This window comes from Desmodus rotundus, chromosome 12, assembly GCF_022682495.2.
Source record: "Desmodus rotundus isolate HL8 chromosome 12, HLdesRot8A.1, whole genome shotgun sequence".
NCBI lineage: Eukaryota > Metazoa > Chordata > Mammalia > Chiroptera > Phyllostomidae > Desmodus > Desmodus rotundus.
Window position 1 is genome coordinate 74,958,064 of NC_071398.1, and position 246,198 is coordinate 75,204,261.

Genomic DNA, 246,198 nt, shown 5'->3' on the forward strand with positions numbered 1-246,198 from the left:
TCTAGTGCCTTTCAAGCTGCTGCCCCACTGCTGGAGCTCAGAGGGAGTGAGTCCAAGTAAGTCTGTGCACAGGCCCTTTAAGAGAAACTGCTTGGGACTCCAGAAGTTTTCATCTTCCTCAGCCTCAATCCCCACTGTTTTTTACAACCAGAAGTTATAGGTACTTCTCTTTCTGGTACTGCAACCCTGGGAAGAAGGTCCTTGTGTGGGGCTGGAATCCCATGCTCCTCAGGAGGGCCCTCCGAAGCTGATATATCACTCCTGATTTTGGCCACCACACATGAGTGTTGGACCAGCCCATTTTGCATCTCTGTCCTTCCTACCAGTCCTGATGTGGTTTCTTATTTAGTTCCCTAGTTGTAGGACTTCCAGTCAGTTCAATTTCTTGTGGTTCTGAATGATGGTTGTTCTGTAGTTTAGTTGTCATTTTGATGTTGTTGTAAGAGGAGGTGAGTGCTGTGCTTACCTATGCCATCACCTTGACCAGGAGTATTTCACAACTTCAGTATGATAGTTACATTATTTGATAGTCAAAACAATGTTTTAAATGATATTTATTTAAGCCTTTCATACTATGACTTACAAAACAAATCTTATCAAGTATTTTATAAGAAAATACGTTGACTGGACTTTCAGCCAAGATGGAGACATAGGTAGACACACTGTGCCTCCTCACACAACCAAAAGAAGGACAACAACAAATTTAAAAACAAAAAACAACCAGAACATACAGAAAATAGAACTGTATGGCAATCCAACAACCAAGGAGTTAAAGAAGAAGTATTCATCCAGACTGGTAGGAGAGATGGAGACAGCAGGCTGGGTGGAGGAGACTCAAGACAAGCCAGTGGCTGACAGACCGGACGAGGCAGTGGCTGGTGGACTGGGTGGTCCCACGTTTGCCTGCACATAAACCGGAGGAACAACCGGGGAGTGAGATAGACTGTGCAGCCCAGGGTCCCAGTGTGGGGGAAAAAGCCTCAAAGCCTCTGAGTGAAAATATGTATGGAGGTTGAGTCGGCAGGAGAAACTCCTAGCCCCACAGGAGAGTTCGTTGGAGAGACCCACAGGGTCCTAGAATGTACACAAACCCACCCACCCAAGAATCAGCACCAGAAGGGCCCAATTTGATTGTGGATAGTGGAGGAAGTGACTGACATCCAGCAGAGAGTGTAGCAAGTGACACTGTTACCTCTAGGTCCCCTCCCCAACGCACAGCATCACAATGCAGAGATATGGGTTGCCCTGCCCTAGTGAACACCTAAGGCTCCACCCCTTACTACGTAATAGATACCATGAGACTAAATAAATAAATAAATAAAATTGCCCAAATGAAAGAACGGATCAAATCTCCAGAAAAAATACAACTAAGCAACAAAGACATAGCCAACCTATCAGATGCACAGTTCAAAACACTGGTAATCAGGATGCTCACAGAACTGGTTGAATATGTTCACAAATTAGAGGAAAAAATGAAGGCTATGAAAAGTGAAATAAAGGGAAATATACAGGGAAACAACAGTGATGGGAAGGAAACTGGGACTCAAGTGAACGGTTTGGAGCAGAAGGAAGAAATAAACATTCAACCAGAACAGAATGAAGAAACAAGAATTCAAAAAATTGAGGAAAAGTTTAGGAACCTCCAGGACATCTTTAAACATTCCAACATCCGAACCATAGGGGTGCCAGAAGGAGAAGAGGAAGACCTAGAAATTGAAAACTTATTTGAACAAATAATTCAGGAGAACTTCCCCAAGCTGACAAAGGAAATAAACTTCCAGGAAGTCCAGGAAGCTCAGAGAGCCCCCAAAGAAGCTGGGCCCAAGGAAGCACACACGAAGGCACATCATAATTATATTACCCTAGATTAAAGATAAGGAGAGAATCTTAAAAGCAGCAAGAGGAAAGGACACAGTTACCTAAAAGGAGTTCCCATCAGACTATCAGCTGATTTCTCAAAAGAAACCTTGCAGGCAAGAAGGGGCTGGAAAGAAGTATTCCAAGTCGTGAAAGTCAAGGGCCTACATCTGAGAATACTGTATCTAGCAAAGCTATCATTTAGAATGGAAGGGCAGATAAAGTGCTTCCCAGATAAGGTCAAGGTAAAGGAATTTATCATCACCCAGCCCTTATTATATGAAACATTAAAGGGACTTATCCAAGAAAAAGGAGATCAAAAATATAAACAGTAAAATGACAACAAACTCACAGCTAACAACAACTGAACCTAAAAACAAAAACAAACTAAGCAAACAACTAAAACAGGAACAGAATCACAGTAATTAAGGTCACATGGAGGGTTATCAGCAGGGGAGTGGGAGAGGAAGAGAGGGGGAAAGGGTACAGAGAATATGTAGCATAAATGGTAGGTAGAAAATAGACAGGGGGAGGTTAAGAATAGTATAGGAAGTGTAGAAGCCAAAGAACTTATATGTATGACCCTTGGACATGCACTGAAGGGGGAGAATGCAGGTGGGAGGGGTTGTGCAGGGTGGAGGGGAATAAATAGGGGAAAATGGGACAACTGTAATAGCATAATCAATATAATATATTTTAAAGAAAGAAAAAGAAAATACATTGACTGATTTTATTATCTTAATGTGAATGCTATGCAGAAGAAATATGCTAATATGTAGACTAGTATATAGAGATTAAAAACACACATTTTAATTTGTTTAAAAGTTGCCAAAGATATATTCACTAATGAATTCGATATTATTTTACTCCAAAGACAAGTAAGAAACTTAGAAAATATATTTAATTAATATTCTGAGGCAATGCAATAACTTAATATTGAGAAATTACCAGAAAAAAACAGTAACACCTTAAAACTTTACACAGATAGTATAAATGGATTAACTCTGCACATCCACATAATGTGCAAAATTGCCTAAGGTTTATATAAATAAACAATTTATATAGATACCACTCATTAAAATTAGGACTCAATGTGTTTGTATACTTCTAAATAATAGAGTAGGTATTTAACCTACAAGACAAGTATAAGGCATTTAGAAAGTTTCATATAATCTAGTTTTTTGTTAAAACATAAATACAATGTTTTGAATTAATTAATGTACCATGTTTGCATTTTTTCATGTTGTGACAAACATAAGAAAAAGACGTAGCCATAATTTTACCCCAAATCCACAAAATAATTTTATTTATTACAAAATTCATTTGGTTGGAAATATAAGTAAAATTGAATTTAAATTTAGTTTTCTTGGTTTTATTTTAACAAGTAATATAAAATTTTCAGAGGCTTGGTACAAAACAATTTCTTCCAGACTTTTAAAATTATAACTAATTTTTTCATCATTTTTACAAAACAAAGAGAATTAGGCCAGAGTCTCTTGCATTTATTTGTAATCAAATTTAGATAGATTTCCCCCCACTCCACCTTGAAAGTCTTTGAGATCCCTAGAGATTTGCTATACGCCAGTGGCCGTCTTGTACTGACCTTCTTTCTCCATTTGAAAAGCAGTTCCTGGCTTGCCTCCGGGAGCTGGTACACACTGAATGTCTGCCATGGGATGCCAAAATATCATGCAACTCAAACTGCACATCAAAAACTGGGTGTTTATCTGAACCACAAAGTATAAAATTAAATGTGTTTCACATCAATTCATTATAAATCAGAAGTGAAATATACAAGCCTGGGCCTGAGCAGGTGTGGAATGTACAAGTAAGTTGCATAAGCACATGGCATGGTACCTGCTCCAAATGCTTTTCCATCTCTTTCCTTACTCCACATCTACAGCCTCATAGTGAGCTCCCTATGAACAATCACTAGAGGAAAAGAAGGTATTGGCCTCTATCTGCTCACTATGCTAGCTCCAAACAGAAAAGCATCCCTTCTCCACTACAGCCCCACTCAGTAGTAGCTTCAAAGTCAGAAAATTTCTCCAGTGGGCAAAACTTCAAGCTGCATATCTAGGTATCCACTTTATTTGGAAGGAGGTAGATTGAAGTATGTGCCTAGATCAATGAAGCAGCATCTCACAGTGTATGACCCAGTGTGTGATCATATTGGGTTGTACACTGTGATCAGACACTTAAAAGAAAAACAACTTAAAGAAGTCTAGGAAAGCATATTGTGAAACTGTCAAGAGTGTGGAGGTATTTGTGTCCTATGTAAATGTCCTTTAAAATACTGAAGTTCCCTAATTTCCCTAAGCTCAGGGTTCCTCAGCTGTGACACAAACCTACTGTATGCAGAGCATCCACCGGGGCTTCTCTGCATCATCCAATAGGACTTGGAGGCAAAGGGAACCGAGGCAAACATGAAGTTCTTGCTACCTACCTGCTGGGCCATGAGTAACAAAGTTCTTTGTCTCTGAACCAGGAGTCTTGTGTCTTTTGTCAGCATCCATGAAACAGTGACAGGCAAACTTCTCAGCTTGTAAGTGGGATAAAATCACAGATTCTTCACAGATGTTGACAGTTTTGGCAATAAGGATAAATGCTGACAGAGATATGGTTTCTGGAAGAGGAAAGAACAAGGGCTTTTTGTGGGCCAGATTAGGAGATACTGGGACTTCTTGGGATCCAGTAGTAAATGCTCTCATCCAAGTGATAGGCAAAAGCTGCGGAATGAAGGTCCCCACTATTCTACCTGTTAATCGAAGCAAGCTGTCCAAATAGTGTTGTTTGTTATTCATTTACCTGAGTGGAAGGAGGAAAGGATGTTACTGTGACAATGCAAAAACATCCCCACAGCACCAGCCATAAGACATAAAGTAATGGTCACTGAGTCAACATATCCCCAAATCTAAAAGTAATGGTGTCAGTATTGAGGAAATAGAGCCTCAGGCAGACCGAAATCAGAAGTTTGTTTACTTTAGACTGGGACACCACTAGTCACATGAAACTGAAAGCAAGTGCAAAGCCTTGTTTACTAGCACATAGACACACTCAAGAGGTTGGTTAAGTCATTGCCCTCTGCTCCAGAGAGAAACACTGTCTTTACCTTCCAAGGGGATTCTAGGCTGAACTACTTTATATTAGTTGTTTCTAGGAAATGTCTGTGAGGTAACATTAAGCTAATGTTTGAGTGACAACAGCCTGATAACTGAAGATCAAGTGGTAAGCATTCCAGTCAGAAAATAAACACATAATGCAAGGACCCTTCATTGAAAAGGAGCATGGCATGTCCCAGAAACAGATAAAAGGACTGACTGTAAGGGTTAAAAAAAGAAAGGAATCAAGATAATGCTTATGTTTTTTAGCCAGTAGGTGGATGGTGATACTATTTAACGAAACATGATCACCAGGAAAGAAGCAGATTTGGTCAGGGAATCAGTTTTGTTTGGCCACATTACATTTGAAATGTCTCTTAGATGTCTTTGTGAAGATAGCAACCAGGCACATAGATTTATGAATCTAGAGTTTTGGGAAGAAGTCAAGACAAGCAATAGAGATTTGAGAGTACTTGGCATATAACTAACATTTATTGGGTGTTTATTATGTGCCAGTCACCATCTAAACAGATTATGAATATTTTCTTATAATCTGAACATCCATATAGGGATGACTGTGTTATTTTCATTTTTAAGATAAAGAAACATAGAAAATTTCTCCAAGGGTCACTCAGCTACTGGAGGTAAAGCCAGAAGAAAAGCCCTGGTAGTCTGACTTCAGAGCTCAAGCTCATTACCACTATGCTATGCTAGCTGGTATATGATTTTATTTAAAGAAGGCCATGGGACAAGATGAGGTCACCCAGGGACAGTGCATAAAGAGAAATGGGCACTGAAGTATTGTAGCATTTATTTATGTCCTTTTAGAATTTACAATTCTGTCTGGTTCTGTACTAAAAAGAAAAAATACTAATTTATTAATTTGTTTGTTTTTAGTCTTTTTAAAAAGATTTTCTTTATTTCTTTTCAGAGGGCGGGGGGAGGGAGGGAGAAAGAGAGAGAAACACTGATGTGTGAGAGAACATCAATCAGTTGTCTCTTGCATTCCCCCCAACTGGGGACTTGTCCAGCAACCCAGGCATGTGCCCTGACAAGGAATCAAAGAGGCTACTTTTGGGGTTTACAGGCCAGTGCTCAATTCACTGAGCCACACCAGCCAGTGATTAACTAATTAGTTTGATCTGCCTCATCAGGAATGTGCCTGTACAAATGCCGAAACCAAGATCCCAAACTAGATCTACCAGTTGTTAGACATTAATAAAAAAGCATTCTTATTTATAATTGCTCTCTTGTTTGTATGGCTGGTTTGAGTCCATCCCCAAACATTATTTCCCTTTGATTAATTAATAAAAATAGAATGTCCAGACCTGTAGTGACCTACCAAGATGCTAACACTCTGTGCATCCTATCTGAAGCACCCAGGTGGCTTTCCTGGGCATCTCTTTAGACACAATATGTGTCATACCAGGAATTCTGGAATGAAGGTTTTCCATGTGGTTTGTTGAAAAATCAAGGTTAAATAATATTCCAAACTGAAAATGCTTAACTCAGAATTTTCCTCAAACAGTACATACTGTTTCAGCAACTATTGCTATAAGCTTTGTCCAGGCAAAGACTGCTCTCAGGACAAACCATGGCAGCTGAGGAGCTGCGTGTACCAGGTATGGGCTCTGTGGTCTAAACATGAGGGAGTTCCACAAAGCCCCTCCTTTTTCAGTTTTGAATAGTAGGTGTGTATATCAGCACATTAGATGCTCCACTTCTTCTCCTATTCTCTTTTTATTTTTATTTAAAAAAATTGTTTTAATTACTTTATTGTTGTTCAACTACAGTTGTCTGCATTTTCTCCCCACCACTCATCCCATCCCTGCCAAACCCACCTCCCTCCCTTGCTTCCACCCTCCCCCTTGGTTTTGTCCTTCTGTCCTTTATAGCAGTTCTTGAAAACCCTTCTCCCCACTGTCCCCTCCCCACTCCCCTTTGGCTATTGTTAGATTGTTCTTAATTTCAATATCTCTGCTTATATTTTGTTTGCTTTTTTCTTTTGTTGATTATGTTCCAGTTAAAGGTGAGATCATATGGTATTTGTCCCTCACTGCCTGGCTTATTTCACTTAGCATAGTGCTCTCCAGTTCCATCCATGCTGTTGTTGCAAAGGGTAGGAACTCCTTTCTCTCTGCTGCATAAAATTCCGTTGTGTAAATGTACCTTAGTTTTTTGATCCATTCATTTACTGATGGGCACCTAGGTTGCTTCCAGTACTTGACTATTGTAAATTGTGCTGCTATGAACATTGGGGTTCATAGGTTTTTTTGGATTGGCATTTCAGGGCTCTTAGGGTATAATCCCAGCAGCGGAATTGCTGGGTCAGAGGGCAGTTCCATTTTTAGTTTTCTGAGGAAATTCCATACTGTTTTCCACAGTGGCGGCACCAATCTGCATTCCCACCAACAGTGTACTATGGTTCCCTTTTTTCCGCATCTTCTCCAACACTTCTTTCTTGATTTGTTTATGATGGCCATTCTGACTGGTGTGAAGTGGTATCTCATTGTGGTTTTAATTTGCATCTCTCTGATGGCTAGTGATGCTGAGCATCTTTTCATGTCTCTGGGCACTCTGTATGACCTCCTTGGAGAAGTGTCTGTTCAAGTCTTTTGCCCAGTTGTTAATTGGGTTTTTTGTCTTCCTGGAGTGGAGTCATGTGAGTTCTTTATATATTTTGGAGATCAAATCCTCATCCGCGGTATCATTGGCAAATATGTTTTCCCATATAGTTGGTTTTCTTTTCATTTTAACCCTGTTTTCTTTAGCCATGCAGAAGCTTTTTATTTTGATGAGGTCCCATTTGTTTATTCTTTCCTTTATGTCCCTTCCTTTTGGGGACATATCAGTGAAGATGTTGCTGCACGTAATGTCTGAGATTTTCCTGCTGATGTTTTCCTCTAGGACTTTTATGGTGTCACAACTTATATTTAAATCTTTTATCCACCTTGAATTTATTTTTGTGTATGGTGTAAGTTGGTGATTGCGTTTCATTTTTTTTCCATGTAGTGGTCCACATCTCCCAACACCATTTGTTTAAGAGGCTATTTTTACTCCATTTTGCTTCTTCCCCCTTTGTCAAATATTCGTTGACCACAAAGACTTGGGTTTATTTCTGAGCTCTCTGTTCTGTTCCATTGGTCTATGTGTCTGTTCTTATGCCAGTACCAGGCTGTTTTAATTACAGTGGCCTTGTAATACAGTTTGATATCAGGTATTGTGATCCCTCCTGCTTGGTTCTTCTTTCTCAAAATTGCTGCAGCTATTCGGGGTCATTTATGGTTCCATATAAATTTCTGAAATGTTTGTCTATATCTGTGAAATATGTCATGGGTACTTTAATAGGGATTGCATTGAATCTATAAATTGCTTTGGGTAGTGTAGCCACTTTGAGGATGTTAATACTCCCAGTCCATGAGCATGGTACATGCTTCCATTGTTTGTGCATTCCTTAATTTCCTTCTTCAGTGTTGTATAGTTTTCTGAGTACAGGTCTTTTACCTCCTTGGTTTGGTTTATTCCAAGATATATTATTTTTCTCATTGCTATATTAAATGGGATTTTTCCCCTGATTTCTGTTTCTGATATTTCATTGTTAGTAAACAAAAATGCCTTTGATTTCTGAGTATTGACTTCGTATTTAGCTGTTTTGCCAAATTCACTTATTAGATCAAATAGTTTTTTGGTGGAGTCTGTAGGGTTTTTTATGTACACTACATGTTGTCGGCAAACAATGACAATTTTGCTTCTTCCTTTCCAATTTGGATGACTTTTAGTTCTTTCTGTTATCTTATTACTGTGGATAGGACTTCCAATACTATGTTGAATAGGAGTGGTGAAAGTGGACATCCTTGTCTTGTTCCTGGTCTTAGTGGGGAAGCTCTAAGTTTTTGTCCACTGAGTATGATGTTGGCTGTAGGTCTCTCATATATGGCCTTTATTATGTTGAGGAAAGCTCCCTTTATTCCCACTTTGCTGAGTGTTTTTATTATAAATGGGTGCTGTACCTTATCAAATGCTTTTTCTGCATTTATTGATATGATCGTGTGATTTTTGTCTTTCATTTTGTTTATGTGATGTATTATATTTATCGATTTGTGAATATTGTACCTTCCTTCCATTCCTGGGATGAATCCCACTTGATCATGGTGTATGATCTTTTTAACGTATTCCTGGATGTGGTCTGCCAATATTTTGTTGAGGATTTAGCATCTATGTTCATCAGCGATATTGGCCTGAAGTTTTCTTTCTTTGTTGTGTCTTTATCTGGTTTTGGGTTGAGGATGATGCTGGCTTCATAAAAAGAGTTTGGGAGTCTTCCACCTTCTCGAATTTTTTGGAATAATCTGGATGGAGGTTAGCTCTCCCTTAAATACTTTGTAAAATTCTCCTGTGAAACTGTCTGGTCCAGGGCTTTTGTTTGTCAGAAGCTTTTTGAATACTGTTTCAAATCATCAGCTGTTACTGGTCTGTTCAGGTTTTCTGCTTCTTCTTCATTCAGTTTTGGAAGATTATATTTTTCTGGAAATTTGTCCATTTCACCTAGGTTTTCAAATTTCTTGGCATACAGTTCTTTGTAGTAATTTCTTACAATCCTTTGTATTTCTGTAGTATCAGTTGTAATCTCTCCTCTTTCATTTCTGATTGTGTTTATTTGGGTCCTCTCTCTTTTTTTCTTGGTGAGCCTGCTTAAAGGCTTGTCCATTTTGTTTATCTTTTCAAACAATCTGCTCCTGGATGTATTGACCATTAGAATTGTGCTTTTAGTCTCTATGTCATTTAATTCTGCTCTAACCCTGGTTATTTCCTTCTTTTACATGCTCTGGGCTATCTTTGTTGTTCCTCCAGTTCTTGTAGGTGAAGGGTTCAGTTGCTTATTTGAAATGTTTCTATTTTTTTTAGGTAGACCTGTATCGCTATGAACTGTCCTCTCAGGACTACCTTCATTGTGTCCCATAAGTTTTGGACTATTGTGAGTTCATTTTCATTTGTTTCCAGAAACTTTTTTATTTCTTTCTTGATGTCATTATTAACCCATTCATTGTTTAATAGCATGCTATTCAGTCTCCATGAATTTGAATGTTTTGATTTTTTTTCTTTCGGGTCAATTCCCGGTTTCAGGCCCTTTTGGTCTGAGAAGATTCTTTATATGATTTCAATTTTCTTGAATTTGTTGAGGCTTGTTTTGTGTCCTATCATGTGGTCCATCTTTGAGAATGTTCCATGTGCATTTGAAAAGAATGTGTATTTTGCTTCTTTGGGATGAAAAGCTCTATATATATCAGTTTGGTCCATTTGGTCTAGTGCATTGTTCAATGCCACAATATTTTTGTTGATATTTTGTTTGGAAGATCTGTCCATTTTTGACAGTGGGGGGTTAAAATCCCCTACTATAACTGTTGCTGTCTATATCTTTCTTGAAGTCCTCCAAGATTTTAGTTATATATTTGGGTGCTCCTGTGTTGGGTGCACATATATTTACAATGTTTGTGTCTTCCTGATGGATTCTTCCCTTGAGTATTATGAAGTGACCTTTTGGATCTCTTTTTATGGCTCTTTTTTTGAAGTCTACTTTTTCCAGTATGAATATTGCTACCCTGGCTTTTTTTTTTCTTGTTCATTTGCTTGGAATATTTGTGTCCAACCCTTTACTTTCAGTCTGTGTAGGTCTTTTGTACTGAGGTGGGTCTCTTGTAGGCAGCATATCTGTGGGTCATGCTTTCTTATCCAATCAGCTATTCTGTGTCTTTTGATTGGGGCATTTAATCTATTTATGTTTAAGGTTATTATTGATAGGTACTTATTCATTGCCATATTTTTGTACCTGTGCTCGTCTCACTCTCACTGTTTTTCTTCCTGTTCTTAAAGCAAACCCTTTAGTATCTCTTGCAAGGCTGGTTTGGTGGAGGTATATTCATTGAGGCTTCTTTTGTCTGGGAAGCTCCTTATTTGGACTTCCATTTTAATTGAGAGCCTTGCTAAATAAAATAGTCTTGGTTGCAGGCCTCTGGTTCTCATTACTTGGAATATTTCTTGCCATTCCCTTCTGACTTGGAGCGTATCCATTGAAAAGTCAGCTGCTAGTCTTATCAGGGCTCCCTTGTATGTTACTTCCTGTTTTTCCCTAGCTGCCTTTAAGGTTCTCTCCTTATCTTTAAATTTTGCCATTTTAATTATGATGTGTCTTGAAGTGAGCCTCTTTGGGTTCCTCTTGACTGGGACTCTCTGTGTTTCCTGGATTTGTGTGACTTTTTCTCTCTTCAAATTAGGGAAGTTTTCCATCAGTACTCTCTCAAACAGGTTTTCTATCCCTTGCTCTTCTTCTTCTCCTTCTGGTACCCCTATTATACGGATATTATTATGTTTCATGTTGTCCTGCATTTCCCTTAATCCCTCTTCATTCTTTCTGAGCCTCTTTTCATTTTCTTGCTCATTCTGGGTGTTTTTTTCTACCTTGTCTTTCAGTTTGTTGATCCAATCCTCTGCTTCATCAAGCCTGCTTTTGATTCCTTCTACTGTGTTCTTCAGTTCAGAAATTGTATTCTTCATTTCCTCTTGGCCCTTGTTGATAGTTTCTATTTCCTTTTTTATGTTGATATAGTTTGCAGTGAGTTCATTGTAGTTTCCCTGTAGTTTTTGGTAATTCTCTGTGAGCTCATTGAGCTTCCTTATAACCATTGCTTTGAACTTAATATCTGATAGTTGGCTTGCTTCTATTTCATTTAGCATTCTTTCTGAAGCTTCTTCTTTTCCTTTCATTTGGGGATTGTTTCTTTGTCTTTCCATTGTTTGAGAGACTCTTCCTGTTAGCCTCTGCTTCTTAAATTGATCTGTTCTGACTCCCTGGGTTTTTGGTGTGAAGTTCTATGGTAAAAGACCTGTAAGATTCAGTCGTGCAGTCTCCTTGATCTCCTGAGCTCGCTGGTCTTGGGCTGTTGTTTATGTTGGCTCTCTGTATGTCTTTAGGTTTTTATTGTTGTTGGGTCTTTCTTAGGTGGGTCATCCCTTCCAGCTGATTAACTGAGGGTTGCTCCATCCACCATGTCTTGTATTCTGTTGTGCAGGTGTTGACAGGTTGTGCTGAAGCTGGTTCTTCCATGTATACAAGGTTTTGAGGATTCCCTGTTGCTCTTGTTCAGTTGTGTGTTCTGAGTAATTTCTCCACCATTTAGTTATATTTCCAGATAGGACCTGGGTTGAGTTAGTGTGACTTCCACTCCTTCCTTCACCTTTTTCTGTTGTTATCTGTTGGTGGTTCCTTTGTTGGTGGAGTTCCTCTTCCAGCAGCTATCCTGGTGTTCACAGCTTCCACCTACTCTTTTCTGTGATCAGTTGGAGGGGGAAGGCAAAATGGCTAAAGACAGTGGGAGTGTATTCTATGATATTTAAAGTACCAATTGTAGAGAAGAGATAGGAGATCCTTTGGATATGTATAGTGTTAACCACGATATTTCACCCAACTAGCTACTTTTTAGGAAGGGTGGAAAGAAGATAAGACTCTTGTTAGGGGGTGGACAGATTGTTAGTTGGATCTAGAAAGCAATGAGCTTGTGGAAGGTCAGATTATGAGGTAAAGTGAGAATAAAGGATAGACAATAGATGTAATGTGTGAGAGAATAGAGTTAACCACAACAGTATTAAAGTTCAGGGAACAGTGAAGTGGGCTAAGATCTGGGAGGAGTGCTGTGTAGTATTTGCAATTGTATGGAACAGCAATTATTTACAATAATAATGGAGCAACAATCATATGACAGAATCTATGTGATTTGGATAACAAGAATAGGAAGTATAGGACTTAGAGTAGTGTGCTAATGGAACAAAGTGAAGTGAAAGATGGTAAATTTAAAATACACTATGAAAGAGGGAACAAGGGAAACCAGTCAAAGGATGCAATTTAACAAGCCAAGGGAAGAAAACTAAACCAGAAGGAAGAGACATACAAAAATACTAATAAAATAAAAGATGTAAGAATAATGAAAAAATAATAATACCAATATACAATAACTTATAAGTTCTCTGGAGTAGCAAAGTGAAATTTGTCTCATTGTCTCAGCTGTTGGGATAATCCCTCTTTTGGTGCAACTCTGGTCTTTTCACAGCTCCAAGTTTTATTGTCTTGCTTGTGGGAATTTAAAAAAGAAGAAGAAGGAAGGAAGAAGAGATAAAAAGGGAAAGAAAGGAAGAAGGAGTAAAAAAAAGAAAGAAGGAAAGAAAGAAAGAAGGAGTTAAAAGAAAAAAAGTTACTTTAAAAAAAAGAAGCCTCCTGCTGGCTTCAAACAGGCCAAGCCAGTTCTGCTGGTCTTCCTGGCTGCAGCAAGCTGAGGGAGAATTGGTTTTGCTTTTGCTTTTCTCCCTTCCTGAACCGCACTCACCAGCCTCCAGCCCAGTTCCTCAGTTCACTGCTGGGCCCCCAGTACCTTCTGCACCCAGCCTAGGCCTTCGGTCCACCAGTTGTGCTGTCCTTGAGGTGCACCAGTTTGGGGCAATTCACACACCACCTTCTCGCTCTTTGCTGTCCTAGATGCTAGGGACTCTCAGAGTCCCTGCAGGCTAGTTCATCCCCACCCAGTGAATTATCATATTTTTCGGACTATAACACACACTTTCCCCCCCAAATTTGGGATAAAAATGGGGGTGCATCTTATAGTTCAAATGTAGCTTACCTGGCTTGCTGGGGTGGGGGGCAGCGGTGGAGCTGGGTCACAGGAGGCAGGAGCAGGGTCACCACTGCAGCATACTATAGTGCTAGGGAGGAAGATACAGGCAGTACAAGCACATTAGGAGAAGAAAGGCTGCGGGACCTGAACATGCCTCCATCACGTGACTGGTGTACCCCCCATTAACATTAACATTAACATTAACATAGGCAAATTCCACTTCAGGGTCTCCTGTCAATGTGGCCCTGCAGCTGTTGCAAAACTACAACTCCCATCATGCTTGTACATGTTGGGATGATGGCAGCTGTAATTTGGCAACAGCTGCAGAGCCACACAGGTTGTGCAAAACTGCTGTCCCCATGCAAGAGTGCTGCACAACCTGTGGCTCTTCAGCAGCATATCTCCCCCATAACAGTGCGTCATCCACTGATGTTCTCAGCTACAGTGCCCCCATAACTATGAAGGACACAGTGCTGATAGTTCTGTCATTACTGTATTTTGTTGTAGAAAGATACAATAGCCTACCCAAGTCTCCTGCTGAATCTACCATAATTGTGGAAAGACGTCAAAGCAGGAGAGGATTTCTGCTTTAAAGGATGTTATTAAATATTTTACCACACTTTTTGCTTCAATTTTTTTTTTCTGTTTTCCTCTAAAACCTGGGTGTGTCTTATGGTCTGGTGCATCTTATAGTCCGGAAAAATACAGTAAGTCTTTCTGGGGATTGCTGACTCCCTGAGCCCTGCAGTTCTCCTCTGCAGGGCCATCTCCGCCTTCCTCTTAGACAGCCAGTTGGCCCTGTAGCGCAGGGGTGCCACTGTGCCTCTTCTGCCGCTTCCCCTGGAGCACAGGGGTTGAGTGCATGGTGCCTCTGGGCAGCAGGGTCAGGGGTGTTGCCTCCCGGTGCTGTGGGCATGAGTACTTGGCCTCCGCTACTGGGATGGGATGGACTTTGGGTGAGAGTGCAGGGCCTTAGGCGCCACCATGGGAGCTCCATGTGGCTGGGCAGGTGTAGGGGCACAGGAGGCCCGGGCGGCTGCTGCAGGAGAATTCCCCAGCCACTGAGTGCCTCTTTTTTCACTTTTTCTTTTTGAAAAATTCTTCCTGCTCAAGCATGCTTTCCATATAAGGGCCTGGCCTCTCACACAGCCCAACTTTCCAACCAGACTGGGGACTATACCGGTCAGGGTCCATCGTGGTCCAACTCTCCCCAGCCAGCGTCCATAGTCTCAGTGCATGCACACAGCCCCTGTGTGTTTGCCACTTCGTCCTTATTCCCCCTCTGCGACTTTAAGCAACTAGGTCTCTCCTGGTGCTGCTCAAACCTTGATTGGCAGGGGAGGGAGCCGTTGACCCGGCTCTCTCCCAAGAACCCTGTGACAGACCAGGTGGGCGCTGGACCTGGGGCTGCAGCCACCCTGGTCCCCAAACTGGACCCAAGGACCTTATTGTCCTGAAGCACTCTCCTTACCTCTGATTTTTCAGTGTCCTCCACAGTTTTTGGTCTCCAATCTTCATATATGCTGGGGTACTGTTGGCTGTTCACTCTGTTCCTCAGAAGATCAGCTAGGTGTTTCATCCATGTGCAGGGGGAAGTGGACTTCATTCCCACCTATCTTGCCACCATCTTCAATCCTCTGATCTATTTTTTAAATTTTTTGACAAACCTATTTTATTTCTTTTTTAAAGATTATTTATTTATTTATTTCTAGAGAGAGGGGAAGGAAGGGAGAAAGAGAGGGAGAGAAACATCAACGTGCATTTGCCCCTCACACACTCCCTATTGGGGACCTGACCCAGGCATGTGCCCTGAGTGGGAATCGAAGCTGTGACACTTTGGTTTGCAGGCCAGCACTCAATCCACTGAGCCACGCCAGCCGGGGCTCTCTTTTTATTTTTAAAACGAAGTATTTATTTATAACTTTTATTTTAGTTGCCATCACTGGATCTTAATCAAATAACACTCTCTCAGTTCTCCAGGAAACCTACTGACAAATTCCTAAGGTCCAATGATTGTGACACTCACTTTTTTTTTTGATATGTTGGATTTTATTACTTTTTAAAAATTGTACAAATGGCACACGTGTGTGAGTTAAAAAAAAACACAAAGAAAATGTAGGGTGTTTAAAAAGAAACACAAAAGAAATGTGAGGCATAAAACAAAACAATGGCATTCTATGAATCCAAATAAAAAGATATTTTGCTCACTAAAAAAGTGTTATCCAAGTATGTTAAGAAGTCTTTTGATTAGGAATGCAGCACAAGACCTTTCCGAAACTATTCATTAACAGATCAGACTCAGTCACTGAATATAGGCTGGATCATTACATTATCTTACCAGCTATAGGCAGGTTATTAAATGTATGTGGATATGATGCAGTGTCTGTGATGTATTACAATAAATAAATTCTTTATTAGTCATTAAATCAAGTTAGCAGTGGATGTTAACATTTCAACTTTCCATAGAGAAACCCCATCTCCATTCCTTTTTGCCCTCCAATGATTTTCAATGGAGGTTTTTCACACTTAGAAAAAGAGAGAACACAAAAATATTTGAATGTTGTGTTAAAACACTAAATGCTACATTTTGCTTTATGTTTTTATTAGAAAAGTCTGTGTACCAAGGATGGGCTGTGTTACAGATACTTAAAGGAGAATGGGTGTGGACACACGGGAATTTATTTTACAGTTTTTGAAAAGGATCAAATCTTCACATGCCCACATTTTTACTTTGTTTCAAGCACTCTTGTGAAAAGAAGGGACGGAAGAGTGTTGGGTGCGTCAATGGAGGTACGGGGCTCCCCTTCCCCTGGAGTCTGGCGGCCTCTGGCGGCGGCATCTGACCGCATGCATGTCTGCCTCTATGCTGGCTTTCCAACAATGCCAAAGTTAACACTTTTCCCTTCTTTTTTAAAATTTTATTATTTTTACTGATGTATAATTGACATTTAATATTATATTAGTTTCAGGTTTACAACATAATGATTCAAAATTTGTATATATTAAAAAATAATCACTACCATAAGTCTAGTTAACATCCACTACCATTCAGTTACAAAATTGCTTTTCTTGTGATAAGAGCTTTTAAGATCTACTCTTTTCCCTCTTATGTTTAAATAATTAAGCAGAGTTACAGCTAAAACAATTTACTTTGTTTACTTTTTGTATTTCTGAGGTTGAAATGTTTTCCTTTGATGATTTTGAAGGGATTTGACAACGTGCCTCATCTTGAGGCACATCAAGAGCTACTGCTTTGACTGGATTACATCTTTCATCTCAGAAGCTCCAAACATTTATGAGACATTCTGGTGCAGGGTCAGAGAGAATACTGTAGCAGATGGGCAGGGCTGAGTCCTGGCTCTCCATTCACTAGCTGTGCAACCTTGAACAAATTACTCACCCACCCTAAGTCTCACCTGCCTCAAATGTAAATGGAGACAATAATACTACTACATCTCATAGGACTACTACCCTCACAACACACAGAGACATTCTGGCTAAGTAAACAAAAATGAATTCATTCTTATTTAGAAATTTGGGGCTGTGAGGTACTTTTCATACTTCACAAGTGTATGCCCATACAGAAAAGTTATGAAATTTTTCAGAAATAAAATGTGACTGATAAACTTATGTAAACAGGACAAACCCGGCAACATATTCACATATGCAGTGTTTGAATTTTACTTGAATCCACTCAAGGAGTGCTCCCTATTTCAGTCCTTTGTTTTTACAGTTTCATTTTCAAAGACTTACTTTAACAAAAGTAGTTCTCATAGTTCTAAAAGTGATTTTTTTCACTGTCCTGCTTTTCTTCATCTTCTTCAGATCCTGCTTCTGATTTAGGAGGAGAATAAAACTGACCATCAGAAAGACCACCAGATATAAGTGCCTCCCTCTCAGAAGCATCCTGAACTATCAGGAGTCTTTTTTCTGCTGCTGCTTCTTGAGGTAACACTTGGAAATCCAGGAACCACGTCTGGATCCAGACAAGGATAAAATGATTACCAAAAGCCCCTTGAGAGGATCACTTTTGCCAATAGAAAGGCACTGGTTACTGCTGTCGTCTACCCTATTGCCCACCAATGGTGCAGTCTGTCTACAGCATTAACAAGTGTTAATACTTTGAATCAAAAAACTGCCTACGTAGGTATATGTACATATACATGTGTGTGTATGAAGATGTCATACTGCACCATCTCCTTCTCTAACATATTCTCAATGCCTCCATTCACATTTAACTCTGTTATCCACAGGAATGTTACAAATAATAGGTCAAACAGAAAGTCCTCCTGACATCAGATATACCTTTTTTCCCCTTCCTTCATGGACCTCAATCCTGGCCATGAATTGTGTAGGGCTGATAGAATGGACATCATGCAAAGAAGCCTGAGAGCTCTGGCTCCCTGTAAAAGCGTTCTCCAAGTCTTGTGGCAGCGAGTACATTTTGGAGGGGAGTCAAAGTAGCCTTTCTCCAACTTCGCCATCCCTAGAGAAAAGAGATTTCATTGTGTTGTTCTGGGTGACCACCCCAGTCTGGCCCAGGAATAGCAACTCCATGGTCATGCCCGTGGGGCCCTCGGGGGCCCTCCCTTGCAGAGGAGTGGCCTTGGCAGGGGGGACCCAAGGATGGAGCCCTGCAGGTGATGCACCATCCACCACCTTGACACGCTTCTAGCAATTATGGGGCTCTTTCTGATGAAAATGAAAACCTTGAGGTTTCGTGCCTCACCCTTTCAAAGTTTTTCCATGGAGCTAAAATGGCATTTTTTAAGGAAACCTTCCTTGATGGCCCCTCTCAGGTTCATATTATAAGGTTCCCATAGCCCCCATACTCCTTCATTACATTAATCACATTTGAAATTATGTGATCAGTATCTGTTTGTGAACAAAAACTGCATCTGTATTATCCATTGCTTTATTACCAACACCTATCATAGTTCCTGGCACACAGAAGGTGCTCAACAAATATTTGTTGAATGACTGAGTGGAAAACACTAGACACAGTTAAGGCAGCTTCCAGAAACATCAACTACATGATCCTGAACCTGATTATGATGCTGAACAACATATCATATGATAATAAGAAAACTTCGGCAAAGAAACTTGAGGAGGTATTTCTAAATTATTGATATATGATAATAATTTACTTTTATTCTATACCCATAGCAATTAATGTAAGTATTGAAGTAGAGGAAGCCACCTTCTCTGAAACTCTAAGCTTAGTAAAACTTCTGAATTTCCTCTGTTCTATTGATCATGTAGGCAATTTATGGCCAATAATAATGGCCATAAAGGAGTTTTTACTAGAACTCCTTTAATTTCTGTGGCCTTTAGTAATAGCGTCTCACCAGCTTGGCTCTTATTTAGTATCATTATAATGTCTTATTGGATCATTTAAGAGGCCCACTGATGTGCTTTTGCAAAAACTCTCACATAAGGCCATCTCATATTTTGAGTTTCATAAATGACAAATTGATACAGATGGTGTAATCCTGTAACATGAGCAACTATGAATTTACCAAGTTATTTACTATATTCATGAAATTTAGATCTTTTTAACAACTTCATCTGTTAGATCAAGTATCTTAGTGTTATGTAAGGCATGTTTGGACCCCTCAAACTGTCTTAGGAAAGCAAAACTTCTTTGAGAGCCTTACTACTCCAAGAACAGAAACAGCAGCAGCAGCTGGTGCTGTGCACTGAATGCGTCCCCCCCAAAACTCTTATGTTGAAGTCCTAACTCCCAGTCTGATGGTTTTGGAGTGGGGTCTTGATTGGTAATTAGGTTTAGATGAGATCATGAGGGTGGAGACCTCTCACAAGAAGAAAAGAGATCAGAACTCTTGCTCCCTCTGCTATGTGATGATTCAGGAAGAAGGCTGTCGTCTGCAAGACAGGAAGAGGGTTCTCACAGGAACCCAACCTGCTAGCACCCTGATCTCAAGACTTTCAGCCTTAAGAACTGTGAGAAAATAAATTTCTTTTATTTAAGCCACGAGTCTGTGGTATTTTTTTTAGGCAACCGAACCTAAGACACTTGGGAATTTGTTAGAAATGCTGAATCTCAGACCCTACTGCAGACCTGTTGAATCAGAATCTGCATTTTTATAAGATCTTCGAGTGATTTTCATACTTGCTATATGGCACAATTAAAGGTTGGGAAGCCCTATGTTGGGGACCTACTTCAAAAAAGAATAAAAATCACCTAGACACTCAATCCCAGGACACAGGTTCCCTGGTGTCAAATTCCTCAGCACACTTGCAACCATAAGTCCTGCACTGCTGACCAGTCCTTAAAAATGAAACCTTCCGGGTCAGCTTTCCCTGTTTCCTTGTTAACTAGATTTCATCCTCAAGGCTGGTGGTACTCATGTTAAGATGTAATAAGTAAACAGGCAGAAGACAAGCAATCCTTTGACAACAGGTGCTTTTTCCAGCTTTATTGAGGTAAAATTGACCAACAAAGTGTTATGTATTTAAAGTATACAACATAAAGACTTGACATATAGATACTTTGTGACATGATTAGCGCAATCAGGTTTACAGATCCATCACTTCACATAGTTACCTTTGTGCGCAGTTGGTGAACACACTCAAGGGCTACTCTTTTAGCAAATTTCGAGTAGGCAACAGTATTTTCACCAGTCACTATGCTTATTCATCTCATAATGAAAAGCTTATACCCTTCAATAACAGTTCTTTATTGTAAAAACTATCCCCATCGACCTCACTCTAAAATCACACATTCACATATCAGAAAGAACAAGCTTGAAGAGAACTTAAAAGGGGTGAAAATCACAACTAAGTTAAACCATGTATCTCTTGACACAGTGAAGCCCACTCATGCAAATTTTCAGCTGTCAGTGTTGATGGACCACCAGACCCTTCTCTTCCTCTTCAATGGGCTTTACCATATTTCCAAGCTCATCAGTGACACACTTTTAAAGGACCCAGGAAAAATAGCACACAATTTCACTTTTGTTTTCTGAATCACAAGTGCCTATGCTATCACTTTTATTACTAAAACTATGTCTAGAACTAAGTAAGGTTATGCTTGGTTTTAGTTTAGTTTTGATTTTAATTGATTTTTCTTTCAGTTTTATTGAGATACTTTTGCCATGGAGCACTGTATAACTTTAAGGTATACAGCATAATGAACTGATCTACATATATTGTGAAATGTTGCCACAATAAGTTCACTTAATATACATCATCTCATATAGATACAAGAAAAAAAGAGAAAAAATATTTTTTCTATGATAAGAATTTTTTGTATCTATTCTCAGCAACTTTCAAATATCCTATACAGCAGTGTTAACGATAGTAGTTTGTACATTACATCCCCAGTACTTACCTAACTGAAAGTTTGTACCTTTTGACTCGACTTCATTTTTAAGAGCAGCTTTAGATTCACAGCAAGATTGAGCAGAAGATAGTTTCACACACATGCTGCTGCCCTCACACACACACAACCACCCCTATTATCAACATTCCCCACCAGAGTGGTATATTTCTTACAATGGATGAACCTACATTGACATGTCATTATCACCCAAAGGCCACACTTCACATTAGGTTGTTCACTAGGTATATTATTTGTGCCTGGACAAATTTATAATAACATGTATCCACAATAATAGTATCATAGGGAATAGTTTCACTACCCTAAAAATCCCCCCAAAATTCATACTTTCACTTTTAACTGCCTATCTACCCTGGGTAAAGCAGCAGCATGGGCTAACTGTGCCCAAAAGCAAGCAGAAGGGACAGGACGTAAATGAAGATCTCATACTCTTAACTTTTTTCAACCAAAGTGGTCCAGTGCCCCTTATGTGATATCAGAGAAAACAGATGGCTCTTTTTGAATGGAGACATCAAATAGTTTGCCTATCAAGCTCAATGCAGTCGCCAAGTGTTGGCTTAAGTCTGTCTCTTGCCAACGGTGCTTACCACCTCTAAAAAATAGTTTACTTACTTGGGTTGCTTATAACAGATAACAAAATCATAACATTTTCCAGTTTTATTAGTCCAAATCCCATGATGTCCTAGAAGACAGGGACAATATTTTACGTATCTTTTTATCCAAATGCATAGCACACAACGTTCTCCCAAATTTAGATTAGATTAAATGAGAGAAGCCAATGCCTTGTCCAGGTTTCACAACTCTAAGCCAGTACCTTATCCCACTTTTCCATACATACTGAAGTTTAGCCTTTGTTATGAGCTGCTAGACTATGTCTGCTTTGTCCTTTCTAACAGGAAAATGGACCCTATTCTCAGCCTACAGCAAAACCAGAGAGTTGAACAGGGATGGGGGCTCCCCAAGACCTTTCCACTCCATGACTAGTCCTGCAGCATTTGTGCTACATGACCATTTGTGCACTAATGCTGTAATGGTTTTCCGAAGGCTGACTTCCTTCTACCCCAGCCTCCCCAGCAACTGGGAAAGTATTTCCATCACTTGCTTAAACTAACAAATAGAAAGCCAGGGGCTACTTTAAGCAGCTGGTTTTCAGTTGTTTAGAAGCCACGAAACTGACTTAAGCAAAAAAAATTTGGTAAGGATTCTCTAAGAACTGGGTCTAAAGATTCTATCTCCTCACTCATACCCTCAGATTTGAGCTCCCCCTTGGCCACATTTCAAAGGCAAAGACTAGAAAATTACACAGGGGCAGCAATGTAAGTCAGTCCTAGACAATCCACCAAGCTGAGTGCCTATCTTCAATGCTATGTGTAGTATTTCCATGGAAAACCCTTCCTTCAGCTAAAAGTTACAAATACCTTTTGTTACATGGCAAATGGCTGGGATTATCCTTTGCTTTCAGCAAACCCTGAGAGGAAATATGATCCCATAAATCAAGTATCGAAATCTGGCCTCAAATCTGTTCATTCCTGGGTCCAGCGTAAGAGGAGGAGGTCTGTGAGGTTAAAACAGACCCCTCAAAAGCCCACAAAGGTTGACTCAGTGAAGGCAAGAACATATACCAACCAAAGCACTTTAAAGCCAGGGAATGTCCTAGGCACTGAATAAAGACTCACTACACCTAAAAAGTTATTACATTTGCCCATTAAGAGAAAGACAATTTGAGTCATGCTAGAAATTTGGTCACAATAACTCAAAATGTGGCTTATAGTGAAACTATAAGCCTAGTTACGAAAAAAGCCATGAAAATGGGGGCTACAGTTTCAAGGGAAGTTTCTTGTTTTCATATGAGAAAGATTTGAATGCAATTTTAAAGGAAGAAGTATATGATCCCTTTCACATGTCCCTGTTTATATTGTTAATTTTTTTAATTCATTATTCATTCAAAAAAATTTTTACTGAGCACCAACTGTACACGAGGAACTGGTATAGATGCTAGGAATACTTAGCTAAACAAAGCAAATAAATCCTCTCCTCACAAGGAAATTGTGTTATTCCCTCTTATTCTTAACTTCCTTAAATTTCTTGAAGAAAGGCACCCTGACGTCCTTACAATCCAGGTAGAGCTCCTCTGTGCTCCGCCTGTGAACATGCCACACAGGCTAACATTAGGTTATTTGGTCTGTCACCTATAGGCTGGATCTTACTCCAGGTCAAGGACCTTGTCTCTTGTCCTTACATCTTCAAAGCCTGGCAAAGCATGGGGTGGGAAGAGAAAGACTGAATCTAGTAAATAGGTCAACTCCAGACAGGAAAGTTTACATTTGCTTGATTGTTTTAACCTTAGAAGGCTGTTTATGTGCTAAGCATTTTGCTCAAAGTCACAGAGAAGCTTGGGTCTGGGTAGAGCTGAAAGAAGGGCCCTCCGCTCTTGATCATTCTAACGCTTTATTACAAGTACAATGCCAACTTAATATTTTCATTTTAAATAAGTGACTATTGTGAGACCTTCTTTTGTGCTGTGCCTGAAAGATTGGAGATAATGGTAGATATAAGACATTATGAAATTAGACATATACTTCAGGTAATTTTTTTTAAGATTTTATTTACTTACTTTTAGAGAAGAAGGGAATGAGAGAGGGAGAGAAACATCAACATGTGGTTGCCTCTCATGCGCCTCCTACCCAGGACCTGGCCTGAAACCCAGGCAGGTACCCTGACTGGGAATCGAACTGGTGACCCTCTGGTTTGCAGGCCAGAGCTCAATCCACTGAGCTACACCAGCCAGAGCTACTTCAGGTAATTTTCTTAATGAAATGTGATAAGCTGTCACTATTGACTAAAATCAATTAAGTTTTTCTGAAATTCTTATGGATCTTTCTTTCCTCCTTATATTGACAATCCCCTACCCCACCCCACAAGGCTAAGTGAATCCTCAGTTCCCACATCTGTCTCCTCTCAGAATAATTTCCCGGTCCCACATCTGAGGGACAATGGAGCAATAATGCACTCACACTGCCCCCTCCTGGCCCACCTACTCACTATCAAGAAGCACATATATCCACTCTTGCAAGGCCCTCTCCTCCCACTCCTGCAAAAAAAAAAAGAAAAACAAGAAAATGCCCCCACAAAAGTCAAATGTCTTTATTTTATATTAAAAAAAGTTTGTACAGTTTTAGTTCCTATGTTTAAGAAAAAATCCCTAAAATTGCCATAATGTTTAGATTCACTGCAAACTATAAAAACAAGCTTTTTATATATTAAAAAGAAATTTACATTTTACAATTTTCTACATGCATGCACAAGGTCTCAGTTCTGTAAACCACCTCCCCCCCAAAAAAAGAAAAGAAAAATGACTAAATCCAACAGTAGAAAATTCTACATTTACAATCTCACTTGGAAGGGACTCAAAAAGCCCCCTTCCTTTCACGCACAGAGAACAAGTCACAACAAACACACATCAGGACCAAGTCCATCAGCAGATGCTGCCCATGGGGTGGACAGAAAAATGAGAAGACAGACTGACAGACACTACAGAGGGTTGGGGAACTCATCTGGGCCCAACAGAGAAGAAGCACAAACTATGGGAAACAGATGTTTGATATGAGAAGGTCAGGGATCCCAATGTCTCCTCACAGGGTTTACAACAGGAATAATGAGGTGGGGGTGGGGAAGTGAGAAATTATGGACTGAAATGGCGGGGGGGGGGGGAGAAATATGAGAGACAAAAGGGAAATAGGCAAGAATAAACAGAGCATGAAGAGCAGGTTACAGAAAGGGACCAATGGGGACAGCCACAGAGTGGCGAGGTAGGTGTAGGACTGAGGCACAGTGTCCTGGTATAAAGGGACGGAGGGTAAGTGTTCCAAAGTGATGAAAAGAAAAGCCTAGTGGGGCTGCACTAGGGTGCCACGCAGTCAGAGACAAAGAGAACACTGGAGAGACCTGGCCACACAGCCAAAGTATCCCCTACAGTGATAAGGGGAAAGGGTAGGGGTGGGGGGCTGTGGCAACAGGTGGGCACCCCCCCAGGGAAGAATGAAAGAATGTGGAAAATGATGGAACAGACAAAGTGGAGGACACTGCTCAGAGGGACTGAGTCAGCTGCATGTCCCATAGCAGTTCACAGCATGAAGACAACCTTCCATACAGGAGAAGCAAAGGACAAACACAGCCATACACTTGACAATTCATCCCAACATTTTTAAAAATAATAATAATCAAAGAAGACAAAAATACCACAGTTCTGATGCAAAGGACCAAAAGACCACCATTCTTAGTCATGGCCCTTAGTGCTTAGAGTTGGCGGGAGGGGACTGGAGTGGGGAAGGGGGATTCTTTTTGTTTTAGGAAAAAGGAATGAAAACATCACAGTGATTAAAAACATGGCAGGTTCTCAAAATAAATACTCCCATGCCCCTAACCTAGGGCAGCAACAAAGATCCCAAATAGTTTCCCTCTCCAACTCAGTCCTCAAACCACACCATATCCCATTCCTGCCCACAAAGGCAATGACCCCGATCATCATCCAGGCCCCATTTTCCAGGATAGTGAGGTATTTAGAAATGTGACCCAGAGGGGCTCCTCCAAAACCAGGTCTCTAAAGAAAAGATACCTTCCCAGTACCTCCAGGAAAGGGTGTATTTCCCTCAGGTCTATCCAAAACCCACAGCCCCAGGCTGAGGTGGACCTCCAGGCCCTGCCTAAGTCAGCCCCAAAAACCAGCCCTCTGGGAATAAGGTAAGCACTGGCTGAAGAGCCCTTCTCTAGTAAGTGACAGGTGGACAAATGTGCTTTTTCAGAAAGAACAGCAGGAGAAACGCCAATCACTAGGCTCCACCAAGCCCAGGACTGCCACAACACAGAGAGGAAGCCTCCCTGCTGAGACATCAATGGGGATCTTAACCTAGGGTACACTCTACAAGGCAACAACCAATGAGCTTTCCAGGGAAAAGATGGACCTACAGGGGAGATCATGAGTTATTTAGAGGACAGACCCTGGGTATACACCAGCCCAGTCACTAGAGTGGTCCACTACATGGATCCTGGATGGAGGTATCTGGATGCTTCCTAGTTCTATTCCCCTTGGCTAAAACTACATGATTTAAAGGCTCAGATTTACATTAAATACATGTATTAAGAGGGCCAGTTAATTTTGCTCAAAATGAGATGGAAATTCTTGAGAATTCAGATTGAGTGAAAAAACTATTAAAGGTAAATGGAGTAAAGGGCTAAGTACCCACAAAAGGCAACAATCCTGGTCCTTCGCCTCAACACAGAGGGAGACCGGAGCCCAGAGAACCAGGCAGAGAGAGAGGAGGAGGGGACCCTGGCAGCCAAGGAAAAGAGACCCCTGAGACAAAGAGGTGGACTTAAGGCAGGGGATGAAGAGGAGCTGCTGGCTCCCCCTAAAAAAGAGATGAGGCATCAGGTCTCTAGAGCTGAACAAAGAGACAGCAAGACTGGGGGTAGCTGTGAGAGAAAGAAAAATGTTTGCCTAAGACCATTGGTGTTGGGTTGGGGTCCAGAAGCCACTAATTCTGTACAGGAGTCTACATGCCATCCTTCCCTAGAAAGAGGAACCTGCCCCACTAAGGTGGGAATGAAGGTGAGGGCAGGTTCAGAGGGCAAGAATCAGTGATGTTCCCAGGGGTGGGGGGTCTCTCCTGCCCTTCCTTCAAAGACTGCCTAAGAAAGAGCCATAGGAAGAAAGGACTCAGGAAAGGAGGTCACAAACGGTTTCTGCCTCAGTTTACCCATGGTCACACATGACCATACAAGTCAGAAACAGAAGGTGGAGATTTCAGAGTAAAGAAAGGATATTCCCTTGCTCTGGGCATATGTGGCTGGGTGTGGGAGGCTCTAACAGCTGGAAGCAAATAACCCTGACAGGGGACCCCTAACTCTGGGGCTGTGGGGGAAGACACAGGCATATCCTTGACTCAAGAACTCAGGGTCTGTTACAGGTGGAGTGAGTAGCAGAAGGGGTGAATCACCTGCCATCCGGAGGTTTCGGGAAACTGCTGCCCTGGAGGAGTTTGGCACTGTGGTTCTCTGGAGTCATGTCTGTGTCCCCCAGAGACACCCTCTGTGTCCTCCAGGAGCCACTAGAGAATGTCCACAAGAACCTGGGTTTGAGAGTGGGAGCTCAGGAAAGCCCTGTGCACTTTCAAAAAAAGACCATCATCCAAGGAGAGAAGAGAGAGAGAGGCAATGGTTCCTACAGGGCCTGGAAATATACAAAAGTGAGGAGGGCAGAGGAGAGAGAATTTTCCAGGTACTGTTGGTAGCAGGATGGTCTCTCCAGGTTCCCATGAGGTGAATGAGGAAGAGACAGGGTACAGGTAAGTTAATTCAAGTAAAAAAAAAGAAAAAAGAGCGTGAGGGATAAGGGCTGCAGGAAGGGGGATGAGCCTGAGCACCAAGCGCTCCCCACCACCCCACGAGCTCCCCCATCCCCCAGCCTCCCACTCCCACTGCTGTTACACAGTCACACCGAGGTCTCAGACTGCAGCCTCATAACAAACTTGTGCGACTTGGGGTCCACAAACTCCTCGGAGAGTTTAAAAAAGGGAACCTTCCTGGTGCTGACCACCAGGCTGAAGTCCTGGCGCTTTAAAAGGAAAATGATGCCATCCTTAAGCCCATTGGTCACCGGCTCCTCGCTCACCAGTGTCCACTGTTTGGCCAGCCAGCGTTCCTTGTGGTACTGGATAGTGGGTCCGGCCTCTAGGTACCGCTCCAGGAAGGCCTGCCAAGGGGAGAAGGAGCTGTGTTAGAAGCTCTCCCACCTACCCTCCATCCTGCATCCCCTGGGGGCACAGTTCCCAAAGACAACCAACATGCCCCCAGCTCACTCTGCATATGATCTCAGAATGTCAGAGCGGGAAGAAGACTGAGATCATCTGCTCAGAACCTTGCTTTATAAATGAGGAAGTGGGAACCCCCAGAGGCAATATGGCTCAATAGGGTTACGACTAGAACTCAGCTCTCCTGACGTCCTCATCCTCTGTTCTTTCCCCTGTACCATGCGATGATCTGGGCAAGTCCTCCCATATTCCTCCTTCCTCTCCAGGTGGCATGGTTAGCGACAAGCAAGTCTGCACCAGCAGAAAGTCAGAGGTGTCATGATTAAAATGCAACATCTTCAGTCACTCATTAACCAACGGTGGCTCAGGGGAAACAAGTCCAGGAAGTGGACAGTAGAGTTGAGGGATGAGTAATGGCTCAAAGAGAAAAAAAAAAAGACCTGGTGGAGGTGAAGAGGTAAATGGGATTTTTGATCTGGAAATTCCAGAGCTCTTTCACAGATGAGAAATAGTTCTCAGCCATTCTCAAAATGGCCCCCAAAGCTCCCCCTTCTCCTCACCACTAAGAACTTTACCCCATGCAGAGATGGGGTGGATGGAGTAGAAATGAGAGAAGAGACTATAAGGAGGTAGAGATGAGAGAGAGAGACTGAGAGAGAGAGAGGGAGAGATGGAGAGTAAGGAAAGAAGTGAGAGGATATGGGAAAAGAGAAGTGGAAAAAAACAGGGCCAGAATTACAGAAAGGGAAAGGATGCTAAAGGTGGAGCAGCCCTACCTTGGGCGTCATGTCGTGTGTAATGCAAAACTCCAGGTGCTGCAGGATGCTCTCCATAGTGTGGTAAGGCTGCTGCTTGGTGGTCCGGAGGTACTTCTGCATGGCACGGGCCATGGATGCAAAGATGGCCTGTGCTGCCTCCCGGGGGTCCATCACCTCCCTGGGGTTCTTCTGCTCCTCTTCCTGCAGCCGCTTAATGTGAGTGAAGGCCTCCTCCACCGCCACCACAAGCCTGGGGCACAGGAGGGGTCTGAACCAGACACATACCTCTCATCTCCCCCTTCCCCCTCCAGTAGCAAGAACAAGGTCAGGCCTTTGTGCTCTTGAGGAAGTATTGGGAGAGGGTAAGAGCATTTCCCCTAGTGGGGACAGGAAACAGCTGTAGAGCTCAGTGAACCAGCCCAGCCCAGGGACTCAAAGAGGATACTCTAGTGTCAAACCCAGAGAGACAACAAGGAACTGTACTATGGAAAAGACCAGCAAACCCTAAGAAAAGCCTTCTTAAATAAGTCACTCAAAACACAGTTCAGTGGGGGGGAAATGAATAGGTACAACCACATCAAAATGACAGATTTCTATTCAACCACAACAGCATGGGCAGCATTAATGAGCATCTGTTGGGGCTAGGGGAGAATGCAAGGAATTTGCTACAAATCAAGAAGGAAAAAGGCAAGAATGCTACAGAAAAATGGGCAAAGGAGATGAACAAACAATTCACAAGAGACCTAAAAGGCTAAAAAATATGAATAAGTCACTTACTAGTAATTTGAAAGATTTAAAATGTTAATAAGATACTACTTATCTAATAAAATGGGAAAAATTATGAAGATGACTATAATCCAAATATTGGTTAGGATTTGTAAATATTCCATGAACAACTCTGCAGAGATAGGATGCAACAAGTTGGATGTGTAGGCAACATCAGTGAATCTCAGAAACATAGTGTTAAGGGGGAAAGAGGAAAAAGAGCCAATTTACATCAAAAGCATAAAGACACACAAACCAACACCAGTATTCAGAAGCCCTTCAAGTAGCATAGAAAGGGATTCTGGGCTAAGTGAATGTGTGCATCTGTGTACATCAACGGTTTCTCTGTTTATTCTTTTGCTTCACCTAAGCTTCTCAGTAAAGGTCTTTTTCAAATGATCCTGTTGTCTCAGGTGAACCAAGGGAAAAAAGTTTTCTTCTGCTTATAACCCAGGTAACAGGAAGGAAAGGGTTCCTATAGGCCAAGAATGGCGGTGGTCATGCAGGAGATCCGAAGACCTTAGGCAGGGCAGAAAGTAAGAGAGCAGGGGACATCTCTGGTTTCCTTCCCAGGAGAGCCACTTCTAAGACAATTGGAAACATGCTGGAATATTGCAGATGAGGTTGGTGATCTTTGATCTACTACTGGAGACACCAGGCTTGTGGAAGGACAGGCTAAGGGCTACCTTCCTCCTTTGAAACTTGGATAACCACATGAGAGGAGAGACCTGAGATCTTCTGCTCCTCCCACAGACTCATGTGGGACCAGCAGAAGTAGGCACCAAGGAAGGTTCTTCAGGCTCTACTTAAATTTGCATAATAATGTCAATAGGAAAAAGGGAGGAGTGAGGACAGCCTTTAAGAGTTTACCAAGATATGGCACTGGACCTTCATTTTTTGCAGGTAAAAATGTACCATCTGCTGACCAGGCCTTCAAGATCTGCTGGTAGGTCTCATCATCTTCAGTCCCTGCTGCTGCAGGGGAGACTCACATCCTTTCATTGGGTCCCTGGCCCACTGTGGTAGGCAAAATTCAAAGATGCCCCCATCCACCTCTGCCAGGTTCCCACTCCCTGATGATTCGATAACCATGGTACACTTTTAGGATATATTTAAAGTACCAAATCAGTTGACTTTAAAGTACGGGACTGTCATGGTGGGCCTAATTTTACCATGTGAGCCCTTTCAAAGCAGTGTTCCCCGGCTGATGGCAGGAGTCAGAGACCTGTTCCTGCTGGCCTCAAGAAAAAAGCGAACCGCATGTTGTGAACTGCCTACAGGGCCAGGTGACAAAGTTCTGCCAGCAACCAGTGCGCCTGGAAAACAATCCAGGCTCAAATTTCAGCCCCTATGACCTGAACAGAGGTCCAGTAAACCTCACCTGACACAGGGACTGTGACTTGTTTTGGCAGCAACAGAACATGAATACACCCACCCTTATCATTGCTCACTCATCCATCTATTTCCAGCAGTTACAAAAATCAAATGGTCTTCCTCTCTTGAGCCTATTATCCACACCCACCACCCTCCAGGAACCCACCTGGCCCTCCGCTTGCGCACCCTCCGCTCATGCTCTGCCTCCTCGTAGTAGTACTCATTGTGGCTGTTGTCCCGCCTCCGGGCCGCTGCAGCAATCACAGCCCGGGACTGGCCCGTGGAGTTGCTGGTGCTGTTTTCTGCACAGGAGCAGGAGAGAGAGGGGATGGGCACTTTGGAGCATGGCCTTGGTTCTCACTCCAGGAAGTCTGGAGACAGCAATCTGACACGTCCTGAGGAAGCTGTGCCCACCCTCAGCAATACCTCCTGTTCCCAACCCTCACGACCACGGCTGGGAGAGACCCACAAAAAAACAGTAAGGTGGCACTGGAGGGCAGAAGCTCTGCACATATTTCTCGCCAGAGCAGGAAGTTCTGGAGCTCAGAGAGCCAAGGGCTTAGGACCAGGGCTGATGAGCAGATGGAGAGGAGTCAGACTGGGAAGATACACCATGGAATAACGGGACAGCAAGTAGGATCAGCACCTAAGACCAACCAGCTGGAGTCAAGGGAAAGGACAGGACAGAAGATGCTGGAACAAGGGCTGAGGAAAGGAGAAGGCAAGGGAAGGAGGGTGCAAGAGAAACAGGGAGGAGGTAATTTGGAATCCGGCTTAGGAAGAAACCAGGAGGGCTGAGGAGCAGGGCAGCTCACCCTCTCCGAGGGAATACACCTTGAAGCCAGACACTTTCTTGGCCAGGACGGACTTGGGCAGGTTGAGAAGGGCGGGGTTGTAGACAGGGAAGTCATGGTAATACTTCTCCAGGATCCACACTGCCACGCGCTGGATGCTGTGAGGGAGACACAGAAGGGGGAGGGAGGAGGGACAGACAAGGAGCACAGGGGAGGGGATACATCAGGGCAGGTTGGCAGGGCAGTGAAGGACACAAGACAGGGACAAGCTGCTTCCAAGAAGCCTGGCTCGGAGCCTGAGGTCTACTTACCAGGCTCCCAAGCCTTTCCCAGGGCTAGGCCTCCTAGTCCATCCCTCCATGCCAAAGCCCAGTGGAAAAAGGGCATTGGACCTGGGTCCCCAGCCAAGGGTCACTAATCCCTTTCAAGATCCCCCCCAAGATTCTCTATAGGGACAGAAAGTGCTACTGATACCCTGTATGGTATGTATGATATGGGAGCATCCTGCCAACAAGTCTGGGGGTGGGGGCAGGGCTGAAGAGCTCTCCTCATCATTTTTTGCTCTGGGGGTCCCCCCTCTGGCCAGCTCATCTCAGGGACCACTCACCCTATGCTCACAAGAGGCTGTGCCTCCTAGAAATAGAAAAGTGATTCCCAAAAGCCTGTTTGTGCCACAACTTTCGCCTCTTTAGCCAATCCCCCTCTAAGATCTCTAACTTAGAGGTCTTCATGAAGAGGTAGTGTTCATTTGCTCACTACCACCACATGGTGCCAATTCAGACCCTGGGCATCAAGCAGCAAACACTGCTGGGAACTCCTTCCCACACAGCCCTCCTTGCCCATCATTTCCTGACCCACCATTGCACCCCCTGCCCTGTGGTACCCCAGCCTCCTTCTCATGCCTGTCTGTCTGATCCCAGGTGGTCATACCTGAGATGGCCCACGTTGTAGAAGCGGCTGGCCCCATCAGTGGAGCGCACAACCTTGAGTGTGAACTGAGGCTGCAGCTGGCGCAACTCCAGCAGGACCACCGCCAGGTAGTGTACAAAGAGCAGGGCATCCACCAGCGACACGGCAAACTGCACTACACCCTGGTAGCTGCGTTCCCGGGCGTCCAGGATGCGCACACCGTAGAAGAGCCAATAGGAGACAACGAGCAGGAAGACGAGCACCATGAGCAGGGCACGCAGCACGAAGACACGGGGCAGTGAGGCCTTGGGACGGCGGAAGAATAGGGCCCAGCTGCCCAGCAGCAAGATAAGAAGCTTGAAGGCCACAGAGATGAAGAGGCCCTCGCAGGCTGTCCCACAGGGCTCCAACTCCTCCCGCCACAGCAGAGGGGGCAGCAGCAAGAAAGCCAGCGGTGTAAGGAAGGAGAGCAGTGCCAGCGTGGTACCAGCAGCCACCCCCAGGTGACGGGAGCAGTCCAGTGGGACACTGTCCTCCATGTCCTTGGCGATTCGCGTGAGGTCATCGTGGGAGATGCTGTGTTCTGAAGTACCTGTTACTACCGTGGTTGTTTCCCCCCAGTTGTCATCCTACAGCAATGGGGGTGAGGAGAACAGGAGAAAGGACAAGGGGAGGAAGACACAGAGGAAAGCATGAGACAGGAGAAGGAGAAAGATGCTAGGGTAATCAGCCAGTATGAAGCCATCAATGTACAGCCTGAGCTCCAATGTATCCAAGCCTGGCCTTTGTAGGAACAGGACATCTGAGATCTGGACACTGAGGAGCTTTTACACCAGTGAGAATAACCAAAAAAACCCTGCACATGCAAAGATGACCCTCAGAGCAGAGGGTATGAGAGAGAGGCTGAGGGAGATGCTCAGGCAGTGACTGGGACTTGAGGTCACACTCATCAGGCAAAGCAGGTAGGAGACCTGCAATACCAGGGTAAGCAAGAAACACCTATTCTCCGGGCACTGAGAGCCACTGGAGGTTTCTCACTAAAGGGAGCAACGTGAAAAAAGCAGTGCAGTAAAGAGAAGGGGACACCAAGGGGAACAGAGGGGAGAAGGTGAGTGATTACTGCAGAGTTTGGGAGATGTGTGGGAGACATGGTGCACCACTCTGGCTCTGTGGTCTGCCCAGCCAGCTCTGCTGGGCCATCTACATGCCCACAGCACAGGGGCTGCCTATTCCTGGAGGCAAGGGGTGGACAGGCTGAGGCCCCCAGATGCCCTTCTGAGTGTGGTCCTCTCAAGCTGTTTCTCTAAGGAGGTTAGATACCATCCCACAGAGGAGCCCCAAGACCACCAATGGCCATCAGCATCCATGCTCTTCACTCCTGGACAACCTGGGGATATGGAGTCACATCCTACACCCAGGGGATTCAGGTTACAGGACTGAGACATGGGATGAGGCATGTTGGAGACTGCCTGGCAGAGTCCGTGAGTAGTAGGTTGAGGAAGCTCCTCTCCCAAGCACAAGAGTCTGATCTGAAGACAGAAAGTGGATGCGCTGACCAGTTTTGGCTCAAAGAACAGGGTCTATTCCTCACTCTAGTGTGACCCCAGACACATCGCCTACCCTTTCCAATGATCAAGGCTTGGGTATGCCTCCCAACATCAAGTGAGCCTATCATATCTCCAGGTCACTTTAAGAACTCAGGAGGCCAAGTCGCAGGGAGAAGATATGACTGTGAAAGAGGGAAAACAAACACTTCCCTCAGGTACTGATCTGTCCCCAAGGCCAGGAATTCCCAACATTAGTCACAAAGGGTTCTTGTGAGGAAAAAAGAGCTGAGAGTCCCCTAAGATGCTCCTGAGAAGAAAGAGGAGGGACAAGACATGGGCAACCTAGGGTCATCTCACATCCCGGCTATGCCCTATTTTTAGTACTGTGTTCTGCCTACCAACCTCCCTACCAGGTGAGCACAGTGGGCAACAGAGGTTAAAGCAGGTGCATTCCTGCCCTGGAGAACTCTCTTCCAGCCCTGGACAATTCTCTTCCAGCCCCCTCACCATCTCCCAGCCTCACTTCTCCCTCCCCTTTATCCATTGACTCCTCCCACACGTTATTTACCCATTTACCCAACACCCAGGAAATGCTATTCTACAGGCTGACACCAGAGGGTGCCAGAGTGCCCTTGCCTTCTGGCTTCAAGGAAAAGTCAGGGCTGCCCACATCCCCAGGCCTCACATAGCACCCAGCCTCCTAATCTAGTTTCCCAGGAGCCTGGCTGACTAGCATTGGTGAGAGGAACCAGGGAATTCCCACTACACAGCCTAGGTCACCCCCATCTGTCTGAAGATGATGAAGGAGGCTGTTGCTCCCAAAGAAATTTCAACTGAAATTCCCTGCATTCTCCTGAAGTAGGGTCTGACCCTGGGACGGATACAACAGGCCCTTTCAGATCTGGAACAGCCTCCCAGACCCTTCCCCTCTCTGCACCTCATCCGCCTGACGCTCACCCGCTCATCCCCTCGAGTGGACTCATTGTCCAGCAGGGGCTCCCCTGGAGCCTGGATTGTCACCGATTTATCCCCTCGATTCCCATCTCGGCTCTTAGAGCGGTGTCGGTCCCGACGGTCCCTGCAGCAGGAGGCCAGGGGAACAGGCACAGAAGGTCAACAGGAGAACCTGGTCTTCTCAGAAGCCACACCCACCCCACTTCCCCCACATGTACCCACCTCTAGAGCACTCCCAACCTCCCTTTGCCACCTGTGTCACCTGTGCTTTCGGGAGCTGCGGGAGTGGCCCGATTTGTAGGAATAGCCCGAGTACTGGGATTCGGTGTCCATGGCGTCTGAACGCCGTGTCTTGTAGCGCTCCAGGGCCACAGGTTGGGGCCTTTGCGGGGGCCCCAGAGCCACCTCCTTCAGCACCGGCTTCTTCAGGCCGAGGGGCACCTTCAGGAAATCAACTGTCACCCTGAGGGACTCTATTTTGCTGGACAAGTGGGCTTCTCTCAGAGAAAATCAAGCGACGCTCCTGGGGAGAGAAAGCAGCGGGTTAGGGGTAGCTGAGCTCCTGGGGAGGAGCGGGAGGAGTCAGTTCAACGGAAAACCATCCCCAAATGGAAGCTCCAGCAAGCTGAGGGGAGCCCAGTCACTGCCCCTGAGACTATAACACCCAGGTTCCTTCTCTATCCAAGGGGCCCAGTTCCTCCTGCCCTAAATCCTGGAAAGAGACCCCCTGAGACTGTGCCAAGAGCTCAGTGTGGAGGGATGACAGCAAAGGCCTCCCAGAGTGACCCGACCCTGGAGGAGAGAACCAGGGCAATGCTTTCTTTCCTATTCTCAGCCAGGGAAACTGAGGCTCAGAGAGTGCAGTGCTGGTCAGGTTGACAGTCTGGACAAATGGAGACCCCAGACAACAGGAAGCTATCCGAGGCCTCACCTTCACCCTGCAGTCATGTCCCACCCCCGCCTCACAGCTTCTGAGTGTGCCTACAGGAGGCTGCCTATAACTGTTCTCTTGGCACCATCTCCCCAGCATCTACATCAAACACATCCATAGTTACTAGCCAGGTAGGTCAGCTGCTCCCCTGGAGGCTTGAGTGTGTGTGTTTGTGAATGTATGTATTAGGGGGTGGGGTGAGGAATGGCAAGTAGTGGGGGTTGGGTGAGAAGGAAAGTAGAAACCATTGTCCAAATGCCTAACATCCTGAAATGAGCAAGATGGTGAGTTTATCTGGCTATTTGTGTGCTGAGGGACAGCACCTTTCATCTACACTTTCACATTCTAATTCTGCAGAGGAAATGATCTCTCCCTCCCCACTCCTCCCCAACTCTCACCCAAATTCTGCTCATTCTTCAGAGCTGGCCCCCAGCCCTTCTCAGAAGTCCACCCCCCACACCTACTCTAGCATCCCCTCTGACTCTGACCCCACCAATCATCACCATGCACTGAGTATTTATGTTTGATCTGCACTCACTGAGTCATCAACTGTTTCTTGGGCACCTACTATGAACTGTGTGCCCTGGGTATCCAGTAGTGAAACAGGCTCTGAACTCACAGTCTAGCAGGGTAGCTGTACACTGAGGAAGTAAACAGGTGAGCATACATGACTGACCATATGACTGATGAAAGGGGAAGACCAGGAAACTATCAGAATCAACTCCAGGGAGTAGGGGCTACTTTAAACTGTGTGGCTCTGGAAAAGTCCTTCTGAGAAAATGACACCAACAGCTTAAAGGAGATTAGGAGTTAACTAGACAAAGTGGAAGGGAAGCCCAAGGAGCAGAGACTCACATGTAGGAAGGCCAAAGGCAGGGATGAGCTCAGTGTATTTTAAGAACCTTAAAGGACCAGTGGAGCTGGGGAAGGGAGAGAGCAGTGGAAGTGGGAGCTGAAGAAGCCAGGTTATCACAGGATCCGTGGGCCCAGGGAAAAGCTCGGGGTTTATTTTAAGCAATGGAAAGGCTGCAAAGGACTTTAGCTATGCAGATGTGGATTGGAAAGAGGAAAAAGTAGAAACAGGGATATCAGTAAAGAAGCTACTGCGGTCGCACAGACCTGAATGGGGCAGAGCAGCAAAGGAGGTAAGAAAGTCGTATTTGAGACAAACGTTGGTGGCAGGATCCACAGGACCTACCTAATAAGGACTGGTTGGGGGGAAGTGGAGGGCCCAGACCTCTGGCCTGAGCGAATGAGTTGATGGCAGTGCCGTTACAAAGTAGGGAAGACTGTGGAGGAAGCAAGTTTGGCAGGGAAGATAATGATTTCCATTTCCAGCAGGCATTCAAATAGGCAACTGGTGTCAGAGGAGTTGGACTCAGTAGCTGGAGATGCAAGGTCATGAGAATGAATGGAATCACCTAGGGAATTAAATAAGACGTCCCTGAGAACCCCAATATATAAATGTGTCCAGAGTAAAAGGAGCAGGCGAAGGGCTGAGAAGGTGAGGCCAGAGAAGTGGGCTCTCATGCAGCCAAGGACGCAGAGCTTTTCAAAGCGGGAATAAAATCAGCCAGGTCAAGTGCTGCTGAGAGGTCAATTTTGTTAAAAACTAAAATAAGTTTGCTTTCTTTAGTTGTTAACTTCCCCCCCAATGAAACTAAACCGTTGGCAACTTGAGAATAAGGAGTAAGGAATAACAGCATCCATCACTTGCCTGCCCATGGGCACAGAGCAAGGAACTGATACCCACATAGTAAGCAAAGAAGTATGCCTCTGACTCTCAGGGAAATGGCAATTAATGCAGGTAAATGAAATCAATGCTAAGTCCATTCATTTATCCTCCTAACCAAATTATGTGGAGGCACTCCATGGTCCAGTGACGTTTGGCACATCGCGGCAAGTGTGTAAGAGACACACCTAGGGGACAGAGACATAACACCTTGACCCAACCACAGCCCTCTCTGAAAACCTTTGCCACAAGTAGGGCCCTTGTTGGTCACTCTGTGTGCAGTTTCCATCTTGGGAACTTGCCTCCTAAGAACCCAATCTACTGGTTTAGTCTTCAATATATAGGGTGGGGCAAAAATAGGATTACAGTTGCGAGTATGTAAAACACAGAGTTTATTCTCACATTATTATTTAATAATTATTGTATTATTTTCCATATGAACAACTGTAAACCTACTTTTGCCCCACTGCGTAGTTTAGACATCTCCCTTGCACCTCTCTTCCTGTGGCTCAGCCTGTTCTTTCTAATCCTCCTCCTAAAAACTGAATTTCACCAGGAGGTTCAAAGAGAGCAAGTGGATGACAGACCAATAGCAGTGGACACATTAAGGGGGAAAGGACTGCCACTGGACTGGGGTATAGACAGAGATACCAGAACCCAGACTCTCCAACTCCTCAGCCACATCCAAGCACTCACATCTGACAGAGCCATCAGCAAAAAGAGCCTGGGATTTGCACCCAAGGATCTGCATTCAAAACCTAGCACTCCCACTGACTAGCTCTGTGACCACGAGCAAGTTACTTCTCTGTGCTTTGTAGTCTGGTAGTCTCATCAGCAAAACCAGGAAAATAATGATACATACTTGAAGGAGTTGCTGTGAGGATCCTGGGGGTGAAAGAAGTGCTTTCATAAACTGCTCAGCTAGTAATTAGGTAAGTAATTAATATGCTCTGGCTCCAGGATCCCTCATACTCCAATCCCCAGACACTTCCTCTGAGACTTAGAAAAGAGGTAGTACAAATAAATCCTGGTGCTCACATGACTAAATGAAGAAGTCATTTACATACAGACACACACACACCTCTTACCAAAACCACCACTTCAAACACACCCCGAGGGAAGCTTATGCCATTGTGTTTCCCCTACAGATAAATTTCAAGCCAGACAAGGGTGCCAGTACCACCCCCACCCCACCCCTCACCAGCCCTTTGTTCTGAGCTGCTCAGCCCAGGGCCCTACCTTTCTCCCAGCTACTTTAATTAAAGACTCAACAAAAACCCTGCTCCCCTGGCCTGCTTCTCCCACCCCTACTAACCCAACTCAGGATACCCAAAAAGCTCCCTCCCCTGCCAAACAGGGAGGCCAAAGAATAACCCAATTTCTGTACCCTCAAGTACCCCCGGAAACTAATCCCAGCACTGGAGAGGCTGGGAGGAGAGACGGTGGGTGAGCAAACAGAAGGGCAGAAGTTCCCCTGGTATAATCAGTCTCAGGAATGAGAGGTTTGGAGGGTCTCCAGGGTGGGCAGCGTTCCCAGGAAAGAGAGTGGGGGCAGGGATCACTGGATGAGATCAACAAGTGGAAATGAAGGGAAGCGGGACTTGGTGTGGGGCACGGAGGGCCTCGGTTGGGGTGGAGGGAGGGAGGATTGGCAGGCTTGAAAGGGAATGTGTCCCATTACTTTTCACCTTGCTCCTAGCCCCAAGGCACACAAACACCCTCACTCAGTCCTCTGCTTAAACCAACCATGGATTATCTGGGGTTAAAAGGAGACCATAGAGGAGGGAGGGAGGGAGGGAAGAGAGTCTGTCACAAAAAGGAGAACCTTCTCCCCTCCAAAGGCCTTTCAGAAATAAAATTAAAGGAATGTGTCTCAGTATCATCCCAAGGGGCTTGGGGGAAGGGCTGGGGGGGGGGGATGTGGGGGCTTTTGTCCTGGTTACCCAGCTTCTCCCACATTGATCACCATGGCAACCAAAGCCCCCTGTTGCCTAGGTGATGGCAGCCAGGTCCAAGAACCCAGACCCAGTATCCAAAGCAAGGAAGGTTATGGAGATGGGGGGGGGGGGGGTCGGTGTTAGGGACAACGCAGGAGAGAATGGGGTTTCTCCTCTGGCAGCCCCAGCTTTTGTCTGAGCTCTGGGATCAGGTTTCTTCAGGAAACAATTGGAGGCCTCTGGAAAAAATATACTCAGAACCTGGCAACAAGCAGAAGAAGCAAGGCCTTAGGGGGAGGGAAGAGGGGGAGGTTGGCGTTAGTCAAAATGCAGACCAAGGCTGGACCCTTCCCCATTGCCCCACTTGGAGGAGCAGTTCAGATGAACAAGGGCTTGGACACAGATGCTGGCACCCCAATGTGGGGCACGTGCTGAGGACCGATGACCAGGAGGCAGGCAGCTGTGTTTACCACCTCATTCTTCCACTGCTCTAGTGCAGGGCCACCCCACAGCCCAGGCCCAACTACTTCAGGTCTGGAGTGGGAAAAGGAGGCAGGACAGAGGTGACGATGGGGCTGGGGAAGGCACTGTGGGAGCCAGACAAGAAGAGGTAGGGAGAGGAGGGGACAGGGCACAAACATGTACCTAAAAAGGGTGTTGACTGTTTCTCATCTACACTGAGCACAGGGCTGCAGCGCAGCAGAGGTGTGTGGGTAGGTTTGAGAGTGGACTTCCAGCTGGAGGGGGAAGAGGATGAGAAAGGATAAGAAGCCAGAAGTATTCCTCTGACAGAGCCAGTCTCTGACAGGATCGTTTTGGGGTTTTTTTAATATTTTATTTATTTATTTTGAGAGAGAGGGGAAGGGAAGGAGAAAGAGAGGGAGAGCAACATCAATATGTGGTTGCCTCTCACATGCCCCCTACTGGGGACCTGGACCACAACCCAGGCATGTGTCCTGACTGAGAATCGATCCAGCAGTCTTTTGGTTCGCAGGCCAGCACTCAATCCACTGGGCCACACCACTCAGGGCAAGAGGACCACTTTCAATAAGCGGCCTTCCTCTCCTCAGGTGGGCACAACAGGAGGGTGATCCTGCTTGGATGCAGAAGGATGGCTGTAACCACCTCTTCAGAGCCCTCCTGAAGTAATGAGATCTTACCCAGTAAAGGTCTCAGCTTACCACACAAGAGCCTAGGTGTTTGCAGGTGCCCTGCACCCCCTTCCTCACTGCAACCCATGGGTGGTGTGGACATGTGGGCACCCCAGCCCCAGGATACCCTAAGCTTTACCCACCACAGCCCCAATGTCTAAGAACATCAATATGAGCTACACCCCAGGTGCTGGATGACCACCCTCCTGGGTGGCACCAGGAGCCCCACCTCCCAGCCCGTGTCCCAGGAGATAGATGTCTGTCCAGAGAGAAAGCACCTTGCCAAGTCTTCAGGCCAGAGGGAGGCATAGCAGAGACTCCAAACCATACCTATCCCTCTTCAGACCCCTGGTTTTTCCTCTTTCTCATGTTTCTCCCTGAGTATCATCTATGTGCTCAATCCAGGCTGCCTTGTCAGATGCCAGTGGGGGTGGAAATGTATGGTGGGGGGGAGGGGGGAGGGGGAAGCAGCCCCTAAAATGGCTCCCATGGCAGACAAAGAGGCTCCAAAACCTCTGACTATTCCCATGTCGTTCTGCAGCTACCCCTTCAATCCCCTCCATCAGGAGAAGATAGTGGACTGACCCACCCAGTTCTCAGCAGGTTCCAGCACTAAGCTAGTACAACCCTGGAGTTTACAGAGCAGAAGCTGGGGCCCAGAGAAAGAAGGTGGCTAGCCCATGGTCAGTACATCTGAGCAGTCCTCCTCTGGCTTCCATTGTTACAAAGACCTCATGAACACTGTGACTTTGAGTTGTGCCACAGTGAGACCCATTTCTTTCACGAAACTCCTTCTGGTTCTGGACTAGCCAAGACTGTAAGGCAAAGAAGGAGAGGGGAACACTAGTTCCTACCCCACCCCCTCTCCTCACCAGTGACAAAGGGGTAGAGAGACGAGACAGGGCAAAGCCAAGACAACCAAGACCAAAGAACTCCTTCTCCTCAAAGAGCTGGTCTCTGCCCCTACCATCCACTACTCCTGACTAAGGGTCCTGATGTCCCTTCATTCATTCCCATCCAGTCTCAGGCCATGGACAAGCCATCCATCTCACAAGGCCCCTGCTGGGTTTTCTCTACCACAACAAGAACTCAGGCACAGAGTGGGCCAGACCAGCCCCAGGCCCCAGATCCTCAGTCCTGTGCCCTGAAAAAGGCCATAGTGTCCCTGGGTGACAGTGCTGTCCAGGAGACCAGAGAGAACAGCTGGATTTCAGTGGGCTGTGGGAGAGGAAATAGCTGGACCAGGGAGCTCAGGAGCTGGCACCAAGTGCTCTGCCCCAGCCCTGCTCACCAGGCACTCTCCCAGGGCAGCCCCAGACGTGAGCTCACCATCCTTACAGCCCCAGGGCAGAGGGCAGAAACCTTCTCACAGCGCTGAGTAGCAAGGGAGAGGCTACACTTGTGTCACCCAGGTGTCTCTGCTTCCACAGCAGCTGCACACCACCAGACCCCAGTGCAAGGAGCAAGAGAGGGCCCACAGCCTGGGCTCCTAGCCAGGATACCTGAGCTTGCATTCTAACTGAAAAGGAGTTGGGGAATCCAGAGCCAAGCCCTCTCCACATACTTCCTTAATTCCTTAATCTCCCTCCATCTAAGGCAAGAGTAAGGATGGGTCCCCTCCAATTCCACAGACACACTTTAAAACAGACACACACATACACCCGGAGGAGTACTCCCCCTCTGAAACCTCGAAGGGCTCCCGCCTGCCCCACCCAGCTCCACCTACCCTGGCTGGACAGGTTCTGTAGAGACCTGCTCTGCTTTCTCTGGCACCTCCACCCCCACCCCAGCTCTCAAAAGTTTCTGCCCCCTAGAACACCATGCACAAGCACACGCAAGTAGTGCACACTCACACACACCTGAGCCCTCCACTCCCTAGCCTTCCCAGTCTGGAAGGGAACATGGGCAGGGAGAGGAGTGTGAAGCAGGAAGGGTGAGTAATCCCTCTGGCATATGTCCCAGGTGGAGGCTAAGCTGGTGAGAAGGTAACCAGGGCTTCTAGATACCTCGATGTCCTGTTTAATTTTCACCAATGGGCAGGTCTCACAATTCCCACACACCAGGCTCCAAATTGCTTCCTCCCTCAGCTGGGGTGCAAAGAACTGGCCCGTACCTGCCCACTAGGTAAGCTATGGAAGAGCCAAGAAGGAAAACAGGTACCTCCAAGTTGTCTACAGGAACAGAAGAAGGTAGATAATGGAAGGTTTAAGTGTCTGGATTTGGAGGGTACCCATCCTTACCCCTGCCTTAGACAGAGGGAGATTAAGCCAACCTGCTGTGCAGACTACTCTCACACTCAGAGAAAACAAAAATGCCTCTCTCTTTTTATAAGACACCTGGTAGGCCCCAGTTGTCACTGACCCCAAGAGGCCCTGCCTCACAGCGGAAGGAGGTAAAAGGAGCTGCTTGTGAGGGGCAGTCAGCCACCCTTAGGCTTGCATATGGATGGGGACAGCTGTGATGCGGGGCCACTGGCGATGAAGGCTGGTTTGTGTGGGTAGAGCAGGAAGGTGGGCCCACAGGTATGAGACACAGTGTGACTGGGGATGCAGGTGGCACACCTGAGTTTCCCCATTCTGCAAACCTTCTCCTCCCACCTTATCCAGTTATCTAGGAAAACTGAGCCAGGAGGTGAAAGGCCCAAAAACCAAGCAACCTCCATCTTCTTGATAAAGCCATCACCTGAGGTTTTTCACTCTTTCTAAAGAGTCCAACGTCTCCCACCCCTTACAGGTGCTACCTCCATTCTCGGGTAAAGCAGGTGATTAAAAAAAAGACAAAATTGAGTGTCTCTGTTCACACTTGGTTGTTTTTTAGGTTGTAGATTCATACCTCAGGCTCAGCACCTGTTCCTGTTGAACTCCCACTTACCCTAAAATGCCAGAGTCCCCTTCCTCAGACTCATGCACAAATTCATCATCTCTTTTCTGACCAGGGTGGAGGAACCAGGGCTCTCTGATGAAAGCAAGGGTCTGAAGGACATTGATAGGAGGTTGCTGAGAAACTCTATAGGCAATGAGGGCCAGGCCCCTCCTAATCACAAACAAGGTCCATGGGCTATGGTGGTTGGAGGCTCCATGTGTGAAGTGGCCCAGTAGAGAGCAGGAGGAGGCCAGCCCCAAGAGATGTTCTGCCCAGGTGGCACCCATGCCCAGCCTTGTGACAACCTTGTTCCTCCAGGAGACTCGGAGTCAGGGGTAGACTTCTCTACTCCTCAGGCTGGTGACTAGACTCAAGTGTGCTTTACAGGAGACAGGGGAATTATTCAAGTTCAAGATTCAAGTCAATAACAAGCAAAATCAGACCTAATTGTAATGAGAGTAATGAAAAATGGAAAGAGCACTTTGGGAAACAGAAGAGCAATGAAGTTAGATAGACCTGACACAGCTTCTTAGGAGTTATGTAATGAGTTGCTCACCTTCTCCAAACCTCAGTTTTCATATCTGTAAAATTGGGATAATAGTGTTTACTTAAGAAGGTTAAGAGTTTTCAACAAAATTCTGTATACAGAATATCACAGAATCAGGCACATAATAGATGCTCAATAAAATGTTAGTTCCTTCCTTTAGAGGATGAACAGCCAATCCCCTCCACTTCCTGTTCCCATAGTCTCATCGTGAGAAGGAAAAACCCACCCGGAATTTGAGGAATCACCTTTGGCTACAGTGTTTGCCCCAGCCCCCAAATAACAGCCTCTCTCAGAGACTACACCCAGGCACTGCCTAAGAAAGCAGCCAAAACCTCTCTTCCTTTCTCTGCCTCTTTCCCCAAGGGGTCCTGGGTCTCCAGCCTCTCTCTTCCCCTCCCTCCTGGCACTTTACAGTGAGGCAGAGCCTGTGCTTCAAACATCTCCCACTCTCCTACAGGCACTAAGCCCAGCTCTGTGTGGAATTGTAGGGGAAGGGGACCCCAAGCTTCCTGCCCCACCCAGGCCCCCAGCTTCTTCCCACTCTTCCCTCTCACCGCCCTTCCCTGATTACCAGGATATCCTCGGCTATGCTGATTTCAAGCCTGCTTCTCCCAAACCCATTCCCAACTGTCACATCTGTAATTAACAACCTTGCCAAGGGCATTGGACAAGCACAGCAGCACCTAACTTCCAAAGACCACCTGCCCCCAAGGCAGGCCTCTGCCTCCTACTCTGTACTATGCAGGGTGGAGGAATGGGATGGAAAGATTCTCCCTGATGCACCTCATTTCTCTCCAGATCACAAAAATAACTTGACAGAAAAAAAAAAATTAGATGACAGAACACTACCCAAGTCAGGCCACCAAGTCAGAATTTTAGAAGGGGTGTGTGCTGCTGGGGAGCAGGCATGGGTAGCATTTCTTCCCAGGCCTCTCACACCCACCCCCCAGCAGCACAAGGTTACGCACGTGGAGAGGGTAAGAGAAATTTCAGGTCAATTCAGAGAGAAGGGAAGTTGACACCTAGTTAAACAGGAAGATGGGAAACCAAGGTGATCAGGGTTGATGCATACAGCAGGGAGCTGCCCAAGAAAGAGGAGGAAAGAGTGAGTTTAAAAGCCCCATCCCACCCAGACCCTGAGAAGAGGCAGTAACATCCCAGCCTCTACTCTTCCTATTTCCTCCATCCCCACCAACCACATAGGACTTAGTTATAGGCATACTTCAGGATCCAATAATACCAAGCTGTGGATGGTTCACTAACACCCCTGACCTGGCTCAGCCTCTCCTTGCAGTGCTCTCCTTGGTCTCTTCACTCTCTGCCGAACTCATCCTTTAAATGTAGCTGAGGGCAATCCATACTGTGGAATACTATTCTGCCATTAAAAGGAACGAAACCTGATAGATACCTGATAAATGAACCTTGGAAAGACTACAGTTAATAAGGGAAGCCAGACACTAAAGGTCAACACTGGATAATTCCATTTATATGAAATATCCAGAATAGGTAAATCCACAGAGACAGAATGCAGATTGATGGTGGGCAACAGGGAGGAACTGCTTAATGAGCACTGTTTTCCTTTTGAGGTGGTGAAAATGATTTTAGAGGCCAGAGTTGCACAACACTGAATGTAGTAAACACTACTGTTCACCTTTAATTAATTTTGTTATATAAATTTCATCTCAACTTAAAAAAAAAACCAGCCCGCTCAGGAAACATCTCTTCTGTGTACCTTCCTGGACACCCACCCCAAGGCCAGCATTCTTGTTCTATGCTCTGATGGCCTCCGGAACCCACCTCCACAGAGCACTCACTAGGCTAAGTGAAGCGACGTGTTTACGCATGTCTCCGCTGTGAAAGCCTGCCTCGTTCGCCCCTCCATTCCTCAGGCTTCACACAATGCCTGGCAGATAGTGCCCAACAAACCGAAGCCTAGCTCTCCTCCCCTGCCCAGAACTCTCTCCATCGCAATCCTCAAGCAGAACCCAAACCACAGCTGCTACCACTTACTACTGAGTGCTCCCCATGTGCCAGGCACTGTGTGATGCACTCTCTACGTATGACTTCATTGAGTACTCATAAACCTAAGAGGCAGGGCCTACTTTTAACTCCATTATACAGGGGAGGCTTCAAAAGTTATCTATTTTTCTCTGAGGTCACAGAACTAGGAAGTGACAAAAACAGAATATAAGAGCAGCTGAAACCCAGGGAAGGAGGCCACTGGGGGGACCTGAAATTCCTTGAGAAAGGCCTATCCGCAGGTGGAGGATGGCGTCTTAAGACACCCAAGAAGCTGAGGAATGATGTTCTTAAACCTGAATGTCACACCACTATTAAGCCCTAAATCCAACCATGTTAGACTCTTCCCTTTGACCTCACAGTGCAGGAGGAGGAATGAGCTAGGGAGACAACTGGAGTCCCTAAAACTCAGAGGAAATGAGGGGAGTTCCAGAGCTCTTCCCTCCAAAGCTTCTCCTAACCAAGTTCACACCCTTTCTAACTGGAAGGACCTCTTAGAAACCAGATAAGCAGATAAGTCTGTCTTGCTCTCCATCCAGGGAAGGGGCCACTTCCTCAGACCTCCAAGGAACAGAAGGCGTAGACAGGCGGCACAACAGAGGCCTGCTCCTAAAAATTAGAGGAAACAGAAGCAGGAGCAAGACAATGGGGAAGGAGGGGCCCATGTGGCCACTAGGTCCAGTCTGGAAGTACTTGTAGAGATGGCACTTCCTGTTGTCTGGCCACAATTCCTCCTCCTTGGAAGAGCACCCCACCAGTATACACACATGCAGTGAGAGTGCACAAAGCAAGCAAGGTGCCAAAAGTCCAAAGCACACTGTCCCAGATGCAACTACATACTGGCTTCCAGAGTCCTACCCACCTGACAGGTGTCAGATTTGACAAAATAATGCGCTTTTTTAATTCAGTCTTTTCCTATTCTGTCCCTACCCACAGTTCCAACATTTTCTAATTGCCACCGCTCTTTTCCTGGGTCTTAGTAAAGGTGGGGAGCCTGAGGACTAAAGAGGGAACATTCCAGTTACCTGTGCCCATTAGGGATTCTAACATTCCAATCCAATTCCCCAGAGACCCTGATGGCCAATCACAGTCTCAGCTCCTAAACTGGGTGTGTTGACCTGACTTCTGGCAACAAGAGGAAAATGGCTGAGAGAGTAAGATAGGCAAACAAGGCATGCATCTGAAAGGAGAAGGCCACCCCTTTCCCTTTACTCCAAAATAGAAGAGACAAGAGAGAGGAGGGAAAGGAGGTGGCTGCTGCTTCTTTTGGAAGACATACATTCACTTCCCAGGCAATATGACTTCCCATCGTGCTATCATGATGATGGGACATGGGTACCTGCCCCTTCCCCAACTCGGACATCTGCCCTTTTGCAAGGTCAACCCCTATTCCTCACCCTCAGACCTTGCCCCAGACCACAGAGCCCCATCCAATCATGCTTCTTGCCAGTGATACAGGAAACTAGGAAACTATGTGACAAACCACACACACACTTTCATAAACTCCTGAAGACCACCCATCCCTGGCTTCCCCAGAGCTCCCATGATACCTTCTCAACCCCATGGAGGGAACCCCAAGTTGTTCAGCACCAGGTCTCATCCCTCCAGCATGCATGCTCCTTCCTCTTGCCTCCAACCATTCCAAACTCACTCATATTGCTTCCCAGTACACAGGTGCACACACCCCTACTTGGGTATACCCCATTCTGCTCTTACACACCCACATTCCTCAGTCCTATACACTTCTTTCCCTCCTTCACACACAAACACACATGCTTTCCCTAGAGTGTACATGTAAATTCATATCCAAACACACAGCAGATCCATGGTCAGCCATTCCCTGGGTGCACACACACTGAGGCACAGAAAAACACCTACACCTCTAAACCCACCTGCAGAACACAGAAAACAAAGAACAGTGCACACTGGTCCTCCACCAAACTCCAAGGCTCCTCAGAAACTGTCAGATCCTGGAGGCAAGCAGTGTTAGTGGGTTCTGAAGCAGAAACTCCAAGATGGCTTTCCAAGAGAACTACAGCCTGGGGTGGGGGACAGGGGGCATACTTGGGCTAGAAAGCCAAGAATGTAGCCTCCGCAAGCACAAGAACCCAACCTGTGTGTGTGTGTGTGTGGGGGGGGGGGGGGGATGGTCCTTCTTATTCTTCTCCTGGACTCCTCCAATCCCTGATTCCTCTAGGGCTACAACCAAAACCCCTTTTCCCTATTCCTCCCAACACACACCCTTTTCTAGAAAAACCCACTTCCCAAAACAGGCCCCTCATAAGACGGCCCGCTTACTCTCACCTATAGGTCTGAGATACTTAAGGCAGTACCCTTGAACCCAAGCAGGGACATCCAAGAAGCCTCAGAATCTTCCAGACAGCCCTCCCTTTAGGCTTTCTGCCAGGAAAATCTGCCTGCAGAAGCAAGAGGTAAGTAACCCCAATACACACACCACCTAAGGCAGGCAAACACACACTGGTACTTATCCATCCACAAAGGTTACACACAAGAGAGCAGATTCACTCATATTGCTTCCCAGTACACAGGTGCACACACACCTATTTGGGTAAACCCCATTCTGCTCTTACACACCCACATTCCTCAGTCCTATACACTTCTTTCCCTCCTTCACACACAAACACACATGCTTTCCCTAGAGTGTGCATGTAAATTCATATCCAAACACACAGCAGATCCGTGGTCAGCCATTCCCTGGGTGCACACTGAGGCACAGAAAAACACCTACACCTCTAAACCCACCTGCAGAACACAGAAAACAAAGAATAGTGCACACTGGTCCTCCACCAATCCTTTAAAACTCTCCACTGCAGAGCCCACAGCTCCCCAAATAGGTAAACAGGAATGGGGAGAGGGACGACGGGGCCTGTCCCCTGGGCCTGCATACCCGGTGCCCTGGTCTCCAGCCCGCTAGCCCCATCCTCGAGCTGCACACATACACACCCTCTACTCTCCTCGGCAGGCTCCCCAGACTCCACATTACACCCTATACCATCCCTGCCCCAGCCCTCCCCATACTCTAGAGATGTGAATGCACCCTGAGCACCTTCACTTCCAATACCTGCAGACCCCATCCTTAACACTGCCTCTCCCCCCACCTCCAATACACACTCTTATTCTCCGACTTTAACCGGATCATTAAGGCCCCCGCCAGACCCTGGGACCAGAAAAGTCCCCGGCTTTCCACGCCCGGCTCCGCCCCTCCCCATGCGCCCCTTCTCCTCCCAAAGTTGCAGTGGGGGAGCGGACCGGAAGGGGGTTGCCCCGTGCTCCCCTTCCCCCCTAAGCCGCCCCGCTCGCTCGGGAACCGGACACCCCCTGTCTCCTTGCATGGTTGTCCTCCTTTTCTGCTTTTTTCTTTCTTTCTTCCTTTCTTTTTTTTTCGGCAAACTTTGCCCATCCCCACCCCCCAGCGACCCAGCACTCACCCGCCGCTGTGACCTGCCCAGTGGACTCGGTGGGCGCCTTGGTCGGCTCCGCGCCTTTGTATCCGCAGCGCCCCAGGTCGCTCCGAACTCCGTGCTCCCAGCCGAGCAGTGCGGACGGACGGCTGTGGAGGGGGCTCCGGAGCCTGGTCACCCCCTCTTCGTCCCAGGCCACTGCCTCTGCCCCCTCAAGGCCCCGGGGCAGGGGGGCCGGGGGCAATGGGGGGCGCTCAAGCACCCATGGCGGAACCATGTATCTAAGAATCCGGGATCAGAAATCAGATGGAGAGCCGGCGGCGGAGGGGGAGGGGACAAGGCGTGGGATGCAGGGGGCGGGGAGCGCGCTCCCGGTGCCGCCTCCCGGCTGTTCCTGCCTTCGCCGCCCTCCCGCCGTCGCGTCCATTGTCTGCGGCCCAGCTCTTCCCGGAGTCACCGCTCCTCCAACCTCCGCCTCCAGATGCCTGCGGCCCTCTACAATCCCGGGACTCGGCGGCGGGACAGCGACCCGGGCCCCTAACGAAGGCCTGAGGATTCCTCGACTCCTGGCCTTGGCTCAGCCTGGTGGCCCTCCTGCAGCTGCTTTCCTCGACCCACTGTCGGAGAGCGAGCCCTGAGACTCCTGGGGATGGCTGTGTTCAATTCTTCAGGGCCACAGATCCGGCTACACTAAATTAAATGGAATCTGGGACGTGGAAAGCCACCCCGGGCCTCGAGAAGGGAGAGTCATCCCTGATGTTAATTAGTGGCGAGAGACGGGCCCCCCTTCCCAAGCATACGGGGATTTCCCTGCACCAACTCCACCATATTCCCCCAGCTTCCAAAAATAATTTAATTACACTGTGTTCTAGCTGCTAGCGGCGACCGCCCAGTCTGTCCGCTCCCTCATTAACGCAATTTCCTCCCCTCTGGTTTGAGCACTGGGATTAATTACAAAGGGAACCCTGCCTTGGGCGGTGGGAGGGGGGGGTAGGGGGAGAAGACGAATGCGCCGGAGTTTGGTTGGCGGAGGCGAGGGGCCCTTCTCCCAGGAAACCTCCAGGAGTAAAAATGTTTTGGCCTGTCGGGTCTCTAACCCTAAGCAGGTAGGGCTCTCAGCCCAAGGGGTTTCGGATAACTTCGAGTTAGGTGAAAGTACAACACAGAGATTACAGGGTACCTAAAAATATCCGCCATAGTTGGGGCATTTCTGCCTCCAAGAATCTGTTGGGGTTTGTCAAGTGGTGCAAATAGACTAAAGCCATCAAGAGGGACCCCCACCATAAAAGTCTAGGCTGTGGGAATTCTGTGTTTCCCTTGGAGGCAATGAAAGCACAGTATGATTATTGTTATTAGTATTATTGCTGTGCAACCTGGCACTTACCTAGAATAGTAATACTTCAAAAGGAACTCCACACACTTCCTGAGCAGGGCAAGGCCCTCTCAACACCTCAGCATCCTCCAACTCCCAATCCTGATATCTTTTCTCCCATCCCTGGGATTAAGAAGTCCCAGGGAAGGACGACCAGCCTCTCTGTTCCTCACTGGTTTGAGGAATTTCTTTTTAGCTCCTCCCTGATGATTTTTTCCCCCCCTGAGACACAATCTAATTCCTTTCCTGCTTCCATTCAAACCTGACTATAGATGAGGACAGAGCCATCTTCGTCTGCGTCATGACCTTTCAAAGATGGAGAACCTTTAGAAACATTTCCCTTCTCCTTTGTCTGAACCCTTGCCTCTCCTCATCCCTCCTTCCCACATCCTGGGTCAGCAACTGCAGTCTGCATGGAAAATGCGGAATCATTTCAGGTACCCAGGTTCCTGCCTGCATCCAAGCTCCTTTGCTTGGTGTCTATTACTGCACCAGGAACTGGGCTGTACTGGGGGTCCTACCAATGAACACAACCAGGAGTATGAGAGACAATGATCAGGAGAGCTGGGGAAGAGTAAAGGAAGATGATAAGGAGGACTTTGGGTGTTCCAGCCCTGCTCCCCGTGCTGGGCAGCAAGTATGTAACTTGATGCAGTGTCAGGCTGCCATGGCCCTGACTGGCTGAAGATCCAGGAGGTTAGTGTGCACAGTATTCACACAATGCTAGCCTGTGTCACAGACTTCAGCAAGACCCACAGAATTGTGAACAGAGCTTCTGACACCAGAATTACATAATTCTGTAGATTGGCCCCACATAAAGTTCAAAACCTAAGTCAAGATGTCAAAAGATATCAGGTGTCAAGCTGGAATAACCTGGGCTCTCCTTTTTCTTCTCTGAAGTTGAGATTGGAAACATTCAACTATATCTCTGTAAACAAAAACACTGGATTACAGAGGAGAGGTCTAAAATGAAATCTGATTGGTGTGGTGTATCCCATGCAGCAATTCTCTGGATCGCTTTCTACCCTCAATACCAGGTTGCAAACCCACCTGTATCTTATACATTCTTAATTCACAGAGTGGGAAAATAGAGACTCAAAGAAGAGGCTCTTGTGCCCCAGGGCCCAAGGAACCTAACCTAATTCTTCAGGAAGGAGGTAGGCACTGAGGTGACATCTAACCAGGATTTTCTCAAGGAGGCCCACCTACAGTTGACAGAAGAAGGTTTGGAGCTTGAAGGCAACAGAGTGGAACAGATTGACCTTTGAATGTACAGCTCCTAGCTTTGAGAACATGTGCAAATTTCTTAATTCCTTCAAGCCTTAATTCCTGTATGTAAAATGGAACTAATAAGGTAACAGAAGGAAATCCCTCCACATAGCCATGGTGCCTCAGTCAGTTCCCAATGAAACTTTGCCTCTCTGTTCCATGTCTAGGGGATTCCTAGTGCTTTCAGGAATCTTACTCAAGGAAGGAGGCTCCTAGCCAAGAATAAGGACCCGCAGTAAGAGATTTTCCAACTCCCTACCAGCTCATGGGCCTTAATCCCCTGGAATGGAATAGGCAAACCAGAGGCTGCCCTGGAAGGTTGAGTCTCCTGGGAAAGATGCAAAGGGCTCAAGGAGTAGCAATGGACACTCTCCAGAGGAAGGTCTTAGCTACAGAAAAGTGCCTGCTTCCTGTATAGATTAAGCTGTTCCCAGAAGTCAGGCCCAAACCATGGCAGCAAAGGTTTCTACTCGGGTGAAAACCACTGCTGAGAAAGGGGAATCCTTAGTGCCTTGCTTAAGCACAGACAGTTTGTACCCTAGCAGAATGGCCATCAAAGTTTTTCAATGTGAGTCATTAGCAGTTTCAACCACTCCCAGGTATAAGTGACCCCAGTAATGTACCCACATCCCAGGCCAGAACCACCATCTTCTGGCAGCCTAAAGATAAAACCAGGGACAATTCCATCTCTCATGATAATTAGAGCTCTTCTCCTAGCACCCACTTTCTTAGAAAGACTACTTTCAATGCTTATAAATGCAGTCTGTACTTTGGAACAACTGGATTTTGTTTCACTTTTAATGAAAAGAAATAAAATAGCAAAAAAAAAAAAGACCCTTAACTGGTTAAGACCTCTGCGATGTCATCAGGTTGTTATGAGGTGTTTCTCACATAAGCTCCTAATATCTTGAGAACAGGACTGAGTCTCATTCATTTCTGCATCGCTGGCCCAGGAAAGTCACTATTTGTTTACTTCCCTTTTAACTTCCTTGTCTTCCTCCGTTCCACACCTATCCCAAAATGTTACCACTCCCTATTCATCCAAACTTTATCAAGTATGAGCTTCCTCAAACGACATCCCATTATCATCAATCTAGAAAGGTACCTACAAGTAAAGTAAATCAGTGGTTCCCAATCCTGACTGCACATTTTAATCATCTGGGAAACTCTGAAAATATACCCATGCCCAGGATACATCCCAGACTAACTAAAACAGAAACTTCCGAGGTGTAGCCCAGCTATCGGCATTTTTTGTAAGTTACCTTAGTGATTCTAGTGTGAGAACCATTAAATCAAACTATTTCTGATTTCTTTCTTTCTTTCTTTCTTGGTATAATAAGTGTCCCCCCCAACTCCCTTGCCTCTAGGTTTGCATAAGCTCCTATCTTTTCCCACTTCCATTATTGTCCCTAATCTCTCCTATCTAACTTTGACCTCTTCACCCCTTTTTACCTAGCAGATGTAACAAAATACCTCTATCCAGTATGCAGCTTCCCCTTGCTTCAGCCCTCTTTCCTTCGCTTCTCATTCAACCTTCTTAAAAGAGTAGATTCCTCACCACCATCCTTCACTTGTCAACTCCTTCCAACCTAGCCATCCTCTCAATATCACTTCTCCTCCCGACTTCAAATATTGGTATCTCCCAGAATTCAACCTTTGGCCCCTTTGCTCCTCATCCTACATGGTCTCCCAAAGTAATGTCATTCTCTCCCATGGCTTTATTCAGTGCTTACTTGTTAATGCTCCTAAATTTAGATCTCTTCATCCCCTTTGTTCATTCCACTCCCTCTGTACAATGTACATTCCATTCACCATCATCCTTATCCAAAATATTTCAAGGTCCAAGTCAAATCATATTTTCTCTGATAAGCCATTCCTGGCACTACCCATTGACCTAATCTCTCCCTTTTCGGAATTCTCAATTTTTTCTCAGAACCTCTCTTACCATATATTACACTTTGAATTTCAGTTATGTTATTTTTTTAAAGGCATAAAAAGAGGGGAAGAAATCAAGACAGATGGTACCAATAGATAACAAATAGCAAGATGGAAACTTAAACTGATTATATCAAAAATCACATTGAATGTAACTGGTCTAAACACCCCAATTAAAAGGCAGAGTTTGTCAAATTGCAGTATAAAAGTGGCATTTAACTATACAAGAAATACCTTTAAATATAAAGACATGAATTTAACCTATTCATGATTATATTTAACTATATTCATATTTATAAAAGGAAAGGGGAAAATATGTATCATGCTAACACTGATCAAAATAAAGTAGAAGTGGCTATATTAATACTAAGGGAAGTAGACTGCAGGTCAAAGAGTATTACCAGGAATAAAGAAGCTCATTTTATAATGGCAAAGAAGTCAATTCATCAAAAAGACATATCAGGGATTGAAAGTACAAAATCAGCCCTGACTCGCTGATTGGGCGTTGGCTCGGTTGGGCATCGTCCCACAAACAGAGAGTTTGCAGTTTGATTCCCAATCAGGTACATGCAGGGCTGCGGGGTTGAGAGACCGGTCCCTGGTTGTGGCATGTGCAAGAGGCAACCAATTGATATTTCTCTCACACATCAATGTTTCTCTCCCTCTCCTTCTGCCTCCCTTCCCCTCTCTGTAAAAATAAATAAATAAAATCTTTTTATTTTTAACATACATGAATCAAAAACTGACAGAGCTGCAAGCAGAAATTGACAAACCACAATTATAATCAGAAATGTCAAGCCCCTCCTTTCAGCAATTGACAGAACAAGTAGACAAAAAATCAGTAAAAATATAAGGGGCTAGATCAAAGCTATGAACTAGTTTGGTTTAACTGACAGTTGTAAAACATGCCACTCAGCAGCAGAATGCACATTCTTTTCAAGTGCCCATGGAATATATACCAACAATGGCCATATCTTGGACCATAAAAGAAATCTAGATAAATGTAAAAGGAGTCACATCATACACGATATAGTCTCTGACCACAATGCTATTAAATTATGTCAATAATAGAAATATAACTGGGAAATCCCCAAATAAATTGTAAACTACGTAACACAATTCCAAATAATTCATGGGTAAAGAAAGAAATCAAAGGAAAAATTAAAATTTTTGAACTGAATGGAAGTAGAAACACAACATGATAAAATTAGTGGAATGTAGCTAATGCAGTACTAAAAGGGAAATTTGTGGCTTTAACAGCCTACATTAGAAAAGGGAGAGAGTCTCAAGTTGATGACATTATCTTCTACCTTTCAAAATTAGAGAAAAACATAAATTAAATCCAAAGTGAGATGAAGAAAGGAAATAATAAAGATCAAGCAGAAATCAATAAAATAGAAAACAGAAAATCAACAGAAAATATCAGTTAAACCAAAAGCTGGTTCTCTGAAACAGTAGGTAAAAATAGATAAATCTAGCCAGACTGATCAGAAAAACAGACAAAAAAAAAAAGAAAGAAAAGAAAACACCAATGACTAATATCAGGAATGGGAGAGGCAACATCACTACAGATTCTACAGATATTAAAAAGATAATAAAAGAATGTTATGAATGGCTTTATGCCAATAAATTTGACACTTTAGATGAGTGTAAAAATCCCTTGAAAGTAACAAAGTATCAAACTCATTCAAGAATAAATAGATCTTTTGAATCCCTCTACAGCTATTAAAGAAATTGAATTGTAGTTAAAAACCCTCCCACAAAGAAAATACCAGGCCTAAATGTCTTTACTGGTGAATTTCATCAAACATTTACAAAAGAACTAATGCCAATTATATACATAGTCTTCCAGAAAACTGAAGCATTGGGAATACTTCCCAATTCATTACATGAAGGCTACATTACTCTGACACCAGAATGAAACAAAGACATTACAAAAAAAAACTACAGACCAATATCCCAAACGAACATAGATGCAAAAATCCTCAACAAAAATCTTAGTAAATCAAATATTGACATTATATAAAAAGGATAATACATCATGACCAAAAATGCAAGGTGGATTTAATATTTAAAACACTGAAAGCATTTAAAAAGATTTTTTAAAAAATAAAAATAAGCAAAATGTGATTACCTCACTATCTATCAAAAACATTTGACAAAAATCCAATATTGATTTCTGATTAAGAAAAAAAAAACCTCTCAACACCTCTCAACACATTTGAAATAGAAGGGAACTTCCTCAACCTGATAAAGAACATCTACAAAAAACTATGGAAAGCATCATATGTAATGGTGAAAGGTTGAATACTTTCCTCTTAAGATCAGGAACAAAGCAAGGATATCTGCTCTCACCACTTTATTCAACATTATAATGGTGGTTTTACCCAGTGCAATATAAAGCAAGAAAATGAAATAATGGCATCCAGATTAGAAAAAAAGAAGTAAAATCATCTTTATTCAGAGATGACAAAATCATCTACATAGAAAATTCAACGGAATATACTAAAAAATACTAGAACTAAAAACTGAGTTTATCAAGGTTTCAGGATACAAGATCAATGTGCAAAAAATAATTATATTTTTACATACTCACTGTATTTGTTCCCTAGGTCTGCTATTACAGAGTTTCACAAACTGGAGTGACTTAAATCAGCAGAAATTGATTCCCTCACAATTCTGGAGGCTAGAAGTTAATATCAAGGTATGGGCAGGGCCATGTTCTCTCCTAAGGATATAGAGAGGAACCCCTTCCTTGCCTATTTCAGTTTATGGTGTTTCCTGCCAATCTGTGACTGCCTTGGCTTATGAATGCATCACTTCAATCTCTACCTCCATTGCTGAATGGCAGTCTTATTCCTGTCAGTTTCTACATCATCCTTCCTGTCTGCTTGTCTGTGTCCAAATTTCCTTCCTCTTACAAGGACATCAATCATAGATTTAGGGCCCATCCTACCACAGTATAACCTCATCTTAACTAAATCTTAACTAATTATATCTACAGAGACCCAATTTTAAATAAAGTCACATTCACAGGTACTGGGGGGTAGGACTTCAAAATATCTTTTGAGGGTGCACAGTTTAACCCATAACACAGCAATGAACACTCAAAGTTAAATTTTAAAAGTACCATTTATAATAACATTTGATTATATAAATGTCTAGCCACAGTGTTGTACACCTGGAACTAACATAACATTAAATGTCAACTGTAGTTGAAAAATAAAAAAATTTTAAATAGCATCAAAAAATATAAAATATTTGAGAATAAATCTGACAGAATACATGCAATGACAACTACAAAAAAATAGCCCACGTAAGTGAAAGAAGACCTAAATAAAGGGCAAGATATACATACATTGTTCATAGATTAGAAGACTCAATATTGTGAAGGTTTCAATTTTCCCAAGTGATCTAAAGATTTAATGCAATCTAAAATAAAATCACAGCAACCTTTTTTATAGAAATTGGCAGTTTGATTCTAAATGTCAAATGGAAATGCAAAGAAACTAGAACAACCAAAACAACTTTGAAAGAGAAGAGTATGCAAATTAAAACCACAATGAGATATTACTGCACAACTGTTCATCAAACAACAAGTGTTGGTGAACATGTGGAAAAAAGGACACCCTAGCACACTGTTGGTAGGACTGCAAATTGGTGCAGCCACTGTGGGAAACAGTATAGAGGTTCCTGAAAAAATTAAAAATAGAACTACCTTATGACTCAGCAATTCCAAAACACAAATTCAAAAAGATATATGTACCCTTATGTTCAATGCAGGGTTATTTACACTCAAAATGTGAAAGCAACTCAAGTGCCCATCAACAGGTGAGTGGATAAAGAAGAATATATACATATTCTTCTGTGTACATATACACAGTGGAATATAACTTGGTCATAAAAAGAATGAAATCTCACCATTTGCAACAACATGGATGGATCTAGAGGGCATGATGCTAAGTGAAATAAGTCAGACAGAGAAAGACAAATACCATATGATTTCACTTATGCATGGAATCTAAAGAACAAAATAAACAAACAAAACAGAAACAGACTCATAGATGCAGAGAACAAATTGAGGGTTGCCTGGTGAGAGGAGGTTAGGGGGCTGGGTGAAAAAGATGAAGGAATTAAGAAGTACAAATTGGTACTTACAAAATAGTGGTGGGGATGTAAAGTACAGCATAGGAAATATAGTCAATAATAATTACATATGGTGCTAGATGGATACTAAAATTATCAGGGGGATCACTTTGTAAATTATATAAATGTCTAAACACTATGCAGTATACCTGAAACTAATACAAAATAATATTGAATGTCAACTGTAGTTGAAAAATAAAATAAAAAGAATAAACTTGAAAAACATATTATATAAATTCAAGATTTATTATAAAACTACAGTAATCAAGACAGTAGAGTATATGTATTAAATAAGATAAATAGATCAATGGAACAGAATAGATAGTTCATAAACAGATCCATAGACATATGTTCAAATGATTTTTTAAATGCCAGAGACTTTATTTAAATTTACTTTTTTAAAACACAAACAGTACAAAACTCAAGTTTTACAAAGAAGTTACAGAAAAACCACATCTCCCTCCCACCACCATCTCCCTAGTATGCACCCCAGAGATGCCCTTGGTTTTTAGTTTCCTGCAACTTGTTCATCCATATTCTATGCATATAAAAGGAGTCTTTTTTAAAAAAGCACAAAGAGTACTATACCAAAAGGTACATTCCTAACTTGCCTTTTTCATTCAATATCACTGAAGATTTTTCTGTAGCAGTATAATATGCATAGAGTAGCCTCATTCTTTTTAAGAGACTACCTTTTAAAGTATATTTTATTGATTATGCCATTACAGTTGTCCCATTTTTTCTCCCTTTATTCTCCTCCATCCTGCACGCCCCTCCCACCGGCATTCCACCCCTTAGTTCATGTCCATGGGACATACATATATGTTCTTTGGCGTCTCCATTTCCCATACTATTCTTAACCTCTCCCTGTCTATTTTCTATCTACCATTTATGCTTCTTATTCCCTGTACCTTTTCTCCCATTGCCCCCTCATCCTCCCCACTGATAACCTTCCATGTGATCTCCATTTCTGTGATTCTGTTCCTGTTCTAGTTGTTTGCTTAGTTTGTTTTCATTTTTTTTTATTTTTTAGGTTCAGTTGTTGATACTTGTGTTTGTTGTCAATTTACTGTTCATAGTATTGATCTTCTTGTTTTTCTTAGCCAAGTCCCTTTAACATTTCCTATAATAAGAGCTTCATTATGATGAAATCCTTAAACTTTACCTTATCTAGGAAACACTTTACCTACCCTTCCATTCTAAATGATAACTTTGCTGGATAGAGTAATCTTGGATGTAGGTCCTTGCCTTTCATGACTTAGAATACTTCTTTCCAGCCCCTTCTTGCCTGCATGGTTTCTTTTGAGAAATCAGCCGATAGTCTGATGGGAACTCCTCTGTAGGTAACTGTCTATTTTTCTCTTGCTGCTTCTAAGATTCTCTCCTTCTCTTTAATCTTGGCTAGGGTAATTATGATGTGCCTTGGTCTGTTCCTACTTGGGTCCAGCTTCTTTGGGACTCTCTGAGCTTCCTGGACTTCCTGGAAGTGTATTTCCTTTGCCAGATTGGGGAAGTTCTCCTTTATTATGTTTTCAAATAAGTTTTCAATGTTCTGCTCTTCCTCTTCTCCTTCTGGCATCCTTATGATTTGGATGGTGCATCATTTAAAGTTCTTCCAGAGGTTCATAAGCCTCTCGTGTTTCTGAATTTTTGTTTCTTCATTGTGTTCTGGTTGAATGTTTATTTCCTCTTTCTGCTCCAAATTATTTATTTCAGTCCCGGTTTCCTTCCCTTCACTGTTGGTTCCCTGTATATTTTGCTTTATTTACTTTTATAGCCTTCACTTTTTCCTCTATTTTGCGACCATACTCAGCCATTTCTGAGTGCATCCTGATTACCAATGTTTTGAACTTTGTATCTGATAGGTTGGCTATCTCTTCATCACTTAGTTCTAATTCTGGAGTTTTGATCTGTTCTTTCATTTGGGTCATATTTGTCTTGGTGCACCTGTTACATTGTAAGGGGCAGACCCTTATGTATTTTCCAGGGCAGGGCAACCCATGTTGCCGCAGTACGGCACTGTATGCAGAGGAGGAGTCAGAAATGGAACAATGCTTTGCTCAGCTCTCAGTTGGCTTTCAGTCACTTCCCCCACTATCCACAAGCAAATTGGGCCCTTCTGGTGCCGATTCCTGGGTGGGTGTGTTTGTGTACATTCTAGTATGCTGTGGATCTCTCCAACAGACTCTCTTGTGAGGCATGGGAGCTGCTGCCACAACCCCCACAGATTTTTACACCCAGAGGTTTTCAGGCTGTCTTTCTCTGCACTGGAACTGTGGGTTGTGCAGTCTGCCTGGCTCGCCAGTTGTTCCAGTTTATTCTCACACAAATGTGAGACCAACTGGTCCACCAAGTGCCGCCTTGCTCACCCTGGTCTTCCAGCCGCTACCTTGCCATATGTCCTCTCCACCCACCTGCCCCTCCCCTGCTCCTACCAGTCTGGATGAATGTTTCTTCTTTAACTGCTTGGTTGTAGGACTTCTGTACAGTTCAATTTTCTGGTTATTTTTTATTTTTATTTTTTAACTATATTTTATTGATTGTGCTATTACAGTTATCCCATTTTCCCTGCTTTATTCCCCTCCACCCTGCACAACCCCTCCCACCCACATTTCCCCCCTTAGTTCATGTCCATGGGTCGTACATATAAGTTCTTTGACTTATGCATTTCCTATACTATTCTTAACCTCCCCATGTCTATTTTCTACCTACGATTTATGCTACTTATTCTCTGTGCCTTTTCCCCCCTCTCTCCCTTCCACTCCCTCGCAAATAACCCTCCATGTCATCTCCATTTCTGTGATTCTGTTCCTGTTCTAGTCATTTGCTTAGTTTGTTTTGGGGTGTTTTTTAGGTTCAGTTGTTAATCACTGTGAGTTTGTTGTCATTTCAGTGTTCACATTTCTTATCTTCTTTTCCTTAGATAAGTCCCTTTAACATTTCATATAAGGGCTGGGTGATGATGAACTCCTTTAACTTGACCTTATCTGGGAAGAACTTTATCTGTCCTTCCATTCTAAATGATAGCTTTGCTGGATAGGGTAATCTTGGATGTAGTTCCTTGCCTTTCATGACTTGGAATGTCTCTTTCCAGCTCCTTCTTGCCTGCAAGGTTTCTTTTGAGAAATCAGCTGACAGTCTAATGGGAACTCCTTGGTAGGTAACTGTCTCCTTTTCTCTTGCTGCTTTTAAGATTCTCTCCTTATCTTTCATCTTAGGTAATGTAATTATGACGTGCCTTCGTGTGTCCCTCCTTGGGTCCGACTTCTTTGGGACTCTCTGAGTTTCCTGGACTTCCTGGAAGTGTATTTCCTTTGCCAGATTGGAGAAGTTCTCCTTCATTATGTTTTCAAATAAGTTTTTAATTTCTAGGTCTTGCTCTTCTCCTTCTGGCACCCCTATGATTCGGATGTTGGAACATTTAAAGATGTCCTGGAGGTTCCTAAGCCTCTCCTCATTTTTCTGAATTCTTGTATTTTCACTCTGTTCTGATTGAATGTTTCCTTCTTCCTTCTGATCTACACTGTTGATTTGAATCCCAGTTTCCTTCCCACCACTGTTGGTTCCCTGTAGATTTCTCTTTATTTCACATAATGTGAACTTTATTGCTGCTTGGGTCTTTTCTGTGCTGTTGAAGTACCCAATGAGTTCCTGGAGCATCTTGATAACCAATGTTTTGAACTGGGTATATCATAGGTTGGCTATCTCTTCGTTGCTTAGTTGTATTTTTTCTGGAGCTTTGAACTGTTCTTTCATTTGGGCCTTTTTTTTTTTTTTTTTTTTTTTTGTCTTGGAGTGCCTGTGACATAGTAAGGGGCGGAGCTTTAGGTGTTCACCAGGGTGGGGCAACCCATGTCGTTGCGTGGTGAGGCTGTATGTGGGGGAGGGGTCTGAAAGGAACAGTGTCACTTGCTCTGCTCTCTGCAGGATGTCAGTCACTTCCCTCACTACCCACAAGCAAATTGGGCCCTTCTAGTGCTGATTCTTGGGTGGGTGGGTTTGTGTACGTTCTAGGACCCTGTGGGTCTCTCCAGCAAACGCTCTGGTGAGGCTGGGAGTTTTGCCCACTGCCACCTCAACCCCCACAGGGTTTTCAGTCAGAGGTTTTGAGGCTTTATTTCCCCGCACTGGAGCCCTGGGTTGTCCAGTCTATCTCACTCCCTAGTTGTTCCTCCCAGTTTATCTGCACGCGAATGTGGAACTGCCCAGTCTGCAAGCCACTGCCTTGCCCAGTTCTCCAGCCACTGCCTTGCCACGAGTCCTCTCTACCCAGCTGCCAGTCTCTGCCCCTCCTACCAGTCTGGATGAATGTTTCTCCTTTAACTCCCTGGTTGTCAGACTTCCATACAGTTCTATTTTCTGTCTGTTCTGGTTGTTTTTTGTTTTCAAATTTGTTGTTATCCTTCTTTTGGTTGTGTGAGGAGGCACAATGTGTCTACCTATGCCTCCATCTTGGTTGGTATTTTTTATTTTTATATTTGTTATTGTCCTTCTTTTGGTTGTGCGAGGAGGCGCAGTGTGTCTACCTATGCCTCCATCTTGGCCAGAAGCCACATTTTTGTTTTAATGAAAATAAACTATATTTTTAAAAAGAAAAATTACTGCATAAAGTTTTGAAAAACCAAAACAATAGGTCAAAGATGTGAATAGGTAATTTACAGAAGAAATACAAACATCTAATAAGCATATATTATCAACTTCAAATATAAGAAAAATTCTTATTAAAGAAAAATTTGTTATTTCTTTTACCCATAAAATTGGAGAAAAACTTAAAAAGAATGCCAATACTTATTGCTATAAAGGGTGTATAGAAATGTGTAGCTGGAAATAGTGTATATTGATAAAGACTTTTTAGAGGGCAATTTGGAAGTGCCTATCAAAATTTAAAATATACATTCTCTTTAATCCAAGAATTTTTTTTAAGAATTTATCTTCCAAAAATGCTCAGATAAATATACAAATATGTATACATAAAATTATGTGCACTGTAGCATTGTTAGTAACAAAAGACTGGAATTCATTTTTTCTTTATTTTTTAAAATTATATTTTACTGATTATGCTAGTACAGTTGTCCTGATTTTTCCCCCTTTGCCTGCTCCATCCAGCACCCCCCACTCCCTCAGGCAATCCATCCACCTTTGTTCATGTCCATGGGTCATGCATGTAAGTTCTTTGGCTACTCCATTTCCTATACTGTACTTTACATCACCATGGCTATTCTGTAACTACATATTTGTACTTCTTAATCCCTTCACCTCTTCACCCATTCCCCCACAACCCCCCTCCCATCTGGCAACCCTCCAAATGCTCTCCATATCCGTGATTCTGACTCTGTTCTTCTTGTTTGCTTAGTGTGTTTTTTAGATTCAAGTTTTGTTAGATATGTATTTATTGGCACTTTATTGTTCATAGTTTTGATCTTCTTTTTCTTAAATAAGGCCCTTTAACCTTTCGTATAATAATGGTTTGGTGATGATGAACTCCTTTAGTTTTTTCTTGTCTTGGAAGCTATTTATCTGCCTTTTGATCCTAAATGATAGCTTTGCTGAGTAGAGTAATCTTGGCTGTAGGTCCCTCCCTGCTTTTCATGACTTTGAATATTTCCTGCCAATCCCTTCTAGCCTGCAAAGTTTCTTTTGAGAAATCAGCTGACAGTCTTATGGGAACTACCCTGTAGGTAGTTAACTTCTTTTCTCTTGCTGCTTTTAATATTCTCTCTTTATCTTTAATTTTTGGCTTTTTAATTATGGTGTGTCTTGGTGTAGGCCTCTTTGCAATGTCTTGTTTGGGACTCTTTGTGCTTCCTGGGCTTACATATCTATTTCCTTCATTATTTTTTCAAATATATTTCCAATTTCTTGCTCTTTCTCTTCTCCTTCTGGCACTCCTATGATGTGAATATTGAACTCCTTGAGGTTGTCCCAGAGGCTGCTTATATTATCCTCATTTTTTGGATTCTTTTTTTCTTCTTGTTTTTCTGATTGGTTGTTTTTTGCTTCCTTATGTTCCAAATCATTGATTTGATTCTTGCCTCCATCCATTCTATTGTTGTTTCCCTGTTAATTGTTCTTTATTTCAATTAGTGTATCCTTCATTTCTGACTGGATCTTTTTTATGCTGTTGAGGTCCTCATTAAGTTTCTTGAGCATCTTTATAACCAGTGTTTTGAACTCTGCATCTGACAGATTGCTTATCTCCATTTCGTTTAGCCCTTTTTCTGGAGTTTTGATCTGTTCTTTCATTTGGGCCTTGTTTCTTTGTCTCCTCATTTTGACAGCCTGCTTGTGCTTGTTTTTATGTATCAGGTACAGATGCTTTTGACTCTGTGTCTTGGTAGTGTTGCCTACTATAGTAGATGTCCTGTAGGGTCCAGTGGCACAGCATCCCTTACCACCCAAGCTGGGTACTCCAGGTGCACTCTTTATGTGGGCTGAGTACACCCTCCTCTTGTAGTTGAGGCTTGATCACTATCAGCAGGTCAATGGGAGGGATTTACCCAGGCCAATCATCTGCAAGGATTGGCTATGACCAATGACCACCAACCTTTGACCTCTGTGGAGGATCAGCTGTGCGGGGGCAACGTGGTAGTGCTCTGATATGGTCTATAGCTGCCTACTGGGTACACAGGCTCTGAGATTTCCCTGAGCGGGGCAGGGCAAGGTCAGCCCCTAACCTGTTTTTCCTAGGGCCGCCCTGACTGAGCTATAAAGCAATTTGAAGTGGCTCCTACTTGTGCCAGGCTTGGAGATTCCCAGGTGAAGCCAAGCAGTGAATCTAGGCTGGCTGCTGCTTGTGCCGAGCCTGGGTCTCACTGAAGCCAGCTGTTGCTTGTTTGAGATGATTTAGGAAGGTGTGAAGCATGAGCCAAGACCAGCCATTCATATAGAAAATCAGCTTGGGTGGGTTCATAAGTTGGGTGGGTTGGAGTCTCTGGGGATCTCCAATGCAGGTCAAACAGTGTTAGCCAGGTTGGGAGTTTTAGATATGGCACCAGCTTACCAGCTCTGTGGCTCTGTGGCTCTGTGGGAGAAGGTTCAGAAAAGGGCAATGGCCTCTGCTCGCCTTGATGTCAGACACTTCAGTTTCTCCCTGTATGCCACTGGTGCCTTTCAAGCTTCTACCCCATTGCTGAAGCTCAGAGGGAGTGAGTCTGTGTAGGGGAGTCCATGTGTGGGTTCTTTAGGAGGAACTGCTTGGGGCTCCAGAAGTTTCTTCCACCTACTCTATCCCCACTTGGTTTTGCAGCCAGAAGTTGTGGGGACTTATCTTCTTGGCACTGTAACCCTGGGCTAGGGCACCTGGTGTGGTGCTGGTACTCCTTGCTCCTGAGATAAACCTCTTGCATTTTAATCCACCACATGTGAGTGTGGGAGCAGCCCATTCTGCATCTGCATCCTTCCTACCAGTATGGATGGATGTGGTTTCTTTAATTCCATATTTGACAGACTTCATTCAACTTGATTTCTGACAGTTCTGAGTGACAGTTATTCTATATTTTAATTGTAATTTTGATGTGGTTGTGCAAGGAGCGATCCATGACTGCCTATGCCACCATCTTGACCAGAAGTCAAGATTGGAATTAATTTAAATGTCCATCAGCAGGAGAGTAGTTATATAAGTTATAATATATATGTCCTATGCAGAAGATTAAAAAGTAAAGTTAGTCCACATATAAAGATATAAAAAGATGTTTATAATGTATTGTTAAAGGAGTAGTACATGTAAGGTGAATAAAGTCTAAAGTAAATGTACAATACAATTTTAAATTTAAATGCATGCACCTATATATTCATATAGATTTATAAAACCTAAAGTCTGGAAGGATACAGACCAAGTGGTTAATATGGATTTCTTTCAGTGAAGAATGTGCAATTCATACCTACACAATTGGTATGTAGGGGTCATACATTTACTTTTATGTTTATGTACTGTAGTATTACTTGAATTTGTTGCAATAAGCATATATTACTTTGGTAATTTTTTAAACTTTAAAAAAATTAGTATCTTATGGCTCACAGTGAAGTGAAAAGATAAGGCATAGCTTTACAGGGGAGATAATGTACAAGAACCCCATCTGAAATGTCAAATGGATTGGAATATATGAACAAATCTATCTTCTCAAGGTGAATCGTAAAAGGTAGATGTTGGGACAACTCAACAAATAGAAGTGGAAAGTAGTAAAAGCAGTAATGATCCTCTAATAACCACCATTTACTGAGCTTTCTTACATACTAGCATTGGACTAAGGGCCTTCCATATTGTCTTTGATGAAGAAACAGATGCTCAGAGATTTTAGTAACTCATCCCAGGTCACACTGAAACTCATTAATGATTTCAGTACAATTCAATAGGAGGAGGGCAATCGTAAAGATATGCATAGAAAGTTAAGGGGGTCAGGAGGAGCCAAGCTCTGGGGCATAGGAGGGCACACCAAGTCAGGAGGTGTCCTGGAGGAGAGGATATCTGCTTTATCTTGAAGGATGAGTGAGACTTACCTAGGTGAAGTAAGAGGAGGAATTCTAAGAGCACAGGCACAGAAATAGGGGACAATAGGGAGTGTGCATGAGATTTGAATTCTGTTGAATGCTAAAGCACAATTTGGCAAAGGATGGAAGGTGGGGCTGGACAGACTGGCAGGAGCTGCCCTGCAAAGGAACTTTTATACCATATTGAAGAATTTGGATTTTATTCTGGAAATAATGGGGGGGGGGCAATAAAAGGACTGCAGAATGGAACTGTCCTGATTGGATGTGCATTTTGGGTGGGTCACTCTGAGGGCAGTCTAGATGGTGGATTTAAGGGAAGGCAGCCAGAAGGCAGGGAGATCAGATCAGTGACTGCAATAGTGCTGGTGAAGGAATGCAGGGGTGTTACAGGTTGAAATATAGTAACAGTTCCAAGTCACATTTAGAACTCAAAATAAATAGATGTTGATGATGGATTGGAGGTGAGAGTGAGGGAAAGAAAAGTGTGGTATCATCAGGGCAATTTTATGCTGACAGTGCCATGTGTTCATGTGAGGAACACCAAGGAAAAAGTAGGGTTGGGGGAAGAAGAAATGGATAAACATACCCAGTTTAGGGTATGTGGAAATTCCTGGGAAAGTCCTAGTAGAGAGGTCCAGCTCTTCATCTGTAAACCCAGGAAGCCAACTTCCTTCTGGAGATCTCCACAGGAAAGAACAGTTCTCATTCAATTTGTCCTCATTACGTCACCACTACTGCCACCATCTATAATTCCCCACAAAGTTTCTCCTCCTACATAGCCTCCTTTGGAATGTGGCCCCACTGTTTATTCAGGCCCTTAAGTCAGAAGCCTGAGAGTTCTCTTCTAGAATACCACATTTAATCAATTGTCAAACCCTATTGAATCTACCATTTAAATAGCCTTCCTAAATCTGTCCTCTTTTCTCCATTCCCACTGCCACGGTCTAAATACAGACACTTATCCTCTCTCCCATGACCTTGCAATGGCTTCCTAAAACTCTGTCCTATGCAGATCTTCACTTGTCTATCTTCAGAATTGCCCTTAAAGTGATTTTTCTCCCATGTAAATCTGATGGTGTTTATCTACCATACTGAAGAACATCCACTGGTTTCCTATCACTATGTGGCAAAGTACAAGCTTCCCAGCATAACATACACTTCCTCCCCTGACCTGGCCCTGCTTACTTCTCCAGGCCATTGTCCATCACTTTCCTGTCCCACCAGCCTCTTGCATTTTATGTCCTAACAGTATCAAACTGCTTATAGTGCGCTCTTGCTCACCATGTCTCTTCAGGCCTCCATGCCTTCATCCCTATAGTGCCTTCTACCTGGAATATCACACTCTTAGGTAGAGTTCCCTGGGAAACAGATTCTTGAACTCTGAGATTACATGCAAGAGAGTGCTCTTGGGCATGCTCCTGGGAACACCTGTTCAGTGTGTGAAAGCTGGATTGAACACAGAGAGAAGGTGAAGTGCCATGCAATTGCAGCAGGGGTCTCTGGCAATCTCAAAGGGGATCCCAAGCTGAGATGGTCTGCCGTGAGTCAACACTGCTGCAGCTGAGGAAGTGAGTGCTCCAGTCCAGCGGAGGAAATTTGTGAAGGGGGCTCTTGACAGCACACCACAGAATTCTCTGCAAGCTCCTTTGCAGACCTGGAAAACCCCTATTGATCTTCAAAGCCCAGCTTGGGCTTTACCTGCTCCCTCCCTTGTCAACACTCCCTCTAAGTTAATCTTTTCTTCCTTGCACGACTTCTATTCTGTGTGTGTGCTATTCACTGTCAAAAAAATTAATGTGTTTACATGTCCGTGTCCCCACTCTACCTCCCCAGTAGATGGTCAGAAGAGTCTGGATCTGTATCTCAGAACCTAGAACAGTGCCTGGCACACACTGGCTATTCAATGAATGTGTAGTGCATTGAATAAAATGGGATTGACTAATGAAGGAGACAGCTACAAGGCTATGAAAGGAGAAGGCTGGAGTTTAAATGCCAGTAAGGATAAAAGGGAGGATAGTAGCAAAGAGGCTCTGATCTCAGAGCTCTCCATCTCCTCTCACTTCACTTGGGAACCAAGGCCCTTCTGGGGAGGTCCAAAAGTCCCAGGTTAGAACAAAGCAAGGCTCTGAGCTTAGAATGTCCAAAGTGGGCCAGGAGCCAACAAAAGACTGTCATGTGTAAATAGCCCTGTGGCGGATGGAGCTAGAAGACAGAAGTAAAACCTAGAGAAAAGGAAAGGACTTCTAGGGGGAGAAGAAATGAAACAGGTTCCAGCCTGACAGCTGTCACTCAGATTCCTATGTAAAAAAGGACACACACTCTGGCCAAGTGGCTCAGGTGGTTGGAGCATTGTCCCGTACAACAAAAGTTTGCAGGTTTGATCCTGGTCAGGGCACACACCTAGTTTGTGGAATCGATCCCTGGTTGGCCATGTATGGGAGGCAACCAATCTATGTTTCTCTCTCACATAGATGTCTCTCTCTCTCTCTCTCTCTCTCTCCCACACACACTTCTTCTCTCTCTGTAAAATCAATAAAAACATATCCTCATTTGATTTTTTTAAAAAAGGACACAAAACAACACACTGATGTACGCATACACAGAAACATAGAAGCAGACAAACATTTCCAGAGACAGAATACACACATACACACAAAACAAATTAAATGGATAAAGGCAGGGGAAAAATCAATCTGAAAATTATAGACCACTAATATATGTAAATGAAAACCTATGAATTCTGGTCTCTATTTATCCCTAGTCATCAATCAACTCTCATTCACCTTAAAGAAACCTTAACAAGAATTTGGATGGCAGGTCCCCCCACATCTTTTTCACCCTCTGTCCCCAGTCTGGTCTTCTCTCTTCAGATTCTTAGCAGCTACCAGCCAAAAAGAGGGGAAGAGTGAGAAAGTCTATGAGTGTGGCCAGCAGAGGGCAGTGTTCAACAAGCAATACTCAGACCAGGCTTTGGGGAAGGAATAGAGGAGAAACGAGGACCAGAGGTCGCTAAACCAACACAATTTTCTGATCACATCCCCGACCCAGCTCTCCCTCCTTTTGTTTTTTCAGGACACCTCTTCTCAGCTGCAGTGCGTCTGTCCTCAGTTTAGCAAATTTCATAGTTTGGTTCTTCCCAACTTTTGAGAGAACACTGAACTAAGGGATCCTCCCCTCTGATGTTCCCATAGCATCTTGTCTCCTCCCATTCTATCTTGGTTTCCAAGGTGGTCAGGACTCATAACTTTTCTGTTGGACTTGTGACTGATGCTCAGGACTCCACATAAGGAATTTGATTCCAGGGCCACCTCTCAGGGGTTGCAGACATCCTCACTGGCACACAACTGATATGGTGGAGCAGGGGCTGGTTGTTATGCCCCTTCACTGCCCTGGCCTAGCTACTTTGTACAGTGCACAAGCTGTACAACAGTAGAGGTTAGCCCTGCTACTTACTACCCCTGAAGTAGCATGTGATGAACACTTACTGCACTGAGCACCACAAGGATGAAATCATTTAATCCTCCTAACACCCTGTAAAACAGGTCTTATTATCTTCCTCAGTTTACAGATGAGGAAGCTCATGGCTCATGAGGAAGCTCAGTAAGGCATGCGGTTTGCTCATTGTGGTACAAAGAAGAAAGGTGAGTATGGAGCCTAGACGCACACAGGTGCTCTGGCTGCCAGGTGTGCACTCTCTCACCCCTTTAGCCCAATATTGCTGTCGCTGCTGCTGCCGCTGCCACCCACACCACCGGCCACCAGCCACACTGACTCCCTTCTCCCCACTCCCTCTATGCTTGTATTCTTCTCGCCCCAAACCAGCTATCAAGGACTGTGACCCTCCTGTCAGCTTCTTTCTCCAGCTCACAATCCTCACAGAGTAGGATTTCAAGAGCTCAGGAAGGGACACAGGAAAGAGGCAGAAAGATGAAGGAAAGGGTCATAAAAGAGGCCTTCCACATAGAGAAAGAGAAAGCAAAGAAGGCGGACACTGGACTGGGGATAGAGAAGAAAGGAAGCTGGGAGAACCGAGAAAGAGGACACGGTAAGGCCTCCATTGTGCAGGCACAAAGAGGCCATCTGCATGGCAGCCTACACAAAGTGTGTGTGGGGGGGGGAGAGAGGAGGAGTGGCTAAGAGTCCTTCCTACCCCCCCCCCCCACCATTCTCAAACCCCAGGGGCCCTGCTGTCTGCTCTGACACTGGGGTTGGGGTTTGCTGAGAAAGAGGGCAGAGGTGAGCAATTATGACAGACAGGACTGGAGGGTTAGGGCCTATAGTAACTAGGGATGGAATAGGGCATGGACAGCTAGAAGTGGTATGGCCTGATGAGAAGAGACTGGAAGAGGAAGGGAAGGGTGAGGTGCCAGAGACCTCCTGGCCTGGGGCCCCAAACTTCCCCTCTCTCACTCCACTGGCACATTTGCTAGGTTTTGGAGGATATGAAATGAGGATCCCAAGATGGCATGCTCTTCTAGCCTTCCCTTTTCCCTCCTCTGTGTCTGTTAGCCCTGGAGTTCTCACTTTCCCCTCATCCCTTAGCCTCAGGACTCCATCTCCCCAACAGTCTCCTCTCCCAGTGTCCTGTCCCTTCCTCCTCTCACTCCCACCTCCTTCCTCTCCTGTCCTTCAGAGCCCAGCAATAGCGAGGACAATTGATTATCTGAAGAAATTTGGAGCTTGCAGTAGAACAGCTGCTGCCACCCCCTGAAACCACCCCCAGATCCTCAGGGATCCCTCGGGAGGTGGCCCAGTAACCCCTTCTGCCTTCCAGCCTGGCAAGTGAAAAGTGAGGGGGCAGGGAGCTTGAGGCTGTGGCTGCTGTGCAGGGGGAGGCAAAAGCACTCAGGGCCAGAAGTGGAAGACCCAGGTTCTAGTCCCATTCCACCATCATGTGTGAGTCCCATCACCCTTGTGGACTGCAGTAATCTGCCTTTATAACAAAGGTGTCAAATTCAATGCTTTCTGTGTTCCCTTCCCACTCTTGCCCCTTGTAGTCCTCTACAAGAACTGAACTGGCCTCAGTTCAGCCCTTCCTCTTGTAGTGTTCTGGACAGAGCACATTTCACTCAACTCAGTGGGGGAAGGGAAGATATCAACTCTACTCCTTAAGTCTAACTCAAACCCCTCTTGCTGCTGAAGTCATTCATTCTGTGCTCATTGCAAATGAAAATGGCATCTTTCAGAAACTGTATTTCCCTCCCACTGTCTGCCTTCAGCCTTCTCAGATGACCTCAAGTTTGAAAAGGATCTTGAAGAACTAAGATCCTAAGCAGGAATGTGCTCAGTGCTACCGGTGCCTGTCTACTTGGACCCCTCCTCCTTGAGGCTGGTCCTTCCATTGTGGGACAGGTCCAAGTCTTGAAAAGTTTTTCTTGCACTAAATCTGTTTTCTGTAACTTCTACCTACTGGTTCTGGTTCTGACTCCTGGGAACACACAGAATGTTGGTTTTTGTTTCTTCTTTCAATATTTAAAGATGTGCAGCACATTGCCCCTAAATCTACTATTGTAAAAACACATATCCTCAATTTTTCAACTATTCCTTCTGTGAAGTAGTCTCAGGACTTTAGCCTTCTTGGCCACACAATTCTGAATACTCTAGTTTATCAATGTTCCATTAAAATAAGGGGTCCATAGGGTGCCACCTGTTAGGCCAGGTCATTTCAGGGAGGCAGAGGGGCCTCAGCAGTATAGAAGTTAAAGGACCTGGACTTGAACTTTATCTCTGCCCACAACTACCTGTGTGACCTTAGGCAAAGCCCTCCTCCTCTCTGGGCTTTGGTTTCCTCATCTATAAATGGATTGTAGGTGCCTTTTAGGATTCCTTTGATATTCCTTCAGCACTCCTTTTTGTCCCTTTCCTTATCATTTTCTTAGTCCTAGGTCCTCTATTGTGTCCTCCCCAATATCCTAAAATTGGGGACCACAAAATGGGTCAAGAACTGGGACTGCACGGAATTTTGATCCTGCTTAGGGACAATAATGGGGAAGGCAATGGTTCATGCCATGGCTTTTCCTAGGAGCATGGGCTCACAGAGACATGTTTAACTTAGGTTCTGCTGGGACACTCAGCTCCTTCTCAGGCCCATAGAGAGCAGGAGCAGAGCACATCAGAAAGATCAGAAAGTATCACTGTGTGAGTGCCAAGATGGGGGTACAAGATACTTTAGGTGGGGAGGTCTGGGATCTGTGTGTTACACCTTCCTCGGCACCTCTTTACTCTGTGACCCCTTCTGCTTTTTGTCTTCATTTACTGACCAGACTGAGCTCTTGTGATCCAATGGGAAGAGTCATCAAGGCCTAGAACCCTTAGTTTCCTCCCTACCATAATCTGCAGACCATCTTCACAACCTAATCAAATGATCCAAGCCATACCTGGTGCTAGAATGAGGTCACTTTAATTTTTCTTTTTGTATGAAATCAGAAATGCAACAGGAGGGAATCGTACAGAGGACATAGGACACAGACTCCTAAGGCCCACTCTTGGGGGTACTAGGAAGAAGTGAGGGTCATGGGGGAGGGCTGGAGATAGAAAAGAGGCAGGTGGGACAGGGTGGGATGGTCTGGGAATGGAGGGAGGGAGGAAGGATCTGGGAGCCCTGGAGCTGGGAGAGGGGCACCATCCCAGAGGACTAGGGAATCGGGACAGATGGCTCTGAGGAAGGGATATGGGTGTTGTCAGCAAAGGGGATCCCTACACACACCTGGAGTTGCAGAAGGAGGACAAAAGGGAAAGGAGTAATCAGGGAGGAAGCAAGAGGGACCTGGCTGGGGCCCCGCTCACCCTTCCCCAAAGTGCACAACTGGGCAATAAATAGTAATATTTACAAATAAATAAATAAATAAATAAATAAATAAATAAATATCATTGTAGAGCTAGGAGTTTGGTATGAGGGAGGAGCATGTAAGTGCAGTGAGCTCCTTTCTTCTACACAGGTCCTAGGGCCCTTGCTCTACTGCTGACCCTAGGCTCCAGTGAGCAGGTTGGGACTCAGCTATATGGGTGGTGAGTGCAGAAAGCCTGGAGGTTAGGTAGGTGGGGTCTCTTCCCTTGCTGAAGGCAGCTTAAAAGAAGGAGGGGAAAAAAAGTAATAAAGACCCTAGGCCAGGAGAGCTGCACATTCCCAGAGGGCAATGATGGGGCACCCCTTGCATCTAAGGAAGGAACTGGTGAGGGTTTACAATTTTTTGTGGTGGGCTGGGATGGAGGAAGCAGGTGTGAGATCTGGCCCACCCATTCCCTGGAATGAGTTTGGAGACATCATCCCCTACCACAGGATCTAGGTTTCCTTTTCTCTAGCTCTACGCCCTGGGAGAAAATTGGGACTGTAGAAGCAGGAGGGCACACAGAGGGGGCCAAATAGCTCAAAGAGAGCAAGGCACTCACTACCAAGTAAGATCCGAGGTCTGCATCCTCAGGAACAAGATAGAAAACAAGATAGGAAGACTTATTCCCTAATTTCAGCTACTGAGGTTCACCTCACAGGTATTAGCTCCCCAGGCCCTTCTGCTAAACTAGACTGAGATCTCTGAGGAAGAAGCCCACTCCACTCTAAGCCCAGCCTATCCCCTTCCTGTTTTGACACCCCTGCCCTACCAGGGGCAGAAGCTGGAACAGGGTAGAAAGAAATGGATGTGTGTGTCTGGGTCTCTGATAATTTGGATGTGGGATAGAAGAGGCAGTAGCCCATGAGAGAGCTGGTGGAGACCCATGTGTGGTGGGCTTAGTAAATCCAGCAAGGACTGTATACCCGCCTCCCAATCAGATACTTCTAACAGTGAGGGCCCAACCACAAACTGCAGAAGGTATCCATAACAGCCTTGGGATGCCTGGGTTGGTAATAGAAATTTGCCTTCACAACCAGCTGGTGGTGGGGCACTGCTCCTGGGCCCGGCGCCTGGGGGCCTCCATGCCAGGGTATCGGGCTCAGGGAAGTGATGGCTGTTGTAGCCAGTGGGTGATGAGAAAGGACCTAGCCAGGCCCGGCAGGGGGTCGCATCCAGGCTGCCTTCAGACGTCCAGCACGTGGTTCAGGTAGGAAATGTAGCAGATGGCCAGACGCAGGATCTCAATTTTGGAGAGCTTCTTGTCCGGGGGCAGCGTGGGCAGCAGCTTGCGCAGCTCAGCAAAGGCCAGGTTGAAGGCCTCCACGCGGATTCTCTCCCGAGTGGCATGGGCTGTGCGGTACTTGGCTGTTGCCCGGCGTCTGCGCCGCCGTTCCTCCCGGCTCAAGTGCTGTAGGTCTTTCCTGCCAGGCTCTCCTGGCTCCAGGCCCCGAGTCTGGCCCCCTTCTGTACCCCTGGGCCCAGACCGGTCAGGATCCGCTGCACCCCCACAGTCGCTGAAGCCTGACTCTGGCTCAGAGTGGGTGGGAGGCAGATCCAGCTCCATCGTGTCTGAGTTGAGCATCATGATGGACGCTCCCTGCCCTGTGAGATCAGGATCTCCTCCCCAACCCCTCCCTCTGGGAGCCTGAAAACTGGTTGTGGGAGAGGCAGGAAGGGCCTGGGGTGGCAGTGTCTGCCACTGAGCTGAAGAAGTCAGAACCACTTCAGGGTTCCATGGTCAGGGTTCCAGCTGGGAGCCTGAAAGAGAGAAGAGGAAACTGATAGGGAGGAAGGAAGGACAGGACAACTCAGAGATGAGGAGGGCATAAGGAAGGTTTGAGATAGACTTGCAGGAAGGTGGTACCTGTAAGTGTAGGGGAAGAAGGACAGACAGAAATAAGGGCAGGAGGTGAGGGGGGGGGAGGCAGCAGGAAAGATAGGCAGGTGGACACATTGTAAAAGAGTAATAGAAAGGATGGTATGAAGGAAGAGAATACAGAGAGTGAGTTATAGGGAAGGAGAAGTGACGAAGAGGACATGGCACAGGATAAAACCAAGCAAGAGGATTAAAGATCTAAATGCGAGACCTAAAACTATACAGCTCCTAGAAGAAAACATGGGGGGAAAGTTTCAAGACATTGGATTTTGCAATTATTTCTTAGATATGATACCAAAAGCACAGGCAACAAAAATAAAAATAGACAAGTAGGACTACATCAAAATTAATAACTTCTGTGCATCAAAGGCCACGATCAACAGAATCACAAGACAACCTACAGAATGGGAGAAAATATTTGCAAATCATTTATTTGATAAGGGCTAAAAGTCCACAACGGTATAAAGAACTGCTCCTCAACAACACAAGATCAAGTAACTTGATTAGAACATGGGCAAAGGACTTAAATAAACATTTCTCCAAAGATAATATACAAATGGCCAACAAATATATGAAAAGAAGATCAACATGATCACTCATTAGAGAAATGCAAATCAAAACCACAAGATACCACCTCACATCAGTTAGGATGTATGCTATCAAAAACACAGAAAATAACAAGTGTGGAGGATGTAGAGAAATTGGGACACTTGTACCCTGTTAATGGGATTGTAAAATGGTGCGACCACTATTGAAAACAGTGTAGAGATACATATCCAAAAAAATTGAAATCAGAAAAAAAAAAAAAAAGGAATTGAAATCAGGATCTTGAAGAGGGAGGCATCTGCTATGCAATGTTCATTCGCAATTAGCAAGATATGGGAACAACCCAAATGTCCATTTGCAGATGAATGGATAAGAAACCACATAAATGAACCTTGAGGACATTATGCTAAATGAAATAAGCCAGTCACAAAAAGACATAATGTATGATTCCACTTATATAAGGTATCTAAGTAGTCAATTTCACAAAAACAGAAAGGAGAATGGTGGTTATCAGGAGCTGGGGGAGGCAGAAAGGGGAGATACTGTCCCATGGGTGCAAGATGACAAGTTAGGGAGACCTGTTTCACTGCAATGTGAATATACTTAACACTACTGAACTGCACACTTAAAATAGTAAATTTTATGTTGTATCTTTTACCCCAATAAATTTTTTAAAGAAGTGATAACAGAAAAAGAATTGAGTAACATGAAGCCACAGCTCCAAGAGAGGATTGGCTGTGACTCTAAACTTTGACTAGTGAGGGAGAGAACTGCAAGTTCTGGTCCTGTGATCCCCTCCCTCCCATGGTCCCTCGCCACCCTTGTGTGTGGGGGGTGGGGGTGGGGAGGAGGTAGGGATAAATATGCAGATTGCCCATTGTAGAGGGGACTGGGACATATGGTGCTCTGCCCAGCTGCCCCAGCTCAGTGACTACCAGCCCACACCTCACTCCCAAACATGACCACTGCAGACACCAGATCCTACCAGCTTGTCCGCTAGAGTCAGGGGAAGGTATCTCCTCTGGCTGTGATTCCCCTGCTCAGGACCAGCTCTTTCCTAGCTCTGAAGTCAATAACCTCAGACTTACCTCTGGCCCTTCCTCTGCAAGGAAGGTTGGAGAAAGGGAATAAATCAGCTTTCCACTTGGCACCCTCCCACAGCCTGAGGTCAGTTCACATGCAGCCTATAGAGGAGGATGTGGAAAACTTCTTGGGGCCACCATTATGGAGCTTGCATAAGGTTTGCTTATCCCTGGGACCAAAAGATGTCAGGGCAAGGCAGCAGGAACATGACCTGGGAAAGCTAGGGAAAGGGCTCTGCTTTAGGGAGTGTTAAGCAGGAATTCGCTGTGAGCTCAGCTGGACTTAACAGCCAGAAGCAAAATCACTGAGGCTCCCTAATAATCACCATCACCCCTTCCTCACCAACCTTGGTTCTCCTGCCTGACAGACACCCTCACAGGTGTCAGGAACCCCCAAACTTGCCCCACCCAATTGTATTAGCAAACAGACTCAATTGCAGTGGACAAATAGTAACTAAGCTCTGGGGGCAGGGGGTGTCAACATTTGATTGGCAGGTACAACACAACCATAACACAAAACAGAAGGTGGTTAGTCCTGAAATTTAGAACACAGTCCATAGTCTGGGGTCCAGAGGAACAAGAGGGGATGGCAATAGTGTGGGAGGCACCACAATTCACACCTTCTAGTACATGTTCAATTCCCCAACTCCCCACCCCCGTGCTTCAGGAGTCCAGCTGTGGACTCCTGAACACATCTCTCAACACATCTCTCATCTGGCCTGATTCTTCCTCTGGCCAGCCCCCATGTCCCTGCACCCCTGATCACTTTGCCATGCCCTCCCTTCCCCTCTGTCTGCTCCCATCCTGACCCCTTCGCCATCTCCACCTGCCCACTGTCCTTCCCAGCTCCAGTCCTGGCAGCAGCTTCTGTTTACCCATCAAGTCCTCACCCCAAAATCCACTTCTCGTCTCAAAGTTCCAGGCTCCAAGGATCAGCAGCAATTCCAAGCATCCAGGACATGACTTCCTGCCCCACTTCTGCCATCCCCAACCCGAATGAGGAGAGGTAGGCACAGAGTCAACAGGGAGAAGTAGGTAAGAGGGTGGTACAGGGCAGAGAGGTGCAACACACTAGAGAAAGAAGTAAAGGGAGGCTCTGGGAGGGGACTTGAGCCAGAATGGGAGGGACACGCCCACCCCTCCCTAACCCGTGGTTCCCCCTTTACCTAGGAGGACCCTGTGAGGGGATCCAAGCTGGCAGGACAGGGGCAGCGTTGATAGCCCCAGTCTCTTCTGGCTGCTCAGAGCTCATCCATCTGCAAAGTTAGTGACCAGCTTTCTACAGCTTTCAGGGTCAGCGTGGCGTGGCTGTACAGGCTCCAGGGCAGATGAGAGGGGTATACATAGTGGGGAAGGAGTGGGCTTGGTCAGGTACTGAGCCACCAGTACTTACACACGGGCACACACACTCACAGACACACACACTCACAGATACATACACACCTGGGCTGGTCCAGCCCTATGTGTATATATATGAAGACACACACACACCCCCAGCTCTCCATTGGCTGGCAAAGGCTCCCTCCTCATCAATATTAAACAGGCAGGCCAGGCAGCCATTGGCAGAGGGACCTTGGAACCAACCCCCCACCCCGGGAGCTGGGGGTGGGGGCTGGCCCTGGGGGGGGGCAGGCAGTAGGGGAGCAGGGACATCTGTTCTCCATGCATATTTCATAAGAAAGAAATGGAGAGCTGGGGAAGGGGTGGGGCTGGGGCGAGAGCCAGGGCAGGATCACAGATGAACCCCTCAGCCTCCCACAGCAGAGGCAGCGGGGCCAGAGACCCCCAGCAAGCTCAATTTTAGCACCATGGTCCCATTCTAAGTCCCAGCATGACTTTGACAACCCCTTCTCATGTCTCCTTTTCCCTGGGAAGAAGGCTCTCCAAGGCACTAACAGGGAAATGTAGAAAGCACAAGTAGACAGTACAAAGATGCAGAAGAGGACCCATGAGTCCTTGCCCTCACCATCATGGGACTCAATCACCCACACCTTCTTATTCCAGCCTCCATTCTCCCACCTACTCTATCACTGGGGTAAGCAGGACCAGATTTCTGACACAGATCCCATAAAGAGTTTTTCTATGTTGCCCAGCCCAACCTGACCCATTGGGAATTAGGGGCTCTTAGGAGGAGTCAAGGCTAAAGGAGCAAAGTGGAGGAGAAAAGAAAAAACAGCGTATGAAGTACACTGGGGTAGGAGGGCAGGGCTGCCCTGGCAGGCTTCATGTATGCTGCAGCATCTAATGAGCAATTAGAAAACTAGATACGAAATTATATGCAGCCTGGGCTGGTGCGGCTCAGTGGATGGAGTAACGGCCTGTGAAGCAAAGGGTTACTGGTTTCATTCCCAGTCAGGGCACATGCCTGGGTTTCGGACCAGGTCCTCAGTTGGGGGTGTGCGAGAGGCAACCACACACTGATGTTTCTCTCCCTCTCTTTCTCCCTCCCTTACCCTCTAAAAATAAATAAATCTTTTTAAAAATTATATGCAAATGGGCATTGATTAAGTTCATATCAATAGTTCAGCTGCCTCCAGCCTGTGTGTGCATGAGCATGTGTGTGTGTGTGTGTGTGTGTGTGTTGCAGGGTGGTAGGAGCAGGAACCAAGGGAAACATAGGGAAACAACAGGCTAGGTATCAGTATCTGAAGTTCTCTCCCCCATTCAGCCATTGAAGGTTTTCATGGAACCTTAGCAAGTATCTAGAACAAATCATGGCTAGGAGGACTCCAGAGACAGTGTGCTATAGTGAAGAAAGCCCTGTCAGCTGTGTGACCTCTGACAAGTAACATAACATCTTGAGCCTCAACTGTCCTTTTCTGTAAAATGAGGTTAACTCTCGCTGCTTTTTAGGTTGCCATGGAGATTAAGTGAGATAATGCAAGTGACAGGCCTAGACCTTAGGACCAACCACATCTCATGTTTAGGCTATAGGAGGCATTTGCCATTTATTTCCCTTGTTGATCAACCTTTTCTGGTTGAGACATTCCCTAAGGAAGGCCTGCAATTCCTCTCCAAGGTCCCCCACCCCTTCCCACTGCCAGGTCTGGGAGGTGAGGTGCCAACTCCCACCTGGGCAGGCCCAGACAGGTGCCCAGGCACCAACAGATGGGTTGAGCTAGAAGGGAAAGGAAGCTTGAGGAGGGGGGTTGAGAGGGCAGGGGATCAGGTGGCATCTCAGTTCTTGCATCATCATTTCCATGGTGCTGATTAAAAACCAATCTCCACCTAATGAGCCCCCAGCAACAATTTTAGCTCCCCCACCCTCCTGCCCTCTATGCCATCCAAGAAACGGGGAAACCAAGAGATGCAGGCAAATGTGCCATGAGGGAGACGAAAGATACTGACAAATGGGAGATGGAAAGGAAGCAGAAGAAATGAAGGGGGAGAGGTGGGGAGAGTAGGGGAGTGTAGGGGGATGGAAGAGAGAGAGAGGTGACCAAACAGAATAATCAGAGTCAGTGGGTAACAAACATGGAGAAGACTTGTCACAGGGAGATGGAGACATAGGGAAGATGGAGATAAAAAAGGGAGGAAGGGAGAATTCTCCCAGATTGCCAAGGCTTTGTGGGAGACTCAGAGTTACAAGATATGAGTGGGGCAGGGGCATAGGGTGAGACCTGAAAAGAGGAGAGCACTAAGGAGACACAGACCTGGGAGAAATACAGACATGGAGAAACACAGATGTTCAGGGATGGGCAGATACTGATCCTGGAACAGAGTCCTGAGGAAATCCCCAAGACAGGGTAGAGACATACAGACATGGGAGAGGCAGAGCCCAGACAGTTGTAAGGAACCAAAACAATACCCCAGATGAGACACAGGTGGGGAGACAGAACTTTAGTTCTGATAAACAGAACTAAAGAGATGAGGGACTGTTACTGATCCCAAAGGATGAGACAGTGAGGGAAACAAAAGCAGAACCTACAGAGGCCTTAGAAGCAGGAGGGAAATATGGTGGGGTTGGGGATGGGATGTGGAGAAAGAAGGAACCAGATCCCTGTACCCAGTCTCCCTCCTTCAGGCCCTTCAGCTCAGATTTTTGATCCTCCAGCGTTGAAGCATCCAGCCCATGTTCTCCCCAGTGCAGGCTGAGGTTTGATGGTAAAGGGGGGGTCTGAGAGTGCTCTGGAACCACCTCCTTGTCCTCTGCATCTGTCATCTCAGGATCCTGGACTCTGGGGCTCCCAGTCAGTCATCATTCAGGGATTCAGTTTTTGCTCTTTAGGGGAGTAACGAGAACATGAGTGTGTAACAAAAAGGAGCTGAAAGCCTAGAATGGTAAAAAGAACCACTAATTGTACTGAACTTGGGGCCAGTAGACTTGGGTCTAAGGCCTGGTGACCCTGAACAAATCACTTAAGCTTGACTGAGTCTGTTTTTGTCATCTGTGAAGTAGGGACAATGTTGCTTTCCACACAGGGCTTTTGTCATACAATGCATGAGAAAGTGCCCAATAAATTGTGAAGTGCTGACCCCAACCTTTACATCTGTGCACAGTGATCTAAAGGTGGAAAGAAGTTTCCTACACATGTATATGGGGCATTAAGATTAATGGAGGTTGGAGGGCTCAGGTTGCCCTCCAGCCCGCCTCAAGAGTTGTGTGGAGTCTTCACTGTAAGGGAAACAGGAGGAACAGTGCCACAGGATGGGGGGGGGGGGGGGGCTGCTGATGGTCCTATAGTTTTATTTTGCATTTTATAGGTGTTCTCTTTTTCTGCTTAGTACAATCTCTTTTCATCTCCACACAGACTACAAGGTAGACTGTTGGAAAAGGAGGTTGGTGTGTAGGGAAGACCCTGGGGCCTATGCCTAGTCCTTGAGGGTGGGGGGAGGGCCTGAGGAGCTTGGAAGCAGTGGGTTTGGCAGGAGAGAGGGTGACATATGTGGGGAGCCCTGGGGACCCAACCAGGCAAGCGGCTGGCAAGGAGAGCTGACAGTGTTAACCCTTGCTGTGCCACATGGCCTGACCCTTCCTGGAGTAGCCCATGACAGAGGGTGCTGTGTTCTGGGTCACAGGAACAAGGCAAGCAAAAGGACTTGTTTTCCTGGGGAGTAGCTGCAAGTCTTGGATCTTCTTCCATATTTGAGGTTCTCTCCTTGCCTGCTCCACTCATCTCAGTCTCCACCTCTCTGGGTCTCTAGGTGACAGCGGGTCTCCACTCTGGCTAACTACACAATCTGTCACTCTCTGCTGCCAGCCTTGCTGGAAGCCCCCCTTTTCAGTGCCTGAGCCCCTGAGCCCTCTCTTGCTTCTGGCTCCCTAGCCTTGCAGCCTTTGTCTCATAAGGCAGCCTCCCCTTTCTTCCTTCCTCTCCACTCACCTCTCAGCTCAGAGCCCATCTCCGATCTTATTATGACCTATCACTGCATCCCTTCCCCCAGCTGCTTCTCTTCCCTCCCCCATCCATCTGTCTTCCCTGAAGCTCTCTTCTTTGTGTCCACCCATCTGTCACCATCAGCTCAGGGCCCACTCCCCTCCCAGCCACGCCCACCTGGCCTTTCTCCCCTCAGGCTCAGTTTCCTCCAGCACTCCCAGCTCCCTTTCCTCTTTCAGCCCTACTAGGTCTCCCTACTTCCTATATCCTATTACTTCTTTGTCCACCCTCCTTCCCACCACCCCCCTGCCCCATACCCTCTTTCATCTGTTTTCCTTCTTTGCCTCCAATTTCTCCAACTACTCCTCAGTTGATGGGGAAGGGGGGAAGAGTAGGGACTCTAGGGCCCTATCCCCCAGCCCCTTAGCAGCCAGCCAGCCTGAATGAGAGGCTGGTAACATTTACTCACAGTTGCATCACCACCTTAGGCCTCTTGAGATACCCCCTGCACTCCTGCTCAAAGTTTTTCCTGGCTAGGAACAGACGCTATAGCTTCCCTTCTCCACAACAGGAGTGTGGAAGGTCTTCTACTGAGTGATTCAGGAAGGAATTTGACCCAAGGCCCATTCAGACCCTGACCTTCCAAGGGTCTCTGTTTTCTAAGCTCAACTTTCAGCAATTCCTGCCAAGCTTTCTTTGCAGATGGGATTGAGGGCCAGACCTCTTTTCTATGGCATATGCCACAGTTTCTCCAAATTCCTACTGTCTCTGGATAAGAGGATAAGTGCCTCTCAGGCCTCCCTCTCTATATTGACCCCAACACCTAGAAAGTTCATGAATTATCAACCTTTCAAATCAGCCCTGCCCTGAGGAATTTAAGATGAAAGGGAGAAAGGCCGGTCACACAGAACCAGATGTCAGCGCCAACAGAGGGACCTCAGAGAGCACCAAACTCCTCATTGCATAGATGAGAACACTGGGGCCCAAAGAGGGGCCGTGCCCTTTCCAAAGTCACACAGATCATCAGGGCACACCAGAAAATCGGGTCCTGAGCTCTTCCCACAACAGGAAGCTCCTCCTTATTGGCCCTACCCAAAGCAAACCCTCCATCCTCTGCTTTCAAAGAGAACCTGTTTACAGCACTGGTTTGGTTTTGCAATGAGCACATGGTGTCGTGCCTGGCTGTTTTATCTTGTATCATGTCCCATTCTACCATCTAGACTTTGGGTCTTCAGTCTCTGAGGGAAGGCAGCCTTATCCCAAACCCATTTATGATGCTGGGACAATGCCTTGCCTGTAGCCATGCTCAATAAATGTTTATTACTGCTACAGCTGCCAGTGCAGATATAAGAAATGTTCTAGTCTCAGCTCCTATTTGCTGCGTGACCTTGGGCAAGCCACATCATTCCTCTTGGCTACTATTTCCCCCATCTATCAAATACGTTAGACCGTGCACATAATTTCTAAGGTCTTAATTATATGGTCCCTGGATGAAACAAAGTACTACTGAATAAGGTGGAATCTTGGTGCAGAACACCAGGCTCTTCGAAAAATCTCCTCAGAGGATGGGATTTTTGGAGCAGTGGGCAAGATGTGGGAAATAGAAGAGGAGCTGGGGAGAGAAGTCTTGGGGGAAGGGATGTCTGTTACTCAACTTTCAGCATGGGGTGGGTGAAGAAAAGGTGCAGTGTGAGCTTACCCATGGTTAGGAGCAGGGAGGGAGGGAAGCCCTATGAGAAAGGGAGGGGCTAAGAAGTAAATTTCAGGAAGCACAGGGGTGAGCAAGGCCTACAGCAAGTGAAAGGGAGGCTAAGGAGTTAAACTCTGTGGCCCTAAGGTGCGGCCAGCCAGTCCCATGTGATCTCCAGGGCACAGGAGGTACCTGATGAGGAGCCAGATCAGTCTCAGAAAGGCAGCCCCAGTGGTTTGTCTGGGAGCCTGTGCCCCTTCCATGAAGCCTGGCTTCCCCAAGAGCCATAGAAAGAGCCAGTTTTCTGGTTCTGTATTTTGGGGGTAGGGTGGCTGGGGTTGTAAGGTGGGATAGCGTGAAAGGCAGAGAAGCAGCTTGAGGATTCTTCCCGAGGCAGGAGACTGAATATTGAAGGCCCTACATCTTGTACCCTTTTTTCTTGCCCACCCTGTTCCCTTGATTCTTCCCATCCCTCTGCTTTCCTGTTCAGCCCCCTCACTGATAACCTAGCCACTTCCTTGCTTCCTGAAGCCACCAGCAGGATAAGGGAGTAATGCTGTCTGCTGGGAAATGTGTTGGCCAAAGGAGGTGTGGAGTCAGCCCAGATGGTGGCAGCTGTGCTCAGCTCCCGCCAGCACAGCACACAGCTCTCCAGCTCTGACTGGGAGGGGTGCAGTGACAGGGGGAGCAGCAGTGTGTATTTCCATTTCCCAGAACCCCAAACATTCCCCTGAGGGAACTTGGAAAGAAACCTGGAGAAAAACTACTTCCTCTCAGCAGTATTCAAAAAAGTAAACAGCCCAATCAGGAAACTAAGAGAAGGGTTTAGGACTCTGCAAATGGCCAGTTCTTTTCCATCTCTGTCCCCAGGCACAAGGGAAACAGCTTCCCAGGCACAGTGAGGGGTGAAGGCTGGCTTCAGTGCCACTCCTGTCAGTTCTTTCCCCCTCAGCTGACTAAGCCTCTACCCCTAATTTAACAGTGCTGCTACATTCCAGAATTATGCCTTCATTAAGATCCAGGGGATTAGAGTGTCTCCAAAGAGTCCCAAGCCATTCTTTGTTTTGGTCTACAAAATGCCCACCATCAACAGAAAGCACACCACCCAAGGGGGCCTTCGTGACCCGGCTCCAGCTTCTCCTGCTGATCCTTATGGCTTGAGCACACTGAGTAAGTCAACATTCCCAAACACGACCAGTGTTTTCTCTTGGCTCTGTGCTTCTACACCTGGTGAATCTAAATCACACCTCAAATGCCTCCTCCTGTGTAGCCTTTCTAAATGTCACCACATTGCCCCAAGTCCCACTATGTGCTACCATGGCACTCTGGATATTCTGTAATTATTCCATTTATCACACTGGATCACACCCAATAGGGAGTGTATCTGTCTCTCCCCTCATCCCAACTTGGAGCTACTCAAGGGCTGTATTCCCTTCATCTCTGTACCCACACCAGTATCTCAAAGTGAATAAAGAAATATGTCTGTCAAACACAAAGGTGGGAAGAAACTGCTGACCTTGTTCTTATGAGACAGAGACCAGGGCTCCAGGATTCCAGCTGGTTTTGACAGAGCCTTATTCCTTGGGCCTCAGAAGACCCAGAAGAGAGCACAAGGTAACAATTTTGTGACTTCCAGTCTGGGCCGCTGAGCAAGAGAGCCCGGGACACATAACAGGTCATGTGGGATAATCTATTTTAATGAAACCCATTATTTATATATTTATACACAAACAAACAAACAAAAAAGGAAAACAAAAATAGATTTTACAGCTTAATACAAATGACAACTCAGCACTGTGGGCTGGAGGTGGGATACCCACCCAGCAGCATGCCCATCCTGATGTGCCATCTAAAGACCTGGAGACAGGACGGCGGGAGGGAGACACCAGGCTTGGCCCCCAGATCGCCCCATCCTCCTCCTCAGGGTTCCTTGTAGTTTGTTCCTGGCATTCAACCCTTCATGTCATTCTTCCTGGTCAGGAAGGTTGGTGAGTACAGGAGGTGGAGTGGGGAGTAGAGGAAGGTACAGGGCAGGATGGAAAGAGTAGTAGAGGAAGTATGAGGAAGGGTAAGTTATGGTGGGTGGCTAGGAGTTAAACAGAAGCTAGAAGCTTCTGTTTGTCATCCCAGAATCTGGCAGAAGGGAGAAAGAAGAAACAGGAAATGAGAGACTGAAAGGGGGAGCTGGGGAGGAAGGAATACTTGTTTTATCTCTCACTGCCTCTGTCGGACAGTTCCTCTTCTTTATGTTAATCCCAGTCTGAGCCAGGCCCAGAAAGGTTCCAGTGACAAACTAGTTGTTTCTGTCCCAGTGGGACAAATGATGTAGGGAATGAACCACAGAGCTGCAGGAAAAGCTGGGGTTCTCCTCAGAAAGACACAGCACCGGGCTCCCGGGGAGCAATGAAAAGGACATCGGCTTTGGCATTGATGCAGTAGGTGATGATGAGAGAGAAGACAAGGACGCCAAAGCCCACCGTCAGGGTGATGAACTGCAGGGGGGAGAGAGGTGCTCTGATTATTCTCTCAGTGCAGTCTGGGGTAATTGCTTGGGGCTGGGAGCCAGGACATTGGAATTCTGGAGCTGGCTCCAAGCACCAAATACTGAACAATCATAGGCAACATCTCCCCAGTCTGGAGACTTACAGTCTCCACATTTTAAAAGAAAAGCAAAGTACCTCTGTTCTTGCTTGTCTTGTATTACTTAGATTTTAAGCATCTTAAATGCAGGACCCATGACTTTGACTCTCCCATGGCAATTACATTACTGACTTACTTGTGACAGTACTTGATAAATACTGGATCGACCCATCCCAGCTATGCCAGGTGGGAATGCTGGTGGGAATGGAGCTGTGGAAGGACTACCTGGGGACTACAGGGCTAGCAGTGTCTCCTTAGGTCTCTATGAGAACGTATCTTCAGAATGAATACAGAATCAAATTATCAATGAAGATAAGCTTCCTAATGGGGCATACTAGCTGACAAGGGATAAATTTGCAGTAAGTTTTTGTGGCAAATCTGGGGCAAATGGGAAATGAAGGGATATGAGACAAGAAGCAACAGAGTCAAAGAGATCTGTGCCACCACCTGTCTCCCATCTCACCTCAAGCTCTTTGCTGGCTATCAGAAATATCCGGGCACGGATGTCTTTCCAGCGGCTCTCAGTCCATGTAGAGTACTCAGTAGAGCCCCACTGCCCGAGTTCAAAGGCAGGGGACAAGGCCCTGGCCAGTCGTGCCGTAGAACGCACACATCGGGGGAGCCGGTCCGTCTCGTTGGAGTTTAGAGGGCCCTGAACCCAGGTGTACTCATACAGCTGCACAGGAAGACATGCCAGAGCATGGGCTGAGGTGACCCTCTCTCACCCAACCCCTTTAATCTTTAGATGATCCTTTTTCACTCAGGCTACTGCCTGTTCGACACTCAAGTTCAGAGGGCTGCATCCCACCACCTCTCCATCCCCAGCCTTGGGTCCAGTTGGGCCCAGGAGATCCTCTAATTTTCCCAAGGGAAAGGGACTCTCAGGACACCCACTACCACTCACATCCTTGTTTTCACTGGGGACTTTACTTGGATCCTGGCACTGCTCTCGAGTAAGGTCGGTCACCTTGCCGGTTAAATTTGCCAAGGCACACTGTACAACGTAAGTGGCGTTGGTGGGGCTGGAGACAGCGATGTAATGCTGAAGAGGCCCGTCACCTGATTGGAAACCACAGGGAAGGGAAGGATTTGGTGGATAGATGGTGCAGTGCAGATGGGCAGAGACAGAGAGACCCAGGTTGGCCGGAGCCAGAGAAGAAAAGAGAAACAGAAAGAAAGGGAAACAAGGGGGGGAAAAGTAGAAAGGAGAAAGAAAAAAAAGTAAAGATTAAAGCAAAATGAAGATTTTTTCCTACCCTTTTCCTTGGCCAAGGGTCCCATTCCCACATCAGGTGCTTACCCAAGTAGGACCTTAGGTCCTGCCTGAGGATAGACTGGAACCATGAGTTGTTGGCTCTAACCAGGAAGCCATAGAGCAGGCGGGTGACCTAGGATTGGGACAGTGAGAAGAGAGAGCTCTGTGATTTGGATCCCATTGACAGAGTGATTAGTGGAGGTCCAGTCATGGAGTCGAAACCACACTGACCAGACAGACTCTGGGGCTAGGGGGACAGTGGCTGGCTCATGAGGGTACAGATGAGGCCCAGTCAAGGGCTCCCTGGGGTGTCAAGTATCCTCACAGGCACACATAGGCATGGGCATGGGAGACCAGGCAAGGGACATAAAGGCTGAGGCAGCCCGTGGTGTAAATGGACAGAAAGGAGTCAGGGCCCATTTGTTCTTACTGTTTGGGGATCAGCCAGAATAGTGTCGCTGAAGTTAGTTCCTCCTGCAAGCTGGTACAGTGCACGTCCCAGCACCGTGGCTACATCTGCAAGAGCCTGTGGTAGGTGAGGAGGGGAACTGAATGGCCCACCTCTCCTAATCCCAAATAGTAACATTCTAACCAACTTCTCTGTGTTCCCCATTACTCCCACCCAGCCCAGGCCAGTGCTACCTTGGCAGTGTCTGTCACAAAGTTCAGGTCCTCTTCAGGGCTCTGCCATTCAGGGTAGCTCACATTAATGTTCTCAGCAGTGTCATAAACGCTCTGGTAATAGCTGCCAGGAAAGCCAACATGAGCCTTGGCTATACTCATCGAGGGCCCTGCCCCTTCCCTCCCTCAAATGCCCCTTATGCAGCAACTCGGTATTCATTTTTCATCATCCAGGAAGGGTACAGAGATTAGTATCCCATATTGAAGAAGGTATGGAGAAAGGGGAGGTAGGAGTGAGGATGGCAATGGTTAGTTAAATACAAAGATTTTTCCAACAGACAAGGTAGAGTAGGTGAATAAGATTAGAATGCAGGAATCTCATCTCCAGGAGATCTTTAAACATAAGAGACACTTTTGTCATTTGGGCTGGAGATATAGGAGAGTGGCGAAAATGACTTTCAGTGAAGCTGACACACATTACCTGAGCAACTGTGTGACTGTTCTAGTGAACAATTCTATTGAGGGTGGCTGAAAGTAGAGGGAGATTAGCACATCTATTCACAGATACATACTACACTGGATCAAACTACCCCAATATCCCTTGGGGAGCCCCAAGGAGACAGATCTTAGAAGTAGGACTAAGAAAAGAGAGCTCCCAGCTTTTACCATCTATGAATGCCTCTCCCATATAGAATCAAGTCAGCCACGTAAGTCCAAATGTGTTCAAACGATGAATCACCCCTTATCCCAAAGTGGTATGGTTGACAAACTAGGGGAGGAGAATTGACCCTATGTACCAGAACTGTTGCTGCCCAAAATAAATGAGAAGTTGCTACTTGGCTGTACTCAGAGAACTAGAACCTAAGCACTGTCACTCAGAAATTCCTCTGACCTGTTGGAAGAGGAAGGGAGGCTTGGGGCTTAGCAGTCCAGCCTGAGTAAAAAGTGCCCTTTTAGTCCAGTGCTCAAGTTAGAGACAGTTTAGAGGCGCCTAAGACCAGAAAAGAGGTGACTAACAGGCCTCACCCCTTATTTCTGGAGCTACCTCAACCATAGGGGACACGATACCCTCACATTGAACCACATGCACTTACCACATGGCAACAACATGTGACATTTCAGAGTATGGTTTGCGGCACCCTTGGTGGGCCTCAGACAAGGACAATGCTTTGTCCTACACCTTAAGAACCCTATCATCATTCCAGTGCCCCTGTTTGAGATGATGCCCTCTACCAGCAGCCCTAGGTAATTTAAGCCCCCAGACAGCTTGGGGGAGGTGGAAGCACAAGCAAGGATTATACAGGAAAGGGCTAAGTTGAGAACTGTTTTCTAAGTTGAACATCAAGTCAAATGAGGGGACCAGGTTAGATATGAATACGCTACTGAACAAAGAACACAAACTGACCTGAGATTTTAGAGAGGGTGGTGTGGGGAGAGGGGACAGCAGTGATCTTTCTTGACACAGAAGTCATCTCTCTGTGGACCTTGGACCCTTGACTGCAGAACAGACTCCTTCCAGAAAATAAGAGGATGCAGGTCAGGTAACTCTTACCGGTTATGGAAGCTAGTAGCGTGGTCAGCAAGAACAACACCAGAGATGTTTCGAGCTCGAAGAAATCGCTGCAGAGAAGATGGTGGGAGAGGCTGGGACTGGTTCACCCTCCTGAGGACGACAGTAGGTACACCGGCACCACTCTTCTCCAATGTGGTCCGGAGATGCTCCACCTGGGAGGGATGAGGGAGATTAACTCATGAGAGGATGGGGAGTGGCAAGTGGGAGGTCTCTTTTAGGCCTAAAATGCTTTCTACTTCAAGTCCCTAGCTTGGGAAGTTGCCCCAAGCCCTTCTAGATCTAAATGCTGCAAGTATTTTTGAATCAAGCCCCTCTAATTTCCTGTAGCTCCTACCATCCTTTTAAAACTACAGCATAGGCACGCTCTCCCTCCCGGAAGAATGCCCACGCCTTTCTTCCCTCTCAGGAGTGCAACTTTACTTTTCTCTCTTAAACACTAAGGTCCCCAGGAGACTTGCAACCAGGGGAGCAGTGGGCAGCAGTTCACCCTGGGCTAACGCCTTGAACCTATCTCCTAGTCCCCCCTTTCTCTGACTTCCCAGTGGGCTGACAACAGCCCCACCTTGGCTCACTGTGACTTTTATGTCTCAGTGAGCCAATAGCAGCCCCATCTAGGCTCATTTCTTTCCTATAGCATGTATAGAGAGCCAAAGCAGCCCCGCTTAGACTCTCCTTTTGCTTCTTCTATCCTAGGTCCTTCCTTGTTTCACTGTCCCCAGCTTTAATAAATATACTCTTAAAGTAAAAAAAAAAAAAAAGGGCATAAAGGAAGAGGCCTGTGTTTTTTGTATTTATAGGTAAACCCCACTGTCCTCAGAACTCTGCCTTATCCTCAGTAGATGCTTCAGTTGCTATTTGTTCTGTAAAACTAGAGGAACAAATGATAATACAAAACAGGTAACCACGTTGGCAAGGGCTGTAGGAACCCAGAGCAGGGATGACACTGAAACTGCAGTGGCAGGAAGAGACCTCTTGGAAAAAACAGGCCTAAAGCTGGACATTGAGGGTATGGAGGAGCTTGAACAAGTAGTGAGGAAAGTGATGAGCATTCTGGGTCAAGAGTCTGGCATGCCAGGAATGGGGGCAGCATGGCCTGGACGACTAGAACCATGGGGCAGCAGGAAGAGAAGGGAGCCAGTCACCACCCTGTCCTAATGGCCAGCAATAGTTTGCTAGGCACCACATGATCAAAGAGCTACCCACGCCATGGAATCAGTGGTTCTTGCTGGGAAGCTGTAACAGTCATGGTGTTCACCCTTTAGCCAATACCCAACTTAAGGTCCTGTCTGACGGGCCTTGTGGGTTGTTGGGGATAGGGCCAGGTTAAGGGGGTGTCTGTATTCTGAGCTGTTGAATATAGAAGTGAGGGGGAGAGATGCTCAGATTACCTTGTTCCATACTGACTCATTTTTCTGAGACACAGGATCTGTGTGCATCCAAAGCTCTAGTGAATTTCTTAAGGCCACCTGGGGGAAGGATGAAGAAGCAATACTTATAGTCAGTCTGCTGAGAGAAAGGAGTGGGTTCAAAAGAGAAGTCAAGGAAAGAGGTGATGGTACCTGCAGGGAGGACAACAGAACAAAAGAAGAGGAAACTTTAGGAAGGAAGGGGACAGGGACACATGCTACACACCTGTCTCAGCTCCACGAATGAGTCAATGTTTTCTAACTGCACAGGAAACTTGCCCTTCTCCATATCATAGACCATTCTCGAGCTGCCAATGTAGTCAAAAGTTTCCTGAGAGGTAGAGATGGGTGAGAAAGGGAACAGAAATTCCAAAGGGTTAGGGCAACTTTGGCTCCTTGAGGCTAGATCAAAGCTCTCAGCATAAAGACTACACCATCTTATGGCATCTCAAGTGCTGGCTAGCTTTTGGAATCATTTGACTCTATCCTTTTCCCTACCTTGCCTCCCACCTTCGACAATCCCTCACATGTATATATCACATGACCTTTTGAGCCTAAAAATGGGTACATCAGCCTGAGGCAAACATCAGCTGCTATGTGCCTCCTTCCTGCCCCTCTCATACCTCTACTGACTCAGCCACGGCTGCTGTTCCCTTATTCCAGGGCCAGGCTGTGGGGACAGGGAGAAAGTTGGGAGCCTCAGGGCTCCTGAGTGGAAGTGAGTATAAAGGGATCCAGGGAAAATAGTAAAAGAATGCCTCAAGTAGATGGCATAAGTTGGGGAGAGAGGGGTGGGCAAGTACACCACTTCCAGGTCAGGGTGCAGAGCCTTCCTAAAATGGGGGACTCTGAAGGAGATACATGTAGACACATCCAGAAGCTCCCTGTTGAATAACAACTTAGGTCAAGTGTTAAGATCTTCCCCAGAAGATGGCCCCTCCCACCGACATCCCCCCAACTCCTATTCCTGGCCATTCCACTCAAGCCAGAGAGCCCTTACCCCTTGGAAGAAAACAAACATGATGTTGTGGGGTAGGGTGGTCACATCAGGAGCCTTGTGCAAAGCTTCAGCTGCAGCCAGCTGGGTGACGAAGGAGGCAACCGCACTCTCAGCCCCTGGGGCCACATTCCAGAAAAAGGAACGACTGTCCAGCTGGGTCCACCAAAAAAGGCAGGAAGGTACAGCTTGAAAATGGAAATTAGGACTAGGCCCCAGGCCCCTTCTCCTCTTTCAGTCAAGAGAATACTCATGTCCTGAAGTCCAGAGTCCCACAGCCCAGATCCCTCTCCATTTGAGGGTCCCCATTATAGTAACTATGAAACCTGGTATGTGCAACAGAGGCCTGCCTGCCCTTCCCTCCTTTTAAAAATTTTATTTATCTTTAGAGAACGGGGAAAGGTGGGAGAGAAACAATAATTTGTTAGAGAAAACATCAACTGGTTACCTCTTAATGTGCCCCAACCGAGGACCAGCCTGCAACCCAGGCATGTGTCCTGACCTGGAATTGAACCAGCGACCTTTCGCTTTGCTGGAGTTTGCCCAACCAACTGAGCCATACTGGTCAGGGCTGCCTGCCTTTTCTGTACCAGCCCTACCCACCCTGATCAGAGGCCAACACTTACCTGGGTGGCAGCGACCACAACCTTCTCATCCGGTTCTAACGTCCCAGATGTATTTATAGGCTTAAGCATGCTCCACACGTTGTAGTCGGACAGAGGATCACAAACGATTTCTGAGCAGGACACAAACAGTGAGACATGAACAGTGTAAAGGAGAAAGTAGCTAAAAAGAAGGTATGGAAGTCCTCTCTGACCAGTGCCCCATGGATTCTGGGAGTCACATTCTCTGTCTCCACTGCCACAATCCGCTTCAGTGACAAGATGCAACTGTTGAGAACTATTTCCACTTCTCCCACCAGTGCTCTCTGCCTGTGCCCACTCCTTCCCTACAGGTCTCCCAACATTCCTTGGCCCCTTATCACCACCCTTATCCCCACCCAGCACACCCAGCATGTCTTGGACTTGCCCTACCTGGGTTGATGCTAAAGGTGCTCTGGATAGAGCTGCGTCGCATGCAGGTGACAGTGCTGATGACAGCATGCATGTGTGAGAAGAGCTGCATGGCACACAGTGGGAAGGCTGGTGCTGAACCATTCTGACTCAGGTTGTGATCTCGATAGCACTAGAGGGGAGATGGACCCCACTGAGGCAGCTAGCTGGAGAGTCCCTCCCACACTTCCCAGAAAGAGGAGGGCCCAGCTCTTTTCTGAAGCCACTCCTACACCTGTCCCAGAGCTATGGCTGTCCGGTACAACCATGGGATAAGGTCAGAGAGAAAAACTCATCAAGAGGTGTGAAATGACTTAGTTGGGGCAGAAGAAATCAACCTGTATCAAATGACCTGGCCCAATTTGGAGTTTCAGCCACTGTTCCTAATGTGATTTGATGCAAACAGCACTGAACTGGAGATCAAAAATCAAATTTAAGACAGCTTGAACATCAACTCACCATGTTAACTTTGGATAAATCTTGTAACTGCTCTGTGTGTTAAAATGAAGAAGCTAGGCTAGAATTGGAGAATATTAGAACTGAAAAGAACTTCAGAAATTACTGAACTGAATCTCTCAATTCCTAGTCCAATGTTCTTTTTACCATAATAGGGGTTCTTAACCAGGGCTCTCTATACTTTGTTTCATATTAAATATCCTTTACATTTCCTTCCAGTCTAAAAACCTTTAATGCTGTAAAGGCAGGAGAGAAATGGGGGGAGGGGGGGGAAATGTGAGAAAAATTAATTTCTTGGCTCTTCTTGAAGCAACTGTCTTTCAGAGGGTGTACTAATAGAATGAGATTCCTTCCAAACAAGAGGAGAGCCTACAAAATAATTCTTTCTAACTGGAATTGCTAGGAGCTGGCAGAGTTATTACCTGTTTGATGACATTGGTTTCATTTTCATCTTCAAGAAGAAAGATGGGGAAACTGAAGTCTTCATAAGCCAAGCCATCACCCAGGTAGTTCCACTGTATTTCCCTGCAGTGCGCAAATTCTGGCCCATAGGAGTTGGAGTACACACCTAAAGAAGAGGAGGGGGCTAGAATGTTGGGACAACAACCATTTAGGAACCAGGTGAGGAAAGCTAAGATATTATAGAGGCAGAACTAAGAGTTCCAAAGAAAGGGTACTCAAAGAAGCAAGCATCAACCTATCATCACCCACAGTAAAATAGACACTGGTATCTGGGAGCCATAGCTGTCCAATTAAGGATCTGACCATGTGACAAAAGTGAAAATGGAAGGTTAGTGAAGAAGAGGAAGCGGGAGAGGGAAGGGAAGAATGGCAAAGACAAGAAATGCTATCTTCTTTTTGAGAGTCAGCTGCTCACACAACATACAAACACAGACACACAGACAGATACCACCCCCCACACCCATACACAAAGACATGAGAATGATGCAACAATAAACTCTGGGTGACAGTAGGCTCCATTGATCCTTTAGGGCTCTTACCAAACCCATCATTGGGGCACTGCACACTAGGAGAGAAGCCTGAGGCAGGGCTGGGTTTGGCCAAGGACACTGCAAGACCAGCAATTCGACTAGTGCTACCCTTCAGCTTCTCCATCACCTTCCTAGAACAAGGAGGGAACAACATGAAGGAAGATAGGAAGGTTATCAGGCAGCCTAATATCTTGCCTCTAAGGATAAAAACAAATGGGGAATTTGGAGAATCAAACTGTTGACTTATTTCTTGCCTTTTCAGTCTCTACCTTCTGAGAGGACTATTACCCAATCTGAGCTTGGGGCTTAATCTCATCTACTCTGTGTCTGAGTGACCCTGTGCACTCCTCCTCCCTCCCTGGCATCTTTACTCACCAGAGCTCTACTTATAAGGTCATTGAGGTAATTCCTTTCGATGGTGTATCTTTCCTTCTGAGGCGCACCCCACCCCCTATTCCTGATCAGACCAGGAAGCCAAGGGAAATTTTCACTCACAAGTGAGGACTGTTCACTGAATTTTCCACTCTCTACATGTAGTTTCCAGCAGACACACCCAGTTTTTACCTGGTAAAGAGCGTGCCCTCCAGCAGAACCACGTAAGGGGGGTTGGGGCCATCAATCAACACCCACTGCAGGTCCTCTTCTTTTTCCACTACGTGAATAACCCCTGTGTCCCCACTAATGGAAGCTGCCAGGACAGAATGGGTCAAATTAAAACCCCCACAGTTGGCAATTCTGACTTTGCCTCACTGATTCTGCAGATCATCTATCCCCAAACATGTCACAAGATATCTGGGTTAATACTGTCATGTCTAGACTTGAACTAAAGAAATGGAAGACCCTCATTCCATGTGAGGACTACAAGGAGGGAATGGAGGACAAAAGAGCCCAAGAAGTCTATGGCCTCAGGAGGCTTTGTTCATTAAAGGTCAGAAAGGCTCTGTAATCTTCACTTTCTTGCCCTCTTCCCTCAAGCTTATTTAGCCAAATATATGAGATCCTAGGACAGCACACATAAAGTGTTCAAACCTGTATTTTCTCTAGAAAATGGCAGGCTCTAAATCTCTAGCTTGTGGTTCTACCATTGAATCTTCCTTTGTGAAAACGTATGTACAGATTCCATTGGCCTCAGTAGCCTCCATAGATCTCCATTCCTTTGCCCTATTTGAGAATAGCTTTACTTGCTTTTGGCCAGTTTTAGGTAAAGTTTATCAAGAACTCTGAGGTCTCCAGAACACAGTTTCCCAACTGAGGCGCCTTAAATGGATTAGAGACGTGCTTATATTGATTCCCCACATTTCTGAGGAATTAGGGTTCCCAAAGACCATAGGCTGGTCACTCCCAGTAAGGAAGAGACTCATCCATTACCCCAGGATGCCCTACAAATATCCATTTCTATATGAGCCAGAATCCCATTTTCTATGTGTCTCACGACATGACAAAGATGGGGAAGCACTGTACTAGAGGATGGATGACCCATAGTACGCAATACCTTGAGTTCTATAGAGTAGTACCCCTCAGGTCCCTAGTGATCCATGTAGAGACATCATAGGGTCCCTCCATGAGTCTCCTCCTCACTGAAATTTGGATGTGTTATTCACAAATTGTTTTAAAACAGTAGTTCTCAACCCTAGCTGTGTATCAGAATCACTTTGGAGTTTTAAAAAACACAGGTACTTGGGCATCAGATCTACTAAATTAAAATCTTTAAAGGTGAGGCTCAGGTATGTGTATTTCCAAAATATACCATGTGTTGTTCTTTAATATACATAGCCAGGAATGAGAATTATGGTATAGATCAATGCACAGAAATACTTGTCATCTGCATGAAACAGAAACCTTAAGCATTGTCACACTGCCAGCCAGGAAGCATTTTTCTCCCATGGGATCTGGTAAAATCTAGACATGACAGCAGGTCCCCAAAATTCAACTACGTCTTATATACAGTAAATATTTAAGTTCATGTTGACAGTAATAAAATATTTAAGTATCTTGTTGACAATAATAAAATATAGAGGAATATAATACTCTGGAATAACCTTAGTAATGACCTACCTACCAATAATAGTTTTAAATAAAACTAAAGACAATAGTCCTTGCCAGAGCATTTAAAACATGAGCAAAGGAAGAGCTTGTATTCTTCCTGAAGGAGGACAGGAAGAAAAGCTACGACATTAAACTTAAAAAACCTGGATTCTGCCCTGGCTGGTGTGGCTCAGTGGATTGAGCACTGGCTGGCGAACTAAAGGGTCTCCAGTTAGGGTTGATTCCCAATCAGGCCTGGGTTGTGGGCCAGGTTCCCAGTAGGGGGTGTGCAAGGGGTAACCACACATTGATGTTTCTCTTCCTCTCTTTCTTCCCCCTTCCCTTCTTCTAAAAATAAATAAATAAAATCTTTAAAAAAATAAAAAAGCCTGGATTCTGACTTGGGTCCCAATGAGTGACTATGTGGTCTTAAGTAACTTGCTTTCTTTCTCTGTACCTTCAATGAAGAGAAGTTTTTCCATCCCTATTTATCTCATATTGTGGGAATACATTAATAAAGGAAGGAAGGAACTAAAAGAAACCTACATAAGCTCTTTGAGCAACTTAAAAGGGTCCAATACAAATGGAACGTTATAATCATAAAATTAAACCCGGGTCCCTTTCTCCTTTAATGCTAGCAACCCTAATTAAAGAGGGTATAGCTTGCTCAGGACAGAAAGATATGATGAAAAAAGTCTTATAAATGAGCAGGTTGAAAAGGAAATAAGATCTTAATTAGGAAGTGGCCAGAGTCCAGCCCCTCCCCGCTTGCTTCTCTGTATTGGCACTTGGCTACTGCTCTGCTTCCCACAGGTTTGCCCTAAGAACATGCAGCAGAATGACTCATTCCCAAAGGTTGTATCTTTGACCCAGCTCCAGGAGGCTGGGGTTCTAGCCTTTCACACTTGAGTGGCATTCCAGCAAGACCTGCACTTGGATCTCAGCCCACAATGGGCCTGGTTCCCTTCTACCCACAAACCCAGTTTAAGAACTAAGTCCAAATAAAATTTTATTTGTAACTCTTTGGAACCAGTTAATCTACTCCCAGCACTTCCTGTAGCAGAGACATGGGATGATGAACACAGAGTATGGCTCAGGGAAGGATGGGTAAGAAAGTACTAACTGTCACCTTGAGCAAGTCTTTCACTTCTCAGGGTTCCAGTCTTCTCCTACCAAACTGGAAGGTTTCAGGAAATCACACAGTACTGCTGACAGCACACTACTTACTCGTCATCATCAATAAACATCTGCTAAAGGCAGTGTGACTTTCAGCTTTGTACAGACAGGTATATACTGTTTTCATAAGAGTAAAATGAAATTCAGAGGTGACCAATTTGATGATGAAGGAGCCAAGATCTGATTCTATTTCCTGCTTACCAGCAAAACTACACTCTGACAGAGCTACTTACTACCACAGAAGAACAAAATCTGAAAATAGTAGGTTAAGCAGAAGAGGAACTGAGATTCAGCCTTTAGATCACAACCTTTTCTCCCTTCCAGAGTTTTATAATCATGTTGTCATGATACTCTGTTTTGAAACACATTTATAAAGCATGAAGACAAATGCAAATGCTCTGATAACTCCTCTTGCAATTGTAAGGCTTTCTCAATGCCTTCTTTTCAAATAGTTCATTGCCTTTAAAAAGCCCATTTTGGTTCTAAAGATATCAGAGTGCAGGTGATAACTGGACTCCTTAGAGCACAGGGGGCAAACACAAGGGCCATGGGTTGAATCCGGCCCTCCACCTTGTTTTATCCGACACGGCACCTTGTTTCTACCCAGCGGCAGCACTGAGCTCCTTGCCCGTAGTTAAGAAGTAGTTACATTCATACAGTCTTAAAATTACATTCTGCCCTTTGAAGGCAACTGCGAGGATGATGTGGCCCCTGGTAAAAATGAGTTTGACATCCCTGCCTTAGAATATGAACCTACTTCCTCCATAGAAAATAGCATAGTTTTCTACTTAATCTTCTGGCTGGTTAAGAGTCCTTGCTTAGAGCCCGGACCACCAGGACTCAAATCCTAGCTTCAACACTTAATAGCTGGATGATATTGGAAAAGTTACTCAACTTCTCTAAGTCTCAGTTTCATCATTTATAAAATGACATAATAATAGTAGCTACATCATGGGGATTAAATGAGATGCATGTTTAAGAACCTTAGTATGCAGCATTTACTAAATGTTAGCTCTTCCTTATTATCTTGCCTGGCTTTACAAAAATGGTTCTCTACCAGCTTCCACCCACATAACTTAATTTGTGTGCTGAGACTCCCAAGCAGGACTTGGATCTTTATATCTAGGGCACAGACTGAAATATCAACAGCCATGAACACAAAGCCAAACCTGAACTCACAATGGCAGCCAATCTGATGAGTGGCATTGAGCAGACGGACACAGGGAGCTGTTTTATTTAAGGGGATGTAGATCTTCCTCTCCACTGAGTTTCCCCCACACAAACCTGATCAGAAAATAAAAAGTGTTAGAAAAAATTGATAGTACTAACCTCCACTTTGTCATTAGCTCACTGTATGGCTTGGGAATGTCATACTTTCTGAAATGGGACTAATGTCCATTCTTCTCACTTCTTAGGCACATTATTGGGACACATAATGCCCCTAGCTATGTGCCTCAGAGGACTATTGCAAATTCTACATAGAGCAACTGACAGTAAAGTTAATAGAAAACTTCATTTGTCAAAGAAAAGGCATTTAACCTCAGATGTACCAGCTTCTGGTTGCATGGGTGACCACGCTTCTCCTTTTCTGACCTATGTGTATATTACTAGTTAGTTAATAAAATGGATTCCAGTCTAAGAATATAGATTGCAATTTAAAAGTTCTTTGAGACATTTTTCCAGGAGTCAAAACAGATTTGGGAGGAAACTTATGCCACACACCTGTCAGTTAATCTATCACCAGTAGCTCATTTGTGTGTGCCCAGTGTGGGGCAGCTATAGTTTCTCCTCTGGGGATCTTTGAAACCAGTGTGAATTTGGGGGAAGGTATGGTCATGGTTATATATTGACATGTTTGCATTCTAAGACTCGACAAACTAGAAAGCCATATACCATTATAAATGCCTCAAGTTCCCTGAATTATTGTTTCACGGTCTAAACAGTTAAGAATACTCATATACTACTTTTGTTTCACTTTGCTGATGAAACAAACAGGCAAGCACAGGGGCGCGGGTTTACGGTGGAATCAACAAAGAAAAGAGGCATCTACTTTCTTAATAAACGCTGCACTGCCCCAACAGAACGAGGCTGCTTTCATCTTGAAACGTCTAAACGAGTAGAGAAGGAAGCTAAACTGACAAATGTCCTTTTTGATTGTGGGTGGGGTGCCTGTGGCACTGGGGCAAAGGAAGCATCCGGATAAAGTCGGAGAGTCCAGGAGGTCTGGAGGAGGAAGTGGGGCAATCCGACGTGCCTCTGGGGAGAAGGGACCTTTAGGTCCAGGTACCGGGGGAACTTCTGTCTTGGGAACGTAAGAGAACAAGGATTTACAGGACGGGGGGACAGAGGGGCAACAGGAACCAGAAGGGAGACGGCGGCGCCCGCGGCTGGGCCGATCCGGAGGGTGCTCCTCACAGAGTGGAACTCACGGGTGGGGGAGGCCTCACCTGCCAGGAGGACGCAGAAAGACAGACGGCGAAGAAGAACCCGACTTTCCAAGCCGGCCACAAAGCCAGCCCCAGCCGCGGCCATCTTGCCTCTCGGCGGAGCGGAAGCCTCTGCTCCCCTCCCGCCCGGTAGTGGCCTCTCTAGGCTCTCCCGGGCGCTGTCTCGGTTGCCCGGAGCTCCAGGGACCGGAAGTTTGTGAGCGGAGGAGCTTCCGGGGACCGTGGCTGAGTGCCGCTGACGTGGAGGCGACTGGAGGGCGTCAGGGAGTGGCGGAGGTTCGTATGAGAACCTCGGAGCCGCAGGCCTGAAGGATGCTAACGAAATTCGAGACTAAGAGCGCGCGAGTCAAAGGTAGTGCAGTACAAGAGGGGGAGCACAGGACACGGGGGCTGGATGTCAGGGGCGGCGCTGTCAAGGGGGAAGAAAGAGGGTAGAGGTGTGGGCCGAATTGGCCCCCGGTAGGAACCCCGAGGAAGGTGGGCGGGAGAGAGGTTAGACCTTGGCGGGGTGTTCTTCAGCCGACTCTAATTTAGCGTGTTCTCGCTGTTTGATAGACCTGTAGTGGTTCTCACACCTCAGGAGATCCTTTAGGCCCGTTCCCTATTCTTTCCGTTCCCCTTCCTCCTCACCTATGCTGTGTGTTCAGCTCCCAAGGCCCTGTGTTGGCTTTTGATGACCGTGTTGTAGGGAGTGTTCCAGGGGACTGAGTCTCGACCTTTGCCATTCTTACCCAAGTCAGTAGCTTTTTCGGTGATGAGCAGTGGCTACCTCACCTAAGGAGGCCCTGGCTGCACCAGATTAACATCGTGTGCCTCCACTGGCCTTTATTTCCTACCTGGAAACAGGACATAGAGGCCTGTAGCCCCAATAAAGTCTGAGCCTGATAAGGTTGCCTGGACGCCTAGTTATATTTGAATTTCAGATAAACAATGAATAATTTTTTGGTATTGTTTGTGGTTTACCTGAAATTCACATTTAACTGGGCATCTTTATTTCCTACATATAGCAAACTCAGAGCTTGAGTATCAGTGGTTGTGGTGGAGGGCAGATGGCTGAAACTGTAGGAGTAGTGTCTTAGAATGTTACAGTGGAAAAGGCAGAAGAGTAGGGTATTCTGAAACTGGGAAAAGATATGTATCTTGAATATTTAGTAAGATGGAACATAGCAAAATGGTTAGGAACTTGGCCGTTGGAGTCAGTGGGCTTGTTTTGGAATGCGAAAATATCTATGACCTTGGGCCACTTAAGATTTCTAAATCTATGTCCTCATCTATAAAATGTGAACAATTAACATTCTCTATGAAAATGAAAAAGTATATGAAAAATGCTTATTACAGTGCCTGGCACAGACTCAGGCTCAGAAACTAGGGGCCATTTTTTAATGTGAGAATAGATTCTGAACAGTTTCTAAGTCTTGTGGGAATGTGATCATGATGAGTACTATTAAGAATTCTTGGATGATTGAAATGGATCTTTATAATCCTTGTATTTTCTGCCCATAATTTTTTATTGGGCAGTAGAGGAGGAAAGTGAGGAAAAAAATGTTTTCAGGATATTTGAGAGTTAATATCCATTAATAAGTGTTCCTCTATCATAAAGGTAAGAAGGGAACAAGCTAATGGAAAAATATACAATGTAAAACAAGAAATGTTCAATAAATGCGTGAAAATATTATACACCTTGCTGTATACCTACAACTAATACAAAATAATATTGAATGTAAACTAATTTTAAAAAGAGAGAAAATTAAATCTTGATAAAGTTTTAAAAAGAACACAAAAATATTATACACCTCACTAGTAATGAAAGAAATGTGAAAAAGAAAGTGAGAATACCTTTATTTTTTTGGCCTTAGATTAGTAAAACAAACAAAATAAGTAACTGATAATATCCCATGTTGGCCAACATGTGCAAAATGGGTACCTTTACAAAAGTCTGTATATTTATACATTTATTTTGCAGTCAGACAGTATCTGCCAAAACATTAAATGCACACACCCTGTTCTGAGCAGTCCCACTTTCAAGTCTTTAGCCTAAAGCAGTAATAATGCAAATAGTCCGTATATGTAGAAGTATCTCAATTTTGCCCTGTTTTCTGATAGACAAGAGTTACAGGGGGGAAGCTTTAATGCTCATCGTTAGAATAATTTTAAGATGGTACATTTGTACCTTGTAGTCACTAAAAAAATGAGGTTTTGCTTATATATAGTACTTAGATGTAGTGAGATCCATGATATATAGTTAAGTAAATAAGTTTGCAGGAAAACATTGTTATCTCCATTTTCATAAAGTGATATGGTCTACATTAAAAATGTGAAAGAATACACTCCAAATTGTTAGCAGTTGTTACCGTATTTTGCCATGTATAATGCACTTCTGTGTATAATGCACACCCACGTTTTTGGCCCAAACTTTCAGGAAAAACATCTTGTTTTAATTTTTTTAATTCAATTTTTTTATTTCTCTATATTTAAATGCTTGTTTATTGTATTACAAAGGAATTTTAGCATTTATTTTTGAACATATATGTTACAAGAAATTTTATATAACAAATAATACAACCAATTATTGTATTCCAGGGTATTATTTTGCATATGGATATTGTTACTGCTTTTTAGAGTTATACTTTTAATGCATACGCATAAATAAAAGAAGTAAAAACATTTATATAGATACAGAATCAGTACTACCCATGTATAATGTGCATCTTTATCTTTCTCTCAAAAACGTGGGCAAAAAAGCACACATTATACACAGCAACTATGGTACTTCCTTCAACTTCCGTTTGCAGTCATGATGGAGTAATAGAGACCAGATTTATCTTCCCACCTTAAACAGCTGCACAACTGAATAAAATGTATAAAACAAAGTATTTCAGACATTGGATGACAGTCACTGCAGGAAAGTCATTTTTGAGAGAAGGGAAATAAACAAGATGAGTCCTATGATTGTTTTTAGCTTAGTACTTGGAGTTTTCAGGCTATAGTAGAGGGAGGGGAGTAGAACCTTGGGGTCTCACTGAGGAGATTAGAGTTTAGAGTTAAGGGAAGCCAAGACAGCTAGAATTGGCTGGGCAGAATACCAGAGAAGAGGGAGGTGCTCAGAGAAAACTGGAGTTCTGCAAGGAATCCTGTCAGGCCTTTGAGTACTAATTCATGTGAAGAAGGGACCCAAAGACTGGAATGGAACTGCTGGAGAAAAGAAGGCAGATTACTCCCTGAAGTTCACATAGGGCTGAGAATAGTTAGTGGTCCTACTAGCCAGGATGGAAAGACCTCCTTAATACATGGCATCATACAGAGACCTCAGAAGGGTATTTCCTTGACAGTAATGCCGGATTTGGCCTATACTATAGGCTGCTATGGACCCACCCTAACAAAACTTAAAAGCAAGACTCAAAAGGATCATCTGATTCCAAGTAACTTAACTGCATCCTAAAACAAAGCCCAACAATATTTAAAGGAATATAACAAAAATCCAGCACCTCATAACATAAATTAACAAAGTCTAGCATCCAGTGAATGAATAAATGAACCTAGAATTAACCTAGGCTGTTCCTTCTTAACAGAATTGTCAGAAGGTGAGGCTGTGGGGCTTACTTCACTCACTGGATCATTCTCTGTCCCCCCACCCTGCAGGGCTCAGTTTTCACCCCAAAAGACCCTGGATCCTGACCAGTTTACACAATGGGGTCATCCAGTTATGGGACTATCGGATGTGTACCCTTATTGACAAGTTTGATGAACACGATGGTAAGATAATAGTTTCTAGGAGGAAATTAAAGATGTAAGTATATGTTTTATTCTGGAATAGTTTAAGCCTTGTTTGACATTAATTCCTTTACGATTAAAAAATGTGGAGGGGTTAGAACTGAAAAATTCTGAATAAGGATCACCTTGGAGATTAGGAAGCGTAGCTCTCTTTAACATATATTGCCTGCCTTCTTCTTCAGGTCCAGTCCGAGGCATTGACTTCCATAAGCAGCAGCCATTGTTTGTCTCTGGAGGAGATGACTATAAGATTAAGGTACAGAGGATCTGTCATTATTGGGATTAAAGAACAGAGAATGTGGGGTTTGGGAATTGTGGAAGGGTCTATAAAAAAGCAGTAGTACATTTTACTCATACAGAGCTCATGCTTTTGACAACGTTATACAGAGCACTTATTCATCAAGATTTGTTGAATGTTTACTGTGTACCATACACTGTTTTATTTTTTGGGAATTCAAAAATAAATAAGAAATGATCTCTGGTCTTCAGGAGTTTTTATTCTACTAGAAGTGATAAATATATACCAAAATAATATCTGTACAGTTTAGTGAGTAATGCAATAGAGAGATAACAAAAGTGAAATATGGAAGAGCAATTCAGGTACAAAGACAAAAAAAGGCATGACGTAGTTGGATACATTTAAGAAACTTGTAAGTAGTTTTGTGTGGATAAAATCTGGAGAAAAGGTGAGAGATAGTGATCTTAGCACTTCAATGTGAAGTGATCATGGAGTTTGCAGCACTCAGCAGTTTGGGTGTTATACAGATAACAAGGAGCCACTAAAGGGGCTTACATAGAGGAATGACACATTTTTTAAAAAGATACTTGGTTCCGGCCAAGATGGAGGTATAAGTAGGCACACTGTGCCTCCTCGCACAACCAAAAGAAGGACAACAACAATTAAAAAAAAAAAAACAACCAGAACTGACAGAAAATTGAGCTGTATGGAAGTCCAACAACCAAGGAGATAAAGAAGAAACATTCATCCAGACCGGTAGGAGGGGCGGAGATGGGCAGCCGGGCAGAGAGGACTTGAGGCAAGGCTGTGGCTTGCCAAACCAGTGAGGTGGCGGATTGTGGAGTGGGGTGGGCAAAGCTACAGCTGGCCGGTGAGGCAGCAGCTGGTGGACCAGGTGAGAGACAGTGCAACCCAGAGTTCCAGCGTGGGGAAATAAAGCCTCAAACCACTGATTAAAAATACCTGTGGTGATTGAGGTAGCAGTGGGAGAAACTCCCAGCCTCACAGGAGAGTTTGCTGGAGAGACCCACAGGGTCCTAGAACGTACAAACCACCTGGGAAGCAGCACCAGAAGGGCCCAGTTTGATTGTGGATAGTGGAGGGAGTGACTGAAATCCGGCAGAGAGTGGAGCAGGCACCATTGCTCCCTATTGGACCCCTCCCCCACATATACAGCGGCACAATGCAGCTTTACCCCACCTAGGTGAATACCTAAGGCTCCACCCCTTTACTTAAAAGGTGCACCAAGACAAAAAAAATGTCCAAATGAAAGAACAGATTGAAGCTCCAGAAAAAATACAACTAAGCAACAAAGAGATAGCCAACCTATCAGATGCACAGTTCAAAACATTAGTAATCGGGAAGCTCACAGAATTGGTTGAATTTGGTCGCAAATTAGATGAAAAAATTAAGGCTATGCTAAGAGAGACAAAGGAAAATGTACAGGGAACCAATAGTGACAGGAAGGAAACTGGAACTCAAATCAACGGTGTGGACCAGAAGGAAGAAAGAAATGTCCAATCAGAAAAGAATGAAGAAACAATTCAAAAAAATGAGAGGCTTAGGAACCTCCAGGACATCTTTAAACATTCCAACATCTGAATTATAGGGGTACCAGAAGGAGAAGAGGAAGAACAAAAAAATGAAAACTTATTTGAACAAATAATGAAGGAGAAGTTCCCCAAGCTGGCAAAGGAAACAGACTTCCAGGAAGTCCAGGAAGCTCAGAGAGTCCCAAAGAAGCTGGACCCAGGGGGAACACACCAAGGCACATCATAATTATATTACCCAAGATTAAAGATAAGGAGAAAATCTTAGAAGCAGCAAGAGAAAAGGACACAGTTGCCTACAAAGGAGTTCCCATAAGACTGTCAGCTGATTTCTCAAAAGAGACCTTACAGGCAAGAAGGGGCTGGAAAGGAGTATTCAAAGTCATGAAAGGCAAGGACCTACATCCAAGATTACTGTATCCAGCAAAGCTATCATTTAGAATGGAAGGGCAAATAAACTACTTTTCAGATAAGGTCAAGTTAAAGGAGTTCATCATCACCAAGCCCTTACTATATGAAATGTTAAAAGGATTTATCTAAGAAAAAGAAGGTAAAAAGTATGAACAGTAAAACGACAGCAAGCTCATAGTTATTAACAACCACAACTAAAACAAAAAGAAAAGCAAACTAAGCAAACAACTAGAGTAGGAACAGAACCACAGAAATGGAGATCACATGGAGGGTTATCAACAGGGAAGTGGGAAGGGGAGAGAGAGGGGAAAGGTATAGAGAATAAGTTGCATAAATGGTAGGTAGAAAATAGGTGGAGATTAAGAATAGTATAGGAAATGTAGAAGCCAAAGAACTTATATGTATGACCCATGGACATGAACTATAGAGGGGGAATGTGGGAGGGAGGGGGTGTGCAGGATGGAGTGGAGTAAAGGGGGGAAATGGGACAACTGTAATAGCATAAACAATAAAATATATTAAAAAAGATTATTTGGTGGTAGTGTCAAGAGAATATTGGGTGAATTGGGCAAGACTGGAGGCAGAAATACTAGTTAGGAGTCCATGTGAGAGATGAACTGAGCCTGAGCTTAGGCAGTAGCATTCCAAATGGAGAAAAGGATCAATGTAAAAACTCAAGGAAATGAATCAGTAAGTCTCCAACATGCATGGATGTTGGAGGAATGGTAAAGGAAAATAAATGAGATTACTCTATTTATCTCAGGTTTCTGTTTGGGTCACTGGGTAAAAGGGGTACCATTAACTAGGAAAGGAAAAATAAGAGAAAGGACAATTTTCTGAAGTGGAAGAGGATGGTATCTCAGTCTGTTTGGGCCACTATCACAAAGTGCCACACACTGGGTAGCTTATAAACAGCAGAAATTTATTTCTCAAAGTTCTGGATACTGGAGGTTCAAGATCAGGATGTGAGCATGGTTGTGGTCTGATGAAGGTCCTCATCTAGGTAGCAGACGGCTAACTTCTCATCATGTACTCATATGGTGGAATGGGAGGACACAGATGTGTAATGAATACTATCTTGCCTCTGATGTGTTTGAGGTACCTAAAGGACAGTGTAGTGGAGATATGTCTGCACTGGAGATAATTTTGGCAAGTTGTCATCGTGAAAGAGGGAACCAAAACAGAAATAGTTAGCACATACCACTCAGGGATTATGTCGAATGAGAAAACAAACTCGTTTAAAAGATAGACGAGGTAAAGTTAGTATAGAATGATTTGAGAGGCTGGAGATGAATCAAGAGGGAGAAGCAGAGGACTCTTGGATACCAAGGAAGGACAGAATTTTTTGAAGGAGAAGGTGATCAGAATAAGGTAAAGACCAAGTAACCTTTGGGTTGCTTATTTAGCAGGGCTTAAGTGATCTTTGTAGCACTTAGAAGCAGTGATAGAATACAGGCAATTCTTTGAAGAAGCTTGACTGATAAAAAGGCATGAGCTGGAGCCAGAGTCTTTGATTTTTTTTTTTTTTTTTTTTTGGGTAGCAAAATTTGCTCTGGTTACTTCCACAAAAAGTTTTTCCAAAACAATATTTTTAAAAAGGAGTTATCTCCCACTTATGTGAAATGTCCAAAATAGGCAGATTTATAAAACAGAAAGTAGATTAGTGGTTGTCTATGGTTAGTGGGGGCACTGGTTAGGGAAAAAATGGGGAGTGACTGCTAATGGGTATAGTTTTTTTGGGGGGGTGCTAGACTGTTCCACCATTGATTGTGGTGATGGTGCATAACTATGAATGTAGTAAAAGCTGTTTAATTCTATACTTTAAATGGGTGGATTATATGGAATTTGAATTATGTCTCATAAAACTGTTATGAATTTGTCTTAGCCTAGCTAGTAGGTATATAGTGCTATCATAATGTGGTTTTAATTTATATTTCTCTGATAAAAGGGGGATTATCTTAAAAAGTCACATTTATGGATCAATATATTGTTTGCTATATCCAGATTTAGAAAGAGTAAGATAGAAGCCCAGCAAATGGTCAGAGTCTATATACCCTATGGGTCTTTAAGGATTCATAGTTCTGGAGTTTGATAGAGGGCTATAAAGGAGCCAAGGCAGTTTGAAGCTAAGTATATGAAAGTTTAAAACACTGAACTCTGTAAGGGAAAAAAGTCTAGTTACAGAATAGTACTTATGGCATGACCTAAATATTTGTGTGAAACTCCCAACTCTGCTGTATATATAGATGAAGGTGAAGGTCTTGGGATACTTTCACTTTTTGTGTTACTTATCTTTTCTCAATTCTACACATTGAGCACTTACTAATTGTTAGCTATTGTATTATGTGCTTGAAGTATAGTGTTGAGCATGATGGACAAATACCCCACCTTTAGGGACTTTATATTTTTTTAGCACAATCTTACTTTTGGGTTGTTTGAATTTTGTAATTAAGAAAAAAAATTTTATTTAAAGTTGAAAGAATAGTCACAAGCTGGCCAAGAGAGATTATAAACGAGTATTAAATGTTAAAAAAAGAATAAAAGGCATCAGACCTCTCATTTTTGTACTTTTTTGGGGGGCTTCTATGTGGGCAGCATGAGCTGTCTTACAGTTATGCCCCTGACTTTAGTGTCTTCTTCCCTTGTGCCCATTGATGCTTGGTACTTTGGTAGTAAAGTCAACTTTATATCTGAATATGATGTTTCTCTGCTTTGCTTAGCCTAACTGAGCAATGTGATATTTTCTGTAGTAATGAGTTAAAGTCTCTTTGCATGGCAGATGAATATAGATCATGAATGTTTTGGCATCATTTGCCACCAAGTTAAGAGACTAAGAGAAGATGATGCCATATGTTATATTATTTCCTTTGGAGTTATAGTATTTGTCCTACTTTTCTTTTTACCCTGAGTTAAGATGATCAGTACAGCACTTAAGAGATCTGTATTAAAGCTGAGAACAATTATACAGTAGGAAGAAGAGCTTCAAGTTAAGCTTGAATAAGCATCTTGTCTCAACTTATTAGAGATGGTTTCTCCCCAAAGAAAGGAAAAACTTTTCCATAGTTTTAGCTTTAGGTTTTCCCTAGCCTTGCCTTTTTTTCTTCCCCACAGGTTATTTGGTCTTTTCCCCTCCGACTTTAAATAAGACTCCCTGTCAGGGTTACCACCTATTTAGAAATGCCCAAATATAAATCCAAACATAGAGGCTCAAAACCCTCAGGTCCTATTCCTTAGCTATATTTCTGTCTTTGCAGGTTTGGAATTACAAGCTTCGGCGCTGTCTCTTCACATTACTAGGGCACTTAGACTATATACGTACCACATTTTTTCATCATGTAAGTAGCCGAGGTGCCTCTGATTATAGAGCATTCTTCAGTTTCCCTGAAGAATGTGTTCTTAGAGGAGCCTGAAAGAACACATTTGTTTAGTGTTCAAACCCTTTATTTGGAATATCTTTCAGGAATATCCTTGGATTCTGAGTGCCTCAGATGATCAGACCATCCGAGTGTGGAACTGGCAGTCTAGAACCTGTGTCTGGTAAAGCAGGGCTCTTCATTCTTCCTTACAATCAATTTCTCTTGAGAATAATCATCTCTCTACCCTAATGGACAGTGTCTGATGATTAATTACTGATTGTATTTGTAAGATGATTTTATGTACAAAATGGTAAATATAGAAGTAATCTTACAAGTAAAAATGAATCTGGATTTTCTGATTTCTTACCAGAGAAAGGAGGTCATATAGTTAGGCTTTTAGAACAAAACTTTTAGCTAGTTTTCAGTTTTGTTCTTGTGAAACCTGAGTCAGGGTCTAGACCTTTGTCTTGCTTTGTGTTTGGCCTTGAGCTTTCCATGAAGATGTAAGGACTGTTTAAAATGATGCCCTTTAAGAGGGATATTCCATTAAAATTTAACAGATAGTTTTCAGTAAGAATTACTAAGATTCTATTTATTTTGATATCTTAAGGTGTCTTTAAGAGGAGAGCTGTGCCATCTCAGTTCTCCTGAAATCAATAATATTAAATACCAGAGCATTAGAAGTAAGGGAGAGCTATTGTTAAAACAGCTGACCTTGTTTATTATTAGTTTCTAATTGTTAGGATGACTTGTCTTTGTCTCGAAAAAAGTATGATTGGATTTGCATCTGTTGACTATGGAGAGGTATTTAATATGTACTAGTCTGGTGATTCCTGCCTCTAATTTGGTATTGTCTTTCTTTTTAAATTCTTGCAGTGTTTTAACAGGGCACAACCATTATGTAATGTGTGCTCAGTTCCACCCCTCTGAAGACCTGGTTGTATCAGCCAGCCTGGACCAGACTGTGCGTGTTTGGGATATTTCTGGTGAGCTGCCCAAGTTCAGGGGAAAACCTAGTCATGTATGGCACAAAACTGCAATTGCTTAAAATAGTGAAGGTAGTTAGCTTGAAACAGGCAAATTTAGAATATTCTCTTCTTAAATAATAGCATATTTGTTTCTGAAGATGTTAAATCTGCTTTTATGGTTCTTCATGTTAGAGGTATTTCCTAAGAAAAGTGGTTGCTTTAGGAAATTTACTTAATTTGGTGGAAGTTGAACTTTTTAGTTAGATCAGTTTTAGTTAAAATCTATATACCATTGGCAGAATCTGATTAAGAATCAAGCTTTACACTAAAATTTTTTTTAAATCTTTGACAAAAACAAATTTGGGAAATAAATTAGTGTAGGGAAGCAGAACTCTTGTATACTGTGGCCTTATTCAGAAATAGGAAAGTCTTTTATATTTCTTCTAATGTAATGAGCATGGGGAGGTGGTATAGGGAGTGGTATGTCCAGAATACCTTTTAATATTAGAACAGGCTTCTAGGACCAGAAGTTAAAGTAACTTACAGATTTTGGATAGTTGGGATAATCCCTCCTTTCATAGTTTGTGTATCTTGATTTTGTGATAGTATTTAAATGTTTAGTGCTGTATGGAAAAGACATGACAAGTTGCTAACTAGAAAATTCAAATTCAGAGAAAGGACTATAGCTATGAGATCGACCTGATGGAGAAATGAATGTGCTTTGCTGAAAGTCAAAATAGGGAAATGAAACTAAATGCTGTGGTTCTCTGCTCAGTTAAGTTTATTTATCATTTGCTATATTATCTCTATTTGTTTGTTGCCTTATAAATTCTTGGAAATCAGGTTCTCTGAAAGGTCCATGGTTAGACTATAAAACAGTGTTTTCATTCTGTAAAAGGAAGGCCTCCTCATAGGTCTTGCTTGGTTCTTTTTTGATAATAAAGGAGTCACCCTACTGTATTATATAGCCAAGGTGGTAACTTTTCTCAACTCTTTTGTGGCTTGGTGGGTTGGGGCAGTATGGTAGTTGCTGTCCCAACAAGCCAATTTAAACAACAAGTTGAAAATTTGAATTCCTGAGTGTAGCATTTGGAATGTTGTGATAGGTATTTTTTAAGATTCATGTAGCACGGAAAGCCCAAGGGAAGATAAGGACAGCTGGAGAGTAGACCTCTAGATCATGTGGCATTTATAGTTTTCAAAGGTTCCAAATTAGAAGGGAGTGGTAAAACAAGATTGTACTGGAGATAGTTGGACCATCTTCAGCTAGGGCATTTGCCATTGCACTTTTTCGTCAGACTGGTAGGTGTTTTGTAGTACACTCAGATGTTGACCAGCCATGCCAGCTGGAGGAGTTAGGCACAGACACTGCAAGCCTGTGCCCTCTCCTCACTGCAAGTACTAGGGAGCTTATTTTTCACTCTCCCAGGACCTAGCTATGGCTTTTCGTGGATTTTCACTATGTGCACATTCAAAACAACCTCTCGTCTCAGGGCATAGGAGCCTGATGGGGTTGGATCCTGGCATATGCTGTTCCAACTGGTCAGGGGTAGTTATAATATTTAAAATAGCCTCTCCCATCTGGGGTTCTGTGAGAGAATTAGAGCTACAGAAATGCTTTGAGTGACTGTTTTCTCAGTTCTTCTAAGAACGGTGTTCAACAAATGCCATTCTAGATCATAAAGAAGTTAATTTGTTACATGCATAAATTGATGCTTTGGCCATTAGGGCTTACCATAATTCTTTGGTAGCACACTGGGTTGAGAAGGGCTTTACAGTGCTCTACTCTCAGAGTTTATGCCCCCTGTTACTAGCACAGCAGTTTCCCTGTGGCAGCTAATGCAGTCTGGGGCAGCTAGGTAGATGGATTCTCATTAGTGATCATGAAATGTTCAAGGCAAGAAATTCTTTTCTCTTTTGTAGGCAGGAGAACATTTTTGCATCAGTATTAAGGTTCTTATTAGAGAAGAGAAGAGAGAGTGTGACCTCAGTTGGGGTTTATACTTGCTCTTGAAGGTGTGAAGTGCATGGATTACTCTGTAATAACGTCACAATCTGATATTGAAAATTTTGTGCTAACTGCTATACAGATATTAATGCTCTCTTTACCGTTAATAAGTGTTTTTCTCTACTCAAAACTGTTCTGATTTCTAAAACCCCTGACCCAGAGTAGAAGGAGATGCTTTGGTATTAACCAAATGGAAGGAGTTTTTGGGTTAGACTTTTACATTTTTTCTTTCCTTTTCTAGAAATAAAATACTCTTTTTAGTGGTTATTTTTGCCTGAGTTCCAATAAGTTTGACCACAGGAAGAGGAATTAGCTTTCACATATATTAGGGACCAGAACTAATATTTCCAGGAGAGGAAACATTAGTTCTGAGCCAGAAAATGAATACCTTCACTATTAGAGAACTGTTCAAAATTCTAATTTTTTTGGATGTCTGAAAGGGGACACACTGAGCCAGGTAAGCAATAAGAAAACATCTTTAAAGGGAAACCTGTCTTGTTGATACCTCTCCCATGAGAATTGAACCCCATGGGGCTTAGCTTAACCTGAATCTTTTTTGTTAGCCTGGCAAAAAAATACTTACAATCCAAATATAGATATATAGAAGATAGGTTGTTTTTTATCTTAAGCTTCCAAGTAAACTGAAATTATCTTAATGTGCTGACACCTTTGTATGTCAAACCCATGCAATTCAGGTTTAATCTTTGCAGTGACTACTAAAAAAGTATTAATTTGCTGCCAACTTCTGTTCTCATCCCTCTCTTCTTACTACTTCCCCTGGTTCCCACTTAGAGGTGTGCATCAAACAGGTCCATTCTGAAAGTATCCTCTCCTCCCTCTGGATTTGAGTAGCTGCTATAGAAATTTTCCATCTGTCATTCAGTCCTAGTGAGTGACTTGTTGAAGACTTAATTATTTCTTCTCTGAGTATCTTTTCACTGCCTGTCACTTCATCTGTCTGTATTTGCCCTTCCTCTTTCATGGATCCTTATAAGCAAGTGCAACAAAGGCTTTTATTCTGTCATACAGCTTTCCCTTTAATGTGTTTGTTGAAGCTTATTGGAGGTGAAGTTCTTCACAGCTGTATTTTTCTTCGAATCTGTTTCATACCCCAGATTCAGAAAATGTTGACAGATCCCATTAAAGGGATATGTGAAATAAGTGAAAGGAAGCAGCCCTGTGATAATATATTTATGAAGCTTTGGGCGAGTGTTTTGTTTTGCCTTTTAAAGCTTTGGCTTTATTTCTCTTTACCTATTGGCTAAATCAAGATAATTAAAACTGTTGTGTCCTTTTAAGCACTTACTTCTCTGATGCTGATGTTTACATGCCACTATAATAGAAGAGAGATTATGATTCTAATGCAATGAAAATAAATGTTATTTTTAAACTCAAATGTTAGTATTGTCCTACAGATGCCAAAATTTATGCTTAAAACTACTTAAGTTATATTTTCAATGATAGCTTATATTTTCTCCCATTATAGATATTTGATTTTATTTTACAAATACCAGGTAGTTCCATTTTTCTCTTTGCCCCACCTCCCAAACTACATCAAAAGATGGGAATTGAGTCCCATTCTATTACCATATTCATAAACTGGTATAATTATGCCTGCCTGCCTGTCTCAAAAGGTTACTATCAGGATCAAATCACAGAACATATATTAGACTACTTTGAAAACCACAAAGTTCTTTTCAAATGTAAGGTAGTGATGTTATAATTTTGGTTCTGAATATAGAGCACAAATACTAAGCTTTTAAGGTCAGTGTGATTTTTGCCATAAATTTGGGTCCTATACAAATAACTTTTTTTTCTTTTTAATAATTTTTTTTACTTTTCAATTACAGTTTCAGGTGTACAATCCAATCATTAGACAATTATATACCTTACTAAGTGATCAACCCAGTAAATCTAGTACCCATCCAAGGCCATACATAGTTATTACAATGTTATTAACTATATTTTCTGTGCTGTGCTTTACATCCTCATGACCGTTTTTTTATAAACTTTTAAAAAAAAGATGTTACTTTTATTTGTTTGTTTGTTTATTTTGGGGGAGATGGAAGGGAGGATGAAAGAGAGGGAGAGAAACATCAATGTATGGTTGCCTCTCAAGCACTGCCCATTGGGGACCTGGCCCACAACCCAGGCATGTGCCCTGACTGGGAATTGAAACTGCGACCCTTTGGTTCACAGGCCAATGCACAGTCCACTGAGCCACACCAGCCAGGGCCCCCATAACCGTTCTGTAGCTACCAATTTGTACCTCTTACTCCTTTCACCTTTTCTACCCACTCTCTTAAACCCCCTCCCATTTGGCAACCATCAAAATGTTCTACGAGTCTGTTCTGTTATGCGTTCTGTTATGTGTTCATTTGTTTTTCAGATTTCACATTTAAGTGAAATCACACAGCATTTGCCTTTTTCTTTCTGAGTTATTTCACTTAGTACAATACCCTCTAGGTACATCTATGTTGTTGAAGATGGCATGATTTCATTCTTTTTTATGGCTGCGAATAACACTGTTCTTATCCTGGTGTCTTTTTTCCATTGTTTTCAAATTATGGGCTAATTCCTCCCAATGAAACTAGCCTCCAGAGGTTTTAATGACAGAGTACATGTATTCAGATCTATTACCAGTCTTTTAAGCAAGAGCTTAATGGGACATGACAGATTGAATTATTGTGTCCCCTCCCAAGAGTCAAGTAGAAGACATGAGTACACTTTTTACATAGTTTATAGTTTACAGTATCTTTCACCATATAGCTGTCTTATATTTAATAGGCCTACTGTCCTTAACTCTTTTAGAACTTCCTTATGAATTGCCTAAAAGCTTCCAGTTTGAGAAACACTGAGCTGTGGTCTCCTCAAATACCTGTTCTTTGAAAATTCTTTGAGATGGTGAAATGAAAGTTGCTATAGATTTCATGAAGTTGAAAGTGGTAAAGTAGAAATTGAATATTTACTTCTCGAGGTAAGATTTGTTGAAGAAGTTGTGTTAGAAGTTTGGCCCTTGTCTTCTGAGGAGAAATCTCAGTAGTGGGCCTGTTAAGTGTTAAGGGAGCAGAAGAAAATGCAGTGAATATACCCATTCTTCAATATTTTGAACATTTCTAGAAAGAAGTAGATAGGAGTCTCTAAATTTCTTTCTCCCTTTTCTTTAATGTGAGTGTATCACTGCACCTTTCTTTGTTTGTTACGGTATGCTTTTTAGTAACATGTTTATATCTTTCATTCCACTCCTTACCCCCGCAAAGGTCTAAGGAAAAAAAACTTGTCCCCTGGCGCAGTGGAGTCGGATGTGAGAGGAATAACTGGGGTTGATCTGTTTGGAACTACGGATGCAGTGGTGAAGCATGTACTAGAGGTACTTGTCTTTAGAACCATCAGCTGATTATGGGCTCTTCTCCAGGGAAACACTGACAGTATGCCATTGAAGTGTGTATTCTTGCAATAATGATTTATGCAGTTCTTAATTAAGTGCTAGGCACTGTTTTGAGGCACTGGAAATAGAATAGTGGGTGAGTCCACTGAAATGAAACTTACATGCTACCTAAGGGAGAGTCTTGTTACCTTGTAGAAACAGAAGAGAAGGAGTAAGCTGCCGTAGGCTCCATCACCATCCCAAAGCAGAGCCCATTCTCAAGCCTATTGTAAGGGAGAACAGGATTGAGGGTGAGAACGGGGGATTTAATCAAAGTTATTGGGAACCAACCATGTGTAAGTAACTTGCAAGCACAGTAGAAAAATACAAAAGTGTAAGATAGAAATAGATTTTTAAAAAATACCTAATTTAATCTTCACAGTTATCCATTGAAGTAGACATTGTTAACCTCATTTTGCTGAAATGAGATTAAAAAATTGAGATTTAGAAAAATTAAGCAGTTTACCGAAGTCCACATGTATTTAGTAAATAGATTGCAACTTGGATGACTCCAAAACCCATGTGCTTTTCACCACATGATATCTCCCAAAAATAGTGCTAATTCAAAACTGCTTTATCAATGATTATGTCACAATACAGAGTACAACTATAAACATAGAGTACAATATATCTTAAAAAATTAGTAGTACTTAAACTTTGTGGTCTGAAGACCTCTTTATATTCTTAAAAGTTATTGATCCCAAAGGGTTTTTGTTAATGTGAGTTATAGCTGTCAATTTTTACCATATTTAAAATGTTTTAAAGCTAATAATAACTTTTAAAATATAAAATGTATAATTATACATTCCATTAGCCATTAAAGCAATGACATCACATGTCATGTAACCTCTAGGAAACTGTACACTTAGAGAAAGGAAAATGAAGAGGCAAATAATGTCTTAGAGTTATTATGAAAATAGTTTTGAACTTGCAGATTTCCTAAAAGAATCTTGATGATCAATCAAAGTGTATTCCAACTACACTTTGAGAATTTCTTCATTAAGTTATAAAATTGGCCTTTTTTCTTTTTAAGATTTTATTTACTTATTTTTAGAGAGAGAAGAAAGGAGGGAGAAAGGGAGAGAAACATTGATTGGCCACCTCTTGCACATGATCCAAACAGGGACCTGGCCCACAACCCAGACATATGCCTGACTGGGAATTGAACCAGCGACCCTTTACTCTGTGGGATGATGCCCAACCAACTAAGCCATATTGATCAGGGCTGGTTGTTATTCTTGAGATGTTATAGTTAGTTGGAGAAATTTATAAATAGGTAAGTAACAAAACCAGGCAGTATATCACAAATGCAAATGAAGTTGAACTTGGGAATAATATTGGATAGATTGACATAGTAACTCTAGTTCAGATCTTACAGCAGCATAGTCTTATTATATGAAGAGTACAAATCAGAGACACTTTAACTACCAGCATGGTTTATTGGCTTTCTTTGAGTAATAGACATAAAGCCATTTTAGAAGAACCACTTTTTTTTTTTCCACAGGGTCATGATCGTGGAGTAAACTGGGCTGCTTTCCATCCCACTATGCCCCTTATTGTATCTGGGGCAGATGACCGTCAAGTGAAGATCTGGCGCATGAATGGTGAGTGAACAGTGATGTATCAACATGATTAAAAAATTGACTGCTGGCCAGCAAGGTGATGTAGCCAGGTTTTCTGGACTTAATGACCGAATTTCTTACCTTAGGTGTTTATGGTAACCCTAGGGACATAAAAATTTCCTCATTCCCTGTTTTCTTGCAGTGGCATCCTGATTTTCAGGAGTATGAACATAGTGAAAAGTAGGAATTTATTCATTCAACAAATGTTTATTTTTATTTATTTTTATTAAATTTATTGGGGTGACATTGATTAATAGGATTATATAGGCTTCAAGTGTAGAATCTTTGATACATGATTTGTATATTGCACTGTGTGCCTACCACCCAAAGTCAAATCACCTTTCATCACCATATATTTGGCTTCCTAACCCTTTGCTATTCCCCAACCCCTCTTCCTTCTAGTAGCCCCCATACTGTTGTCTGTTTCTGTGAGTTTCAGTTTTATATCCCATGTATGAGTGAAATCATATGCTTTGTAGCTTTTTCTGACTGACTTACTTCATTTAGCATAATATTCTCAAGTTCTATCCATGTTGTTGCAAATGGCAATATTTCATCTTTTCATCTTGTGGTTGAGTAATATTCCATAGTATATACATACCTTCTTTATTCAGTCATCTACTGAAGGACACTTTGTTTATTTCCATGTCTTGGCCACTGTGAATAGTGCTGCATTGAACATAGGGATGCATATATCTTTGTGAATAAATGTTTTCAAGTTTTTCGGGTAGATACCCAGAAGAGAGGTTGCTGGGTCATATGGTAACTATATTCTTAATTTTTTGAGGAATAGCCATACTGTTTTCCATAGTGGCTGTACCAGATTACATTTCTACTTGAAGTAAATAGGAGTTCCTTTTTCTCCACAACCTCTTCAACACTTACTATTACTTGTCTTGTTGATAATAGCTGTTCTAACAGGTGTGAGGTGGTATTTTTATTGTAGTTTTCATTTGCATTTTCCTAATAGCTAGTGAAGTTGACCATCTTTTCATATTTCTTGGCCATTTGTATATCTTATTGGGAGGAATGTCTGTTTAGGTCCTCTGCCCATTTTTTAACTGGACTGTTTGTTTGGTGTTGAGTTTTATTAGTTTTTAATATATTTTGGATATTAACCCCATGTCAGAGCTGTTGTGTACAAATATCATCTCACATTTGGTTGGTTGCCATTTTGTTTTGTTGGCTTTTTTCTTTTCTGTGCAGAAGCTTATTAGTTTGATGTAGTCCTATTCATTTATTTTTGCCTTTACTCCCCTTGTCTTTGGGGTCAAATTAATAAAATCTTCTGTAAGACCAAGGTCCATAAGTTTAGTACCCGTGTCTTCTCTTATGTAGTTTATTGTTTCAGTTCTTATATTTAGGTCTTAGATCCATTTGGAATTAATTTTTGTACATGGGAACAAAGTGTAGTCTAATTTCATCCCATGTGGCTTTCCAATTTTTCCAGAACCATTTATTGAAGAGATATTCTTTTCTCCATTAGTGTTTTTGGCTCCTTTGTCAAAAATTATTTGCTCATGTACATGGAGGTTTATTTCTGGGCTCTCAGTTCTGTTCCATTGGTCTGTGTGTTTTTGTTTTTCTGACAATACCATGCTGTTTTGATTATCGTTGGTCTGTAGTATAATTTGAAGCCAGGTAGTGCAATACCTCCAGCTTCATTCTTTTTTCTCAGGATTGCTTTGTCTATTTGGGGTCTTTTCTGATTCCATACAAATCTGATGATTTTTTTGTTCTATTTCTTTAAAAAATGACATTGGGATTTTGGTGGGTATTGCATTAAATCTGTGAATTGTTTTGGATAATATGGATATTTTAACTATGTTGATTCTTCCAGTCCATGACCACAGAACATCTTTCCATTTTATTTTGTCTTTTTCAATCTCTTTTAATAATACTTTGTACTTTCCCGTACATAGGTATTTCACATCCTTGGTTAAATTTATTCCTAGGTATTTTATTCTTTTGTTGCAATTCCGAAGGAATAGTTTGTTGGGTTTTGTTTTGTTTTTTTTTTCATCTTCTGAAATTTCATTGTTATTGTATAGGAATGGTGGATTTTGCACATTGGTTTTGTATGCTGCAAATTTACTCTATTTGTTTTTAATAGTCTTTTGGTAAGGTCTTTAGGGTTTTCTACATGTAGAATTATGTTATCTGCAAAAAGTGACACTTTTACTTCTTTCTCTTGCCCAATTGCTCCGGCTCAGACTTCTAGAACTATGTTGAGTAAGAGTGGTGAGAGTGGACATCCTTATCTTGTTCCTGATTTTAGAGGAAAAGCTTTAAGTTTTTCACCATTAAGTATATTAGCTGAGGGTTTGTCATATATGGCCCCTGTTATGTTGCAGTATTTTCCTTCTATACCCATTTTATTATTTTAATCATAAATGTATATATCAAATGCTTTTTCTGCATCTGTTGATAAAATCACATTTCTATCCTTGATTTTACTAATCAAGGATAGAAATCCTGTATTACTTTGATTGATTTGCCTATGTCGAATCATCCTTGTGCCCTGGAATGAACACCATTTGATTGTGATGTATTGTTTTTGATGTATTTTAAAAAGATTTTAATTATTTTAGAGGGGGAAAGGGAGAGACCAAGAGAGGGAAAGAATCACTGATGTGTTGGTTCTCCCAAGCCCCCAACTGGGGACCTGGCCAGCAACCCAATCATGTGCCCTAACCAGGAATTGAACTGGTGACCTTTAGGTTTGCAGGCCAGTGCTGAATCCACTGAGCCATACCAGCCAGGGCTATTTTTTGATATATTGTTGTATTAAATTTGCTAGTATTTTTTTTAATTAATTTATTTTTTGAGAGAGGGGGAGGAAAGGAGGGAGAAAGAGAGGGAGAGAAACTTCAATGTGCTAGATATACATCAATGGGTTGCCTCTCACATTCCCCCACCTGGGGAACTGGTCCACAGCCCAGGCATGTGCTCTGTTAGGAATTGAACTGGTGACCTTTGGGTTCACAGGTTGGCACTCAAACCACTGAGCCACACTAACCAGGGCAATTTGCTAATATTTTGTTTAGGATTTTTGCATCTGTATATATCAGATATAGTGACTTATAGTTTTCTTTCGTGTGTTAATTCTTGCCAGGTTTTGATATCACAGTTATGTTGGCCTCATAAAATGTCTTAGGAAGTATTGCCTCTTCTTCAATTTTTTGAAAGACTTTGAGAAAGACAGGTATCAAAATTTTTTTGAATGTTTGCTAGAATTCATTAGTGAAGCCATCTGGTCCTGGACTTTTATTTTATGGGAGAATTTTAATAGTTGTTTCAACTCATCACTGTTGATTGGTCTATTTAGATTTTCCAGTTCTTCATGATTCAGTCTAGGAAGGTTATATTGTTCTAGGAACTTACCTCTTTCTTCTAGGTTATTGAATTTATATACAAGGTCTGTCCAGAAAGTATCCAACCATGTAATGTGAAAAATAAAGACATTTATTGAAGAAAATGCAGAAAAATTGCACATAGGCCAATGACACCTCAGTCCCCTTCAAAGTAGGTACCTTGGGACCTCACACAGTTCTTCCAATGGCCATCAGCTGCCCCGTCATATTTTCCTGAATCTCACTGACAGTCTGAAATCTCTTCCCCTTCAAAGGTGATTTTAGTTTTGGGAAAAGCCGGAAGTCACAGGATGCCAAATCTGGGCTGTAGTGAGGCTGAGTCACCTGGGTGATTGGATGGTTCACAAAAAAACTCTGTATCAGATTTGATGCATGGGCAGGCACATTGTCATAAAGAAGCTGCCAGTCACCAGTTGCCCATACTTGCAGCCTACTGAATCCAAATAGTTTCCATGGAGGAATGTTGAAGCTTAAAGCAAAATTTGATGCAGATTTGTTGCTCTACTCACTCAGTCATTTTAAATGCAACGACCACACAGTGCACATGCTCACTCAATGGTGTCTACCACCCCCAATGACTAATACAGTGAAGTTGTCATTGTTCATGCATGTGCATTCCAGTCCACTCTCCTTGGCTGCCAGGTTACATCGATATTGCTCTAACTATTCTCATTACATTAACAATGGCTGGACTTGTTCTGGACAGACCTTGTAGTCTTAGTATTCTAACATGTTCCTTTGTATATCTGTGACGTCTGTGGTAGCTTCTCCTCTTTCATTTCTAATTTTGTTTATGAGTCTTTTCTTTTTTTTTCCTTGGTGAATCTAGTCAGGGGTTTGTCAATTTTATTAATCTTTTCAAAGGACAACTCTATGTTGTATTTATTTTATGTATACTCTTTTTGTTCTCTATTTTTTTGAATTCTGTGTTAATTTTTATTATTTTCTTTCTTTTTTGTAAAATATATTTTATTGATTATGCTATTACAGTTGTCCTATTTTTTTCTCCCCTTAATTCCCCTCTGCTCTGCAACCCCCCTCCCACCAGCATTCCCCCTCCCTTAGTTCATGTCCATGGGTCATACATATAAATTCTTTGGCTTCTCCATTTCCTATACTATTCTTAACCTCCCCCTGTCTATTTTGTATCTACCATTTATGCTTCTTACTCCTTATACCTTTTCCTTCATTCTCTCCCCTCCTACTCCCTGCTGATAACCCTCCATGTGATCTCCATTTCTGTGGTTCTGTTCCTGTTCTAGTTGTTTGCTTATTTTGTTTTAGTTTTTTTTCTGGGTTCAGTTGTTGATAGATGTGAGTTTGTTGTCATTTCACTGTTCATATTTTTGATCATCTTTTTCTTAGATATATCCCTTTAACATTTCATTTAGGAAGGGCTTAGTGATGATGAACTCCTTTAACTTGACCTTATTTGGGAAGCATTTTATTTGCTCTTCCATTCTAACTGATAACTTTGCTGGATAGAGTAATCTTGGATGTAGGTCCTTGCCTTTCATGACTTCAAATACTTCTTTCTAGCTCCTTCTTGCCTGCAAGGTTTCTTTTGAGAAATCAGCTGATAGTCTAATGGGAACTCCTTTGTAGGTAATTGCCTCCTTTTCTCTTGCTGCTTTTAAGATTCTCTCCTTATCTTTCATCTTGGGTCATGTAATTATGATGTGTCTTGGTGTGTGCTTCCTTGGGTCCAGCTTCTTTGGGACTCTGAGCTTCTTGGACTTCCTGGAAGTCTATTTCCTTCACCAGATTGGGGGAAGTTCTCCATCATATATTCAAATAAGTTTTCAATGTCTTGCTCTTCCTCTTCTCGTTCTGGCACCCCTATGATTCAGATATTGGAATGTTTAAAAGTGTCCTGGAGGTTCCTAAGCCTCTCCTTGTTTTTTTGAATTCTTGTTTCTTCATTCTGTTATGATTGAATGTTTATTTCTTCCTTCTGCTCCAAATCTTTGATTTGACGCCTGGTTTCCTTCCCTTCACTGTCGGTTCCCTGTACATTTTCCTTTATTTCACTTTTCATAGCCTTCACTTTTTCCTCTATTTTGCAACCATACTCAACCATTTCTGTGATCATCCTGATTACCAGTGTTTTGAACTGTGCATCTGATAGGTTGGCTATCTCTTCATCACTTAGTTGTATTTTTTCTGGAGGCTTTGATCTGTTCTTTCCTTTGGACCTTTTTTTTATCTCAGGGCACCTGTTATGTAGTAAGGGTAGGAACCTTATGCATTTAACAAGGCAGGGCAACCCAGGTTGCTACAGTGTGGCACTCTATGTGGGGGAAGTGTCAGAGAAGGAACAGTACCTTGCTTGGCTTTGGGCTGGCTTTCAGTCACTTCCCCCGCTACCCACAAGCAAATTGGGCCCTTCTGGTGCTGATTCCAGCGTGCATGTGTTTGTGTACATTCTAGGACCCTGTGGGTGACTCCAATGGACTCTCCTGTGAGGCATGGGAGTTGCTGCAACCCCCACACGTTTTTTAGTTGTTGTTCTCCTTGTCTCGGTTGTGCGAGCAGGCAAAGTGTATCTGCCTACACCTCCATCTTGGCCGGAAGGCCTAATTTTTATTATTTTCTTTCTTCTGACTTTGGGTTGCATTGTTCTTCCTCTTTTAGTTCTTTAAGATATAATGTTAGGTTGTTTACTTGGGATTTCTCTTGTTTCTTGAGATAGGCCTATAATGATATAAACTCTCTTATTACTGTTTTCACTGCATTCCAGAAGTTTTGATGTGTCATATTGTCATTCTCGTTTGTCTCTATATGTGTTTTGCTCTCACCTTTTTTTTCTTCTTTGACCGAGTCATTTTTTAGTAGTATGTTGTTTTATCTGCACATATTTATAGGTTTCTTTACTTCCTTTTGCAGTTGATTTCTAATTTCAAGGCATTGTGGTCAGAGAATATGCTTGGTGTGATTTCAGCATTCTTAAATTTATTGAGGCTAGTTTTGTGACCCAACATATGGTCTATCCTTGAGAATATTCCATGTGCACTGGAAAAGAATGTATAATATGATGTTCTGGGGTGAAAGGCTCTATAAATATCAATTATGTCCATTCATTCTGATGTGTCATTTAAGGCTGATTTTTTCTTAATTGATTTTTCTGTTTGGGTGACCTGTCTACAGCTGTCAATGGAATATTTAGATCCCCTACTATGATTGTGTTTTTGTCAGTTTCTCCCTTTAGTTCTGTTAGTATTTGCTTTATATATTTCAATGCTCCCTGATTGGGTACATATGTATTGAGAAGTGTTATGTCCTCTTGTTGTAGGATTCACTTTATCACTATAAAATGTTCATCTTTGTCTCTTGTTATCTTGAAATCTATTTTGTCATATATAAGTATGGCTGCATCTGCTTTTCTGTGGATGCTATTTGCTTGGAGAATCATTTTTCACCCTTTCACTTTGAGTCTGTCTTTGTCTTTGCAGCTTAGATATGTCCCTGAAGGCAGGATGTGGTTTTGTGATCCAGTCTGCTACTGTGTAACTTTTTATTGATGAATTCAGTCCATTTACATTTAGGGTGATTTTAATTTTAAAGTTTTTATTTATTTATTTATTTTTTAGAGAGGGGCAGGGAGGGAGAAAGAGAGGGAGAGAAACATCAGTGTTTGGTTGCCTCTTGTACACCCCCAACTGGGGACCTGACCTGCAACCCAGGCATGTGCCCTAGACTGGGAATCAAACTGGCGACCCTTTGGCTCGCAGGCTGGCGCTCAGCCACTGAGCCACACCAGCAAGGGCTACAGTGATTATTGGTGTATGAGGATACTCTATAACCATTTAATCTTTTGTTTTCTGGTAGCTCTTTGTCTTTATTGATTCTTTTCCTTGGTGTTTCTCTCTGTTGCTTTTGTTTGGTGGCATTTCATCATTTTTTCTCTGTTTCCTTTTTTAAGTTGTGTGTCTCAGTTTTGGGATTTTTGTTGTGTGGTTACCATTAGATTTATGAAACAGAAAGTTTTATATGTACAGTATTCCTTTTTCTTTTGAATGCATCTGATATCCATCATCCTTTGCAAATCCAGACCTTTATTCTCTCCCCTTTTATGTTTTTGGTTCTCACAAATTATGCCTGTTTATGCTGTAAGTTTGTTGGTGATCTTACTTGTAGTTTTGTGACCTTTTGTTCTTTGTTTCATTTGGAATAACCCCTTTGAATATTTTCTGAAATAGAGGTCTTCTGGTGATTAATTTCCTCAGCTTCTTTATGTCTGGAAAAGTCTTTATTTCTCCTTCATAGCTAAATGGTAACTTTGCCGGATATATATGTTCTTGGCTGGTAATTTCTCTCAGTAGTTTGGATATTTGGTTCCACTCTCTTCTGGCTTGTAGTTTCTGTTGAGAAGTCCAATGATAACGTAATAGGCTTTCCTTTATAGGTTACTTCTTTTTTTCCCCTTGGCTGCCTTGAGAATTCTTTCTTTGTTATTAACCTTTGACATTCTAACACAACATACCTTGGAGAAGACCTTTTTGGATTGAGGTGATTAGGTATTCTGTTTGCTTCTTGGATTTGAGGATCTAATTTTCATAGGTGTAGAAAGTTCTTGTCAACTATTTGTTTGAATAAGTTGTCTATTCCCTTCTACTGGTATGCTTACTTTCTTTTATTACTCTTCCTGATGGAGTCAGATAGTTCTCACAGTTCTTTCTTTCTTTCTTTTTTCTTTTAATGCTCAAGTCTCTCTCTTCTTCCCTCCCTGTCATTTCTAGATTTCTGTTTTCGATATCACTTATTCTTTCCTTCAGCTGGTGAGCTCTGTTTCTTATGCTTGCTAGTTAATTCTTGATTCATTTTATTGAGTTCTTCATCTCCAGAATTTCCGTTTGGTTCTTTTTTAACGTTTTAAAGTTTCAGTCTCTTTGGCAATGTGCTCATTTTGTTTATTATTTTTTTAAAGCTCATTAAATTGCCTATTTGTGTTTTCTTGTATCTCATTGAGTTTTTTCAGAATTGCAATCTTAAAATCTCTGTCATTTAAGTCACATACTTCCATGTCTTAAAGTTTGTTTTCTGGAGAATTTTCATTTTCTTTCTGAGTTGCCTTGTTACCTTGGTTATTCATGGTATTTGATGGATTTCTTCTTGGTCTAGGCAACTATGTATGAGAGGCACTTCTTTAACAGATTGGTAAAAAGAATTTTTTCTATTGTTTTCCAGTTGGTAGTACTGAATCACAAACTTTTTAGCTCTCTTGTATTTCCCTGGCTTTTCAGATCTCCATGGGGTGGTGGAAAATGGCCTGTACTTCCTGGGAAGCTGGGTGCCTTCCCTATGATCTGGCTACCCTGGTCCAAGGGGACCAACCCCACAGGGGAATGTTCAGTAATGTGACTCCACATCTGTGAAATCCCCGTGCTATCCTCCGCAACCACGTGCTGGCAGTGTAGCAGTGATGGGGGGTGGGGGGTGAGCCAGGGAACCCGGCTACCTCTTTTGTTGCTTTGCCTTCCTGGTAATGGTGACCAGTGGACCTCCAAGGCTTCCCCCCAGCACCTCCACCCAAACCTGGGCTTAGTCACAGAGTTCCCCTGTCACTCAGGGGAAAAGCAATTCTGTGGTACCAGTTCTTGGATTTGCAGATAATGGGCCCTGCAACCCAACATGTAGGGTGAAGGGAGGCGAGCTCTGAGAGGTTAAGAAGAGGCCAGGCTTCTCCCAGGGAGGGGGGGAGTAATGACGGGGGGGAAATGGAGACAACTGTACTTGAGCAACAATAATAAATGAATGAACAAATAAATAAGTAACTAAGGAGGCCAGGCTTCATGGCTTTGTTTCTCTGTTTGAAATGCCAATTGCCAGACAACCAAGGCCGTACCTCCACTTTGAACTTGCCCAGGTCACTGGACTCAGCCACAACTCATACTGCTCGCTCCTGTAGGAATGCTCACTAAATCTCTTTGCTCCTCCAGGCTAAAAAGAGTGCTAGCCACAGCCTAATTTTTTCTGTCTAGACTGAGCTCTGTCATAAACTCCTGGCTGCAGGGCTGCCTCTGTGGCTTCTCTCTGCTTTTTTCCCTTTTTGCCTCCCTGGTTCGCTCCCACTTGCCCACCTTTAGATGTTTCAATACATGGATCTGTCAGATGTGTTTGTGTGTTGTTTGTTGAATTATGGCTCAAATTGTTGAAACTTTTAGGGGAGAGATGAGAGGATCTCTCACTCTGTCATTCCTCTGACATCACTTAAACAAATGTTTATTGATTACATACTTTGTATTAACCATTTTTCAAAGCTCTGGAGATAAAACAGTGACTAAAACAGATAAAACTTTTGTCATATGAAGTTTATATTCTCTAATGATAACTAGTGACAAGTAAAACAGGATAAGGATGATGAAGCGGTGCTGTAATTGATAGGAAGGTAAAAATGAAAGAACAAAGAAATATGTAAAGATTCAGAGGCTTAAAGAAAATTACCCTATAGAAAGAAGTTGCTAATTTTGCACTTTGTTGCATATCTTATATTTGGTTAGAGGATCTCATAATTCCAAATCCCAAACTTAGAGTAGTTGGGATGACCTAATTCTTTTTGTCCTTCAGAATCAAAGGCATGGGAGGTTGATACCTGCCGGGGCCATTACAACAATGTATCTTGTGCTGTCTTCCACCCTCGCCAAGAGTTGATCCTCAGCAATTCTGAGGACAAAAGTATCCGAGTCTGGGATATGTCTAAGCGGTAAGGGGATTATGATGCTGTGGGACTAAACTCAGGGGAAGCCCCTTTCTTTCTCTTACCCTCTGTTTTTAAAAATTAAATTTAGAATACTTGTATTTGTTTCTCATTGTTTTCAGCATGTAGAGAAGTTAGATCATATACAGGCATACCTTGGAGATATTGTGGGTTCAGTTCCAGACTACTGCAATAAAGTAAATATGGCAATACCGCAAGTCACACATATTTTTTGGTTTCCAACCACATATAGAAGTTATGTTAACGATCATTAGAGCTTGTTATAAAAATGGTGCCAATAGACTTGCTAGATGCAAGCCACAAACTTTCATTTTGTTAAAAACGCAGTATTTGCAAAGCACAGTACAGTGAAGGTCAATGAAATGCGGTATGCCTGTATTGTGAAAATTTGAAAGGACTTAAAGATCAGCTAACAGTTACAAATTTTCCATCAAATAGAGATCTCCATGTGTATTCTTTTTCTCCTATAAATTTAAGCATGTTCTTTTATAGCTAGAGAAATAAATATGAAATGAAAGCAGTATAGTAGGAAATTATGATAAATATGGAGAGATTAAAATACGAAAATAAGAGGGTCAGTTTAGAGTTTCCTCTTTCTGTTTTTTAGTAGAATTTATCATGACTACCGTTACTTAGGATATATAATATACTATTCCTGATTTATATCAGCATGCTGGCTTACCACTCAGTATTCTTATATATAATGGGTTGAATATTCCTTGGAAATTAATATTTTTGTTTGTTCACCTTTTATTTTCTAGAACTGGGGTTCAGACCTTCCGCAGGGACCATGATCGTTTCTGGGTCCTAGCTGCCCACCCTAACCTTAACCTCTTTGCAGCTGGTAAGAGCCATATCTTCTCTTTTTCCTTATTTCTGTTCAAAGTTTATAAGATGAGAGTGATTCTCCATTAGCTTTGTCTCCAGTAAATGCAGAGTAGGATGACAAGAAATACAATTCTCACAAACATGTGTTGAGGCTTTTTTCCTTTTTTCCCCTCTTAGGAGTAGTATTCTTTCAGTGTTCTTTGTTCACCAAGAGCCATTTAACAGTAAAACCCATTAGTTCCTAGGAGGCTTTGGAGGCTAATACTGGACACTTGGAATTCTCAGACTGAGGAGCTAGAAGCTGAGTTTTATTCATTCATCTAGCAAATACATACAGAATATCAGGCCCTAGTGTGAGTGCTAATGTTATAGCATAAAACAACGTCCCTGATTTGATGGAACTTTTTTTTTTTTTTGGCAGTATAGGAAGATAGACCATAAAACAATAAGTATATGAAACAATGTATAGTGAAAAGTGCTTTGAAGAAAAGTTAAACAAACGTAAAGGAGAAAGAGAGGGATGAGTGTGGGGACTGGCAAAGACCATGATATAAAGGATACTGGGCATGTTTGAAAAACATGCCAGTAGGAGCATAGTGAGTAAGGGGCTAAGTATAGGAGGTAAGACAAGACCATATTGTACATGTTACTCTGAATGGAAAGCCATTGGAAGTGTCATGATCTAGCTTATGTGTGGAGAGGGGACTGGAGGGCAAAACTCAAGGTTTCTCTGAAAGATGGATAATGCCAGTGGGAAAAAAGCAAAACATTTGTTTAAAACAGAAGCATAAAGACTTTTAAAACTGGCATCTATTTGTTCAGCAAATATGTTTATGTTATTATTATTATTGTAAGCTAGGCACTGGGGAAGGATGGAAATTACTGTAATTTCTGCCTTCAGGGAGCTCATGCCATCGTGGGGATGATAGACCTACACAATTACCATATAGGATAAGTGCTATAATAGAGGTTTGTACAGAATGTTAGAACACAGAGGAGGGCATGTCTAAATGTAGCAGTGTGATAGAGTGCAGCAGGTCTTCAAATAACATCATTTTGCTTATTATTTTGTTATAATAAGATGCTGAAGGAACTTAACCTTTGTTTATATCAATTAGCCTACAGTAAATTTGGTTTCATTATACATAGTTTTGCTTAAAGTTGCAAAACCTATCAACCATATAAGTGTGGACTTAATGTATTAAGAAGGGATTCACAAAAATGTATTTGAAGATTCCAAAAATCATGATAATTTAGGCAAGCAAAGGATGCACACATATGTAATCCTTATCCTTGTATATCTCCTGTTTCCAGATTTGTTTCTTGCCTAAAGCTAATTTCTTCTTTTCTCCCTGTGCCCCAGGCCATGATGGTGGCATGATTGTGTTTAAACTGGAACGGGAAAGGCCAGCGTATGCTGTTCATGGCAATATGCTACATTATGTCAAGGACCGATTCTTACGTCAGCTGGATTTCAACAGCTCTAAAGATGTAGCTGTGATGCAGTTGCGGAGGTAAATCAGACTTCCCTTCAAACCCTCTCATCTGTCACAATGATATGATACCCACCAAACCAAAGTCTGTTATTTAACAACATTTTGGATCTCATCTCCTATCACAGATGGAACCCCCATTGGCTGAGGCTACTCAGTTTAAACCATAGGAGTATGGTGAGCAAGGAGGTAGCCATGAAGGAAATAGTTCCCCTGCTGAGAGTGCTAGTGACCCTCTGGACAGGGAATCATACTACCACTTTTTGCCAGCTCTTGCAAACCAGAGAAAGATTACTGGTTGAGAGTATCCCAATTTGATGATAGGCCTTTTTTTGCCTTTGGCATTTCTGTAATTCTTCTTTGCTTTCTGGCAAAATATATGCAGCTTTAAATATGTCTCTCGAAGCTCTTTAACTCTGAAGCTGTAATAACCTTTGGGATGCCTAGCAGAAGGAACTGTCCTCTTAAAAAGCTATCATCATGCTGAAACATTCATGGTGGCAAACTTTGCCATGAGGGCTTGATAACGACCCTCTAGTATGACTACAATAAAAAGATGGGTTTATGTGAACAGGAGAAATTAACCAGAGACAAATCACCTCATTAATTCTGTGGCATCCACACAATTATGTGTAGGAATTTGTACCCAAGGAGAACTAATCACATTTACTACAGCAGTGCTAACCCTACCTTCTATTGAATAATTTGACTTGTAGTAGGGTTTGCTTTTTTAAAAAACTTTGCTCAAAGCTGAGATAGGGAAGTCCCCAGGCCTTAAGGGAGGGAAGCGAATAGATGCGCTATTTATTTACTTTTATTCCTAATTATAAAAATGATGAGTATATGTGTAAAGGTTAGATAAGTAAGAAGTGTAGGAATAATTCCTTTCTTCCTTCTATTCTTATGCCTCTTTCCTATTTTCTCTCTTTTTCAAATTTCTATTTCTAGTGGTTCCAAGTTTCCAGTGTTCAATATGTCCTACAATCCAGCAGAAAATGCAGTCCTGCTGTGTACAGTAAGTAATTACTGAGTGCTCCTAGGATCTCCCCATTTCTCATAGGACTCTTTCTTGTGCCATAGGAATCGCCAGTGTATTTAATGGTCACTTTGAGAGAACTAACACAAAACAGGCTCAAATCAAGTAGGCTTCAGTTGTTACAAGCATCTTAAGAGTTGTGAACATATCTTTCATAAGGCTAACACCTTTTAAACTTAATGAAGCATCAAGATGAATGACCAAAATCATTAAAAGTAATTTGAGACATTGAAGTTAAGAACAATCTAACAATAACCGGGGGGGAGTGGGGAGGGGACAGTGAGGAGAGGGGATTACAGGAACTACTATAAAGGACACATGGACAAAATCAAGGGGGAGGGTGGAGGTAGGAGAGGGAGGTGGGTTTGGCTGGGATAGGGTGGAGGGATGGGGAGAAAAGGCATACAACTGTAATTGAATAACAATAAAAATTTTTTTAAAAAAGTAATTTGAGAGAATGGTTAGGGCCATATCTTAGGTAAAAGAGATGCTTATCTTGATCCTTTCATTTGAGTGAAAATAGCAGAGCTCATTTTGAGAGGAGTTCCTTTCAATGAAGTTGCCTTCAGGGTCATCAAATAGAAATCATCCTCCTTTCTTGCCATATAATTCAAAAAAGAAATGAAGTTCTAATTTTATTTTATTTTTTTTTAAGATTTTATTTATTTTTAGAGAAGGGAAGGGAGGGAGAAAGAGGGAGAGAAACATCAATGTGTGGTTGCTTCTCACATGCCCCCTACTGGGGACCTGGCCCACAACCCAGGCATGTGCCCTAGACTGTAATCGAACTAGCAACCCTTCGGTTCACAAGCTGGTGCTCAATCCACCGAGTCACACCAGGCGGGGCTGAAATTCTAATTTTAGAGCCCTGGTTACCAAGTTAAAAAGAATGAAAACCTGTCTTTCCCCATATGACTTCTAGTGTCTAATCCCAGTTCTTTTTCAATATCTAACAGACCCATATTTTCCTCTTGGCAATTTTCTTTAATGTCTTTTTTTTGCGTGTGATGTCTTTTCCCCCCTTCAAGCAGACTTTTAAGTTGATGAGTATATTCAAGTGGGGCACTGGGCTATGGGGTCTTAGTCTGTTAATTTGTGGAATAGAGAGTAATCCTTGCTTTCATTCAGTTAATATCTGCATCTTTGGAGGATGAAAAAAAATGAAATGACTGGAATGCTAAGTTCTTTGGCAATAAACCCTATAAATTTTAGCCATGGAGACATTCAAATGCCATCAGAGTGAAGGGTTAGAAATGTATAGTTTCATGTTGTGGTCTGTGTAATCATAACTGTTTATCAGAATAAACTTGTATCTTGAGTACCTCTGACAGTTTAACTTTTTCCTTCTACAGAGAGCCAGCAATTTAGAGAACAGTACCTATGATCTGTACACCATCCCCAAGGATGCTGACTCTCAGAATCCTGATGGTATGTGTTCTGTTTATCTACCCAACTCTATTTCCAGCTCTCCTCTCCCACATCATCACTCCTTTTTGAATTTTTCACATTCCATCCTCAAGCTGTGACCACATCATTCAGTGCTGTGGCAGGTGGCACTGACAATTGCATCACAGGCGACCATGGTGTGAAATATTCATGTTCCTCCTCCATTTTATTACTCCAGCTAGATATATATATTTTATAATTTGGTTATTAGGAACTCCATTTTCTCTTTCAGCACAGCATGTTATCCTAGTTTGTTGTCAGCTGATATGACTTTCACCCTGGTAATTTCATTTATTTAAAAATGTGGTTCCAATCTTGCAGTGTCTCATTCTGGGACTAGGAATTTATGCTCCCCCATCCACATCCAGATCTGCTTTGCTTCCTTTTGCATGTCAAAAAGATGAGGCTGCTAACAGCCCCACATTCCACTGGGGATCCCAGGATCCAGCTGAGTCCCTGCCTACCTCTTCCATCACCACCATATCTTATTGATGTCCTTAATATTAAACTTGCTGACAGAATATTATCAGAATAGATTTGAGTCTTGCTAATGCTCTTTTCAGTGCATTTCCTCGCGTTGGTTTATAGGTCAGGTTTATTCCTCAAGTCCTCACTCTTACTAACATACTTTCATAATAGTTTAGACCACATCAACAAATTCTGAGAAATACTAGGTTGGCCAAAAAGTTCATTTGTTTTTTTCTGTAAGATGGCTCTAGTATAGCTTAGCTGTCTTTAACTTCATTTGAAACAATTTTGTTAGATTTTATTATGACAGCTGTCATATCAGCATGCATTTAAAAAAAAGACATCAGAATTGATGTATTTTTGTGTAGCCATTTTCATATTGAAGATGGAAGAAAATACACAACATTTTGCTTTATTATTTCAAGAAAGGTAAAAATGCAACTAAAACACAAAAACAGATTTGTGCAGTGTATGGAGAAGGTTGATCAAATGTGTCAAAAGTGGTTTGCGAAGTTTCATGCTGGAGGTTTTTCACTGGACAGTGCTCCACGGTTAGGTAGACCAGCTGAAGTTGATAGTGATCAAATCAAGACATTAATTGAGAACAATCAATGTTTCGCCATGTGGGAGAGAGCTGACATACTCAAAATATCCAGATCACTAAAGTTGTTGGTGAAAATGAAAAATGTATCTTTTAAACAAATGGGACCTCATCAAAATAAAAAGCTTCTGCATGGCTAAAGAAAACAGCATGAAAATAAAAACAGAACCAACCGTATAGGAAAACATATTTGCCAATGATACCTCACACAAGGGCCTGATCTCCAAAATATATAAAGAACTCACACAACTCCACTCCAGGAAGACAAACAACCCAACTAAAAAATTGCAAAGGACTTGAACAGATACTTCTCCAAGGAAGACATACAGAGGGTCCAGAGACATATGAAAAGATGCTCAGCATCACTAGCCATCAGAGAGATGCAAATTAAAACCACAATGAGGTACCATCTCACATCAGTCAGAGTGGCCAACATGAACAAATCAACAAACAAATGTTGGAGAGGATGCGGAGAAAAGGGAACCCTAGTACATTGTTGGTGGGAATGCAGACTGGTGCAGCCACTATGGAAAACAGTATGGAATTTCCTTAGAAAACTAAAAATGGAACTGCCCTTTGACCTAGCATTTCCGCTGCTGGGGTTATACCCTAAGAACCCTGAAACACCAACCCAAAAGAACCTATGCACCCCAATGTTCATAGTAGCACAATTTACAATAGCCAAGTACTAGAAGCAACCTTAAGTGCCCATCAGCAAACAAGTGGATCCAAAAACTATGGTACATTTACACAATGTAATTCTACGCAGCAGAGAGAAAGAAGGGGCTTATACCCTTTGCAACGGCATGGATGGAACTGGAGAGCATTATACTAAATGAAATAAGCCAGGCAGTGAGGGACAAATACCATATGATCTCACCTTTAACTGGAACATAATCAACAAAAGAAAAAAGCAAACAAAATACAACCAGAGACATTGAACTTAAGAGCAATCTAACAATAGCCAGGGGGGGGTGGGGAGGGGACAGTGGGGAGAGGGGTTTACCGGAGCTACTATAAAGGACACATGGACAAAATCAAGGGGGAGGGTGGAAGCAAGGACGGGAGGTGGGTTTGGCTGGGGTGGGGTGGAGGGATCGGGAAAAAATGGAGACAACTGTAATTGAATAACAGTAAAAATTAAAAAAAAAAGTATTCAAGGACCAGGTAGTCAAAACATAAGCAAAGGAATTATAGAGTCATAGCAAGCAGTTACTTAAAACATGCTATTTTTTCTGGACTTTGTAATTTTTAAATTTTTTTGGTTTATTTTATCATTTACTTCCTAATTCTATATTTGTAATTTTGTTTTGTTTTTTTTTTTCAAATGACCCCAAATTTAAAGACTACAGAGGCTTCATGAAACCTAAAAAAAAAAAAAGAAAAGAAAAATGTGTCTTTTATTTTACAGAAAAAACCATACGAACTTCTTGGCTAACCCAATATTTTGCTAGCTCTGTCACTGTTGTGGGTGCCACTGTGTCATTATTGCTGCTAATATGATTCAGTGAAGAGAGTGTTGTTTTGGCAAAAAAAGAGAAAACATATGTCTTTGGTATCCATAAATCCAAGTCTCTCCTATAAATCAGTTGAGCCATTTCTGACTGGATTTTGTGATTTTGGCCCTTCCTACCCACCCCCTTGCTTTTTTTCTCCATGTGCTTACAATGATTAGAGTTTAAAATATCTGAGTTTTGTCTCTTGCTGCTTTTATTGTCTCTTTGTTTTTGAGGGAGAAGATAATTAGTAAAGGAGTAAAGATGCATTACAATGGTAGGCAGCAGAGAGGAAGAAGAACAAAAGCATTGAATAGTGAGGTCCCCCAGCCTCTAGAAAGTGAGAGTGTTGTTTGTCTTTAAGATTTAGTTTTGTAACTAGCCTGTCACTTTTAGGAACCAGAAATGTACAAAGCAGCTGGCCAGCACATTCTGTCCAGTTTTCCCCTGATATTAATATGTAAAAGAATATTGCAGGACACCCTTTGGTGTATCTTCCTTGAAGCTTTCTAGAGAGTGGAGTGCCCATACTGAATTCTAATCAGCCAGTGAAATGTTTGGGAACTGAGGAACATTTTGTAACTTTCTTCAGGGTAATGAGAACAATTGATTGATATTTATGGAGCAACAGCTTGGTGTTAAATACTGCCCAGCATAGATTTTGGGAGTGCTCTGCCCTACCCTCCTCTATTAGGAGGTCTGCATTTACATGTTAAAAGCAGCAGAGCAGCTGCATTCTGGGGAGGGGGCTCTGTCTCTACTGCAGATTGTTGAGATAGGAGGTCCAATGACACTGACAGGCTGCTTGCAGTGTGCCACAGCTTGGCCAGCGAAGCCCTGCTCGTTAGCTTGATGGAGTGTGCTGTCTCCCAAGCTGGGCAGTCCTGCCAGTACATAGTGTTGGCTGAAATGCAGTCACTTGGCCTAGAGAAAAGAGGCTTGGCAGGGGTGGAGGTTGGAGTTTGGAGGAGACTGGTGGGAAAAAGTCACTGACAATAGCCCCCAGTTATGGCTGAATTAGTTATGAAGCAGCTGAACTGGCAAAGCCAACATGGAAGCCAGCAAGACTGGCAGCTCCATGGCACCTGACTCTGTCACCTGCCAGTTGCTCACCACATGCTCCCACCCTTTGGTTTTGTTCTTCTCAGCTCCTGAAGGGAAACGATCCTCGGGCCTCACAGCCGTTTGGGTTGCTCGAAATCGGTTTGCTGTCCTAGATCGGATGCACTCGGTAAGTTAAGACTAAAGGTGGAAACTAATTTGGGGAGTGTGGTGGCAGTGGCCTTTGTATGGCAGAATAAAGGTTTTTTTCCCCCATTACTTGTCTCTGGGCAGCTCTGGTCCTCATGTGTAGCTCTACTTCTATCCTTACCCCAATCCCCCTGTGGAAAAAGGGCCTTAAAACTGATTTGATTGGGTTACTGTGGCCCTGGGCTTAGGAACCAAGCTAAAGTCACTCTTGAAAACATAGGAGACAACATCAAATTTGAGAAAGGTAGGCTGGATGTGGAGTTGACCCTCCTCCTTATCCTACTACTTCCATTGGTGCTTAAATTGTAATAGGTCCTAAACAAGATAAATAAAGCTCTCTAAAGAAAACATTCAACAAATTTAAGCCCTGAAGCACTTTTCTCTCTCTTCATATGTTTGAGGAATTAAGACTTTAGTTGGATTTCTCAGGCTATTTCAATTTTTTAAAAAAAGAGCTATCAGGACCCTTGGAGAGAATCTTGGAGTCTTTTATACCACTGATTGACCTGGACAGGAAAATAAAAAATAAGTTCATTTATTGAAGCTAACGAGCAGTTGCTGAGGGACGTTGTCAGCTATTGTCATCTTATATACACATGCTTCTCTTAAGCCCTCCTCTAATACTCATTTCAGCTTCTGATCAAGAATCTGAAGAATGAAATCACCAAAAAAGTACAGGTGCCCAACTGCGATGAGATCTTTTATGCTGGCACAGGCAACCTCCTGCTTCGAGACGCAGAATCCATCACACTCTTTGATGTACAGCAGAAGCGGTATCATGTCAAGTGCCCCTAAGGAGACAGGCGTGTAGTGGGGGAGAGTAGACATCTTTAGTGGGAACTTTTTTCCTCCCAAGTGAGTTTGCCTCTTGGCTTGATCACTTCTTGTGCTATAATTCCAAGCCATGTTTTTCCCTCTCTGATCATTCTCCATCCTTTACATACACATAACATTATGACAGGGGGCTTACTTGTTTTTAGAGCACTAATATAAACAAAGAATGCTCTTGGGATTTAGAATATTAGGGACAGAGGGATGAAAAACAGTTTCTGTACTTAAAGGAACTTATAGTCCAATGGTGAAAACATACATACAAAAATTCCTAATAATACAGGGGAATAAGACCATGTCTTCTCATATTAACAAAGAAGTTGAGGAAAGGGAAGTGCCCAATGTGAGCCGGAATGTTTAAGTCACTGAGCTACAATGCAGAGAATATTTATTTGGTACTATTTTAAGAAATTAGGGTTCACATTAATTTGGAGATGAGAAGTTAGGTCATAATCTGGGACAAAAGAATTGGGTCTACTTATTTTTGTCTTTCTCTTCCTGTCCCAGAACTCTGGCATCTGTAAAGATTTCCAAGGTGAAATATGTTATCTGGTCAGCAGACATGTCCCATGTAGCACTACTGGCCAAACATGGTAAGTCTTCATTATATCCACCCTGATTTGGAGACCCGTCCCACCCTCCCTATCATTGCAAGTCTCCTTCACTCACCCTGTCCAGCAGAGCACTCATGCCCTTTGCCTCTTACAGCCATTGTGATCTGTAACCGCAAATTGGAGGCTCTGTGTAACATTCATGAGAACATTCGTGTCAAGAGTGGGGCCTGGGATGAAAGTGGGGTATTTATCTATACCACAAGCAACCACATCAAATATGCTGTCACCACTGGGTAAGTTAATTAACTTAAATTATCTTAAGATACAGAGTGGGAGAAGTTGGCTCCTTGAAATCACTGTTCTGTCTCAAGAGATATAACTGAACTCTTCCCTGAACTTTCTTCATGGAAAAGCTTTGTATATAGCATATATGTGCTAGATATATATATGCGCTAGGGGCATCAGAACATTCTTTCTTTAACTCTTTTAAAATTGTGAAATAAGGTACAAATATAGAAAATTATGTAGATTTTATATATATAGAATAACAAGTAGTTATGTAAACATCTGTACAAGTGTCACCCAAGTCAAGAAATGGAACAGTTCTAAAACCCCAGAAGCCCTTTGCCATGTGGTCATTATTGGTTGTGACCCCCTCCAAAAATAACATCATTCTGATTTTTTAAAAAAAGATTTTTAAATTTATTTTTAGAGGGGGGAAGGGAGGGAAAAAGAGAGGGAAAGAGACATTGATGTGTGAGAGAAACATTGATTGGTTGCCCTCACATGCCCCCAACGGGGGACTTGGCCTGCAACTCTGGCATGTACCCTGACCAGGGATCAACCATCAACAGGTAACCTTTAGGTTCACGGGACGACACCCAACCCACTGAGCTACACCAGTCAGGGCTATTGTGACTTTTATAGTAATTTTTTCCTTGCTTTTCTTTGCAATTTTACCACTCAGTGTGTGTCTTAAAATATAATTTGACTTGTTTGGTTTTGAACACCATATGAATGAAATCATACTGAATATATTATTTCATGTTTTTTTTTTTACTTTGTTCAATATTTTGTTTAAGATTCATTCATCCATGATGTGGCTCTAATTTATTTATTTTCAGTGTTGTATGATATTCTATTATATGAATATACCAGTTTATCATTTCTACTCCTAAGGGATATATGAGTGATTTCTAGTTTTGGGCTATTACGAACAATGTTCTTTTAAATATTCCTTTACAACACTAGAACACATATTTTTCAAGAGCATATGGGACATTCATCGAGATAGATCATATCCTAGGTCATAAAAATACTTCAAATTGAAAGAATAAAAAGTTAGATCTATTACTATAAATTGACAGCTATGGGAAAAACCAGCTCCCTACTTACCTCAAGAGATGTTACACCACTTAAGGATGTTGGTGTGAATACAGTGGTAAAATTAAAACTAGAAAAATTAGGACCTAAAAGAAAATAATTAAATGGCAAAAGTATACGTGTGTTCTGTGAGTCATTCAATTTTCCCAAAGTCCATCAATAGGATAGTGTTTTTACACAGTATATATATGGATTTAATAAAGTTTTATTAACATATTGATAAAAATGTAAGTATTCTTTTACATGTATTCTGGTGCAAATGCACATGCATTTCTCTTGCGTGTCTACCCAGAGCAGACACTGCTGGGTCATAAAGTATGCATGTCTTGACATTCATTAGATAATGTGAAACTGCTCTCCAAAGTGGTTGCGCTATTTAGCACACTTATCAGCATTGTATAAAAGTTTCTTCGCTTGTCACCTTGGCTCATTATTGCCTTTTTCAGACTGATTTTGTCTGTCGGGTGTGTCACAGTATCTCATTGTAATTTTACTTTGCTATTCTCTGATTCCCAATCAGATTAAGCAACTTTTCATTTGCCTATACATCAGGATTTCCTCTTCTATTAATTCTATTCAAGTCTATTCTCCTTTATTTTTGTTAATTTGTAGGAGTAGGTGTAGTCAACCTTTGAACAAGGCTGTGATTAGGGGCACCACACCCCTCCCAACCTCTACCCTATCCTTCACGAAGTTGAAATTCCTTCTTTAACTTTCAACTTTCCAAAAACTTAACCACTAATACCTTACTGTTGACCAGAAGCCTTACTGATAACATAAATAGTTGATTAACACATATTTTGTATGTTATATGTATTACATACTGTATTCTTACAATAAAGTAGATTAAAGAAAAAATATTATTAAAATCATAAGGAGGAGAAAATACCTTTACAGGATTTATTGAAAAATATCAGCGTATAAGTAGACCTGTACAGTTCAAACCCACGTTTTTCAAGGGTCAACTATATTTGAATATCAGTCATTCTTCAGGGCTATGTGTTGCAGATCTGTCATTCCATGGCATGTCTTTTGACTCTCTTTATGATACCTTTTGATGAACAGATGTTCCTAATTTTAATGTAGTTGAATCTATGAATCTTATCATTTATGGATATTGAATTTTGTATCCTGTTTAAGAAATCTTTATTGACTTCAAGATCATAAAGGCATTCTTTTATATTCCCTTGTAGAAACTTTATAGTTTTGCCTTTTATATCTAGGTCTGTCTACTTGACCTTGATTTTTGTGTATGGTTTGAGGTATAAGGGACTCATTTTCACAGTTTTCCATAAGGACACCCAGCTGTTCCATTTATTGTCATTTATTGAAATTATTGAAGACCAGCTTTTCCCTATAGTTTTGCAATACCATCTTTTTCATATATAAATCATCTTTACACAAATATAAGGAACTGTTTTCTATGGTCTGTTTGTCTATCTCTGCTCTAATTCTATACTTCAAGTACTATAAATTTATGAGCCTTCTCATCTGGTAAAGCAGGTCTTCCAATCTTTCCCACTTTGTGTGTGTATTTTTTTTTTAAGTTATTCAACTATTTTCAAATTAATTTTGCCTTAAAAAGGCAAAGTTTTCAGTAATTTTTTGCCTTGAAAATATATAAATTTTAGAATCAACTTGTGAAATTCCACACAGAAAAAAAAGCAAAAAAGAAAATCTGTGATTTTAGTAGGTATTACATTGAATCTATATTTTATTTTGGGCATAATTATTATCTTTACAATATTAAATTTTCCTCTTTTTAAAAACTAAATATTTTATTGTTGTTCTCTTACAGTTGTCCCAAATTTTCCCCCTTTGCTTTCCTCCACCCAACCCACGCCCTGCACCTGCACTCAATCGTCACCCTGTTGTCCACATCCATGAGTTAAATTTTCTAATCTGTAAACATGATATGGTAGCACTTTTTTTTTACTTAGGTCTTCTGAAACATCTTTCAGTAAAGTTTTATAATTTTCTTCATAGAGATTTTGCATTTCTTTGGTTCAATTTATTCTTAGGCACTTGATATATTTTATTTTACTGCTACTTGCAAATATATAGTATCCATTTAAAATTTTTATTGTCTAATTTTTGCTGATATTTAGAATACAATTGAATTTTTCAATTAATATTTTTAACAGATTTTATTTATTTATTTTTAGAGAGAGGGGAAGGGAAAGAGAAAGAGAGAAACATCAGTATGTGGTTGCCTCTTGTGCACCCCCCTCTGAGGACCTGGCCTGCGGCCTAGGCATGTGCCCTAACTGGGAATCGAACAGATGACCCTTTAGTTCACAGGCTGGTGCTCAATCCACTGAGCCACACCAGCCAGGGCAAATTTTTAAATTGATTTTATTATAGAGACTGTGCTAGACTTACTAATTCTAGTAATTGCTTTTTTTTCTTTAGTTCCTTACAGATAATAATAGCATCTATGAGTAATGACGATGGTAGTTTTATTTCTTGTTTTTCAGTACTTATACTTTTTTTAAAGTAATTTTTTATTTTTCACTTATAGTTGAGATACAATATTATATTACTTTCAGGTATACAACATAGTGATTACACATTTACATAACTTAAGTGATTACCCCAATAGTTTAGTACCCATCTAGTACCATATGTAGTTTTTACAATATTATTGACTATATTCCCCATGCTGTACTTTACATCCTCATGACTTGTTTTTATAACTGGCAATTTGCACATCTTAATCCTTTGCCCTTTATCACCGACCACCCCCACAACACTCCTCCCATCTGGTAACCATCAAAATGTTCTCTGTATTTATGTGTTTGTTTCTAGTTTCTTTGTTCATTTATATTATATTTTTAGATTCCACATCTAAGTGAAATCATACAGTATTTGTCTTTCTCTGACTTATTGCACTTACTATAATACCCTCTAGGTCCATCCATGATTTTGCAAATGGCAAGGTTTCACTCTTTTTTGTGGCTGAGTAACATTCTTTTGTATACAGGTACCACATCTTTTTTATCCATTCATCTACTGATGGACACTTAGGTTGCTTCCATGTCTTGGTTATTGTAAATAATGTGGCAATGAACATAGGGATGCATATGTCTTTTTGAATTAGTATTTTGAGTTTCTTTAGTTAAATACCCAGAAGTGAAATTGCTGATCCTTCTATTTTTTTAAAATTTATTTTATTGATTATGCTATTACATTTGTTCCAATTTTACCCCTTTTGTCCCCCTCCACCCAGGACCCCCCATTCCCTCTGGCCATCCTCCAATTAGTTCATGTCCATGGGTCATGCATATAAGTTCTTTTGACTACTCCATTTCCTATACTCATCTCTCTGTCTATTCTGTACCTACCAATTTGTACATATTAATCCCTGCACCTTTTCCCCTATTCTCTACCTTCCTCCTCCCAACTGGTAACCATCCAAATGATCTCCACAGCTATGATTTTGTTCTGCTAGTTTACTTAGTTTGTGTTTCAGATTCAGTTGTTGATAGTTGTGAATTTATTGCCATTTTAATGTTCATAGTTTTGATCTTCTTTCTCTTAAATAAGTCTCTTAACATTTCATATAATAATGGCTTGGTGATGATGAACTCCTTTAGCTTTACCTTATCTAGGAAGCACTTTATCTGCCCTTTGATTCTAAGTGATAGCTTTGTTGGATAGGGTAATCTAGGTTGTAGGTCCTTGGTTTTCATCAGTTTGAATACTTCTTGCCTGTCCCTTCTACCCAACAAAATTTCTTTTGAGAAATCAGTGGACAGTCTTATGGGAACTTCTTTGTAGGTAAGTCTCTGCTTCTCTGTTGCTGCTTTTAAGATTCTCTCTTATATCTTTAACCTTTGGCATTTTAATTATGATATGTCTTGGTGTGGTCCTCTTTGTGTCCAGCTTGTTTGTGACTCTCTGTGTTTCCTGGACTTTTATGTCTATTTCCTGCGCCAAATTAGGGAAGTTTTCTTTCATTATTTTTTCAAATAAGTTTTCAGTTTCTTGCTCTTCCTCTTCAGCTTCTGGCACCTCTATGATTCAAATGTTGGTACATTTGAAGTTGTCCCAGAGACTCCTTAACCTGTCCTCATTTTTTTTGGATTTATTTTCTTGTTGCTGTTCCGATTGAATTTTTTTTTTCTTCCTTATGTTCTAAATCATTGATTTGCTTCTCGATTTCATCCACTCCGCTGTTGGTTCCTATAAATTTTTCTTTATTTCACTTAGTGTAACCTTCATGTCTTTGTGGGTCTTTTTTATGCTGTTGAAGAACCCAATGTGCTCCTTGAGCATCCTAATAACCAGTGCTTTGAACTCTGCATCTTATAGATTGCTTATCTCCATTTTGTTTGGTTCTTCTTCTAGAGTTTTGTTCAGTTCTTTCATTTGGGCCATATTTCTATGTCTCCTCATTTTGGCAGCCTTCCTGTGTTTGTTTCTATGTATTAGGTAGAGCTGCTTTGACTCCCTGACTTAGTAGTGTAGCCTATTGTAGAAAAGTGCACCAGTCAGTTGGATGGGGCAGAGCCTTAGGTTCTCAACAGGGTGTGACAGCCTATGTGAACCTGGTTGACGGAGTCTCCAATATGGTATTGCTGTTCTGTGGCTGTCTGTGGGGGAGGGCTTAGAAAGGGGAGAGTGCTGCTGCCTGGCCTCTGGAGTTTTATCCTGGAGGAAGCTTTCCCCTGGCACTCACTTTGATACTAGACACTTCGGTTTTTCCTCATATGCCACTGGTACCCTTTCTGCTGCTGCCCCAGTGCTGGATACCAGAGGGAGTGAGTCTGTGAAAGTCCTAAGTCCATTGCAGGCCCTTTAAGAGGAGATATCTGAGAATCCTGCAGTGTCTTCTGTCACCCCAACCCCACTGGTATTTACAGCCAGAAGTTATGGGGACTTATCTTCCTGGCACTGGAACTCCATGCTGCGTGGTCTGGTGTGGGGCTGGGATCTATGCTCCCATGGTAACCCTGCCGATTTTTAACTACCACATGTGGGTTTGGGACCACCCATTCTGCATCTCCTCGTCTCTGCTTCTCCTGCCTGTCTAGGTGAATGTGACTTCTTTAATTTCTGGGTGTCGTACTTCCATACAGCTTTATTTTATGACAATTCACGGTGATAGTTGTTTTATAATTTAGTTGTAAGTTTTGCTGTGGTTGTGCGAGGAGATGAGCCATGTTTAACTATGCCTCCATCTTGACCGGAAGTCATTGAGTCCTTCTTTGTCTCTTGTCGCAGCCTTTGTTTTAAAATCTATTTTATCTGAATAACTATTGTTATGCCACCTTCTTTTTTTCATTTCATCTGCATAAAGTATCTTTTTCCATCCCTTTCAGTTTGTGTGTGTCTTGACCTGAAGTGGGTCTCTTGGAGGCAGCATATATAAAGGTCCTGTTTTCTTATCTATTCAGCCACCCTTATGTCTTTTGATTGGATCATTTAATCCATTTACAGTTAAAGTAACTGAGGATAGGTATTTAGTTATTGCCAGTTATAAGATAAAATTTATTTAGAAAATGACAGAGGTAGAAAAGAGGAGCCAGCTGGGCTGTGTGGGCTCAGGAAATAAGTTACAGAGACAAAAAAAGGGCCCTTCGAGCTTAGGAGAGAGTAAGGCAAAGGTAATGCACCTGGGGACAAAAAAGAGGGGGAAGAGAAAGGTACAGGTACACTCCAGAGAGAGAGAGCACACCAGGGAAAGAAGGTGGGGAGGCTCCAAAGGAGGAGAATGTACTTATTGCAATTTCATTATTCATATCTTTGATCTTTTTTCCTTATTCTTAAAGAAGTTTCTTCAACATTTCTTATAATACTGATTTGGTGGTGATGAACACCTTCAGCTTTTTCTTGGCTTGGAAGCTCTTTGTTTCTTCTTTGATTCTGATAGCTTTGCTGGGTAGAGTTTGGTTGTAGGTCCTTGCTTTTCATCACTTTCAATATTTTGTGGCAGCCCCTTCTCACCTGCAAAATGTTTCCTTTGAGAAATCAGCTGACAGTCTTATGGGCATTCCCTTGTAGGTAATTTACTGCTTTTCTTTTGCTGCTTTCAAGATTCTCTTGTTTTTAACCTTTGGCATTTTAATTATGATGTGTATTGGTGTGGGCCTCTTTTTGAGTTCATCTTGTCTGAGATTCTCTGTGCTTCTTGGACTTGTAGGTCTATTTCCTTTGCCAGGTCAGTGAAGTTTTCCATCATTATTTCTTCAAACAGGTTTTTAATCCCTTGCTCTCTGTCTTTTACTTCTGGCCCTCATATGATGTGAATATCAGTGTGCTTTATGTGGTTATGGATGTGCCTCAGGCTATCTTATATTTTTGGATTTTTTTTTTTCTGCTCTGATTTGGTGTTTCTGATTTGATTCTCTGCTTCATCTAATCTGCTGTTGATTTCCTATAATGTATTCTTCATTTTTAGTTACTGTACTCTTCTAATGTATTCTTCATTTTAGTTATTGTATTCTTCATTTCTGACATTTTAAAAATCTTTTTTATATCCATTTTTATTTCTTTATCTCTTTGTTAAAGTTCTCGCTGAGTTCATCTACTCTTCCCCTAAGATCATTGAGCAGCCTTATAACCAGTGCTGTGAACTCTGCATCTGGGAGGTTGCTTGTCTCCATTTTTAGTTTAGTTCCTTTTCTGGAGTTTTGTTATATTCATTTGTGATGTGTCTCTTTTTCTCCTCATTTTGACTGACTCCCTATGTTTGTTTTTATGTATTAGGTAGATTGTCTCTGTTTCCCAGTCTTGGTAGAGTGGCATTACATGGTAGGTGTCCTGTGGGGCTCAGTGGAGCAGTCTCCCTGTTTACCTGAGCAAGGTGCTCTAGGGGTGTTTCTTGTGTGGGTTATGCATGCCCTTCTCCTGTAGTTGAGCTTTGATTGCTCTTGGCATATCAATAGGAGGGATTGACCCTCAGGCTGACTGGCTTTGGGGAATGGCCACGACTACAATGGAAGAGCTGTTGTAAGGGTCAGACCCCACAGAGGGCCATTTCCCTTTAGGCGGGCTCTGGTACCTGCGTTTGTGGAGGTGGTTGGGTGGTGCTCTGGTGTGATTTGAAGCTGGCCACTGGAATGCGTTTGTTTCTGGGGCCTTTTTGGAGGTGGTCTGATACAGGCCAAGGTCAGCTGCTGCCTATGCCTTAAGCCAGGTACCACCTGTACAAGCTATAGAGTGATCTACAGATGGTTGTCACTTAAACTGCATTTGGAGGTAACTGGACAGGCTAACCTGCAAACTGAGGCTGGCTGCCAGTAGTGCCAGGCTTTGGGTTGCTTAGCAATAAGTATGGGGCATACCAAGACCAGATGTTTGTCTGGGGTTCGTGCACCTTTGTGAGATTTTCAGAAAGTCTTCTGTGCCTGCCATGACAGGCCATTTGTTTGGACAACCACTGGAAGAGGCTTGGGTGGGCCTGCAATTTGGGTGGGGCAGGGCCTCAGGGAATCACCGGGATGGGGCAACACGGTTAGCCAGGTTGATGGAGACTTCATACTTGGTGCCTGCCTGTACCTACAGGCTGGGTAGTGGAGGGTTCAACAAAGAAACAATGGTGTCTGCCAGCACTTCTTTCTGGAAGAAAGCTATCTCTCCAGACCTCAACCTGAAGCCAGACAACTCAGTTTCTCCCCATGTGACCCTGATGCTCTCAGAGTGGCTGCCCCAGCACTGGAGCTCAGAGCAAATGAATTAGTCACTGAGTAAATCCATGTGTGGGCCCTGTAAGAGGAATGCCTGAGACTCCAAAAGGCCTTCCTCTCACTCAGCCATACTCCCTGCTGGAAAGACCAGCAGGGAGTATGGCTGAGAAGTTATGGTGACTTCTATTCCTAGCACTGGAACCCTAGGCTGGGGAGCCAGGTGTGGAACTGGGATCCCTCACTCCTCTGGGAGGTCCCTCTGCAGCCAAGACATCTCTCCTGATATTTAACCCCCATGTGTGGGTGTGAGACCAGCCTATTCTGTGCCTCTGCCCCTCCTACCATTCTCCATGTGGCTTCTTCTGTATATCCTTAGTTATAGGACTTCTGTTCAGCTAGATTTCAGGTAGTTCTTAATGATGTTTGTTCTCTGTTCAGTCATAATTTTGATGTGGTCTTGAGAGGAGGTGACTATGGTACTTGTACTTTTATATATTTTTCTTGTTTTTTTTAAAAAAATTTATTGATTGGAGACTTCTGGCCAAGATGTAGGCATAGGTAGATACACCTTGCCTCCTTGCACAACCAAAAGAAGGACAACAACAAATATAAAAACAAAAAGTAACCAGAACTGCCAGAAAATTGAACTGTATGGAAGTCTAACAACCAAAGAGTTAAAGAAGAAACATTCATCCAGACTAGTAGGAGGGGCAGAGAGGGGCAGCCAGGTTAGAGAGGACTCCTAGCAAGGCAGCAGCAAGAGGACCAGACAAGGTGGTGGCTGGCAGAGCAGATGGTCCCACATTTGTGTGAGAATATACGGGGAAGAACAATTGGGGAGCAAGAAAGAATATTCAACCCAGGGTTCCAGCATGGGGAAATAAAACCTTAAAACCTCAAAACCTCTGACTGAAAAAACTTGTGGGGGTTATCGTGGCAAGAGAAACTCCCAACCTCATAGGAAAGTTTGTTGCAGAGATCCATGGCGTCCTAGAACGTGCACAAACCCACCCATCTGGGAATCAGCGCGAGAAGGGCCCAATTTGCTTGTGGGTAGTGAGGTAAGTGATTGTAAGCCAGTCCAGAGCTGAGGAAGAGGCATTGTTCCCTTTTGGACACATGCCCCCCACCTGATGCATACGTAAGGGTCTGTCCCTTATAATGTTACAGGCATGCCCAGACAAAAAATATATGGCCCAAATGAAAGAACAGGTCAAGCTCCAGAAAAAATACAACTAAGTGACAAAGAGATAGCCAGCCTATCAGATGCACAGTTCAAAACACTGGTAATCAGGATGATCACAGAAATGGTTGAGTTATGTTTGCAAAATAGAGGAAAAAGTGAAGGCTATGAAAAGTGAAATAAAGGAAAATATATAGGGAACCAACAGTGAAGGGAAGAAAACTGGGACTCAAATCCATGGTTTGGAGCAGAAGGAAGAAATAAACATTCAACCAGAACAGAACAAAGAAACAAGAATTCATGGGGTGGGGCAACCCATGACACTGGTTTGTTGTGGTGCTGTATGTGGGGGGAGGGGTCTGAGCGGGAACAGTGCTTCTTGTTCAGCTCTTGGCTGGCTTTCAGCCACTTTCCCCCGCTACCCACAAGCAAATTGGGCCCTTCTCACGCTGATTTCCAGATGGGTGGGTTTGTGTATGTTCTAGGACTCTGTGGGTTTCTGCAACAAACTGTCCTGTGAGGCTCGGAGTTTTTCCCACCACTGCAACTCCCCTGGTTTTTACAGCCACAGGTTTTGAGGCTTTATTTTCCTATGCTGGAACTCTGGGTTGTGCGGTTCTTCCCTCTCTCCAGTTGTCCCTCCTAACTTATCCGCATGCAAATGTGGGACTACCTGGTCTGCCAGTCACTGCCTAACCCACCCTGGTCCACCAGCCCCTGCCTTGCTGTGCCTCCCCTCCACTTTAGCTTCCCATCTCAGCCCCTCCTACTATTCTGGATGAATGTTTCTTTAATTTCTTGGTTGTCGGACTCCATACAGTTCAATTTCCTGGCATTTCTGGTTGGTTTTTGTTTTTAAATTTGTTGTTGTCCTTCTTTTGGTTGGTTGAGGAGGCAAGCTGTATCTACCTATGCCTACATCTTGGCTGGAAGTCCTGGTAGTGTGGACATTTTAATGATGTTAATTCTTCCTATCCATGAACATGGTACATGCTTCCACATATTTGCCTTTTCTTCAGTGTCTTACAATTTTCTGAGAACAGGTCTTTTACATCCTTGGTTGAATTTATTCCTAGGTATATTATTGTTTTCTATTTCTTAATTTCTACTCTTGGCCTTATTATTTTCTTCTAAATATATTATTGGTTTAACTTTAAAAAGAACAATAAAAATTTTGAGATGGTGCTTATTAATTTTTGGTCTTTCTCCTAATATAACTGAATTATAACTGCATTAGAGCTCATTAGTTTTCAGTATTTCTCGTAATACAGTATATGCATTTAACACTATAACTCACAGGTGGCAAACACAAGGTCCGTGGGCTGAATCCGGCCCTCCACCTTGTTTTATCCAGCCCAGCACATTGTTTCTACCTGGGGCAGCACCAGCTCTCACTTAACTGTTAAGGAGTAGTTACGTTTCCACAGTCCTAAAATTACATTTGGCCCTTTGAAGGCAACTTGAAGGCTGCTGTGGCCCCCGGTGAAAATGAGTTTGACACCCCTGCTAAGTTATCCATCAAGTTTTATGTTAGCTGTAAGTTTTAACTTGTAAACTTTTTATTTTCATTTCAGTTAAATTTCTTTGTGTATCAGAACTCTTTACATCTATCTCTCCTGCTTTCTCCTATATTTTCTAAGGAAGGAGTTAACTGTCCACAGTGGGCTATTGATTGTATATCAGAACTTGAGTTAACTTTTAGGTCTGATTCCTATAGCCATGTCTGTTAGCTCCTAAATTAATAGCTTGTGAAGAAAGATTATACTATTTGCCCTTATCTTTCTCTGTCATACAAGATAATAAAATAAGTAAATATGGCTTTAGTTCTGCTCTTTTTTGAATCATTTCCCATCTATACCATTGTTCAAATGGTACTTGACAAAAGGGTAACAAGGAGATAAAAGGCTTGTCCTAGGCTTGCTCCATTTTTTTACAGGCTGGATTTTCCCCCTCACTCCCTGAAAGTTGTGCTCTCTTACTCCTCTCAGGGACTATGGGATCATTCGCACTCTGGATTTACCCATCTATGTCACAAGAGTGAAAGGCAACAATGTATATTGCCTAGATAGGGAGTGTCGTCCTCGTGTGCTCACCATTGATCCTACTGAGTTCAAGTTCAAGCTGGCCCTTATCAACAGAAAATATGATGAGGTATGAAAGAAGAAAACAAGCTAGGAGTATTGAGAGGGACAAAACTCCATTTTTCCTATAAGTAATCTTTATTTCCTGCCTTACCCCATCCCAAATGTCTAGGTACTACACATGGTAAGAAATGCCAAACTAGTAGGCCAGTCTATCATTGCTTATCTCCAGAAGAAGGGCTATCCTGAAGTGGCACTGCATTTTGTCAAGGATGAGAAAACTCGCTTTAGTCTGGCACTGGAGTGTGGAAACATTGAGGTGAGAACAATGTGGTTATGAGGTCCATATCAGTGTGGAAAAGGTAAGAGGATTAGTGTAACACTGGGAAGGCATTATTCTAGGCATGCTTCTTTACTCAATATAAGAGAATTTGGGATTTTTTTTAGTTGTTAGATAGAGCCATCTTTCTGTTGCTGTTTGCCCATCTCTACTTTTTCCTATCTGCTTCTGCCACAGCATTTCTACTGTTGTCATCCTCAGTTTGAATCCAATAACTTCTACAACACGAGCAAGATAGCATGGAATTAGAAAAATCACATTACTCCCTAAATAGCCTGATTGGCTACTTAGGTGAAAGAGTACTTATTAAATGTTGGGGCCTAGGGTCTATAGGCATTATTTTTCAATAGGGAGAGGGCTTAGGAACATTGATTTTTCAGTTTGGAACTTCCTTCTTTTATTATTTCTTCTGTCTTTCCTAAAGCCCCTTCAGAATTGGCAAGTAGGAAATAAGGTATTTAAGAAAAAATTGGTCCTATGGAAATAGCAACTGCTAGGAGATAATTTTGTAAAAAATAAATTTCTGAGGAGGATAATGTGATGTAATTCTTCTGTCCTTGGCTCCAAATGGATCATATTTGTTGATGGGATTTTCAGTAGAATTAGACTGAAAACTAGGTGTGAGTGAAAGTATAGAGGGTTCCTTGGGAGATTTATTTAGAGGCAAACACTTCGACTGTAGTCCCTGGTTTGGAAGCACAGTACCCATCCTGTTAACTCTGACCCTGGGGATTCTTTAGATTGCCCTGGAAGCGGCCAAAGCACTGGATGACAAAAACTGCTGGGAAAAGCTGGGAGAAGTGGCATTGCTACAGGGGAACCACCAGATTGTGGAAATGTGTTATCAGCGCACCAAAAACTTTGACAAACTTTCCTTCCTGTACCTTATCACTGGCAACTTAGAGAAACTTCGCAAGATGATGAAGATTGGTGAGGCCCCAGAAACTAGGGCTGAAAGAGGGGCCCTTGGGGGAAGGAGGAAGGTAAATAGAGGAGAGAGAGAAGACCTAATTTGGTATCTCTAACTGACTTGGTGCAGCTGAGATTCGAAAGGACATGAGTGGCCATTATCAGAATGCCCTGTACCTGGGTGATGTGTCAGAACGGGTGCGGATCCTGAAGAACTGTGGACAGAGTAAGTATGTAACCAAACCTGCCAGCTCCTTTGGGGACTTAGAAACTATTTTCTCTTCATGGTGAGTTATTCATGTATAGTGGTAATGGATTTGCCTTCATTGTGCAGGTTTTCAGAAGAGACAGTATGCTCCTACCATTCTTAGAAGACTTTCTTCAAAGCCAGATGGAGGCACAGCCAAAATAATCAGTCTGGCCAAGCACTCTTAGGAAAATGTTTAATAGTAATGGAGGAGTTAGAAGGTGTTAAAAGATCCTGGAGCAGGCATGCTAGTTAATGCGGTTATTGGATGCCATTAGAATTTTATTCTTTCAGTTCAAGTCTGAAGATTTTGCTCATTCGTTTATATATTCAAGGGATTTTTTTAAAAAAGACGTCACTATATACCAAGCATTTACTAGCATGTGAGATACATTAGGGAACAAGAAAAAAAAGATGTAGTTTGGACCAAGGTACTAGCAGTGAAGGGGTGAGCAATGGTCAGATTTGGCACATAAAGGTAGAATCAACATGATTTATTAAAGAACTGGATGTCGGATGTTTAAAAGAGGAGTCTGCAGTGATTCCCAGATTCTCATCAACATTGGTGATAGATCTTAAGGATAAGCCACTGTATTAGTAATCTATTACTGGTAACAAGTTGCACCCAAATTTAGTACTTTAAAACGACAATCCTTGGCTATTTCAGTATGCAGCATGGCTTAGCTGGGTGCCTCTGTCTCATTGTATCTCCTGAGGCTGCAATCAAAATGTTGGCCAAGGTTGCAGACATCTCAAGGCTCAAGTGGAGGAGGATCCACTCTCATGCTCACTAAATGTCTGTGGGCAGTCCTCAGATCCCCAGGGGCTGTTGGCCGGAAGATGGCATTTTTCTGCCATGTAGGCCTTCTCTGTAGTGCTGTTCACAACATGACAGCTGGTTTCCCTCAGAGCAAGTGAGCAAGAGAGGGCACCCAAATGGAAGCCAGTCTTTATATCCTAATCTCAGGATTGATGTCTCATTACTTCTGCCATGTTCTATTCATTAGAAGCGAGTCAACAAGTCCAGCCCACCCTTAAGGGGTGGAGATTATGCAAGGACTTGAATACCAGGAGGCAGGAATCACTAGGGGGACATCTTTGAGTCTGCCTTCCTGCTGCAGCATTCACTTGGAAATGGACCTATACCGCAATGTCTGTTTTCGTTACAGAGTCACTGGCCTATGTCACAGCTGCTACCCATGGCTTAGATGAAGAAGCTGAGAGCCTGAAGGAGTCATTTGACCCAGAGAAGGAGAGAGTGAGTCTTTTATTTACATGTGTGTCTCTGATTACAAGATTAACTATGAGATCTTGGGACATTTTAAACCTACAGATACCACTGTCCTACCTGAGGCTCTATTACCTTCCCTACATGATTCCTGAAAGCTGTTTGCTTTTAACCTTTTTCTACCTTTCAGATTCCAGACATTGACCTTAATGCCAAGTTGCTCCAGCCACCTGCACCTATCATGCCACTGGATACCAATTGGCCTTTATTGACTGTGTCCAAAGGGTTCTTTGAAGGCTCCATTGCCAGCAAGGGTAAGTGCCCACTTCTTCCATAGTGTTTTTGTTGTTTATGTTGTGAAGAACTGTCCTAGAGCCCTGGTCAGGAAGCTCAGTTGGTTAGAGCGTCATCTTGATACACCTAGGTTGCAGGGGTCAATCTCCAGTCAGGGCACATTCAAGAATCAACCAATGAATGCATAAATAAGTGGAACAATAAATCAGTGTTTCTCTTTCTCAAAAAACATCAATTTTAAAAAAGATTGATAAAAAACTACATTAAAAAAAGAAGAAGAACTGACCTTTTCATCTGCTCTCCTGTCCTTTTCATCTGTCTTTGTTTTCTGTATGAAGTACTGAGAGTACTTCATGGAATACCTCATGGAGTACTGAGATGCCAAACAGAGTCATAGTATACAGTCTTTTTAAATACAAATAAAAGCATTATGAGATCCTTAACATTTAAAACTAGATGGGGAAAAAAGAGAGATGTGTCTTGGTCCATACTTGGTTCTGATAACCAATGCTAATAAGATTCTGGTGTATTTCCTTAGGTTTTACCATATATGTGGTAATACTCTCCAGTATTTTATCACTCATGATGAACAATGATAAAGGTGCAAATTAAGCTACCTCAAATTCTTTTATATCAGCATGTGCAGATGTATGCCACCACACCCACCCTTAACCCTCCTCCTATCTTCTCATATATGTCTACTAAGTCATTTCTTTTGACTTAGAGCCTAAATAGATCCGTGGGCATTTTGTGCCCACCTCTGCTCTTTCCTCCATCTCCTCTAATTGAGTCTGTGTCCTCATGCCCTGTGTACATTGTACTGATAACTTCACATAAGATCTCAGCAAGAAATTCTAAAGTTGACTGTAGTCCCTGGTTTGGAACCACAGTAGCCAAGGTTGGTAAGTAAAAAATAAGTGTTAGAGGCAGTTTTGGTAGCAGGAAGGCCAGTTGTTTCTCTCTCTTTTCTGCCTCTGAAACCTACTGAAGTTAGCACAATTTATTTATTACAAAAGTAAATAATAAAAACAGTACGTGGACAGAATCTTGTCACCTTTTGTAAGCATGCAACTTGTCTGCAGAGGAGGCCATATCTCAGACTTGCCTGACTATAACCAGCTTCTTTTTTGTCCTTTCCCTCTATAGGGAAGGGAGGAGTACTGGCTGCTGACATTGACATCGACACGGTTGGTACTGAGGGCTGGGGAGAGGATGCAGAGCTGCAACTGGATGAAGGTAAGAATACTGTGCTAGGACTGGTCTGGGCAGATGGTCCCTCTGGTTTAGGAGTGGGCTATGGGCAGTTCTGCAGGGTTCCAAACCATGGGATTAACAAGGATCTCCAGGATGTTTGGCTAAGAATCTGTCACTGCAAGGATCTATTCTGAGCCTGGATTTTCCTTACAGATGGGTTTGTGGAGGCTCCAGAAGGTTTGGGGGATGACGCTCTGGGGAAGGGACAGGAAGAAGGTGGTGGCTGGGATGTAGAAGAAGATCTGGAGCTCCCTCCTGAGTTGGTATGTGGAATTCTTACCCCTGTAAAGTTTTTTCTTCTCTCTGTGGAAGCCAGAGGCCTTATCGCCCCCTGCCACCACCACCCCAGTCCTAAGGACCCCAAAAGGAAAAGGGTCTGGACCCTCCTAATCTGATGCTTTATCTCCCATTTCAAAGAAAGAAGAATGAAGTAATCAGGGTTGTGCCAGTATCAGCTTATGAAAAGGCAGCAAGCTTTTTCGTCAGCAAGCTTTTGATACATCATTTTATTATTGGTGAAGCTGTTCTTATTTTGAGGGTCTTTTCCCACAACTACCACCCCTCCCTCCCAACACAGTCTGGGAACAAGGTAAAGGGCTCTGTTTAGAGTGCTTAAATGACTTTAAAAAATGACATACTTTTTGTTTTTCCCCTAGGATGTACCCCCTGGGGCAGCTGGTGGGGCTGAGGATGGGTTCTTTGTGCCCCCCACCAAGGGAACCAGCCCAACTCAGGTAAGCAGGGAAACATAGCCCTGTGGGGATGAATATTTCTGGACTGGCTATAATTGATTAATGTTTAAAGAGTATTGATACTTTTCTACTGTAGATACAGCATAGGAGAGTTTGGGAAGAGTAAGAACAAGATCTCACTTGGCTTGGGTTTTCTGTTTCTTGTTAGATCTGGTGCAATAACTCTCAGCTTCCAGTTGATCACATCCTCGCAGGCTCTTTTGAAACTGCCATGAGGGTAAGTCTTAAAGTAACTTCAGCTTTTGTTGAGTGTACTTGACCAGGGTCCCAGGAAGATAGTTAACTTACTTTAACCAAACAGAAATTATCCCACCCACAAGGGGACAGGCTTGTATTTATCATTGAGGCCCTTGGTCTTGACTGAGAAAACTTGTGTCATAAGGCCTTCCTTTTACCTGCTTTCCATTTGGCTTAGTAATCTCCTAGGGTAGATCTATCCAGCCATCTTCCACTCATTTTATAACCTGCTTTCTGGCTTACATCAGTGAAATAAGAAGCATCCCTTCGTGAACAAGTATATGTTTTGAACATTAAGCAATGTGCTATAATAGCAATAATAACAACCACCACAACTGTAGCAACTAACATCTTTTCACTATTGACTGTGTGCCAGGCACTATTCCTAAATGCTTTATAGGTATTATTGAGTGAGGTAGGTCCTATAACTAAGTATAATCTACTGATGAGGAAACAAGTACAGAGAAGTTAAGTACCTTAGTTTTTAAGTGGTAGGATCAAAATCCTTACGTCTCTTTCCTCTTATATTCCAGCTCCTTCATGACCAGGTAGGGGTAACCCAGTTTGGCCCCTACAAGCAACTTTTCCTGCAGACCTATGCCCGAGGCCGTACCACCTATCAGGCTCTGCCCTGTCTGCCCTCCATGTATGGCTACCCTAATCGCAATTGGTAAGGCCCCTTGCTCCTGGTTTTTATCTGTTCCAACCTGGCATAGATATTTCAGGTTGTAGTTTCAGGGATGGTCACATTTGCCCCAAAGCTGAGATTTCCTAGTAGGAAAAGATCTTTGTCTTGCCACTCTATAAAGTTTGGTTTATACCTTCTGCATCCTATTCCCCAGCTATTTTAGTAGGGTAATTGTGATCATGTTGCCAGGAAAAGAAGTTGAGTCCTAATGGACTCCTGATTATTGTCTGTTGTCTTCCTACTTTTCCCTTTCTAGGAAGGACGCAGGGCTGAAGAATGGTGTACCAGCTGTGGGCCTGAAGCTCAATGACCTCATCCAACGGTTGCAGCTGTGCTACCAGCTCACCACAGTTGGCAAGTTTGAGGAGGCTGTGGAAAAATTCCGTTCCATTTTACTCAGTGTACCACTCCTTGTTGTGGACAATAAACAGGAGATTTCAGAGGTTAGGTGGGGTCTAACTATATGTCCTAGTCATGGGCACCTCCACATTCTTGCCTCTGTACCATGACCTTCCTTTGCCCCTCCTCCAGGCTCAACAGCTCATCACCATTTGCCGTGAGTACATTGTGGGTTTGTCCATGGAGATAGAAAGGAAGAAGCTGCCCAAAGAGACTCTGGAACAGCAGAAGCGCATCTGTGAGGTGCGACCTCTGGCCCTCTGAACAATAAAGAGGTGTCCTTTCCTTTGTCCTCCATTAGGTCTGAATTCCATACTTAGATCTCAACCTGGGGAATAAGAAATTTGGCCCCTTTTCTGGGAGGAGTGAATGTGTTTCTTCACCATTCTTCCTTATCCCATCAGTCTTCCATACCTAGGAAGCAGAACACTTCTCTGCTTTGTAGCCAGTCCTGCTTTTAGTTTTTCTATTTTTTATGTATTTATTTTTTTAATGCATATGTAGCACCTATGAATGACCTATCTCAGCTATAGCATCAGCCTGGCACGTATTCCTCTTTCTTTCCACCAGATGGCAGCCTATTTCACCCACTCAAACCTGCAGCCTGTGCACATGATCCTGGTGCTCCGGACAGCCCTCAATCTCTTCTTCAAGCTTAAGAACTTTAAAACAGCTGCGACCTTTGCTCGGCGCCTGTTGGAACTAGGGCCCAAGCCAGAAGTGGCTCAGCAGGTAGATAGGAACTCCTTCAGTGAGCATAAGGGAACCAGATCTGCTCTTACATGGAGGGAATAGAAGACCAAGGCCTTGCCTCTGAAACAAAGCACTGAATGATATTTAACAAAAAGAGTGAGAGAGACTGGCAACCTAGAATAGCTCCATCATATCTGAAAATAACCCTCTGCCTGTCCTTAGGCTCTAGATCTCCCATTACCACCACCACTAACCTCTACATACATGTCCCATTGTGTTCTTCAAAAGCATTCTTGAGCAATGAAGCCAGTTCTAACTCTTTCAGGCCTCACCCTGATAATTCTCAGACTTGGTAGAGGAGTATGGGTCTAGATCCATGGAGCCTCTTTGGTATTGAGAAGGGGAAAGCCTGATACCTCAGGAATGGTAACTGTTACCCCTTCATATATTTGTCCTCTATAGGGGATGTATTCTCTATTCATTTAGTACAATTTCATCTTGCATCAAAGAAACTACTAACCCATGAAGATGAAGTCATTAGAGTTGTGTGCAGCTTTCAGTCCTCTTAAAATGAAATATTACTTCCCTCTCTTAGACACGCAAAATTCTGGCTGCCTGTGAGAAGAACCCCACAGATGCCTACCAACTTAATTATGACATGCACAACCCTTTTGACATCTGTGCTGCATCTTATCGGCCCATCTACCGTGGAAAGCCAGTGGAGAAGTGTCCACTCAGTGGGGGCTGCTATTCCCCTGAATTCAAGGGTCAAATCTGCAGGGTCACCACAGTAAGTACTGTCCTCAAGAAATGCATCTAGCCCTGGCCAGGTGGCTCACTTGGTTAGGAGCATTGTCCCATACACCAAATGATGCAGTTTTAGCTTCAATTCCCAGTCAGAGAAGATACCTGGGTTGTGGGTTCAATTCTCAGAGTGTATACAAGACAGATGTTTCTCTGTCCCATCAATGTTTCCTTCTCTTTCTCCCTCTTTCTCTCTCTCTCCCTCTTTCTCCCTCTTTCTCTCTCTCTCTCTCCTCCTCCTCCTCCTCCTCTCTAAAAATCTATAAACATATCCTTGAGTGAGGATTTTAGAAAAAGAATTGATCTAGCCTCGAGACAAGGGGACCAACTTTAAAAAAAAAAAAAAAAAAAAGGAAATGCATCCAGGAGGAAAGGAAAGGAAAAGAAAAACAAAAAGCACATTGTCCATTTTCTCTTGTCTTTGCCCCTACCTTCTTGAGACAGTGATACTTGATAAAGCTAGAGCTTCTCACTGTTCTTTATCAATCACTACCAATAACAAAGCCCTCTACTGTGCTCACTGAAGAGTGGAGGGAGTAAGCTTTCTAAGCTTCTCATCCTCACAAATTCCTAACTTTTTTCTCTTTCCTCTTCCACAGGTGACAGAGATTGGCAAAGATGTGATTGGTTTAAGGATCAGTCCTCTGCAGTTTCGCTAAGGCCCCCTTTGTGCGTTATAGGGTCAGTCACCATATTCCCCCCAACCTGAGAATTAATCTATATCCTTCTAACTTGCCGTTCCTTAACTACCTTTCAAATTGACATTTAGTTTTCCATGCCCTAAAGTCAAGTGTCCTCTCTTGTAATATGGCTAATCAAATGTCCAAGCTTGAATTTTTTTTTTTTTGGACTCTGAAGACCTTTCATTCTTTCAAGGACATTACAGTTGTGGTCACAGTAGGACTTGTCTTCCCAGTGTAGCTCTTTCAAAGAACAACTGAAAACTCAGTGGTGAACATTTGTGTAGTAAATTTCTTCAATATTTATCCCTTTTACCCTTTGTAACCTTTTGCTAGAAGGAGCGGGATATAATAAATAAGATAGCATCTTTAACTCAGCCACAGAAAACTGTTAGCCATACCACATTTTAAACTTCTAGGCACATACCCTCTGTGTGCCCAGAAACTTAAAGTATGAAAAGAAACTATTTAGTTTTCCTAAAATGCATATCAATTTTTATTGATTTGTTCTTTACAATCATTGTTCTTATTTTTTGTTTCTCACACTAAATAAAGTAAATTTCTACAAGAGTTTCATGGCTTGCCATTTGTTTCCTACTTTCATGTTCCTGCTTACTCCTTTCAGCTGCCCCAGCAAAGCAGATCTTTCCTTTGATAATTATTTTTAATTACAAAAGTTGTAAATACCCATTGTTCAAAACAAAGCACACATTTTTCATAGGATATATTAAACTGCTGTGAGAATGGTAGAAAGCACATATCCCCTCTATTCCATTACTGAGTGCAGTCTTCCATCTGTTGCTAATTATAGCCTGTACTTATTGAGCACCTATCATGTCTGTCACTGTACTAGATGTTTTACGTGAAATATACATATATAAGATTAATTAGAAATAAAAAATTATGGTTACATTGCCAGTAGAGTATTTTACTTGCCATGTGCTACGACTGAGTAGAGTGACATGCTGTGCCTTTGATTAAAATTATGTTTTCAGCCCTGGCTGGTGTGGCTCAGTGGATTGAGCACTGACCTTCGAACCAAAAGGTCACTGGTTCGATTCCCAGTTAGGGCACATACCTGGATCGCAGGCCAGGTCTCCATGGGGTGTGTGAGAGGCAGCCAGTCAATGTATCTCTTGCATATTGATGTTTTCTGCCTCTCTTTCTCTCTCCCTTCCCTTCTCTCTTCAAGTAAATAAATAAAATCTTTATAAAAAATTATGTTTTCAATAAATAGTATACTCATATAGTTCAAAAATCAATAAATGTAAAAAGCTGTTCTGTGACATCTTCCCAACCCTTTCCTCAGCCACTCAGTTCCTACTACCTTCCCCAAAATAAGTAAACACTGTTGTTAGCCTCCTTATCTTTCCAGAGATTTTTATGTATATACAAGCAGATGTGATGATTTTCTTTCCTATCCTCTTGTTATACACAAATAAAACATACTATTTAATAATTTTGCACCTTGTTATTTCATTTAACATATTTTAGAGATTTTATTTTCATATCAGTATTTTAAAGAGCTTCATTCTTTTTACTTCTCTGCATAGTGTACCATGTATGATTTACCATAATTTATGTAAGTGGCTTTCTTGATGGATATTTGGGTTATTTCTAGTCTTTGGCTATTATAAACAGTGCTGCAGTCAATAACTTGAACATACATTGTACAAGTGTGGGAAGTGTGTTTGTAGGATAAACTAGAAATGAAATCCCTGTGTCAAAGAGCAGAGGCTTTTATATTTTTTTAGCTTTAAGAGTTGTTTTCTCGGAACCAAGATGGCGGCATAGGTGGACACACTGCGCCTCCTCGCACAGCCAGAACTGACAGACAATCGAACGGCAAGGGGGTCCGACACCAAGGAAATAAAAAATAAACATTCATCTAGACCGGTAGGAGGGGCGGAGACGGGCACTGGGGTGGAGAGGACTCATGTGGCTGTGGTGGGACCGAGACTGGCGGAGTGTGGGACGAATGGCGCAGTCAGTCCCAGCACTAGCAGACCCTGCGGCCACACATTCGCGCAGATAAACCGAGAGGGCCGGACTCAGAGTGGCGGAGAGAGCGGGGCAGGCAGAGTGCGGGTAGCACACCGCAGCCCCACATTCAAACATAGATGAGCCGGACGAACGGCGGGGAGCGAAGCAGACTGCGCAACCCAGGGCTACAGCTCGGGGAAATAAAGCCTCAAACCTTTGATTGAAAACGCCCGTGGGGGTTGGGGCAGCAGCAGGAGAGACTCCCAGCCTCACGGGAGAGGTCATTGGAGAGACCCACAGGGGCCTGGAGTGTGCACAAGCCCACCCACTCAGGAACCAGCACCGGAGGGGCCCAGTTTGATTGTGGGTATCACAGTGAAAGATTGAAATCCCGTGGAGAGTGAAGCGGGCGCCATTGCTCCCTCTCGGCCCCTCCCTCTCGGCCCCTCCCCCACGTACAGCGTCACAGCACAGCAACCAGCGTTACCCCGCCCCGGTGAACACCTAAGGCTCCGCCCCTTAAAGTAACAGATGCGCCAAGACAAAAAAAAAGAAAAAAAAATGACCCAAATGACAGAACACTTCAAAGCTCCAGAAAAAACACAACTAAGCGAGGAAGAGATAGCCAACCTATCGGATGCACAGTTCAAAACACTGGTTATCAATATGCTCACAGAATTGGTTTTGAATCTGTTCGAAAAGTAGATGAAAAAATGAAGCCTATGCTAAGAGAAACAAAGGAAAATGTACAGGGAACCAATAGTGATGCGAAGGAAACTGGGACTCAAATCAATGGTGTGGACCAGAAGGAAGAAAGAAACATCCAACCAGAAAAGAATGAAGAAACAAGAATTCGGAAAAATGAGGAGAGGCTTAGGAACCTCCAGGACATCTTGAAACGTTCCAACATCGGAATTACAGGGGTGCCAGAAGGAGAAGAGGAAGAACAAAAAATTGAAAACTTATTTGAACAAATAATGAAGGAGAACTTCCCTAATCTGGCAAAGGAAATAGACTTCCAGGAAGTCCAGGAAGCTCAGAGAGTCCCAAAGAAGCTAGACCCAAGGAGGAACACACCAAGGCACATCATCATTACATTAGCCAAGATTAAACGCAAGGACCTACATTCCAGATTACTGTATCCAGCAAAGCTATCATTTAGAATGGATGGGCTTCTCAGATAAGGTCAAGTTAAAGAAGTTCACCATCACCAAGCCCTTATTATATGAAATGTTAAAGGGACTTACCTAAGAAAAAGAAGATCAAAAATAGGAACAGTAAAAATGACAGCAAACTCACAGTTATTAACGACCACACCTAAAACCAAAACAAAAGAAAACTAAGCAAACAACTAGAACAGAAACAGAACCACATAAATGGAGATCACATGGAGGGTTGTCAAAAGGGGAGTGGGAGGGGGAGAGGGGGGAAAGGTACAGAGAATAAGTAGCATAAATGGTAGGTAGAAAATAGGGGGAGGGTAAGAATAGTGTAGGAAATGTAGAAGCCAAAGAACTTATATACATGACCCATGGACATGAACTATAGGGGAGGAATGTGGGAGGGAGGGGGTGGGCAGGAGGGAGGGGGTTGGCAGGATGGAGTGGAGTTGGGGGGGAATGGGACAACTGTAATAGCATAATTAATAAATTTATTTAAAAAAAATTTTTAAGTTGTTTTCTCAAGCATAATATCCGCAAACTAAGCCTGCCTTCCTTTGATAACAAGTTCTCAAGTTATTAACATTCTTTCTGTAAATACATGCAAGTTGGTGATAAATTTTGGCAAAAAAATCTTTTGTAAGCTTAAAAATTAAATAACAAAATTAACATTGCATACAAACATAAACATTATTCTGAACTCAGAGATATGAAAAAAGTGGGTAACCCATGCCTCTTGAAGCTTACAGAATTGGGGAAACAAAATGGATATATGTGAAATAATTGTGAATACCAGGCAAGAATGTAAGCAGTGAGGAGCCATTATGTCCTTAAATGAGAGTGATATAATGAAAATGCTGTAAATTACTGTTTTGCAACACCGTTCACTTTACATTAGAAAGGCAAGAGGTGAATAAATACTGAGATGATGAGATGAAGTATTAGGAGCATCAGTAGTAAAAACAGAAAAGCAGAAGCAACTTTAAGAAATAGTGAAAGAACCATGCTTGTTTTCAACTCCATCCTCATTTTCTCCATTACCTTCTAGTGTTTTCCTTACTAACATGCTTATATTACCACAGTAATGAAAAGCAAACAAATGCCTGTTATATTTTTAAACATATGCTTGGTATAATTATAGTCATGTTAAGAGAGACACACATAAGCAGTTTGGAGTTGAATGAGAAAGTTAGCCTGTAATAGATTGTTAACAGGTGTTGGGGACAAAGAAGTTAACCAGGGGATTCGATTATAGGTTAGAATTGAAAAGGACCCTAGGGTTCCAACTTTATTGTTACATACTTGTAATCTGAGGCTTAGAGCGGGTGAAGAGTTTTGACCAAGTAATTTAGTGAGAGTTGGGACTAGAATTTAGGTCTTCTGGCTCCCATATCAGAATGTTTTCTCCCACTTGTGCTTGGAAGAATACAGGAAGTTTTGCACAGGTATGCCTTAACAAGTCTATTCCCCGTCTGTAAAGGAAGAAGAATGTACAAATCTGGTGCTTGAAATAGTATTCAGGCATGTGTTTGGGAAGTTAAGGATGAAAGCCAGGAAGTGACTTTTTTCCATTTTGATGTGATTTTTTCTTTTTAAACTTTATAGCACGTTGCCCTTACCTCTTTTAAGACCATGTGCCATTCTTACTATATATATGTCTAGTCCCTACCTCCAGCCTACTTTACAGCTGGTCCTGATTTATCTAATCTCCACTGTGTGGGGCCTTAAACAACAGTAGATGCCCTCTAAGTGCTAAAATAGATTTGTGTCTGAGGCAGTTTCTGTATTCTGACAGTTCTGAATAGGAGAACAATACCAGATGAGGGAGTTTTCTTCCTAAATTCACTCCATTGGAGGTAGGGTTCTGTACAAAGAAAAGGAGATGGATCAGGGAAGGAAGGTCTATTACTACTACATTCATGGCCCTCTTGCTCAGTTCAAGGTCCCAGAGTCGCTTTTTCTGCCTGAATTGATTCAACCAACATTGAATGCTAAGTTCCTGGCCCTGTATCCTTTGGTCTAACAGTCTAATTGACAACAGGAAACTGCTGTAGGTTATATTCCGCAGAGAAATGTGCTTCATAAGAGTGTGGGGAGAGCCAACGAGTTCCTTAGGGCCTAGGGGCTGAGAATACAGCAGTGAAGACAACAGGACGAAAATCCTTGCCATCATAGTGCTGAAATTCTATTGGGGGAGGGACCGGCGAAGGGGGAAAGGAAGACAATAAGCCATATAAATAAGCAAAATATACAGTATGGCAGAAAGTGTTAAATGTTGAGAAAAATAATGGAAGGGCTATTTCTCTGGAAAACGCGGGAAGTTGACAGAAAGGATAGGCCAGTAAGAAACGTAGCAAAAGATAACAGTAAGGCCTCTTCTGTTCTGGTTCTGGCAAAAAAAGAAAAAAAACTTCCAAAGATCCCTGTCCCTTTAGAAATGACGGCTCCGCACTGGCCCACGTTGCTATTGGTCGCAGAGGCGGAAGAGGCGGGGAACGCAGCACGGAGGAGTCTGGCCTCCTACGGTGCCGCAGAGGGAACAAGATGGCCACCGCACAGGAGGACTGTGGGGTCGGGGCCGACGCGGATCGGGAATTGGAAGAGCTTTTGGAAAGTAGGAACCCGTCATGGAAACACCCGAGGAGGGCGGGTGTGAGGACCCGTTCAAGGCGTTAAGTGAATTTGAGATATTTGGGGCGGAGCGGGAGAGGTTGTGCAAAGATTGGACAGGGGCGGAGGGTCTGACTGCGATTTTGAAGAACATCTCACGGTCCCCTTCTCCTCCCTCCGCGGCGGGAGTTGGGGAGCTCACCTTGAGCCCATGAGGGCCCGGACTGTTGCTCTCCTTACCAGAGGAGAGACAGTAACACAGAGGATTATGTTTTAGGATCAGGCTCCAAAGCTCCCTTGCTTTAGATTTGTACGTTCTTGAAGTCTAACTTCCTTCCCGCCAGCAGAAGCATTCGGTCCTCGGTCGGCTGTGAAGTGGACACTCGCAAATTGCTTATATAAACTCTTAGCACACCATTCTGTGCAGTGTCCTATCCTCTTTAACACATAAGACGTCTTTCCTTCTCCCAGTCCTTTCACCTTTTCCTCAGCAGGCCCCTTTCCAGTTTTTTCCCCGTCAGAGCTGAAGCTGACTCCCTTTCTTCTATTTTGAAAAACTGGGAATGAGAAGGTCTCAGGAAAGACAGTTTACCCTCCTGAACGAGGGTGAATGTTCTGTTTTCCTTAACCATGTCCTCCACTCCTCTTGGTGTCTTGCCCAGAGTAGGGCCAATGCTCTCCTCTTAGGCCTGGCAAGCAGAATGGTGGTGAGGACACAGGCTTTTCAGGGCAGAGGTGAATATTTTTTCTCTTGCCCAGTCACAGAGATAGGGGCAGGCGGAAGGATGAACAGAAACGGTAAAGAGTGCCAAGTGACTGAATTGGTACACAGTCATCTGCTCCACTCGGAGCTTTGCCAAGGGAGAGCTAAATTGGAAAATAAGAGAGTTTAATAGTCTTCCATAGAGTGCTGTTTGGTGTCCCTCAGTTTGCATTAGTACCAGGACCCCATGGGAAGTTGGGTGGGACACCTTATGGCTTCTGCTTTCTTGCCAAAGATTATTCCCTGTGGGGCTCCAGAATTAGTTGGGGGCGGGGAGGGGGGGGTTGGTGCATAAGGACATTGGTGTACTCTGCTCCTGTTGGATATATGTATGGGATTGCTAGGGAATCAGAGTGTGACAGGGAAGGCACTGTGTAGATAGGTTTCTGCAGAATTTCTTTTATCTCTTCCTGGCTCTGAGAGAGATGCCTGTTCGACCTTAAGGTGATTTTCCCCCTTTGACTGCAATAAATTAGGTAATGTGGAGGGAATTGGGTGGCTTACTGAGGAGTGGGCCAGAACAGGAAGACTCAGAAAAAGGAAAAAAATTGAGGAAAGTTGGCAGCTTGAAAGATTGTTTTCTTGGTGCTTTGTCCAGAACCACCACCCCCCCACCCCCACACCCCCAGGCTTTCATTCTCATTCATCCCCAACACACATACCATGTCTCTTGTCTCTGAAGGTGCTCTTGATGATTTCGATAAGGCCAGACCCTCCCCAGCACCCCCTCCTACCACCACAGCCCCTGATGCTTCAGGGCCCCAGAAGAGATCGCCAGGAGACACTGCCAAAGTATAAATTCCACCTTCTTAAGGGAGGGGGGACGGGATGACATGCAGCTCTGAGTAGGGGTGGGGGCAGGCCTCTGTGGGCCAGAGGGAAGTGGGAGGAGGGTGCCTTGAGGTCACATTGCTGAGTGCGCTTGCAAGCCTCAGTCCCTGTGAAACAGGGACTTGAGGTGGAGTAGTCTCAAGGAAGTTCCTTGAGAAAAGAGCAAGTTTAAATGATTGGTTTGGGAATGCCACTCTATACCCTTCCCTCAGAGGCCAGATACTTTTCTTGCTGTCCTCATAAGAGAGAGAGTTAGAATTTCCAATGGAGGTACGTAGGAGGAAGGCACGGTATTCCCCAGAGCCTCTTACTGTGGCATCTGTCAGAGGCAAGGTGCAGTGCAGTGCCAAGAGATACATTTTGGCCACTCTTCCCCTGTAGGATGCCCTCTTCGCCTCCCAAGAGAAATTTTTCCAGGAACTGTTTGATAGTGAGCTGGCTTCCCAAGCCACTGCGGAGTTCGAGAATGCAATGAAGGAGTTGGCTGAGGAAGAGCCCCACCTGGTGGAACAGTTTCAAAAGCTCTCAGAGGCTGCTGGAAGAGTGGGTGAGAGGAGGCCCAGAAAACTGGAAATATCTGAACAAATACTTTAAGTCATCATTGCTTGAGACCACCAAAATTCTTAGTAAAGTTGATAGCAATCACAATACCACTGCCACGGGGTGATGGAGGAGATGACAGAGGGATGGGAACCCTGCTGATGAAAGGAATGAGATAGGTGGAATGTAATTGGAAGTATTGTTGAAAACTGATCCTATTAAAGGTTTCATTGTTATCATGGGTATCATCATGGAGCACAGACTAACACACAGTCTGTGTAGATTTGTAAAAATTACTGGAAATAACCATAGATCATTAAAAAATTTGGAGTGTTAGTGACTCACTAGTAAATTCTCCATATCCAAGCTGGTAACCAGGTCAATCTAGGTAAGCAAATAGTTAAAATTACAAATGACCTTGACTCTTTTGATCTCACCTAGGTAGTGATGCGACTTCCCAACAAGAATTCACTTCTTGCCTAAAGGAGACACTAAGTGGACTAGCCAAAAATGCTACTGACCTGCAGGTGAGAGGGGAGAGGTAGGGAACCACTAGAGGCCCATTCTCAGATACTTCACTAACAGGGTCTCAAAGACAGACTCTCTTGGGTATTATTATCCCAAGTCTGTCCCTTCCTTGCCATTTTGCTACAGGCAAGTTTAAATAGTTTTTTCCCACCTCAAAGGATAGTAAGCATCTCAAGAAGGTGATATACTTGCTTACCTCTCTCCTATCCTTCCTAGAACTCAGGCATGTCAGAAGAGGAGCTGACCAAGGCCATAGAAGGGCTGGGCATGGATGAAGGGGATGGGGAAGGAAACATCCTCCCCATCATGCAGAGTATCATGCAGAACCTACTGTCCAAGGATGTGCTATACCCATCACTGAAGGAGATCACAGAAAAGGTTTGTGAGCTCCTATTTCTACTTTTTTTGTTGTTCTCCAGTGTATCAACTCATGTGGGCTACTTTGTCTGCTTAGAACCTACAGAGATGGAGAAACTCCAGTACACAAGTCCATTTGTTTTTTCTCTGCTATGTTTATTTATGTGGATTGGGGAGAGTTGGAGAGGAGTTGTGTCTCTAAGAGAATAAAGCACTACCACACTGAGGATATTTAAGGTAGAAGGGGAAATCCTTCAGCTCTAGTTTGCTGTATGCTGGTTTAATATTCTTTTGTTGTCTGATCAACCCCTTGCATTTCTAACTTTGTTCATTTCTCCAACAAGCTTTCACTGAGGATGTACTTACTGGCTTTTTGCTATGAAAAATTTAAGAGTAATTTAAATGATGATCCCTGCTATGAAAGAGCTTATAGGTTTATTAAATAGAGAAAATACAGGAATAGAAGCTTTTCAGTAATACAGGGCAACATGTGATCAAGTGAGAAATGAATAGTGTAAACAGGGAGTCAGCAGACAAGGATCTGGGTGGACCAAATCTAATTCTTACATTTTTAAAGGTTGTAAAATCCAAAAAAAGAAAGAGAAAAAAGAAAATATGTGACAGAGACCATATGTGGCCTTTAAATCCTAAAGTATTTACTGCCTGGCCTTTCGTGGAGGAAGTTTGCTGTTGTCTGGTGATCATAAATATCAGGTGATTGGTTGGAGTCAGTGCTAGGTCTCATGCTAAACTAGCTTATGTAGCTTTTCCATCTCTTCTGTTCCCCTCCTCTTGGTACTTTATTATTATTCATATTTTATTTCCCTTCCTTATCCATTGTTGACTTAATTCTTCTCCACCCATTTTCTCTTTCCTTAGTATCCAGAATGGTTGCAGAGTCACCGGGAATCTTTACCTCCAGAACAGTTTGAAAAATATCAGGAACAACACAGTGTCATGGGCAAGATATGTAAGCAATTTGAAGCAGAGACCCCCACAGACAGTGAGGCCATTCAGAAAGCTCGTTTTGAGGTGGTGCTGGATCTTATGCAGCAGGTAAGGCCTCATTCTACCATCTGCCCACTGTTGGGTGTTTGGTGAAGGATGCATCTGGGAAGGAGGCCACATTGCCAAACCCAGGTGGAAGAGGGAGCACAAGAGAGGCTACATAGCATGGTCCTCAGGAGAAAGCAGAGAGATCATATCTCAGATTCTTTTTTTTAGCTGCTATATTGTCCTTTGGGATTTTCTCTGTCTCATCGTTCTCTTTCCTTATTTTCCAGCTACAAGATTTGGGCCATCCTCCAAAAGAACTGGCTGGGGAGATGGTGAGTATATCTTATAGATTTTAATCTTAACCTGGGGTTCTAGAATTCTTTAACCTTTAGTGATTGCACCTCAAGTGATAATTGTGACTACTGGGGATGGACCTTCAGATGCTCTGACCTGAAATGTGAGCAATTATCTGAGTCCCTTCATCTCTCTCCAGCCTCCCGGCCTCAACTTTGACCTGGATGCCCTCAATCTGTCAGGCCCACCAGGTGCCAGTGGTGAACAGTGTCTGATCATGTGAAATACAACACGTTTCCTCCCTGATTCCCAGCCATGGGGAATGTCTGGAGTCAGCAGAACCACTGGGAGCTGAGGCAGGAATGTTGCCTATGGGAGTGGTCTGCCTGCTGCCCTCTGTCATCCCACCCAAGATGGTGCCAATACCAACTGAGGTTTTTTTCCCTGTCTTTCTAGGAATAAGACCTGTTCTGCAGGCCATTTCTGCAGGCCCTTTTGACTGTGGTTTCTGCTGCTAGCAAAGGCACAGATAGCTACCTACCAAGTGAAGGAAGGCTTCCTAGGAAGCATGCATCTTCCTTCTCCCAAAATAACGTTACATTTGCCCATATTGATGTTCACCTTTGTACCCAGGGTCTTCGTGCCTTGTCTCCACTCCCTTCTCTGGGGCCTGGGGAGCAGGGACATAATCTTGGGACTCTATTTCTGTAGTTTCTTGGGCAGGGCATTTGGAAATGAATGGGGAATAACCTTGCCTAGGCTGGAGCTACACGTCTGTCACCATGCCCTCTTGCCTTCAGGAAGACCTTTTTGAATTCTGTGAAAGGAAAGTAAGTGGAGGCTTGTGCAGCTAATGATAGTAGGGTTGAAAGAAAAGTCCTGGGATTCTCCTCTCCTGAAGTGCTGAGCCCTCAACTCCCTGTTCCAGCCTGAGAATTCAAGTTGCTGCCCTCATTCTTTCCATAATGCTATGTGATCTGGATGAATCCAGCCCTTGACCTTCCTTTGCCTCTCTTATCTCCCCTCATTCAAAAATATCCATTTATTTCAACCTTTCTCCAAGCCCAAACTGACAAAGAAAGGTCCATTCTGTTTCCCCTCATCTAGTCCATCTACTGTTTTCACTGGCCCCTTCTCTCCCTGGTAAACACAATATAATTGTACTGTCAGGTCTAGGGAGTGAGTGACTGTTCTTCCCCAGATACATTTGGGCTTATTTGAAACAACTACTTTGAATCCTGTCCCTTGATTCGGGGAGGTGGTTTGGGAAAGTGTGGGGTGCCGCCTAGGTCCTTTTCCAGACTAATAAATATTTTGAGTGAGGAGTGTGGCCTGTTTTTCATCCAGGTCTTTTTCTGATCTTCCTCAACTTCTGTCAGCTGCAATGTAAATAATTTTAGCAGACTGGTCCTGCATAACATTGCACTGACGGGTTCCACCACCACTCCTCTTCCCCAGCTCAGTTTGCACTTCATTTGGCAAAGGAAACTGATGACCTTTCCTCATTTCCTCTGAGTATTTCAATCTGGGAGGCCCTTTCTTTTGTATTGATTTTAACATTTCACATTTTTATTGATGTTAGTAATATATTGTTAATGTCTTTTCTAAATTATTTTTCTTTGAGCTGACCTTGTCCTTCTCTGTGGGAGCTAGTAGATTTGTGGGTCTTGGCTGCCATATGTTGATGGATACTCGGGTCAGACTGAAACCGGAAAAGACACCAGCGTTCAGGCTGCCTGTCACTACCAAACCCAATAAGCAGTGACAGCAATTGACTATGGGCGCTTTATTCAGATGGCCAGTGATCTGAGAAGATGGTGGGTTCATACCCTAACAGACCATCTTGTTTTCTCTTTCCAGGCCAATGTTTTTATACCAGGGAATGAACAAGGTGTGGTGAGGGCTTTGAGATTCAGGGAGGATTAGGTGAAAGAAGCTGCAACATTCCAGGCAGTTAGCTGTTAGCTGGGGTGGTGGTCGTTGACTGGAACTCAAAGGCCCAGCCAGATGCCTCTTGTGGTCCCCAGGCGGCGGTAATCTTCAGCAGTGCCCCAGGAGGTCAGCAGTTTCCCCTGGAGCCAGGACAGGCCTTATCTGTAGTTTCTGAAACAAAAGCTTTAACATATACATTACTTGCTAGACTTACAACTTTTTACCTTAAGCTAAAATTTTCCAACTCTTGAGTCCCCTATCAAGACCACCTGGCTGTGCTGGTTCAGCACTCAGAAATTAACTACCAAAGTAAATTCACTTTCAGCTCCTGGCATGTCACTTTCCCCTGGGGTAAGCCTTTTCAACCCATAAGATCTCACATGTTCTGTGGCATTGGCAAGGAAGGTAATGTTCTTGAGGCCCCAGGCTTTTAGTAATAGTCTAGTGACTATTCCTTATCAGAGTATGAAAGAAGCCAGGTATGAATCTGAGACTCCTCCTACTCTGTAAGAGAAGGGGAAAGTGTAGACAGATTTGTGATGATGATCATGGACCTAAATGACCAGAATACTCCCTTTTTTAGCTCCTGCCAAAAACTACATAAGGATGGAAAGGGGGGAGAGAATACCAAAGGGCTCTGACCCTTGAACTGTGTGCCTACTGTACTGCCAATTTTCTTTATAAATTCTCACTTTTTGCTGGATTGGCCAGGGCTTATTCCAGGAATCTAAATAAACAGATGCCCTAGTCCAGTGGTCCCCAACCTTTTTGGCACCAGGGACCAATTTTGTGGAAGACTATTTTTCCATGGACTGGGGTGGGGAGGATAGTTTTGAGATGATTCAAGTGCATTACATTCAAACTCACCTGCTATGCGGCCTGTTCCTAACAGGGTCCATGGCCCAGGGGTTGGGGACCCCTGCCCTAGACTACTTTAGTTTTGTTCTCAAGCCATTTAATTTTAATTTTGATTGAACATGAACAAAGTAGTTTTATGTTCTAAAAACACTACTTGAATTATTCTAAGACTTGTGGAAGGATAGAGCAGTCCTTCTCAGACTGTGGTAAAGGACCAAGTTTTTTGTTTTATAAATATCCATTTCTTTGTACCACCAATATGTGTTCTTGTTACCTGTGACAAGTATGCAGTTCACACTGAATGCTCCCCACCACGCAAATTTGACAGCAGTCAAATTGATCAGAATAAGTCCACTGATCATGCACTTGAATATCACAACAGTGTCAAAATGCTAAACAGTTTCTAACACCCCAAATATATGGTAAAAAACAAAAACAAAAACTGTTCACAGACCAGTATAAGTCTTCAAACTACCTTCGAGTAGCACTACTGTGGGGCCCTCCCCAGTCTCTCAGTAGCCCTATCAGTCAAACTGATACATTTCTATACATACAGGTCTCTCCTAGGTAAGGGTTGCCTCTAGTAAACTTTCTTCATCAACATTGAGTCACTGTAAGGATATCTCTAGTGTTTTTCTAGGCTGCCTTTTCTGCTACTTAAAAATAATAATCACAAAGCTTGGGTTTAAGCTATATATGAAGTGTTTATGCTGCTTTCAAACTTTAAAAGAGGTGCTCCTTTGTTCCAAAGTTCTGTATGTTAGAAATTTGGTTGTTTGCATGGTTTCAGAATTAAGAATCAAATTTATACAGAATTTGTGATCATATGGACACTTTCTTATGACTGTGAATCATCCTAGCAAGGTCCCTGTGAGAGGTACTTATAATAGGCTTTTGGGAGCTTGAGAAAAATGGTGGCCCGTAGTAAATGAAGTTGAGGTGACAGACCATATGAGAAAAAATGAAAAGCCTTAGAGGAAGTGGGTATATAGGAATGAATGTCTGTTACACTGGAAACCCTACCAGCTGACTGTTCCTCAAAGGCCTGGGAAAATTTTTTTTTATAAAGGAAAGGCACTCATAAAGGGGTAACCAGCATCTTTGTGAAGTTTAGAAGTGGCTGTCTCTCTGTTGATGGAGGCTGATGGAAGGAGATATTGTTTAAGATCTGATTTTCCTCGAAGTAGTGGGGATGACATGACTTTGACAGGGTGGGTAAATTCTGTTTTGGCAGCATGGTTCAACAAATATGGCTACTAGAACATGGGTGATCATACAGACCAGATAGATGGGCAGCTCAGGAGGATATTGATTTATATATAATTTAAATAGAGACCAAGAATGGGTGAATAGGATGCTGAGATCAGTAACTTCAATGAAAAGTCACAATTCCTTGCCCAGCTTCCAGGCTGCATTTAACAACATTGATAGGTTCTGTGACTTAAATGAAACGTATAATGAAACCAGTTTTACCATAGGCTAATTAATACAAACAAGACTTAAGTTCCTGCAGCATCTCATCATTATAAGGAAACAACATTATTCAAGGACCTGCTGTACTCAGGATTCCTTGGTGAGACACACAGTCCAGTGGGTGGGAGAGAAAACCTGCAAAAGTGCAGGGCCCTGTCACATTAAGTTTTTGAGCCCAGCATTCTGAAACATCCTCTCCAAGTAAAAGGTAAGTTATTGGATCTTGTATCTTTTACCCCCAAGAAAGTACCTCGGTGAGCTTCTTCAGTTTTGGAGGCGGCATACTGTGTACATGGGAATGCAAGAAGGGCCTCTGCAGCCCGTCCAGGTTATGATAGCAGGACGATACGACCTGGAAAATTCCATGGTACTGGAGGTATCTGTGGAATGAAAATATGCTTTGTGGATTCTCTGGCAAGCCACAGTAGGAGCTCTCCAATGTAGACCTTTAGGGTTCTGGAGTAAGGTGATGTCATCTCTACCAAAGTTCACCATTTGAAAAGTATCTTCTGGCATACTGTTAGTTTCTGATAGAGACTCAGTGCCTGACCACTGAGTGTCAATATCAAGTGACTGTGACCAGTTACCTTTATAATCAGCTGGTTCTTGTCAGACCTGCTAGGCTATAAGATTAGGTGGATACAATAGCAATCCATCTTACAGTGGAAATTACACATTTGGGAAGAAGCCCAGGCAAACCTGGTAGGCACAAGTAAGTTAAATTGAAGAAGGAGCCCTATACCTCCATATGACCTATGTGTGTTGCACTGATACCTTTCTCTTAGTTCATACTTAGGATAGCATAAGAATTATTCAACTATTTGACAGAGGAGGAAACACATCCAGGTCTGGTTCATGGATGGGTTGGCATGATGTGTTAGGGAAAGCCAGGTACGGACTCCTACTCAACAGCGCCATCCAGAGTAATCCTGAAAGACAATGGTGAGGGGAAATTCAATGAGTAGGGCTTTAGACAATGTACCTAATCACCCACGTCTGGAGAGAGAAGTGGCCTGAGGCAAGGATATATGTGAGCCCACGATCAGTGGGCTATTGGTCAGGGACCCAAGTGGAGCAAAATAGGGAAATGGTGGGAAACAAGGTCTGATGTGGAGCATTTGGGGTGCTCTATGAGAGTGGGACCTGTGAAAGTACTCACCAGAAAAGTACTAAACCAAATGGACAGGATGATTTCAGGACTGCCTTACCTACACCAGTTCTTGAAGTGTCCTCATCACCGTGGCAGAGGTAGAAGCTATTTATTGGCCTATTAGCGTGGACTCCTATCTCACCTAGCTAGTGCTATTTCTAAATGTCCAACCTGACACCAACAAAGCAATGCTAATCCCCTAGATCAGTACCACTGCTCTAAAAGAACAACCAGCCACTTGGTGACAAGTTGATTATATTGAACCTTTTCCATTCTGAAAAAGGCAACAATTCTCATTAGGACTGATACATATTTTGCTTTGCCTATCTTACCTGAAGTGCTTTAGCCAGTACTGCCATCCAAGGACTCAGACATTTGATTTACTGTCATGGGGTTCTACATACTTATACCTTGGAACAAGGGACCCACTTAATGGCAAAGCAGGTGCAGCAGTGGGCACATAACAATGTGATCCGCTGTTCCTACCAAATACTTTTCCATCTAGAAGCTTCTGACCTGGTAGAGTAGTAGAATGGCCTTTTCAAGGTATGTTTGTTGCCCCAGCAAGAATAGGGTGCTGTCCTTTGCAATATCTATAAATTTACATGACCAAAATAGAGTGCTTTATCCCCCATAGGTAGATATATCATAGGCTCTAGAATTAAGGAGTAAAAATAAGAGGGGCCCTATTGAGCATTATTCCCACTCATCCATCAGAGGATTTGTGCTTCCCATGCCTGCAACTTATGGGTCTAGAAGTCTTGGTTCCCAGAAGGGGGAATGCTTCTGTAAGGCACTACATAAGACTCAGTAAACTTAAAGATAGGCCTGTTATCTGGTCACTTCGGGCTGCTAATGCCAGCAAACTATCTGGCAAAAAAAGAAGCTACTGTACTGTCTGGGATAATTGAGTGTTATGCGGAGGTAGGACTGCTGCTACATTATGGATACAAGAGGAAAGTGTTTGATGCACGTGTGATCCCTAGGCTATTTCTTGGTCCTCTAATACTCAGTTTTATGTGAGTAAGTAAACAGTTATGGCCTGATGACAGCATGATCTCCAGGGGCTCAGAACCTCCTCTTCAAGGTGTCCCCAGAAATTTTGACCAGCATGCTGAAGAAACTGCCTGGATAGAGTGAACTTAATGTACAATGCAAATGGATCTGAGCAATGCTAGAGTTTGACTGTAATAGACATTGTTGGTACCCTGTCTAGATCCCCTTTACTGGGAAGTATGAATGTTAGGTGCTAATAGCTCATAGCTGCATCCCCTTGAGAACTGCCCTTTTTGCCAACAGGAGACACTTCTGGAAACTTCTGGAACGTTGTGCCCTCCCAGGGACAGCACCACAGCCAATGGTGTCAATTTCTGCAAAGAAGTCAGCTGGCATTCTGATAGAAATTATATTATCAGCAATATTGTGCAATAAGTGTCATTTGCAAATGATACTAGGGTACAAAATTCCTCAAGCTGGGATGAATGTGCCAGGTATGTGCCAGAAGTTCCCAGTGGAAGCTAATAATCCGCTGAACCCATATTTTTCCCCTGTCTTGTCTTGCTTCTCTCACTACATTGTTTAGTAGTGAGAGAAGCAAGTCCCTCAATAACCCACTTGCATAGAATCACTTTCCCAGATTCTACTTATAGGGAATGCAACCTAAGACTGAACAGTGGTGTCAACTAAGACATAGAATAGGAGCAGTTTGAGTTTGACAGAAGGTAGAGCAAAGGTAGTTCAGTTTGGTAATGTTAAAGTGCCATTGGTGGGAATAGGAAGGAACATGCTCAACTTGATAAAAGTGCATGGTACAGAAAACGTACTGCTAACATCATAATTAACGGTGAAAGTCTAGATGCTGAGATCAGGAACAACAAACACAAGAATATTAGCTCTTGCCACTCTAGTCAATGTGCTGGAGGTTCTAGCCTGGAATTAGGCAAGAAAAAGAAATAAAAGGCATTGAGATTGGAAAGGAAGAAATATATTTGCAGATGGCATGATCTTGTATGTAGGAAATCCTAAGGAGTCCCTTAACTGTAAGAACTAAATCAGCTCAACAGGGTTTCAGAACATAAGGTCAATATATAAAAATCAATTGTATTTCTATACATTTGCAGTGAGCAATCCAAAAATGAAATTAGGAGAGCAGTTCCTTTCACAACAGCATCAAAAAGAATACTTAAGGAATGAATAGTTAGAAATAAATTTAAGAAAAATGCAAAATTATAATGTGAAAACTGCAAAACTATTGAAAGAAGGAAAACCTAAAATGGAAAAACATTTCATGTTCATGAAGCAGAAGACAACATTGTTAAAATAGCAACGTTCCCAAAACAATCTCTAGATTTAGTGCAACCCCTGCCAGAATCCCAGCTGACTTCTTTGTGGAAATTGATTAGCTAATTCTAAAATTCCTATGGAATCACAATGGACTCAGAAAAAGAACACAATCCTGAAAAAGAAAAATAGATGAGATTCACACTTTCCAATTTCAAAACTTACTACACAACAATGGTAATCAAAATAGTGTGGTACTAGCACAAGAATAGACATAGATATCAATGGAATAGAATTAAGAGCCTAGAAATAAATTCATACATCCATGATGAAATCATCTTTTACAAGGGTGCAAAACCCATCCAATGGGGAAAGGATGGTTCTGGGACAACTGGATAGCCACATGCAAAAGAGTGAGTTCAATCCTTCCCTTGCACCATATACAAAAACTCGGATCAAAGACCTAAAAGTAACAAAACCATAAAACTCTTAGAAGAAAACACAGGGGTAAAAACTTCATAACTTTGGTCTAACTAAGGGTTCTTAAATAGGATATCAAAAACGAGCAACAAGCCCTGGCTGGTGTGGCTCAGTGGATTGAGTGCCAGCCTGTGGACCGAATGGTCACCAGTTCAATTCCCAGTCAGGGCACATGCCTGGGTTGTAGCACCAGTTCCCAGGTACTCAGTTGGGGGCGTGTCAGAGGCACCTGGTTGGTGTATCTCTCACACATCAGTGTTTCTCTGCCTCTCTCCCTCCCTCCCTTCCCATCTCTCTAAAAAAATAAATAAAATCTAAAAAACAAAACAAAAAAAACGAACAACAAAAGAATAGGTAAGTTGGACCTCATCAAAAATAGTTTTATCCTTCAAAAGGACACCATCAAAAAAGTGAAAAAACAACCCGCAGAATGGGAGAAAACATTTGCAAATCATCTGAAAAGGGACTGTATCTAGAATATATAAAAAGCTTACAACCCAATAATAAAAAGAAATAGCCCAACATAAAAAAGGTCAAACAATCTGATAGGCATTTCTCCAAAGAAGACAAAAGTGTTGAATAAATGCATGAAAAGAAGCTTGACATTACTAGTCATCAGGGAAGTGCAAATCAAAACCACAATGAAATAATCACTTCAGATCCACTAGGATGTCTAGAACAAAACAGTCAGATATCAAGAATAGGGATAATTGGAGCCCTCATAAATTGCTGAATCATTAAAATGCTGGTGTGAAATGTGAAATGATATAACAGCTCTGAAAAACAGACTATTGATTCCTCAAATGATTAAATAGTTAATCATGAACCAGTAATTCCATTGCTGGGTATATACGCAAGAGAAATGAAATACAACATATGTTCACACAGAAACTTGTACATGAATGTTTATACCAGCATTCATAACAGCAAAAAGGTAGAAACAACCCAAATGTTTGTCAACAGACAAATGAACAAACAAAATGTATATCGATACAATGGAGTATTTGGTTATAAAAAAGAATGAAGTTACTGATAACATGCTACAACGTGGATGAACATTGAAAAGATGCTAAGTGAAAGCAGCCAGTCACAAAAGGCTACATTCCATATGATTCCCTATCTTGTCCACGATTCCATTCATACAAAAGTCCAGAATAGGGAAATCTGTAGAGACAAAGTAGATTAAAGATATCTTACAAAGATAGGGAGATGATAGCTAATGTGTACTGGGTTTCTTTTCAAGGTGATGAAAATGGTTGAAAATTAACTGTGGTGATGGTTGTATATATCTGAATGTACTAAAAGCCCTTCATTTTTACACTTTAAGTGGGTGAATTGTATAGTATGTGAATTTCATATCAATAAAGCTATTTTTTAAAAATGTGCCATGGGTTATCAGGTATGTGAGTCTAAAGCTTGAAGGAAAAGCCTCTGCTGGAAATAAAGACTTAGAAATCATTATGTAGATGGTAGTTTAAACTGTGGGAATGGATAAGATCAGTTTGGAAGACCATGTAGAATGAAACTCATTAAATAAGTGGACAGAGAAATCGGAGTATGGAATACTGTGTTACAGAAATCAGTGGGATTGAATACATAGAAAGGGTTATCACAACTTGAGGTGCAGTAGGAAAGTCCAAAATAAAAAGACGTGGTAATAGCAATTAATTTGGTGATAGCACTGCTGTCCATCAAAACAGCATAGAAACCACATCACTGAAGTAGAGGTTCTTTCCATAGCTCCACTAAAATCACTCTTGTCGAGGTCTTAACCTCCATGCTTCCGAATCCAGTGGTCAATTTTCAGTCATTTTCAACCTCAAACTCTTTAAAGAGGAATGATAGGTGATACTGCCCTTTTTGAAACATTTTAAAGGTTTGTTTCATAAGACCTTTTGCTCTCTTGATTCTTCCTGTTTCTTTCCTGCTTGCTCCTTTTGTTTTTTTAATTATATTTTATTGATTATGCTATTACAGTTGTCCCAGTTTTTCCCCCTTTACCGCCTCCACCCAGCACCTTGCACTCCCTTAGGCAACCCCCCCCACCATTGTTCATGTCCATGGGTCATGCATATAAGTGCTTTGGCTACTCCATTTCCTATACTGTACTCTGCATCCCCACGGCTGTTCTGTAACTACCTGTTTGTACTTCTTAATCCCCTCACCTCTTCACCTATTCCCCAACACCCCCCCTCCCATCTAACAACTGTCAAAATGCCCTCCATATCCATGATTCTGTTTCTGTTCTTGTTTGCTTAGTTTTTTAGATTCAGTTGTAGATAGATATGTATTTGCCATTTTATTGTTGATCTTTATAGTTTTGATCTTTTTCTTAAATAAGTCCCTTAAACATTTCATACAATAATAGTTTTTTAAATATATTTTATTGATTATGCTATTAGAGTTGTCCCATTTCCCCCCTTTTATTCCCCTCCACCTTGCACAATACCTCTGACCTGCATTCCCCCACCCCTTGGTTCATGTCCATGGGTCATACATATAAGTTCTTGGGCTTCACCATTTCCCATACTATTCTTAACCTCCCCTGTCTATTTTCTACCTACCATTTATGCTACTTGTTCTCTGTACCTTTCCCCCATTCCCATCCTCCCCTTCCCCACTGATAACCCTCCATGTGATCTCTATTTCTGTGATTCTGTTCCTGTTCTAGTTGTTTGCTTAGTTTGTTTTTGTTTTTGTTTTTTTAGGTTCAGTTGTTGATAGTTGTGAGTTTGTTATCATTTTACTGGTTGTATTTTTAATCTTCTTTTTCTTGGATAATTCCCTTTAACGTTTCCTATAATAAGGGCTTGGTGATGATGAACTCCTTCAAATTGACCTTATCTGGGAAGCACTTTATCTGCCCTTCCATTCTAAATGATAGCTTTAATGGATAGAGTAATCATGGATGTAGGTCCTTGCCTTTCACGACTTGAATGGAATACTTCTTTCCAGCCCCTTCTTGCCTGCAAGGTTTCTTTTGAGAAATCAGCTGACAGTCTTATGGGCACTCCTTTGTATGTAACTGTCTCTTTTTCTCTTGCTGCTTTTAAGATTCTCTCCTTATCTTTCATCTTGGATAACGTATTATGACGTGCCTTTGTGTGTTCTTCCTTGGGTCCAACTTCTTTGGGACTCTCTGAGTTTCCTGGACTTCCTGGAAGTCTATTTCCTTCATCAGATTGGCTAAGTTCTCCTTCATTATTTTTTCAGATAAGTTTTCCATTTCTTGCTCTTCCTCTTCTCCTTTTGGCACCCCTATGAAAGCCTCTCCTTGTTGTTTTGAATTCTTGTTTCTTCATTCTGTTCTGGTTGAATGTTTATTTCTTCCTTCTGTTCCAAACCATTGATTTGAGTCCAGGTTTCCTTCCCTTCACTGTTGGTTCACTGTACATTTCCCTTTATTTCACTTTTCATAGCCTTCACTTTTTCTTCTACTTTGCGACCATACTTAACCAATTCTGTGAACATCCTGATTACTAGTGTTTTGAACTGTGCAACTGGGTATCTCTTTCTTGCTTAGTTGTATTTTTTCTGGAGCTTTGATGTGTTTTTTCATTTGGGCCATATTTTCTTTGTTTCAGCGCACCTGTTATGTAGTAAGGGTGGGGGGCCTTAGGTATTTGCCAAGGCGAGACAACCCAGGTGGCTGCCTTGTGGTGCTGTACATGGGGGAAGGGTCCAAAAGGGAATAATGCTGCTTGCTGGGCTCTCTCAGCTGGCTTTCAGTCACTTCCCCCGCTACCCACAAGCAAATTGGGCCCTTCTGGTGCTGATTCCCGGGTGGGTGGGTTTGTGTACCTTCTAAGACCTCATGGGTCTCTCTTACAAACTCTCCTGTGAATCTGGGAGTTTCTCCCACTGCCACCTCAACCCCCACAGGTTTTTTCAGTCACAGGTTTTGAGGCTTTATTGCCCCGTACTGGAACCCTGGGTTGCACAGTCTGTCTCGCTCCCCAGTTGTTCCTCCCGGTTTATCCCTGTGCAAATGTGGGGCCACCCGCTCTGCCAGCCACCGTGTTGCCATGAGTCCTCTCCACCCTGGCTGCCTGTCTCCACCCCTCCTACTGGTACAGATGAATGTTTCTTCCTTAACTCCTTGGTTGTCAGACTTCTGTACAGTTCAATTTTCTGTCAGTACTGGTTGTTTTTTGTTTTTAAATTTGTTGTCCTTTTGGTTTTGCGAGGAGGCACAGTCTACCTACCTATGCCTCCATCTTGGCCGGAAGTCCTTGGTTGCTCCTTTTAAATAAATTTTGCTGGATATTCTTTCTCTCTGACCTCTACTAGTTGGAGAGCAGCATTAGAGGGCTCAGTGTATAGATTGTTTCTCTTTTTTTCCCCTCACATTCAGTGAGCACTCCCCATCCCATGGTTATGTATGCCATTTATACCTTAATGACTCTCTGGATAATACTACCAATTGTCCCTTCCGTAAGTTTCAGATTCGTATTTCAATTGTTTACTCAGTAGTGTCATTTGGAAATCTAATAGGCATCTCCAACTTAACATGTCTAAAATAGAACTGGATATTTACCCCCCAAACCTGCTTCTGTCCCTCCACCCCTAGGAGTTCTATCTCAGTAATTGGAATTACTGTTTATCCTATCACTCACATTAAAAAAAAAAAAGATATCTTGCACCCCATATTCAATCTATTAACTATCTTGCACCCCATATTCAATCTATTAACTATCTTGCACCCCATATTCAATCTATTAACTAATCACCTCTACCACCTTCAAAGTATATCCAGAATCCAACCACTTCTTACCACTTAAACTGTAACACTAGCCTTCTAGGTCTGCAATAGTTTCCTAACTAGTCTTTCAGCTTCTATTTTGCCTTTCTACAGGCAGTTCTCAAAGAAGCGACCAAAGTAAATGTCTTAACTGATAAATCAGATCATATCACTCTTTTATGCAAAATCCTCCTTGGCTTCCTAGCACTCTTAGGGTAAAATCCGAAATCCATTCCTGGTCTATTGTAAGTCATCTGGCTCCCATCTTGTTTCTCCAAACTAATGTCCTACCTTGCTGTTCTTTGAATACACTGAGCACGCTCAAGTTTCCAGCTATTTAACTTTGCTCTTCACTTTGCCTGGAAGGTTATTTCTCCAGGGTGCATAGCTTACTCCAGATCTCTATTCAGATATAACCTCAGCAGAGTGGCCTTCCCTGGATGCCGTGTGCCAAAGAACACATCCTTTCTTTTCCTTTACAATACTCTTCATTAACTTAATATTGTCTGTGTGTCCCTCTCCTCCCCCTGCATTCTCAACCCCTGCACTAATAATAGGTTCCATGAATGCAGGAATGTTGGTTTGTTTTACTCACTGATGCAGCTCCAGCACCCAGAACAGGACCTCACATGTAGTAGGAATTCAACAGTTGTTCAACAGAAATGAATGAATATAGTAGGGCATTCAGTAGCTACTTTGCTCTGGTGCTCTTCTAGGTGTTGGAGTTAAAAAGATGAAAAAAACAATGACCCTGCCCTCACAGTTTTATTCTAATAGTATTTTTAGGTTAAAATGTATATAATTATAGGTTAATTGTTACAGATAAAAATGTTACGGGAAAAAAAACAATGCAGTCCTCTTACTAGAGGACTGAGGAGGGTGGTGGTGTAGGGTACTGGGTACCATTTTACTTGAGTTAATTAAGAGCTGCCTCTGAGGAAGTATCATTTGAGTAGAGATCTGATTAAATGGAGAGCTCAAGTCTAATAAAGATCTGTTGTGAGATTATAAAATAGTGCAATCAATGGAAAACAGTATAGAGATTCCTTTAAAAAAGTTAATAATACAGCCTCCATATGACCCAGCAATTTAACTTCTGCATATTTATCCAAAGAAAACAAACATTTGAAAAGATATATGCATCCCTGTGTTCATTGCATAACCACTTATAATATGGAAATAACCTAGGTTGTCCATTGACAGATGAATGGATTAAAAAGGTGTGTTATACACAATGCAATATTACTCAGCAATACAAAAGAATGAAATTTTGCCATTTGCAACAACATGGATGGACCTAGGGGGTATTGTGCTAAGTGAAATGTCAGAGAAAGACAATTACCATATGATTTCACTTGTATGTGGAATCTAAAAGGACAACAAATGAATAAACCACCCAAAACAGTAACAGACCATAGACAAAGAGAACAAGCTGATGTTTGCCAAGGTAGTGGTAATTGGGGGAGGGGGGTGGTAATGGGTTCAGGGCAGGAAGTCTGGTTTGGACCATAAATCTATACAATGAAACCAGTGTTCTTAATCATACATTGTAATTATATATGTAGAGACCCAAAGGAATCTACAGAACTATTAGAATTAGTAAGTTTAGCAAGGTCACTGTGTACACAAAGTCATTTGCATTTCTAACATCAGAAGAGCTGTTAAATGAGCATTCCAAAAAAAGAAAGTAAGTGCAAAAGCCCTGGGGCTGGAACATCTTTTGGTTGGAGTGAGGAGAAAAAGCCAGTAAGGCTAGAACAGAGCTAGGCAGTGTGGGAGGACATGGTATCAGAGAAATAGGTACCAGATCTTGTAGGGCCTGCATTGAAAGCCATTGTGATCATTTTGATTTTTATTATTGTGTGCCATGGGAAGCTTTCAGCATGGCAATAACGTGACCTGACTTACAGTTTAAAAGGGCAATCTAGCGGCCTTATGTTTAACTAGGATAATAATGAAAGTAGACAAACCAGCTAGGTGTCTATTGCAACAGTCTAATATATAACATCATATGAGGGTAGCGGTAGAGGAGGTGAGGTCAGATTCTTGCACCTTGCGCTTCTGATCAAAAAATATTCGCGTGGCAGCTGGCAGTAACCTTTTCAAGGATCTTCTACAGGCTTCCTTTAGGGGTCAGAAGGAAGCAGAGTGTATATTACTAGGCCCATTCTTGGCAACCTTCAATATCCCACTTCCACTTAAGAAAAGGAGGCTCTTCAATAGCTGGGCTGAAAATCAAGGCTCTGAATCCGTTCTCTAAAAATTGGGAAATAGAGGCTCTCGGGAAGAAGTGGGCCTGGAAGACATAGAAACCACTTAAGAAAATGGTCCTCAAGGGAAATAGGGTTTTCAGAAATCTGGTGAGAATTGCTTGTCAGAAACAGGGCAGAAATGGAGGTCGCTCAGAAAGTTGGCTGCCAATCTATTTGAAATGAATTTTATTTCCACCACAACTAAGGCAGGCCACTAACTCGCATTTGTTTTGAGTATATCACATGGGATGTGAGTGAGGCCCTTCAAAGCACTCTACAAAAACAACTTTGCCTCCTTGGTAATGCGCACGCGCCCCTCGCCCTGTTTTCCGTTGGCCTTAGGCCCCGCCCCTTATGCGTCCTTCAAGGAAGATTGGGAGCCCTGAGCTCGCACAACCTCTCTTCCCTCTGTCTTCACTACACGTCGTCGCAAAAGAGGCCGGAAAGCGTGGCAGCGCAGGCGCAAGCGCAGAGTGTGGAGAAAGCCGCGGTGGTGGCAGCCGCTGACCAGTGTAAGATGGCGGCGGCGTTGGTGGCGGCAGTGGAGAGGACGGCTGGGCCTGGAACAGCTGGAGCAACTGCTAGCAGAAGGATGACCCCAGACGGGAAGCGGGCTGCTGAGCCTCGCCGGCTCCCGTGCTTGTAACTGTCCCAGCCGGACACCCCCTCCCCCCTTTGACCTACCCGGTCCGTGTCTCCTTACGGCTTGGCCTGCCGCTCTCCTCTGTCCCGTTTCCCTTCACGATAGGTTTGACTGGTTTTCAAGCTCACGTCTCAGGTCTTCTTCCCCTTAACTCGAGTCTCCACCGGAAGGACTGCTACCCTTGCCTCTGCTCAGCCCAGGAATTGCCCCCAAGAGCCTGACCCACAACCCACCGGGACGTCTTGCCTCGTTAGGTGACGACCCATTTGTGTGCGCCCTCCCCACCCCACCACCCCCACTTAGATTGGGGTATGCGGCTCGAATTCTTGGGCCCAGCACCTTGTACGGAAGGCCGAGGTCCAAAAACCCCAGTCAGTTGTTGCCGGCTGGTCTTGTACCCTTTGTAATATAATTCTCTTAGTTTACCTTCCCTTACCCCCAGATCTTCCAGGACACCGTGGACCGGTCCTATTTGGTCCGTGTTGGTTGGAAAGGATCTGGTGGCTTGAATTTCTGACTCACGATTGTTGCCGGAGTCTGTAAACAAACCGACACTAGCGTTATCACTTTCTCTCCAGGATCCACCCCCCACCCCCTACCCCATCCCCGCTCTGTGACTTCTTGTTGAGAGGTTTGGTTATGGGTTAGGGTTGAAAAGATTCAAGTTTTCCTTTTAAGTGACTTTTTACATGTTAGTGGAGCTGGGAAAATACTTGCCTGGTGCATTTTACTTTTGTAACTGCTTGTACGTTATTTTCTGAGTAGTCAGAATTAGATAAATTATTCTGGTTTTAAATAGTTCTGAGGAGGTCTAAAAAATATTAACGTGTACTTATAATGATTTTTATTATGTTCAATAGAAGAAACACCTTTGCCATTTAAACTTTAATTTTTCTCAGTCCTTCAGTGAATCTACAGACGTACTTTCTCAGGAGCTCAGCCTGGCCCTACTTCAGTGATAAAGGAGGAAAGGTGAGTAGAAATTGAGAGTATTTACACTCCTGAGTCCAAGACAGACCCTGCCCTGAAGGTCAAGTGCTGACCACTAAAGTCATAAAATTCCTACTTATCCCAAAGAGTTGGGGTATAGTTTTTGACTGTTCTAGCTGTGGTTAAATTACTTCTACAAGTTTTATGATCTGTGAGCATCTTGAGTTTCTGTCATAAACTATTGCTGTGTATCTTCAAAACTCCAGTTAAACCTGAAAGTGAATTTTTCTTCCTCATTTGCATTGTGATTTTGCCTTTGTGTGGATCATGTTTCTTACATTGTTAGCTGGGAAATTAGTTTGAGTTGTCATTTCTTGGTATTTAGAGGAGACCATATAGCCACTTACACTAAAATCTGGGAAGTGATAAGTGATGCTGCCTTTAGTTAGTATCTGAGTTCAGTCCACCTCAATTGCAACTTTTTAGGACATAGTGGTACATTTTGGGTTAACAGAATAGTGGTTGTTTTTTGTTTGTTTTTTATAGCTGACCTGAAGAATTTTTGGTCAGTAGAGGAATCAATCCTGTGCAGCCAGCAGCATGGGCCAGTGCAGAAGAGGGAGTCAGATCATACATGTAAATGTAATTTTTGTAAGGCTCTTGGGTTTCTGGTAGCAGAGATTAGTGCTGTAGTTGGGGTTTATGGGATGAGACAGAGGAGCTCAGTGTCTCTGGGAAGGAGACCTGGCTGATTCTTAATATCTTTATGATTTGTAGTAGAAAAGGTTGAGTGTAATACTGATGAGCTTTATATCACACAGAGTTCTAATTAGAAACTACACATTGTGAACTGAAATAAGATTATTATTGGTGGTACATATGTATATCGGTAAGATACAAAGGGAAAAGTACAGTCTTTAGAGCTGGACAGACCTGGGTTTAAATACTATACTAAGATTTAGACCTTGGGCGAGTTATTAAAACTTCTCTTTTCATTTCTACATCTCTAAAAGTGGGATAAATACAATTTACGTCCTAGAGTCATTGTTAGTATCTTAAGAAGGAACCTATGTAAAGCTCTAAATTATGGCTAGCACATGATAGACAGGAATTTTTTTTTTCTATTTTCTTTTTTTTTTTAAGATTTTATGTGAATTTATTTTTAGACAGAGGGGAAGGGAGGGAGAGAGAGAGGGAGAGAAGCATCAGTGTGTGGTTGCCTCTCACATGCCCCCCCACACCGGGCACCTGGCCCTCAACCCAGGCATGTGCCCTCACTGGGAATAGAACCAGCGAGTCTTTGGTTCACGGGCCGACGTTCAGTCCACTGAGCCACACCAGACAGGATTTTTTTCTATTTTCTTTACACATCATTGATATGGTTTAGAATAAGTTATACATTAGTTTATATCTCTTTGCATTTTTGCTTTTGAACATGTTTTCCTGGTTTTTTCAGTTCATTTTTAATTGGTCAACTGAGATGTTTGCTTTGTAGGTGCCCACATAGGGTTGTCTTCTGAACATGATTCAGGTTAGTTCAAGACCAGAGGATAGCAGGAATATTGGATATAGTTGTATGTAGGATGGGGACCCAAAAAAACGAGAATTATCTTCTGGGGAGAGGGCCCCTTGTAGTACCGGCTTCCCCCACTAGGTGAGTGTTCTGGGAACCATATGTATCTGTGTACTAGCTGGCATTGTTGTAAAAGGCTGCAGTTGACTTCAGGGGATTGTTTTTTGAAGACTCAGTGTGTTTGCCCATTTTGTGATAGGTGATTTACAAGTGTACCTCCCCACACCATGCTGAGTGTTCAGCAGTTTTAAACCCCAAATGGCATGACTCCATGCCCCACCTCTCCTATTCACCTGATCTCACGCTGAGCGACTTTTTGTTTGTTTCCCCGGATGAGAAAAGTCTTCAAAGGGAAGCATTTTGTCAGTGTGGAACAGGTAAAACAAAAAATGGCAGGAGCACTAAAAGACATCAAAATCAATGCATTCAAAAACTGTTCTGAACAGTGGAAAAAATGTCATACATGTTGCATCAATGCAGAGTACTTTGAAGGTGACCAAAGTTTAAACATACAATAATAAATACACAATTTTTATAAATGAATTCCAGGGTTTTGGGGTTCCCCCTTGTATATCTCTAAATACATTATTAAACTAAATATCAATAAGTTTCCATTGTTCATTGCTTCCTTTCTCTTTGCCTCTCCATTGGTACACCTAGTCAGAGTTGACACAAATATTGTGCAGGCATACCTCAAGATATTGTTGGTTGGGTACCAGACCACCACAACAAAGCCAGTATAGCAGTAAAGCAAGTTGTAATCTTTTTGCTGGTGGAGGGTCTTGTTTTCAATTTGTAAAAATAATGACATCTGTGAAATGCAATAATGGGAAGCACAATAAAAAGAGGTATGCCAGTAATTCCTTCCTTTCCTGCTTCAGTGTTATTCACCACCTCTGCCCTAGCTACTCCTTAGGCCTTTTCCTTTTTGCTATAGAAGAGTACATTTTTTTTCTCCAAGTTCTTGGGCTCTGCAGTGATCTTCATCAATAGATTATCCAAGAACTAGACCATGAAAAGATCTCATTTCTTTCTGAAGTGAATTTGGCCTAGGGAGTTAGGAATACAGAGGTTTTTTGGTTTGTTTTATTGTTTTTATTCTTTAATTTTTTAAAAGATTTTATTTATTTTTAGAGAGAGGGGAAGGGAAGGAGAAAGAGAGGGAGAGAAACATCAATGTGTGGTTGTCCCTCATTGGGGCAACCCAGCTGGGGACCTGGCCTGCAACCTAGGCATGTACCCTGACTGGAAATCGAACCGACGACCCTTTGGTTCGCAGACCCACGCTCAATCCACTGAACTACACCAGCCAGGGCTGTTTGTTTTGCTTTTGAACTTGCTTATGCATTCATTGGTCACTTCTTCAATGTGCCGTGATCAGGAATCCAGCCTGCAACCTTGACATATTAGGATGATGCTCTTAACCAGCTGAGGTACCTGTCCAAGGCCAGAGCTTTTTATTTCATCTCCCCAGTTTGACCATCTTAATGATATAACAGCACAGATAAACAGTCTTTAACCTCATTGGCTTTTATTACACTTTTTTGGAGTAGGTAAGGGAACATGAAAATTAATAAAATGTTGATTACATTGTGATGAAAGCAACTGTATTCATTCAGGCCAGTGATCAACTCAGAGTTGATTATCTTGCATTACCATCACTCAGGGTCTAAATTCTCTATTAAAAGGTAAAGACTTGGAGTGGAGAATGGTGAAGTGGCTGAGACTGCATTTTTACTATTTGTGTTTTTAAAGGATCTGTAGATCTATGTTGGGCAAGAGTAGAAAAGGAAATAGATTGAAAGAGGCATAACTTTGATTGTTTCTTATTACTCTATGTGCTGGTCAAGACCCTGCAAGGGTTTCACATATTCTGAAGCTATTTTGTATTTCAGGGTGTTGCATAAGAATTGTCACATCTTATTAGGTAGTATTTCCTAGCATGGCTGAAGTGGGAGGCTAGATATGTTTGTGACCTTAGTTTCCAACCTACAGGGAATTTTACACAGCACTCTTATAAAATGTGTAAGATTTAGTCCTTGGTGTTGACTAGGATCAGCGTAGGATAGAAGCTTGTTTTCAGAAAGAGCTAAAAGAAAACAGTCTTTTTGTGGCCAGTTTAAAACAATACTGGCATTTCAAAAGCAAATGGGACACTAGTAGAAGACATTCTATAGAAGTGTGCCCTATTGTGAGATGCTGAGATTGTCAATTTTACACTCTAAGTTCTGTGTTCTGTTAGTGAGTGATAGGCTTTTAAAATCATGAAGTGACTAAGCTTTGTTTTTAGTAAACATTATTTACTTCTGGATTGTCTTCTACCATAGGAAAGTTACTCTAAACATGTCTAGGAAATGTCCAGATTATAGAAGAGTTATCCAAACCGAGCTTTTTATTGCATAACATTGGTGTTAGAGTTAGTTTTTAAGATTGAATTGGGTATTTCTTCCTTTTTTTTTTTTTAGATTTTATTTATTTTTAGAGAGGGGAAGGGAGGGAGAAAGAGAGGTAGAGAAACATTAGTGTGTGGTTGCCTCTCACGTGCCCCCTACTGGGGACCTGCCTGCAACCCAGGCATATGCCCTGACTGGGAATTGAACCAGCAACCATTTGGTTCGCAGTCCTGCGCTCAACCCACTGAGCTACACCAGCCAGGGGTCTTCCAATATTCTTAGTGGTCAAAAGGTAATAAATAGGATTGGAGACTTTAGGATTCATCTTGCCTCAAATGTAATTACAGCAAAAATTCCTCTGCACTTTCATTTTAAGCAAGAAGATCTGATGTTTTGCTCTCATTTACTGTACCATACTCACCACTTTAGCTAACTTCTATTAATAATCACAGCCTTGAAAATTTAGTATTCTTAGTTGTTGGGTATTTTCTGTTGTTTAACACTGCATGATTTCTCCCTCTTCCTCCACCTCTCCCATTCTCTTTTTTTCGGCCAGATTTATTGAGGTATGATTTACGTAGAGTCAAATTAACCCATTTTTTTAGTGTCCCATTCTATGGATTCTGACAAATGCAGTCACTCAACGTTTCTGTGACAGAACCATAGAACATTTTCATCGTTCCAAAGAGTTTTCTCATGCCGGCTTATAGTCATTCTCTTCCCTACATCCCAATCCCTAACAGCCACTGATCTTCTTTCTGTCCCTATAGCCTTTTTCCAGATTATCCTATAAATGGAATCATATTATGTAGCTGTTTGAATCTTGCTTCTTTCACTTAGTATAACATATTTGAAGTCCATCTGTGTTGCTCTGTGTATCAGTAGTTCATTTCTTTTTATTACTTAGTGGTAGTCCATTGTGTGGATGGACCACAATTTGTTCTTTTTTTTTTTTTTTTAAATAGAGAGGGGGAAGGGAGGGAGAGAAACATCAATGTCTGGTTGCCTCTCCTGTGCTCCCCACTGGGGACCTGGCCCGCAGCCCAGGCATGTACCCTAACTGGAAATCGAACCAACAACCCTTGGGTTTACACTCAGTCCACTGAGCCACACCAGCGAGGACCACAGTTTGTTTATCCATGTCCAGAAATGAAGAACATTTGATTGTTTCCAGTGTTTGATGACTCTAAATAAAGCCACTAAAACATTTACCTGCTGCAGGTTTTTGGGTTGGATATATATTTTCATTTCTCTTGAGGACATACCTGAGTGGGATTCCTGGCTTGTGTGGTAAGTGTATGTTTAACTGTATAAGAAACTGCCAAGCTGTTTTTCCAAAGTGATTACCATTTTGCATATCTATCATAAGTGTATGAGTTCTGGTTGCTTTATACCTTTTTAGCACCTGATAAAGAAAGCTTGTTATTATTTCTAAAATTCTAACATTCTAATAGGTATATAAAGGATTCTTATTGTGGTTTAGTTTGCATTTCTCTAATAATATTGAGGATCTTTTCAAGTGATTCTTACTTAGTTGTGAGAGATTTTAAATATATTCTGGTCTCTATCCTTAATTAAATATGTCTTTAGCAGATATTTTCTTTTAATATGTACCTTGTGTTTTCATCTTCTTAACAGTGTCTCTTGAAGAGTGGATTTTTAATTTTGTTATGTCCAGTTAATTTTTTCTTTTATGGTTTGTGCTCTTTGAGTCCTACCCTAAGAAATACTTGCCTAATCCATTGTCACAAAGATTATCTCCATTGTTTTATTGTGGAAGTTGTATTATTTTGGTGTGTGATCCATTTTCAGTTAGTTTTTGTGTATTGTACAAATGTAGGAGTGAAGTTTCTTCATCTATATGTACTTTGCATTTGGATATGTTGTTGTTCTAGTATACATGGTCTCTTGTACAAATCTTTCATTAATATTAGGAAAAGGAAGCAGCCTCAGTGGTTTTAAACAGGAGACACTTGATACCTCTTCCACAAGTACTGTTATATACTGTATTAACTTTCCCTCTGCTTGGTTTTTACTTAGTATTTTGCCATATATTTGGTTAAAAATCTAAGACCTGTTTCTTATTAAGAAAAATCTAGGTCACTGGAATTTCTTATGTAGAAGTTAAAATGACACCTGAGTCTTTTTTTGTCCATCCCTCAGTAGTTTACTCCTTAACCTTCAGTTTGGCAGGGGTTATGGTTATTTTTAGAGTACAGGCAGTAGAGCTAATCTAATTAAACTCTCCCAGATACCTGGGATTTTACATGGTAAAATTGTTCAAGGTAAAACTGGATTTGTTGGCAAGGTGCAGTGCATTCAAGAATGAAGAAGGTAGTTTAAGTTAGGGTCAAGTATGGTCCCTAACCTCAGATTATGAAATAAGATTGTATTTCTTGGTGATGAAAGAGATTCCAGAGTGGTTCCCTCCCATACTTGAGACCTAGGGTACAGTCATAAATTGTATCATAACCTGCTTTAATTTGGGCACTTACTCTTAATTCCTGCCCTAGAGTTGGGATTGTTTTAAATTTCTTCATCTTGACTGAGGTTCATATGGTAAGAGTAACAGCTCACCCCCAAAGTAATCGTATTTTATTACTGTTATAACTTATTGGCTTTCTAGAGAAGTGGTCCCCCAAAGTGGGAATGCATATACCCCAAGGGGTATGGAAAATGATCTAGTAGTGTATAAGAAAAGAATGTTGAAATTTCTAGTTTTTCTGAGAAAAGCTTAATGTTTGATGTTTAATGTGAATTGATTAAATGTGGGTGTATATACACTCATATTGAAGGTTCATGCTCAGAGTTTTCACTGATATAGTTTATTATCAGTTTTGAGACCACTGCCCTAGAGCATCCTTCTGCAGAAATTTTAACATGTAATGTACTTATCTATATCACCTCTGGAGTTTACTAATATTACTTTACAAAAAAAGAAAATAAAGTCAGAAAATATTAAGCAGCTCACCCAAGGTCACAAAACATGCTAATGGCTTAGCTGATACTAGAATCTTGGAATTTGAGTTTTCAGTGTAGAACTACTTTTGATAAACTCTATGCCCCTAAAATGTGACCTATCTGCCTGTATCAACTTAGTGATTAGAGTTGACATCAGCATTCACAGGGTTTTCTCTGTTTCTGAATTTAGCAGTAAATTCTGTCAGCTTATTTCCTCAAAGAGAGAGAGTTTAATTTCCCCAAAAACTAATTTCCCCAAAAGATGACATGTAGCCTCTGGGTATGAGTTGAACCTCATGATTCTCCTTTGCCCACTTCTCAGCCAGGTGGGCACTAGGCTTTGGCTCCTTCGGGTCATATAGGCTGGGAAAGCAAATGTATTGTCTAGAGCCATTATTAGTCTAAAGTTCAGGCAGTCTCAGCTTCTGTACAAGTTGATGAGATTCAGTTTTGAGAAAGGTACTCTAAAACTACTTTATTCTCTGGGAGTGGATAATAGTGGGGTGGGAAGTATGGTTATGGTTGACAGTTTTGATTTTGGAGATGAGAAAATATCAAATCTGTTCTTAATTGACAATAAAGTATACTTATGACCTTAGTTTTTAATCTTAAAAAAGTAGTGAAGTTATTTTCCTCACTCCATAGGACTTTTATAATTAATGTAATTACTATAAACCTTAGGTGGGGAAGAAGATACTGCTGAGATACTATATAAACAGGGACTGCTTTGAGGGGGAAAAAAGTGTTGTGTGAGGAATGCTGTACAAAAATTTATCATCAAAGTATATAGGAAGAGGAAAACAGCCTGCTCTGCAAACAGCTCTGTACTGTTTTTCTTTATGTGGCTTCACCAATCTTTTTCATTGGCTTTGTCGTTCCTTCAGATTCAGCCTCAGTCCTGCTCTTGCATTATTTTCACTCCTCCACTCTGGCCTACTATGAGCAAGCTTTGGGCAACTGTCTCTTAGCAGAGGACACTCTTTGTAGCAACTTGAATTTCTGTAGAGGAAAGTAGGGGGCAAGGTTCAGGATGGGGCTGCTTCTGGGATCATTGTTAGGAGAGTGAAAGGGCTGTTGAAAGATTAGAGGCCAGTGTGCCTGTGTATAAGGACTGGAGTCATGATCACTGAAGGGGCTTAACAAAGTTCTGGTGTGAATAATATTTTTCTTTGCTCTTTGGAATTTGCTTGAGCTGGGAGTGAGGCCCTGAAAAGATAATGACTGTGTTACAGTGGTGTACAAGGAAAGAAGCTAGATACCCTGACTCTTAATTATAGCTATGCCAAAAAATCTGGTGAAAGTGGGAGGAACTATGAAATAATGTTTGCAATTTTTATGAAATGAACTGAGATGGTTTAATAGAAGTGTTGCCCTTTTCTTATGCAGCTTTGCATTTGGCGACTGACCATTATTAATTGTAAGAGGGGGAAAAACACCCTTTTATATTCTTTCTTAGAGGTACTGGGCTCCCAAGTTCTAATATGTCTTTGCTTCTTACAATAGTTAATATCTGCACCTGTAAATGTGAAGCTGGGCATCTGAGTGAACATAAAGCCCAAGCTCTTACCCCAAGAGTTTGATTTCTTTCATCTCTTTTGGTCTGTGTGTAAAATGATACAGTCTGACCCACCTCTTCATGCTGTAAAGACTGTGTAATATAGAGTTTATGGATACTTAAAACTAATATTTACAATAGGAGATTTTTGCCTACAGGGCAATGCTGAAGCTTGCTCTTTGTATTGAGTTAAGGCTCTCTGCTTATAGTATATCATTTGATATATGGCTGCTGTTTCAGGTTTTATTTCAGTTTCCTCTTTCATCTGAAAAAACACTGCCAGTTGCTCAGTGAGTAAAGTAAAGAGATTGCAGTTGACTTCCCAAATGTATGGTTTTTTTAGAAATTTTGACATGGGGGTGGAAAATCCGGTGTGATTTTCAGTAGCTGAGATAAACTATTGAGTACACAACAAAAAAATTATTTTTATAAAAATGACAGAGGCTGTACGTTATTAAATCTCCTTGGCCCTTTTATCATCTTTCTCAGGTTGTTTTCTAATTGTTATTTTCTTCCCCTTCCAAATCCAGGCTGGCTACAACAAACATCAATCAAGATGTCCAACAAAGGGAGCGGCACAGATGGCAAAACAGACTTAGCTAATGGTAAGGGGCCAAAATGAAAGTGAAGCTATTTTTGCTATCTACTGTTCTTCTCCCCCAAAGAGAGTGGAAACATGGATTTTAGTGGAGGGAAGGAAATCTTTTCTAAGAGTGAACCCTTCTTGAGTTGTTTTGAGTACAGGAAACTACACAGGAATCACCTTGGACTGTGTGGTACTTTTGCCCCTTCAACTTTTATCTGATTGTTTTCAGAAGATCAGTAATAAGAGTTGCCTCTAAGAGCACCTCTTTCACCTCTAAGAGGTCAGGTGGTTTGGGATCCTGAAAGGTTTTAAAGGATAGATAAAACCTAGGAGATGCTGTTAATAAAAGAAAAAAGAAGATCCAGTTGGTGGTGGGAACAAAAGAGTTGTTGGGAAGGTGAGGTTCCCTGGTAATAATGAGAAGTCTATTTCCATGGTGGATCATAGTTTTATGTAGATACTAGATAAGAGATGAAGTTACAACCTAATCCAGCTGGAATTGGGGGTTTTCTCCCTTCCTGTCCTCCTTTTCTTTTGGCAGTGCTGCCAAGTGTTAAGTCACAGTGCTTAGTGCAGACTTGAAGGCAGGATTTCAAGACTCTGGCAGCTTTAGCTACTACCTGGTTTATTCAACCAGTGCTTCAACTCTGAGCCAACTTCTAAACTAGAGAACATCCTTCAAATGGATATAGTTGGGCAGCATTCCTCAGCACCTTGCAGGTCAGGATTATAAGCTAAATCCTAGTTGATGTGATTGGCAGAATAATAAAATTGATGAGGGGAAAGAGATTTTTCAGCATGCTGTTCTATTGCCCCTTTATTCTTTTCTGCCATTTATCTTCTGTAAAGGAAGGTGGTCCAGATTTTTCACTGGGCTTAGTTGCAAGACACAGCATTCTAGAGGGATTTGAGGTACACATTTGATTTGGAGTTTGGCTATTATCTACATCAGGTATTGACAAACTGGCCTGCAGGCCAAGTCCAGCCTGCCTGTTTTTGTAAAGTTTATTGGAACACAGTCATGCCCCATTCATTTTACATAGTATTTATGATGGCTTTTGTGCTATGGCAGTGGAGTGGAGTAGTTGCGACAGAAATCCATATGGCCTGTGAGGCCTCAAATTTCTATCTGGCCCTTGGCAGAAAAAAAATTTGCCAGCCCCTGAGCTACATCTTGGTCATTGACTGTTAGGGTCCTCTTACTGAGCTTGTGGTATGCTCTGGCTTTTATGTTAATGTGATAGGGCCCTCAAAGTTGTCGTAATTTTTTAATCATGATTTTAACAATGAATGCTAGAAGTTCTGGCCTTTTATATTTACTTCTTCGCAGAAGTGATATTTCTTCTCACCACTCCAAATCTTTAACCAGTTGCATTTCAAAAACCATACTATTAATATTTCTCAGCTATATAGCAGTTCCAGCAATTGTAGTTTGTAGGATCAAATTGCTGTACTGTTCCCCTTTATGGTCCAGTTTCTAGCCTAGTTGTTTTCACACTGTGCTCTTAGAGGTGCTTTTTTGAAAAGAGCTGCTTATATGTCTCCCAACCTTCTGTCACTACTTGAACCAAAACAATTACATTGTCTGTTTTCTGTATTGGGTTTTGTATAAGAGTTCATTGGAAAAGGGGTTCCATTGCTGTGAAGATTTTCAGAAATTACTGTTCTAATCTAGATGAATAAGCAGTAAGGTACTCCAATCCTTTGGATTTTAAAACATTAATGTAGTATTGGAATTGAATAACTCATACCAGAATCAACCATAGCTGGTTTGCCTTTCCTAACAGCATTTACTTCTGGCAAGATAAAATTTGTAGTCATCTAAGAAAAGAAGGTCTTCCTTCACATCTTGACCTTAGGTTGGAAGTTGTAGCCCTTAGAACATTGCCAAGTGCTTATTAGAATTTGATTTGGCTGTTTTTTGATAGGAGAATGCAGTATCTTAATTGTAGGTGATTAAATCGTTCAATATGTCCCAGTTATTTTATAATTACCAACATGGCGAGCTTAGAAGATGGTGAATTTCTTCTCAGGTACCACTGTAGTACCCCTTTTTATCATTCTTACATATGCTTCCTGACGAACTTTGTCTCAGTTTGTATAACTAAAAATAGTATTAAAATTATTAAATTAATGGAAATAAGTCAGAATACATAAATTAGCAAATAGTGAGCCAGAACTTACCAAATGATCAAAATTTCCATTTGTCTCTTTTACTTACTTCTGGATTCTTAATGGACTTTTAAGATGTTGGGGAAAGAAACTTTAAAATTGAGGAGTCAGGAGGTAATGGTGCCTTCTTGAAGTGGGAAAAAGTCCACCTCTCATCTACTGTTAGAGTGATTTTAATCAGTTATTTTCTCTCTTTTTCTAAGAAGATGGCTATGCCAGTTCTTGCAGGGATGGCTATTCTTTTTCTTATATTTAGTTTAATTATTCACTGTAACTAATGGATGCCCATCCAGCAGAACAGAGCCTAGGGTAGTTGTATGATACAGTCCGTCAGTGCTTTGCCTCTTGAGAATTTATTATGCTCTTAGTTTCTGCATTTCTTCCATTCTGTTGAATTACCTTTATTTGTGAGTGGCTTTGATATTAATCTTTCCAGTTTCTTCTCCAAGATTCCCCTTCAGAAGGTGTGTTTTATAAGCATTTGTAACGAAAACACTTTGACCAAAGTTGGTTTCTGGGTCTTTCTGTGTGATGATTTCTTAGACTAAGATGGGGAAATGTTTCTGATCACTAACCTTGTCCTTTTTCTCCCCTCACTTACCCATTTCTCACTTACATGCAGGAAGCATGTCTAGCAGTCCAGAGGAGATGTCTGGAGCTGAAGAAGGGAGGGAGACATCCTCAGGCATTGAAGTAGAGGCCTCAGACCTGAGCTTGAGCTTGACAGGGGATGATGGTGGCCCCAATCGCACCAGCACAGAAAGTCGAGGCACAGATACAGAGAGCTCAGGTGAAGACAAGGACTCTGACAGTATGGAGGACACAGGCCATTACTCCATCAATGATGAAAACCAAGTCCATGATCGCTCAGAGGAAGAGGAGGAGGAAGAGGAGGAGGAAGAAGAACATCCTCGGCGTCGTGTACAGCGCAAGCGGGCCAATCGTGACCAGGACTCATCAGATGATGAGCAGGCCCTGGAGGACTGGGTATCCTCAGAAACATCAGCTCTTCCCCGACCTCGCTGGCAAGCCCTTCCTGCCCTTCGGGAGCGGGAGCTGGGTTCAAGTTCCCGCTTTGTATATGAAGCTTGTGGGGCAAGAGTCTTTGTGCAGCGTTTCCGCCTGCAGCATGGGCTTGAGGGCCATACTGGTTGTGTCAATACCCTGCACTTTAATCAGCGTGGAACTTGGCTGGCCAGTGGCAGCGATGACCTAAAAGTGGTGGTTTGGGACTGGGTGCGGCGGCAGCCGGTACTGGACTTTGAGAGTGGCCACAAAAGCAATGTCTTCCAGGTGAGGAAAGGAAGCAAAATAGAAATTGAGAAAATCAGACATGAGTTAGACAAATCTGAGCTGTTGCCTGTAGTGGTAGCTGGTAGTGAGTTGCAGGAATTAGATATCAAATTCAGTCCTGTGTTGGCTCTGTAATGCCTTGAGTTATATACACTGCAAGACCTATGACAAGCTTTTCTTTCCTTGAGCATAAACACTGTTGAAAGTCTCATTATAAGTGGGTGCTTAGAAATAATCAGGAAAGTACTATCTGTGCCCTGATAGGAGGCATATAGTGTAAGAGCAGAGTCTATTAAGCCAGACTGGGTTCAAATCCTAGCCCTTTACTAGCTGTGTGATTTAGGGCAAGTTATTTAACCTCTGTGTTCAGTTTACTTATCTATACTATGGGGGTATTAACATAAAAGGTTATGAGGATTAAATAACAATAGAAGCTGAGCAGTTAGAATCATACCTGGTACTTAGTGAACATTAGTAAACATTTGATAAAAGTTAGTACTATTATTCTCTGAGGATTTTACTCATCAGTCCAGTGTAACATATTGGTACTGGCTGTTTATCTGTAAGCATGTTCCCTCTTTCTCCAACATCCCCTCCTAGTTTCCTTTTGCTTTGTACAATAGCAAATTAATATTTACTTACTGAATCAAGATAGTTTTCTTTTTTCTCTTTCTTTTGTCCCTTGGTAGGTCAGAGTCCTAGTTCACCTGAGCACTTATCCTATATTAGTTCAGCCTTCCAGAATCAAATGAAATGCTCTCTTATATCAGAGAAGTTTTTTCTCTCCCTCTCCCTTAACTCTTGGAAGAAATTAGACTTTAAACCAATTGGAGTCAGTGAGCTAAGTTTTCAGCTGTTGTGAAACAAAAGGGTGAGTTGAGGTTGTCATTATATTTTTCCTCTCAGATTCACCGCCTCAATTTCTTTTGTGTGTCCCTTTCTTCATTGTTAACACCCCAGGCAAAGTTCCTTCCTAACAGTGGTGATTCCACCCTGGCCATGTGTGCCCGTGACGGGCAGGTGCGGGTAGCAGAGTTGTCTGCCACACAGTGCTGCAAGAATACAAAGCGTGTGGCCCAGCATAAGGGAGCATCCCATAAGGTAAGTCAGTCTTTGCCCCAAAGGATATGCAATCGAGCTCTTCTGTGGATCTCACCAAAGCCCTCTTATATCTGTTTATATTTTTTTCTAAATTTTTAACCTGTTGCTTTTAGAGCGAGAGAGAGAAAAACATCAGTTTGTTGTTCCACTTAAATTTATGCATTCATTGGTTACTTCTTGTATGTACCCTGACTAGGGATCAAACCCACAACCCTGGTGTATCCAGACAATATTCTAATCAACCAAACTACCCCGCCAGGGCATATCTCTGTTTATTGTAGTCACCTGCCTCCCTTTCTTTTAGTCCTACGATTTATACATAAGAAAGGAAAGACCAGCCACCATCCTAAACTTCTTGGAAGGCAGGTATTTGAGAGATCTGTAAATCTTGCACATGCAGTATTTATTTAATTGATTATACTTAATTCCTAAGATGAACCATAGTTGAGAGATCCTTGAGGTCTCCTGTGCCTTCCAAATGTTTAAACTTTACTCTGATCATCTTTAGAACATCTTAATAACGGTTCCATGGTGCTAGTAGTTAGCTCCTCATATTAGACTGGGGGATATAGGCCAAATAGTCATAGTAGCAGCCAGTGAGAAGCTGCCTAGTCGTAAAGTAGGTACCATGTCTTTCCATGCCTTTTAGGCTTTATCCTCATAAAAAGCCTGAACAAATATGCAGGTGAACCTGGAGTATCCATTTCTAAATGGCTTGGGCAATGTGAAAATTATTTCTTTGAATCTTAAGTGTACTTCCAAACCACTAGATAACTAATTTTAAGAACTAAGATGTAGGGAAATGAAACTTGGGCACCATTTCTCTCTCCACCTGAGGGTGTGGAATTGATTTTCTTTGATAATGAACCCTAAAGACTGATTTTTCCTTTGGTATCACTGTTAAATCCCTTGGGGACTTAGTTGGAATAGCAAATCATCTGTCCTTTCCACTTGTGTAGAGTAAACTAGCTGTAAGTAATTTATACAGAACAAGAGAGGAGGGGCTTATTAAATTATCTCCTTTCCTAGAATTTTACAACAATAAAAGGTAGACATTTCTCCTGCTGAGGTATTTTAAATGCAGCCCTTTCTAAACATAAAGGAATGAACTAGATAACCTTTAATTCTAGTCTTTAAAATTCTCATCCTATCCCTTTTTTCTCCTCCAGTTGGCCCTGGAACCAGATTCTCCCTGTACATTTCTATCTGCAGGTGAAGATGCAGTTGTCTTCACCATTGACCTCAGACAGGACCGGCCAGCTTCGTAAGTATAGCAATAGTACTTTTACGGAACTGGATCTCTTGGGCTGGAAAATATTCCATGTGGTCTAGGTAATGCTCAACTCTTTGATCCATCAGAATGATTCCTTTGTGCCTGTGAGAAGCAGAATAGGGTTTAGGGGAATTTCTTACTTGTTTGTCAGCAGTGAACTACCATTCAGTCTAGCTTTATTTCTAAAGCAAGATTCAGTTATCTTACTGTATGTGGGCTTTAAAAACTCTTCATTTACTTGGGTGCCACTCAACTTAACCACAAGAAGCATATTACTCTACAAAGCTGCTTAGAGGTATGGTCCTATGTAGTTTTCAGTTCAGTTACATATCAAAACATGTAAACAATTAAATGATGAGTTTTGAAAAAAATATTGGTAGCTGTAGAATTCACATGTCACAGCTCATTTTTATATCAGTTTGAGACTCAAGGGTAAATTATGTCCTTTTTCAGCTGTGTTATATCATAGCATCTTGTTTGGATCCAGGCAGTCTGGAGGAGGTGTGTGTGTGTCTTTTTCTGTCTGCCTCTCATACACACACACATGCATATAGAGGATACTCTAACAATGTATATGGATAAAATGATTTACATTTGCTCTGTCATGTACACCTCCCCTGCCCGCCACTTTTCTGGCTATTGGTAATCATTGTCAAAAATCCTGAATACCTTTCCAATTCTTTTTGTACACCTTTATGTATCTTAACATATACATATATACTTTTCCCCATTGATGGGATTACTTATATGTATATATAAACACACATGTAGACAGAAACATGTCTGTTTCCGTATTTGCTTTTTTCACGTTTTAATGTATTTTGGAGATCTTTCTCTATCAGACCATAAAGACCTACCTGATTTTTAACCATGACATATACATTACAACATTGGCATACCACAGTTTATTTAACCATGATTTTATTGATGGATAATCTAGATTGATTAGTTTCTTGTTAGTCTTAAAAATTATTATAACAAATATCATATGTCAACACCAACATTGAGTAAGGGATATCACTGATTTACATAGTATACAAGTAAAATGGTATAGATAATATAATATTAAGACTGATTATTTTTACACATAAGTATAGAAGAAGTTGTCTAGATTGTGGAAGAATTTCAAAAACTGCTCAAATGATAGAAATGGTTTAGACTTGTAGAAAGGATATACTGGTTACTTCTACTAACCCTCAAGATAATAAGGGAGATACTGGCTTTATACTGGGAAGGGAACAGGCCTGGGTGACAAAGGATCTGCCTTCTAGTACTACTCTGAAGTTATTTAACTTTGAGAAAATCATTTAATCTCTTGAAATGAATGATGTTTGTTGTATTCAATTCCAAAGTTCTGTGGTTTATGATGATAGTGGAACATTAGCAAGTTTTCAAGAGCAGAGGGAAGGGCAAAGGTGCAAAAATGATATGAGTTTGTTCAGTCTGCTCTGTTGGAGAATTGTGAAGCAGAATGGGATCTATCCTGTGGATCAGAGTCAGAGGAAAACTACTGTTAGGCCATAAGGAATTGGGAATCTGGTTCTAGTAATGAGCAGAGCACATAACTTTGGTAGATTATTAAATTTGTAATGAAACAATAGCTGAAAATCTGGATGAGAGATAACCAATGGCTCTAGGTGATAGATGGGATGGAAACTAAAAGGAGTAACCCAGGAGGAGGCCCAAAATCTGGATTTAGGGAATAAGAGAGAGCGAGCCTTCAAAAAGGTTTTGAGTTACGGGTTGAAGAAGTAGAAGTCTGGAATGAAGTGGGGGGGCTGAATGTGAAGGTCATGGCCAGGCATCGTTATGTGAAGTTGGCATAGGGGAATTTTTTCTTGTTAGTATATGATAGTTGAGTCTTTGGAAGCCAGTGAAATTGGCTAACATCTTAGGAAAAGAGTTTGATGTGGAGCTTGTGGATGAGTATTCCTTAAGCCAGTGGAAGCCAGTTTGAGGTATTCTTCAAAGGAATTTTTTAGTCTGATCTGTAATTATTTTTCCATTTTTGCTGGAACATACCTGATCATTACAAAAACTGCAAATTTTGCCCTAGCTGGGTGGCTTGGTTGGAGCATCGTCTTACACGCCAAAAGGTTGTGGGTTTGATCCCCGGTTAGGGTGCCTGCTGGAGACAACTGATTAAAGTTACTCTCTCACACATTGATATCTCCCTCCCTCCAATCAATTAAAAAAAAAAAATACAAAACATATTCTTGTGTGAGGATTTTAAAAAAAAAAAAACCTGCAAATATTAAGACAAAATTTGGAGGATTTGTTTCGTATGGCTTCTTGTGCTGCCTCTTTCTGCCATGATTAATTATTTTTATACCACTACTGATGCATGTTAGAGAGCTTAAGGTACTTGTGCATTTATCCATTAGGAGAGAGTATTGTTTGTTTTAGCTAAATAAATTACAGCATCAAAAGACTGAACTCTTTGTCAGAATTACATGACAGTGGAATCAGTACTTCATAATCAATCCCCAGTTTCTTCATTTTGCTTCCATATGGTAACCTTTATATTTGTCTGACCCTCTCCTGAAAATCCAAATTGCCGAGTAGTCCTATGAAAAGGAGCAGCTTTTGCTCCTACTACTTTTCTCTGTCAGAAATCCAGTTAAAACAGTCTTGTCTCCATTACTGGTGTATTCCTGAAACTTTTTGATATGTCTTTTGCCTACTATTTTTGAGGGTGTGAGTTTTCCCTAATGACATTCCTTTTTTATGACCTCTGTACACTATTCTTTTAGTGGAAGGCTGCAGTTTTTTTTTTTTTTTTAATTGATTTTAGAGAGAGAGAGAGACAGTAATTTGTTTGTGCCTTCATTGGTTGACTCTTTTATGTGCCCTAACTGGGGATTGAACCCACAGACTTGGTGTATTGGGACAATGCTCTAACCAACTGAACTACCTGGGCAGGGCTAATGAAACTGCAGAGATTTGTAAATCAAATAAAATCTTCCCCCTTTGCCTAGAGCAGTTCTGGCTAGAGTTACTGGCTAAAATCATTTTTTTTTAACAAGAAACTTCTTGTCATGATTGTATTTCTTTCAGTTTTCATAGTAACAAATGAGCAAAAGCTTAGATTAAAAATGAAAGGTACATCATCACCAAGCCCTTATTATATGAAATGTTAAAGGGAGTTACCTAAGAAAAAGAAGATAAAAAATAGGAACAGTAAAAATGACAGTTATTAACGACCACACCTAAAACAAAAACAAGAGCAAACTAGGCAAACAACTAGAACAGGAACAGAACCATAGAGATGGAGATCACATGGAGGGCTGTCAATAGGGGAGTGCGAGGGGGAGAGGAGGGGAAAGGTACAGAGAATAAGTAGCATAGATGATAGGTGGAAAATAGACAGGGGGAGGGTAAGAATAGTATAGGAAATGTAGAAGCCAAAGAACTTATAAGTATGACCCATGGGCATGAACTATAGGGGGGGAATGTGGGAGGGAGGGGGTGGGCAGGATGAAGTGGAGTGAGGGGGGTGGGAAATAGGACAACTGTAATAGCATAATCAATAAATATATTTAAAAAAAAAAAAAGCTAGCTTCCTGCCTCAAGGCAGGACTAGTGCAGTGGTACAATTCATGCTTTAGAGGTTTAGCTCCCTTTCTTCTGAGAGCATGCCCACAATAAATCACATGCACCTGAAAAAAAAGAAAAAAAAAAAGTAAAGCACAGTTCTTTCCTTTAATGTCTTGTCTTTTTTGTAATTACTAACCTTTATGATGTGCCATGTTTGTCATCATATATGATGTCATATTTGACTGGTTGGATAGACCTGGGAAGAGTATTCATATTCATAGGGCTACCTTTAAGCTAGGAAAATTATGGCTAAAATCAGAATTTTCTGGCTAAAACTCTGAACTTTCATAGCATTTCCTCAGGGTCCCATGCCCTCCTAAGGAGTCCCATTTTTTGGTGATATAACCAGAAGAATAATTTAGAAACCATTTTCAGCCTTAGAAATAGTTACCTTCAGGGTGATCACTTCATAAGTTATATAAATATCTAATCACAGGGCTGTACACCTGAAACCAATGTAATATTGTATGTTAACTCTAATTTAAAGGTAAAAATATTTAAAAAAATAAACATCTTCATAAGAACCTCCTTTTCTAGTTTGCTTCAGGTAAGGGAAGGAGAATGCTGTTTCCGTTTGGATTGCCCCTGTGCTAGAAAACTATGACTTGTCATTCTGCTGTGTGTATTAACAAAACTTTTTTTGTTGATTTTCAAGAGAGAGAAACATCACTTTGTTATTCTACCTATTCAATAATTCTTTGGTTGTTTCTTGTATATGCCCTGACTAGAGATTGAACCTGCAACCTTGGAATATCAGGATGTCACTCCAACCAACTGACCTACACAGCCAGGGCCTGCTGTGTGCATTTTTAACACTAGATTTTAACTGACGCTTTTTTGGAATCTAGGAGATAGACTCTGACCTTAAGGTCTTTTCTGTTCACTATTTTGTAATTCATTCTCCCCTCACTTCCTGCTCCCTGATGATGAGGAACACGTATTTATGAATGAAGGGTGGGAAGATGTGGATATTATTGTCTGTTTAATGATTGGTTATCATGTTGGATTCCATCTAAACTGAGAACTACCTGAGAAGCAATACTTTCATGTATCTTTAATTTATGCTTCTTGAGGAATACCAGAAAATGACTTCACTATATTTTTTTTCATCCCCAAAGTAGCATTTAGTAAATATATGTGAAGGTAGTTTTGTCTTATGTGCAAAACAAACATTACTGTCTCTGCTCTCATTTGCCATGACCATCTGTATCTGTGGAAGAATATAACTTTTACGCTTTTCTACTCTTAAATAGGAAGCTGGTGGTGACAAAAGAGAAAGAGAAGAAAGTGGGGCTGTATACAATCTATGTGAATCCTGCCAATACCCACCAGTTTGCAGTGGGTGGACGAGATCAGTTTGTAAGGTGAGTCTGAAGGCTCTTCTGTGTCTTTGACAGTTTGAGACACTGATGCATTGTGTACTACCAGGCTTCCCTGTGGAAAGGTATGAATTGCCTGGGAATCCATTAACCACTCTCTTGAGGTTCCTTACCCTCTTCCAAAAGTGTTTAGCCTCTTGTGAGGTATTCTCCCTAATGTAGTAATTTCTGAGGGATGGCTTAATGTAGGGATTATCAAGTTTTAAAGAACTTTGATGAATTGACCAAGGTCCCCACATAGTAGCTAAGATATAAACCCAAGTTTACTAGCAAGTGTTGTATTAGTAAATATCTGCTACCATTTTTATGTATAAATTAACATGCATAGAAGTTTTGAATGCTGATTTCAGGTACAGAAATGATTTGACATGGGACTACTCGGTATGAACTCAGTATTTTGGGCTCCCTTTGTCTTGAACCACTTTTCTTTATCTATAGTAATATTTTTGTTTCTGTGAACATCTGTTGTAGCACTGACTTACTGATGTATATCCTAAAGAAAACAGAATTCATCGATTCAATCCCCAAGTGTACCACCAGTTAGTTTCCTTCTGGCCCTTAGCCATAAACTATATCCCATCCCGATCCAGTTGGCCTATTTTAATTATATATATATATTTTTTGTTGCTGAGGAATTAGTTTGAAAAGGACAAGGGAGAGGATCACTAGAGAAATGAATGACTTTTTCTTTTCCTGATGATGGGTGAAAAGCATTTATCTTTAAATGAGAGCACATTTTTATAACTATATTCTGAAATTAATTTTATTCATAAGAAAGGGAAAAAAGGTAATGATTTCCCCATAAAGAAGGACAAAGAGCATTAGATACTGAGCAACAGAATAGTTCATATGCCAAAATATTACATATTTAAATATTTTTTACTAATTTGCTGACTTGTTGAAGTTTATGATAGCTTAGTGACATTTGAGAGCTGTGATTTAGACTTCATTTGAAGGAAAAAAATTTTATTTTCAGCTAATATATATTTGGTGAAGAGTAGTAATTGGTAATACTGTAGTCTATTCCTCTTTAAAAAAATTTTTTTTTAATTTATTGATTTGAGAGGAAGAGAGAAAGAGAGAAACATCGATTTGTTGTTCCACTTATTTATGCATTTACTTGTGGACTCTTGCATGTGCCCTGACCGGTGATTGAACCTGCAACCTTGGCAGATTGGGACAACATTCTAGCCAACTGAGTTACCCGGCCAGGGCCCGATTCCTTTTTTCTTTCTCTGATTCATTTAGCAAACATTGCCTGAATATTCTTTTTTTTTTTAAGTATTTTTTTATTGATTATGCTATGACAGTTTTCCCAATTTTTCCCCCATACCCTCCCTTCACCCTGCCCCCCCATCCCTTCAGCATTCCCCCCCTTAGTTCATGTCCATGGGTTATACATATAAGTTCTTTGAATTCTCTGTTTCCTATACCATTTCTTATCTCTATCCATCTATTTAATGCCTACTAATTATGCTGCTTCTTCCCTGTACCTTTCCCCCCCTATTTCTCCCTTCTGCCTCCCCACTGAAAACCCTCCATGTGATGTCCATTTCTCTGGTTCCATTCCCGTTCTAGTTGTTTGCTTAGTTTTTGTTTTCATTGTTTTTGTTTCTTTTTAGCATTTGTTGATAGTTGTGAGTTTGTTGTCATTTTATTGTTCATATTTTTTATCTTCTTTTTCTTAGATAAGTCCCTTTAACATTTCATAGAATAGGGGTTTGGTGATGATGAACTCCTTTAACTTGACCTTATCTGGGAAGCACTTTATCGCCCTTCCATTCTAAATGATAGCTTTGCTGGATAGAGTTATCGTGGATGTAGGTCCTTGCCTTTCATGACTTGAAATACTTCTTTCCAGCCCCTTCTTGCCTGCAAGATTTCTTTTGAGAAATCAGCTGATAGCCTTATGGGAATTCCTTTATAGGTAACTCTCTCCTTTCCTCTTGCTTCTTCTAGGATTCTCTCTTTGTCTTTAATCTTGGGTAACTTAATGATGATGTGCTTTGGTGTGTTCCTCTTTGGGTCCAACTTCTTTGGGACTCTCTGAGCTTCCTGGACTTCCTGGAAGTCTATTTCCTTCACCAGATTGGGGAAGTTTTCCTTCATTATTTGTTCAGATAAGCTTTCAATTTCTTGTTGTTATTCTTCTCCTTCTGGCACCCCTATAATTTGGATATTGGAACGTTTTAGGTTGTCCCAGAGGTTCATAAGTCTCTCTTCACTTTTTTGAATTCTTGTTTCTTCATTCTGTTCCAGTTGGATGTTTATTTTTCCCTTTTGTTCCAAATCGTTGCTTTGCGTCCTGGTTTCCTTCCTGTCACTATTGATTCCCTGAATATTTTGCTTTATTTCACTTTGGGTATCTTTCATTTGTTTTTTCATTTTTCAAGCAAGCTCAGTCAGTACTGTGAGCATTTTGATTACCAGGTTGACTGTCTCCTCATTGCTTAGGTCTTTTTCTGAAGTTTTGCTCTGTTCTTTCATTTGATCCATATTTCTTTGTCTTGGTGTACCGATCTGGTTGTTCTGGTTGGTTTTTTCTTCAATTCCTTGGTTGTTGGAGTTCCATGAAATTTGATTTTCTGGCGCTTCTTGTTGTTTATTGATTTTAGATTGGTGGTTATCCTTATTTTGGTTGTGCAAGGAAGTGAAGGGTTTCTACCTATGCCTCCATCTTGGCCAGAACCTGAATATTCTCTTTATGCAGGATATTAAGCAGTGGATTATGGAGAATACAGACATATATTGATTCATTTATTTAGCATTTACTGAGCATCTGTTATGTGCTAGATACACACTTAGCTAAAAGAGTCTCTGCTTCCATGGAGCATTCTGGAGAAGCATATATAAGGATTCATTAAGTAACATACCCTCTATAACTCATTTAGTAAGTGACAGAGTTAGTATTTGAAATCAGATCAGACACCGTAAGTATAGTAGAAACCATTTCACTATTCTGATCTTCCTCACAGAGGGAGTATGAAAGACAAATGGGAAACTAGTATTTTAGGTAGAGCAGACAATATGTTTAGAAGTGAAATAATAAGATGTGATATGTTCAAGGAAGCATGGTTTTTATTCGTTGTCTTGCTTTTTCTATTATGTATGGGATCTTTGAGAAGTAGTAGTAGGCAGCTGTACCAAGGAGTTTAGACTTTTTAGTAGAAAGTACAAAATTGCTAAAGAGACTTAAGCAGGAAACTTACATAAAATTTTGCATTTTAGATATAATTCTGGTGACAGTATAAGTAAGGAAATTGGTTTAGAAGGATACTACATATCATCTGAGTGAAAATTAATTAAGGGTGGAAAAAGCAGATATAGTCAAGAAATATACCCAGGGAGTCTGACAGGACAGAAATTAGCTCTACAGGAAAGAAAGGGCCTGACTTTTTGGTTGGCCACCTAAATTTAGGATAATACTATTAACAGAGATTCAGGGGAAAAGGGTAAGTTGAGAATGCGTTTAGTTTTAGAAGAAGGAGAATGAGTTTACTTTTAGGCATCTCATTATACAGCTCAATTGGCACATACATAGAAATCTGGAGCTCAGAATAAGTTTGGGCTGGAGACACAGACTTACGAGACATATGCCTGCATGTAGGTGGTAGTTAAAGCATTGAGATAATGGAATTTGGTCACTAATAAAAAGTGTTGATCAAATTCTCTCTTTCACCTCCCTTTGAGTCTCTGGCCTCTTTGAGAATGTAAGGAAAACTATGATCCCTTCTCCCCAGAAATAGCACATAAGCACAGTTTCTGTATGTTCACATACTACTTAGATGGTAGCTTAAAATTTTTTTATATAGACTCAGGAGAACTTAGGATCAGACTTCTGGAGAATATCAGCATTTATGAGATAGACGAAGAAAACCCCATGAACAGCATTAAGTAGTAGTTGGATATCAAGGAAAGAGTTTCAAGGGAAGGAATAATGAACCATGTCAGGACAGTAGAGAAAGGCCTGACAGTGTCTTATTGGCATTTACAGTTAGGTTACTGATGACTTTAGCCAGAGAAGTTCAGGGGTGAGTTGAAGGCCAAAGCTAGATGGGAATGGATTGAGAAGTGAATAAGAAGTGAGAAAGTGAAAATTACTCTTTTCATAATTTGACTGCAAGGGGAAGGACAGAAATAGCAATAATAGGAAAGGACAGACAGTAGAAGGAGGATTTTTAGAACATGAGCAGACAGTGATAAGGAAGAGGTTGAAAATGGGCTAATCAATCAAACTCATTAGAAGGATGAGATAAAGGCAGCTGTGGAGGCTCTGAGACTGGAGGAGAATGATGGGTGAGGACAAAGATTGGGTCCATCTTCACTGTATTTCTAACACCTAGCATAATACTTAGTACATAATATGTGTCAAAAATTTGAATGAATTTAAAGTTTGGATTAGAGAGAGAAGGAAAGGTGAAGACTGTTTAATGCTTGATGGGAATGTAGGAAGGAGGGAGTCTTGAGATACAGGTGGTGGTTTGTAATAGTTGTGCAGTATAAGAGGGAGAATTGGCCAAATATTTCAAGAAGGGATTGAAGATATACTGTCCTTTTTTTAGGTTTTATTTATTTATTTTTAGAGAGTGGAAGGCAAGGAGAAAGAGGAGAGAAACATCAATGTGTGGTTGCCTCTCATGCACCCCCTACTGGGGACCTGGCCTGCGACCCAGACATGTGCTCTGACTGGGAGTCGAACCAGTGACCCTTTGGTTCACTGGCCCACTCAATCCACTGAGCCACACCAGCCAGGGCTGAAGATCTACTGGCTTATATAAGGTATAGTCTCTGCCTGTGAGTTATAAACCCAATTGGGGAGGTATCATACACACAAAAAGCTCTATGATAATGTTATTTCTGTGAAAATAAACAGTAAGTGATATAAAAGCTGAGAAGAGAGATAAGCCACTTCAAACTGATATAATTTAGGATTACCACTTGAAATGGCTGAATAAAAGAGTTAGGGTTTGGCCCAGGCTGGTTTGGCTCAGTGGATTGAGTGCTGGCCTGTGAACCAAAGGATCACCTTGCAGGTTGGAATCCCAGTCAGGGCACATGCCTGGGTTGTGGGGCACCTCTCCAGTAGAGGGCATGTGAGAGGCAACTACACATTGATATTTCTCTCCTTCTCTTCCTCCCTCCCTCCTCTTCTGTCTAAAAATAATAAAATTTAAAAAAAGAGTTAGGGTTTGGAAAAAGGGTAGAAGAGGGGAAGACCTTTAAGCTTTGGTAGGTAAGGTCCTTCATCTGTCCTGACATCCATTTGACTGCTGTTCCTGCACTACATCGAGTTGCATTTCTTGAAGGAATCAGTTTGTAAGTTTTTGACATTTTCATTGCTTCTTTCACCGCAGGATTTATGACCAGAGAAAAATTGATGAGAACGAGAACAATGGAGTACTCAAGAAATTCTGTCCTCATCACCTGGTAAGATTCATGAAGAGCCAGTACTAGGCTTCCCTGACTCAACCCTAAGGCTACCCCCAAACTTGTTGGTATGGTGAGAGAAGCTTGAACTTTTGAGTCAGACACCAGAATTTGAATCCTGGCCCCACCACTTACCAGCTTTATGATGTTGGGCAGTCACCTCACCTCTCTTGGCCACAATTTTCTTATTGACTAAATAGAGATAAATGCCTTGTACCATGATGATAAGGCCTAATGAGATAATGTATATATAAAATGGCTGGCCCATGAAAGCAGCCATTAGAAAGCCCCAGAGATGGACATGTTTCATCGGTTGTACTCCTCTCTCTCAATCTCTGGGAGAAAGTATAGGGGAGTTTGAAGGAAAATCTGTTTCCTGAAGATGGTATAACAAATGGGGGGTGGGGTGGGGCATCAGTCAGTATCTGCTCCTTATTGCAGGTGAACAGTGAGTCCAAAGCAAACATCACCTGTCTTGTGTACAGCCACGACGGCACAGGTACGTGAGCAGGGCCCAGCTCCTTGGCTGGCATGCCCCCTCTGTCTAGGGAGCTGCTGAACAGTGAGGCATGTGCCCTGCAGTGCTCACCACTGTGCTATAGCTCCAAGTGGAGCAGCTGGAGAGTAGTTGCTGATGGTGAGCACAGAGTGGGAAGATACAGCAGATGACCCGTGGAGATGCCAGGTACCACTTGCAGAAGGCTGCAGATGATATTTGGCAGGGCCTGTCCTGAAGTCCAGACTATATGCCTGAGCTGGTTCTTAAGTCTCTGACTCATTCCTAAGTTAATGGGTGTGATCTTGAGCATTCTGCTATCCCTGGGTTGGCAGTGTGTTCCTATCCTACTTGAGACACCTGGCTTGCCTGCTGTTCCAGCTGAGTAAGATGGGTTTTATATATCTGGGTAATTAGGAGGGGGCACTACTGGCAAGAAGCCTCACCCCAACCCCCAGTTCCTGATCTCAGCTTTTTTCAGCCTTTGCCTTCACTGCTGTGTGCTTGTTCTTGGCAGAGCTCCTGGCCAGTTACAATGATGAAGACATTTATCTCTTCAACTCCTCTCACAGTGATGGGGCCCAGTATGTTAAGAGATATAAGGGCCACAGAAATAATGCCACAGGTGAGGCTCTCTTTCTAGGTTTTTGTACCCAAGTCTGTTAGCTTGGAGAACCACAGCATCTCATTGAGGTTGTGCAAATAGGAACTACCTAGTGGAATAGTAGACTTCCTGCCAGGCAAAGGAAGGGATCCTTAATTGGGCTGGAGTTGTGGTGGGCTTACTGTGCCAGAGGGGAGAGGGCTTGGGGGCATCTCTCATTACTGCACTGACATTATTTAGTTTGAACATAAGGAGAATGGACTATTTTTCTTATGATTTCAGGTAACTTAGGATTGAAGGCTTGTTAGGGTGTACAGGAAAGCCTCCTTAGACAGTGGTACTGAATTGCCTATAAGAAGGTGAACTTGTACCTCTAGGGAGGAGGAGGAGGAGGAGGAGTTGGAGGAGAAAGAAGGGATTCTTTTGAATGAGGCAGAGGAGGAGGAATAGTTTAGTACCTTTTGTGGCCTTTTTTGTTCCGTCCTCTGTTGCATAGTGGAGTCACCTGAATTCTTTTAAAAATAGTGGTGCCTAGCTCCCATCCCCAAGCATTCTGATTTAATTGGTATGGGTTGTGACCTGATTGGGATGTTAAAAGCATCCTACAGATTCTAATATACCAAAAACATGGGGGAATCACTGCTCTTTGTTGGTGTTATCACTCCTAACAGATATGTGTCATAATTTTGACTTGGAGAGAGCGATTATTTTCCCTTTTTTCTCTTGAGCTGAGAAGAGAGGGAAAAAACCTGTGCTTGGATCTTAGTCCATGGACAGAGAAAAGGAGGAGTGTCAGTTTCATGTGGTAAAGAACCGGACATCGTACGTAGTAGGAACTTGTTGCTTCTCTCACTAATTTCAGAGAGTATTGCCCTGTTGTGCAAGAGTCTTGGTAACAAGCACTGTTCAGATGCTTCTATAGGCAATTGTGATGTGTCAGCTAATGACCCACGAAGCGTTGGCAAGGTCCCAGTCAAGTACACATCCCAAGGGTAATCCTAGGGCATAGGACAGTGCTGCCTAGGAGTAGACAGAGCTGGGGCAATTTCAGTTTGGGACCATAAGGTATTAGTGAGGCCTGTGGTTGTCCAGTAAGGTGTAGAATGAAACTTAGGCTATTGCTGAGGGACTGCCAACTCCTCAGCCCTTAGAGCCCTTTGAGAGAATAGAAATAGTCATAGGCATTATTCTTGTTATGACTATTATACATGCATATTCCCTTGATTGTTTTTGTGAAAATGAAAGGAATTCTTTGGCTCTTAGCTGTTTTAGAGTTTGTGAATAACTAAATTCCCTATGAGGCAAATATATGCAGGCCTGCTGCCAACCGTCATGTGGTTTATTCTCTCATTTATCATTTCAGTAAAAGGCGTTAACTTCTATGGCCCCAAGAGTGAGTTTGTGGTGAGCGGTAGTGACTGTGGGCACATCTTCCTCTGGGAGAAATCATCCTGCCAGATCATTCAGTTCATGGAGGGGGACAAGGGAGGTGTGGTGAGTATGGTATGCTGGGCGGGCTGGCTCCCTGCTCTCTCTAGTCATTAAGGTAGGTTTTGGCAGGGCCTCTGAATTCTCACTGCAATAACATAATACCATGTCTTAGAGGGCTAGCAAGCTAAAAGGTAGTCTGAGAGTGCTGAGGTTTCGATGGGATATTTTCTTTTCTTTTTTCACCTTCTGCCACTTAAAGACATGGTTTATTGAAAAGAGAAATAGCTCTTAGGAAAGAACCTCTGGCCTGAGTGAGATATCTCCAGGCATGGACCTTTTCCAAAAGAAAAGCATTGGAGCTGAAAGGACACCATCCTACATAATGCCAAAGATGTCTCCATGTCTCATCTTTTACGAGTAGCTAAGTAGTGATCTTAACTAGATTCTGGATCAGTGGATATAGTTGGAAGGAACTTTTTTCAGATAATTGGGAAAATCAGGAAAAGTTCTGTATATTAGATAATGTAGCATTCAATTTATTTGATATGATGATAGCATTCTATTTATATCCTTGTACTTAGGAGATACATATTAAGTGTTTAAGAGTGAAGTATCATGTTTACATTCAAATGGGAACAAGCACATATGTCATAATGTGTATAAATACATAGGGAGAGCAAATATGGCAAAAAAAATTTTTTTCATTTTTTTTTTCCTTTTTCTCCCTCCCCCCAAATTGTTTTTCTTAAGAATGACTAAGTAGCTTGCTGTACAAACCATGATCACATCACAGTTTTCCTGTCCTTTGAATTCTCCAGACAACCTCCATAGAGATAGGGCACAAAGGAAGCATGAGGATTCTGAGTTGGGGAGTGAAGCATGGTGAGCTCTTAAGATGTACATAGCTAATCATATGTATATTTTTTTAAGATTCATACTCAACAAAGGAGTTGCATAATTTTTCTCTTTCTTTCTTTCTTTTTTTTTTTTTTTTTGAGAAACTATTTCTTTTCCATCAACCTTATTCCCATTCTGTTAAGAGTTTGTGAAAAAAAGCTTAAGACCACTCAGCGATTGTTCCTACCCATGCAGTGAGGGCTGCAGATCTTGTAAGGTGTTTGGACTACAGAACATGTGAGACAGTTGGGGAGACTACATTTTACTGATTACACAAGACAGTCTGATTAAGAGCCTCTAAGGAACGTCTGAGACAGCTTACTCTGTCTTCCTTTTCATCCTTTTAGGCTGTGGGGAGCTGTAAAGAGCCCAGCCATCTCTTGATGAGGTTTATCCAGAGAGTGGTATTAGAATTTAGAATGGTTTCTTGCAATTGGGATCTCATTACTTCTGTGTGTCTCATTCACTGGTGTGAGGCTATTTGAGATTTTCTTCTGGTTTCCTTAGAAGTTTTGGGACCTGGAACCAGTATAAATCCAGGTCTTCTATAGCCCTGTAAGTAGAGAGGAATCTAGAACTTTGAAGGTGTGTCTCACTATCACCTCCTTTATTTTCTACTCTTAAGTCCTTGTCTGTCATCTGCAGTGAACAAACCCAGAATAATGGTGTGTTAATGAGAATTCTATAATAGGCATGTAGTCAGAAGGAAGCCAAAAGGTACTAGTGAATCCTTTCTTGACCATAAACTATTGTGTTGAATTCTGTTCCTGAAAGATGCAGAGCTGCACTTCCCCGGCCTCCAGAATCACTATACAGGCCAGTTTGCTTTCAGCTCAGCCAATATTAGGGTTTGAGGATTAATCCTGGTACTCAGGTGGAGAGGGCAATTGCTTGGGTTTGGGTGGGCCCTAGGCCTGAGTTTTAGTCGTCATAAGAGTGAGGGCCTAGACCAAGAGGTATAGAGACTGTACCCTAAAGTGAGTTTGCTGGCTTCTTATTGCCTCTGTAAGCTGAATGATCCACGTGGTCCTCCCTTGGCTCCCTTTGTTTTGTCCTAACCTCCCAGCAGTGGGGTCACTGAGCACCAGCCTCAGTGCAGATTGATAGCAGCCCTGTATCATAAAGTAGAACATTAGGACCTGAAGGATCTTAAAAATTATCCTTGACATTTGCCTACGTCTCTTGACTTCATTTTTGGCTCAAACTGTAGTCCTTTCTTTGTTCCCATTCAGGGACTAGGGTGGGGGATGATGTCAAAGGACAATCCTGTTTCCAAAAAGCATTTTGCTGTTTCATCCCATTCCCTACACCTCCCAGCTTAGTCATCTAAGACCAGAGCTCTTTCTCTGCTCAGGCATTATTGACAGGAAAAGTCTTGGCATTTGGAGAGGTCTGTTGAAGTGACCAGTTACCCTGGCCCAGAAGCTCTCTGTCAGCTCCCTCAGCAGGCTCCAACCTAGGTACATATGTAATTTACTCCCTTGTTCCTTTGGCATTAGCTTTGTCCTTAGTATTAAGTTCCAAGGAATTTCTCCACTGTGCTTTTTTTAATTTACTCACTTGTTCAAGCAGAGGTAGGTCAGAGTAGAGGGCTAGGGACTTAGCAGGTCAGTGACTGAATTCAGGTTTGTATGTATAAGTTGTCACACATCTATTGGTAACATTCCTAGGCAATAGAGCTTCTACTTAGTGCCTTTTCATGTTCGAGATGCTGGAACCTCTTACACACTGCCTGAAGGAGCCCAAATATAAACTTTGTAGTGAGCTGATGATATGTGGAGTGAGAAAAGGAGAATGGAAATGGAGTTTCTACTTTACTGTCTTTTCTGAGCATTTATTTGTAAAATGGAAGACAAAGAAGATTGGAAATCTGTAGGTCAGTTTTATTTTCCATGCTGGCCACAACTTCCCCTTGGCTGCTCTGCAAGGTCAGGCGAGGCAGAGAAGGTTGGTCCAGAGAGAAGTGAGAGGGGCTTTTTGCCGGCAGTTGTTTCCTTGGATTGCAGGGCAGCCGCAAGGCTGAGTGAGGCAAGATGAGGCATGGCTACGACCACACCTTTTTCATTCTGGGTGTCTTTCCTATCTATTCCTCATCTGACTAAAAGTCTAAAGATGTTTTAGCAGCTAGATCTGGACCAGCACTTCCAGTGGGGATGGTAGCTACACTGCCCTGCCCTGTTAGGAAGGCTGAAGTTTCCAAGTCTGACAGCAGGGGGCATGGGGACCTTTAGACCTGAGGAATCTGCCTAAGGCAGAGGCCTGCCTGCCTGTCCTAGTTCATCTCTTCTCAGTGAATACACCCAGAGGGTTTCTGAGGATTGAGGCTGTGGGTGCCCAAGAAACTGCCCTGATAATACTCTGCCACCCTATACCTAAGCCTACTGTTGTTTCAGGGCAGATATCGGGATGCTGTCCCCTGAGACGTACAGGGTTCCCAAGCAGACATGAATGTGCCTCCACTACCCCACATCTCCTCACCTCAGCCTCTACCCACCCAGCCTGTGCCTTCCTCCAGTGCAAGTAAACAGTGCCAAGTGAATATGATTGTCCTCTGATCCTTCTTTGGAGCTCAGCAGCAGCTGCTGCTTCTCTTCATTTTTAAAAATATATTTGCTACTTAGTAACAGCACCTGAGATGGTTTTTTCCAGCCTTAGCCAAGTTGGTGCTATGGAATCTGTAGTGAATGAGGTCATCGGGACTTCGTTGCCTTTTCTGAAGCCAGCAGTAAGCTTGGCCAGTCACTTGCCCACCACCAGGGTTATGTCTGGGGATGAGGCCTCCCCACCTATACATAGGAAATGAGAAATGGGCCTGCTCTTATACCCAGTCTGTGTCCAGGGTTTCTTCCATCTCCACGGCTCTTTGGCTTAACCTCATAATGAGTGAGCCTGCCTTTTCAGTAGCTGCCTCAGCCCTGATTGAGGATAGTAGTTTGGCTTAAGGTGAGTAGTGGTTTTTAAACCCTATTCCCATATACCCCTGAGCCTGCTTCCCTTTCCTCTTGACCAGGTAAACTGTCTTGAGCCCCACCCTCATCTGCCTGTGCTGGCAACCAGTGGCCTAGACCATGATGTCAAGATCTGGGCACCCACAGCTGAAGCTTCCACAGAGCTTACAGGGTTAAAGGACGTAAGTAGCTAGCTGACTGCACATGTTGTTGTTTCTTCTTGCTACTTATCTACGTACTCTGAGGAGCTTTCATCGTCATAGGAAGGAATAACTTGCTACCCATTATTTCAAAGCTACTGTTCTAATACCCTCCCCTCCCACACACATTCCTGTTCCTGCCCCTCTAGGAACAGTCCCATTCCAGTGGGAAGCTTCGAAGTGCCTCTAGTTCATGCTAGATTGGGGATAGGGGACATTTTTAGGAAGAATCATTCTATTTAAAGCTTCCCACCTTCTTAATGGATGGACCTGGGGCATCCTAATCTAACTTAGCTCCACTTCAGCTTAACAGTTCGTAAAGGAAGTCTTTATTGGGATAGAACACAATCTTCTGATCAGGTCCAGGGTCCCTATTCATGATGTACTCCGCATGTCCCCAACCCTTCTTGGTTCCAGGTGATTAAGAAGAATAAGCGAGAGCGGGATGAAGATAGTTTGCACCACACTGACCTGTTTGATAGCCACATGCTCTGGTTCCTCATGCATCACCTGAGACAGAGACGCCATCACCGGGTAAGCTGGAGTGGGAAGTGAGCTCCCAAGTTCCATGCACACTTCCTCACTGCATTAAAGAGGAATCAGGTGGTCTTGGTTGGGTTTCCTAGTCATTGTCCCCCATTCCCATCAGAGCCCTGAGGTAGCCTTGGAAGAACCACCGGCAGAGATGGGTGGTATCTGCTTTTTGTTCTCCATCGCCACACATGCACAGTGCTGTCTTCATAAAGGCAAGGTCACAAGGAGGGAAAGGAGTTAAGAAGGAATAAGTCTGAGGGTAACCATGGCATTTGGTTTACTGCCTATTTTTATAAATTAAGTTTTGTTGGAACACAGCCACACCCATTCATTTATTTATTGTCTGTGGCTGCTTTCACACTACAACAGCAGAATTGCATAGTTATGACAGATACATGGCCCGTGAGTCTAAAATACAGGGTCCAGCAGAAGTAATACCACTGAGTGTGCTTGGTAGGATACATGAATATCTCACATGAGATGGACTGCAATTTGAACATTTCACCTAAAATGTCATATGGTGTGCTTTAGTGTGATACTATGTTACAGAGTTATATAGTTATATGATTATGATTTTGTAGTAAAAGATTTGGTATAGATTACCAGCTCATAAAAAAGGTGCGTTATTTGTGCCAGACCCTGTATCTATTCTCTTCCTTTAAGAAAAATTCCACTGACCCCTGGCCTAGAGCATCTGAATTACATAATAGCTAAGACCGAACGGGTTTGTCGTTCCAGGGCAGTTACTAACAAGCATTTCCCATTCTACAGCGCTGGCGAGATCCTGGGGTCGGGGCCACAGATGCAGACTCTGATGAGTTTCCCAGCTCCTCAGACACTTCGGACGAGGAGGAGGGCCCGGACCGGGTGCAGTGCATGCCATCCTGAGGCCTTGTACCCAGGAGGGGCAGGCTGGGGCTGCCAACCTGATTCTGCCTGGGAGCCCTTTCCTGTCCTAGGCCCTTACATTCAGCAGAAATGCACTTTGGACTTTTTGCTTTAGATAAAAGAAAGATATCCCAGGAGAAGTACAAACCAGAGAAGAGTGAACCTACCGAGAGTACCTAGGAATGGGGTTGAGCCCTGGAATTGGGTTCCATGGAAAGGTGCATAGGACTCAGCAGAAATGGCCTCTCCCCAAAGCCTGTTGATCGGGGAGAGGGAGCCTGTTTTGTTAACTGGTTTGGGATAGGGATTGGGGTTTCCTTTTCTTTAATCTTCCTTGTTTCTTGGTTGGGGGGTTGGGGATATAACTGGCTGTTCAGTACCAAGGAGCCAGAGTAGTGGTGGTAGTAGACGTGCCACTTTCTCTTTGGTTTAGGTTTTTGACCTTTTTCCCCCCTTTATTTTAAAAAAAAAAATCTATGACAGTTATGTTATCCCCACCCCACCCCAGGATCCTGTTTTTCTGGGAAGTCCTTAGAGCCCCTAACTATCCCACACTTCACTTTCCTTTCCACCCATTCATACTCCGTACTTATCACAGTGTCTTGCACTTGATTATGTATCCTTACTGTCTTCTCTTCATCCCATCACCCCCTAAATAGGTCTGGTGAGGGAGGTTGGTGGGAGGTGGGAGGAGGGGCAGAAGTGGAGGAAGAATAGGAAGGGTGTTATCTCTTCTGTTACTTTAAAAAGTTTGGTGGCAGCAATCTCCCTGTCCCTATCACTGTTAGAGGCCTAATTTTATACCTATAAATATATTAAAAAAGCAAGTCAAACTTGGATGTATCATGTTAAAATTATTGTTAAAGTTTAAATACCTACATACATATTCTCTATGACTGCAATAAAGGGGCTTCCGGGAGAGAGTGACGGAGAGTGATGTAAAGGTGATACCAGGAATCAGCCTACCCTCAATGTATATAGCCATGGGAGATTGGTACTTACTTACTACCCCTTGGATTGTAAAGAGGCCCATGAATGGAAGGATACTCAATTTTCCCCTTCCCTGCCCTCTCATCATGATTTCGGGGTTGGGGAAACAAATTGCTATCAGTTCTTTGCCTCAGATCTCCTACCTCTCTTTAAGTCTTGTGGGGGTTCCCAAGATGGCTCTTCTCACCGAAGACTGGCCCATCCTTAAAACTTGACTGAACTTTGACTTCAGGAATGGTCCTGCCACTGCAGACTGACTGTCCTAGTACTGTGTATGACAGAAGACTTAGCTTTAGCTGCATTTTTTTTTTTTGAGTTGCCTTAATTTTTTATACCATCCAACCCCACAACAACTATCTTCCAAATGGAAGAATATATATAGGAAAAGACCTCCTGGGTTTGACTTTATTCTTTATCCACATCTTGTGATTGAGGGACAAGTCATTAATCTAAGGATTAATTAAGATGGATGGATCTTGGATACCTGTCTTAATCACTGGTCACTGAATATGGACGTCCCAGTTGAATTCTTACCCTTAAGTGGTTTTGCTGCTATTTCTTTGCACCCCCAACCAGGAATTCTGTATCCTGAGACAGTCATATTCACTAAACAGGCTAGAAAGGAAGAGAAGAGTGAAAGGATGGAATTCCCAGACACTCCTTCCTCTTGCCCCTTTTGCTAGCAGTTCATACCAGATGTTAGCCACTGCACTTCCTTCCTGAGTTAGGGAATGTGTGGTGACTGAGTGATGTGTATTCCTGTTGCAAATGGGGTGGGGAATGGAGTGGGCTAAAAACCATGCACTCTGGAATTTGTTGTATATTTTCACTTAGTGAAGCTTCCCGCCCCCTAACCCCCCACTGCTGCTCTGTGTGATATGTGGGCCATTTATTTCTGATGGGCTATTTTTGCTCCTTCTAGTGTAGGTGCCTGGCCCTGCCCTTATTGCAGTATTGGGAAGTCCAGTCTGGGATGTCTGTATATCCAGTGCTTGGGCTCCAACTGGAGACTGTTTTAAGTGGAATAGGCCTTATAGCTCAGTGATACGTAGGAGATGGGGTAGGAGATAGATCTTTCAAGAGTGTTTTCTTGGCCTCTGTTCCAGGCTGCAGTGACAGATTGCCCCACTCCCTTCCCAGTCATTCCAAGTCTTCAAAATCCTGATTATATAAATTCTAGAATCAGATACAGTTATAGTCAGTCACCTTTATTCCAGGGTTAGAACAAGGCCGTGCACACTACACACAGAGGAGCACAGGACGGAACAGTCTCACAGCAGTACAGGGGGTGGGAGGGCAGATTAGTCTTTTTAGGTTATTTTGCCTTACAGAGAAATTATATTAGACTGCTGGAAATGACCATGTCTTCCTTCTCCCCATCTTATCCTTTCCTCTCTTCACAGAAAGTCTTCTTACTCATTCTCATTCATATTCATTCTCTCGCTCTCTTGCTCTCATGTAACTACCTTGCTGGAAAGACAATTCATGCTCATTTACCCCTCCCAATTCTACAATTATCCCTCTAGAGGGAGAAGCCAGACAAGGCTGGGGGAACTTGGGAAGGTCCTTTAAGGCAAAACTGTGGAGTACTCGAGGTGTATGTGTTAAGGCAGGTGTCCGCAGCAGTAGCCAGAGGGGACAGGCAGGCTGGGCTGGGCTAGGAGTAGAAGGTACTCTCCAACCAGTCTGGCTTCCTCCCTCTTCCAACAGCCAGCCCTCCCCTCCCATTAAGAGTTTTGTTACCACATCCAAAAAGCTCCTAACTTAAACTCTCTCTAAATAGTTTATTGAGATTACATGTGAATTTAAAGTTAAAAAAAGTTTTGTTTTGACTATGTAGCTATTTGACTCTGCAACTCCCTTCATTTGGCATTTCCCTCCCACCCCCACTCTGGCCTAGACAATAAGTTAATGCTAGACACCACAAAAAAGGGCAGACATGGCAGTGTGGGTTTAATATACATATATGTAGAATATATGTACACACAGTTAGCACGGTCGGGGGGTCACCTTGGGACAGGCAGGAGGCTGGGGGCACTGTATTGTAGTGATTTGGCTAGGAGACATTCACAAGCCCATGGTGCGGGGATATTGAGGGGGAGGGGTTACCAAGTCCCTTCCTGGATTGAATTTGGTATCAGTGCAAAGAAAAACACTGTAATTAACTTCTTCCCTTCTTTTTAGGTTTGGGGTATTCTAGACCAGGTAAAGAGGGAAAGTTTTCTACAATAACCATTCTGGGACCTTGTAGGCAGGGGCGGAATTGGAGTTAAAACTTAACGATCTCATTCCCCAACCTCCCAAGGTTCGGGGTCAGTATGTGCAACAGTCTGAGTAGGAATGGAGTGGAAGAGGCCCCTCTCTCTGCCCTTTAGCCCCATTTCAGGCTCAGTGGGGCATTTTCCCAGCACAGTCTCTCTAGAGCAGAGGTGGGGACGGGTATCTAATGCTGAGTGTTGTGTTGCGGTAGAGCTTTGGGGCCAGAAAAGGATCCAGTGGTCCTCTTGTCATTAGATCCCTGGCTCATACCCATCCTGGTCCCATAAGAGAAGAGCAAAAAGGGATCTGCTGGTGCCTAGATCCTTCAACCTGAGGAATAGCTGGAAACGACTCTGTAGCCTGTCCAGCATCAGGAACTAACACTAAACTCTGGCTTTTCTTTGCCCTTCCCAGTTGGGGGATGGGCAGCCCCTTCACCTTCCTTCCCACTGCTTTTTATTAGATCCTCGTCTTGCCCCCACCTCTGCTTCTCTGTGCAGGGAAATGCAAGTCCTTTCTACTCTCATACTTGACAGATGTGGGGGAAGAGTGGAGGAAGGGGATGTAGAAGGAATGTGCCCATTTCTATATTCATAGTTTCCCTAGAGTGGGAAAACAGCGCCCCCCACCCCAGCCTCTGACCCCCAGCCCCTCATAAGGAAGAGGAGCTAGATGAGCTAGACATGTAGACAGACAGCCAGAGCGTGCGCACACGCACACACGCGCACAGTAAGGGGGTTAGGACCAGGTTAGTAAGTGGGTAGATTGTGGGGGGGGGTGCCCTTTGCCCCCTCCCCTGGAGGCTGGGGGAAGGGAGTGGTCCTATGAAGGTCCAGCCTTCCTCCTCTTCCTCCCCTTGCTCAGGCTTTCTTGGGTGGAGGAGCCAATTTGATGATCTCTTCCTCAGAGGGCTGCCGGATAATATCTGGGGGCAAAAAGGGACATGTCCAGGGACAGAAGTTGTGGGAAACATTAGGCCCATTGAGCATCAGCCTTTGTGCTCCCAAAATCCAAGCACTCCAAGAATCATTCATAGGAGGGGCAGAAGTGCACAGTAAAGGCATGGCTTCTTACCTTTGTACTTCTTGGCACTGGGGATACGGGTTAGCTTGGTGTCCAGCTCATCCTCCTCAGAGATCTTGAGAACACGTGTTCTATAGTCAACCACCATAGTGAGTAGGTCAGGACGGCGAGAGATCTCAAAGATATGCTCAATGTAGGAGAGGTTGTCTGGAATGGGGCAGGAAACAGGGTCAGAGCTAAGCCTTAGAGGTCAGCTCCCCCTATTCTACCAGACCAAGCTTCTGGAATCAAGGCTCCATTGCTCACATTAGGTATTGGAGGAGACAATAGAAGAGCTACTAAGCCAAGGCAAGAAAGCTAAGGCACCAAAGAGCAGTACAGATGACTTCCTAAGAAGGGCAGATGGTTGATCAGCGAAGTTTCTAGATTATGAATTAGAATGAAGGATTTAAGTTAAATACCACATCTGACTTTGGGGGAAGGCAGAATAGAAAAATTAATGGGCCTTCCAAGTACTGCCACATGCACCCTGTCCCTCTTCTACTTTTCTTCAAACTAAGCTTCAGAAAAAATTTCCTGATAGCACAGGTGGCACTGGAGGGGTGGATCTCTAGACAACCCAGGACAGCTCTGGGCCTAGTGAGAAAAGCAACTATGAATGAGAGAAGGCACAGCCATGACCAGAGGATGATTTCATGACTTGGCCAGTTCCAGAAGATTGTAGGCACCATTAGACTTTTCCCTTGCTCCTATCCTCTGACTACTACGGTAGTCTAACTGTAACATCCTCAGCCTCCCTCCCAGCTATCCAAGCTCTAAGCTCTCCTCAGATTCAGGTCACTCACCTCACCTATCAAATACCCTAACACCCAAGACAGCATAGCTTTAACTTACCTTTTCAGCCACTTCTAAACATATGTACCAATACAGGTTATGCAAAGAAGTACCTCTTGGTTTTTCAAGATCCTGCCTTTGAAATCCCATTTGCCTTTCAAGGTCATCTTTATATACCAATTCCTCTGTAAAGCCCCTCCCAGAGAAGTCTCCAAAAGTGGATAAAATCTTAGAAGCTGTGTTTTTAGTTTTATGGCTTTCAACTTCTATGTTAATGTTCCATTGTATATGATAATAGCACTATTATATTTGAATGTTTTTTACTGACAAGGGACATACGAATGTAAAGACCATGGCCCTAGCTGTTAGAGCATCTCAATCTCACCCTGCCTTGTCAGAGAGGAGTGCATGGTTGTGTATAGGAGCCTGAAGCTCATTTCTACTTGCTGAATGAACTGAGCCCCAGGAAGGCTGCTGGCAAGATGCCTGTGTCCCCTCCCCCACCTTTGTCCAGCTTGTTGTGGCTCTCCAAGAAGCTAAACCAGGCACTGCCTGTTGTGATCTCTTCGCTCTTCTCACTGGGGATGTCCTCCTTGCAGGCTGATTTGAGCTGCTCCAGATCTTCAAGGGTGATGTTGTTGGTCAGGTCCTGGAGGAGGGTCCCGTACTCAGCCATGACTGGGGTTGAGATGAACAAAGGAAGAGGTGGCTGAGCTTGAAGTGTGGAATCTGATTCACTCACTGGCACTTCCCACTCCCTCTTCTACCCTACCAGGCAAGTGCCTAGAACACAGAGGTTGGGGAGGGCCAGAGCTGGAAGGAGAAAAAACAGAAACCAGGAGGGAGCAGACAGGAAGATATTTGGAAGCTGGAGTGACAAGTTACACACCTTCCCCCAACCATCTTTTTTTCTTCCTTTTACCCCTCTATCAGTAACCCTGGCAACAGCTCCCCAGACTGAGGAGGCGGTTACCATAGCAACCTGCTCCTGAGTTTCTCACCAGCTGCCTCCAAGTCCCCCCTCCTCCACCTCGACAGAATCACCCCACCTACCTGCAACAACCCCCATCAAAAACACAAAACAACCTCCAAAACAATGACCACAGGCAGGGATGAACTTACTGTGGCAGTGAGAAGCTAAAAAAGAAGGGTCTGGATGTGGTGGGCTGAATCTTGTGTTCTACCTTCCATTTTTCCCTAGAAGCAGAGGGGTCCCTCACTCAACTCCCCACCATCCCACACACAACTCATTCCGGATGGATGCCTAGTTGCTTGGTCTAACGGTCTCCTGGCCACTCTGCTCAGCCCTGTATTCAGTCATTAGGGTTCAGGATGTGGGGGTGGGGAGGGAGAGAGCAATGGGCCCACCCCCACCTTTGTTGGAGCCCATTTTCTCCCTTGATTGCTGCTGGTCCTCCATACAGCCTTCTCCTAGCCTTTGTGCTGTGTGTTTGGCCCCAGAGCCCAAGAATACCAAGCGGATGGCTCTGGACCCCTGCCCAGTTCCCAGGCTGGCTGGGTGGCAGGGGGAAGGGGTTTATTTAGATGCAATGTTGGAAGAGTGTGGCAGGAAGGGGGCTGCCACCTCTGCTTGCATCAACATCTGGCTGGTACTACCTTCAGGAAGACCCCAAAGGGGACTGGGCAAGGCTAGATCTCACCTAAGCATTTACCCCACCCTTTTCATGAAGATCCGTAGGTAAAAGATACACAGCATTCAAGGCTGTCCATCCACTCACTAAGATGGGAACTGTGACTAAGACAGAAAGAAGGTCAGACCTTAGAATGAACTTTCTGGATTTGATAAAATGTGAAACTCTAGTGAGTTTATAAAGGGGACTTCCCCCCCCCCATGATTATATATTTTATAATCAGAAAAGTAAAGCATTTTTAAAAGTAAATTATGCCATAAACACTCTGTGACTAGTCCAAGGAGTGGGACAAGGAGCTAAATAACCTTGTACTTGACTGAAACTATCCACAAATCATACCAACAACGGACTGGGAATGTGGCGATGGAAGGGGGCTGATTGACAACCCTATTTTCCTTATTGCTGGCCTATATGCAGGAAGACTGGGGCAGAAAGGCATGGCATAGTAAGAGGCATGGAACCAGAAGTCCCCATACCCAGCCCCTTCTTGCACCAGAACAAACAAGCCTCCCTTGGTGGCAGGCAGTGTGACACAAATACACAATGAGCCAGGCAGCAGGGCCAGCATGACCCCCACAAGAAACAGGCACTTGCAGGCACGCTCACTTACACTATCGGGTGCAACCAGACAGAAGGACCCAGCAATGGCCCTGCCGGGCTGGGTCAGGAACAATGCTCTCTGACTGTCAGCACCAGGAACCATCTCTGCCTTGAAATCTAGGTCACAGCAGTAGGCTCTGGAGCCCAGCTGCCCCCTCCACTGATAATCTGAGGGCAGAAAAGGGGGTTGAGAGCAAAGGGGATGGCAGAGAGGAGGTCCAGAGATGAAAACCAGTAACAGAGGCAGGTGTGTGAGAACTGAAAAGGGAGGGGCAGCAAGGGAAGAGGAAGGATGCCCCCAAGATCTGTCCTAGTGGAGAAGACACAGGGACCAAGTCCTCAGCTGGAAAATGGGACAGAATTTGGGGTCATCCTGCCCTGCTTTCACATGGAAGAAGAATTTGTAAATAGATCTGGTGGGAGGAGAGAGAGAGAGTGTGTGAGTGTGTGTGTGTGTGTGTGTATGAATCTCCTGGGAGGAGTTAAGATTTAGGGCTCTGAATCTAAAACAGATTTACAGGGGAGGTGGGATTAATGTGTGTGATACTCACCCACATCAGCTGGGGTAGGTGGTGGATAGGAGTTTTCTAAGAGTGAAACAGATACAAGGGGAAATGGGGTGGGCATGTTAGAGTGACAGGGGAAAGTGTGTGTGTGCCAGGGTTCCACTGTGGATGCTCACTCCAGGTATGGGCACAGGCATGGGAGGAGGCAGTGGCCAGTGAAGTGTGTGTATGGATGTGTCTGAACTAGCTGGGAGTATATGTAAGAAGGCAGGTAAGCACAGACACATCCGGAGTAAAGAGGAAGGGTGAGGGTATCCTACAGAATGGAGGAAGAGAGCTGGGTTTGGGAGAGGGAATGAGAACAGGCTCAAATGAGGAATCCTGGGGGAGGGGAACAGGGAGCAGAGTCCAGGAGGAAAAGGCTGCTGCCTCAGCTTAGTGGTTACCATGACAACCTCTGTTCTGCATGCCCCCACCTCAGTCATCAGGACAATGATACCATTTGATGGGAGGGTGTGTGGGGAGTTGTAAGACCCAACAAACACAAAGCAGGAGTAAGGCCCCTTGAGAGCAAGGAAAGGCAGACAGGTTGCCTCCTTCCCTGGAGAGATCCTATTTGAGACAAGAGCAGGATCTTTTGGGGGAAAATCTGGGGGTGCAAGGAGGTGGAATCTCCTTACATGGCTCTCAGGTCTCACTGATCATTATCCCTGGGGGCATGGGCAACAGAGGTCAGGGATGGGGTTTGGGGGCGGGCAGTGTCTGGCCAAGTTCTGGTCTTGGCAGAAGTTTGGATTTTTCACCCTCCATGTCACTTTCTTCACCAAAATTTAGAATCCTTAAGGGGCCTGTGGCAAAGTCTCCTGCCCTTCTAGCTCTGAAGAGTCCTCCAGATCTCTGGAGAGTGCAGAGGCTGCCCAGGGAATACCAGGCAGTGTGGGTGAGGCCATTCTTGGGACAGGATACCAGGGCAGGAACCGGGAACAGGAGCAGAGGCTGCCAGGAAGTCAGCCCCTTCCCTCCCAGATCATTCTGTGCTCTGCTCATGGCTTCCTCACACCTTCCTTCCTTCCTCTCCTTCCAAGCCGCCCCCAGTCAAAGATCTGACCAACTTTAGGATGCTGAAGTGGGGAGGGGGATGGCAGGTAAGAATCACTATATACTGAACTTTAAAGGAAGGAGTTGGGAGCAAGACAAGTAGGTACTCCATGGGCACTGGGGGAGAAGAAGCAGGCCTGGGAACAGTTTGAGAAGCCTAGCAAAATGGATAACCACCTGTGGAGGAGGTGGCAGCACCAAAAGAATTTCTGTGCATTCTGACATTAATTCATGATTATTCCCTCACCCTAGGATTTACTTGCAAATCCTCAATAAATTTAAGAAGAAAGACTAAGGATTAGGAGCTGCTGCCCTCCCTTCCGCACTCACATCTGCAGCAGCTGTCTAAGTCTGAGGGGAGGGGCCATCCCACATAGATGCAAGGACCTGGAGATCACTGAAGTGGGCAGAAGGGGGCTTGTAGGCACTTAAGTCGGTCAGTCTTATGTGGGGAAGGAGAAGGGAGGAAGGTTTGTTATCAAGGAGAAGCAGGAGTAGAGAGATTGCAGGGTTACTATTTTAGATTTTATCTGGCCCTCAAATTCAAGTATTCCTGTAGTTCATCCCTAAGTATTCCATTAATATCATATTCAAGTGACTTTTTCCTTCTATTCAGCTTTTGTGTGTGTTTGTTGGGCAGGGATGTATCTTTATTACTGTTATGAAGAAGAATACAACACCTGGGTCTGTGGATGTTCAGTTCAGTCCAAGAAGCAAAATGGGTCACCCTTGGGCACAGGCCCAGTGTGAAGCCCTTGGCCCTTAGTCTAAGAGAAGAAAGACCAGACAGAGATGAGGGTACCAGAAAATATTTGGCATTGGACCAGGCAGGGCAGAGGAGGGCCACCTGATAGTGGGGCCTGTGCCAAACTCCCCTCATCTGGTTGTGTCTCTTACTGTCTCTGTTTTGTCTCTTCCTTATCCATTTCCTCTCTCCCTGGTCTCTCAGCCTCTTCTTCCTTCCCTCTCAGTGGGCTTTCATTCTATCCCATTTGGCAGTAGGCATAAACACTTAGGACTCCTGGGTTCTGTGACTCAGTGTCCCGAACTAAATACTCAGAGCTACAATTCTATTAGGAAGGAGTAGCTTCCCTGCTGTGAAGAGACAGAGTACATCTGGTGCAGAGGAGCCTGGATTGGTTGGCTGCATACAGGTTGGTGATGTCCCCTGTGGCACTGTGCATGAGGATCTGTGTGAGAGAGTGAGAGGCTGGCATGGCAGGGCATGACTGTGGCTTTCTTCTTCATGCATGACAATACATGCACACACAATGGGCACAGGTGTCAGGGAAATGAGGAAGTAGGCAACCAGAGCATTCAGCAGCCTAGGGCATCTCTGGCTATTTCCCCAACACAGTGTTTAACCACAAAGGGAAAAGCAAGTAAACCTAATCGCTCTGACAGCCTGGGGGACAGACGGGCAGTAGAGAAACAAAACACACAGATTCAGCATGTTTCCCCTAACTCCCTGTGGTCTCACATCTCACCACCATCCTGCTTTCCTCCTCTCCAATTTCTGAGCCTCTGTAGTCCATTCTCCAGCACTCATCCCACTCTTCTGACCATCTCTGTCTCTCACTTCCTCCTCCCAGTGCGCTGACTCTCTCTGTCCCTCTCACACACATTCCCCTCATTCTCTCTTTCTGACTTGGGCTCCATCCTTTGGCTGACTCATACTCATTCTTTTTCTCCCTCGCCCTTGCTTCCACCCCCTCCTCCATCCCTTGGCCACTCTGGTGCCCAGAAACCAGCCACTGTCAGCACCCTAAGCTCTAACTGGAACCAGCAGGAGTAGCCACCAGTAGCCTCTACTCTCCCTACTCACCCAGTTTCAGAGTTCCAGGCTCACTCACCCTCAAGTTCCTGTCTCCCTGTCCTGGAGTAAGACCAGGATTTTTTCCCATCTTTTCCCACTGTTGTAAAGAGGGGCAATCTGAAGCCCAGGGCTGGGGGAAGATGCCCAGAAAAACAGAGTGGACTTGGGGACAGTGTCCCCACTCAGCTGTCCTGTTAGACTGCCGTTCTTCCAGGGGACTTGAAAGTGGGAGGTAGTAGGGTGAGGTGGGGGTTGGATGGGCAGTACAGAGACGTTTGTGATCTGCTGTGTACGAGATGTGTGTAGGAGTCACATGGGTGTGTGTCACCGTGTGTGCTGGCGTGTCTCTTGTAGGCGTGTGTCCCTGTCAGTTTTGACACGTATTATATGAAATTAATTAGGGGTTTTACGTTAGCTACTTCACTCCTCTACACCCCCAGATCCTTCCCTCCGGACAAGCTGTCGCCAATCCCACCTCTTCCACAGGCACAGAAGACCAGGTGGGATCGCGAGGTACCGGCAGGGCTGCCAGGAGACTGAGGCGGGCTGGGCCGGGAGGCTGGCCGCCCCCGAGGCGAGTCTGCAGCCAAAAAAGGGGAGGGGATGGCAGCTGAGACGACTGGGCGGGAAGCAGGCCTGTCCGAATACCGAGCTGCTAGCCCTCAGGAACTGCGTGGCTGGTCAGAGCCGCAGAGCAGCTGGCAGACTCGAGCCACCCCGCTGGTGACGGAGCCTGGGGGCCTGACCCAGCGGACCCGCCCGGGGCCCCATGCACCCAGCCTGTCCGGGCATCCGGATCCACGGCCCCCCAAGCCCAAACCCCAAATCGGCCCCCTTCACACGACACGTCAGCTCTGCGCCCTCTCACCTCTTTGGGGCTGAGTGCGCAGGGCGCGGGCACTCCGGTGTCCCCGGTTCCTGAGCAGCGTCCGGAGCCTCCTCCTCGGCTCCCGCCGCGCCGCTTCCGCCCGCGGAGCCGGAGCCGGAGCCCAGCACCGCCTCGCCCCACCCGGCTGACCGTGACGTCAGAGCCGGGGAGGAGCGGGGAGCGGTGTGGGGATCAAGGGGCTGGGGATCTGGAAGACTCTTGGAAGAGACTCTACGTCCTCTCCTAAACCTCAACACCCAATTCCCAGATTTAATTCCTTCCCTCCGGGACACCCTATTCCCCCTGCTGACTTGCGATGAGTACAATGGCTGGGACCCTGGGAGGCACAGAATAAAATTGATGGGTTTGGAAGGCCTTTGGCCTCTAGGTTCTCTTAGCTGCCTGACTTTGGAAAGACCTGTACCCCTACCTTATTATCGGTCATAGGTAATGACCGCTCAGACTATCCACGTTGCAGGGTAACGGTGGAGGTAGGGGTGGGGACCAGAGCAATACTGGGGCCTCCTTCGCTGGACCTGGAGCCACAAATCTTTGTCTAAGATGAAGTCAGCCAGCCCCTTTGTGTTTTGGGTATGTATGTATGTATGTATGTATGTACGTACGTATGTATTTTACCTTTCCCAAATATACCACTCTACTGCCAACTCCCCATCATGATGTCATTTTATTTTCCAGGGAGAAAAAGAGCAGCAGTGAGCTCAGCATGCAAATATAGACAACTTGCAAAGCCACACTTAGCTCTGTCTCCCAGCTCTGTCCCTCTGCCTGGGCTCTGGGTGGCAGCTCTCACTTCCCTTCCACCCCAGGGACTTTCCTCCCACAGATTCTCAGCCAGACTGAGAAGGAAGGAAGAAGTGGGGAAGCATCTGTTTTCACCCCAATCTCCACCCTAAAGGGCCTGGCTTCAACTCTGGCAGAATCTGGCCCAGGGAAGAGGTCTGAGCCCTGTCAGTGTCTGGACCACCTCTGAGACTGGCTCTCCCCCACCCCAGTTTCAGCCTGGTAGAGAGCCCTCAGGAAGCCACAAGTGGGTCCTCCTTTCTCAGTCCTCACTGCACCTAAAAGAGGCTCAGGCTCCTGCTGCTTTGGGTTTCAAAGTCCTTCTCTTTGCTCTTTACCCTGTCCCCCAGTTTGCCCTGCCACTGCCCCTTTGATGGTAATACCCTCCTAATTTGCTTTTGTATGTATCTCATTTGTTCTGTGTGGTAGAGCCAAAACTATTTCATTGGCCCATCTTTGAGACTCAAAGAAACTAAATGACTTATCTACATCAGTGGAAGTTCCAGGCCTTCCTGAAGCAATGAGATACAAGAGACTTGGGCTTCATGCTGTCTCTGCTCCTTTCTAGGGCAAGTTATACTTCTAAGTCTTGTTGGTATCATTGCTGGTGAAATGGGGACACTAATGCCTATCTTACAGGGTTCTTCTGAGATTTAAAAATTGTCAGTCTCTAAGGACTAGCACAGATGGAAGCTTAAAACATGGGAGCTATTGTTTATTGTCAGGCTTTGCACTGACCTATACTAAACAGAAAGCTCCATGATACTATTGTATTGGCCCAGTGCTCATACTGTATATTAAACAATTATTAAATTAGTACAAGTTGGATGACTACATGGTTTCTACTCTATACTTCTGCCACTTTTTCCAGGAACACTTCCTGGATTTGCTGTGGAAGGTGAAAACTTTTCTAACCTCAGGTCTCATTCTTCCATACGCAGAAATCCTCTAAGTCTCCCAGCAACACCCTTATACCTGACCCATGAAAACTGTGTTAGTTACGGACTTGCTCATTTGCTTAGTTTCCTCACCACCACTCCTGACCCCACCCTGGGCTGTGTCGGAGAGAATGTGAATCCTTCCTGCCAGAACTCTAGCATTCCCCAGTGTACAACACTCAATGTCTCCTCTCCATTCCCATGGCCACCACTTGGGCCCCTGTTCTCCCAACATGACCCCAATTATTATAACAGTCTCTGATCATAAGAGTTGGGCTCCCTGCCTCTGGTATCTCTATTATCTCCCCTCCCTAGGTCCATCCTGCTCATCAGTGCCAGATTAAATTTTTCCTTTCCTCCCCAGCTCACAGGATTAAATTCAAACCCCTCTACAATCTAGGTCCATCATGCCCACTCCATGTCACAGCCTCCACTTAAGTTTCTCTTTTTTGTCTTCTGGTCTCCTCTGTGTCTCCAAAAGGACACACATCTTCTGGTGCTTTAGACATTCCCACTGGCTGAAATGTTCCCTCCCCAACTCCTTTGCCTCTTGTCAAAATCTCATTATTTATTTAAGGCCTAGAAAACTATTTACTTCCTTTATGAAGCCATTAGTGCCCACTCTCATCTCTCTCTTCTGAGCCGATTCTATTCATTTGTTCCTTCTTTTAACCAACATTTATCAAGCACTCCTTTTTGTGTGCCAGGTCCTGTGGACACAGAGAAAAGGCCTGGGTTCCTGCCTTCAAGGAGCATGCGATCTAGTGGGGCACACAGACATGTAAATGAAGAGCTAGGATAGAATATGCTCAATACTAGAACAGAGATATATAGAGAAGGTGCAGTGTGAACCCAGAGGAGGGAACTGCAGAGCGGGCCACCTCTGGAAAAACCTCACCAAGGAAGTATTATTTGGGCTCAGTTTTGACATTCAAATGAGAGCTACAGGGAGGGTGCTATCAAGCAACACATAATCACTTAATTACATACTGCTGTGTATTTTTCTTCAATTGTTTAGTGTGCTTGTGTACTTCCCAGTGAGTCTAATCAGCTCAAGAGCAGGGACAGGCCCGGCACTCACTGTTCTCCTAGAGCTTAACAGCGGTGCTGGACAAGCACCATGTGTTCAGAAAAGGCTTGTCAACTTGCAGCAGATAAATAATCCAAGCTTCTCTGGGATAACTGCCTGAAGTGAGCCCCAACTCCCCACCTATCATCTATCACAGCCCCTCACAAGGCACTCACACCTACCCCACCGCTCTGGCTGATTCCCTCCTGCCATAGGGGTGAGACCTCACCAACAAGACACTTGCTCAGCTGTCCCAGATCTTTTATTGAAGCCTTGGTTTGACCCAAATACATTAACAAGAGATTGCAGAGATACAGTCCCAAACACAGGGAGAGGAAGTCACAAGGATCTAGGATTTGAGAGAGTAGGGGAAGGGTGTACACAGGTTCTGGGAACAGAAGATAGATGGGGACCCAGACATATGGCAAGAGGAAAACCACAAGAAAGGGTTTAGGGAGTAATGGAAGAAAAAAATAATAGATACAGGGACATTGTGGGACAAGAAACAGAAGTCAGATGAAATAGCTGGGCTGTTGTGTAGGGAAAGTAACTCCTTCCCCCATCAGGTGAGAGGGCCAGGGTCGCAGACCTAAGCATATAGACCCCAAAGGACCCAAAGGCAAAAAATGACCTAGTGTCTCTGGAGGAGCTCAGGGAAGGAAGGAAGGAGTCTGAGCTGGCGGAGCAGAGAGATGGTTGGCATAGCAACTAATCATCATCGTCATCGTCGTCATCATCATCATCATCATCATCCTCTGTGTTGATCTCACCCTCCAGCACATCCTGTAGCCAGTCCTCCAGCTCCTCAGCAGAAGGTAGGTCCTCCTCGTTATCCATCTCCATCCATATGCTGTCAGCCTAGGACACAGCACAGACAAAGTACTGCAGCTAAGCCCAACTTAGGTCTTTGGATCTGTTGTCCCACTCAATGGACTCTGGACAGTTTTCCCTATGTCCTCTGTCCCATCCTTTCATCTGTCAGTTGCCAGAGAAGATCTAGGTTAGAACAGTGACAGTAGGAGTAGAAAGAATGGCTGAATGGGCAACTAGGCCTTCGGCCTGCACTCTTTCTGGCATGCCCTTGTCTTTCTGAGCTTCCTAAAACAGACCTCTCGATCATGCCCTTGATGCGAAACCACTGGTGGCTTTTCATGGCCTAAAGAATAAAGTCAGAAACTCTTCAGCATTCAAGGCTTTTTATAACCTGCTTTTCCAGCACCATCCTCAGAGATCTCTAGATTCTCAAGCCATAAAAAAACGACTTGCCTTTTTCCAATCCGAATATTTATTTTCCTACTTTTGACCTTTTGCACCAACTTTTCCATTAGTTTGGAAATGACTTCTCATAATTTTCACCTCATAGAACTCCCTCTGCATTCTACAGTCTCCGCTTTGAAAGCCATTCCTTTTAAACCCTTCTCTGGTTCTCTCAAGCAGAAATTACTAATTTCTGTGTCTTCCTAGCATTTTATTTGTATCTTTTTTATAGAGTTTATCAGATCTGGCCTGGTAGTTAATGGAATGCCTGCCTCCCTAGTTAGACTGAGAATTATATGAAAGCCAAGACTGTGGATTATTCAATTCAACTCAACAATCAATTTCAAAGCATCTATCATGTAAATGAGATTATTTCTGCCCTGAAAAAGCTCAAAGTCTACTGGAAGAGACACACACACGGTACATAAATAGCCATATGAAAGTCATCTTCTCAATGCTAAATGAGCTCTGAGAGTGCGAATGAAAAAATAATTCCAAGTGGGAGATCTGGAAAAACTTCATGGAGAAGAGGATATTTGAACTGGGCCTTGAAGAATGAGCAACCAGTTCTAACATGAATCTCTCCCTCTATCCAGCCATTAGACTGGGCATGTTTGATTCTTCTGGGAAGGACTCAACTCTGCCTTAGCAGAACAGAGGAGAGCCAGCTTCTCTGGGAAGCAGAGTTGGGGATCAATGGGGGTGAGGGGTGAGGGAAGGAAACTTACATCAGTAACATTGACGACACCTATTTGGGGGGCTGACAGGTCGATATCAAACGTCTTCTCCCAGTATGGAACCAGCTGTGGAGAGACCACATGGGACAATTTAATGGAGTTGAGGAACACATGACTCCAGGAGGGTGTGAAAGGCAGCATAGGAGTAGAGGACACTATGAACCCATGACAGGTGGGGGATGGTTCAGCTGCAGGGCCTGAGGGAATAGGTAGAAAGCTAAGCAGTTATCGGGCAGAAATCCCTAAGGGAAAGTGTCAGGAGGACCAATAGGCATATTGACTCCTCCTTTCCAAGAACTAGAGAGGAAACCCCTGTTCTGATTCTGGCTCTGCTACTGAGAGACCCTGTGGCTCTGAGCAAGTCACTCCTCCCTGTCCCTCAGTTTCTACATCTCTAAACTAAGGTAGTTATACCTGGTAATTGCCAATTTCCTTACATTTGTTTGTTTATTGTTAGCCTTTCAACAATGAGTGCTGGGTGTTGGGGATTAAGCTGGGAATAAAGCCATCCCCTGAGACAGGGAATCTGTGCTTTGATTCTATGATTGTGTACATCCACGTGCAGGGTTAATGTATCCATCTGCTCCTCAAAACTCTGGTTTTCTCTAGAAGTCAACCCTGAGCACAGTTCCCTGCCTTGCATCTGCTCCGGGAGTCATGTAGGTGATGTCCCATGTGATTCACTTCCAATTCTGCTCCCCTTTCTTGGGCTTTCTCCATGCCTATGGTGCCCTTCCGCATGCAGCAGGCATGATTTCCTGGAGCCCAGCTAGGAGATGGGATAGGAACTCTGAAACAAGCTCCCCTCAGAACGTGCCACAGTCTAGGCCCTACCTTAGGAGAGCTGTGCCTGAGTGGTGCCTCTTACCAGGGGGAAGTCATCAGGGTCAATCCAAATGATGCTAAGATCAGGGTTTTCAGTGTTATCTTGGGCCACAGCCTTGAGAGTCTCTAAGAACTCATAACCATCTTGGAGGGAACACAAGTGAGAAGTGTGAGGTCCAGAGTCCAGATCTCTTTCCTTGCCTCCCACAACTCTACATGTCTAGCCCTAGGCCACTAGCACTCTCCCAGGAATGACTCCCAAGTGAAGCCTATACTCTGAAAAACACCCTTGTCTCCCCGTTTCACCAATCCCCACCATCCAACCCAGTATTCCTCCCTCACCAGGATCAGCTTCCTCTGCAAAGGCCACAATGTGGATTCCATTCAGATCGTCCTCCTGTTGTGGGAGAAAGAGGAGGACCTCAGCTATACTCCCTGAAGCCTGAGAGCCCAGAACATATCCTAGATCTTCCTTGAATGTGACTTCTATGAAAATTCAGCTTCTGGGTCAGGTATAGTCTTGTGGTGATGACCCTTTCCAAGTGACAGTCCTGTTCAGCTCCAGAGCCCCATACTTCCCCCAGCCCCAGAATTTGTCATTCCTCCCTTGGCATCTTCTTTGATTTATAGTGATACGTTCTTAAGAACAAAAAAACCAACCTTCCCAGCCCATTGTCTTTCCTACAAGTGAGTCATGAGGAACAGCAGGGTGGGATGTTTCCAGGACTTGACTCTGTAGCCACCTATACTCCCCCAGGACCTAGCCCTGTCTAGGGTACTCACCCAGGTCTCATACATACTCTCAGGCTTCAGTTTCCTTAGGGTTGATCTAGAACAGACAAGAGTCACTGCTCAGTGTTTGAGAATGGCACCCTCCCCCACAAGGGCCCCCATAATAGAGGCTGCCTCTGGGTCATACCTAGGGTACAGACAGCGTGTAGCTCAGAACAAAGCCATCTGGCAGAGTCTAAGCTCTGGCACCAGACCCAGATCATTGCATGGTTTAAACAGGTGAGAGAATGGAGGGTGGTGGGCAAAGGGACTGACTGCTAGAGAGACTTTTGGGACAAAGATAAAAAACAGGCATCTGAGTATTCATTCGTTTGTTCATTCATTCATGCATGCATGCATGTATTCATTCATTCATTTAATAAAATTGGGTGTCTTGAGATGTTCTAAGCCCTGTGCTAGCCACTGTGTAGATAAAGTTAAACAAAGCAAACACATTCCTGCCCTGATGAAGGGGACCATAACCTAGAGAGAGAGAGAGAGGAGTGTTTATACTGATGAAAATGTATTTCCAGCTGTAAAGTACTGTGAAAGAAAAGAACTATGTGTGAGTTTAGGGCAGGGTTTCTCAACCTCAGCACTACTGACATTTGGAGCCAGGTAAACTTGTTGTGGGGGTTGTTCTGTCACTGTTGGATGTTTAGCAACATCCTTGGCCTCAACCCAATAAATACTAGCAGCCTTCCCCCCAACCAAAAATCTCTCCAGACATTGCCAAATATCCCCTGGAGGGCAAAATTCTTCCCCTACTTCACCAATCCCTCCACCCTGTTGAGAACTACAGGTGTAGGGTAATGTATGAGAAAGATCACAGGCCAGATCTGGGTTGGAATCTAGTTCTGAAACTTAGTGACTGTGGAACCTATTATTTATTTATTTATAGAGAGAGGAAAGGAGGAGGAAAGAGAGGGAAACATCAATGTGTGGTTGCCTCTTAAACGCCCCCTACTTGGGACCTGACCTGAAACCCAGGCATGTTCCCTGAGTGGGAATTGAACCAGCAACCCTTTGGATCGCAGGCTGGCACTCTATCCACTGAGCCACACCAGCCAGGGTTACTTGAGGTTGTTCGAAGGATTAAATGCAATAACAGAGATAGAAGGCACCTCTTAGTTCCTGGCAGACCACAGGCCCTCAACACTCATCACAATCCACAGTACATATTTATGGAGAACCTTCCATGTGTAAGGACTGAGGGCTGGTTAGAGCAAAAAATATTGTGGAAAGGGGGTCAGTGTATCATTAGCACTGACATGCAGAAGTGGATTATCTCAAAGCGAGAGCAGCCTCCTGGTTGGCTGAGCTTTCCCCAGCCCATGTCACACACAGGAGTTCCAGCTCTGCTCAGAGGTTTGCCCCTGCCCCTACCTCTTATGCTCCTCCACAAAGTTGACAATCTCCTCTTCACTGTTGGGCTTGTCTGGAATGGTCACAGGCTCGTCCATGAAAGCTTCATAGAAATCAATCTCGTTCAGCTTCAGGGTCAGCTTCTTTGCCACCTTTGGTAGTGGAGGTGGAACGGGGTATGTGGTATCATGGTGAGAAGCAGTATTATGGAGGGACAGGTATGAGGAAGGGAGTCAGACTCGTGGGGCTTCATCGCTGCAACTGTGGCATTGGACAAGTGTCTTCACTTTTCTGGGCTTTGGTTGGACATGAGAGGAGAGGGTTAGATAATCTAAAATCTTTGGGGTTTTAGAATGTGGAAGCCTGAGGTGGAGGTGGGAAGTGTGGTATGTAGGGAGGGAACAGGTCCCCATAGATTCTGGGAGAGGGGTTGGAGAGCTGCTGAGGAGGGTAAGGAAGACACAATATGTTCTGGGGTGGAGAACCTTGCTGTCGAAGGTGGCGAAGAAGGGGATGTACGGATGGAACTCTTCTGCGGCGTCCTCGTAGGCTTTGTAATCTGAAGGGAGATGCAGGGTCAGTCTCTGGGACAGCAGGGTGTACCAGGGAGCCCTTTCCCCTTTGTCTCCCCAGTTCTTTGGCAAGGTAGGGTTCATTCTGAGACCCACACCCTCTAGCCCTCTGAGAGTGGTTAAAACATGGGGTGGAGGGAGGTGGAATGCTGAAGGTGTCCTGGGAACCCTCAGAGGTCAGAGCAGTTGATGGAGCTGATTATAGCAAGAGGAGTTAGAGGGGTCATGAAGTGGATTAATTGGAGGGAACCAAGGAAAGGAACCATGGAGTCTGAGGTTTACCCACGCTCTGAGTCTTTGTTCTTGAAGTAGCCAATAAGTTTGTTCTCATCCTCGATGTTCTCAAATGCCTGCAGTTCTCGTTCACCCTCAATGAATTCCACAGGGTCCTCTAGGACCTGGAAGAACAGCGACATTGAAGGAAGAGAGTTTCTGTTCTCACTGGTGGAAGCAGGGAGAAGGATAAGGGAGAAGAAGGCTTGGAAACAGGAAGAAGGGGCTGTCTGGTGTGTGTGTGTGTGTAAGGTTGGGGTTGGCTTGAGATGGGCATAAAGTCTTAAAATAAGGCCATTGGGTCCAGGGTAATGAATCCTCACATCAAGCAAAAACTCCACCAGGGTGTCAGCAGAAAGCTCGCCATCATACTCAATGACTTCATCTCCCTTGAACACATAGATGCTGTCCTCTTCAGTTAGTCCTAGGGAGTGGGCCTGAGATGAGCCATGATCCCAACCTTCCCACAGAGCCATGGGTTTAAACCCAGGGCCATGGCCCCATTCCATAGTCCCACTGGACCCCATCCCCTCCCCTCTTCCCCAGCCTCACTTGCCTCCACTGCCCTTTAGCCCTACACCCCTGGTGTCTATCCCTTGATTTACCTTGGGTAGCTAGCCTGGCCCAAGGTGCTCTCCAGGGAGATGGGATGAGGTTGGGGTATAGAGGGGGATATAGGAAGTTAGACTCTAGCAAGATATCTCCCTTTCTCTGTTTGCCATACTAGAGAGATATTCATGTTACCTACTCTGAGGACTCCAGTAGCCAGTTGCCAGTTCAGCCCTTTAACCCTTTGTTAAAGGGTTACTGACCAGATGACTTCATCACTGACCACCCCACCCCATTCACATCTCTTGTCCAGTCTCAGGCTGTTTTGCCCCCTGGTGGCTGGTGCTGTAATACCTAGCCATGGTTCTGGAGAGGGAGGGGTGAGAAGGACATTTGCTGAGGTCTCTTCAGTTCCACCTGAGACCTGAGCTCCCTTGTCTCCCCAGCACTTAGCCCTGTCTTTTAGTTATCTGAAAAACATTTAAAGAAGGCCACGTCCACCCCTTTCTGGGATTTGAGCATGTGTCTGTACAAGGAACAAAAGAGGCCAGGACTCTCAGCCATATCCCTTTCAAATTCTGTAACTTCTCCTCCTTTCAGAAGAGGCAGGGTAGAGTTCCTAGCCTACATAAGGGCTTCTGGTCCAGTCTCACAAGCCACCTTCCCCTCCTTGTGTTCCCAACCCACCCTTACCTAGTTTCTTGGCTACAGCTGCATCCTTCTCAGAGTCCACCATACCAAAGCCAACACCTTTGTCTTCGAGGACTTGGGCTGCTAACTGCAGGGAAGATTAAAGTCAGTCCCTGTAATTTTTATAACCCATATTCCCCATCTCATGCTTCCAAGTTGGGTCATTTGGGGCGCAGGGAATTGAAGAGTTTACATTTATGCTGTGCAAGGATCCAGGATATTGTTACTTTCCCTAAAACCCCACCCTTTTTTTCTTTAGCTCAGTTTTAATTTCTGAACTTTTGCTGCTTGTTTGCAATGTGCTTATTATGTTGAACTTTGAAACACTATGCATGATACTCCTGTTTCCTCAGGAATGCTTAGGAGTCTGGTTTTAGAGAGACTGAAGCCTTTCCCTTGCTCGGGGCTGAGCCCATGCACTCTGTCTTTATCAAAGGCCATGCCCAGTATGGGGTGACATCTCTGGGATTCTCAAAAGTGACCCACAATGGGAAAAATTTTGGAGAGCAGGAGAGTAGTAGGTGGGTGGGGCGGGGGCCTGGTCACCTTGCAGATAAATGGGGAACGCCTGAAAGCTGAGAGTAGAGGTCTCTGTGGCCAGCACTTGTAACCCTCAGAGGAAGAGAGCCAGAGACCAGAGAAGAAACGGGCCGGGCTCTCCTCATGCAGGTGAATTTTCCCCTTCACTGTCTACTTCAGCCTGTCCTGAGACTGAGGACAGGTATTCCCCAGGTACCTGCCCATCAGCCTGCCAGCTGGGCACTCAGTGCTGATGTGCTGTGCCTTGGGCATAGCTTGTGGCTTTAACCCCACCTAACACAGACTTGGCTCCTGGAGTCTCAGGAGGACTGGAAGGGAGGCAGTTGGCAGGTAGATGGCCATGGATGCTGAGCACTCAGGATAAAAATACTCAGCTTATTAATCAGATGGCACGTTCCAGCACCTGGCAGGGGCACACAGAAATGAGAACCTGTGGTCTTGGTATCTTGCCGTGAAATACTCCAAGCTCTGGTTAAGCTGAGGCCTGTCTGCATTGCCAAGATAGAGAAGGGACTGCTGAAGCTTAGACAAGTTGCCGCTACCACATGCTGACTCCTGGAGGAGTGTTTGTGACTATATCTCCTGATCATCCCCCCACACAGGTGCTTTTTCTTGTTATAATAGCTCCTCTCCCCTCTGGGCCTGAAGTCAGCTTAGAGGTGAGGAGAATATTTCTAAAAAGAGAAGCTGGGGAAGACATTCTGGAGCTCCTCCAGCCACAAAAATTTTCTAATCAGAATATCCAGCTTGATCTAATAGGGGCAGATGGGGAGTAAGGGAGGAGAGGAAGAAAGAAGGACTAAAAGACCTATGGGAGGCATGGTGGTCTCTAGTAAATATTTAGCCATGAAATGAATTATATCCAAAATGTTAATAACATTTAAACTTACACTCAGTTTAGATCTCTTTGGGATGCTACTCCTAAAGTGTATAGAGAAGGGGCATGTTCTGGCTAAGAAAGTGGATGAGGGATACAGTCCTTAGCACTGTACTTCCTCCCCTTCCCCTGAAGAATCTCTCTTTTCCTTTTTTGTCTCCCTTCCAAAGATCCCCAGTCCTAGCCAAACCTAGTATTACCAGCCTCCTATAGCATGGAGGAGACATTCCTTTCAGTCCCTCCTCTCCTAAAATTGCCTAACTATAGTGGTCCTCAAGTCTCAGTTTCTCATTTGACTGAGGCCACATGCCACTTGGGTCCTGTTGGTCAAGATAAGAGCGACCTGCCACACTGTCCCTGGCCCCAGCCCCACCCTCAAAGGTCTCCGTGGGGTTATAGGATGGGGGAGTCATAGTGAGGGGCTGGGTGCACTCTGCAGGCCTGTAGATCCCGGCACTTACCTCCAGGATCAGCTCCTCCATCTCAAATTGTCTTTGTGAGGCCTTGTCGTCCTCCGGGGGCTCATGGTAGAGAAGTGCCAGCACCTCGTACTTCTTGAACACATTCTTGTAGTTCTTTGCGTTGACATTGACCACACGGTCCACACCATCGTACTCAGGGAAGTCCAACCCATCCTCCCCCTGCACCCCTGACTCTGGAGTCCCTAACACCAGCAGTGACAGCAGCACCAGCACAGTTCTGCCCCGCATCCTGTCTGCAGCACACATGGAGGTAATGAGATCTGGGTTGTCTCTCCTGGTTCAAAAGAGGTTTGCTGGGGTAGGGAGGGCCCCCCAGATCCTGAATCCTGAGTGAGTGGCTCACAGTGGGGGTGGGGTAGGGCAGTGGACAGAGGACACTGCTGGGTCTTGGAGACACTGTCAACAGAGCCAAGAGAAAAAGGGTCAGGAGGAGGAATAGGAGCAGGGGGCGGGGAGGCAACCTGAGCTGCCCCTGAGATTGGCACCCCTTGGCTCCACCTGGTCCTGTCTAAATATGTTTCCAAAATTGGCAGGAGAGATGGGTAACCTTCTGCGGCCAGTACAGCTCCATAAGACTGGAATCCTCCCACCTCCTGCACCTCTCCCCCAGGCTCCCAGAGCCTTCTTCCCCTCCCTCCCCACAATGTCCAGGGCTCCTCAGCCCCTGTCCCCACACCAGCCTAAGAGCTCATCACCATATTAAGAAAGGGAAAAGCTGGAGCTAAAAATAAGACCAGATGAGTCGGAGGTAAATGAAACTGGGGCTGGTGGAGGGGGGAGTTGAGGTAATTAGGAGAAGTGAGGGCAAGGGGACTCAGAGAGAAGGAAATGGGGGTGTAAAGAGGGAGATATTCTGGGTTAGAGGTTAAATTCATAATACAGGAGAAAAGGTACAAATGCACTATTAACTCTAAGTCCTAAAACCTGGAATGCCCTCTAGGTGAAGTCTGTTTCTTTGATCCTGTAGAAAAGAGAGGGTAATTAAGATGCAATCCAGGCTACAGCAAAGCGACCCCCTGCACTTCCATTTAGAGAGCCAGGACCAAAGATGAGGTCATTCTCTGAATACAAGATGGAGCTATGTCCAGGACTGGAGACCTGGCTGAGCTCCAGCCAGTTTCCTTTGCTTCACTCAACACTCCTAACTTGGGAAGGCAGGGAAGGGCGGGCATGGGCTGGGCAATGTTGGCCACATCCATCTCAGAGAGATGTGCATTTGGGGTTCCTCTGCCCTTGAGGAATGGGGAAAGCCCTTGGCTGCTGCCTCCTGCTTGTGCTCTCAACTCTGGTCCTATGGGATTCACTTTTATGAGCACAGTGGAGAGGGAGGGTCTCTAGGCTGAATAGTCCCAAGGACAGCAGTGAACAGCAATCATTCATTCCTATGTCTCTGACAAGCAGGATCATGTAGAAACACTAGGGAGAAAAATTAACAGTGAGAAATCATGAGGAGGTGGGCTGTATGACCTGAGCCAAAGATGTAGATTAATTCCTGTGCACCTGAGAATCAACTGGAGTTGGAGGGGAGGGGCTCTAATTTTTTGGAGCCCTGCCTGGGGGTGAGGGCCAAGTGAATGAGTTCAACTCTGTACCTAGGAAGGAAGAAAGGGCCGTCTTATTGGTCCTCCAGGGCTCTTACCACTTACAGGTAAACTGAGGCATGAGGGAGACCATGGAGAGATTAGATCGAAGTCAGAAACCTCTCATCCCCACCCTGAGATAGCTCTGATTTTGGAGTGACAGTGTTTATTTTGAACTTTGGTAGTGACATGAATTTCTATTAGAGAAATGAATTTTCCACAATCCCCTGGGGCAGACAGGCTAAGGCAAGCAGGCCACGGAAAATCTCAGGATTGTGGCAGGGGTGTGTTTAAGAGGGACAGCTGTCACTGGAGTAGGAGAGGCCAGAGCTAGCCTAAGCAGGGCACTTTGGAGCTGAAGAGACCTCTGAGCCCATCTCCTGGTCTCACAGGAGAGTGACTAACATGCCCACAGCCCTACAACCAGAGCAGACAGCAGGACAGATGGGCAGACCCTTCCAGAATTAGATGACCTAGGTCACATCCAGCCCCAGTTTCTCACATCTGCTGCACTCTGGAGGAGGGGAAACATTTGGACAGACACATTAGAACATTAGATTGTCCATGATGAATCTGACCTTCTGTACCCTGAAGGGTATGAAATGGGACCAAATGGTGGCCCAAGGCCTGCTCCATTTCCTCATCTTCTCTGGCAGCTACCAGACTTTCATCCCATTCTGCTCCCTCTCTTTGACCTTGGCTCTTCAGTTCCACAGCTTTCCAGTAGCTGCCCCATCCCATTCTTTTCTCTCTAATGTCTTGCTTTCTACTTTCTGCTCAGTCCCTTCCCTCTGGGCCCCTGCTTTCAGGCCCTTGGACTCAGCAGGCTCAGCCACTGGTATCAAATGACTCTGAGTTGGGGCCTCTGTATTTTTAACCCACCAGACACCTGAAGCTTTCACTCCTGAAACTTGAGGAGCTGGGCCCTCTGAACCTCACTCACATACACCCTGGCCCCTCGATCTTCCGGGGTCTGGTTCAGCTGTGTCAGCAGCTGAGGGAAGGACCCCAAACTGATATAGCTCTGTCCCCGGGAGACCTTGCATTGGAGGAGGGAGGGGAGCATAGGTGGGGAAAACTGTGAGGAGAGAGGGATGTAGGGGAAGAGTGGCTGACTATACCTTACAATGCCCTTCTTTTTTCTAGCCCATGGCATCCCAACCAGACTTACCCATGGCCCTTCCTCCATCACTATACTAATTTTTTGTTTGTTTTATTGTATATTTTTGGCCCAGCCTTTATTGTAATGCCAGCCTGAAAAGTGGTGAAGGGCACAAGTTCTGGAATCAGAAAGACCTTGGTTTCCTCATCTATAAAACACGGTGGAGTGGTAAGAATACATTTGTTGTGTGAATTAGGGGGTGGTGTAAGGCCATTGTCCCACTGGAGACATAGTATGCAGTTACTAAATACATTTACTTTGTTTTTGGCGACAGTTTATAACTCCCCCCAGCTTTCCTTAGCATTTCTCTCTTGCTTTGTATGCTTTAGGGCACAGCCAATCCTCTTGTCCAAAAGAAGCCTGAAAATGAACTGACCCACAGGGCAAAGTGGACCAACTCACAAAGCAGAGCCAGTGAATGGGTGAAAAGGAAGGAGGAGCCAGGCAGGAGAGAAAGGCTCCCTGGAGACTCCTTGCTCACCAGACAGGCAGCAAAGTTTGTGGGCCCAGGCTCAGAGACCAGGATTTTGGGAATGCCCACCACCCTTTGTGGAGCCAGGAGAATGAGGGGGCAGGGTGCTTTGCCTAAAGTAAAGCCTATAGGGATCCAGAAAGCCTTGTTTGCAGCCTCTATTTCAAGGCACAGCAGAGAAAATGAGGTGGAGGGCAAGGATTATCAATGCCTTCCTCAGAGGAGTGGTGGAAGCCCCACATTCACCACTCACCATGTGAACCTTCTCAAGTCACTTAACCTCCCTGGACCTCAGGTTCTTCATTGATGAAATAAGGTCTCTTCTAGCACTAAAACTGATTCTATAAACTGATATGAGTAAGTGAAGTGGGAGCTAGTTGAGTCCACCTGCCAGTACTGAATGTGGGTGCTGTGGTCCCCTTGTAAGGTGTGGCTCTGCTGCTCTTCTCTCCCCCTCTCCCATTTCTCTGATTCCAGCTTGACTTGTCCTGACTTTGCTCTCCTTTGGGTTGGGGAGTGACTTTAACATTGAGGTTGCCCTCAAGGGACA

At 43.2% G+C, this 246,198-nt stretch overlaps 8 protein-coding genes, 1 long non-coding RNA gene and 1 pseudogene across 18 annotated transcripts; 3 read left to right on the forward strand and 7 right to left on the reverse strand.

Annotated features, from left to right (window-relative positions):
* Positions 1-17,396: 17,396 nt before the first annotated feature.
* Positions 17,397-18,061, reverse strand: LOC112315823 (STARD3 N-terminal-like protein pseudogene; annotated as a pseudogene).
* Positions 18,062-26,149: 8,088 nt separating this feature from the next.
* Positions 26,150-49,812, reverse strand: VANGL2 (VANGL planar cell polarity protein 2). The gene is made up of 8 exons (XM_024574896.4): positions 49,520-49,812; positions 35,154-35,414; positions 34,895-35,015; positions 32,412-33,019; positions 31,503-31,639; positions 30,854-30,989; positions 28,567-28,798; positions 26,150-27,732 (listed from the first exon to the last, which is right to left on the reverse strand). Exons 2-8 carry the CDS (start codon positions 35,222-35,224, stop codon positions 27,472-27,474), a joined length of 1,566 nt encoding a protein of 521 aa, XP_024430664.1. The 5' UTR covers positions 35,225-35,414; positions 49,520-49,812; the 3' UTR covers positions 26,150-27,471.
* Positions 49,813-74,294: 24,482 nt separating this feature from the next.
* NHLH1 (nescient helix-loop-helix 1) lies at positions 74,295-78,489 on the reverse strand. The gene is made up of 2 exons (XM_045182088.3): positions 78,202-78,489; positions 74,295-75,289 (listed from the first exon to the last, which is right to left on the reverse strand). The coding sequence occupies exon 2, from the start codon at positions 75,114-75,116 to the stop codon at positions 74,715-74,717; it is 402 nt and encodes a 133-aa protein (XP_045038023.1). The 5' UTR covers positions 75,117-75,289; positions 78,202-78,489; the 3' UTR covers positions 74,295-74,714.
* A 7,230-nt stretch (positions 78,490-85,719) lies between these two features.
* On the reverse strand, positions 85,720-100,815 carry NCSTN (nicastrin). Of its 2 annotated transcripts, XM_024574884.3 has the most exons (17): positions 100,684-100,815; positions 99,416-99,520; positions 95,600-95,723; positions 95,045-95,166; positions 94,466-94,611; positions 93,570-93,720; positions 93,162-93,271; positions 92,539-92,691; positions 91,765-91,869; positions 91,521-91,598; positions 90,112-90,284; positions 88,581-88,683; positions 88,369-88,464; positions 87,984-88,071; positions 87,588-87,742; positions 87,147-87,359; positions 85,720-86,535 (listed from the first exon to the last, which is right to left on the reverse strand). In XM_024574884.3, the coding sequence occupies exons 1-17, from the start codon at positions 100,766-100,768 to the stop codon at positions 86,413-86,415; spliced, it is 2,130 nt and encodes a 709-aa protein (XP_024430652.1). In that variant the 5' UTR covers positions 100,769-100,815; the 3' UTR covers positions 85,720-86,412. The 2 variants fall into 2 exon arrangements, with proteins under 2 accessions (XP_024430652.1, XP_045038019.1); XM_045182084.2 differs by lacking the exons at positions 95,600-95,723; positions 100,684-100,815.
* On the forward strand, positions 100,802-159,503 carry COPA (COPI coat complex subunit alpha). Its single transcript, XM_024574875.4, has 33 exons — positions 100,802-101,035; positions 104,323-104,436; positions 104,637-104,710; positions 109,908-109,988; positions 110,114-110,190; positions 110,886-110,995; positions 116,246-116,355; positions 117,917-118,016; positions 127,976-128,111; positions 128,888-128,970; positions 130,318-130,468; positions 131,396-131,462; positions 132,836-132,911; positions 136,643-136,725; positions 137,379-137,518; positions 138,084-138,169; positions 138,285-138,423; positions 150,316-150,478; positions 150,581-150,727; positions 151,489-151,678; positions 151,788-151,883; positions 153,074-153,162; positions 153,323-153,446; positions 154,573-154,662; positions 154,834-154,943; positions 155,337-155,414; positions 155,581-155,649; positions 156,203-156,339; positions 156,614-156,800; positions 156,889-156,999; positions 157,327-157,488; positions 158,045-158,239; positions 158,853-159,503. The coding sequence occupies exons 1-33, from the start codon at positions 100,996-100,998 to the stop codon at positions 158,910-158,912; spliced, it is 3,675 nt and encodes a 1,224-aa protein (XP_024430643.1). The 5' UTR covers positions 100,802-100,995; the 3' UTR covers positions 158,913-159,503.
* A 5,069-nt stretch (positions 159,504-164,572) lies between these two features.
* Positions 164,573-170,325, forward strand: PEX19 (peroxisomal biogenesis factor 19). 3 transcript variants are annotated; one of them, XM_024574856.3, is made up of 8 exons: positions 164,573-164,690; positions 166,132-166,241; positions 166,662-166,827; positions 167,262-167,347; positions 167,565-167,726; positions 168,585-168,761; positions 168,989-169,033; positions 169,195-170,325. In XM_024574856.3, the coding sequence occupies exons 1-8, from the start codon at positions 164,621-164,623 to the stop codon at positions 169,276-169,278; spliced, it is 900 nt and encodes a 299-aa protein (XP_024430624.1). In that variant the 5' UTR covers positions 164,573-164,620; the 3' UTR covers positions 169,279-170,325. The 3 variants fall into 3 exon arrangements, with proteins under 3 accessions (XP_024430624.1, XP_024430632.1, XP_045037993.2); XM_045182058.2 differs by having other exon boundaries at positions 164,593-164,747; XM_024574864.3 differs by lacking the exon at positions 166,132-166,241 and having other exon boundaries at positions 164,581-164,690.
* Positions 170,326-170,766: 441 nt separating this feature from the next.
* Positions 170,767-185,393, reverse strand: LOC128779732 (uncharacterized). 3 transcript variants are annotated; one of them, XR_008425817.1, is made up of 3 exons: positions 185,241-185,393; positions 173,509-173,638; positions 170,767-171,110 (listed from the first exon to the last, which is right to left on the reverse strand). It is a non-coding gene; the product is annotated as an uncharacterized lncRNA (long non-coding RNA). The 3 variants fall into 3 exon arrangements; XR_008425818.1 differs by having other exon boundaries at positions 185,231-185,393; XR_008425819.1 differs by lacking the exon at positions 185,241-185,393 and adding an exon at positions 174,033-174,142.
* Positions 184,591-219,879, forward strand: DCAF8 (DDB1 and CUL4 associated factor 8). 3 transcript variants are annotated; one of them, XM_024574832.4, is made up of 14 exons: positions 184,591-184,673; positions 185,704-185,776; positions 194,747-194,821; positions 197,597-198,267; positions 199,228-199,368; positions 200,538-200,632; positions 205,492-205,602; positions 210,972-211,044; positions 211,486-211,543; positions 212,058-212,165; positions 213,508-213,638; positions 217,483-217,602; positions 218,038-218,154; positions 218,926-219,879. In XM_024574832.4, exons 3-14 carry the CDS (start codon positions 194,773-194,775, stop codon positions 219,040-219,042), a joined length of 1,791 nt encoding a protein of 596 aa, XP_024430600.2. In that variant the 5' UTR covers positions 184,591-184,673; positions 185,704-185,776; positions 194,747-194,772; the 3' UTR covers positions 219,043-219,879. The 3 variants fall into 3 exon arrangements, with proteins under 3 accessions (XP_024430600.2, XP_024430581.2, XP_024430592.2); XM_024574813.4 differs by having other exon boundaries at positions 184,617-185,058; XM_024574824.4 differs by having other exon boundaries at positions 184,617-184,848.
* Positions 218,119-230,824, reverse strand: PEA15 (proliferation and apoptosis adaptor protein 15). Of its 3 annotated transcripts, XM_045182071.3 has the most exons (5): positions 230,689-230,811; positions 230,296-230,400; positions 224,653-224,826; positions 223,366-223,521; positions 221,220-223,216 (listed from the first exon to the last, which is right to left on the reverse strand). In XM_045182071.3, the coding sequence occupies exons 3-5, from the start codon at positions 224,822-224,824 to the stop codon at positions 223,152-223,154; spliced, it is 393 nt and encodes a 130-aa protein (XP_045038006.2). In that variant the 5' UTR covers positions 224,825-224,826; positions 230,296-230,400; positions 230,689-230,811; the 3' UTR covers positions 221,220-223,151. The 3 variants fall into 3 exon arrangements, with proteins under 3 accessions (XP_071076165.1, XP_045038006.2, XP_053771781.1); XM_071220064.1 differs by lacking the exons at positions 221,220-223,216; positions 230,296-230,400 and adding an exon at positions 218,119-218,203 and having other exon boundaries at positions 230,689-230,824; XM_053915806.1 differs by lacking the exon at positions 230,296-230,400 and having other exon boundaries at positions 230,689-230,824.
* A 2,916-nt stretch (positions 230,825-233,740) lies between these two features.
* On the reverse strand, positions 233,741-242,841 carry CASQ1 (calsequestrin 1). The gene is made up of 11 exons (XM_024571316.3): positions 242,414-242,841; positions 240,539-240,623; positions 239,620-239,720; positions 239,310-239,421; positions 238,937-239,010; positions 238,473-238,603; positions 237,099-237,144; positions 236,658-236,712; positions 236,359-236,459; positions 235,482-235,556; positions 233,741-234,354 (listed from the first exon to the last, which is right to left on the reverse strand). The coding sequence occupies exons 1-11, from the start codon at positions 242,678-242,680 to the stop codon at positions 234,205-234,207; spliced, it is 1,197 nt and encodes a 398-aa protein (XP_024427084.1). The 5' UTR covers positions 242,681-242,841; the 3' UTR covers positions 233,741-234,204.
* Positions 242,842-246,198: the final 3,357 nt, after the last annotated feature.

Bases quoted from the DNA above. Each gene is read 5' to 3' on its own strand.
- VANGL2 (XM_024574896.4), bottom strand. From the start codon at position 35,224: ATGGACACCGAATCCCAGTACTCGGGCTATTCCTACAAATCGGGCCAC. The intron at 31,640-32,411 runs GTATGACCACCT...TCTCCCTCACAG, and splicing joins TACAACGTGGGCCATCTCAG to CATCCAGCGCGTGGCAGTGT. The intron at 28,799-30,853 runs GTGGGTTCCTGG...CCTGTGCCCCAG, and splicing joins GTGCGCAAGCGGAGGGCCAG to GCTTGTGGTGGCGGTGGAGG.
- CASQ1 (XM_024571316.3), bottom strand. From the start codon at position 242,680: ATGTGTGCTGCAGACAGGATGCGGGGCAGAACTGTGCTGGTGCTGCTG. The intron at 239,721-240,538 runs GTAAGGGTGGGT...CCCACTCCCTAG, and splicing joins AGCTGTAGCCAAGAAACTAG to GACTAACTGAAGAGGACAGC. The intron at 236,713-237,098 runs GTGAGTACCCTA...CTCCCACAACAG, and splicing joins AGAGTATGTATGAGACCTGG to GAGGACGATCTGAATGGAAT.
- DCAF8 (XM_024574832.4), top strand. From the start codon at position 194,773: ATGTCCAACAAAGGGAGCGGCACAGATGGCAAAACAGACTTAGCTAAT. The intron at 205,603-210,971 runs GTGAGTCTGAAG...CTTTCACCGCAG, and splicing joins GGACGAGATCAGTTTGTAAG to GATTTATGACCAGAGAAAAA. The intron at 213,639-217,482 runs GTGAGTATGGTA...CCTCTTGACCAG, and splicing joins AGGGGGACAAGGGAGGTGTG to GTAAACTGTCTTGAGCCCCA.
- NCSTN (XM_024574884.3), bottom strand. From the start codon at position 100,768: ATGGCCGCGGCTGGGGCTGGCTTTGTGGCCGGCTTGGAAAGTCGGGTT. The intron at 95,724-99,415 runs GTGAGTTCAGGT...CTGTCCTGGCAG, and splicing joins TCATCAGATTGGCTGCCATT to CTTCCATTAGTGGGGACACA. The intron at 88,072-88,368 runs GTAAGAACAAAT...TCCCAATCCTAG, and splicing joins TTCTGGCTGATCCCCAAACA to GTCACCCGCCTGCTCTATGG.
- PEX19 (XM_045182058.2), top strand. From the start codon at position 164,621: ATGGCCACCGCACAGGAGGACTGTGGGGTCGGGGCCGACGCGGATCGG. The intron at 164,748-166,131 runs GTTAAGTGAATT...TTGTCTCTGAAG, and splicing joins TGTGAGGACCCGTTCAAGGC to GTGCTCTTGATGATTTCGAT. The intron at 166,828-167,261 runs GTGAGAGGAGGC...GATCTCACCTAG, and splicing joins AGAGGCTGCTGGAAGAGTGG to GTAGTGATGCGACTTCCCAA.
- COPA (XM_024574875.4), top strand. From the start codon at position 100,996: ATGCTAACGAAATTCGAGACTAAGAGCGCGCGAGTCAAAG. The intron at 132,912-136,642 runs GTATGTGTTCTG...TGTTCTTCTCAG, and splicing joins TGACTCTCAGAATCCTGATG to CTCCTGAAGGGAAACGATCC. The intron at 137,519-138,083 runs GTATCATGTCAA...TTCCTGTCCCAG, and splicing joins TTTGATGTACAGCAGAAGCG to AACTCTGGCATCTGTAAAGA.
- PEA15 (XM_053915806.1), bottom strand. From the start codon at position 224,824: ATGGCTGAGTACGGGACCCTCCTCCAGGACCTGACCAACAACATCACC. The intron at 223,522-224,652 runs GTGGGGGAGGGG...GCCCCATTCCAG, and splicing joins CCACAACAAGCTGGACAAAG to ACAACCTCTCCTACATTGAG. The intron at 223,217-223,365 runs GTAAGAAGCCAT...TTTTGCCCCCAG, and splicing joins CAGTGCCAAGAAGTACAAAG to ATATTATCCGGCAGCCCTCT.
- NHLH1 (XM_045182088.3), bottom strand. From the start codon at position 75,116: ATGATGCTCAACTCAGACACGATGGAGCTGGATCTGCCTCCCACCCAC.